Below are 288,358 nucleotides of genomic sequence, written 5' to 3'. Positions count from 1 at the left end.
CTCCCTGAAACTTCACTGTTAAAGGTACAGAAGCACCAGTTTGAACTAATCATAGCAGTGATTTAATCAAACTTCATTAATGGACTCCCAAGACTGCACGTACCTGCAGAAGTGACCCCTGAGGCTGGCAGCTGCCATCCAGAAACCACCAAGGGGGATGTCCAATGAGGTCAATGACCCCTGGATTGGGTAAGCTCAAAAACTGGGGAGTCACCAAAGTCTGCTAGAGAGGGATAAAAGGCAGCGAACAATGACCCCCAAGGGCACCCTCTCTGACCTGACCAGCACCCTACCTGCCTAGCCAGAAGGACCAGCTGGTGACCCCCTTCTGAAGCAACATCGCACTGAAAGAAGCCTTGACTGGCCATCGACAGCAGACTCCAGCGCTTGGGGATAGGTATAACTTGACATCGGTGCTTAGTGTTCATAGCTAGCTACTGTGTGTGTGTGTGTGTGTGTGCGCGCGTGCGCGTGAATGTGTGCGTGTTTGAGGGGATCAGCCCCAAGGTTTATGATGTCACTTTTGCATCTGTCTAAGAAACTAAAATTTTATGATTATCCTGTGAGTTGGTCCTTTGTAGCCAACAGTGGGGCCACCCTCACAGCCCACATCGCATGGCCATGGTTAGGTCTCAGCCACCCAGTCAAATCTCACAAGGAAAGTCTCTGGGTGACCAGCTGGTCCCAACTCAGGGAACCCTCCACCCTCAAGTCTCAGGGCTCCCAGTAACTCACCAAGTGGGGTGGGGCTCTTTCTCCATTCCCGCTGTTGTTGTAGGAACTCCTGCTGTTGCTCCCTTTGGAATTGTTGCAGTTGCTGCTGCTGCTGCTCAAATTGTTGTTGCTGCTACAGCCTCTCCAGCCATTTTAGTAGATCTTCTCTCTCCATTGCGGGGTTGACTTTAAGGTGCCTGCATTCTCCACCATGTGTAGTGGGTTGTCCGTTTGCACAACAGTCTTTTAATTCCCTGGGGTGAACTTGACCCCCAGGACACAACATAAACCATAAATAAGCAAACAGGAACAACAACAGTAAAGGATTAAGTCACACCCAGTTTTCCTTCCCCAGACCCTGAGAGACTGCTGTAGCTCAGTGCTGCAGCCTGTCCCTCCCAGGAATCTTCCCAAGGAGCTTTTAACTTCCCCTGGGCCAGCCAACCATCCTGCTGACCCAGTCTTCCTAGGCAGGCCTGCAATCACTTCTTACCATCTGCAGCCGGCTGAGCTGTAGTCCTTGAAACATGAAGCCTGCTACACACATATTAATCCTAAACAGTAACCCCAAGCCCACAAACAGTAGAAACAAGCATGAGTATCTTTAAATATGCAAACTAATTAGGGTATACAGAGAAACAATACATAATGTTACTATTATAGAACATATCCATACCTAAAACACAGAACTTAAGCAAGGGTATATGAGGATACAAGAAACCCTTATCTTCATCCCAATTAAATTTTGATTAGTTATAGAGAGAATAGCTCCCATATGAGAGACAGAGAAACCCATTTCAGATAGTTGATAACCTTCTGGTCAGAATATTTAGTTAAAATGTGGGAAACTGGGTATTAAGTCACTGCTCTAATTGAGCTAGCTATGCTGCTTTAGACAACACAAGAGAGCTCTACAATTCAAATGCTTCATTCACTTGCTTCTGCTATATGTGCTACAGTCCAAAAAGTATATTATTCAGCTGTTACTACGGTGGCACTGGTCTCATGGCCAAAGGCACCTATGTGGTACTTTTACAACATGCAGGATTAGATGGGCATGTTCTCACAAACACTCTGCCTACCAGTATTCTGGCATACAGTAGTCAAGCCCAATGCAATGGGGTAGAGCAGGGGTTTTCAACCTTTTTTGATCAGTGTCCCACCAGTGCCCAGACACAGAGCAGTATACCCCCAGCAGCTGGACTCAGAGCTGGACGGGGGGAGGGTGGTGAATGACTGAATGCAGGACCAGCGGTAGCCGTCATGTGCAAACTTCCCTCCCACCCCCACATCCAGCTGGGTGGGTGGCGCCTGTGCAGCAGCAAGGGATGGTATGCAGTGGTGCTCCATCCCCACTCGCCCACATATACCCCCTAGATCCTTCTCAAGTACCCCCGGGGGTAGAGCTATGTAACATGGTTTTCCAACATCCCAGGCAACTGTTCTTAATTGCCAGCCTGTTTTGGCACTGGCTCCAATCTATCTCTTGGTTCCATTAAACACAAAATAAGAAAAATGTTGAAATTATTACTGTATTTGCAGTTTCCTATCCAACTCCAAATAACAGTTGTTAGTCGCTATAGTTATTCTTAAGCAGAAACTGCACTTTTTTACCATAACTGACAGAAGGTGAGGGCTCAATTTCCACTTCGATCCATCAAGTTGATCATAGTTTGTCTTCGGTTCTGAAAGGGTCCAAGGTAGTAATTATAATTACAAGCCATACACAGTATGCATAATGGGAAATTAATCTGGGAAAGTCAGGAGTAGTGCCCTAATTAATGTTTTGCTGAAACAGCATTTGTGTAGAGCTCCTTGTAACTACAAATATTCCATTGGCACAACTGCCTCACTTTAAATTGAAAGCATCTTGTTATATTAATGGTGCATCATTTTCTCATATTAATTGGCCTGTTACACCCATGCAACCTGGAAGGACCCTCTGTTTCTGCCTCTCATGTCATGCCCTTTATTCATCCCAGAATTTTAGCATTTCATTGCATTTGCTAGCCATTTCTAACCACTTATTACAACTTTAATCCAAAAAGGGACCATTAACCTTGTGCATATGATTACCAGTCACAAAGTGCTGACAATTCTCCAATGCCGTCCCCATGATTCCCCTCAAAAGAGAGAGAAGTTTTTCTGCAATTGACACAATTTTCTGGGAAAGACTCCTGAGTATCAGCACAAAGAACATGGAATGTCCTCACAGATTCTCACAAGCAAGCTCAGAAAAACTAGAGACACAGTAGTGTGAGGAAGGCTTTGCTGTGGAAACTTGTCTGCACACCAGCTAGACTAAATACAGATGCTGAAATCTGCATGCCAGTGTCACAGGTTATATACAGACATGCCTCCAGTGACTATCCATTCAATCTAGAATTCAAACAGCAACTGAGAAGTTAAAGCTGGTATACTTCATAATCACATATCGGATTTGGTCACTGAAAACAAACTGCATTGCATAGGAAAGTAATTGTGATTATTTTGACCATCATGGTATTGTAAACAGGTTAACTAAGAAAATTAAAGGCCCAAAGAACTGTTTAATTATGCAGAATTAAGCTCTTAAGAGTGTGACTCCTTTTAATTAGAGGTACACTTTAATCTCTTTTGAAATCTAAAAGTTTGAGCTGCTATGCTTTAGCAAGAGAATTCTTGGAACAATGAAATATATTAATCAAATTGCATTGAACTCTGAGTTGAATCAAATGTGAAAGGTCCTGCTGGAGTGATTATTGTAACTGTTCTGTCACAAAGAGCACATATACAGAGTGACAGGAATAAAAGTCTGGACAAAAATAAATGCATGGGGGATTTCAAAGTACACAGTCTGTAATGTTTGGACTCTCACTGTTTCAACTAAACCTGTGCCAACACTTATGATGGGCAAATTCCACTAAATGACTGCTCCCCATCTACATTTCTACAATGTCAGCAAAGTACAGAAAGCCTCCATTCCCTTGGGAAGGTGTGGACACGGCCCATTTATTACTAGAGACATAGAAAAAGCACCTTGACTAAAGAAAACCAAAATAGTAACACAGAAGCAGAGTGACATTAGTAACATGTTCCTTCTGTGTAGTTTACCAACTTCAGAATAAAATGGTGGGATTTAGAGGACATATATTAATTCCCAAATGAAAGCCACCATTTCTGGAATGCCCAGTTACTTAGGATGTAAAATATTTCTCTGATAACAATAAACAGAAATCCTGACCAGGCCTTTTAGGATGTCCGTTCATTTGGAACTTACCAATGTATGGGGATGACACCTTAAAACTGTCAAGAGTGATATTCAAAGGCACGTAGAGAAATGAGCTATCCAAGTCCCATTAAAACAGAATAAAGTTGAACATCTAACCACCATGCTTGCAGTGCATACTTATAGACACAGAAGAGGCATTGCCTTTAAGAACAAGGGTTCATACTAATCTCCTTGTACAAAAATTTACATTTCTCTTCACGGCTGCAGTAGGGTGGGAGCTTTGTTGTAGCCCTGATGGACCAGGAAATATACAAGCAAGGGTATTTTTAGTAGTATCTTTTTTTTCGGCCAACTTTATAGTTGGGAAAGATGTTAGACATGCTCACTCTACTCCCAGGCCCTTCCTCGGGTCCTTCTTTCTTCACTGCTGATCAGTACACTTTATGCTGGCTGGCCTCTGCCTCTCACTTCAGAGGTTACTACTTTGAGTGATGTGGCGTATAGACATTTTATTTAACATGCATTGAGAGCCAAGGCCAAAATTGTGAAAGAGTGGAGTTTAAAGTCAGCAAGAAAGCACTGGGTTTCTAAGTCATTTTGGCACTTTTGAAAATGTGAACCTATACAGAAACTTAGAAACCTGATTTCATGTGCTTATTTTTAAGGGGGAAAGGATCATATCATATTTATATGCTAAAGCAAGGTTGTCAAACATACAGCTCACGGGCCGGACCCGGCCTGCCGATTCATACCACAGGCCCACAGATCCCCTGAGGGCCTGGAAATTTGGGGGTAGGGTAAGTCCACCACCAAAATCCAGGGCACAGAGCACAATTGATTATACATGCCAGCAGTGGGGCATGAGAGACTGCTATGTTAACACTAGTGATAGCCACTCACTCTGCTGCCATATCCAGATCCAACCTGGAGGGTAGGATAAGCTTGACACCCTGTGGTAGAGAACAGTAAAACTAAGTGAAGTCCAGTGTGGGGGTAGAAATTTGCAGAAAGTATCTGAAACGTTTTGATCTACAAAGTTCTTTTCAAAATGGAAAAGCATCTGTGGGCAGAAACAGAACAGTCTATGTAATTTCCGATTTCTTCATTTTAATGTAAATTAAATCGTATTAAAGACGCCAACACATTTTAAGATGGTGCCACTGCTAAGAAGTTTACACTTGCCATATAATTACTTTATTTAGTACCTAGGTAATAAGTTGATGGACACTCAGAAATATCGTAGATACGTTTGGATAGTTATAGCTGTAACACATATGTACACTTTCCAAAACGCTTCATTTTTCTTTACACACCTCATATTTTCTCTCCTCAAGCTATTACTCTCAGCACAAAACTATTTTCCCAGTGAAAAAGGGTACCATTATAAAGTGCCAGTTCTTATTTACATGGAAACCTACCAGTTTCAATAAAAGCTTTTGTCAAGAAAGATTTCTCAGTTCAAGGGTTAAATTTATGGTAAAAACCTGAGACACACACCCTCTTCCACCCCACCTATCAAATAGCATGTTAGTTAGAGCCCACACCGGTGGTGTGGACAAGTGAAAGTTCACAGTCATCAGGCAGAATGAAACCAAAGCAAAGCAGGGAACTTGAAGGTAGGACACAATCCCAGACTATTGGCTATCATTAGGTTCCTGGGTCTCATTTTTTTAAAGAAAAATATTTGAAAATGTTTTTGGTTCATTCCATGTGAAATAAGGACAAATTTGAAAATACCAAGATTTTCATAGGGTAGCAATTTGTAATCAGTACTAGTTACCCTCACTAGTTCAGGGCACTCATGTATTCATTAAAGCTTGCAGACAGTTACTACGTGCTCATTTGAACACAGTAATCATCGTTAGGGCAAATGCAAACTATTTTCAAATCGCTTCTAGGCCTCTTGTCAGCTCAGATCAAGAGTAGTCTCTATACTTGCCTGGCAGGGAAAATACCATGATCACCGTGGTCACTACCTAGTCGCACCCAGGGAAGACCGCTCTGGTGGCATGGGATAGGACCCTCACAGGTAATGCATAGTTAACCTTGGCTTTATGCTCACTTTATGGAAATGGAAAACTCCTTGCTAGCTTGCTTCTTGGGGTCGAATGGCTGGGGACAAGTAAAACTCAGGGGCATCCGAACCCCAAGCCTCTGGGCTTGGACCTGCAAGTAGGATGCCCACCAAAGGTTTTAGAAAAAACTGAAGCCCCAGATGGGGGTGGAGGATGTTTGCTAGTAGTAGGGCCACTTATGGTTCTTGACTGACTCACGGATTTGGAATTTATTTTGGCTAATTTGGCTGGGAATACAGAAAATTTAAATTAAAAAAAAAAAAAAACAACAACTGTTTTCAAACCTGTAAATCAGTTTTGGATTTGAGCTTTGAACCAACAGAAAGGTTGGTCAAATGTTGTATTAACTGGCTTTAAAAGTTTCTCTTGGCACTAGTTTTACACTGATATATTTCTAAAGAATGAAGTGTGTTCAAATATTTTTACAAAGCTTTTATTGCTATGATAGAATTTCAGTAACCCATAGAATGTCTTTATTATCTTGAGGTAGGGAGCTATAAAACTGCTAGTTTTAAAATCAATTTACTCTTGAGTCTTCTTCAACTAGCAATCGCAACCTTGCTCACTGCTACCTTTCATTTAGTACTTGCAGTTCCTGCAAAATTCACCTTTTTCTTTCTCAATTATAGGCTTCAGAAAGAAGACTACACAGATGAAGGGGCACCAGGGAGACCTTTCAGCAAGTTATCCCAAAAAGGGTCAGTTTTAAGCCACTGAAGTATTTAGAAATGTACTGTACATGCCACTATCATAATAACTGAGAACACTGCTCCTGGGTATAAAAACCATGGTCTTGTCTGACTTAACCTCCACAGTACTCAAAGCTTAGTATATACTGAATGTCATTTGTGACGAAGATGTAGAAGTTGAAAATGGAAGACAACAGAATAGTGCTATTGAAGAAATTATGAAATGAGATAAAGGGGTTAAAAAAATCCCTATTGACAAAAATAGAAGACAAACAGAAAGGAATCTATTGTGATATTTTGTTTTGTTTTTTAAATTACAGGTTTTCTTTTAATGAGGTACAAGTAGTGCAGAACCCAGAGACCTCAGTACTGAGAAAACCTGAATGCTTCCAAGATTAGACGTGATGTTGTGTCTCTGTTATAGCCTTTCAGTAAAGGCAGGATGACCTCCTAATCCAAAAGCAGATGTGGCAATGAAAGCCTGATTTATTTGGGCATACTACCACTGCAAATAATTCCCCATTTGCACTTCAAGAAGGGGAAGTCTAGGACTGCTAGAAAAGAACAATTCTATTTCAGAATTTGCTTTCATTCTACTATGGAATGAACACAACATTTTGTTTTGGGAGATGGAGGGAGGGAGGGTAGAAACAAAGATGGTATTGTAGATCTGATTGGAAATTTCTGGCATAATACATCTCTTTATAACACCAAATTTGTCTATTACACCCAATTCAGCAAAAGAATTTTAGTGTACCATTGGGAAAACTGAAATGACAGATCCTTGACTGCCCATTTCAGAAGACTTTGTCAGTTTTACTTTCTAGTCTTCAAGAAAGCAAAATTAAAAAGAGCCATCAAGAACAGTTACCAAAAGTAGACATATCTTCAGTCCTTTCCTCTGTAGCTCTCATTTTCTCTTCCCCCCCCCCCTCCCCTTCAGGGAAAAACCAGTGGCCAATTGATAAAAAAAAGTTCCCAGTCCAATTTAGTTGCCCCAAAATCGATTTTTTTTTCTTGAAATGCCTACCCCCTAAAAATTGTGTTTTTGGCAATTCAAGCTCATTTGAAATGAAAAATCTTTAAAAAAAAAAAAAAAGGATTCTTTTATAGGAAGTTAGTCTACCCTCCAGTCAGACAGGTAAGACCCCTTACGTAGGGTATGAAAACCAGCTCTAAGTCTGCTCCAACTGATTCAGAGAATGGTTTTAAAGGAGAGTCTCTTAAGTGAGTCCTATTGCCCTCAGCCATTTGGCTATTGTGAGGCAAGACTGTCTCTTTCTGTCCAGAAATTATAGCTGCAAACTAAGAAAACTTCCTGACAAAGTGGCTTTTGTGATAGGAAAAAAAACAAAACACATTCAAATTTTTGTCAGAACTAAAATTGTGGCTATTGCTTGCATATGTACCTGTAAAGGAAAGGATTGAAGGGGACTCGATACATCTCCTCTTCGTGTCATAAACTCCCCCCATTTCTGTATATACTCTGTACCAGAGTTGAGCGTGCAGGTAAGCATGTTGTTGACATAGACATAATGAGTGGTTTCAGAGAATTTATTTAAGAAGTTATGTACACATTTAATTTTCATACTTAAATAATACACTTCTTAAAAAGTCATTTGAAAGATTTCAGTTTGCCTCCTGCTTGATCTTGTAAAAAGTATCAACTACATATTTGTTGTGAAAGACAAACTAAGCTTTAACAGAAAGTACACAGAAGGCTAAATTGGATCAATGTCCTGTGAATTTCTGTCCTCAGAAGGGATATTAAAAAAAAAAGCTATGGTTTATCCAATCTGTCATTAAAACAGATTAATATACTAAAAGTGAGACCTGCCACTACCAAATACCAAACTTTTAGAAACAGCTGCAAACAAGCACTTATAATAGTAAATTCTTACCTCTGGGTACAAAGTTTTAACTGTTCTACAATGATAGGTAACATATGACTGAATTTATTAGTATTCACTATTATAAGTAAAAAAGAACTATCACTAGAAATTAAGATACTACCTTTAGGCATGTCTATCCTAACTTACCATGCCAGATGGCACTTGTGCTGGCTGTGGGCACCACTTTCCAAACTGGTAGTAGTAATTCATGCAGTGATGTTGCAGTGCTAATTAACTTTGCCCATGACACTTCAGCAAGGCACTTATGCTACTTCTAGTGCGAGTGGTAGTGCACATGGAGCAGCACAGCACTTTTCAGTAAGGTACTGCCAGGCATGATAAGTTAACACTACAGACAAGCCCTTTGAGTAAGAATTATCTACTAATAGACTGGTAAAAGGCAGCTTCCACTGCATTCACTGTAAATTCACTTTCTGTATGTAATACTCACTAATCCAGAATTCTGAAATTATGAGATGCTCCTCCATTCAGACTATCAACCCATTTAGGCAAGAGTTTCCAATGTTTTTCATAATGCAGACCCAAGAGATTTGTTTGTTAACCACCTCTCAACCCATTTAAATTGCATAAACTCCTTATGGCAACTTAGAGCAATTTCTTATATAGACAATTAATGATGCATACATATTGTAGCATTTCTTAATGCTAATTGACAATGTGAAAGCAAGGAAGAGAGCCAACACCATAGGACCAGCTCTCTACAGACCATCCAGAATGCTTCCTAATGCCAAAGTCTAAGCTTTTCATATAGTCACAGGATTCCAGAAGTTAAAGTTTTAAAGAAAAATAAGCATTATGAAACTTGTGCATTATAAAATTACAAGAGTTGGTGACCTTAAGTTGCTTAAAACTGTGCTAACTCAGGCCCCAAATCAGCAAGGTACTTAAATTGCATGAGTAACTTTTAGTATGTAATCCTACATTTACTTCAGTGCTACCCCCAAAGTATTTAGAGCTGGATATGTACCTTGCTGCTTCAAGGCTCAAGTGCCAGAAGGCATCTTTCAGCCAGCAAAATTTCTCAGGGCTTTTAGTGCTCAAAATATCTCTCTTTCAGCTCACACTTCTTTTTATTCCCTGGGTGATCGTTCCAAATCCTCTCTTTTCTAAATTTCTCATTGACTCAGGAAAACCAACTTATTAAGAAGAGCTGTAACAAATTGAGATGCTAACTGGTTTAAACTTGTATCATATCTTATTGTAATGAATCCAGGAGGGTTAGAGGTAGATTAGTGGATCCTGGATGAAGAATCAAGATTAAAATATCAGCACCTTACTCTCCGCTGTTTCAAAGGTTAGTCTTTGGAAAACAGGCCACCTCAGTCTCCTGGTCCCTTAGCTTCATGCAGCAAGAAAAAAAAGTAAAATAAGTGAGACGAATTACCATATTTACTTGAACAGAAGTCAACTGTGATTGTAAGATGAAATCCCAATAGTTAGATTCAAGATATAGAGAATGTATAAATTTGTTATAATTGTCCAGGTATGGAATCTAATTATTGGAGGTTTACCTTGAAATCTGTTCTCCACCCTACCCCTCACTGCTGCAGCAGGGAAAATAAATTGGAGGGGAGTTAGACAGCCCTTTGCTCTCTGCTTGCCCCCAACTTTTTCCCCTGGCAGCCCCTTCCTCCTCCCCTTACTGTCAGACCCTACTCTCCTTGAACAGGTAGAAGTGAGAAACAATCTTGAAAACAATAACCTTGAAATTGAAACATGGGTATAGCAATTTGCATATATTACTCACGGACTTTTTTTCATCCAGAATTGATGTATGTTATCTTTTTTAAAACTGCTACAAGTTTTAACAAAGGTGTTAAACACACTGTTGAGTAGCACTTTGGCACCTTTTATAAACTATATATATATATATTTTTTTTTTTTTTTAAATGAAAAATGTTCACGTTCCAAGCCAAATCAATTCCAAATCCATGAGTCAGTCAAGAACCATGAGTGGCCCTACTACCAGCAAACATCCTCCACCCCCATCTAGGGCTTCAGATGTTTCCAAAACTTTTGGTGGGCCATCCTACTTGCAGGCCCAAGCCCAGAAGCTTGGGGTTCGGATGCCCCCAAGTTTTGCTTGCCCTCAGCCATATGGCTGCAGGAACAAGCTAGGAAGGAGTCTCCCCTTTCCATAAAGTGGGCATAAAGCCAAGACCTTTCCACTCCAACAGCTAAGTGGGAGGTTTACTATACATCTCCTTGGCAGGTACTATCCCAGTGCCAAGACAGCCATCTTGCCCGGGTGTGACTAGGAAGACAGCCTCGGTGGTCACAGTGTTTCTCTTGCCAGGTAATCGTAGGACTTGATCTGAACCCGCAAGAATTATTATGATTCTGTAATCAATCACAAGTTTCTGATTGACCTGATGGTCAACAGTGCCTGTCAGTTATAAGGAAGGAAAGGAACAACTTACCAGGTCTCCTCTGGTACTATTTGCATTGTAGTAGTGCTCAAAGGCCCCAATTAGTGTTAGGTAACCCATCATGGTAATGCACAAACATATAGAAAGATACAGTGTCTGCCATGATATGCTTAGAATTTAAGATGACAAGACAGGCAGACAGTAATAGACAATAGAAAAGCAAAATATCTGCCAGACATTTAAAAGGTTTCCCTTTCTCCAGTGCCAGAATTTCAGCCAATCTGCTGCTCCATTACTGATCCAGCAAGCCCCTCTTGAATCTCTTCCTTCCAAAGAAATAGCTTCTGGCTAAGTGTGAATCCTCAAGTTACAGAATGGAGTACAAGCACCATGTGCACAACAAACACAAAATCATTAATTACATGGACAGAAAACCATAAGTTGAACAAGAGGCCATTCTGCTAAACATTATATTTTACTTCTATAGTCCAGAATAGCTTGCTATTCTTGACAGATATTTTTAATGTATTGGGAAGACTAACTTTTTCCTGTGGGTAATTTTTTATCCTATTGCCTCATTTGTTTTGCATCATGACTTCCTACCCTCTAGCCATACTGCTACCACTGCTGCACGCTCCAGGACAGACTCAATAATATGAGGGTACATTCTGCTGAATAAAACAAGTGCATTACTCACATGCTTTCCTATCCAAAGTTTTACTGCTACTCATAATCTACAGCATTTCTTGTCTATCACACTTCATTGTTTAGGTAATGCAAAAGTAACTTGAATTATAATGCACAAGTTGCTCAGCTGCACTCACCTTAACCAAGTCTCCTTGTCAATATTCAAAATCTATGTATAGCCAAACTTGTTGACAAAAAAGCTAATCGACCAAAGTTGCTGGTTTATCCCTTCTTCTATTGACTTGACTCCTAGCATCTCTGATCAGTGAGTACTTCCACCACCAGCTGACTAATCACTGTGCTTCTATTCTTAAAATCGGGATCAGTCCCTGATCTGGGATCTTACTACATTCTAGAGTCCTCTAAACTATTTGTTCCAATGTCACCTATTTGGTGCCATATTTTCAACTATCATTAGACCCCTTTCCCTTCATTACAGACAACTCTGTAATGATCCATATGCTTTAAAAGTGTAGCATCCCTCCTTCCTGACAATTTCTTAATAACAAGAAATGATGTCACACAGGTCAAACCTTTACCCCCCCTTTCTCAAGCTTCCATTGTGGGCTCCTTTCTACAATAGGTCATTTTCTTGGTTTAAGCAGTAACGATTAGCTTCATATTTCTTTTCTCTGGAAACCTTCCTTCAGTTCCCATATGGGAGATCTCTTCATTCCAAGGCTAGTCCTTTCCATTCTGTGGAACTTCCTGCACTTAAAATTCCTGTGTAAACCAGTAAAGCATGGTTTACTGGCATGGTTTGACTGGTTAGGTAATGCACCACTTGATTTGGATGATCTAAATTACTAATCACAGAGGATCAGGAATAAATCAGGAGGTTTTTAAGACCTGGCTAGACAAAGCCTTGGCTGGGATGATCTTGTTGGGGGTGGTCTCTCTTTGGGCAGGGGCTTAGATGAGATGACCTCCTGAGGTCCCCTCCAACCCTAATTTTCTATTATTCTAAATAAGACATTGTGCCTGTGTGAAGTACTGCTATATTTTTTACTTCTAAAAATAAGGGAGAAAGATAGGACTCAGACAAATTAGTAAGCAAGTATTGTCTACATTCAGCAATTTTTGTTTTGATTTTTAATTACCATAAGTAGCTTTTGTCTTTCATTTATCAAGAGGAGAGGGTTTGACTTTAGAAAAACATATTTCTAGGAGGGAGTTGTGAGAGGAAAAGGCAGAGTCATGGATTAATTTATGGGAAAGAATTTCAGCAATGAGGCAAATATTTACATATATAGTTCAAGTATCTTTGTACTTTCGGACTGTTTCAATGGACTGCAGTCTGCTAAAGATTGAGTAATCTGTAGAGACTGGCAGCCATTTTGAGTTCAATTCTGTGAAAGTTGTTAGAGAAACAAGGCTGGGTCTCTGTGATGGGGATTTATTTTTGTTCTGACTTTGTTGTTCTTAATTTACAATAAGAGTCATTCAAACAGAAAATTTCTGATAGCTCTTTGAGCACAGAAAAACATAATGGAACAGATTAGCAAGATGGTTTGCTAGTACTGATCCCTGTTACTGAAGTCTACTGTCATGAAAGTATTTTTAAAAAGCAAGTCATATCTGTCACGTCCTCAACATAAGTCTCTTTCTCTCTAACAGTATTTCCACAGATTAATTAACTCAAATGTCATTCTCTTATAGCAGCATGCACCCTGCAAGAGAGTACTCAATGGCTGCTGTGTGTTTTGGATCAAACAAAGCTCTGCAGGGATGCAATCATATCTCCAGTAAATTGCTCTGGCAGAAGAATGGTACAAAATAGCTTTTCTTATATACATTGGGAAGAGCACAGTTTAAAGGCATTTTCAGAGATGGTCCACCTAGTCCATGGTGCCATGACTAAAGGCTACTTTAATCTAGACCTTTTATGGCTTCTAGAAGGCCCAGATCCTCAAAAGGGATTTAGATTCCTAGCTAAAAAGCAAAACATTTCAGGTGCCTGAATACCTTTGAGGATCCAGGCTTAAGCATTCAGTTTGTGCATATCACATCACATCTACTTCATTTTCACTTGAAACACAAACACACCACTGTGAGTACAGCAAGGACAGCATCATGCAGGCATATCCACTTGCATAAGCAGTTGTGTGCCTTGCACAAGATGTGTACACGAACCACACACAAATGCATATTCTGGTGCCTAAGGTGCCTGTAGACATGTGGGGATACAGCTCTGACATGCTGCAGTTACACTGTGTCAGAGCAGACTCGATCAATCGAGTCTGCTGAAGTGTGCTAATTACTGCGCTTCAGCAGCTTCTGAATCTCATGTATTCAGCATCCCCGAGCTTCAAAATGGCAGTGGGGGCATTTGAGCTAAAGTTCATTAAACAAGCTTTAGTTAAAATGCCCACACCACCATTTAGAAGTGCTGGATGCTGAATACACAAGATGCTGCAGGTGCTTTAATATTTAGAGCTGCTCTAATTAAATTGCCCCTTCCCCCAACCCCTGGAACACATGTAAAGATTCCCTTAGTTACTTTCTACATCATTTAAATATTAAAAATATGTAGAACGTAATAAATATGAATGTCTATTTCTACTCTGCTCACGCTGGCTCCTTGTACCTTATTTCTTTCTCATTAAAAGACAAATGAATGCCTTAGAACTAAAAGCTGCACTGCATTTTATGAGCAGAAATCCAATAGGAATTAAATCAGTTAGGCTTTGATCCCACAAGTGACTCTCTACATAGAAACAGATCCCTGTGCTCACTGGAATGCCACCAACCTCACATACAAGATAACAACACTATTTATTTACTGAAGTATTATTCACTTCTGTTCTTCAGGTAAAACTAAGAAAAGTTCAAAGCAAGGAAGGAGTAACTTTAATCACCATGTCCATGCAAACACTGCTGTGTTTTTCCATTTAGAAAGTTCCCTTACATAGAGGAAGACAAAAGCAATTGCAAATACATTTCAGAGGTAACTTACACCCAGAATAGAAGTCTGTGTGGATAAAACAGTAAGTATATGAATGGTTCACAAAATATATTAAAAAGACTAGTTCAGGTTTGAGAATTATAAAATTCAAGTCTGAATATTAGATTTATTTCAACAAAAAAACTATACAGTATAATATAATTACCATAGAAGCCAGAGGGATAGAAAATCCTTTAAATTCTGAATTCTCTGCCATTCTCTGAGCAACCACTAACCTAACAGTTAACAGGGAGCTGAACACTTTCTTAGATAATATAAGAAAGCATTATGACAATTCTGCTCCTGAGCGTCTCTGAGCTTAAATCAGCATGGGTATATTAAAATAATGTCACATAATTTTCCTCATGAAACTATCATTTCACTGTTACCTGGAGGGATACTGTAAGACACACTATAGTACTATAAATGTAAATATTCTATACACCAAGTGTTCCACGAGAATGGAAACTTAATGATGTTTATATTACAGCATCACTGCTGGAGTTAGGGTTGTATTAGTATTTCTGTGATAACCCACCCCTCCATTTCCCAGAGGTTTATAACTCAACTATAAAAAACTTACTACAGGCTGAAATTTAACATATCACATCTCACCTTTGGAGCAAATTGCTTTGAAAGGCAGAAAGCTATCTGCATGCTCTCAGAATGTAAATGTGATCATATATATGTCTGTGTGTGTGTGTGTGTGTGTATACACACACACACACACACACACACACACACACACACACACACACACACACACATATATATATATATATATATATATATATATATATATAAAAAGAATCCAGAACCAGAAAATTATCTTAATCATTTTTGGTACTGGTGAATAAAAGAGGAAAATTAAGGGCACTTTTACATATGCTCTGGGGGGCGGGGGGGCAGTGCTTTAAATAGAGCAGGTCCTAGAGGCACTGTAATTAAAGCACCACAGTGTCTCATGTATCAGCATCCCCACACTTCAAAATGGGGGTGAGGGCACTTGAACTAAAGCTTATTGAACAAGCTTCATTACAAGCGCCCTGCTGCTATTTTGAAGTGTGGGGACGCTGATACACAAGACGCAGGAAGCTGCTAGAGCACGGTAATTACCACACTCCAGCAGACTTGATTAATTGAGTCCGCTCCGATGTGCTGTAATTACAGCATGTCAGAGCAGCCTCTATGCTCATGTACATGCACCCTAAAAATACTGAACCATAAAAGAACAATTCATAAACATGCAATGTAAATATTAGGAATAAAAACTTTGTGTCAACTGCCTAGTATAAAACACACATATATCTGACATGCAGTGTTCTAACTCTCCTCCTAAGCTGTTCAAGGAACTACCATTGATTTTATTGGGAATTCATAACTTAAATCAGAAGCTACAGTTTCAGGCGTTAAATATACTGAGTTAATGCTATGCATTTCAAACATCAGACACGTTGTAGTAGAGACAAGAAAGAGTTGTGAAACTCAGTCATATTTCCAGGCATTTTCCTTCCCCCAAATTTCAAGTCTTCTATAGCACAGATCTCTCAGTTTATGTGACTCAATAACCACAAGCCTTCACTGAAATCCAGAGCAGCTGTACAGGGACTGATCCTAACACTTTCCTTAGCACCCAGATTTTTCAGTTTGAGACTCAGTGGGCTCTGCATCTGCTCAGGACATTACTAGCAAAAAGCTAAGGGGGTCTTTGTACCTGACAGTCTTATAGAGTGACTCCAGTTAATGATGGCTTTGTGAACAGATCTATCAGAGATGACCAAAAGGGAATGACTCATGGTCCAACCAGGCTGGCAAGGACATAAAAGGACCTCTAAACCACACAGCAAACACATTTTGTTTGTGTTCTTCTGCCTCTTCCAAAAATGAACATGAATGTATACTCTTAGACGAGCTAGTAAATAGCTGGCAGGCTGTCTACGGTAAAGAAAGGGGATTTCACAATCCTATCACACCTGGGCAGGCCAGGAAGAGGGAGGGTTGAAAGAAGGCAAGTTAGCCACAGAGAAAGAAAGGACCAACTGAACCCAGGATACAAACATTTTCCTCTCAAAATCTCACCTGAACACACAAAAATTCTGCCCCCTTAGTAAGGATGTTCAAGTACTATCAACTTTTTCTTTCATTAATTCTTTTTATGATTGTTGCTGTACAAACATTTTCTTCTTGAAACCAAATAAGGGTTATTGACAAGGCTAGGATTATAGCCACAGACCATCCTAAGAACACACAAACTATCCTTTGACCTCTGAGACTAAAAGAAGAATCAAGTCAAGTTCTCATTCAAAAAACCTGACAAAAGCAGAACATGAGTTATGGGAGCAACACCTGCAGGTGTGCATGACAATCAGTTGAGTTCTTGGATAGAAACATGATATTAGGACAGGCAGAAGTCATTTACTTGAATCTGTCATTTCAAATCCTCATAATAAACCTAATTATAAATTGTATGGACTAGAAGGATAACACAGCAGCACTGTTTTTGCACCCTCACTCCCAAAGGCAGCAGTTGGAGTCCCTAGGAGTCCTACTTATGTATGCCACTCTGACACCATACAAACACAGAACAAAAGGATGCTCCAGCCCCAAAGAGCTGACAAGCTAAAGTGTCTGGGAATACAAACTAATTACCATGAATCAAGGTAAGATGTGATCTTACAGTGTCCTCTACTACACAGTAATTGCCCGTAGTACTCCTACTTATATTAGGGACAGTTAGATGGCATTTATTTTGGGAAACAGTGGGTACACGGAAGTTACCACACAGCAGTTGGCGCACTGTAAGGATCACACGCTAGGCTGTCTCATGATAATGCATTCATGTGCTAAAGCATGTTGATGACCCAAAACATTTTTCCCTTCCCCCTCCTCCACTCCTAAAAACCACAAGTACTGGGAATTCAAATTTAAATAAATAGATAAAACCAAATTACATGCAGATTAATAGTCTAATTGGTGCCAGGAGACCATTATCTAAAGTGCCTGCTTCTGTGTACAGTGTGCTCAAACTTCAGCCAAGCTGTGGGCTTGTTTGGTTTTCAAACCTTGCCAACCTTAATTAGCTTTAGTATTTCCAAATTTCTAAAGCTCTCATTCCTAGCCCTACTTATTTTCACCCTAACTACAGCTTTTGCAGATGCATTGGATGATATTGTTTTGTAATTCAGGCTGAAGAACTCTCATGGAAATCAATTTTACTAATGCACACACAGCATAATGGCTGATGTTCAACTGCAGTGAGGGATTTTTTGAACTGAAGAACAAGAGCGAGCATTACAGCTAGAGTTTCATAGTAGAAGTTAGAGAGAAGAGATGGCTTCCCTACGGATTAACATTTCCTGACTTTGCTCTTCACACAAAGGTTACAACTATTTATGTTATGTGCAAGCTAGCATAATAATTAGAAACAGGGCACACAACCTAAATCACTGTACTTGTTAGCATTTCAATACAGATATCATTTTAATCCTTGAATTTCTAATGTCAACAATAGCTACTTAGAGTTGTCGTTGAAATCTTTAATTTTTCTCCTTTTCAAAGTAGCTCACATTACATCCGTGTTCACATATTTTTCACTGATTGGGACTCTGCATTACTTACAGATTTTTGTAGCCGCACACAAGATTTATGCACGTGTCCAATTGTATTTGTGACCTACAACACGTTATGAGAGGGGAAGTTATATCTGAAAGACAGACTGGTGCTACTTAAGGCTGCATTCAGATGAGCGTAGCCATGCAGTATATAGTGCTACATACCGCACACTAGCTGTTCTCCACACTGCATGGGAGCAGCATGGGGTGAAGGTTGACCCCTGGGTATACAGGGGTCAAAAGAATCTGTGCAAAAAAAAAAAGCAGAGCGACGCACAAGGGGACAGTGCATGCTGCTCAAAACTGGAGCCTGGCCAGCCAGAGGCACACTCCGGCTGCTGGCCAGGCTCTGAGCAGCAGGATTGCCACTGCTACAGCCCCAGGAGGCTCCCAGGACCCCAAGTAAGGCTGCTGGAACCAACACCCAGGGTAACCTGCTGCATGCCAGGGGGCACATGGCAGAGGTGTTCCCCGGGGACAACTAGCAGAGGCACAAGGTGTCCCACTGCTAGTTGTCCTTGGGGAACCAAACATCCATGCTCATGTGGACACGACCTAAGATTTCATTCAGGAGGATTATATAACATACTAAAGGTCAGCTGTAATACATACCAATATGGCAATGTGCAAAAGGAGATGTATTGGCAGAGGATATAAAGGCTTTCTGCATTCTGAAGTCAGGTCATGGTTAAGAGTCATGCTCTGATACTGGTAGATATACGGTGACTGGATTATTCTAGGCTTACAAGAAAAACAATTTTCATATCAGACAAAGCAACCACTTTAAAACCAGAGCCAAAATCTAAAAACCTCATAGAGCAAAGGAAAAATATCTGAAGAGCTTTAGAGGGGAAGCTTTAGCTACAAGCTCCAAACTAGGGTAATTGTTTTCAACAGCAGGTTCCTTGGCAACATATCCATCCATTTACATTAACCCTCCTATTCAAAATTCTCAATGTGACTTTTCTGCTTCATGCATTAATGGCATCAAGTATAGTATTTGCTGTGATATACCATAATCAGTCATGACTATATGAAAAAACAATTTTCTTGCTAATTAAAGCATAGACATTTTGAACAGTTTTCAATCAACCGCCGATGCTACTTTTATACCAATGGGGGGGGGGGGGTTAAAAAGAAAAGCCAGGGCAGAGGGAGTTGCTGGAGAATAACTTTTCCTCATAAAAGGTCATGTATGCTGTGACGTATTTCAGGTATTCCAGGAGACAGTTCTAAGGTATGCTTCATAAATTACTTATGAGACTTCACTGAAATGTAAATCTGAGTGAGTTTCATTGGTTCCCTTGGTCTTAAATGAAACAACATTTGCAAAGTCCAACAAATCACTTTCAGAACTCTGAAATTCTAAAGAGAAATGTGCAGTAAAGGAAGGGTTGTTAATAAAAAAAATAAATATATGTCCAGGAAAATCAAGCTTCTGCACTATAAAACTGCACATTCTGTCTGTATTAATCTTTAATGTATTTGTAAAAAGCAGCCCTGCTTTGCAGAGTACAGCAACAAAAATGTCCTGCAACCCACCAGCACTTACAATCACAGCATGGGTCCAAAGAGCTTTGTTAGAGATGCATCATCCATGTTTGATAAATAGGAGGATCTGTACAGAGTATATTAAGAGCCATATTAAAGTCACTAACAGGAAAGTGAATTCAAAAAAAAGTCTTTCTAGGTTAGCTCTAAAATTAGACATTAACCTAACATTTGATTGGCTTGAAACACACTGAGGAAATGAACAGTGGGTGTTGATGCTTGCAAAACAAAATCAATTATGACCTGCAGAAACCTATTTCACGACAGGGACTTGAAAAAAAAAGATGATAATCACAATGTTTTCCTGAGCAATTTTATGATTAGTCTAACAATGTATGTCTTTCCACTAAAATAAAACAAAAATAGACTATTAGAAGACCCCAATCTTCACTGGCATAACCAATTTACACCAGTGTTATCGAGAGCAAAATGTAGCCGATGGTTCCTTAGGCATCTTAAAAAATGTCTAATAATCAATTTGAAACATTTCCTTCAGTCTCTTGCTGCATTACTAAGATATGCAGCTTTTTAAAACAACATGAATTTAGAACACAAGTAGGATGCATTTGCTCTATCATTTATTCATATGTTTTTGTACAAGGTTAATTCAGTGATATTTCTGCTATTCTTGCACTTATGTCCGGGCAGAAGTATTGTGTATTGTCAGCACAATGAAAAACATTTCAGCTACATTTACAATATATTTAAAGTTGTACTGAAGATCTGAAAAGATCTTGTTTGTTTATATTGAAACAGCACTTAGACCTAGCAGTAAAAACAAATGTTAAATTGAGCAGAAATGTAAAGGCATGTTAATATTTACAACAAACAGTCCAAGACAAACATAACAGATTCAGAGATCTTAGTCAAAGTGCAAACACAACTTTGCATTCATTCATAAACGAACAAAAAAAAACTTGGTAATGGGATACGGTCTTAAACTGAACCTTGTTTTTTCACACAGTGAGACCCAGCTACTACCTAAAATCACCAGCCTGAACTAGAAACCTCTCTCTCAGTTTTGATTTAGAATAGCATCTTAACTTGACAAAATATTCAGGGGGAAAGGAGATTCAAACTCAAAACTTCCTGAGAAAGATTACAATGAAAACAATATTTGAAATAAATGAAGCAGATCTCACTCTACATTTATAGGACTGCTACACAGAAAAAAAAAAAACTGCACCAAGAAAAAGCAGCATATCTTCTAGCAAATTTCATAATGGAGGTTTAAAATAAGAATAGTAAAAAAGTACTCAGAGGAGACTAATCTTTTTGGCAGGAATGTCACAAATTAGCCCTGCAGATTCCTCAAATGCCACTCCACTCCCCTTCCCCTGTCTAATCTGCTACACTATTTTCTGCTTCCTGCCCCTTCTGCCTGTCCCTTTCCTTCCTTCTGCTTCCTGCCCCTGCCACTTGTGGCCCATTTGCCACCTGTTGGCCACCCCCTGCTCTAGATTGTCTTTCTCATTCATGCCTATAAACAATCATGTTTCTCCTCAGATGCCACACCTACAATTTCACTGAGGAGCTAAATATTGGTTTTGATCTTTTTAATTAACTTTCTTCTAACCAGCTTTAATTACAGTCTATTTTTAATTGAGATTCAGCTACATTGTGAATTATTGAACCTAAACTAGGTCTCCACTGTCACTCAAATGTACCTTAAAGCTCAACTATCTGAACTGAAAAATCTTCCTCCTGTTGCTCCATATAACAGATTAGGATAAAATAATAAAGAAAAAGATTTGAGAGGTCTGCAGGCTTTTACCCTCTAGCAAGCAATCCAGAACTACACAACACTCACTTATAATCCATATAATACACTAATAAAGAAAATTTAAAGGTCTAAATCATAAAAACACAGGAAATTAAGAAACAATACAGTTCAGAGCACAGACATGGTAATCTGGTCTCAGTTGTGTTTCTGTCTTCTCATAAATTGGTTATTTTCAGACCTAGTTACAATTACATTTTAATTTGTGATGGGAGAAGGGGTCTAACATAGTCCTCTCATTAGAATAAAACAAATGTAGCCAATTTATACCCATTGCAAAGACAACTCTGTTAACCAGGACTCCTGCCTCAGATGCATCTGCAGTGAAGAAAGGCCCATGGGGGACTGGATTTTCAAAAGTATTCAGCACATCGGAGCACTTTAAAAAAATCTTGCCCTTGGTTCTAATTTCCTATTTTTGACTGGCCCTGAGATTTTCTTTATGCATGTAATTTTTAAGTGGATTCTGAAATAACATAAAGTCTGTTAATGGATCAAGGTAAGATCCCATTTAAGGAAAAAATGAGAGAGGGACTTTCTTACTTCTTCCTTCCCATTCATTTTCCAGGGGAAAAATAGTTGAGCTCAAGATCCCAGACTGTCTTACAATGCTCCTAGCAAAATGACATATGATAGTAGGACAGGAAGACACATCTCTACAAGCTTTCATCTTACTAACCTAAGTAACAATTCCACTGAAGATGTGGTGCCGCTGTCTAGTAATGATATAACCAGCTTCCCTAGTGACTTTGTATTCTGGCTGTTAGCCTGTGCCATAGCCCATACTACTGCACCTTCACTGCAGTTGTTACCTATGCTGCCTTGCATGAATACACACATACATGCACCAACCACACCATCATTTTGTTAAATTGATGATCCAGGAGGTCCTACGTTTTCCTTCTCCTTTTAGCTACTTTGTGTAGAGCAGCTGATTTACATTTCGAAGGTGCAGGGAACATGCTTGGACAGCTCTTCAGGCTGAGCACAAGAGAAGTAGCTGATTTCTGGAATGCTCTCAGGAGAGAACACAGATATGTTGGGACATGTCTTTCTATTTAATATTTTTATTCCTTTCATTGTATGCATTTTAATTTTTATAAGAAGTTCACAGATCTGTAGACAGGCCCTGTTAATTATAAATGTGAAAGAATGAATACAAATCCATAGCTTGTAATGTTTCACATTAGATTTAAGAATAAAGTTGTTTTGTAATATTCCCTTACCTTTTGTCAATCATTAGTATTAGGGGGACAGTAGCTAAGGAGGGATAGGAACAATCTAAGTGGGTCACCTGTGAACAATATTAGTGACCCAAGGATCACCTCCTTCCCATGAGCACAATGTATAAATATAAAAGAGTTTATTTTGTGGAAACAAAGCATTATTTTGGCCCCTCTGAAAGAAAAACACCAGCTTCCTGTCTTACAGTCAGCTTGTGATCAGCAAAAACCCCTAACAGTAACATCCTGTACCAAAAAAATTGGTTTCAAAATCAAAGCTAAGGGAATTACTGTGCCTTCTCACTTCAGGTCTCTGCACAGCATATTCTCATGGGATCAATCCTCTCCCTTTTCTATACAACAATTGGTTGGGTTTTAAGAGGAGACAAGCAGAGCCTAGTGTCAACAATGCATTAATAACAGAGAGCTCTAATTCTCACAGCAAATGCTGACAGTGCTGTTATTTGGATGACCTTATGACTTTCTGAGGACTCTGAGTATGCAAAAAAGTTACTCAGGCTTCACCAGCAAAAGGCAGAAGTGATGTTGATAGGAAGCAGCAGCAGTGAGAGCACTAGGCTCAAAAGAGAAAGCACTTGCGAGTCATCTAACCATCTGGACCTAGTTTCAGCAGGGAAAACTGCTCTGACATCCCAGAGGCTTTTCTTAACCCTGTGAATCACCAGCCCCTTCTAGATCCTCCACATGGATAACATGTTGGAGGCCCCACCAGCTGGAGCAAAGAGAGAAAATGTTGTTGACATGGTATTCAATGTCTCTGCCTTTCTCTCCCCATCTGACATTCAGCTGCGAGAAGGCTCATACAGCCTCTCTTACATTCTCCTTTGGTGAATGAGCAATCCGGTATCTTTTGAGGCTTCCATCTGGTACTGCAGAACTTCAGTATTAAAAAAGTAGCTCTCCAGCTCTGCCAGCTGCAATGAAAACCTTGAGGTGCAACCTGCATGCCCAGATACAACAGAAACACAGCTGTGGGAGCACCTCCTCAACCCCTAATCAGGAACAGGAGGAGAATCAGAAATGAAGATCTGAGAATGGCATCCCATTGGCATGACAGCGAACAGCATTTGGGAGTAATCTACTGTTTCCTCCATGCACTTACAATGTGACTCAAGGAGCCAAAACACCGAAGGGAAGGAATAGAGCCCAAAAGGCCAACTTACAAAGCTATAGCAAGCAGCAAAACTCTTGTTTTGTTGGGTTGTGATTATGTCAGCTTTTTCCCTAGATTGTGATTCTGGCTGTTCCCTCTACTGGAGGCTGTCTGGAAGCTCAGGTCAACATCCCTGCATAGGTTACAACTGGTCAGGTTTTCAAGCTTTCCCTCACAATAATGGGGACCAGAAATATGGACAGGGAATTAAATCTTATATAATCCTGAAAGCAAATACCCTAGACAAGTGTTTATTGTGTCAAGGTCTTGTGTCCCTGGTCCTATGCCAGAGGCACCAAGTACATAGGGGCCGGAGGGCCCTGGACCCCCTAAGGAAGAGGGTTGTCACCTGAAATGCGTAAAACTTTCCACATGTCCATCATCTTAGGCCCCACCAGCAAAAATAAAAATCAGCGCCTATGTCCAGTGTACATCCCCTTTAAGGGGGAGCAGTGCCTGGGGGACAGCCCACCAAAGCATCCCTGATCCTATTTTAAACATCTGCACAATTTGATATGTAAGCATCTCAGTTTGGGGTCACAGATTGGTGACAGCTTGTTTGGAGATGGAACTTGGGAAACTATTACCATTCGCCACACCCCTATATGAAGCCTGAGGGAAAGTCTCACTGTAAAAGCAAGGTCTGCCATCAAATGGAAGTGTGTGTGGGAAGTGTGATGTTAGAGATAAATGTGAAATAGGAACAGATTCAAGAAACCAGGATTAAATGAGAAAAGATTTTTGCATGCTTTTAATCAGAGCAGAAAAATCTTCCCCCTCCCCACCACAAACCACAATAAAAAGCAGAATGTTCCTATTTAAAATGAAAATGCAAACAGCTCCTTTACCAAAGCAGTGCTGGTGAGGAAAGATTATGACCACTATTGATGCACACAGTTAATGAACTGCATTACTTACAAATATTGTTATAGCATCCTATACATGAAATGTTGCTCCTCGTTTCTCCTTTAGTACTATATATTTCAGCCCCAGCTGAGGAATTCAAACCTTATTTTCAGAAAATAAGTTTCTGACACTCTCTTATTTCACTGTAGAATCATCATTCCCTTAAGCAATGAGATCACTTCTTTACGAGCACAGTAAATATAAGGCATAGGAGGGATAGCCATCTGTAGGAGAATGCTCTATTCTTATTTATGCTCATCTCATCAGTTTGTTTATGCTGAACCCTCCTGAACCCTTCCCCCCTCTATCAGATAAAATGACTTCCTTTTGTGTTAACCACAAGCTTATGCTGGATGTCAGAATGAGCAGATGGAAATAAAAGAGTTCCAACACGGGTGCCCTTCCATTGTACTAAACAAGTCAAAATATTAAATGGTGTCAAAAATAGACAGACTCCACTGCCATCTACAACACTAGAAATATTACTGGCTTTTCTACATTCAAAATCTGGCAGCCTCCCACACACATGAAAAAGATTGAGACAACTTGTAGAGCTGATGTTTTCTGGGCCCCATAGGGCAAAATCAGAAGGAAGGTGTACCCTCTTGGAATAAAGCATCTTTGTCTTAGAGTATAGCAGATTTGTTGCAATCAAAGCCTGAGCAATACCAAATAAACAGCCACAATCCACAAATTAAAAGCTACCTTTACTAGCAATGGAATACATAAAAAAGATGGACCTTGATACAAGTAAATAGCCTCCTACCTGGGGTTTAAAGCACTGAAGCATGTCCAGGTGTTCCACAATGCAACTGTTCCACTATAGAAACTCTCCTGCTTATATTTTACAGGTGGTCTAACCCAGAGGTAGGCAACCCCCAGCACAAGTACCAGAGCATGGCTCATGAAGGCATTTTGCTTGACACACGCACCTCGGTGCAGATGGCAAGGAAGGGGCCAGGGCTGCACTGCCGCAACAAGGATCAGGCCCCTAATGGTTCCCCCCCTGCCCGCCCCAGCACGCCAACATCTTACAAGTTGAGGTTGCAGTCCCCTCCCCTCAGTCTGTGTGAATATGAAGATATACATTTTTTAAAACTACAAACTGCAGAACAGCTATTGTGGAAACCTTTTCACTCAGTATTTGGACTGTGTGAAAAGCAAAGCTTCAGATTTGTTTTTTAAAAGGTTCCCAGTGTCTTTTTATTCTAGATTGAATTCGACCCTTCAAAAATGATAAAGGTCCACCCCAATAAAACCAATTGGGCCAAGGATTTACCTGGGAGATCAGAGACACAGAATAAGACAGGCTTTAAAATAAGTTGAACAGGGAGCTAAACATATGCCTTCCACATTCCAGGCAAGTTCATACTTTGTTAATTTCAATGGAATAAATTGGCCAAGAAAGTCAAAGGTATTAACTTTACCCCTGCCACTGTTCAATATTGAACAGTTAAACAAGATTGTGGGGTTTGAGTAGAAAGGCCTTTGTCTCATGGAAGACTATCCCCATTAAATAACATTAACCTTGCAGTAAAGATTAAAAAAAAGGGGAAACACAGTTAAAGAATTCAAAATGTAAAATACTGAGAGAAGATTTCATTTTAACAACTAGCCTTATTCCCTTCCTTTTTAAACTTTAAAGGGCCTTTTTAAATTTTGTTTTAATAAGGCACTTTCTGACCCATGTTTTAGATGGTATTAAAGACTCTTAATAACTTTGGGGGGGAAAAGAAAAAGTTAGTTGAGCTGGACTTCACTAATAATTATTGCTAAAGTCTGATCCTGATCCCTTCAAGATATTCTCAAAAGGGAGAAAAGAGGGCAAAGAGAAAATTCAGCTGCTGGTTCTGGTACTAACTCTCAGGCCATATCTACCTGGCAACCAGTGTTGTGCCAGCAGCTTGTTTAAATATATGCAAGCCAGCTTTAAATGAGGTGGTCCAAATACTGCTAGCAGTGCGGCTGCCTCAGCACAGAATACAGAGCAGGCTATAAACCCTGGATGAATCTTTCCTGTGTTAAATAATGCTGAACTCCAACTACAGGTTTCCCTCGTTTATGCAGGTTCTATATGTGCAAATTTGCTCTTATGCGAGGACTCTTTTTATACCAAAAATTTTTTATATGCAAAGTAAATTCACACTTATACAATCGGTATGGTAATAGCCCACAGTCAGCTGCTTTGCATGGTGCATTGTGGGAGTGATGCGCAGCAAAATACAGTCTCCTGTGTGGATCTCTGCTCCTCACTCATTGCCTGCAACGTGCTTCTTTAGTTGCCATCCCCATTATGGTAATATTCACCACCACCCTGTGCTTATGTGTACTGTCTGCTGTTGGTGAGTACCAAAATTGGCTTGTAAAAGTGGTAGAAATGAGTCTGGGGGTCAGTACAGTCAAGGTCTTGAAACATAGCCCTATTTGTTACATTGTAAAGTGGTTTTCCTTTATGCAAATTTGAGTTATGCACCATTTTCCAGGAACACATGTACAGCATAAAGCGTGGGAAACCTGTACTAGTAGCTGAGCTAACCAGCATAAAACCAGGTAGGCATGTATACACTGCACTGTAGTCACAATCATAAATGTAGCCTAAATATGCTCTTGCTTGAAAGGGTGAATAGTGCATAGCCTCATCAGCCCCTATGAAACTTGATAAATTTGCACCAGTATCTGGCTGTTTAAGACATTGCTTTTGTCTGCTTCTTTGGCTACCGGATCTCTAAAAATGCTAAACTAGACCAGACCAAACCAAAGGAAAGCAAAAAGAAGTGGGGAGAGGAAAGAAGGAAAAGCAGACATGAAGAATAAGACTCACATTTATGACTCAGTTGAAGAAGTAGAGGTGATGATATAATATGGATCCCCCTCTAACAAATTATCTTCTAGTAGCAAAGCTGTGATGGATCCCAGGAAATAGCAATGGTGAGAGCCAGGATTGTGGAGCTTGTCCTTCACAGTCTACATACCCTCAAAAAGAGCTTAGGGCAGAATAGCACATCTGCTCATTATTTGTTCAGTAATCAGTCCTTATTTCAACACATCAACCTTGGCCCACTCATTTCTAGACCCATATACCTTTTGTTTGCTTGGCAGATCCTCTCAGTCCTTAGGTAGCATCAGATGACCTTTGTGTTCACCCTAACTGAATTTTGCTGTCCCAAAATTTTGCCAATTTTTGCAAATTTTATGTAACAGGCTGAATTGGACTTTGTTATCGTGAGAACCTAGATACAATAAACATCACTACAATATACTTGAACCCCTCGGCTAATGAACTATTTTCAGGTGGGTTTCTCTGCCTGTGACTTTTTTCAAAATTCTTGATCCCAGGAAGCCTTATCAATGAAATTTACATTAAAACTCATGACTGTAAAAAAAAAACCACAAAAAAAAACCCTTCTGTTTTGACAAAATAGTCTTTTTTGATTAAAAGCTTTTAATGAAATAGTGCTGATCAGTACTGCCCTTTTCAGACAAATGCCTGAGACCTGAAACAATGAACTGCAGCTAAATGCTCATTATCAGCAGGAAAAGGGGATATGCAATGACATTACAGCCCAAAACGCAGATCAAGGAAAGTTTTTGACTAATTGTCCAGGGATCTTCTATGAGGACCATCAGTATAAAGCAAATTGTCCCTGCATGGCATCAACTATATCCTGTATATTTAATACTGTTTCAGTGGTTAATAGTCACAAGAACACCATTCTTATTTAGCAACATATACTTAATTAGTACAAGATATTGCTTACTGATATTATTAAAGTAAACTACACCAGAAGGGTGCTTTTTTTTTTTTTTTAAGAAGGGGGATGTACCAAAACGTGTTACTACTACCACTTGCACTTAACACATTAATTTGATTGCTTCTAAAACCTTTGTAAACCAGCTAGAAGCAGCAGCTTCCTTCAGAGTCAGGAATTCTAATTATTATGTCCTTCTAATGTGCTTAACAAGACAAATTATTACAGAATCCAAATACTTTGGCAAATACATCTTCCTGGCAGGGAAGCCAACTTTAACGTTGGCGGCAATAACAGCTTCTCTTATTCAGGAAGTACTCTAGAGGACTGTCCTGGAACAGAACAAAGGTCAGGCAGACTGCAGTCAGATGAACCTGACTGAAAAAGAGACCGTTTTAGAATCAAAACCTTTAGCTTTTAATACCCTTCTAAGCAGAAGCAGAAAAAGATGCAACCATAAAATTATCACAAATATCTGTAAAACCACAGAGAAAGAATGACCAAAAAACAGTGCTTGGTGCTGTGTTTCACTGGGTGCTGAAATGCAAAGTCCATTTATTTAAAAGGACAAGATGACAATGATACAAATTGTTTAGAACAAGAATGTAATTTTCACTTGCGTGTCCAGTTTCAGGAGGTGCAGCTGCTGGGGGAAAAACAGGAATTGAATCACAGTTCCTGGTAAATACATATTTAATTGCTTATGTATTTTTTATATTTTGTTTTGTGCAAGACTGTTTACCTAGCTCATGATGATGTGGAATTATTTGTCACTGAGTTTTCCATTTTCCATACTCGGTCTTGAAGCACCCCCTAGTGCACGTTTAAGAAACTGGTAAAGGATAGAAGGATTTTTAGAGAATCAAATAGAGAGACTATTTTGACAGATTTAATTTAGGATGAAAATGTTTGCTCATTTCTCTCTAGTTGACTTTACTGCGATGAAATCCAACTACAACTTCCAAAGGCTATGGTAAATCCTCCATCACTGGAAATTTTTATACCAAGATTAGAGGTTTTTTTCTAAAATGATGTGCTCTAGTTCAGTCGGGAATTAATTTAGCAAAGCCCTACGGCCCATGAATACAGAAGGTAACAATGGCCCCTTCTGGTCTTACAATCTATAAATCTATGAACTAGTAAGTCTTATTATGCATGTTGAAGTACAGTTATATCGGCTTTCGCTGCAGCGACTGTGGTACTTCTCTGAATGTTTAGTCAGCCATCTGTTTTAATTGTTACAAGACAAAACAGTCTTGGCCCCCACATAGGGAAGGAATGAACTATTATCCTCTCCTCCACTCCCCTGGCTCTTAGGAATCATTCAACCCATGCCACACACCCCTCAATTTCCTGTACTCAAAAGCGATGGAGATCCTTTGTTCACAGTCTTCTTCCCCATTTGCATGAGGTAATGAATACAGTAAATAAACTCAGCTCAGATTAATGCTATATATAAACCCTGCAATTAAGTTTACACAAATAGAGTTTGCCCTGAAAGCCAAGCACGGGGTCTGTCAAAATTAGATGTTACAGCAGTAGGTACCCAAAAAAAACCACACAATAGATTAGACAGGCACCATTCTTGAACAGCACTTCACATCTTCAAAGTTCTGAACAGATACTCAGCATCCTGTGACATGGGGCGCTAGGTAAGCTTTCATCTTGTTTTAAAATAAAGAGAAAGAGCTCTCATTACTAATCAGTAGGGTACATAGACATTCAGGGAGGTTAGGGGGAGATTAGATCACATTAAAAATGGCCACCCAATCTAACTTAATTCACCAAGGTGGAACTTACATTTAGATCCCTTGTTAGGTAGATCTAAGTGCAAACTTTACAGAAGTTCAGGAAGGTTAAATCAGTCTAAAAATGGTCGACTAATCTAAGTTAATTGTACCTCTGAGGCAGTCTAACTTAGTCAGGTCTGGCAAGACTGATCAAACTGAACTTCTGTACAGTTCCCAGTATAGCCCCAGAGCTGGGAAAACCCAGCCACCACCGTACACTACACCCCAGCCCCCAACCAGCAATGGGATATTTTTATCCTCCTGGCGCTTCATTCCCTCTGCCCCCTCCTTGGATCACCCATCTCCCCTAAGCCCACCAAAGCTGCTTCTGGTGCCATCTTACTAGCATTCACCAGTGCCAGGACCCGAGGAAGTAAGATGGGGATGGGGGTGAATGGGATTGGGGAGGCTGCTTGGGGGTGGGTTGGGAGCCTAAAAATACCCCCTGGTCTGGGGGAGGGAGAGACCATCCCACCGATTCCCATCCCACAGACCCCATTTACCACGCCAATCCCCCTACAGACTGCATTTGCCCTCCTGGTCCCCCAAACTCCCCTGCTAGTTCCCCCCGCCCCATCCTGACTTGCCATAGACCAGGGGGCCATTTTTGACTTGTTCTAACCTCCATGAATGTCTGTATGTACCCACAGAGTCTACGGAAGACCTAGAAGTGAAACAGTAATTCCTGGATACTAGACCTCTGCTGAAGCTTTAAGGTCACACACTTCCCCATAAGTCCAAAATAAAGGGTATGCCCAGCTTTCAGCTTCTTTTAACTCCTTACTAATGTGAAAGGAAAGGTTATTCCGTAGGTACTTAAAACCTCAATCCTCATGGCTCTTTAAAAATCAATAGCAACGTGTTGATTTTCACCTATAGTTTCACATGAACTTCATGCTGTCTTTTGGGATTTAATGTTATATGCCCTAGTTCCTCTGCATAGCCTTCAAGAACCATGCATCATAGAGAGCACTTCACATTACTATAATATGGTGCTCAAAAAGTGGTTATGCCAAAGTGGGCATTGAAAAGAAATGGTCGTAATTCCCTTGCAAGATATGTAGTTCAAGCCACGCTGCTGGCCATCAAAACAACCTGCATACCTAAGAGCAATGTGTGTGAGGCTGGGAAAGGAGGGGATTGATAAGTACAGCCAGATAGTGAGTCTCAGTGATCAAATCCCCTTAGTAATGAGCGCAGCTACTACTTATGGCAAAGTTTCCAATTGCCTCTCCCAATATTACCTCCATTTTGTCTGTTTAGATACTTAGCTTCTACCCTAATGAGCAAAATATAAATTCCTAGATAGAAAGTATTGCTTACATCAAGCATATCAGCATCCTATCTATAGGTTTCCCTACTCTTTGGGGTTAGAGTCAGACCCTAGCTTTGTAGTTTAATTAGTACGTACCCAGTTACATTAGATAGCTATACTAGTTTGACATTACATCTTCTTGGGTTCTTCTGAAAAGGTCTTCAACAGCTGCTCCAGATCTGTATAAGAACTGATTGTATGTCAGTTTTATAGTAAAATTAACTAAAAGAAAAAACCACCTGACTTGTTCTATGGCTTTGGGCAAGTTGCTTCACCTCTCTGCTTCAGTTTCCACATCAGTGGAATGAGGACAACAGTATTGACTCTAGGGGTACACCGATAGACATTCTGGGAGTCGATACCAATAGCCGATTTCTAAGGAGACATATCAGCCAATACCGATCCAATTTCCAATACAGCTGGTAAGTCTGTTGTGGTGGATGGGGGGAAGGGGCAAAGGTGTGGGGGGCTCAGATCAAGGCCCCCATGGTGCAGAAGAGAGTGAGGCTGTGACAGGCACTGCCCAGCCAGGGCAGGTTGGGGTGCAGGACAGAGTCATGGCTTAACTGGGGAGTGTGGGGGAAGCAGCTCCCACCGCTGCGTGCACTCTGGGAGGTCACAGGGGGAGTGTGTGCTCCCAGAGCTGCGCGGGCATGATGGGCTGCAGCTGCAAGGCTGGAGCTGCACCAGTCTCTTCCCGGCATGTGGGGGGTGAAGGGTTGGGCCAGGGCTGTGCTTGGGTTGGGCAGTGGTGCTGGGAGGGGGCTACAACAAAATTTGGGGTGGCTGCAGCCTCCCTTCCATAACCCCCCTCTCAGTGCCACCACCGCCCGCCCCAAGCACAGCCTGGCTCAACCTCCTACTGGGAAGAGCTCAGTGTTGCCGGGCCCCAACCTGAGCCCCTCCCCAATTCCCTCCCATGCAGATCTGGGGGCACATGCCCCCCCCAAGACCCCCAGGGGTGCACCCAGCAGCAGGAGCCATGCCCCACCCCCCACACCCCTGGACAAGCTGTGGTTCCATCCCACACCCCACCCTGCCCCACTCCCTCCCTCACTGCAGGGGTCATTGATCTGCCCCCCCTACACACCCCTTCCCTCCCCGCTCCCCATCCACCACAACAGACTTACCAGCTCCACACAGCTCTCCAAGCTACCAGGCTGTGCTCACTGCCTGCATGCTGCATTGCGGCTGTACACATGCATGAGGATTTATCAGCCGTATCAGGCCAATTTCTGATACAATCAATTTTCTTTATATCGGTGCTGAGCCAATTTCAGACCGATGTATCAGTATACCTCTAATTGACTCACTTACCTCACAAGGATGTTTCAGTAGTTCATGTTTGTGTAGCAACAAATATCGAAGCGCTATATGGAAGTGTTATTAAATATATGTGTGTCCCCCAGCACTGAGCCAAGACATCCTAAATATGTAATTGACTCGTGTACTTAAAGTTCTGCTATCAATTCTTATACTATGCCTGTTGCCAATAAGTGTGCACTTTCCAGAAAGTAATGACATGACTAACTTCTGCAACAGGTAGCTATGTAAATAGCTATGGGGCTAGGCCACTAAGCACCTTGAAAGTAGAAAGCAAGACCTTAAACTTGACTTCAGAGTCTATGGGATACTAGTGTTGTTGGTGAAGGAAACATACCATGGCTGAAATTTCCACAGAATGCTTTTCTGCCAAGTAGGATCATATCTGCATTGCTTTATCACTCATGAGGTGATCTCATTCAAGCACTGGACCAACTTAGTGAATGCCCCATATCTTCAAATAGACTGGAGAAGAAAATAAAAGCACTTGATGTCACTTGAGTCCATGTTGATCTAACTAACTTCAGGTTTCATAGTGTTTCCCATCACTGCAGAATATCCTCTTACCAGTTGTCCTAGTGGCTACCTCTAGATTTTGAACAGGACTGGATGAGAATAGAACCTTGGGGGACTTCCCCAGTGAGGTGTCTGGTGCTAGAGGTGCAGTTTTCCACGTGTTGATCATATTCTTGCGCAAAGATATGGAACAGTCAGATTAGTTATACTGAAAAAGTGAAGGCGTCTTCCCAGCAAATGTAACAACTGCAGATACAACAAGCTCATTATCAAGTTGAAGGCAAATTCTTAAGGGCAGTATTCCACTATTTATGCTCAGCAGTAAGAATACTTAATGAGTACAGTAGGATCAGAGAAACATATTAGTCAGAGTAAATGACAGAAACTGGTCTTCAAAGCACACTAGTTAAGATTTATGCAAATTGGCACTGATGCTATTTACATCATCCCAAAACAGACCTAGGGCTGGAGCCAGTGTAAAAGGATACACTTGTGGTACAGGAACAGAGTAGCAGCGTTTATGCCATTCCCTTTCCCCCACCACAGTCAGAACAAATAGTATACAACCTTGGTTTGCATGACTGATGCTTACCTTTTTTTTTAACCCCTTGAAAACTGTTTTTACCCTGGAGAGCCTAGCATACAGCTATCACAGGACCATCAAAACACAAAAGGCACCTTTGAGCCCCTCTTTTTGAGCCACACCATGCTCTTAACTGAGAATTTGATCCAATCCATCCAACGCAACTTTGATTGACATTCATATCAGATGTCTGGTAGATGGGAACTTTAAATGAGGGCCTTGGTTACATGTTCATAAGAAAAACCATAATGATTCAGATATTGTAGTGAACAATCACACATGAGCTGGGACAAGGCTCGGGAGAGACAGCATAGATGAGAACTTGAAGAGGCGTTTATTTACTGGAGTGTCACATCAGTCATTTGTAAGCTTCACTTCTGCCATCTAATAGCTATGTTTAAGAACGTACATACATGCAAATAACTGAGAATACATTATTCAGCATTAACACATTTCTCTCACAACAAAGAAATAGCTGACTTCTAGATTTGATATTTTCCTGACTGCCCTAAAGTAGTGATAATGCCTCAATCTTAATAGACTATAATATCCACCTTACCTCCCAATATTCATGTGGAAATAAATCATCTGGAATCATGAAGGGTGGGTAGGTTTTGTTTTTTTTAATCTTGCAACTGTTCCCAAGGATCCGAATCACTCATATACAAAGGTGAATGCTTTCCATGCATTGCTTCACGCTAGCAACATTTCCCAATGTTTTGCTCCAATAAATATGTACAGAAGACCACAGCAGGAATTTCTACATGCCCCATTGGGCAAGAAATCATTAGATATACACCTTCCTGATGAAATGCAATTTCTGGTATATGCACAGAACTTTTCACACCCTGACAACCAATTTTTCAACCCCTGAAAGCCATATTAAAAGATTTCCAACTGCAGTACAGTATTTCCAATGAAACAAAGAAAAAAAATCAGTAGCAAATGCCTTTGCAAAAATAAATATAGTATCCAAGAACCTGGTTAATATTGCACTAGTATCAAAAGCAAAAAGAAAATATTGTATTTTAAATTACTAACCCCCCGCCCCACCAGAGTGATGCAACTCACTGTTCCTTGTCAATACTCCATCTATGCAGACCTTCATGTAGCGTGCTGATTTCCAGCACAAATATTTATACAAGAATAATATTTCCAGTCAACTCCCACTCAAATTACATATATTTTTCATTGTTCAGCATCATATAATTTGTTAATCCAGTGGAGTACCACTGCAAGATCATTAGCTCTATAGTACTCTCAACATACTCAATTTTTTACATATAAAATATGAAGATAAAATTGACCCATAAATAAATGTAGTTACTTTATATATTATTAAACTGACAAATAAAGGCAACTATACACCCCTAGGGTATTCCCCAAAAAACAGATATCTTGGAAGATAAACATTGTCCCCAAATTAATCCATGGATTTCATTGACAAAAAAAGGAATCATCCAAAAATGATTCCATTAAGATGCACTTGGACAATGGGTTAGACAAATACATATCTGGGATGGTAGAATGGTTTAAAAACTTTAAATCCAGTATGATCCTGCCTTTAGCAGGGGTTGGACTAGATGACCTCCTAAGGTCCCTTCTAGCCCTACTTTTCTAGGATTTTATTAATCCAGAAATAAGTCAACCAGGCCTAGCCAATGATGTCAACACTGCTGATGCATTTTGCCAGAGAAGAAGGTGATCAGAAACATAAAGCATGGATTCACCAATATCTAGTCATGCCTGACTAACCTGGTTTCCTTATATGATAAGGTGACAGGCTTTGTGGAGGTGGAGGAGTAAAGTGCATGCTATATGTCTTGAGTGTCAAAACCATTGCTAAAGTCTCTCCCACAACATTCTCAATAAGCTAAGGAAATGCAGCCTAAATCAGTGGTGCCGCAACATATTCTCATAATTAACACTGCTGCTCCTCCTCTGCTGCCACATCTCTGGCCCTGTGGATAACTCCACAGCTGCATGGGTAGATATGGCAGCAGACTGTATCTTGATCAACCCTGGACTAGATAAAAGTACTGTAAGGAGAACAACTGGTTGGATTATCATGCTCAAAGAGTAGTCATCAACGATTCAATGTCCAGTTGAAGGAAATATCAAAGGGTCTGTTCTGCATCTGGTATTGTTAAACAACTTCTTTAATGATTTGGACAAGATGATTGAGTGCAATCTTAGAAAATTTGCAGGTGACACCAAGTTGGGTGCAGTTGCACTCTGGAGTGTAGGGCAAGGATCTACAATGTCTTCTGGAAGTGAAGAAATGGTCCAAAATCAATCAGATGACATTCAACAATGACAAATGCAAAATCCTGAACTTGAAAAAGAATAGCTGCAGACAAATACAGACTGGGGAATGACTGACAAGGCTGCAGCACTGGAGAGAAAGACCTGGGGGTTACAGTGAACCATAAACTGAATATAGGCCAATGTCCCTTTGATGCCAAAAAAAGGCCAACAACATTCTAAATTGTTTCAACAGGAGTGTCACTTGAAAATCAAGGGATGTGATTCTTCCACTATTTTCAGCACTGGTAAGTCCTCACCAGGAGCACTGTGTTCAGTTTTGGGCCCCACACTTCAAGAAAGATGTGGGCAGAGTGAAAACTGACAAAAGTGCAGTGACAACAATTATTACAGGCCTGGGAAGCATGACTTATGAGGAAAGACTGAAAAAGCTATGATTATTTATTCTGTAGAAGAGAAGACTGAGGGGAGAGAATTTGATAACAGTCTTCAAATACCTGAAGGGCAATTAAAAAGAAGATGGAGATAGACTTTTGTCTGTGGCTGTAGGGGACAGAACTAACAGGTTGCAGCAGAGAAAATGTAGGTAAGAAATTAGGAAGAACTTTTTGACTATGAGAATGATCAAGCATGGGAATAGGCTATCTAAAGAAGTTGCGGAATCTCTATCCCTGGAAATTTTCAAGAGTAGGTTAGAGAAAAACTTGGCTGCCATGGTCTAGTCAGGGGCTGGACTACATGATCTCATAAGATCCCTTCTAGCCCAATATCCTTATGATCCTATGGTCTTTAGGAATTGCTCATCTGAAGTACCAGGATTCCCATTAGCCAAAAGAGACAAGTAAGAAACAAAACAGAAGTGCCTCAGGTTCACAATTGGCTCCTTATTAAAGGAAATCCTCCATGCCATCTTTAGGGTTAAAATTCAGCTTGACAAGGGTAGAGAAGAATCCGAGGATTCTTGGTGACTTTGGACCATTGCCACATTTTTCAAACTTTCCTAAAAAAGCTCTGTGGCAGAATGCCATCTCAGTCTCTCCCCAGACTCTGCTTTCAGGCTTATTACCTATCTGACAATTTGGTACCATGGTCACTGCAGATGTCAGGCACCCCTGCCCCGATCTGTTTCAGGTAACCGTGAGTTGTAACCTGAGCTGGATACATTCCTGAGGGAGGGGGGAACCTGCTCCCTTTGCCTAAGTGACTGGCCTCACACACCTGGGTGGGGGAGCTTAAACTCCTTATTGTTCTAAGCATGACTGTGAGGGGGACTAGAGACCCTGCCAGTCTACCCGGCAACCAGTGATGCATTTCAAATTGGTTGGCTGGGAGCCAGCAACTTCTGACCTTCATTGGATCAGGTAAATGAGTTAATAAGGTCTATATAAGTTAAAGACTGCCTAGGAAGAGGGGCGTCAGCCATGATGAAGACACTGTGAGTAGCTGAACCTCAGCAGCTGTCTATCTCTCTCTCTTGAAACACGTGGACACCCTATGAACTGCCTGCCTCCAGAGGAAAGCTCTATCAGCCTCTGGATTATATTTATGAGTAAGCTACTTGAAATCTAACTAGATACATAGCTTGCAGTAACTCAGATGCATGATCAAAGGCTACCATGCCACTGTTGGCTCTCAGGATTATTCTTTGACATTGCTGTACCCTATTCCAAACCTACTCCTTGTAATCAATAAAGTTCTCCTCTGTACCCAGTATAGGAGACTTATTGGGAGAGGGTCTAGATTATGCCTTGGAGACTGCTATTTGTGCTTCAGACTAAGGGAAGCACCACAAGTTCTTCCAGTGGGTTAAGTACCCTCAGGTCTATAAAGCCTGTGTACCTCAACATGAGGCACAGAGCCACTACCAGACTGAGACTCATGAGTGGTGGCAGCGTTACCCTCAGGCTTGTGGGTGTGCTTCAGGAAAGGGGTTGGCCAGATGTGAGGCACTCCCAGGGAGGCACTCGGAGCTTGGTAGGTGGTCAGGCACAGTGAAGTGGGTGGCTCAGCACAGGAGCACCCCCTACTGGCCCACCACAAGCTCTAGTAGTAATTCTTGAAGCCTTCAACGTGAGAATGATAATTTCTTAGTCAAACGTAAGACAACCACCTAAGTGAATATAGCAACTTGCACTCCCATAAGGCATTAATATTCTTAGCCAATTACAGCCTCTGTTTGATTTTACTATCTATCCCACAAATATCTAAGTGGAACTCATTCCAGAAGATAGAGTGAATTTGCAAGTTCCCAGTACAGCTCTGAGATCTCAGAGGGAAAGAGGATATGCCCAAATCATAGATTGATAGTACCATTTTATTTGGCACTGGTTAGGCCTCAGCTGGAATATCATATCCAGTTCCAGCCATCCTATTTGAGAAAGATGCAGAGAATCTGGAGAAGATCCAGAGGTGAGCAACATAGATGTTAAAGGGGTTGGAATAAAAGTTGTACAAGGAAAGGGTAGGAAAACTAGATCTGCTTAGTCTGGAGAGAGGAAGATTGGGGCATGGGAGGGAAACATTATCACACTTCAAATATTTGAAAGGATGCCGTGAAGAGGGAAAATAACTGTTCACCTTTGCCATCAAGGTCAGTATATGATGCAATGGTTTTAAATTGCAGCACAGCAGACATAGTAAATCTGTGGAAAACTGTCCTTACTATCAGATAGTAGGACAGTAGAACAGCTGCATAAGTAAGTTGTAGAATCTCCTACATTAGTGTAACACCTCCAACGAAAAAAATTCCACAACTTAAAGGGTGTCTGCCCTTTAAGAGGCAGCAGAAATTCTGTGGTAGAGGCCTAGCTGCTGTACATTAGCCACTCAAGGTAAAAACCCCAGAGAGAGAGAAGAGAGGTGAAGCAAAGGGAAGGAGCAGACCACATCCAGGAGAGGGACATTCAGATAATTTCTGTGCCAGGCAGGGCCAAGTAAAGGGCCCATCCTACTACCCAGAGAGGGGTTATCAGTTTTGGTTTGTTTAGGAAATGCCCATGATTTCATGAATCTGATCTGTTTTAATCTCTAAGTGACCACACAATTCACAGCAAATATTGCTTGCCATATATGACTCACCAGCCATTTACCAATCAGGACAGGGCTTGTAGGTCAGAACTTCATTATGGTAGCAGAAAACTCTCTCAGTCTTCACTAGAGGCACAGGATCTAACTGCCACCTTACTCTTATCGCCTCCAATCACGTTTCCTTTATCATGGGTCTTCAGCAGATCACGCTCAAAACCTCATGAATTGCTTCAGTTTAAAATAATGATGCTTTGAGGTTTTTCCTATACAGTACCTAAGTCATTTACTTACTTATTTTAGGCGTGTTTGGATCAAAAACTTTGAAGTTCAGGAAGAAATAATAAGGGAACAAATGCAAATGTGTTTAACTTTTAACTACATTTTAATTATGTTTGCTACCACAAGAACAAAAACAGGCTTTTTTCCCTCCTGTGTTTTAATCTTCATTTCAACAAAGCAAGCAAAATTATGACTAATGCAGAAACAGTATATTGCAAAGGTGCAAAATTATTATTTCTTTATATGTATGCCTGTCCCTGAGAATGTCATGGAAAAAAGCAATTAAAAGAGGTTCTTTTTGAGCTTTTCTGTTTGATTTGAAATGTTTCTGCTGTTCTCTTGTTGTATTTTTAAACACAAGGAACAAAATTGCTGTGTGGTGTGATTGCAACATGCACCTTAAAAAAATCAATTGGAACTTGTGTTTGTGCTTTTCTCTCTCTCTCTCTCTTCTCATTCCAAAGACATTTGAGCAGGTAACACATTTCAGCATAACTGTGTAAACTCACTGGAATGGTCATAAAAAAGGAGTGTAAAGGAGTCTATCATAACAACTAGCATGAGAAGAGAGGAGAGTGAAATACAGCAACAACTATTCTAAATAGACAGACATCCTTCCCCCAGAAGAGGTCTATCAAGGCATCTTTTCATGATGGCCACTCAATCACTTCACTAAATTTTACAAGGCTTTTTAACAAAGAGGAGCTCATACACAATATAGTCATGGTCATCTAAAACTTTCAGGAAATTAGAGAATCACAAGAGGAAACTGCATTGAATTCCAACGTAAAGGCCCTGTACAGACATTACACTTAGACCATTCTAAGTGATTGGAAATCTATCTAAACCCATAACCATAAAGAAGTTCAGTGCATATATACTGATCTAAAAATGGTGCAAGTGGTCTAAAATAGACTTGGTTCAAGGTACACTCAAATCTGATCAATCTAGGTTAGAGCACTGCATCAAATTTCCATACCAATTCCCTATCAATTCAAACCAGATTGCTGTTCTCCAGCAACCCAGCCTCCTTTGCGGCCCCCACTGCCCCTCCCTCATAGAAAGGCACGCTAACACGCAGTCCACTTTCAGCTGCTCTGGCGAGGTGCCCAGCTGGCCCTGCCCCCAAGCAGAGTTGAGCAAACACAGCCCCTTTCCCCAGCCCTGACTCTATCCACCTATCAGCTGCAGGAACTATTTGCATCCCTGTGCAATCCCAGGGCACCTGAATCCCCTGTCATGAAGCACCCTGTGATGTACACACAAACCTGACACTGAGCCCAGGAGAACCCTCATGCTTGGGCATAGCCCCAAAGACTCTGACCCTGGCTCCCATACACCCAGGCAGGGACCCCCATGCCCCCACACTTAGTCACAGCCCCACAGACCCTGACCCTGGCTCCCATGCACCACATCTCAGAGGCACTCTGCCACCTGGACCCCAACATGGATCCTCCCTGAGCAGGAGCTAGTGTGGGTGGCTCACCTCAGGTGGGTTGGGGCAGCAGGAGCAGAACATCATGACTGGACCTGCACAAAGGCAACCCTGTGACCTACTGCTGGTGGATTCCCACGCCATGGACACCTGGGGTACTGCAAAGCTTTTTTGACCTGCAGCTACAGGATCCTGAAGTTCTAAGATGGGAGGAAAGTGGGGATAGGCACTGAGCACACAAGCAAGGACAAACAGGCAGATGCTCCTGGAAAATTCAAGAGCAGGTGGGGTATGGCCAGCTGCCTCCATGTTGCAGGTACAGGACACTGGAAATTTCCATGCCAGGGATATAGGGTTTTGCCAAAACCATGGGGTGCCTGCTGGAAGCTCCTGGAAAGTTCAAGGTTTTAGGGATAGCCTGACCAGTGGAGCTCTGTCCACATGGGAGCTGGGGCCACACCCAGCTACAGTGAGAGGGAGACACACACTGAAACCCACACCTACGCACATCTACCACTCCTTCCATCTATCCACACTTCCAGCTTTCCTTCCATCCGTGCCTCACAGCCAGACTGTCATCCACCCACGGACACTGAGACCTCACAGACACCGCTGCAAACCATGGCTGAACCCATCCCATCCTCCTCCTCTACCCAATCCCCGTCACACAACTGGGACTACAGGAAAAAGAGGGATCTCTTTGCCATCTGGGGCAAGGAGGAGATCCAGCACCAGCCCCACAAAGGGCACTGGAACAGAGATGTCTTCAAGTACATTGCCCAGGAGATATAGGCATGGGGCCACAACAGGGACTGTGAGCAGTGCCTCAAATGGATGAAAATCCAGTATAAATGCATGCATGATACCAACATAAAATCTAGGGTCAGGAGGCAGACCAGGCCCTTCTATGAGGAGATGTCCTGCTTCCTCATTCTGGACAGGGCCATCGAGAGTCCACATACCTACAGCACTACTGAGGGCTGGGAGGCATCATCAGAAGGGACCCCATGGGAGGAGGCAGCACAGGGAGGCCCCAGGATGATGGGACAACAGGGTGCCCAGAAGTAGTTCCCTGGGTACCACGGGATAAGTGGTCAGCTGGTGGAGATGGTCCGCAGGGAGTTTTCCCTCTTAGTGCTTTGCCCCATATCATCACAGGATGGGGGAAGCCAAGTTACACCTGCAGCTGGACCTGAGTTCCCTTGACATCTTCTCAGTCATGTTTGAGCATAAGGACCAAGGGGTGAAGGAGTGAGGGCTGACACCATGGACCCAGGATCTGGAGTTAGAGCCCATGCCCTCCACTTCACAGAAGCACCCCCCCACCCTGGTCCTCAATCCCATGCACCGCAGCTGAGCATGCAGGCCCTGAGACGCCATTCCCCACACACAGCTACCATGGGCGTTCCACTCCCACTTCTCTGACACCTTGCTTCACCCATTCTGGGTGCATAAACCATCCTTCCCTGAAGCTATCCCCTCACTACCAGTGCATTGGCTGCTGCTCCAACCCTCCCCCCCACATTTCTGCTGATGACTCAGGCACTGATCAAGGATGGGTTGCAGCCCAGGATGATATAGTTCACTCCTGCTCTATGCAGCCTTGACCCTCTGAGGGAGTGGAACAGATGCCTGCCACAGTGTATGAAGAGGGACACAGTCGCTGCCTCTCTGGGAACCCAACCCAGCACTGCTACACAGCCTGCTGCACCCCGTTTCCCCCCCCCAGCACAGCTGGGACACTCGTCTCCACTGTATCAGGTGGAGAGCAGTAGCACAGTTCCCAGCTCCTGGCAGGGAAAGGGTCCAGACAGGGAAGTTACAGTAGCTACCTTGCCATCACTGCATGAGTGCCAAGCCAACTGTTGGTCCCAGATGCCTGCCCTTAAGCTTCATTTTATCGGCAAAAACTTCATACAAAGGCTCTGTGTCTCCCCTTTCTAACTGCAGAGACACCACCTACCTGTGGGAAGACAGCATGCACAGAATGCAATACCAGCCCAGGGCCAAGGGGCCACATAGCTGCAGGGCACATGAGGGATGTCTGTAGGAGGCACTGAAGAAGCAAGGAAGAGATCCTTTCATAGTTTCATAGTAGCTAGGGTCAGGAGGGACCTGAACAAATCATCTAGCCTGACCCCCTGTCACAGGCAGGAATGAATGCTGGGTTCACAAGACCCCAGACAGGTGATCATCCAACCTCCTCTTGAATTTGCCCAAGGTAGGGGCAAGGACCACTTCCCTGGGAAGTTGGTTCCAGATTTTGGCCACCCTAACTGTAAAATATTGCCTTCTGATTGCTAACCTAAACCTATTCTCCATCAGCTTATTACCATTGTTCCTTGTCACCCCAGGTGGTGCTGGGAAGAAAAGGGCTCTGCCTATTTGCTGTTGATCTCCCCTGATGAGCTTGTAGGCAGCCACTAGGTCTCCCCTCAGCCTCCTCTTGCTGAGGCTGAACAGGTTCAGATCCTTCAGTCTCTCCTCATAGGGCCTGTCCTGCTGCCATCTCACCAAGCTGGTGGCCCTCCTCTGAACCCTCTCCAGGCTGGCCACATCCCTTTTGAAGTGCAGTGCCCAGAACTGGATGCAGTACTCCAACTGCAGCCTGACCAAAGTCACATAGAGGGGGAGTATCACCTCTCTGGACCGGCTTGAGATGCACCTTTGGATGCATGTCAAGGTATGGCTGGCCTTGCTGGCTGGGGTCTGGCATTGGCGGCTCGTGTTCATCTTGGAGTCAATAATGAATCCAAGATCCCTTTCCGCTTCTGTGCTTTCAAAAGGGGAACTCCCCAGCACAGGCTGTATATACATACACACATAATGTATGCTGTGGATTCCTTCTCCCAAGATGCAGCACCCTGCATTTGTCTACGTTGAACCCCATCCTATTCTCATCTGCCCACTTTTGTAGTCTGTCTAAATCTAGTTGCAGCCTCTCTCTCCCTTCAAGTGTGTCCACCTCGCCCCACATCTCAGTGTCATCAGCAAACTTGGACAGTGTGCTTTCCACCCCCTCATCCAGGTCGCTGATGAAGATGTTAAACAGTGTGGGCCCGAGGACCGAGTCCTGGGGTACCCCACTGCTCACATCTCACCGGGTTGTATACAACCCGTCCACCACTAGTCTCTGGGGATGCCCCATCAGCCAATTTTTTACCCATCCAACTGTGCAGGCATCAATGCCACAGTCGCTTAATTTATTGATGAGGATGGGGTGAGAGACAGTGTCAAAGGCCTTCTTAAAGTCTAGAAAGACTACGTCCATGGTGACACCATCATCCAAGGATTTAGTTACTTGGTCATAAAAGGCAATCAGGTTGGTCAGGCAGGACCTGGCTTTGATGAACCCATGCTGATTTCCCCTTTAAGACTTGGTCACTGCTTCTGAGCTGCAGGTGCACACAGCTGACTCCTGGCTCCAGGGGCTGCAGGACCAGCCTGAGAAAAGACTTGGGATGTGGAACAGGGACATGAACAAGCTAGGGGATGCCTACACCCAGGCTGTTGAGGTGCAGGAATGGGGGTTTGGGATTCATAGATGCTAGGGTCAGAAGGAACCTCAACAGATCATCGAGTCTGACCCCCTGCCTAGGCAGGAAAGAGTGCTGGGGTCAGATGACCCCAGCCAGATGCCTATCCAGCCTTCTCTTAAAGACCCCTAAGGTAGGGGACAGCACCACCTCCCTTGGAAGCCCATTCCAAATTTTTGCCACCCTCACCATGAAGTCTTTCCTGATATCCAGCCTAAATCTCTCTGTCAGTTTGTGAATATTGTTCCTTGTTACCCCATGAGGCACACCAGTGAACAGGGCATCTCTGATCCCTTGCTCTGTTCCCCTAATGAATTTGTAGGTGGCCACAAAATCACCTCTCAGCCTTCTCTTGTGGGAGGCTGAAGAGGTACAGGTCCCTCAGTCTCTCCTCATAGAGCTTGTCCTGTAAGCCCCTAACCATACAAGTGTCCCTCCTCTGGCCACCTGCTTTTTCAAGGAGGCCACCTGTGCCTGTGCAGAGCTGACAGAATCACGGCACCAGGAGGAGGAATTTATGAACAGGGTCCTGGATTGCTTTGCATCAACCTACAACACCACTGACTGATGCCAGTGCTGCCTCCCATGGACAGACTGTAGTCCTCCTGAACAGGAGCGGAGGGAGATGCTGCCACCCAGGCTACCCATGGCCCTGATCCAGGGACTCTTCCCAGGGCAACAGGATGGCAGGATCCTGGATGCCAGCTCAGGAGGGAATACTCCCCACTGTGACATGACTGGGAGCTACCAAAGTGAAAGGGGGACCCAGGACAGGAGGAGCGGTGTGAGGTGACCCATGGTCCAGGGAAGCAGAAAGGCCTGAGATAGGGCGCACTCTGATGGGCATCAGTGGGTGAGGGGAGCAGGACCAGGGTGTCTGGGTCCTGATGCCAGGGCCACTGGGGACATTGCCCCTTTCCCAGAACCAATTCACTCCCCCCAGCCCTGGCAGCTGCCTTGTACATGCAGGCCCTCCAAGTGGTTCCAGGACAGTTCTGAAGAGCCACAGGAGTGCTCAGAAGCAGGGGGAGAGGCAGCCCATAGCCCACTGGGCCAAGTCACCACTGGGACTGCAGCTGGCAACAAAGCCTGCCAAGCCAAGCTTGAGGGGGGCCCAGGAGGAACTCTTCTGCTCTGCAGGGCCCCCTCATGGCCCAGGTCCCACTGCAGGGAAGCGGTGCAGCCTTGGCAAGGATAGGCAGCCCCCAGGCTTGGTCCTGCTGCATGACATGAGCCCCAGGTGTGGTCAAGTATCATGGGGCCAGGATTGCTAAAGGGGTCCCATAAGGGAGAGCCAGGAGTCCATGGCCCCTGCTGTGGCACTGCCTCCCTCCTGGCCCCGCAGTCACCTCCCCTCGCCTCACAGCTCTCCTAAATGGCCAGTAGATCTGGGATCACCCAGAACCTTTCCACCTCCCACATGGAGAAGTCCTTGGTCTTCACCCCCAAGTTCAGGAATTAATGTGCCAGGTCTAAAGCCTCTTAGCTCCCCATGCCTCCCTTCCAAGATTTTAGGTTTGCAGAAGCTGAACTGAACAGCATTCCCCCTTATCCCAGCACTCTCCTCCTTCCTCATCCTAATCACTCCTTCCAGATTATTTTTCCCCTTTTACAAACCTCCTCCACCCCCTCCAAAGGCTTACTGGTTTGCATCAATGGAAAGAGGGACCAAGTTCTATCAAGGGCAACATTCAGTATATTTTCTTTATTGAAAATGAGAAAAGTTTGGCAACTAGAACATTGTAAACTGAGGCACATCTCTTTCTTGCACCACATTCCCCCTGTATCCCAGTGTGTGCCCTTGGGGGGAGTTGGGGGTGGGGGGAAGAGAGGAAGGGAAGTCATTTCAGGAAGCCTGGGTTGTGGGCAATGCTACCTGGGATGCAAAGCCAAAGAACCTCAGGCCAGGAAATTCATGGCCCAGTGCCACAACACAGGCACTCAAAGTCCCCTGGCCCTACTCATCCAGAGAGGGTCCCAAGTTCTCCATGGTAAGGAGATAGTCAGCCAGGGCTTCAAGGATCTAGACTGTCTGCCACTGTGAAGGGCCAGTGCCCCCAATATCAATGGGGGGGCACACTCTCTCCCCCATCCCTGCACCACATATGCATGATCTGCCATGCCCAGTCTGTGCACCATGCCTCCTCTGCCCAGTCTTTGCAGAAGACCTCCCCTCTCACCCACTCATGCAGATGCTGTGGAGGACACATGCAGTGAAGATGAGTCATGGCAGGTTCTCCTTGTCCACCTTGAGGTTTGTACTGAGACACCACCAGCATGCATTGAGGTGGCCAAAGGTGCACTCCACCATCGTGCAGCACTTGCTCAGGCAGTAGTTGAATTGCTCCTTCTGGCAGTCCAGCTGCCCCCCCACCCCCACCACCCTTCAGGGCTTCATCACCCAGGGCAGAAGAAAGTAAGCCGGGTCCCCAGTGATGAGAGGAGGGACAATGATGGTACCATGACAAAACTGGGGGCTCCAAGAGCATAGCACCCATTCTCCGTCATCTCAGGGAGTGGGGAGTTGCAGAAGATGACGACATCATTGACACTGCATGCCCAGCCAGTGAAGATATGGGTGAATCAGCCATGGTGGTCAATGATGCCCTGCAGGATGATGAAGAAGTAGCCCTTACAGTGGATGAACACTTAGGAAGCCTGTGCAGGCAGAGGATGGGGGTATGGGTGCTATCCATGGCCCCCCCACATTGGGGAAGCCCATGTGGAATAAGCCAGTGACCACCTCCTGTGGGTTGACGAGGCAGATGAAACAGTTGGCCAGGACATTCTAGATGGCCAGGCACACTTCTTGGATGACATCTCTGACTGTAGATTTGCCCATTGCCAACTGGTTGGCAATATAGCAGAAAATGCTTGGGGTGGCCAGCTTCATGATGGCAATGGCCACCTGCTTCTCCGGAGTGAGGGGCAGCCATATGCTGATGTTCTGGCACCTGATGTGATGGGCCAGAAGGGTGCTGATGTCCATGAATGTAGCCCAGTGCATGCGGAAGGTCTGGACCCACTGTTCATTGTCCCAGGTATCCAGGACAATCCACTCCCACCAGGCAGTGCTGGTGGTTCAGGCCTAGAACCAGCACTCAATGGTCTGGAGGTTGTGGCCTTGTCCTTGCTGGCCACATGAAAATCACATGCTTGGTAAGTGTGGTAGGTGCCTCTGCATGGGACATCCAGCTGCTGCCTCAGGGGCATGAAGCTGTGTCCCATGGTGACAAGCTTCTCCATCATGTACAGATGAGCGCACATGATGTCCTGTAGCCTCTGGTGAGATTTGCATAGGGCAACAAGCAGGACATGCTGCAGTTCCTGGGTCTCCATGCTTGGGCATGAGTGGTGGGACACTATGGCAGTGTGTGGGCAGGCCGGGACACACAGTCGTGTGCAATTCATGATGGACGCAGCCGCTCTGGGGCTTTTCTGGAAGTCTAGGGCTGGGCACAGGGGAAGGTCTGAGGTGACATGGCAGGGGATTGGGCGTGTCCTTGTCCACACCTGGCAGGCAATCAGGGATGGCCCAGTACTCAGCTGTGCTGGTCAGTCTCTGGCAGCCCAGGGAGCCCATGGGGCATGCTGGAAGGCATGCAGAAGTGCCTCAAATCTGCAAGGCCTGCCCCACCCCCCACCCCCACAACAAGGGCAAATGTGTATACTGTTCACAACCAATCGAAACCAGGCCACTTACAGTTAACCACGTAACTTACATCAATTCTGTCTCAGGCTTTTTGAACATCTGTATGCAGCCAAAAGGTATAACCCCCAAGAGGTATTGATACATCTAGGTGGTCACAGCCACGTACCTCTAAACTGAAAGAATTCCACCTTTACAAAGAATTCCTGCCAGTACAGAGAGGAAGCATGATAAAAGTCAGCTACTGTCATTTTAAATATTTCTTATGAAAGGAGACAGATGCTTTAGTGCAATAAGATACCGGCAGTAGATTTGTATGAGGTGTGCTCAAGAATTAATCTCTAACATTCATCCCAATACTGCTCTCGCTGAGTCAGCTCTATTCTTTTAAGTGACCTGAATCTGTAATCCCATTATTAATATCATGAAAATGACTTTGCTCTATACTGTTCTGTGCTATCAATGGAAAGCCACAGAAGCAAAATGCATTAGCTCTCACAGGTCTCTGCTAAGATTATTTTCATCAATATAAACTGAATTAATCATAATGACATTTAAATAATCACCAGTCACATGTTACAATCAGAACTATGTTGGTGGCTGTGGTTCCTTCTTGTTTGAAAAGGTTGTTTCATTTGTGTTATAGCCTTTTGAAATGTGCATGTTTTACTGTTCTTTGTTAGGATGAGATTTATAATTTACATTGTACTTCTTAATTCCTGCTAGAGGTTCTCTTTATATATGTAAAAGTATGTATGTGAGAGAGTGAGAGAGAATACATACATATATATACATACATAAATACGCACACATTGCATGTATATATGTGTGTATACACACACAATTTATGTTCGCTGATCAGCACCTCTGTCATTGAGGGGGCAGGTGTTTAACGCTATAAATGGGGGGGGGGGAGTCCTTAAAAGAAATATTCATGAGAAATATAATAATAATGGTGTTTTTTCTTATTTTGTCAGATATTAAGTTTGCCATTTCTATGTCCTACTTTAAGGTATTTTCTATAGCTGCAATTCTTAACTACAAAGAAAAGCAGCAGGTAAACCCCACCAAAGGTTATTCTGACAGCCAATGCTGTCAAACAGCTTAACTCCTCTCACTACTCACTAAACTGTGTTACAATTAAACCTAGCTACTGTAAATATATAAATTAAACATATAGACAGAATCGAGTATCAGCTTTTAAACCTACAAGCACCAATAGCTAATGGGAAGTCAACAGCTGGAGTCCCTGAATACGAGGATGACAGTCTCCCAGTAAATAGGAAGGCATAGGTAAATCCACAGATGACAGAAGATGTTGATCTGAGATCTGCATATTTGACTGCACAATGGGAAATATAACTGAGGTGAACTGATATAAATACATGGATAGGAAAATGGATTCAGACTACTGTTGTGCAAACCAGTTAGAAATCTGAAATTCCACTAGGGCTTCAATATCTATTGCAACATATTATTAAACATGTTAGTACCGCATAGCTCCGGACAACTAGGCCAGGCCCCTGACATGCAGGGCGCTATACAGGGTTGTAAGGGTATACTTACTTTGCAAAATAATTAAATGGATTAAGAATCTTCATGGAACTATCAATGCCTAAAGCAAAAATTAAACACAACAAGAAAAAGAAATGCAAGGATTGTAGCCAACATGGACAATGGCATATGTCAATGAAAAAATAATGGCATATCTCCCATAAAGTCAAGTGCACAAGGCAGCCTCATAATGCTGAATAGACATGACAGTGATGATATGAGAGTAAACAGTTAATACAGAACATTATCACAGAAAAATATACTGAGGCCACACCACAACTAAACCAGCCTGAATAAGAATGCTACAATTATCCCAAAAGAAAATTATTCTTAAGCAAATAAATCTCAGAACAAATATACTTCTAGAAAAATCATCTTAGACATAAACCTCCTCTAAACTATGCTGTAGAAACAAATAATAAAAGGATCATCACTTAAGAAGTTTAGAGAGACAAAAAAGGTGAAAAGAAAGGACACGTTAAGCATAGAGAAAAGAAAATATCCTGGCAGAACAAACGCAGTGTTGTAGTGGGATAATATATTCAACCCTACCTAGGAAGGGGCAAGGCCCATCATTTATAGATAGAGCTGGGCTTTCATGAACAGATGCCAACAATTTACATTAACATTTTGCAGGACTCTATCTCATTAATTTTCTTCTGAAACATGTTTCATCTTTGTGTGGTGAAAACAATGCTTCACAAAACTCCATATGGAGGAAAATCAACTATTTAATCCTACTGTAGTTACTGTACAATTCCAGTTACCATAACAACTTGATGTAGCTCTTCTCATAATAGGTTTATGATGGGTAGGTCCGTGAAAATATTATATGACTGTAACGAAAGACTGTAGTCTATTCCACATCCATACAGACTTTTTGCCAAGGGTGGCCTTTTTTTTTTCATTTCCTTTGAAAACATAATTCATACTATTTTGAAATCTCATCATTAAAATGGAACACCACAATAAACTTGAAAATGCACATTATTACTGCTAATAATGTAAAACAGAAGTCACCCTTTAGAAGTCAATGCTTACTACAGCACTTGCCTACATTTATAACAGGACATAACTTTTATTTCAGTTACAGATCTAAAACGAGAGTCCCATGTAGTATTTCCTATATAAGGAATTAATTTTTGTCCTTGTTAATTTATCCCAATATTTCCATGCCTTAAAAGAAATGTCCTTAAAAGAAATATGCATGAGAAATATAATAATAATGGTGTTTTTTCTTATGAATCATTTTATATTCTGTACAATTCCAGGCCAAATACCTCTTATTCCAAATCCCTGAAAGGGGTGCTATATGCATTGTAAATAATTATGATATTGGGAAACATACTTATAACCATAAAACATAAACCAGAGCCTGTAACTATCGTTCAAGCAAGTGGGGGTCTGATAGCTCCCGCATTCCAACTTTATATGGAAAATTGGTTTTAAATGTTTTCAAACAGTGGGAACTGATCAACATTGTTGGAATTTCCTGCTACAAAAAACAGATGAATTTGGAATTACAGTGGATTCCACCTTATAATATCACTGGTTAATACAATCAGCCACATATTTGAATCAATATGGGGAAACCAAAACCATTTGCATATTATTACATGTATATTATTACATGTAAAAATCATTCATATTAGAATCACAATTTTCAAGCAACTGGAGGCCCCCCCTGGCAGGGCTGGAAGGCCAGGGGGCAAGAGGCACCAGCAGGGCTGGGGGAGGAGTATCTGTGTTCTTAAAAAAGAGGGTCTCCTTTTAATGGATATCAGCCAGTTAATAGAATCAGATCAGCATTTTGCAAAGTGATTACAATAAGAGGAATCTACTGTGCACAGATTTTCTTCCTGTCTTGTTATTAAAATGAGTTTTAGAGTGATGGCAGGTTCAAAGAGATGCATCTAAGCAGTGGTGATGGATTCCTTTGTAAAATAGTAATAAAGACAGACCTTGATGGACAAACACATGAGGAAAAACAAAAGGTACAATACAGAAGTCTTTTGGATTTCAGTAACCTTTTCTTACAAATGAAATTGTGTGGTTTGGGTCATACTGTCATCAGTTTGTAGTAACCCAATACACAGGAAAAAGGGGAGGGTCCCAATCTACCTTGCTACTTGAAGCCCCAACTGAACTCCCTACAGCATGGTATAAACTTAGTGCTCCTCTCTCCAAGACACCTTCTCCAGTACCATAACTAAGGGGTAGCAATCAGAATAGCAGCCCTGGACACTGACTAGAGGTACAAAAATAGCAGCTGCCACCACTGCCAGATAGCTATACCACCAGTGGCAACAGCCAAGAGCCACTGCAACCCAAGCACAGAGCTGCCCTTCTATGCCACCATGAAACTAACCCAAAAGGAAATACAAATATTTGTAGGTTTTCTGATGCTCTATTTCTTCTCATGTTATGCATTCTCAAGGCTGACAATAACCCCATAGGATTAAAGCAAAAGAGAGAAAACAATCTGTGGCCTTTCTATTACCTCCTGTCCCACACCTGCTGGAAAAGCTACCTGTCTCTTCCCTGCTTCAGGCTAACAAACCCCAGCTGACCTCAAGATCCAGTAAACATCTCCATGAATGCAAAAGAAAGATGGTCTTCATGGTTAATACACTCGGAAAAAGATGGGCTCCGTTTCTGCCTCTTCCCCAGACTTCTTGTATAGCTGGTCAAGTCACTCAGGCCACATTTTCCAGCATATTTTGTGGGTCTTAATTTGCAGAGATGCTGAATACCTCTACAGCTCCATTGATTGTACCTGGATCATCATCAGTATCACTAGGTGTCACTCAAGTTGGGTAACCAAACATAATAAAAAGGCAAGGTCTGCAGAAATATAGGGAGCATTGCCCATACCTCTCCAGGACCAGACTGGGAGGAGAGTGTTGCAGCATGCAGGTGTTCATTCTTTGAGAGAAACTATCACAGGGGAGATCTTGCAGGTGTTAACTTGGAAGATATTTCTCCTGGAAGGGGCATGTCTTCCCCCAAAGGAAACTGAATTAATGGTTGTATGCTCATAGTTTCTACTGGGAAAGCAACCACTCTCCAGATACAAATGTAATGCCTGTAGGGACAAGGGGAGCAGAATGAAAGCAATACAATTTAAGTCCTGTTAAAATGCTTTTTCTACTCCTCTTGGCATTTTTTTGAAAATGCTAAAAGGGGTATGAAGCAATGTAATTTCAAATTCAGAATATTACAAACAATGAGAAAATGTAAATTAAACTAAAGACTACTTGAAGCTTCTTTGCAACAGTAATAGAAAAAGCAAATGTCAGATTCATGGGAAGTTATTTAGCAGATTAGCCTGTGCATCAGTTCAGACTCTTTGCTTTAACATTTCAGAATTCTCAACATACATAACTAAACAGTCTATTATGAAGAGAAATACAATGCAGCAACACAAATCATGGATTCCTGAAATAGCATTAGTACAGACTGAAGGCTGCAGCACCTGCTTACAAGTCATCTAGCAACCTCTAATTTAAGATAATATGTATTTGAATATACAAAACCATGCACAATTTCTGTAAAAAGGAAGGTAGAGGAAAACTGCTGTTATGCCTTATGTTTGAGCAATCACAGATTTCACTGAAGTTGATAAGCATGCTAATCACCTTTCATTCAGTTTTAAATAGGGGGAAATTAAATGTCCTTTGGTTTAGAAGATGGCTGAAATAACATAAGCCACTGCCCAAAACATTCTTCGGCATAAGATGGTATAAGCAAGGTCTCCAAGAAAAAATACAAGAGGTTTCCCTCTCATTCATCGCAAATGCAAAGGCTTGGTCATTTATTGGTGGAACTGTGCGCATCTGACATGCAGACAGGACTAGGAGTCTGAGAAATCCAGAGAACCACTGGTGAGCATGCCCCTGGAAAAAAGCCAAAATGACTGCTTTTCTGGCAGAAAGACAGCAAGCTTGGATGTGAAAGCAAGGATCTGTTTCTTGTTTGTTCCTATTATACTCAGGAAATAATACATGGTATGTATTTTTGGCATATAAACTGCATTGTGCCAAAGAAATAGCTGATTCATATCTATTCCCTTCCTAACAAACACAATGTAGCAAGGCCCCGAATATCAACCAGTTACTCAGTCCAAGCAGCAACAGTAATGCAGGCAGTCATATTCTGACTAGTCATAAAAAACTGTAAATGTCTACTGACAACATAGTACATGCAAAAGAGGAGAATGGAAAATGCATGGAGAGGGTGTACTTTAATTAAAGCCTACTTAAGTATTAAGTACTTTCAGATAGTCTTTCACAAGTCAACAAACTCTGAGGCTCATCTAAATAATAAAGATTTTATGCTATATTTCTTAACAAACAGCTGGATACTGCACCACTCCATAATACTACGAGTAGCTTGCAAATTATTTCCAAGGAAATGAGTACTTAAGGAATTGTCAGAGACCTGATTAGATGGTGGAATAAGTGTTAGAACTGCAATAGACTTTGATCAATTTTAAAATGGCTTGTTTGAGCATTTCAAATCATTAGCAAGGTGCAAATGGGAGTGATATAATAGTGTGTCAAGAGCAATTAGATTGGAGTTCATTTTGTAGTGTTTATTGAGTATATTATTTTTATCTGGTTTTAAAACATTGTAAGTGTTGTTTAATAGAAGCAGCATTCCTTCACTGGACCTTATAAATGGGTTTTGAGCCGAATTAGAGAAATACAATTGTTTCCTGAAAGATTTCTCTCTTTGGAAAAGGAAGCTGAACTTTCAGCTGATCACGAAGATGACATTCTGCCTGCTAAGTTATTGGATATTTATTTTAAGACCCACTGGCCATACTCAGTGTGGACAGAAATAACACACAAAGACACAGATACATAATGATATTGAGGCACATCATTCCCATACATGCACTTTACTGTGGAGTTGGCTAATTGCTCCTCAGTAAAGCATCACCATCTACACATGCACCAGTATTAGCACACAGTAAATTAATTAACTCCACTTTAAGACAGTACTTTAAGGGACAGCACTACCTTACGGCAAAGTACTTAACTCTACAAAAACTCACATGTAGATGGTGATGGGCTGGCAGTGGCACAGGGGTGCTAAAGACCAGGGGCTGTCTGCTGCCTCGCCTCACACTTTAGCATCATCATGCCCCAGCCAGCCCCTCCACTGCCCAACACCACCACCCGGAGCTGGGGCTGACCTCCAGAATCTCCTGTCAGCCTAGGACTACTTTGCCCAGGCTCAAACTACTGCACACACATATATGCTGTGCCTGGGAGCAGTCGACTCCAGCGCAAACTGTGTTTCAACTTAATGGCATGTGTAGATGCACCCAGTTTCACTCAGACTTAGATGTCTAAATACCTTCAAGGATCTTGGGCTAAATCCTTCAGGAATGTTAAATGTCTATTCCAATACCTTATTAAAAATGGTACAGACCATCAAAGGAAAAGGCATAAAAGGAACATGAGTGAAACTGGATTGCATCAGGGGCTGAATGCAATACCCACCAAAATTAGTGGGAACATTTCCACTGAGATCATTTGGCTTTGAATCCTGCTCCCAATGTCTGAATACATATCAGTGCAGTGAAGTGGGGAGGGGTAGCATTTGGAAAACAATTGCATGATTGCTTTCACATGCCCTATATGAAAAAGGCCAATAAACTATATTAAGAATTACATAGGCTCATTGACTATAAACCATCCACATTAATTGTTATTTGTATCCACAGCAAAAATATTTATCTATGGGCCTTGTTACACAGTCATTTTGGGAAGCTCCTGTAGCTCTTAACCCCTGGATTGTCTACACATTAATACCTGAAACTGGCGTTAAGCATTTATTATTCAGCTCAAAGTAATGCCACCCTAGGGAGGGACCACCTCTGATCTGTACTACCCAGCTCATGTTATACTAAGGTATGCCACTCTAGGTTACACCTTAGTGTAAAGACCCCACCTGCCCTCCCCTCCCTTCCCCTACTGGCCTGGATTTGGCCCACTGCCCCCCAACCCACCCCAGATCCCCACTCACTGCCCCCAATTCCCTCCCCCGCAGCTTACTTGTAGCTGCACACACTCTCTCCCTCAGGGAGCAGACAGGAAAGGGTTAAACAGCCTATCCAGCTGCTGCAGATTAACCCTTCCCTGCCTCCTCCCCTGGGACAGACAGTACAGGCAGCCACAAGTAATGCCCTGGAGGCAGGAGCCAGGGGTGGAGGGAGAGGAGGGGGAAGAAAGCAGCGGCGGGAGGGACTTTCAGTCCTCCAGGCCCCTGGTGGCCTGAAGTGTGACTGCTCCCAACTCAAGCAGGCACTCAACAAGCACTCAACTGGTCAACATTTGTGCATCTCAGTGTAACATATAACAACGCCCTCTCAAAGATACCTACAGGCCACCCCATTCACTGTAGCATCTGAATACCTCACCATCTTATATTTAAGATCTATGGTAGGTAGGGAAAATCTGGGCTTTTACAATTTAGAAGCTGAGGTCCTTAGAAATTAAGGTAACTTGCTCAAGGTCACATATGAAAAGTCTGTAAAATAACCCTCAGGCTCCAAGTTCCAGGCTAGCACAAAACCCCTGGACCTCTTTCACTCCCATCTTCATAGACCCTCGTATCTAATTTTGCCCAACACACTTGGTCATTTGCATGTACAGTTTACATGAGGTTACTCTCAGCTGACTTTAAGGATCACAGTGGAACATAAGGAGGAGGCACTCCCTTGGATGGGTAGTGTCCAGGCCATTTAGGACTTTAAGGGTCAAAACCAGCACCTTGAATTGCACCCAAAAAGCTACAAGGAGCCAGTACAGATTCTGGAGTACTGAAGTAACATGCTTGTGGCAACCCATCCCTGTCAGAAGTCAGGCCATCAAATTCAATAGGGAACACCTGCAGAAATTAGTAGGTTTAAAACTAAAGAGAAAAAGTACTTTTTGTTTGTTTGTTTGAACACATTAGTTAGTTTGTGGAATTCATTGCCACAGGAGGTGATAAAGGCAGAGCACACAGAGAGATTCAAAACAGTACTGGATAAATTCATGGAGGATAGATCTATTAATGGCTATTGAACAGAATCATTGGAGACAGGGCTGTCCCTAGTAGGGGGTGAATTGGGGTGACTGCCCCGGGCCCCACACTTTGGGGGGCCCCGCAGAGCCAAGCCAGCTTTCCATCTGGCACTCACCATCCCTCCTCCCCTGCCTGCCACCATGTCTAGGCCTCGCACAGGCTGATTTCTCCTGAGCCATGCACCCTGATACAGTTCTCTGGTTGGAGATGTTTCCTCTGACATCTCTAAATCAATATGGTGGATGGCAGGGAGGATATTGAATAGGGGATAGATCACTACAGCTATTTGATTCAATGCTCTCCGTCTACAGTATCAAATTCTGCCACTGTCAGAGACAGGATGGAGAGCTGGATGGACCATTGGTCTGACCCAGTGTGGAACTTCTTATGTTCTTATTCTGCACCAGATGCAGCTTCCAGATGGTCCTCAAGAACAGACCCCATAGGGCACATTTCTGTAGTCTGTCCTCAAAATTACGAGGGAATGGATGGTGGGGGCCAGATCGAAATCTGAAAGAAAAAGTTGCAGCCTTTTCACTGGTGTTAATGAAGGATGCTCCTAGCCTAGGAGTGAGCTAAGTCTGGCCCATGGGCTGGATCAAGCCCATGGCAAACTCCATTTCCCAGCAGTCTCAGCTCGCATCACTGCAGCTGGTTTTCATGGAAACCCTAGAAATGGCAGGGCAGTTATAGCACAGGGCCAGGGTTTCCATGGAGACCAGCCCGAGCAGCACTGGCAGGGTGCACAGCTGAGTGGGGAGCTGCTCCAGGTCCATGGCCAGGATCTTGCAGTGGTGACAGCATGGGCCAGAGCCAGGGCAGAGCTGTGATCCACTGCCTGCATGCCCTGGGCAGGGGCATCACAGCTCTGCCCTGGCTCTGAACCAGGCTGTCACCACCACAAGATCCCAGCCCCAGTGCAGCATCATGCCTAGCTGTGAACCCTGCCAGCACTGCTTGGGCCAGTTTCCATGGAAACCCTGGCCCCATGCTATCATGGCCCCAACACTCCTGGGGTCTCCATGGAAACCAGCCACAGTGATGTGAGCAGGGACTGCTGGGAAATCGAGTCCGGCCACCAGCCTGATCCGCCATTTTGCCCACCACTGTCCTACCCACTGCACAAACTAAGAATCCAAACCTGAGTGACAAGTTGGGCTGAACACCAACGATAGCTGTCCTTCTCTCTCCCCCTCCCTCCTTCCCAGGGTTTGAATTACCCTTTAACTCTTGGGGAGTTCTTCAGAAAAACCTGGGATGCCCATCATGATGCCCTAATAAAATCAGAGTGCCGTGCCCCGCCCCTCCCCCCCCATTATGATTTTCAATTCTTACAGGGGGGCTCCCGTCTCTTATCAGGGGAATCAGCCCCTCCAAGCACCCCCATAATTTGAACCCTGCTCCTTCTGCCCACTCCGAGTCATGATGTCTGGCAGCCATCATAGCCTGTCTTATCCAGGTTCAGATTGCTGGTAATGCATTTGCTGGCAGTATAAAAGATTTTTAGCATCACAGGGCTTACTCAGAGTTTTGCATCAAGAAGGTTAAATAACCCCTTCCTTGATTAAGAAAATAATTGTCCTTGCTTCAAAGTATTGTCTCAGCTTCCAGTATTGAGTCAACTATTTCCAGAATAGTGCTAGAACTAGACACCGTACTGGCATATTAAACAGGGGAACAGTACGTGGCTGTGGTAACAAACCAGAAGCAAGCAGCATTTAGACGGTAGCCCTCACTGTCTAACGGGATAATCCAAATCCCCTAGACTGCTGTGCAATTTTTTTCCTTTTTCTTAATCTATACAAATAATAACTGTGTTTATTATAAGGATTTAAAGAGTCAGCTTCAAGTAAATGACTTATGGCTGCCCTAATTTCATGTTTCTGCTCAGGAATTCAACTGATTACTGGTGCGGTTGCCAAAAAGTGCTGCTCCTGTAACTCATGTTGTGCAGACAGACGTCTCCTTTCCCCAATCAGATCCTTCTAAAGACTGCTATCTTCTGCATTGTCTCAGAAACACAAATATAGACACAAAGCAAGCAAAAGCACATACTCCACAGTTATTTCTACCTATATTTCTCTCCATTTCCACTCTTCTACATGTCTATCCACTAGTTTTTTAGGTTTTCCTGGAAAGGATCATTTTCATTGTGTAATGCACACTGTAACTAACAAATAACAATAATTAACAAAATACCCCTTAAACAGCTGGAGGTGAAGATACTGAGTACAGCTACTCAAAAACAACATTTTCCCCCTGAATTAGCATAAAATGTTAAAATAACAACATAACCCAGAACAATATTAGATTTGGAAAGTGTCATATGAAGCAATAAACTAAAACAAAAATTTCATTTCCACTCAGACATGGAACCCTCTGCCTTAACTTCCTCAGAAGGATTTTGCCTCAGGACTTAGGTCTCCTCTGTGGGCTGGGTTTCCATGGGGAACGGTGTGAATCAAGTGAGCAAGATTAGGCTGAACAGTCCAAAAGTGCAATGGTTCAGTTTGGCTATACATTTTCTTGTGAAAAACTAAATATTCTATAAGTGGTGTTTTCCATCAAAACACCATACTAGAGAATTCCCGAGCATCCCTAATATGGAATAATTGGGTTTATGCCTATTTTAGTTTTCTTACTAGAGATGAGAACAAAGATAGTACATAGATTCAGAGATGCTAGGGTCAGAAGGGACCTCAATGGATCATCGAGTCCGACCGTCTGCCCATGGAAGAAGTGCTGAGGTCATGTGACCCCAGCCAAGTGCTTGTCCAGTCGATAATGAGCTCGTCCAACAGGGCAGGAATTCTGCAGTTACCCACAGATTCTGAGCAGAAAAATTTCAACCTCAGGTGCACATTCAATGTGCACCTGAGGTTGAATCTCAGGAGCCTTCAATGTGATGCTGCGGCTAGTAAAGCAAGCAAAATGCTGGCTTGCATCCATAGATACTTCTCAAGCAAGTCCCAGGATGTCATTCTCCCCTTCTACTCGGCCTTGGTGAGGCCGCAGCTGGAGTACTGCATCCAGTTTTGGGCTCCACAATTCAAAAAGGTTGTGGAGAAGCTTGAGAGAGTCCAGAGAAGAGCCATGCACATGATCAGAGGTCAGGAAAACAGATCGTATGATGAGAGGCTGAGAGACATGGGACTCTTCACCCTGGAAAAGCACAGACTCAGGGGTGATTTGGTTGCCACCTATAAGTTTATCAGGGGTGTTCACCAGGATCTGGGGGAATGTCTGTTCACCAGAGCGCCCCAAGGGATGACAAGATTGAATGGTCACAAACTCCACTGCAACAGATTCAAGCTGGACATAAGGAAGAACTTCTTTACTGTCTGAGCCCCCAAGGTTTGGAATAGACTGCTGCCGAAGGCAGTTCAAGCACCCGCTTTGAACACCTTCAAGACACATTTGGATGTTTATCTTGCTGGGATCCTATGATCCCTGTTGACTTCCTGCCCCTGGGGCAAGGGGCTGGACTCGATGATCCTTTGGGATCCCTTCCAGCCCAAATGTCTGTCTATGAAATTCCTTTGATTGAATCAACACAGACCTAACAGACTCTTGCAACCAAGAATGCAGGAGCGAGCGATAATACAGCCCGCGAGCTGTATCCAGCCTGCCAGGCCATTCTATCTGTCCCACAGGGCCCCTAAAAAATTTAGAAAATTAATATTTATCTGCTCCTGACTGCCTGCTAAAGATGACAGGAGCCAGGGGCAGTAGGACCTAGAGGAAGCCGGCAGAATCCAGTAGCAAGGCCGCCCAGCCCTGCTCCCCCAGCCCCTCCCCCATCAGAAGCCTCTGCCTGCCACTGCTTTCACTGCTTCCCTGCAGCCCGCCGGCCACTCTAACACCACATGGCCCCCAGATGCATCACCAGACTGCACTGGTACCCAAGGCCGGGGGAGGGAGGGGAGGACGGGGGGGGAGAGAGTGTCAGTGCAATGATGGAGGGGGAGAGAGAGACAGAGGATGCAATGAGAGAGAGAGAGAGAGAGTTTGTGTGTGCACATGCATGAATGCACATGTGCACATAGTGTGAGAGGCACAGAGTGTGTGTGTGTACTGAGGGAAGCACAGAGTGTGTGTGGTCATAGGGCAAGTCCCACGTGCACCCACACCCCCATTCACACTGGTATATACGCAGACCCCCACACTCACACCTCCTCACACACCACCCCCACAAACCCCAAACCCACCCACACACAACATTTTCTCACACATACCCACATGCTTCCTCACCCAACATCCACACTCCCACACCTATACACCCCCCACAGATACACCCATGCCCTCCCCTACACCCAACATACCCACACACCCACAGCCCCCCCACAAGCCTATACCCCCCATCCCCCCCACAGTATACAAGAGTAAGACTTCATGTTAAGCTATTGTGCAATCACTTCTATGTGCACTACACAAATGCACATAAATCAGGACAACATTTTTTTTTAAATCAAATATAATTTGGTATTTTTCTGGTTCCAAGATTGCAAAACCCCTTGCTCAAATGAGTATTTCCAGGGGCAAGGGGAAGGACTTGTGGTGGCAAAAATCAGGGATTAGAGGGCAGGACTTCTGGTCACAAGACGGTGACCAGGGGGCGGGGCATCTACCAAGGGTGGGAGGGGACTATTCATGTAGCTCTTGACAGCTTGCCAAAACTTGGTAAGTGGCCCTCCACCCGAAATAATTGCCTACGCTTGATTTAATGCTACACAAGATAATACTTCTTGCTAAGGCATCCTTACAGCCACATGAGGAATAAGCCACAGACCCGAAAAGAGGATTGGGAGCCCCAAGACCCAAAAAGGAAGGGAACGTATGCAGACATACCTCGTAGGCAGAAACATAGCTGCACAGTTCTGCATGGCAGTGGTGCATGGGGCAGTGGCACATGGGGCAGTGGCAGTGGCCAACAGGGTTGCCAACTCAAGAATTTTTTTTAATTTTATTTTTTCTACTGACAATCTGCAAACATTTTACTGACAGCCAAACATTTTTATTGGCATAAGTTTTACATAGTTCAATTGTAATCCTTCAACCAGGCCCTGAATGGCAGTAACAAGGGCCAGGTTCAAATTTAGAAGTTTAACACCAACTGTCTCAATCTAGCTCAAGCCCCCATCCAAAAACCTAGGAAAATAAATATGACTAGGTGTTCTAAAGTGAACAAATCTTTTCCACTCTCTAGCAGTGTTCAACTAAAACAGGGTTTATTACAAGGGGAGAAAGCACACAATCTTAGAGAAAACCTTACCCATTAAACATTAAGTGAAACCCAAATAGTTAATAGTCTTAGTCACTACCAAGCCAACCCAGGAGAGCTAACTTTGGCTGGGTAAATTAGGAAGTTGTCATCCAAAGTTGTCATCTACCACCTACACCAGCTAAAAGTGACCCCCAAACAGTAAGATGCAGGCCCATAACTACTAAAACAGGCAGAAGTAGCCCCCAAAACCTGCAAAATTTGCATACTAAAGCATGTGTGCAAAGAAGGAATGAACAGCTACAATAGAACATAACCATAGCTGAACCTACATAACATAAGAAGGTTACATAAGGAAGTATAAAATACAAAAATAAACACAACAAATAAAATCTTACTTGACCACAGCAATGCTTTTATCCCACACTGGCCTGAGCCCAGGGGTATCTTGATCACCCCCATAACTAAAAAGCCTGACCTCACCTTGCTCCATGCTACCCCAACCTCAACTCATGCCCCAACCTTCCCACCACCAGCCCCACTCCCCACAACCCTGCATGGACCCCTGCATGTTGCCTTCCTCCTAGCCCCATAGTTCTGTCCTGGCTGCACCACCTGCTCCCTATCCTGCCCAGTGCCACAGATTGCCTAGGCCCACACAACCCTGCCTCCTTTCAAGGTGATCAGCCATTACAGGTAGGTGTCAGCCGACAGAACAAAGCAGCAGCATCTGGCTGGGATTGGGGGGGGGGGGAGGGGGAAGAGTGGAGCTATTCTGTTCCATCTTTCCAATCAATACATGCATCCAGCCTCATTCCTATGACTAATCCTCAGTCAAGCTCATAGTTTCTTAGGTTTTTTTGTTTTGTTGTGTTTTGTTTTTTTAACAGACAGGTCAATTTATTTTATGGACTTTGCATTTTTAGCCTCTTTCTTTCCTGGGTGGTCCCATAAATTTATGGACAGTTGGCAACACTGGGGATCAGGTTGCTGCTGCCACCCCCAGGTGGGTGTTATTTTTGTATGCACATACCCAAGTCAACTCCCCACTTTCCACCCCCCACGTGAGTTAAGCTACTGCTTATAGGCATGTGGACACTGAGCTAGGGTATCTTCTATGAACCCTGGAGAAAGACATCCTTTTCCCTTTTTAGTGATCCATCAACTTATACGAGGCAGTCTTCCTCTTTAGCTACAACAGCTCTGCTGTTCCTGCCTGGCTCTTTAGTCATTGCCAGAGATCCTGGTTTTCTCTGATAAAAGTTGCAAATTTTCTTACAAAAAACACAAAATCGACAATTTAAATAAAACGCCACTATATATATAGGTATCAGTTGAAAACAATGTTTTATTGATATATTTACAATTGTGAAGCCATTTGGAAGCCTACCAGTGCCTCAATTGCTATAATAAAATAAATTCTAAACACCTATAAATTCTGGTGTTGGTTTTTTACCATGGAAAATCAGAGTTCCCCCTGCCCCCTTAGCTCACAGAATGCAGATCCAGGACCCTCACTGTCAAGCCATAGCCCCCCAACCTGTTCATGCCCCTTAATCCTCCTCACAGCCCACTGGTCCTGCTGGTGCCCCTCACCTCCTCGCACAGCCCTCCAGCCCTGCTGGTACCCCTTACTCTGCACCCACAGCCCCCCACTCCCTCCAGTCCTTCTGGAGGGGGACCTCAGCTGGCATGGGGTTCCTCGCACAGCCCCCTGCAGCAGTGCCAGAGCCCCAGCTGCTGCTTGCAGTGGCTGCTACAGTGTAGCAGAGTGCAGAGCCCAGCTCCCCCTCTCCCATGGGCAGCCTGGTCAGAGTGCAGCCTGTGGTGGGGCAGATGTAGGATGCCTGCTGTCAGCTCAGGGGTGGGGAGGCAGCTAACTGCTGCTGCATGCACTCCTGGAGGTGCAGGCAGGAGCCAGGGTGGACTGCTTGCTGAGGGATTGGGCTCCCCACCCTGCTGTCCTCTCCCAGGGTCTCCACAGCCCAGCAGGCAGGACCTGGTGGGGCAGGGCAGAGCAGAGCTGGGCAGGGAAGGTCCTTGCTGCTGCAAGTTCCAGGCTGTTCTGGCAATGCACCTCCTGCCTGCCACAGAACAGCGAGGGACACAACTCCATGCCACTGCCCCCACTGCTGCCAGGGAGGCAGGGGGCATGTTGCCAGGGTGGCAGGGGGCTTGCAGTGGCAAGGAGCTTCCCCGCCTGGCCCCACTCTGCCCTGCTGCACCAGGTCTTGCCCTCTGGGCTGTGGAGGCCCCAGAATAGGACAGCAGGGTGGAGAGCCTAGGCCCACAGCAGTAAGCCCGTCCCCACCCTACACACAGATCTGGGGGGCATGGGCCCCTCTCCACCCCCACCACCTCCAGAGTACACACAGCAGCAGGGAGCCAACCCCACCCCCCATCCCACTCCCCACCGGGGCCCTGCTGCTGTGGATTCTGGCCCCAGGCCCCAAGCTCCACGTACCACCCAGCTAGGCAGCAGCTCCAGCCTTGGCCCCAGCTCTTCCCAATTCACTTACTCCCTCTGTATAGGGGTCTCAATCCCCCTGCAGTTGACTTACCAATGCAGCCCAGCTCAAATGTACTTGGAAAAATCTTCTTTTCAATTGGTGGAGCGCATCCCAGACCTGATTGAAGACTAAGTTCTGCAGATCCAGCAAGCCTTTGGAGGCGAAGCCTCCTGAGTAAATAAAAGGAGCCATGTGCCCAGCATGTGGTACATGCGCCAAGGGACAAAGAAGCAGGCAGGGCTAAGAAGAGCTGCCTAGCGGGCAGAAGCAGAAGAGCCCTGGAAGTCCCCCTTGGCAGGACCAGAACAGTAAGCGGCTTTGGCTACAGTGGTGCACAAAGCTGTGCATGCAGCAGACCCTGGGAGCTGCAGGAGGCAGCTCAGGTTCCAGGACACCCAGTACATGTGGTGGCACATGGAGCCACCAGAACCTGGGAGCCGCACATGCAACTTGAGTCTGCTACCCTCAGTGTCCAGCCAAGGACTCTGTGTATGCAGCACTGTACAGCATCCCAAACCCTGGGAGTGGTGTCAAACCCTCCCTGGCATGAGGCCGGGTACTCGCATGGCACCAACAGGGTGTGGTGGAGGTCTGGCAGTCTAGGTTTCAGGGCCCACACAAGATGGCCCAAGACCCAATGGAAGGCAGAAGGCAAGGCCTGTGTGTTGGGACCCGTGCAAGGAGGCCTGAGCCCCAATGGAGGACAAAAGGCAGGACCGTGGGCAGCCCTGACAAGGCACCCACAGCTCCAGGAGCCCTCCCAGCCTCCTCCCTGGATCCATGAGTACCCAGGGAATGGGTCCCCACAGGGGAAGAAACCCTGAAAGGGGGTTCTGAGGGATCAGGAACCAGGTGGGCCCATCTGGGGCCAACGAGGTACTGGGACCCTCCTCCCCCTAGGATGGTGCCAGGGTTTGGCACTCTAGGGGAATGCCCAATAGTTTCAGCCACATGGGTACCTGGAGAGGGGAAAAGACTTGCTCCTCCCATTTTGTAAATAGTGATAGATAGACAGACAGACAGACAGACAGACAGACAGACAGACAGACAGACAGACAGACAGACAGACAGATATCCTCCAATGTGGCCTGGGTTATGTCAGCAAGTTGAGATTGATCTGTATCTAATTGTTGTTATTATTCTTGCTTGAACTTACCTGTTGATACCTGTGTTTATCTGCCTAGCTATATTTACCTGTTGTTGCTGCACATATTTACTAATACTTCCTTATAAATCTGTAAATATCTGTCAGTTGTATATTAATAGCTATCTTTTTAAGGGTCCCTGTAAACATTAATAAATTTGTATACGATTAAGCTATTCCTGGTCCTGACCTGACTCTATAGGGAATAGAGGGAACTGGCCAGTATTCTACAGATCCCTCTCACAGCACTTCTGCCTAGCTACCTCTCTCCCTCTCTCTTCTATTTGGAGCGGGGACCACATGCAGCTTGAATCTGCTACCCTCGGCATCCAGTGCCCGGGGTTGCATTTTGGGGGCTTGTGCAGGATTTGTTAGCAGGTAATTTGATATTGTAAAGTGTTGGCTGTCCCTATAGAGATCCAGAAACAGAACCATGTCAGATCCTACTCGTCCTCAACAATCTGGGGGAGAGAATGGGCAAGGATCCTCTGAGAAAGGAGGGGCAACAGCCTCCCCCAGTGTTACCTCTGAATGGATTGTGGCTTTACAGCAGGTCATCAGGGAAGTGGTAGATTCTACAAATGACTAAGCTGCATATAAAAGACTGAGGAACTTCTCAGGAAATCTCCTGGTCCCTATGGGAGGGCCACTCCCATGATCAAGAGCCAGCAGGGCAGGCCCTACAAGGAGAGGCTAAGGGACCTGAACCTGTTCAGCTTTCACAAGAGAAGGCTGAGGGGGGATCTAGTGGCCTGTTACAAACTAGTCAGAGGGGACCAGCAGGCATTGGGGGAGTCCCTGTTCCCCTGAGCACTACCAGGAGTGACTAGAAATAATGGTCACAAGCTGGCAGAGGGTAGATTCAGACTAGACATCAGGAGGTGCTACTTCACTGTCAGGGCAGCTAGGATCTGGAACCAACTTCCAAGAGAAGTGGTGCTGGCTTCTACCCTCGGGGTCTTTAAGAGGAAGTTAGATGAGCACCTTGCTGGGGCTGTTTGACCCCAGTACTTTTTTCTGCCATGGCAGGGGATCGGACCTGATGATCTGCTCAGGTCCCTTCCAACCCTACCAACTATGAAACTATGAAACTATAAGAAGGTTTTGAGGCCTGGGCAGCCACATACAGGAAACTCTGATAGCATGGCAGATACTGGACAAAAAGAAGCATTGGTGTCTTCTTGGTGTACTGAGGGAGCTTGCCTTTGGAGTCATCCAGACCGCTCAGCTCCAGAATCCTGGTATTACCACACAGCAGTGCCTTCAGACCTGACAGGAAGTGTTCAGATGGCCGCCCAGGGCAGGGGGGCATACTACAAACTACTTAGCACATTCCAGCACAAAGGCGAGGCTGCATCCTCATATTTTTATGCTTGGAGCAGGTGTTTCAAATAGTGGTTGCGCAAGAAGCCATTAGCCCGAGCGAGGTAGACCATGCAAGGCTCCACTAGGTCCAAATAGGGGCCCGATACAGCCTAGCCCTTATTAGGGATCTGAATCTGGCTGGTTGAAAAAAAACAACTCTCCTGGTTTCAGCCAATTAGTGAAAAAAATGAGGGAAGAGGAAGAGATCCTTCACTTCCAGCATAGGCAACTGGTAGGGGGTGCACAGGGGTGCACGTACCCCCCCCCGATGGCCAACACTGATATTGTTGGTAGAGCTGGTGCCCCCTCTGACAGGGCCACCACCGTCAGCAGCTTCTGCGGGTGCCCCACCAGATTCAGGAAGCACCAGTCATTCATGACCTCCAGGATGCCATGTGGGTCCAGGAGGGAGCCTCCTCATGTCAGGGACCCATTAGTTGGGTAATGGCGATGACCCCACAAGAAGAGGAGCCCCCACAGGGCAAAGAAGAGTCTTTCCCACCAGTGTTGGCAGCTGTAGTCTCAAGGTCTCCTCCTGGAGGGCAGCCCTGGCCCTGATCCTTTGCCCCACCCCAGGCCAAGACTGAAGCTGGGACTAGGATGCTGCGGATCTGTTATAAATGTGGGGAATACAGGCACTTGGCCTGAGAATATACACAGCCAGACAACCCGGACCTAGTTTTTCAGCGGCTAAAGGCCCAATGGGGGGCAGGAAACAAAGGAGGGAAAGAGGAAGGGAGTTGGCTCCACCCTGGAGTCTGCCAGACTCCTGAGCCCTGTTCCCAAACTTGCTGTCCAAAGGACTAATAGGCCCTAGGATGGAGGTCGTAGTGGCAGTGAATGGCCAAAGGTATATGGCCATTCTGGACAGTTGGTCACAAGTGACCATAGTATTTGAGTCGTTCTATAAAAAACACCTTCAGCATGTGGTGTTGCATCCTCTGACTGGGCTGGGTCTATGTGGGCTTAGTCACAACCCATACTCATGCCATGGGTACTTGGAAATTCATATCACGTTCCCCACGTCTGTGGCTGCAGTGGAGAAGGAGGTGAACTCCATTGCCCTAGTGTGCCCTGAGCCACGTTGGATGAAAGGGGCCTCCCTACTCATTGGGACCAACTCCAGTATATTCAAAGTCCTGGCCTGATATTGTAGACAACAGGCTGGTCCGGGCTATTAGAAGTCGTAACCAATGCACACTCTATTCTAAAGCCTATGCCCCCTGGGAAAGAAAGGGTATGGGGAAATCCCCCCCCCCCCCAAATACTGTGATCTCTGCTTTTCTTCAGGTTGGCCCCCCAGAAGATCCCTGCCCAAGGCCAGTGGGCCCTACCCACTACATGCAGGTTGTGGGGGAGCCCCAGCAGCTGGGGCCCATTGTAATGGAGACCCTCCCTGGAAAAAGGGGATTGGAAACCTTGAGAGTCCCCAATGGAGTATTTGAGGCTCAAGAATTGGAAGGGAAGTAGGTCACTGTAGTGGTGGTAAATCCTTTCCTAAGAGATGTAATGGTGTACCTAGGGCAAAAAGTGGCCACTGTACGGGAGGGGAGGTGGAGGTGGTGAATCCGGCAAAAAAGGACAATTAGAGTAGTAAATCCTCTAATTGGGGCAAATTAGGATGACTCAAATGTAAAAAAAGAGAAGAGAGTATTCTGGCTCTCCATCTTGGTTATTTAGACACAAACCAAAGACCTGATAAAAACAGAAAGAGAGGCAAGCTTTTGTTTTCTAATCCAAGAGACTGGGAACTTGTGTAATTGGTTAATTTAAAGCCTGTAATGAAAGCTGTTTTACGTTCTGACATTAAAAGATGTAAGACTCATTTAGAACCTGGAAGCAAATTCACTGTTGGTGCAAGTCACTGACTTCAGTGATATTGACCCTGCTTTTGCCAGCAGTGATCTTGGCCTGTTCATGCTTTCTGTGCAACATTTCTATCAAACAGCTCATAGCAAGCAATTTTTGGCTTTGTCTAACTATAGGCAGATCAACCATTTGCAACCAGGATTCTCTCTCTGTCCTCTCATTTGAATTTTCTCCCCCACTGTGTGCAGCTTTGATGTACCTTTATAACAGCTGCAAAACACATTTAATGCCAAGGAGCAATTTGAAGTCCCAGCGTTAGACATTTCAGAGTGTTCATGCATTTTTTTTTTTTGGCAGCCTTTCAAAATACCATCGAACTGTTGCCTGCCACAGTAACAAGTATTTTCATGCACTTGCCTTTTCTGTGAAAATAATTTTACCTCAAAAAAGAAGCCATTCCAGCAACAATGAAGCTTTAAATCTTATGGTTTCCTTTTAATTGTGATAATTCTAAGGGAGTACAAATGAAAGCTACCTTGACATGTAAGTAAATTAAAAGCATTTCTTGCAGGTAATAGAAAAGAAGCAACAGGAAAACCTTTGTTTGTCTCTAGATGAGACATACTGCAACTGAACATGTAGGACCACGTTTCATCAACTCAGTAGACAAAAACAAGGAGTAGATGCCTGAAAAATGCGTAAGTGGATCAGCAGACACCTGCCTTCTGCTTTTCAGTACCAAGAGTACTTTTAGTTTGGAGGGCACTTATTAGATTGAAAGGTCTTCATGACAGAGCTCTCAGCATGTGCATGCAGCTCGTCCATAAATGCAACCAATTTAATTAAACTCACAAAACAAGTTGAGACAGTGTACTCTTAAACATGCAGTAGATAGACTTGTGTAGGCAAAGGTTGATCCTTTGGATCACGGTGTATGCATGAGAGGTCTAGTCAGGTGCCTGATGAATCTGCTTGTACAGAGTCCTGTAATCACCATACCGGGAGCTTCAATGCATACATATGGAGGAGTGGAAGCTGTCCAAGACCTACCATCCCCACCCCCACCTAGACCTTTGGGTGCCGATACACATGCAGCAAGGCTGCTTCAGTGTGCTGTAATTACAGCACATTGGAGCAGACTCAATTGAGTCTGCTAGAATGTGGTAATTACTGTGCTCTAGTAGACTCCAGTATCTTATATATTAGGATTCCTGCACTTAAACATGGTGGGGGCATTTTACCTAAAGCTCATTCGACAAGCTTTAAAGTGCCCCCACGACCATTTTTCAGCACGAAGACGCTGATACATGAGATGCTCCAGATGCTTTAATTAGAGCGGCTCTCAGAGTACCCCCCACCCTACCCCCATTCCTAGGGCATGTGTACAAACACCTGTTGAGACAGAATCCAAAGGCCAGACCAAGTCCAGATGTTCAGTGCCTCAATGGCTGTAGCTTCTGCCAGAGAGCAACAGATAAGAACTGCTGCTGACTGCTTTATGCCTCAGTGATGGTCCATTTCTGTTAGGGTAGTGTCCCTTAGCCTTTCTCCAACCAAGAAATACCCACAGGGCAGTGGGGGCTAGGGTTTTGAGGCACCCTATACTCACCTTACTCTGGAGGTTGCAACATTGTGGTATTTTATAAAAGCTACCTCACCACGAACAGCCCCACCATGTTGTCACTAGGCCCTCCAGTCAGATGCAGTTTATAGTTATACCCAGAACCAGATAGAACGACCGTAAAAGGAATAGTATTTAAAAAATAAAATAAATGCATTATGATTACACACCAGAAATTACAAACACCACCAACCAAAGCTTGTTAAACAGTAGGGACTCTTATCATTGGGAAAACCCAAAAGAACAGAATCCTAATTTCACTTCAGGCCACATGATTGCTTTTTTGGGGGGGGAGTATTTTGCAGGGTTTTGGAAATAGAATCGCCCTGCTTACATACCGGCTGAAAGCAGTATGAAGGGGGAGTATGTTTAGCCCATGTTTTAGCCCAATAGACAAATGTTTAGGTCACTTGGCCCAGGATCCAGCTTCTAGACCCCCTCACATAGAGGGTATTTGAACCTTTAACTATGGCTTCCCAGAAAAGTGCCTTAACAACCAAGATGTCTGGGAGCAGTGAGGAAGTTTGTCTCCTACTGGGAGCAAGGCTACAAACCTGGGCCCTCACCCACTCAGGGCAGAATCTATCCTTCAAAGCCACACACACACCTCTGACTTGTTTCTTTCATCATGACCCTTAAGGCGGCGAAGTGCCCCCACAGGCTAGTGAGGGAGAGAAGGGAGGACCCACAGACCCCAGACCCCGAGAGCAAGCCCCCAGAGAGGCATACGTACCGGCTGAAGAGCAGCAGGAGGAGGAGCCGCATCCGCGGCTGCAGCCACGCGAACCGCCATTACGCCGGTTCTGGCAACAGCTGTTCCCGGCACGGCGAACAGCTGAGCCAATCCCAGCGGCCGTAGTGGCCGCTGCGGGAAGGTTTAAAAACGCCGGCAGGACAGAGAGAGAGGGGGAGCCAGGGAGAGAAAGTACGGGCGGGCAGCCCGTGCTGCGGGCTCACGCACAGAGCGGAGAGGACCCAGCCTGCGGGTCTCAAGCAGGCAGCTTATCCAAGAGCTGTAAGCCTTTCGCGAACAGCAGAGTGAAAGGCGGTCAGAGAGTGCAAGCCGAGGCACTCTCTCAGTATCCTGAAGCAGCTGACGCTCAGGAGGCAGGGGAGCACTCTGCTGCCGGTAGGAGATGGGAGACAGCAGAGGCTCCAGGAGGGAGCTGGAACCAGGGGGAGCACCCACCAGCTCCTCCTGATTCGGAGGAGTATTTTCTGTAAGAAGGGAGAAAGGAGGAATCACTCCCAGCAGGAGGGAGAACGACCGGGAACCAGGGAACCGGTCTGAGGCCGTCATACAGGGCCTGGAAACATCTGGAACGCATCACCCAGCAGTTGGCATGTGGATGGGGTGTAGGGGAGGCGGAGCCCAGTGGACCACCGTGTCAGACAACCGTGAGTAACACCGTCTATCGGGAGGCCCCACCCAGGATAAAGATCTCCACTGTAGACCCCTCTAAAGGTAATTGATTACATCCAAGTCGTGGCAGGCGAGTTGAGGGGAGGGGCAACACCCCAATAGGCCAGGCGGAGCTAGACACAGGCTCCACAACCCTTATATCTTCATCTCTTGGCTGCCCAAAGAGTTAGCATGAAGAAGAGGACTGAGAGAGATCCAGATAATGCCTAATCTGTGAGATGGTGATTAGAAAACTGTGCTGAGAAGCAGAAAGTGCTGATAAAATCTCCCTTTGGATGAAGGGAAATTAAAACCTGGGTTTCCAGGTCCTTGGAGAAGTGCCCTATTAGGGTATTGGGCAAAAATTTGGAAGAGTCCAGTTCCTCTTGTAGTCACATGGGTGCGTACTAGGCCTGTGAGAAGCAGCTGGTATTCACTTCAGATTTGGATTATTCGGGGGACAGTGATTGCCCCCTCTCCCACCCCCCACCTGGCAGGAGCCGGTGAGTGCTGGGTTTTGTTTTTTTGGGGGGGGGGTTGGGGGGGAGTTATTTTTAAGTCCTGGGACACTGAGGCTGCACAGGGCAGCCATTGATGTGGCTGGGAGAGCAGGTGTGGGTCAGGGGCACTCAGGGGGGCTGGGGGAGCAGGAAGGGGATGGGGTCTGGAGGGGATCCCCTATTGTTCCCTTCCCCCTCCTCCAGCCCTCGCTCCCCACCCCCTACTTCCCAGCATGGAATCCTGGTCCAGCTCCCTGTGGTGGCGAGTAGGGCTGCCCAAATCTCCAAAGCTCTCCAAATCTTTTCCAAATAAATTCAGATAGCTTTGAATCAATTCAGACCTTTTTATTGGTCTCCCGATTCAACTTGGATTTGCAGATTTGGCCGCCAAATCAAGCCAAATCTCCTCCAGGTTGAATCAGCACCCGAAGCTTCACACAGCACTATGCATACATGCCATTTAGGCACATAAAGTGAAAAGGATTCTGTACTACATGTTCAACAGGACAGTTCAGAAGTGCAATAAGATCTCAGTCCAGTGTCCTACTCCATAGAACATGTAAAAAATAATATTCTATCTAGAAATTGCATCCTTTACAAGTAAGATTCTTTAAATTCTGTTAGTAGCCAATTATTACTCATACTCCTACAGGCCATCCAGTTTAGCATACATCTTCCAGCACTTAATTCAGTAGGCACATCATTGCTTTTTCTATTCTGATTCTTTTACCATATTTATTCTTCCCATTCCTTATTCAGCAGCAAGCTTGAACTTCTTTTTCAGACCTAAAACCTATTTTAAAACTCAAATCAGACATCTCAATGAGCTTTTGGAAAACTTCCACTTTTTTTTTTTTATCTCATCCACCTTGTCAAGGCTTTATTTCATTATTGACCTGTAAGTACCCCGATATTCTGGCCTTTAGAAAATTGCTAGTTCTTCCAACAATAGTAAACCAATTGTGAGAATCACCTACATTATTAGTGCTGCAGTTTCTCATGCACTCATTCACGGTATGTCATTGTGCTTTGTACTGTGTATGACTGTTCTTGTCATCATCCATCCTTGGTATCAGCAGGTCTCCATTAAATTAGACCTATCTGTGTTGTATTCTGCAAACTATTACTCTTTCTAAAAACTAAAATTTCCTGTGGCTTTGTGGGACTGTATCCCAATAATTTTTCTTGCAGTTAGTGAATTTTCACCTTGCCTCACTTCACAGCTTGTCCTTTTCTTTTTCTTTATTCCTGAGGGGGAGGAGGGGAGGAAGGGAGTGGACAGCAGGGGAGGGTCCCTAATACCAGTAATAATAAAAATGTATATACAGTTGTAAAGGGTAACAGAATCTCATAATGGAAAACTGAGGAAACAGTGCTGACAAGTTAAGTACCTTGCTTAGCTGAAAATATATTCTCAGTTCTTTGTTCAAAACTAGATCACATTAATTCAAGTAAAGGCTTTCTTTTGTTTAAAAAAATAGCCAGTTTTTATTTACAAATATTTCATTTGATTTGCTTAAAATTAAAGCTTCCACATTTTCTGTCTCTGATATTGAAAGATGGACGCTAAACTCCCTTTGTTGTTTCTGCCTGGGCTTGCTTTCTAATAAGGAATAATAATCCCTGAAATATAAACTTCTTTATTTTTTTTTTATTTTTTTTTTACTTTTGATGAAAAACTGGAAACATTTGGAGGACTATTGCATTTTGTGGAAGTTTCACACCTTAAAAAGGCTATAAAAAATGAAGACATAAATATTCATCTAGTGAACTTAAAGTTTTCAGCTACTATATTAGTTTTCAACTATATTAAATGTAAAAATGTTTAATAGAAAAAAAAGTTTGATTTCCTTGGAGTAACTTTACACAATGGCAATAACTACAGAGGTGAAAGACCTAACAAAGGTAACATTTCTTGTGGTCCTATAATATTAAAGATTCCTATTTTAGAAACATTTTTGTACAGGCACAATAAAAGTGAAAGTTATATAAATACATAGCTCAGACTGGATAGAATGGTGGCAAAGGCTAGGGACAGACGTTACACACAAACCAGTTTAAGTGATCAGAAACTGGTTTAAACCTCTAACAGAACAGATGTTCAGCACACATAAACCAGTTTGAGAACGGTTGAAACTGGTTTGAGATAAACCTGTTTGAACGTAGCATCAGACTTAACTGACTTGGCTCAAACCAATTTGTGCAATGTCTGTCCCAGACCCCTTGCTGGTTTAAATTAAATCAGACTCCCCCAGCATCTTGGCATGCTCTCTGGGCTGAGTGGCATTCCCTGGCTGCAGTTTTGGCAGAGACTTGCAGGCACAAGGCATCTGCCTGCTCCCCCACTTCCCTCCCCACTCTCTGCTAAGCAGGCATTCCCCTGTTTCTCACAGACACCTCTCAGCATTAGCTAGCAGACCACATGCTGGCTACCTCCAAGCTGTGACACCAGGACAAAGGCAGAATCCACAGATAGCTGGTAATGTCCCTCTGTTACCTTAATGGGGTGATAAACATTCTCTGCTGGGCTGTTTGCGGTGGGGGGGCAAACCCCTCCCTAATCAGAGCCTCCTGCCGGAGACTAGCCATGGCCCCCTCAGCTCAGCTGTGTGGAAGGGAAGGGAGGGCTGCTCTAGTGCCCCCCAGCTTCTAGCCTGAGCCACTGCAGGCATGTGCCTGCATTTCTGGGATGTCTGTGTGGTTACAAAACTGATTTAGCCTAGCCAGGTTAGACTAACCTGCAAAGATTGAACCAATTCAGGCTGAGGCTTTTTGAATGTCCGTCCCTATCTTAAATGGTCTCCAAGTCACCATTTAGGAGGTCCATATGGCAGAGAGGGATGGTCTGAAGTTGTTCATATGCACAATTTATTCCCAAGTCCCTTTTCTCATATAAAGCCCATCTCCCATTTCTTTGCAGCCACATTCATTATATTTGCTTGGCAGCAGAAGAGGCAATGAAAGTGCGTTGTCACAATATAATTGGCCAGGGGGGATGCTGAAATGAGAGGCATGTAACTTCTCCTCACTCAGCAGCTAAGGAATGAGAATCATCCTTCCAACACCCCCAACCTACAGGCAGCTCTGCAATCCAGAGCTTCTACATCTTTGATAAATCTATCAGGCCATCATGTCAGCCTAAGACATCTTAAAACACAAAATGAGCAGTCAGTAATCCCACTGGATTCCACTGTGAGGTGTAATAAATTATGTTTTACATGAGCAATTACAATTAAATAATTTTGTCATGAAAGTCATATTTAGACAAACAAAAACAGTGGCATAATTCAATTTATTTTCTTACTAAAGATCCATTGTTGATCTGTGTTTTTCAAACCAAGGCCTGTTACCTGTGACTCTCATAAGAAGCGAAGGACATTTCTCTAACCTCATTAAGTGCATAACAAAGACCAGAAGGAATACTGTCTTCACTTTTCAAAGATGACATATGGCGTGTTCCACTGGATTGTCAGAATTAATCTCTGAAATCTTTACCCTAAAAGCTGTCTAAGCAATGTTCTGAGCTAAATTTATTTTATATTAACCTTTAAAGTGCAGACACTAAGTTTCAACAAGGTAGTAACCCTTTACATTTCTGTTGTACCTTACCTGGAACTCTAAAAGCACACACTGAGCTTCACAACATCCTATAAACCAGTATTAAGCCTATTCTGAAGATGGAGAAGTATTAAGCCCATTCTAAAGATGGGGAAATGGAAATACAAAGGGGCTGAGTGGCACATTCAGGTAGCAGGGTAATTTGGTAACACACCTATGATTATAATTCAAGAAGTTGATTTCCCAGTTCCCTTCTTTCCGTACTGGAGTCTGTTCTGTCCTTCTACTAGACCAACATATCCTAAAAGCTTACATGAAACCTTCCATTAACAAACTCCTAATTTGCTGATCATTCTGACAAGCTTCAACCATTTCAGCTGAAAATTTCCACATTTGCTCTGTGCTGTTTCCAAAAACAAAGTTCAAAAGACATAGATATTTTTTGCTAACATCATTCAGGAAAGAGAAAGAGGCTTCTACTAAAGCGTTTATTCCACAGATGTTATCTTCACTTTATCTCACTCTCAGCACATGCCTTCTCTTCCTTGCATTTACTTCTCTAAAGTAGGTGTGGGGTGCCTGTGTGAAGTTATTAAAGTGATAACAGGTTTTTGGAAAAAACAAAATTAGATGACTGAATAGTAATAAAACAATAAAAATAGTTTGACTAACAAAATTAGATGTGAAGCTAAACAAGGCAAGCTCTCATCCTTGTTACAGAGCAGGAGTTGTCAACTGGGGGTACATGTACCCCCAGGGGTACTTAGAAAGGTTGTAGGGAGTATGTACAGGTGGGGACAGAGCATGCCCAGAGGCACAGTGGTGGCATCTCCCCTGGCGCATTTGCCTGTTACCCAGGGAAGGGGAAGGGGGAGGGGGAGGGACGCGCTGAGCACCACTGGCCCTCCACACCGCACCGCAGTGCCTCCCCACCCCCCACCACAGCTCACTCTCCCAATTGGCCACTACCCCCTTAGCAGAGCTGTGAGGGTCTGAATGATGGGGGGGGTGGGGAGTGTGTTTTGTGTTTGCCCCAGGTGGCACATGATTGGCCAGGTGCTAGGCCCATCAGCAACCCACAGAGCCACAACCTGCCATGGGAAAGCAGTGCAGCACACAGCCAAGTGGGACAGTGGTGGTGGGGGGGGGTGGCAGTGGTAGGAGCTGCCACATGCCAGCCCCCCAACTTGCCCCCCCAATACCCCGCTATGTGCATCCCCAGGAGGATACGGGGGCAGTGTGCCCCCAGATAAGCATATGAAGTGGGGCAGGCGGCAGCTGCGGGCTGGGACCAGGGCAGCACCAGGCTGTTCCCAGTGGGGGTACTGGGCTGGGCTGCACTAGGAGAGGTTGGGGGGGCTACAACAAATTTGGAAGGGGCTGCAACCCCTCCCATATCCCCACTCCCAGTGCCACCACTATCTGCCCTGAGCAGAGCCTGGCACAGCCCCAGTCCCAGCCCACAGCCACAGCCTGCCCTGCCCTCCATGCAGATTCAGGAGGAACATGTCCCCACGTCCTCCCAGTGGTGTGCATAGAAGCAACAGATGCCGCCTCCCCACATGCAGCTCAGTCCTGTGCCCCACTCCAGATGTACAGTGCCTGCCCTGGCCCAAGTCCCACTCCCTCCTTCAACTCATCGCTCACCCTCCCTCACTTTCTTTGCGACTGGGCTCGAAGGGAGCACAAGCGGCTCATCCAGGGGCATGGGAGTGGGGGACTCCCACCACTGAGCATGCTGTGGGGGAGCCAAGGGGGAGCATATGTCCCCACCTTGGCTCCCCCATGCTGTGCCCCTGGGCAAGCTGCTGGGCTTTGCTTTTCCCATGATCCAGCCTGGCTGGAGCCCCATTCAGCTGGGCTGAGCCAGGCCTGGTCATGGGACAATCCCCACAGTGCAAGAGGGAGTGGGGCAGGGGTGAATGATTCACCCCTGCTCCTACCCCACTCCCTCCTGCACTGTGAGGGTCTTGATCCCCAGCCCCACTCCCTCCCTCACCACCATGGAGGGGGCAGATTGAGGCCTCGGTGGTGATGGAGGGAGCAGGGCAGGAGCAGGGCCTGGGGTGAGTGGGGCCCCAGTCAGGCCCCACTCCCCCCAGCCCTTTCTCCTGCCTTTGCCCTGCCCCGTCCCTCACTGTGGGGGCCTCAATCTGCCTTCCCCCCCCCCACACACACACACAGCCCTTTCCCCTTACCCTGCGCCTTCCTCCACAGACTTATCTGCTGGGCAGGGTATGTGCGCACACATGCACACTCAGACTCCCCAAATTATTTTTTCTCCCTCTGCCTATGCAGCACCTGCCCCTGCCCCAGCCCCACTCCCTCCCTCACCATAGGGGCCTCTATGTCCCCCCCATCCCCCTTAAAAACAAGAAAAATATACAAAGGGGTACATGAGCTGAAACTTTGAGACCAAAAAGGTACACTTGTTTAAAAAGTTTGAAAACCCCTGTTAGAGAAAAGAAAATATTTTATCTCAGCAAGAAATTGGTTCCTCCTCTATTTCTTTGATCAGCCCTGGCATAGCCTCCTTCAAACTCCTCCCAGAGATTTCTCTTTACCTTTTATTTTTCTTGCTTGCAAATCTGAAGTGTAGGCATTTTTTACTATTTCAAGAAACAACTATATCAACATTTCATTTGGAGTACCATCTGGAGGAAACAAATATTTTTGTCTCTGTTACAAGAATTTGCCTTCCATTTGTTGTTCTCCACCTTTGCTGGTCTCCAAACCCAGCATTTCACAAGCTGTTACAATCTACACTATAGTAGACATTCCTTTACCCATCAAAGCAACTTCTGAGTTCCATGTCCACCATTCTTGGGTATAGCTCATAAATCATTTCCCCATCCTGAAAGCAACTAACTTCTATTTTACCTACCCAGATAGAATTGCTTTTTTTTCTTTTTTTAACATACTATTTGTCAATTTTGCTTGACCCTTAGACTGACATGCCCCAAGCATTCTATCACAGCACCCAACAGCTAGCTCAAATGTGACACACACAGTTCACGTCGGCAATTCAAAGTACCTTCAAGTCCCAAGGAGCAGCTGAATCATTCCAAACCATTCCACCTTGTAAAACCTCCCCTCTTATGATTCACTCTTAATAAACAAGCTTCTCTTCAAAACTTTAAATGAGACTCATGTTCATTATGCATCAAGAATGAGCGTGGTACTATACAGTAAAAAACACCATTAAAAATTGGTCCCTGCCCTGAGGAGCTTACAACAAAGAGAAACAAAAACGATTGGAGTCCCTTCAAAATTATTAAACAAGAATGAAAGAACAGAAAACAAAGCAGATATAAACCGTCATCTGATAGTTTGTTGCCAGCTAAAGCAAAGACTTTACCTATGCTTCAGACCATTGCAAATGGAGAATAAGTAAACTTCACAGGTAAGTTTTCTTCACAAGGATTCTTGTCACAAAACTTCAAAAATCTGTGCATGTAAAATTACATGCAACGATTACCAATGGAGAGGAATAGTACTTCTTGCATCAGTGCTGATGAAACTAAAGCAAATAGCTCCACTGGCCAGCATTAGCTGTATCGTTTCTATCCAGAGGTCACACTATTCAAAGGGTTAGCAATTTCTTCCTCGCTTTCCCCCCTCACCCCTGAAAAAACTACTGAATCCCTAACAGTCACAAATAACATACATGCTTGGATGAGGGAGGCAAATGTATGCTCTGTTTTGCCTTTACCCAGCAAAGCTATGTCAGTTATTCTGTAGAAATTAACACTACTCTTGTTATTTGTTTGGTGGGTTGATTTAAAATTCTACTGGGAAATTTTCTGTTTTAACTCTACTGATTCCCTGAACAGCACAAACAACATCAGGATAAAACAATATACCCTTGTTTAACTCTAGCTGTAATAAGGTTTGTAATAGCAAAAAACACCCCCAAAAGACGTAGCTCTGCCACTAAACTTTCTAATCCCACTGAGGGGGATTCTTAAATAATTTTGTTATTGTCAGCAAGCTACAGACTTGAATTCATTTCCAAACAAACCACAGGTTCATATTCCCAAATAGAAATAAGAGGCACAGACAGAAGTGACATGTTTTGTATGATCTGGCCCTTGAAAGTGAGCTACAACCATGTCCTAACACACATGCACAGCTGCAGAGCACTTTTTTAATGGCTGATCATATGAAAAAGTAACGCTCATTAAAAATATAATAAATGAAGGTGCTATAAATTAGACCACTTAAGGAATTTGTATACAGTTCCCTACAAGGTTACCTTTTGTAAGGAAAATTTTTCATGTCCCAAGTCAAATCAGCCAGATAAATTCCAAATCCGCGAGTCATTCAAGAACCGTACGTGGCCCTACTACCAGCAAACATCCTTCACCCCCACCTGGGGTGTAAGATGCCTCCAAATCCTTTGGCAGGCCTCCTATGTGCAGGCCCAAGCCTGGAGGATTGGGGTTCAGATGCCCCCAAGTTTTGCTTGCCCTCAGGCATATGGCTGCAGGAGCAAGCTAGGGAGGAGTCCCCTATTTCCCTAAAGTTGGCATATAGCCAAGATCTTCCCACTGGAAGTGAAAGTGGGAGGCTAACTATGCCTTACCTCAGTTAAGGTACTACTCCCTGCTAAGAAAATGCTTTTCCCCTGCAACTAGGAAAACCACCTGAATGATCATGGTATTTTCCTGAGGGTTGCCTGTCATGCCTCTAGTCTGCGACAGAGAGGAGGCAAAGAGTCTCCTCCCTGTGCAGCCAGGGAGAGAAGGGAGAGCACATCCACTGGGGGCTAGAGGGCCCTGGTTTGCATCCCCATGCCAAGGCGCGGATCCCCAGTGCGCAATGGCACCATTCAAGGGTCCACCCCCTAAGAGAGCCCCTCCACATGGTGGAATCCCTGGCAGCCTGGTTGGCTGCTGGTGTTTCCAGGTGGGTAGAGAAGCAAGCCCAGACACCAGCTGGCCCAGCTACTAGGCTTCCAGAGTAGGTTTCAGTGCCCCCTGTCGCCTAGCTTCAGTTAGTGCATGGAAGCTCAGACCCACACCAAACATCTGTTTACTTTCAACAACACTGACACTTTAACCGCTTTGTGTAAAGTGCTTAAAGTTAGTGATATCAATAATTTCTATAAGCCCCCAAGGTGTCAACTCCAGTGAGACTTAGAGAACCAGTGAAGGGAAAGAAAAAAAGAAAAGCAGGAAGAGATGATAAAAGGAGCTTAGCTGAGACCTTGTTTCCAGTCCTTATTTCCACTTTCTCCAGAGGGAGAACTGTGCATGAAAACCTCCATAAACTGCAGGGAGAAACCAGTGAGAGACTCCAGATGGCCAAGAAAATGGAGGAACAATTTCAACAAATTTTTATCGTTTGTGGGTACCAGCTGGTGGTATATTCTGATCTCCTTCTATCTAATCTCACAGTATCTTCACTTCAACCCATTCCACACCTAGCCATTATCCGCTTCTCCCCTGTACCACTCTCAGTGTCCCCCCACTAGCCAGGAGATGGCACTGGAAGGAAGAAACTGAGCACTGCCACTGGTGTCCCCAGCTGAGCCCAACTCCCCACACAGCTGCTCCCTGCAGCTCAGAGCAGAAGTGAGTCAGGGGCCTGGGACAGTAGTAGCAGCATGCACATTCATCCTTCCAGCACCTGTTCCCAGCCATTGGGAGACACCTACAGAGGAGGAGCAGACAGGGAACAGGCACTAGAAGGAGGAACCTTCACACCACTGTCACTGTCCCCTGCTGAGCCTAGGAACTCACAAAGCCCAGACCACAGTTGGAGCAGGGCAGGAGTGGCTCTAGGGATCCCTGTACCAGGGTCAGCTAGGGATAGAGGCAGCAGTGGTAGAAAGGGTGCAACTGCACTGCTGCATGCCCATCCCACCCAAATCCTCCCCTGCATGATGTCCTCTAAAATTCAGGTTCAGTTTAGGAGCTGGCCAAATCTGAACACTCATGAATTTCAGATAAGAAACTTCACCTCAAAGCCTATTATTAAACCTAAGGAACACATCATGGAAAAATCCATTCCCATGAGATTCTGGCCCAAGATGACAAGGAAACCAGACAAATCCACTTTTTCAAAAAATCCTCCATGTGGAACTGAGGCAACATAAGAACGTCTCAGATTTAAGCACTATTGGATTTACCTAGAACCTAATCTTAATTTGACTTCAAACATAACACATGCAAGCCAGGTTTGAAATATTAGATTTTAAACATGGACTCAATGTTTTTAATCATAGTGGGGCTTTATTTTACATGAAATATACAAAAACCTTCCTGACCCATACTTCATCAGCTATTCCATACAAGGCATGATATGCACTAATAAGATGCAAATTTCCTAAAATAGGTTATTTAATAAAAAAAAAATAAAAAAAACACAAATCATTATGTTTCAATTTCATTTCTAATAGCATTATGCCTTGTTGTTTTGTCATGTTTCTTCACAAGTATGAAAAACTTTTCTGAAAGCAAAGAAGGAACTGATAAACAAAGAGCTGATGTTTTAGTCTATGTAAATCTAAAAAATTCAGAAACTGGTAAGGAAATATTGAAATAATTAAGGTGATACAGAGCATTAAATTAATCTGACAGTTTCTAAACTATTCATAATGAGAAAGGCAAGCCAATCTGTCAAAATCAGCTGTAATTGTCTGAAGTAAACAAGGAGTGATATTTCAGAAGCGACTGTCTAAACTTACTGCTGATTGTGACACATTCAAAAGACACCTTAAATGCCTGTTTTTCCAGGTTACTAATTTTTGGGAATGGCTTAGAAAAATAATGGGAAAAACTATGGTGTGACACATTAGAAACATGAATGGAGAGTTCATATATCACCATACTTCATCCCATGACCCTCTGACCTCTCTTCAAAAAGTGTAAAGGCTGTATATTTCATTTGTATTTTGAGAAATTACATGGTAAAAGACCTCAAGATTAAATATGCCTCCTTGTGTAGGTTACAATATTTTCCAACAGCCTTTACTAGCAAGGGAAGTTCTTACAAAGAATTATTTAATTTCTAATCTTAGAATAAATTTCATAATACATGGATACCAGTAAGACAAAGATAAGATTGCATGGGCAGGCTTCTGAAGGCAGTACTTGGCTTAATACTCTTAGCATAAGTTTTTATGTGGAATTTCCTAGTGGGTTTTTTTTTCCTATAAATGGAGACAGGAAAAATATTAAAAAGGGACTGCAGTCTTCGGGACTTCAAAGATTCAGTGCTAATAATGAGGATTAGCTGCAGTAATCTACTGTGAATTTGATTAAAATATTAATAGCAAAAAGGTAATTTGGGTGTCATATTCAAGAATGACATTAGCTGCAATGTTCTAGTCTACCCATAAACCAATATACTATGAAGAATGGAGGTATTAAAGATCCTCAAACAAGTTTGCTCCCTGCCTTGTGAAACAGTTTAAGTCTTGTTAGGTTTAAAACAGAATTAGATACTATTGCATGTTTCCCCTCATTTAAATGAACAGGATTTAGATGTCAAATCAAGGTATGCATACACACAGCATAAAGGCATTGGTCAAATACAATATGTCTCTTTGTAGACAGCTTAATTACTCCATCTGTCCATAAATAGAGCAAGCCCTCCAACTCAAATTTTTTTAGATAACTGAATCAAAACACGTCATGCTGCCCCTACCAACGCCACAGTCAAACCAATGGATTTATCAGGAATTCACTATTTCAGTCAGGATGCAGATATTTCACTAGACTTTGTCCCATTAGATCATACATACTACTGGGATTTTACTACAAACATTTTGGGACTTTAGTAAGGATTAGTAGAAAGTCACCTTGAACAAATATCTAAGATTGCTGCAGCCATGGGGTATGACCCTCTCTCACGTGTTTAAATAGCCAGATTATTGTTCTAAAGAAGACATGAGACTCAACTTGGTGCTTGATGCAAAAAGTTCAAAACAAGTGTCACCACAAAAAGGCATAATATATAAGAGCTCTGTTCTATAAGAAGATCCATCCAAACAAAATCCAAGACCCTTCCATTTTTCTCCCTTTTGTTTGGTGTGACACTTGCATGAAAAGAGAGAACTATAAATTACATTTCTTAACAACATGGGATTTTCCATTTCTATCAGCAAAGATTGATAGGTTTTAAGGTATTAAATACTGATATGCAACCAAAAAGTTCAAACATAACATCTAAAATGAAGCACAGATTTCTAGATGCCCAAATGTCACTTCATTTTTAAAAGTGCCCTGTACTAACAGCCTCAAACAAAGTCCAAATGAAGAGACCTGATGTTGCTTGGTATCTCCACAAAGTGTCTGGGAGTCATTTACTCAGGAATTGAAAAGATATCCGCCAATGAAAAACACTGGCTACATTCAATAATTGGAATATTCTCTCTACTTAATATACAAGGCATGTACATATTGATGAAAGCCTGCATATTTTAAAAAAATCCAAGATCAAAGAAAATTGCATTAAGAGCATGGGAGAAATCTGTACAAACATTTATGATTTTTGTGAACCTGCTTGTTTGATGGCTATTGTATTGCTTGCTAAAGGAAAACTAGGAGTTGAATTAGTCATCTGCTTTTGCAGGTCTGCAGAAACCTAAGTCAGTGGCTGCAGATAACCTTAAACCATATTTCAACCAAACAGACATCAGTTTTTCTGAAGCACTTTACCCGTGTTGTTTCATTCAGTAACTCTATGGGGACTGGAAGAATCCACGCAAGGGAAGTAATACCAAACACTAGAGAAATTTAAAGGAAAAAACCCAAAAAACTTCATATCTGAAGCTGAAGTGGGAAAAAATACAAGACAAAGTCAAAACCAATCACCAGAAGCAGGTCTTGGTGCAGCATGCTGTAACACCCTCAGATTTACAATAGACATGCATCTGCTTAGGCCCCTCTCTCTAGCTGCTAGACTCCAGCAGGGAAGGGAACCTCTTCTGCTCTTGGTGCTGTTGTTGCAGTGGTGTGTGACCCGGTTCTCACTCACTCACTGGTGAGTTATTGTGAACAATGTGGAGTATGTGAGGGGAGGATTTATTTGCATATGTATTTGCTAGGGGTGCACCGATAGAAATTTTTGGGGCCGATACCGATAGCTGATATTTAAGGAGGCAAATCAACTGGTACTGATCCAATTTCTGATACAGCTGCCTCCAGCTGGTAAATCTGGTGTGGTGGAAGAGGAACAGGGACGGAAGGGGCGTGGGGCTGGCAGATCAATGCCCCCCGTAGTGAAGGAGAGGGCAGAGGCAGGCACTGCCCAGGTCGGGTGGGTAAACAGAGCCATGTCTCATGGGGGGGGGGAGGTGGCTCCTGCCACTGCTTGCTTCCCGGGAGGGCTTGGGGGGCATGCCTCCAGGATCTGCAGGCGGGGGGGAAGGAGCAGGCTGTACGGGGCTCTTCTTGGTGGGGGCTGGGCTCAGAGCGGCTGCCGGCAGCACTGGGAGGATGCTGCATCCACACCAAATTTTGCCACTGCTCCACTCGCAGTGCTGTTCCTGCCAGCTGCTTGGTGCAGCCCCGGCTCTTCCCAGCACGTGGGTAGAGGCAGGACATTGAGCCAGGGCCTTTACCATCCACTCTCTAGCACTGGGAAACAAAAGAACACTGAGCAAAACTGACCTGCAGTCTGGCCCAGAATAGCACTCCTTATGTTTTTACACATTTTTCAGTGGTTAAACTATTCATTAAAGAACTGTCCAGTTCTAAATTCAAACCCAAAGGAAGTATGGGTTAAATGAATGAACTGTAAGGTGGATAGAAAACTGGATCATCAGGCTCAAAGGAGAGTAATCAATTGCTTTCCGTCCAGTTGGTAGCTGGTCTCAGGCGGAGTCCCCACGGGTCGGTCCTGGGGCCAGTTTTATTCGATGTCTTCATCAACGACCTGGAAGATGGGACAGAGTGCACCTTCAGCAAGTTTGCAGATGACACCAAGCTGAGGGGAGTAGTTAGATATGCTGGAGGGCAGGGCTAGGATTCATAGTGACCTAGACAAATTGGAGGACTGGTCCAAAAGGAATCTCATGAGGTTCAACAAGGGCAAGTGCAAAGTCCTGCACTTGGGATGCACCAATCCCATGTACCAGTACAGGCTGTGGCCGACTGGCTGGGCAGCAGTTCTGCAGAAAACAACCTGGAGGTTACAGTGAACAATAAGCTGAATATGAGAGCCAGTAGTGGGCCCTTGTTGCCAAGAAGGTTAACAGCATACTGGGCTGCATTAGTAGGTGCGTTGCCAGCAGGCCAAAGGAAGTGATTATTCCCCTATATTCAGCACTTAAGAGGCCACATCTGGAGTACTGTGTCCAGTTTTGGGCCCCCCCACTACAAAAAGGATGTGGACAAATTGGAGAGATTCCAGTGGAGGGCAACAAAAATGGTGAGAGGGCTGGGGGACATGGCTTCTGAGGAAGGACTGAGGGAACTGGGCTTATTTAGTCTAGAGGAAAGGAGACTGGGGGTGGGGGTGCTTAATAGCAGCATTCGACTACCTGAAGTGGGGTTCAAAAGAGGATGGAGCTAGACTGTTCTCAGTGGTGACAGATGACAAAACAAGGAGCAATGATCTCAAGTTGCAGCAAGGGAAGTTTAGGATAGATATTAGGAAAAACTCTCTCACAAGGATGGTAGTAAAGCACTGGAACAGATTACCCAGAGAGATTGTGGACTCTCCATCCTTGGAGATTTTTAAGACCCAGATAGAGAAGGCCTTGGCTGGGATGATCTAGTGGGGATGGTCCTGCTTTGAGCAGGAGGTTGGACTCGAGGACCTCCTGAGTTCCCTTCCAACCCATGATTATTTAAATAATTTTCCATGATTCTGTGATTCACTGTATTTACCTGCTGGCCAGAGCTCTCCAAGGGAAGTCTCTTCCTGGTGCCAAAACTCCCCCTGGACTTGCTGAGGACTCACAGTTGCTGAACAGGGCTGGCTCAAGTAGTCTACAAAAGGAAAAAAAAAAGGGGGGGGGGGGGGAAATCTGTACTCCCTTAGTCCTTCCTCAGAGTAAAAAAGCCCACCCAAGTGCAGAGTAAAAAAGCAGATCCCCTCACTTACAGGATCCAATCCAAAGAGGGGTCCAAGTGCAGCTAACCCTGAACCAAAATAGAATAAAAAAAATAAATCATTTAAGTCCTAAAAGTAACCATCAAAATGGGAACATTTAATAGAAATACAAGTGGGGAATGATTACCTACACTGTGCATACTAGTATGTATAAGAGTATTCACCCTACTAAACAGCTATTAATCATTACAGTTATTAAAGGCTGCAAAGAAGAGTGCCAGACACCCCCGCAATTTATTAATTAATCTGACAGCAGCATTCTCTCTCCCCTAAGCTGTCAAATATTTTACCCAAGTTTGGATGAATAGAGAGGTAAGCATAAAATAAACCTTCTAAGTTAAAAACACATTTGCATCTGTTCCTCAGCAAACACCGCAAATAGTTAAATTATCAAAACTGAATAAAGACTTGCATAAAATGGTATTGGACTACAGTGGCTACAACTTAAAATCCTGTATAAATTCTTGATGGAGAGAATCCAAGTCTATTGAACAAACTTTCAAAGTCCCATTCTTGTGCAGTTCTCAGAAAAATACAGTGCATCCATGCGGCCTTGTCAAAATGACTCTCTGCAGCCAGGGAAACAGCTATGATAAGGGTTTTACATGGCTTAGCATGACTTAAGATGAAATAGTCTTTTCCCATATTATCTGCTGTTCACTCAAAAAAAAAAAAAGTTTGTTTGATCTGAATATATCAAGTGAAGCTGCTTTCCCTTGAATTGTAATGATGAAAACCATGGGCTTATTTTCCCCAGCTGCTGTTAAGCGCCGCTTCCTGATTGATACATAACCAAGATCTATATAGATGCATCTCACAAACAGAAGAAAAAGTTTTCATAAGTTAAAGTTAAAAATGTGTTTCGGGAGAGTCCAGCTCACATCTGGGCTCCAACGGCAGTATAGCTATACAAAAGCCCATAACTGGTTCTGGATAGTAACGGTTAAAGAACAGAGCCATTTTGCCCCCATCAACAATCCTATATCAGAAAGCCCCCTTTTCCTCTTGTCTGAATTTGCTCTTCCCTCTTTGAATATGTTTTTCCTCTTCTACCTTTTCTTCCTTCCTCTTTCTTTCACTTTAAGATAAGGAATTGTGTTTTAAAATTTGTGTGTGTGCATTTTGTATCTCCCCTTGTATTTTGGTATTTTTATCTATTTATGTGCCATGGCATTTGTAGCTTATATTTTATACTCCTCACCTTTCAACTAAATGTGTTTAGTTTCATAAGTAAGTTATACATTGTAACAATGTTAACAAGGGCAGGAATCAAACTGCCCTTCTCTGTATCAGGCTGGCCCCTGAAAGAGCGAGTGAATCAGTGACTGAACGTGTAACACGGTAGCAGGCAGCAATTAACACCTAAGAAAACTGCAGATCAACCAACAGAAGAACTCAATAGAAGACAATGTAACAACTGGGAAATCTCTAAACCTCACTGATCAAGGGCTAGAAGCCCTGGCCTGAGTTAATCAACGCCGGGGACCAACTTTTGGGCTGAATATCTCCAAATCGACCACTCCTAGAGCCCTATTCAAAATTCATCAACGGACTCCCAAACCTGCACGTACAGGCGGACAACCCCTGGGGCTGACAGATCCCCCCTCAGTGGCTACTGGATGGCAAGTCCCACGAGGGTCAATGACCCCTGGATTGGGCAAACCTGAAAACTGGGGAGTCACCAAAGTCTGCCAAGGACAGATAAAAGGCAGTGAAAAGTGACCCTTGGAGGCACCCTCTTGATCTCCAACTTGACCAGACCTGTCCAGCCAGAAGGACCAGCTGGCGAGCCCCTTCTAGAGGATAACACCACACTGAAAGTAGCCTCGACTGGCCATTGACGGCAGACTCCAGCGCTTGTAGGATAGGTATACCGGACTCTTGTAGCTTGCTACTGTGTGTGCATGCGTGTGGGGGGGGGGGGGGGGACCAGCCCCAAGGTTTATGAGTTCACTTCTTTACAGTGTTTCAATCCGCCTAATAAACCAGAATTTTGAGGATCCCGAGTTGGACATTTGTAGCCAACAATCCGTATTGTAATCAGCTCCCCACCCCTGATTTACACTGTTCACCCTTTACCATCTTTTAACTGACAATATAATTGTGCTGTTTATCAATTCACAAAAATAAAATGGATGATTTGAAGTGGCAGGCTGCAATTTATCCATTGCCTCCTGACATCTTATTCAGTCCCACTTTCAGTTAGACAGTTGGAATTTATCATTGTATAATCAATGAATTAGGATTGGTCCTTTTCAACCAAATGATCTTTCCCTCCAGCAAGGAAAATGAGGGTACCCCTGCCTGTAAAGACTGAAGGTCTCCCTTTTCTCACTATGCCTCAAAGACTCAGGAGCTAAATCCCAGCTCGCTCGCTCTCCTCTACCTCTGGGAGTTGGCCTTTTCAGTCTTTATCATCTCCCCTGGATACTCCTACCAATTAAGATGAATTAAACATTCCTAACATTAAAATAGGAATGTATACTCCTTCTGACCTCTTCAGCCTAAATATCATAAGGCAGGCAGAAAATCCACATGGCTTACCAACTTGGCCCAGGATAGACCAAGGGGGAAGAAATCCTTCCTTATCCCAAAATGGATAGCCTAGTCACACCCATAGGATCCTCGCAATGCAGCCTGACATCATCACAAATACACAAGAGGCAGGCCAACAGTAGTAGCTGCCAAATGTCTAACGGGACTTTAACTGCAGAAGAGATTTGGCATAAGACAATTAACTCCCCCAAATCCCTACTTAATGGGAAGCAGAGAAATCCTGCTCTCTCTGACATACAGAAATGGATGAGGAGAGGAAAGGGCTTTGGTGCATCTGAGCATGAGCTCTTACCCTTTCCATATGGTCCCTGGAGATGGCTATCCCACTGTCTCTCCAATTAAATCTCTTAGTTGCTATCAAGACAGTGCAGGACATTCATTTTCGATGCAAATTGTTGGGTTTAGGTATTGTAACATAAAAATTAATTGTCATGTTAACAATGTTAAATGAATTATAGTCCTGCATATTAAGTTATAGGAAATCCCGCATCTACACAAGGGGCTAGGCAGATGACCCTTGAGATCTTTTCCAAGCATGTGATTCTATGAGTGAATAATGGAACAAGCTGCATGATCTGTCTCTTTATTTAAACAGATTTCTTTAACAGAATTAGGATTTTATTTCCACATAAAATATTTCAATCCTTTTTCATATTTTTTATAAATATTTTGGGGGTAAATTTAAAATTGGAGAAGGGTTATATGAGAGGACAAACATAAAAAAGGGTTATATGCAAGCTGAAAGTGAGAATTTTTTAAACTATTTATTTACTGATATAATAGATATTTTTGGAGGGCTGCATTTTTGGGGGGGTTGCTTTGGGTTTTTTTAATCATCCAGGCTTTTTGTAAAGAAAACATGAAGTGATTTCAGCCCAAAAAAAATTTCAGAAAGTTATGAACAACTTAAAATCAGGAAGATATAAGCTGGAACTCCACCTTTATTACATCATGACCACAGATACCTACTAGGATTATATATGTATACAACAGTGCAATATACACATGTATATATGTACACCTTCAGTAAATTGGTGCACTAAAAATTATGACTGAATGTAGATGTGCCTATGATCACTGACTCATAGGCGGATTACAGCACAAGCCTGCAGGGCCCAGGGCCCCCGGACACTAGGGTTCCCTTGTGAAATGGCGGGTTTCCCCTTGCAGGGAAGGAAAGGGCATGGGAGGTGGTGGCAGATTGAGGCCGCCAGGCCCCACAGTGATGGAGAGAGTGGGGCAGGGACTGGGGGTGCTGCCCAGGCAGGGTGGTGCAGGGGATCCAGGGCTGGGGCAGGTAGCAGGATGGAGCCATAGGGGGCTCATCCAGGGGATGCAGGGAAGAGGGGGCAGCTCCCTGCTGCTGTGTGCACCCCCCAGAGGAGACAGAGGGGTATATGCCCCCACCCCAGATTTGTGCATGGGGTGAATGCAGGCTGCCCACTGTGGGCTCAGGGCTCTCCACTCTGCTGCCTTTGCCCCAGGGGCCCTGTGCTGGCCATGTGCCCCCTGCCCACCCAACAGCAGGAGGTGCAACTCACCACCCACTACTACGGGGCAGGCAAGGGACATGCAGCTGGCACAGGGACCCTGGGGCAAAGGCAGCAGGGCAGAGAGCCCCGAGCTCACAGTGGGCAGCCTGCACCTGTCCTCACCCCGCTCGGTACCACTCCGGCCGTGGGAGGGATGGGGGGGAAATGGGGAGCAGGGAGGTGAGGTGGGCATGTGCCAGCCTACCCCCAGCCAGGCTGGGTCACCCAGCCTCCTCCTGCAGGGCATGGAGGCCCTCCCCGCCCTTGGCAGCAGGATCCCCAGGAGGGAAAGGGGCCCCTCCCCCTGCTGGAGTCCCTGCTGGGGTGTGAGGGACCTCCAAATTTTCTGCTTACCCAGGGTCCCAATAAATCTTAATCCACCATTGCACTGACTGCATTGTCATCCATCTCCAACAGACATCTAGTTTTTACAAACCTCTCTGCGGTTTCAAAGAGTTGCCTTTTCTTCTCCCCTGCAAAGACTGCCAACTTCCTCTAACAGTGTAGAATTTCCATCCCTCCCAATAAACAAATTGGTTGTAGTTGCCGTATGGGCCATAGTCAACCCTGAACCAATGACAGGTTTAAAACTTCAGTAAACTTACAAAAAATAAAAAGTAAATAAAACATAGAAATATCCCCTGCTCCACAATGGCACACAGCACTCGCTTCTAGCTTTGGATGGCCCTAAGACACCTGACCTGAAACCATGAAAGAGCACATCTTTAAGCTCCACCGCCTCTCCAGAGATTTCTGAAGATGAAGCTGCTACTTCTGCTCCCTGCAGCCCTTGCACTATGTACAACATTTGGGCAGGAGATTACAGTCATCCTCTCAGTCCAAAAGGGCTGCAAGCTGTCTGATCAATACTTGGGGATTTTAAATTTACATTCCTGAAAATTTGGACTGGTTAAACTGCCCTATGAACAAGGCTAGGTTTTGAGAGGAAAAACTAAAAAACTCCAGGTTTTCTTTGTTTTTTAATGGAAACCTGAAGAATTTCTTTAAAAATGACATTTCCATTTTGATGGAAAAAGTAGACATCTTCCTTTCAAAAGTGTCAAGAAAACTTGAGTGAAAAGTTTTAGACAGCTCTACTCATAGAAACCAGAACAACCTTGTCTAGCAAGTCCCCTCGGGGATCTGACCCTGGCTACTTGAGAGATGAACTGCTTGAGAGGGGATCGTGACCTCCTGGAACAGCTATTGTTCGCTGGAACGGTGAAACCGCTGACCAATAGAGGGAAGCCTCTGAGCACAAAAGACAGAAGTGTTTGCAGACTTGGAACTAAATCCATTCATAGCCAAGTGCCACATTTCTTTGTCTTAGATTTTCCTCGGTGAGCTCTATTGTATGCACAAAAGAACACTATAAACTAGTTAAACATGAATTTCCCACATAAATGAGGAAAGAAAAGAACAACTCACTTGTTGCTACTTCTACTTTTTTAAGTGCCACAGCAGTAAGGGCCAGGCAGATGACAGATAACACCAATAAAATGTTTTATTTTCTTTCCTTTATATAAAATATGAGGCATACACAGAACCCATGGTAATGTGCCATGGTATAAAGTTTTCATCAACACCTTCTGAGAAAGCAAAACTCATTGAAAGTCAAATCTTTTCCAGGTATCTTCATTAATACTGAAGGGACCGAAAACATAACCCACTCTGTCAAAGATAGAATGCTACAGATGTAGTAACCTTCAACTCCTAAAGCAGAACAGCACCTTACATTACTTGATAGCAACCCCCTCTGGAAAACACATTATCCAATATTACAATGCGCTCTCCTGCTTCATAGAAAACATAGTTTTAACACAGGGACAGGAGGAGAAAAAGCTGTCAAAAGGTGACCTCTAAATAATTTTAAAGCCAAATGGCAATTTATATTCTGTTCTTTTAGGAAGGAAAAAATATATGAACTCTAATAAGAAACAAAAAGAAACATCAAGGTTAATGGAACTACTTTACTGCTTTGAGAAAAATTTTGTTTCAAAATAAGGGTAACCACAAATTAAGAAATATGATTATGTTATGCAGAATTCATTCCTGTGTGACCTTTCCCACTGATGGTCTTGTATGAATAATCTGTAGAAACACCAGCCTTGTCATATTAAGCGGTGCATGGCAGCATTAGTACTGTAGACTTTCAAGGTTTCCATAATGATAAATGGTTACATTGCAGAAGTACTAGTTAGCATGCAGAGTGTCAAAATCCCTTGAGAGTTACAATATTCCCACAACCATATATCACTGATTTTACTGTAGCAAGGCAAACATGATAAGATTTTGTCCAAATAAACTGAACTACTGGAAGACAGTTTTAAATTTTATTCAGTAATGAAGGTTGCTTTATTATTTTAGATTCTATTAGAATAAAAAATTCAATAGATTTCTGGTCAATAAAAAACTGCTTTTATAGTCTCTAGAAATGCTAAAAAAACTAAAGCTTGCAGGCTTTTGAGGCAATAGGCAAATATTGTGTTGTTTTAAAAATATAACAGTTTTTATATAAATTCCAACTATAGTGAGTCAGTCTGATCATAGGGTTTGCATAAATCTATCATATTTCAACTTCCCATTTTTTCTGAAGTTATTATTAAAAATTTGTATTTCATAAATCCTGCATCTGTGCAAGGAATTGGACTAGATGACCCCTGAGAGCTCTCCTAGCCCTACGCAAATTTCCATTTGCTTTTCATGGTAAGAAATCCAGACTCATGGTTCTCCCCTGCAATTTGAATATTTTCAAGACTCATGCATCTTCTCTGTTTAAAGATAAAGGTCAGCAAGAAAAACTTACTTATGACTGGAAAAGTCCCTTTATAATTTCTGTACCTTCTACCCCTGCTTTATCAAAGACTAGATTCCAAGAGCTTTACTCACAGGGTGAGAAGTAGCTCCACCTTAGCTGCTGGGAATTTATTCACTCTGTGAGTTGGTAAAAGGCATACAGGGAATCTGATTTTGGCTGTTAAGGTCAGGTTGAAGCAAAAGTAAACCAAAAGGCATAGAGAGGACTGAAAAGTTCCACATTTTAAGTATTTTATTAACAACTCCATTTTCTCTCAATTTTCTGTAGTGGGACGGGATCGCAAAGTGTTTCAATAATTCATTGATAATATTTTGAGAAATTTTCAACCAGATCTCTAGCCGCTTCAACTTTTTCCAATGAACAGAAAAGAAAAAAAAAGCTCTCTTAAAAAAAGTACACAGCTTTAGAAAGAAAAAACCCAAATCTATTTTTACTGATGTCTTGACCATCCATCTCTAATTGTGTGCAATGTTAACTTTCATCTCATTACAACTTAGTAATTAAGACAAACACAATATGCCACTGGAGACAGAGGATCTCCCTTGAAAAATTCACAACAGAAGCTACAGTGGAGGGTTTACTGCAGTCCTGCCAACACAGTCCCTTTGAAAAAGGACAGAGGTATTATTTCTAATATGGTCTCTGTATAGACCCCTTAGCATCCATGTTGAGGACACTAATTATATTACCAGTGAGGGCTAATTACAGCAGTTTAGGATGAAGACAACGAGGGGCGGGTGCAGTGGCACAGCTGCACTCCCCTTTCAGAGTACACCGGGACACAGGAGCCTCTGAAAACGTTTTTAAAGCTCCCAAAGCAGGTGAGAATCCCTCCTCCTTTCCCCTCAGTGCTCAGAGGCACCTGCCCTCCCCTCTGCTTCCCTTCCCCCACCTCCTGTTCCTGCTGCTCCTGCTTTCTCCACTCTCCTGGGGCGGGGGAGCTCCTGTCCCAGGAACTTCAGATCCTCCTACCCACTCCCGTCTGGCTGAACAGGGGCTGGGATCAAAAGCTTCAGGACACCAGGGAAAGCAGCAGGAGTGAGCAGGGAAAGACAGGCCATGCCTCCTGGCTCAAAAGGGAAGGTGGGGGAATTCTTAGCTGCTTTGGAGTCTTTTAAAAGTCCCCAAAGGCTCCCAGAGCACAGTCTGCCTGGACTGGTTTGGAAAAAGGGGGGGGGGGGGAGGTGGGGGTGCAACCACCCCTGCTGAAGACAACTAAAAGCTAGAGAAAATAAACAGATCAATTAAACTCCACACCATCACTGAAAAGCCACCAGCTCATAAATATATGCTGGATTTGAAGGAACTGAGTGAAGATTTCCACAACTCATGTCCTACACAGTGTATCTGGAGATCTCTGTCTGGGGCAAGTTAGCTGGCTCTTTCAAACCAGAAATTTGTCCTCTCCACACCAGCTTTCAGTCTGGAAGAAAAATGGAAGTTGACATTTATATGGAGCATCCTTCACTTTAGGCTTTCTTCTTAGATGTAGGTGCTATAGTGGGGGATATTGGAGAGGAAATCTACTGCTAGGAATCGAGAGAGACTGTATAGAAACATAGGTCTCATACCTGGAAGCCTGACAGTGGAGATCATTACGGCAAGTTCTGATTATGGGACTGAACAACTATAACGTATGGAAATGGTAAGGGTGAAAGGCAACATTTCTGACTTTGTCTAGAGGAAAACAAACAGAAGGACTTCAGCGTTTTCCTTTTTCCTACCCACGATAATATGGACTTTCCCCTTTAGGTTTTCCTCTCCACTGAAAAACAATTTAATTAGAATGTTTTTCTTAAAGCTTCCTTCTCCTGTTAAAGCAACCTAGTGTTTTTCTAAAAGAAAAAAAAAACCAGGAATGAAAAGAGGATCAGATGAGTGTCTAATATGTATATTTGTCATATGCCACAACAAATTAAACTCAATGTTCCAAAGTGAAAATATTTTAATTACATCCTCTACAATGGAATTGTTCATATAATGTTAATTAATCTAATTAAATATACCTAATTTACGCAGCAGTGCAAAATTTTCCTCATTTTTATAATGAAGCTGACAGATACAGCTCATATTTGCTTGACTTTTTTTTAATCTGAGCAATCTCTCCTCTTACAACTGTTTTATTTTCAGCTCCTTTGCCCCTTGCATTTTTGTGCATTGTCTATTATCTGTCATAAATTAAGAGACTGTTCCAAATAAGAAGCATCTGACATTGTAACGGATTTGAAAACATGGTTGTTTGGGTTCTTTTTTAAACATTCCCAGTCATATATGTGGGAACATGTACAAAACTGCTGAGAAGATGCTTCAAGAACCAATGTTATCATGGCAATTATACTTTACAAAATACTTTGCAGCTTCTAATCGAGTCAGGCAGCTCTTCTGAATAAGATTGCTTTTTTTTCTTGTATTTCTCTTTTAAAAGTAGCTTATGAATTCTACCTGCTTACTGATAAATCTGACACTATCGGGGGAAAAAAAGGCAGCTGATTTAAGAAACAAGCATTATTCATGTTGGGGAAGTATAGATCATTAACCATTTTTTGTTTTCAAATCCCTTACTCACAAGCTGTACACAGTGCATTTCTGCCACCCAGAGGCCAATCCAAGCACAATTTTGATAAACACATATTAATCTGTTAGATTTATTTGAAAGTGATAATTTTCAAGCAAGGAAATTAAATGCAAATATGATTGTATATATATTTTAATGCATGCTACACAGTATTTAGTTTGCTCCATGTTAGCAAATCAGTTAGTAGCATATCCAGAATGGAATGAAAAATATTATATTAGATAATCACCACCTCAGCTGTGTTTAACTTATGTTCTGAATGTTACTTGCATTGGAAAAGAGGCCGTATAATTCCCAAACTACATTCAGTAGCTCTTCATTTAGCCAAACACATTTGAAGGAATTCCTATCAACTGATTTCAGGTTATGAAAGGAATTGATTAATTTGTGCAAATTGGGACATTTGACTGATTTCCTAGAAGTGTTCCGTATTATACATGCACTACCACTCCAGATGCAGTCATTTCTGGGGCAAGCACCAGCAGCCATTTTGTGCATTCGAAAACTGCATAGCAATCTGGAGGGGAGATATTTTGGCTGACATCAAGAGAAGTCACAACAGCTGTACAGAGAATAAAAGGAATTTCAGGTGCAATATATGGTAGAAAAGAGCTATGAGATTGAAGTATCATCTGTGAATCCACACAAGCTAATTTGTATAGGACTTGATCTGTCCTGCTCACTAGGAGGAAGATGCATCAAAAATATTCAGCTTTTACCAAAAAGCTAACTAGGCAGTGAATGCTGAGCTCTCCAATAAAAAGGAACAGTGAGATACCAAATACTGCATTATAATATTCTACTATTTAGAGAAGCCACCTGGTGGCTGTTCTCAGCCTAGATAGAATTTAGCTGCTATGAATAATATAGATTAAATTTATATGTTGCTGTTGTTATTGCTTCATATGCAAGAGAGTTCTACTCTCTGCAGTTAGTTTTAATCCTTTTAGCTGCCAGCCAGCAAAAGTTTCCAAGTGCCATTTGAGAAGGTCCAGACAAGAATTCCCTTCAGAATTTTTCAAAGCAACCCTAAATCATCAGGTAAGCATCCACCCTTGCCCGCAAGAATACTTTACACTTAATTTGCCAGGCACATTTTTTGTGTAGATCTATTAATTAATGGTTGCGAACCACTTAAGATGTGCATTACTATTGTGACACACAGAAATTATTAAACCCAGTATGTATGGAAAGGGAAATTTCAGAAGGACACTGAAGTGAATCGAGGGGAAAGGAAGGAACCAGGGCTTGGTTGGGTTCTGTGTGGAACTACATATACACACATGGAGAAACTAAAGGAAGCTGTGGTCAAACAGCCTGTACAGACATCACCCTACTTGTAATATAAAGATCTATCACTACACCCATGATATTTCAACCCAAAAGTCACATGCTTAGTGTGCGGGCCGGGGGCGAGCCGGGCCCGTCTTTGCGCACGCGGGCTGTGGCCAGCAGCCCGGACACACGGGGCCAGAGGAGACCACGCGGAGACAAGGCACGCACGGGCTAGAATTAGTCACAGAGGCGTAATGGTTGATTGAAAGATTATTTACTTACACCCAAGATGGTCGCGGTGTAGGTTGCACAGTTTCCAGGTGCAGCTCCGCTTAAATCCTCGTTGGAGGACTACGACAAATTCGGTTCTTTGGCCCCGGAGTTGTAAGGCTCTGCGGGTTCGGCAATTCTTTCCCACGGAGTTGTCGAAGCTCCGTGGGCTCTGTTCAGTTCTCAGGCCCCGGAGTTGTTAAGGCTCCGTGGGTTCGAAAATTGAGCATATAGGAAAGGGATACGTCTAGGATTGCGCTCAGCGACGGGGAGAGGCTAGAGGCTGATCAGACCTCTGTTGCCTGCTTGAAATGTGTTGGGTCCGTAAGGATCCACAGCGCTTAGAGATCTTCACACTGGGTGAAGTCTCCTCCTCCTGATGTTTGTGGAGTCCTCCAACTTGGGCGGAAACCACTCAAGCTTTTTATACGGCTAGCAAGCCAATCACTAGCCACCACGTGTGCATATTTTAAAACTAGCCAATAATGGGGCTCAAATTATAATACGAATGGCGGGAACTCTTTGCAACGAGCACTTCTCCTCTGCAGCAGAGAAATGCACCCTGCAAAGAAAGCTACACATTTGGCGGGAAATTCCCCGTTGCACCGGAGTTCTCTTCCGCAGCAGAGAACTCCACCGTGCAAGGAAGCTGCAATTTAGCAGGAACATAATTTAGCAGAGCCGAAGCACACACAAACAAAAACTCACAACTTTGGGTTGTGACACTTAGCATTTTCATGCATGGCAAAACAGTGATCTATTTCCCCACTCTTCTGGCCATCAACTGCTGTCTTTCCTACCATGTTTTTCAGTGTTGGTATTTTTAATATATGTTTTCCTTAAGATTATTTTCTGATCTTTGACTCTCTCTCCTTCAACGAGAACATATTTTTCCATTCCCAAAAGACACTTGCTTCTCTTACCACTTCTTGTTCTCTCCAGTCTCCCTCTTTTCTCCTTGCTTTCTCATGTTAGCCTGCTATCACTCCCATCCTCCTTTCCTTTACCTTCATCATTGCCCACACACAACTCCCTCTGCCATTAAAACATCTTTAGTCATGCTTCCCTCAATCAACCCACTCCCTCATGATCCTCCATCCAAGTATTCCTCCAAGATGTCATTGGAACACATTCCCCTCGTCCAACCTTTTCCCATATTTTTCAGTGGAGCAAACACCATTTTTGGATTCCAGGCTCTTCTCGTTACACACACTCTCGCCCCACTCCTAGTAGTGGCTTCAGGGAGCACATAGAGACATCTATCAGCTCCCCTGATAAGAGAAGAGAGAGCTCACAGTAAAGTATATCCTTGCCTTTAGAAACAAAATCATGTATAGAAAATTACTGTTTATGCTGTGGTAGCTTCTAAGCACCCTAAGCATGAATTGTACATATGCACGCAAAATGATAATTGCCCTGCCCCAAACAGCTTACAAGCTAAGGGTGGGAAAACAGAGGACATGTGGATGCAAACAGTATTTATCCTCTCAACCTGAGCAGATCATTGGGGTTCTAGCTCTGAGCTAGAATCCAAGTTCCGAACATTTTAGGGGAGTGGTCCACTCGTACACATGCTATGCCAATGCAGTTGAACTAAAAAGTAAAAACTTTTCTGTTTAAAATAATTTCATAACATTATTATGAAAGCTCCAGGACTGGGAATATGCCTTAGTATAATGGGTATATAATACATGGGGAAATGTTAATATCTCAAGCTCTTTTGCAGCAATGAAGGGGGAGACCCCAAAAGTCTTCACCTCCTCTTTCTGTGTTTCTTATTAATTGAAACCGATTGTGGTGGAGTAAGCACTTTTGCAATGACTAGCATAATGATATGGTAGTGTAAGAATGATGTGGTAGCTGTGATGATCCAGAAATTATGCAAGAACCAAGTAAGACTGAAATAGATATTAGCCAAACTAGTAAATAATGGGGTTATTCATGAAGCAGAATAAAGCATTTGTTCTTCCTGAGAAAAAATGATAACCTAAGAAATGTTGCCTAGAAGATTCAAGGCATTACTAGACACTTTTGCTCTGATTGTTTTGTGCCGACATGCCCCACACAATAAAACATAGGTGGAAGAGAAGCAGTCACTACAAATATGCTAACCTCTTGCTGAGGCAAGGGTCCCCTTAAAACCACAGGGTTAGGACTGTGGAGAATTTCCAGAAAAGTTTATCAGAAAACTTAAATCCAGGTATGGGCTGGGTAAGCCAGAGAGATAAAAAAGAGCCCTCAGATCTAAAATAGCTACAGTAAGGAATAAAGCAAGCAGCTAAAGCAACTTCTGCATCTATTCACTTAAAGCCAAGCCAACTCGAGTCATTGTACTAATATCAAATCAATTCACTAAGGCCTTTCACAACCTGTTCTCAGTTATTTCTAGACCAGCCAATGATCATACCACAAACTTATCTTTCAGCTATCAAAGGACTAGATATCTGTTTAAACCCACATTTAGGGTGCTAGTGCCGTACATTTAATCTATTCAGGAACACTTTTATTAAGAGCATGAATAAGGGAAACCATATTCTTCATTCATTTCTTATATGAAAAAAAGGCTTTTGTTAGAAGGCTCAGATTTCCTCAATGCTTTCCTTAAAGCAGATCACAATTATCTTTATTATACACCCTGAGTCCATAGCACTGAAACAACAGATATTCGTAGCAATATACTGATGCAAGCCCCTCAAGAAGAAAGGAAAACATCCAGTATTTTCAAGGGTTTAGATGGTGATTAAGTGAAGGAGCTATTTGTTTAACTTCCAAGTCTTTCTGTTCAGATGGATGTTTGCCTTTCCCAAAGAGGGAATACAGAGAAGATTAAAAAGCTCTCTTAAAAAGAACTTGGAAACCAAGCTATTTTCCTTGTTTAAATTATTTTTTGTATAGGAGCCGTCAACAAATGTGCATACTAATTTCCCCTCAAGAAAAGGAACAATGGTAATAACAACCAAGTTGAATGTCTGTAACCTATTTGTGACCCAGCTGTCATATCAAACTGTGTCAATTGCAGTGCTGCCTCCTGCATTGATGCTCAGAGTTTGTCAGACAGACATAAGCATACACGCTGCTTAAAGAAGAGGAGCAACTTTAGAAGGCAGCAATGTAACCAGGGTAGGGTGAGTGGGGCACCAGAACCAGGTGCCAGAGTCACCACAACAACTTCAGGAGCCTTTGCCATGGCATGCACAGCCCTGCTCTGTCCCTGCCCTGCCATAAGAGCTGGGCAGGGCAGTGTCACACCCAGCTAATGTATTCAGAAGTTCCTGAATAGATTCGGTGTAGTGCATGAGCACCCTATCAACCAGCACAGGGCAAGCAGAATAGTGCCCCCCTTTCCCAGAGAGTCTTAGCTCGGAGCCCCATACTCAGTAACATATTTTGGAGACTGGGCACTCAAGGATCCTGGTCATGGGGCCGTTGTCACCCAAGCTAACACTGCTATTGCAGCAGGAGCAGCAACAGCCTTTACTTTGTGGAGAACAGCAGCAGCTAAAGCAGGTAAGACTTTGCTCCCCAACTCCCTTACATTCCTCTGCTCTCCAGCGGTCAGCCATCCCCCCTCACGTCCACCCAGACACCTAAAGAACCTGGTACATCTGTTAGAAGGCTATGGAATATGCATCCCCTCATTTCCTTTTGTAGCCAAAGAGGAAAATTACCATTTAGTCATGACATAACAATCACAACTTCTTTGATAATGGTTTTGTCCAGGGCTTTCCTGAAATACTAGAGTATTCACAACAACAGTAGGCAATGCATCTGAATGGCCTTCAAAATTATAACAAGTTAATTAGTATTAAGGAAAAGCTGAAATATGGGTATCTCCAGAAAGAAAGCCTTAGCTTAACATTGTTAAGATGCAGCAGATATAAAAGAAATAGTTGGCAGAAGCCCAAGTGATGACGATGCTTGATGAACATAAGCACACTACTTTTCCCTAGCTATGAAAAACACCTTTCAGGCAAGCAGAAGCAGGAGTGAAATGCAGTAAGTAAAAATAACACCTCCTAGGCTAGTGGAGAAGGGTGGATTTAAAGAATCCAGATAACAAAATGAGAACATGGTCAAGAACAGGGAGGACAAGGCAACAGCAATGACTTGCTACTTCAATAGCAGGGTACTTGATAAATTAAAATACACTCAGCTGGTCCTAGGAAGAGCCAGATCCAGGCCACAAAAATATTTTTCACCCCAAAATCTAGTCATCAGCCTGACTTCTGAATGAATAACCCAGGCACCCAAGAGTTATTTAGTTACTGCTAGGAGCACTATCATAACTCAGCCACCTTCACATGTGCTCAATGCTCAGGAGGAAGAAGGGGGAAAAAGGCCCAAAAAAGTATTTTTGTGGCAGGCATCTTCCTAGTACCTACAAGCAACCAGCAAAAGCACTAAACTGTGGAATTACAGGACATGTCCCACACAGAGTCAGAGTTTCTTATTCTCTCCTGTCTGTACTAAAAATACCCTGCATGATATACCTTCAATTTATGTTAGATTTTCACAGCTGCACCACACCAGCCATCGTCTGACTGATTAGTACACCTAGATCCTGCTCTTCTTTCATTGCCTCCAGTCCATGAGTTGCCCTCTTATAAACAAAGTTGTTGGTATAAGTCCCTAAAGGCATAGCTTTGCACTTCATACTATTATATTTCATACCAGGTGTGTTCCTCTACACCACACAGTTATCTAATTATCCTAAAAAAAATCCAAATCTCCTGCATTTTGGTAATACCTCCCATCTTTCCAGTGTCCACAAATTTCATAAGCACATATCTGGTTCTTGCATCAGGTTCACTAATGAAAAGTGTTAAATTGAAATAAATTCAGAGACTGATCACATTAGGGACCTCTCTCCAATCTGAGAGCTCCCCCTTTTAACACAACCTGTTATAATCTTGATTTAATGAAGATTCATTATCCACTTTAGAATTATGCTATTAATCCCCATCTTTTCTAAATTAGTTAACAGAATTTCCCATAATTCAGTGTCAAATGCTTTGCTTAAATCTAGGTAGATTAGGTTCATTATAGTGACCTTGTCTAAGATTAGAAGTCAATTATCCTATCGGAGGGCAATACAGAACTGATCCAGGACAACTTCCTTTGAATGAAAGCATGCTGTGCTGTGTCCTATTTGGTTTACTTCCATTTCCTGGATTGTGTGTTCCTTCAGTGTCTTCTCTGAGGCCTTTCAAAATACTCAAGTCAAAGTAACAGGTTAGTAATTGCCCGAGTCACACTTTCCCTTTTTGAATAAGCCCTAAACATTTTCTAGTCCCCAATACTGCACTTCCTCTAGTACTGTGTCTCAGCCATCCATCTAAGATTATTTAGATGCTCCTGATGTTTTTCAGTTTCCTCTGGTTCAGACTACCCAAATTATATCAATCTGCAAATCTAGCTTCTTTAATAGATGAATCATGAATAGACCTAAAGACAGAACCTAGACTCACCCCCACCTTTTGTCATTATGAGGTTTGACTATTTTCTCCTACTTTTTGTTTAGTCCTACTCTTTGTTTGACTATTTACTCTTTGTTTGCTGGCTGCCTGTAAGTACTAGGAAATTTAGGTTAGAGATTAAGAGGAATTTTCTGGCTGACAGTGGTCAAACATTGAAACAAGAGAAGTTGTGGACTCTTTTCAAGAGCTGGTGGAGAGGTATTTGGCTGGGATGGATTAGTCAGAGATGATCCTGCCTTGAGCAGGCGCCTGGATTAGATGACCTTGTGAGGTCCCTTCCAGCCCTACTTTCCTATGATCCTATTATTAGAAATCACTGGCTCTCTGAAAGCTGCCAAACCCTCGGCTGCTTGGAAAAACTGACAGTCTTGTCAACCACTTGTATTAGCAATTCAACTGAGGAGCAAGAAGGTGTTGGAACCCAAGAGAGAAAAATGTTCAGTCACCGTTGGTTTTTCAGCAGACCCCCCAGGAAAACAGGTCCCCTTGGAAGTTAAATCTGAGATGTTTTGTCCAAAATATTTCAGGCTCAATGACCAGGAATTCTCCAGTGAAAGTATTTCAGCGTACTTCTGCTATATAAAGAGCAATGCCATACTTTATCAGAAATGTTGAATCTATGATTTTGCTTTGACTGCTACAAAAAGAGATTAGAAACAGCAACAACAGACGCAAAAAAACCATAATTGGAGTTTCAGCAGGCAGTAGGGAGAGGAGTTCTCGCTCTCAAAAGCAGGGTTTCAACTCACAAATCTCTTCCTTTAGCAGGCCCCCTCCTGCACATCAAAAGCATCAGATTTCTGGTTGAGTAGCGATCAAAAAAATATCAGAAATTCTCTGAGGACTAAAAGGCCTTGCAGCCATTCCTGCACTTCAAAGAACAAACACTCCTCCTTCCCTTCCACACACTCCCCAAACCTTGTTAAGTAAAAACCTTTAAAATTAGACCTTGAAAAGGGTCAAAAATATTTTGGTCTTTAGTGTTCAAACTAACTTTGTAATACCATATAATTCTGGTATCAAGGAGACATGTGGGATTGGATCTTTACTAATTTGAATTAGTGAAAATTTCACCTTGCAGAGCTGAGTAGTAGGAGAATAGCAAGCCACTGGCAATTTGATTCTACACCCACATGAAGAGAAAGGAGAGTGTCGGCTTTTAAGATGGGTTAGTATCTGCATTCAGCTTTATACTCAAGTAGTTTAACTTTCTGGCCTGGGATAAACAAGTCGCAATTATGGAAGCACCTAGAGGGGGGAGAGAAGAAAAAGCTAAGTGGATCAAAGCCAAATTACACCTAAAGTTTGTCTCCGATTTGGATAAACTTAGTGAGTAAAGAAGTACCGCTGTATTGCCTCACTTCAGTAGGGCCTACAGCTCTAATTCAGTGGAGAAAGGGAATACAATAGACCCAATATATGCAGGCTTTAGTAAAGATTGACACTATGCCACATGGCAGTTTCATAAGATAGCTGGAAAAATAGGGGCTGGATGCATACTCACCTAAGAGTAAATCTAACTGGTTGAATAACCGCAAGAAAAGAGTAACTGTACCTGGCTCAATCTCTGGCAGGAGGTTTCAAGTGCAGCTCCATAGGGGTCTGTTCTAAGTCTGGTGCTATTTAATATTGCTATTAATGACTTGGAGGCAGGAATAAAGAGCATGCTGATAAAGTCAACCGAGAACAAATTTGGGAAGGAATGCAAACACTTTGGAGAGTAGGATTAGAATTGGAGAGCTGGACTATAAAAAAAATTAAAATCAGCAAAGATGTAAGGTGCTACACAGAGGAAAGGAAAATGCATAAATACTTAATAGGGGCTCTGTATAGACTGGCTAAGAAGGACCTTGGGGGATGGTAGACCACAAATGCAACAGAGGCCAGAAATAGCGTGTGCTGGTGAGGGGGAGGAGGTGCTGTCTCACACACCCATACCTACACACAAGCAAATACGATTTGGGGCTGCATTAACAGAAACATTGCTTTCAGAAAGGATATAACAACTCCAGTTGTTAGGCCTCAACTGAACTATTGTGTCTACTTCTAGGAACTGTGTGTCGAGAAGGATTGGGAAAAACTGGAGAGGAACAAATGCTAAGTGACAAAAGATGATAGAGATAGGAATGCAAATTATATGAGGAAAGGTTGATAGAATGAGATTCTCTCTCCTTTCTCCCAACTGAGTAAGTGGGGACAGGATAGCTGTTGTCAAATATTTGAAACGCTGACTTCGGCCGCAGAAGGCCAGAGCTAACAGGGTTTAGCGCCGCCCCCCAAACTGGGTCAGCAACAGTAGCACCAACACCACCACAGCACCCCTCTCAGCACCCCATGGACCGGCTCTCAAATGGCCCTACGGGAGGGAAGGGCGGATGCACTCCGTACCACCCAGCTCCCCCGCCAATAATATTTTCTAGCACCCCTTCTGAAGCTTGACGGAGATCAGCCATTGTGCCTTACCACAGAGGGTAGGGCATGAGGCAATGGGTTCAAAATGCAGCAAAGCAGACCTAGATTCAAATCTTATGATAAACTTCCTAACTGACCAGTAGACCAAGCTGTCTAGGCAAACTGTGAAACCACTATCATTGGAAGTTTTCAAGGAAAGGCTGAATGAATAGGCATCCTATATCTGTGCAGGAAAGTTGGACCCTTGAGGTTCCTTTCAACCTTGGGATTTTGTGTCAGCTTACATCCCATCAAGGGCTTTGTTGAATAGTAATAGATTTAAATACAAATGTAAATGCTTTGTTGAATTGGGGACTTGAGAGAAAACTGGGACAGGTGTGATTAAATGGTACCACTATAAAATTGATAGAAAACAGGCTAAAAAAAATTGAGCACTGCTATTATTAGGGCCATCAGTGATTAGGGTCCTAAGTATTTACTTTAGAGGGTCATAGAGTTGGTGACTTCTCTGGGCTTGATTCTATTCTACCATTTTGGCATGGCAAAATGACAGAACACTACCCAAATTCCCAGCAGTACCAAGATTTGGAGGAACTCCAACAAGTTGTCAACTTACATTTAAAAGAGCATAAATTGAATAAAGTCAGAAAGTGGGCTAAATTTAAATAATGTCAAAAATGAAGTGCTTTACATGGAAATAATAAAATACCAAGCTGAATTACTAAATCCCCATTTACCAAAACTCTTAATTAACCAAAGTTCAGTAGCAGCCCCTGGTGCTGTACTGCACTCTGCTCTATTTCTTTGGGCTTTTACTTTGAGGAGAGAAAATGCACTATTGTTTTGCAAATCACCCTGACTAAGAGAGGCTATAACAGTCTATCTAGGCCCCCCTCACTGCAGGTTCAAACCTTTTAAAATTGAGAACCATCTCTCTGAAATGGATGCATTTGATACTGCCATGAAGCCCCCTATTTAGAAGCCAGATGGTCTGCAAACATAGCTGGTGCCCCTTGTAATGAAGAAATTTCCTGTCTGTTGTTATAGGTTTATTTCCTGTCTTTCTTCAGGTAGAACACCCCTCCCCCCGCAGATTGTAAGGTACTAAAGGAATAAAGGAAAAAAAATTAAAGCACAATACCTACAAAATGATATATAATGCAATGATATATAATGCACAATATGTTGAATGTTATGGTCATGATGCTGTTCTCTAGAAGCAAGTCATCTTGGGCTGTAGTAAGTAGTATGTGGGCAAAATAGTTATTCTTTCCCAAGTCACACCTTTGTCTTGACTGAGCATTGACAATTTAATTTGGGGCAGCTAACATGAAAAACTGGGCAAAGTTCAGATCAGAGGTTTTTAAGGCCCAGCTCAACAAAGCTCTGGCTGGAATTATATAGTTGGGGGATGGTCCTGCTTTGAGCAAGTGGTTGGACTAGATGACCTCCTGAGGTCCCTTTCAACTCTAATTTTCTATGATTCTATCAGAAACAACTATTTTAAACATTCAGAAAACTGAGAACAAAATCAAATGTAAACTGGACATTAAGACTAGATTTGCAATGGTAAAGTACTTACACGTTTAAAGGCACAGATAGTCAGCTAATGGATTATAAGAAACGCCAAAGTGAGTTAGGATCCTAGGTTAGAATCACTAGATTTTCTAGTTTTGTAAGTCCTACTAGTAGCTAATTTATACCCTGTAGATGTCCAAATGCTATTGGAATGCTGGCACATTGTGCAGAGAGCTAGGAAGGGAGCAAAGAGTCACTGTAACTAGGTGCACTCAGGGCAGGTCCCAGGGGACTGGAAAGGGGCCAATGTGGTCCCCATTTTCAAAAAGGGGAAGAAAGAGAAACTGGGTAACTATACACCAGTTAGTCTCACCTCTATGCTTGGGAAAACCTTTGAAAAAATTATTAAGGAATACATTTGTGTGAGTCCAGCAGGAAAAGTAATGCTGAAGGGCAACCAGCCTGGATCCATAGCAGGTAGATCCTGCCTGACAAACCTTGTTTCTTTTTATGACTTTTTATGATGAGGTCACAAACTGCTTAGATGCAGGAGTTGAGATGGGTGTCATATACTTGGATTTTAACAAGGCCTTTGATACAGTGTCACATCCCATTCTCATTAAAAAAAAAACTAAGTGGCTGTAACTTAGATGATTACATAGTCAGGTGGGTGGCAAATTGGCTAATGGGACACACCCAGAGAGTGGTGGTGGACAGGTCAGTATTGACCTGGAAGGATATTGGCAGTGGAGTCCCCAGGGCTTGGTCCTTGGGCCAGTGCTGTTCAACATCTTCATCAGTGACTTGGACAAGGACATAGTGAACACACTGTCCACATTCATGGATGACACTAAATTATAGGGCAAAGTAGACACACTGGAGGGCAGGGAGTGGATTCAGGCAGATTTGGACAAGCTGGAAAAGTGAGCAGAACAAAACAGGATGCAATTTAACAAGGATAAATACAGAGTACTGCACCTAGGGAGAAGGAATCACCAACACATATACAGATTGGGGGAAGACTTTCTAAGCAGCACAGAAGCAGAAAAGGATCTTGGAGTCATAGTTGATTCAAAGATGAACATAACTCGGTATTGTGATAAAATGATCAATAGAGCTAACCGCACTCTATCATGCATTAATAGGTGCATCATGAACAGGTCTAGGGAGGTGATCCTTCCCCTCTATACAGCCTTGGTAAGACCGCAGCTGGAGTACTGCGTTCAGTTTTGGGCACCACACTTCAAGAGGGATGTGGATAACCTTGAGAGGTTCCAGAGGAGTGCCACTCATATGATTAGGGGCCTGCAGGATAGGTCCTATGAGAAGAGGTTTAGGGACCTAGATCTCTTCAGCCTCTATAAGAGAAGGCTGAGAGGGGATTTGGTGGCCTTCTACAAATTTGTTGGGGGAGGGAAGGAGGCGGGCCAGAATGGAATAGGAGATACTCTGTTTACTAGGGCGCCCCTTGGAGTAACTAGGAACAACAGCCACGAACTGACAGAGAGCAGATTCAGACTAGACACTAGGAAGAACTTTACAGTAAGGGCTGCCAGAATTTGGAATGGGCTTCCAAGGGAGGTGGTGCTCTCCCCTACCTTGGAGGTCTTTAAGAAGAGACTGGACAAACACCTGGCTGGGGTCATCTGACCCCAGCACTCTTTCCTGCCCATGGCAAGGGGTCAGACTTGATGATCTGCTCAGGTCTCTTTTGACCCTGAAAATCTATAAAATCTATATGGGCAGCTGTTCCCCTGTGGTTGGGAGTCTCATCAACTGAGGGGTCCCAGCCAGAGGGGTGCACCACTCACTGCCAGCCCCATGGCTGACCAGGCTGATAGTGGCTGCAGCGTTCCTGGAGCTGCCCCTGCTGCAAGCCTTGCCAGCTGCAGAGCTCAGCGGGGGCAGTGGGGAGAACGCGGACCGCACTGTGAGCCTCATCAGCTGTGGAGCTCACAGCAGGGGCAGCACAGAGCCTTGTCAGCTGATAAGGCTTTACAGCAGGGCAGCATGTGGAACGCTGCCCCACCACTGCAAGCCTTCTCATCTGCAGGGCTTGCAGCCATGGAAGCTGGTGTATGTGGAGCCCAAGATTGCAGTCCCAGGCTCCCCTTACACTGTCAATAAGGTGTGATTAAATCCAATGCTAGATCCCACAATTACACCTCCTGCCATGAACTTGTGGTATGGCAGGAGGTGCGATTGTGTGGATTGTGCATCAGATCCTATCACACCTTTATCTGAACTTCTAGAAGGGTCCTCAGAGCATTGCATTTCTTTTCTTTTCTTTAAAAAAACCCAAAAAACTTAAAAGACCCCTTGAGTTGGAATAATTTCCGCCTCCAGAATAAATTTACTAGATATGTTTAGCCATTGATTATATTTAAACATGATGCACAGAAGGATCCTAATTTCTTTACTTGTGTTGCTACCCAAAGTATTTGAAAAATATGAACATTTTTCAGTCCACAGCTTTGGTTGTGAACAAAGCATTCACTGAAATGTTCTTTGTCTGCAACTGGCCAAAGATGCATGGTATTTCGTTTTGATTGTACTACAAACTTAAAATGACAAAGAAGATATAATGAACGGTGAGCGTCAGTGTGATCTCAAAGGCAGGCTCTCATGGTTGAAAGTAAAAAATTTACCACTATCCCTTCTGGCTGTTTAGAAGGACTTTTTCTGAGTGAAAGTCTCACGTCCGGGACCAGGCACAAAAACAGACACTCACTTAAAAAAAAAAAAAGGGGGACATAGCACTGATGCTTCCGAGTTTCATATTGTTTTGTTACTATGGACAACGTTGTCTCCAGGTCCATCTCCTTGGTATCAATACCATTCTACCTTACAAAAGTGAAGGATGGTAAGCACTAAGGTACTGGTCAAACCATTTAGGCAGAAGAGGCAAAAAGGATTTTTGCTGGGTTATAAAGCAGATACAAATTCTGAGGATAACCTCCATTGTATTACTGTCATACAGCGTTTGCACTGACATTAAATCTGTCAAAGTGAAGCTAAGAGCTATTCAGACATTCGGCCTGACACCACATCAGAAATCAATACTTACTTATGAAATAAAGGAGAAGAATTATATGAATAAAAACAAGGCTATGCTGTGTGCTAAGTCTTCAAGTATGAGATTTTCTCATGAGACTGAGAAAAGTGGCTTTTAAACACGAACAAAGATTTAATTTCCTAAACTTAATTTCTCCCAGCTGTAAAGCAATAGCACTAATGGGAGTCAGAGTAAACTTGAATTGGGAATGAAATGTAGAGTGCAGGGTGATGCCAAATACATGCTTCAGCTGCATTTCTGTATGGCACAAATGACATGCAAAGGATTATGGAACCCAAGCATTGAGTGTATGTACACAAGAGAGGCAGACAGTATCAAGTTTCAGATTTTGTTTCTTATTTTAATTTAGTTGATGAAAATGTATAAACTTCCAGGAACTAAGAAAAGAGCAAAATCTATTCTTGGTATCTGGAGATGTGCTACCCTGAAAAAGCAGAATCCAGAGCATTATAAAAGTCAGATGCAAACATGCACACTATTAACTTGGCCAAGGTCCCCTTTTGTTGCTATAAGGCTGAAAGGATTTATACGGGAATCTAAAGACTGGCCACATTTCAGCTTTAGACGAAGATTTACATTTTTATAAGGCTGAGATGAGGAACATTGTGTCAAACTTTAATTGTGCTCTTTCAGTCAGGCATTAATACATTTAACCTGACAGTAAGACTCAAGCCAGCATTCAGTGATTGATTTTGATAACTAGATGTGCACACACTTCCCAAAGAGCCTTGATTATTTATATATGTACATCTATCATTTCTGGCAAAAATGCGGGGTGGAAATATACAATGAAACTAACAAAATCCCTTTCATCAAGTGAAAGGTAACAAGCAAGCTTTTAGGACTAAAGGCGAGATGTGCCTGCCTTGGGTCAAGCTCAGTTATTCACTCCTGCTCCCCACACTAAACCATGAGCCCCTTCCCTCAGGATCTACCCCCAGTTTGTGCCAGAGCAACTAAAAAGCAAGTATACACAGAAAGAAGTAGGATTAAGTCTGAATCAGCCTACAACAAAGATGAAAGCTCAAAACAAGTAAGGCTTTCCAGGTTTGTCCAGTTTGGACACCAAATGAATCATCCTTGGCAGGTTCACATGGTATTTTTTTGTTTGTTTTTACCCTAAATTTTCATGAAAGTCCTTTGCCTCCAAACTCTTTCCAGCCTTCTGCACAGACTTTTCCATTAGGATAATAAGATCATGGAGCATGGCATACTTATCCAGATGCCATCTGAAAAAACATGGCAAATTTCAGCCAGCCTTCATTTCCAGAAATTTAGAAGTCCTTTTCAGTATCAGCGGCCTGATATTTTTAGACACATTTGTAGGATTAAACTGACCAGACCCATTTTGAATGAATTCAGATTTTTAGCCAAAAGACTTGTAAAACTCAATGCAATGAGACACTGCCACAGGTAAGGTGGATGTCCAATTTTATGCATAAAGTACCTGCATAACACAATTTCACTGTGACCCTAGTATCATTTTAGATTACCCAGTAATGCTAAGTTTCAGCACACAAAGGCAGCCAACCTCAGTCTAATATTTCCAAGTACTTGTGTATGTCCTTTTAAAGTCATTTACCTAGGACCAGCTTGGAGACTTCTTCAAATACTTCTTTCTCCTCTGTTTAAACTCCTATTCTTTATTCAACACCTGAACAAACAAATTTACATTGGCATTACAGTGTAGAAAGATAGCAGACTGATAATATGAGCCCCTAAAAAAGGGTAACTTTGCCCATTGTGGTGGATAATTAGCCCTGAAAGAATCAAGAGTAAAAAACTCTGAGCAAGTTGCACCAGTTTTGATATCTTTCCATCTATCAGTATACTAACATGATGTAAATTACACTAGGTTGTGTGTTAATCTGTCTGTGTCCTCAATGCATCTTTGTAAGACCCTTTAACATTCAAAACAGCTAGCAGCTTTCACTTCATTTCCGGAGAAAGGGGATAGAACACCACTTTTGACAAAACCAAGTTTTATAGTTGTACAGAAACAAAGGTACCCATTGCTTTTTATGGAAGACAGCAAAAAGGGGCTGATAAATATGCACTATCTTGCTTATATCTGCAGATGTAACAAACCAGAATAATTTTGAGGAGGATATTAATAAACAAACCACACAGATTTATAAAAGATCAGAAGGACTAGGTACAAATCAGAACTTTCTCCATGGAAGTGTAAAGGGAAAGCCTTAAAGATGCATTGCAAGGTGGTGACCCTCCAGAAGCCTCAAAGCTGAGACCTTTGAATGTGCCAATTGCCAGCTCAACATCAAACTCTTGATTCAGAAAGAATTTTTGGAAGCTGCAACTTTTGGACAACATCAATTTCTTAAGCTGTCATCAGAAATTTCATCTATACTTGTAGTAAGAGATTATGGATGCATTCATTTCAGTAGACTATTTCAAGCTCTTTGAATTGCCTGCTACTTGGAGCATCAACCCCTCAAGTACCAAACTATCAGATACAGAGTTAAGATACCTAATTGGATCTTGAGCAAATTGCCTCTTCAACCTGCAATAGTACCCATCATACATTTAGGGACAGCTGGAAAAGATCAGCAAACCATGTTTGCCTATTCTTTTGAGGTCTGCCACAACATTTAACCACCCCCCCCCCCCAAAAAAAAAAAAAAAAAGCAAACAAAAATGCTGGAGGCCCGTGGACCAGGAGACAGAGAATCATAGACTCACACAACTCTCTACCAATTTAGATGTATTTGGTAAAAAATAGACCTGACTTTGACTCTGAATTTTCATTTCTCTCAACCCTCAACTCACTGGAAGGAAGATGAACATCCTATTAAAAAATGGCAGGACATGAGAAGTACCGGGTTCTTTTCAGCAATGCCACACAACTGGGTAGCCTGAAGAGTCATTAGATGATTCTCCATTAACCAGCCTTTAAAGTTGGAGAGAACTGTTCTGAAGTATAGCACAATTATATGCAGCACAGATTCTAAGGACTCAGTTTCCCTTGTGTAATTTGGCTCCTCATGTTTAAGCTAGCTGGAAAAGTGGACACAAAATTCTTTAAAAAGGTTTCTGTTTCTCATCCACTTCTTTTTAAAGTCTTTCACAGTTCTAATGCAAATGCCTTACCCAAGCTGGTGTATATAGTGAACATACTACAAGGCAAGTTAGCTAGTGAGCCTTTTGAAAGAATTCCTCCCTTGGAAGGAGTATAGGTTGTAGCCATGTTGGTCTAAGCACATAGGCAGACAAGGTTCTTTGGGTAAGTCTGATATCTTTTATTAGACCAACTCAAATAGGTGGAAAAATTCTTCTTTGTAAGCTTTCAGGTAAAAATACCCTTCCTATACCCAAAAGCTTGCAAAGAAGAATTTTTCCACCTATTTGAGTTGGTCTAATAAAAGATATCAGATTTACCAAAAGAACCTTGTCTCCCTGAGAAGGAAGCATATGTTGTATGTACTTTGATGCTATTGGCAAAAACTTGAATGAGGCATACAATCCATAGTCACTCTCTTGATCAGCAAAAGAACTGCTCACTGTCTGAGCACAAGCTCAGGGAACAGATTTTAGGGGAGACTGCAGAAGTGCTGCAGACCTTGCTGAATTGGAACTGGAACTCTAAAACTGCAGTTGCAACTTTCACTGTTCTCTATTCATCAAAGAAAAAAAATGTTTACTGTCTGTCAGTCTGGGAGCTCACCACATGCTGGTCATAAGGATTTCTGGTATGAAACAAAAATATCTTGCCTACAAGGATCAAATCCTTTTGCAGGACCCAATTCTATCAAGAAGTACACGAAAACATATGGGTCATGTCCAGAAAAGCAAGTACATGCCTGTTGCAGCATCTCAAAGCAGCACAGACTTTAAATTTGATACTGGGAAATCCCGGTATCAAAAGAAAACACCCTGGAAAAAAAATGTGCTGGACGAATTTGAAGCGGGGCAAGGCTGGCAGCAGTGGCTCAGACCCAGGCTCTATCCCCAGTAAGCAGGGATATGGGGGTGGGAGGGACTGTGGGGTTTGTGGGGGCCACCACACACCTGCCCCCCCACCCCCACTTCCCCACAGCGCACAGCCCCTGGCGCTCGCAGCAGCAGCCAGCCAGGCTGTCGGTGGGCTCATGTCCAACTGCAGGCACAGCCCTGCGGCAGTGTGGCACCACCTGAGACCTAGGGTCTGCACATGGTGAACGGAGCTGGCCCAGCCTGCTGAAGCACTCCTTCACACAGCACCAGGATGGCTCCTGCCACCACACAGGGCTCCCAGCGCTGCACACAGGAGGCGCGTGCCATCAGGCTGTGCTGAGCTTCCACATGCCTGGCCCAATGGCACATGACTCCTATGTGCAGTGCTGGGAGCCCTGGGAGCCGGAAAAAGCCACCCCAGTCCTGTCCAAAGGCACGCACCAGCAGGCCAGGCTGGCTCCATTCACCATGTGCAGCTCTCAGGTCTTAGTCACTGCCTGGCAGCTGCAGGGCTGTACCTGCACTGGGCCATGAGTGCCCTGACAGCCCAGCTGGCTGCTGCTACCAGTGCCAGGGGCTGTGCACTGCAGGGAAGTGAGGGGTGGGTATATGGCAGCCCTCCCAACCCCTCCCACACACACCCCAGCCCCACACCCACCCAAGAAACCCACACATCTCCCCACACCCCTTCCCACCCCCCTCCTGCAAACCCCACATCCCCCCCACATCTCACACCCTGCATGCCCAGCTGCCAGGCAGGATGGGACCTACTGGTGGGAGCTGTGGCTGCAGGGGCACCTGTCCCCTCATCCTGGTTAGCAAAGGGGGCAGTGGGAGCTCTGATTTTTATGTGATAAAAAAAACCAAAAGCAAACACAAAAGCATATAGATATTTAAAATTTATTTGATGATGATAGAGGCACTGGCAGGATTCCAAATTGCTTTAAAACTGTAAGTATATAAATAAAACATTGCCTGAGTGATCTCTCTCTCTCTATAGTGGCATTTCATTGTAATTGTGGAAGAACACCGATTTGTGGGTATTTTAATGAGTTAGATTTTTTTTATCAGAGAATTTGCAGTTTTTAAACAAGAAACACCAGGATTCCTGCTAGTAAGGCAAATGGCACTAGGGACCCAGCTGGGGGGCAGAGGAGGTGGCTGACTTCCTGGCCATTTGGGGCCAGGAGGACATGCTTCAATTGTTCAAAGTGGGCCACCACAATGAGCACATCTTCTAGGCGATAGCTGGCCAGATGGCAGGACACAGCACATATGGTAGCAGTGCCGCACAAAGGCCAACTATGCAGCCACGGCCTGCTGGCAGCTGGCCCAGAGGTGCAGGTGGCTCTACTGCAGTGCCCATACAGAGCCCAGGCAGCCATGTAGTCCCCAACCAGTTCTGGCAGCCACACAGCCATGGGGCGGGTGCTGTCACAGATGGCAGCTGGTCAGAGCCAGGCAGCAGCCCCCACTGCCAGACTGCTGCAGTGAACAGAGGGTGCAGGGACCACTCTAGGTCAGGACTGCTGCAGCAGTCCAGCTGGCACAGAGAGCTAATATCTGCAATATCAACTGGCTAGGCCCCAGAAACTCCTGAGGGCAAGTAGCCCTGAGCTGCTCACCAGGGCAGCATTTTATACTGCTAGGGCCAGCCCAGGTGCTGGCCCCAGCCTCCAGCTCCCCTTGGCTGCAGATCCGGGAGGAGTTGGCCAGAGTTAGTTTGTTCCAAGAGGCACAATTGGCCCCACACCAAAGTGCACGTTTCAAGCACGTGTGCTGAGGCTTAAATCTCCAGTACAAATTTGTGCCACTGCTATTGGAGCTGCTGCAAGTGAACGTGCCTGGAGGGGGTGGCTGGGGAAGCAGCAGTGGAAAGCTATTTATTTACAAAGAACAACCAATGTGTTTATGTATATAAGAGCGGTGAGTGCACGCATCTTCCTCTGCCACTGTGCACGCAGCTTGAACTCTTGGCCTCTGAGCTCTTCAGGGGTGCCTCCTTCTGTAGTCCTACAAGGACCCCAAAATGGGATCAGGACTCGTGAAAACCATTATCACATAAATATTTAAATAAGCCACAAGTAGATGCCTCATGTCTTTCTTTAAATACTTCTGTATGAGATCATCCTTGGCAGACCATTAGTTTTGCAAGGAGACCAGGAGTCTTTCTGACCAGAGTCCAACTTCAGGGCCCAGTGACACTTACGGAGATCTGGAGATAGTGCTGCCACTATCTTAGACCCAGGTCTCAATGAAGACCCTAATGGCCAGCTTGCTGTCTGGGCTGACTACTAACCAATACAAATAGATGAAGTGGATATATATTATTAGCACAACACAGGAAAACTTGAAGGGTTTTAACTATGCATGTGCTACCCATCACCCTATCTATAAGATGTTGAAATATATCTTATGTCCGTCAATAGGCAGGTTGAATTTGCTGGATTTTTCTATCTGTCAGTGAAAATCTACCCCATAAATTTAGCTCCCCTCCCCTGTCCACCACAGGAAGTAGCATGTTAACCATCATAGCATTGGCTTAGAAGGTAACCAAGGTCCAGGCGCACCCATCTGAATTACTACACAGAAGGATTTTTTAGCAGGACAGCCTCAGTAACTCATTCACTTTTTCTTTTGTTTGCTTGTTGGTTTGGTTTAAGGTTTAGGGCCAGTCTCAGGGTTAGTCAGTTATATTGTGGATAGATTAAAAGATGGAAGGTTGCTTAGAAGTTGCATAAAAATATGAAAAAAAATAAGTAAGCTTAATATTAAAATCCTGAATATAAGCTCCAACACACAAGATCCATTCATTTTTCTAGTCACATTAACTTTTCCTGATAATTCTAAGGTTATCTAGTCCATACTGTTTTCTACATGGACTCTTGATTTATTTTTCCTCAGAAGCTAGATTAAAACATACTTTGGAAATGTATTTTATTTTGTTTAAGACTATAAGCTGTGACAAATTGTCACCTTCTCATGAGTTATTCTAGAGGTGTCCAACTCTTCTGACCAAGTGGGTTGAATGAGTAGCATAGGGCTTGTCCCTGGACCAGTTAAATGGTGAAAGACTGACCAGCTCATGGACTCCGCCCCCAGCCACATGCCAGATTGTGCACATTAGGCAGTAGGACCACACTACATGCAATGTCTGTGCTAGGTGGGTGGCTGAGGCAGGCTCTGTGGTCCCAGCCCCATGCACAGGGCCAATCCAATGCAGGCTGAGTGCAGTGTATGGCTCAGTTTGACCTGGGGCAGCACTGGAGCTCTGCAGGTCAGATTCAGCCTATCCCTAAGCTATTCTGTTTCATTTCCATCAGTACTTAGAAACTGCATCCTATTTCAAAGTTGAATTTGTATAACTACAGCATCCAGCTATTAAATACCTTTGTCTGTAGGATTAAAGAAGTGCCCCTTTTGCCTCTACTGCTTATCAGGTGCCTTTCCTATGTAAAACACAAATTGAAGTCAACGTTTCATCCTTCTTTTTGACAAATTGGGCTTCTTAAGCCTCAAGTCATAAAACATGTTTTCCACTTTTAAATCAGTTATGCAGTCCTTTCCATCCTGCAGCCCACCTCCCCACACCCCATGCACAGCCCTACAGCCAGCCTCCCCCTGTGGTCCCTCTTGCCAGGCCTACTGAAGACATACTTAAGCTAGCTTGGCAAGTGCTAGCTCCAGAACAGCAGCATCAGAGCTGTACTCATGTGACAGGAACCCTGGAGCAGTTAGCTTTGCCTCTTAACACTGCACTAATGAGACTGCTGCTTCCTATTTGGAAGGCAGCATGCATGGAGCCTCCCAGTGTTTCAGCGTGATGCCATCTCTACCACCCTCAATCATCCATTGTGGTCCATGTGTGGTACCTCTTGGGCTTACCAGGTGAGTGCTGCTGCCCTATGTTGCTTTTGTGGCTTCACTTTGAACTCTCTCTGGTGGTGTTTCCCACATCATTCTCAAGGTACAGACACCAAAATCAGGACCAGAAAAGGTCTTTGGCAACTGCTGCAGACAGAGGCAAGGTCACTTTCCCACTTGATTTTAAAACACATTCAAGGATTGCCTTAGCCCTTTTTGCCACAGCTCTGGCACCCCATGTAAGAGCCTCACATTTGTTCTCAGAAAAATTTGGTTGGATTGTGACCAGTTAACCTGTTGATTCAGTTCACACTCGAGCAGTATGCCTGTTATTTGCTACAGAACAAGTATGCATGTCATCTGGCATTTGTCTGGCACTCATAGCATCTAGACTGCTGGTAAAAATACAGCATTTAGCATGAAGCCCCTCCTTTGCTAGACAGTGGAACTCTTTGGTGAACACATTAATGGAAGGCAGAAAGCAGGGCAGGGAGACACACTTAAGGTAAACACCTTCAGAGAAGCATGAGTTTTCACAGGGCGCTGACAAAGCTCACAAAAATTCATGCCCCTCTGAATGAATTGGCATTTAAGGTGCAAACCTTCTATGCCTTCTACCTAACTTCAGACTAACATGGCTATCATATTTACTCAAATCCAAGATGACCTCAAATTGAAGATGATCCCCCCTCCCCAATAATTAATTCTATATATGGAAAATTAATAAAGTTGTTATAATCATCCATGTATAGAATCTAATTATTGGAGGATCATCTTCAATTCATCCCCCACCCAGCTGCAGGGAGGGCAGGCAGTGGGGAGAGGTCAAGTGACTTGCCCCCTACTTGTGTCTGTTTTCCTGCCTTGCTCCCCACAGCCTCCAGGCCCCACTTTTCCTCCTGCCTCTCCTCCCTGCAGCCTCTGTTTCCCACTCTCCCCCCTTATCCTTGCTCCACACTGGCAGGCTCCATCCCTATTCTGGTCCAGGAAACTGAGCATAGCCCCAGTCCAGCACCCATAGCAGGCGTGTGGGCTGCATGCTGCTACAATGGGGCTGGGCTTGGGACATGCTCATTGCTCCATGCTGCAGCATGGACAGAGCCTGCTGGCATGGAGCAAAGGTAAGGTTGGGGAGGGAGAGCGGCAGGTCGGGGAGCAGGGATTTCATGAGAAGGGGAGGAGGCTGCAGAAGGAAATGGTGGGGTGCAGAGGCAGTGGCTGTGGCCCTAACTCTGGGTAAGGGCGAGAGCTTGAGCCACAGCAGCTGTCTTCCCCACTCCCTCCCCTCCCCCCGTTCTCATACTTGATTCTAAGATGAGGTGCTCCCCCACATGTTAAATGGCGGGGAAACTCATCTTAAAATGAAGTAAATACAGTACTTTTTCCTATAGTAATAGAATGTAGCATTTGTCAAAGATTCAGTTTTCCTTTGTCAGAGGGCTCTGTCAGTGCCCATTATACCTGATGAGGTCTTGCTTGTCACAACAACCCTTTTGTTAAGTTACAGCCATTTCTGTCTGCATAATTTCAGCATCTTCTGTTAACTCCCAGGGTGACAATTCAGAGTCACACCCTGAAGTCCAGAGGACCTTATGCTCAGCCCTAGACCTCTGCCCAATCTAGGGCACACTAGATCTTAGCCCCTTGACCTACTGGGCTGTCACTTTCCTTTCCACAGGAAACTAAAGCCCACAGATCCCACATACAGTAGCAAGGGGCCACTCAGATGCTTTATTACAGGTCAACCTGCAGCATGAGTACCAGGAGCACAGGCAGCCACTGCAAGGCATGCAACAGTTTAGAGGACACAGGAAGCTTAGTGGCAGACAGGGCAGAAAGCAGAGTAGCAGATCAGGTTGTTCCCTGCTGCTCTGCTGCTTCATTAGGGAAAGGCTATCCAACTTTTGGGCAGCCAGGAGCCGCATGCCACAAGGGCCACAGATCCAAAAGCTGCATACCATGGAGACTACATACCCAGCAGCCACACACCATGTGGTCAGACAGGCTCTCCCTCCCTCCCACCCTCTAGCCACTGCATGCATAGCATGACCAGCACAGCTCCCTCCCTCCCAGCTGAATGCACCATGATAGCAGTCCCTCTACCTCCAAAAGCACAGGGAGCCCAACTTCCCCTCCTGCTGCATGCACGGCACCCTGGCCCCCTTCCTCGACTGGGCATACCGCCCAACTGCAGTGAGAAGCCTGGTTCCCTTCTTTGTTGCATGTGCAGCTCAGCACTCCAGCCCCCTCCCAGCCAAAGGGGCAACGGCAAAAGAAGGAGGTAGGAGAGGGATGGGGAAGAGGGGTGGGACAACTAGATGGAAGCCTGAGGGTCACATGCTAACCTTTTAGGGGACACTAGTGGGAAGTCCTGCACTACGGCATAGCAGATCCTTGTACTAAAAGAGGCCATCATACCATAAACATGAATAAACAAAAAGAAACCCTACAGAGTGGGACCTCAATATAAAAATAAGCAGCTTTGTATTGTGTCAGTTTAAATACTTGGTTAAGAGTTTTGTTGAAGATTCCTTACCAGCAAGATGTTTCCGCAGTCAATGAATCCATTGTTTTCTAGATTACAGTATGTGTGCACTGGCAAAGACTAAACCCCCTGAAAGCCAGTGACAAGGCAACTCTACTATGGTCACCAACATACCCTCCTCCCTCCCCTTCCCACCGCTACACCCCCCTCAGCCCAGCAGAGCTCAAAAGATGTAGTCACAACACTGGATACATTGCTTGTGTTCACTAGAGCAAAAGCATTTCTTTGGAATGTAACTCAGAGATAATTCTTGCTCAGTCTTAAACATTTTCAGACAAACTGAATAAAAGGCACTGTTATTCAAGAAGCATTTTTTGGCTGTAAATGTAAAAAAAAGAAGTGATGCTGATATTGAACAAATAGCCACTGTTTCCCTAAAAAGGCTTCTTTGATACTGAGGTAATTTAATACCTTATGATAAAAGCTTACTAATGTAATAACTTCTTTTGTCTGAAGCAGGTCTTGATTCTCACCTTAAGTCTTAAAATTACATTTAATTCATAACAGTCTACATGCATTATAAAATTAGACCGTTTACTTCAACCAGACAAGTCTGAACAACTAACTCTTTAAACTATACAAAAATAAAGAGTATGAAGTCTTACAAAAAGTAGGACATTGAGACATTAATAGCTGATCCAAAAATGATAACAATAACTTACACACTGCAATAAGCATAAGCAGCCTAAAACAGCTTTCAATAAACAGGACCTCAGAAACAGAATATCAGCTAACGCAATCCCAAGCACAATGACGTCTCTGATTTATTATCTTTGCCACAGTACAAATTTTCACAAACTGAACATCCTTTGTCTGTCGAAGTCTGTAAACAAGTGCTGTATCCCCCCCAGCCCCAATTTTAAGCATGTGAATGTTTAAGTCTTTCACTCAAGTTTCATATTCATTACTTGCATAAGGAATCAAGAGCCTCTTCTCTTGTTAAATTATCTCTATATTTTATCATACAGCCTGCAATGCAGTAAAATCACAGTGAAAGCCCTTGAAAAAAAACATGATCTTTACAGCAGGACTTGAACCGCTCAAATAATAAATGCATCTAATGAAGCTTCCCATAATAAAAGCATGGAGTTTCCATTTCCAGAAATCAAGGCAATTAGAAATCTTATGTTTTTACTTAAAAACTCCAAAAGATCTAAAAGTGAAAAGACCCATCTCCTCAGTCATTTAAGAAATCATACAGTTTCACTTGCAGAGATACTTTTCCAGTCTGAAAAACAGTAGTGCAATTTAATTAGTTTTACTTCCTTATGTTACTTCTGTCCAGTGGACAAATGTTCTAGCTCTGTGGAAAGATAAGAAGATGCTCTGGTAAACAAGAAACTTCGGCAAGCCCACACAGGCTTACTAGTCCATTAAAGCTTGCAAGTCCAAAGTGGCTTAAAAAAAAAAAAAGCTGAAACTAAAAACAAAGCAGAAATAAATAAGCAGAAATGACTGTAAACTGACTGAACATTTTAATGATCTCTGATTTGACAGCTGGCATGATCTTTGACACTGGAGTCATTTAAATAGTAAAGTTGACCTATACAGCTTTCCTGCTATGGCATCCAGTCTAGAATGCCCCAAAGAAACTACCTCCCTAAAGTTTTAAAAAATGAAATGTTTAATCACGCCACTGTGTGGTTTTGCCTTCCCAATTCACTTGGACTTCTTCTTAAAGAGGCTTTTTATTTTGGAGGGCTTTTTGTTTTTTTCACCATTCTGGCATAGGTCCTGTGGGATGCTACTTATTCGAGGGACAGGGGAGGCCTCATGAGCAGGTTTGCAATCGCTGCTGGCTGAGGAGCATGAGGTGTGGCGAGGCTTTGGGACTGGGATCCCACTAGAGAGCTGGTTCATGCTGCAAGATTTCTCCAGGATGCCATTGTACACTTTGCTTGCAGGGCTAAATATCATGCTCTTAGTTTCTGTCATGCCTACACAGTCAGGAGAGCCCCTTGAAATATCTGCAGTAAGAGATGAGGAGTCTCCTGTGGATGATTCCTCTAGTGAGAGTTCCTCCCGGGAGATCTTTTGAGGAGAAAGCGTTTGGTGTATTTCAAGACTTGAAGGAGGAGATTGCTTCCTTCCAATGGATGAATTTAAGGAGTCACATTCTGAACTGGTATCCTGTACTTCCCTGTGTCAGAGAAAAAGAAAAGGGAGAGAGACTGTAAGACAATTTTCTTAATGAAGTTGAGAGGAAAACAGGTTTAGAATATATGCCATTAGACTGCAAACTTTACTTCATTTATTCCACTATCAGTGCCAAAGGTAGATAGATAGATAGATATGTATTAACTAGGCATCTGGATGGTTTAAACTTACGATACCTGGAATAACATCTGAATCGGAATAAGTTCACATATCAGATTCAGAAAAGCCAATTTTATATATGCAATCTTATGGCATGGGAAGTGGCCAGTTCTTCCTTGTAATTTTGTCACACTACTACTAAATGAGTAAATTTTAGTATAACTTTAAAGTCCACAATAAAATGGTATTACTTATTAAAACATAAAAGTTGAATAACTTCAAACCTCAGCCAAACATGATGGGTGCCTGTAGACATGCTGTGGGGCTGCTCTAATGCACTGTAATTACAGTGCGTCAGAGCAGACTTGATTGATCGAGTCTGCTGGAGCATGATAATTACTGCGCTTCAGCCAGCCTCCGTGTCTCATGTATTAGCATCCCTGTGCTTCAAAATGGCAGCGGGGGCACTTGAATTAAAGCTCATCGAACGAGCTTTAGTTCAAGCGCCCCTGCTGCTATTTTGAAGCATGGGGATACTAATACGCCAGATGCTACAGCACCATAATTAGAGCGCTCTACTTAAAGCACCATCCCCACCCCCGGAGCACATGTAAAAGTCCTTGATCTGTTCAGCTCTGTTCAGAATCAGTCATTTGCATTTCAAAGTAGAAGAGCAACAATCATCCAAATAAAGTATTTCCACATTCTAAAAATATTAGTGTTCTGAAGGAATTCCCTAAGATAGGAAGAACCAAGCCAAAGTCTATTATGAAGACATCTACTTTCCTAAAATTTAAGGTTTATGAGGGAAAATGAATGTAAAGAAACAAAAAAAAAAAAGAAAAAAAACTGAGAGAAGTACCAGCGAAAAAAGCAGCATTTTTTCACCCAGCTTCTTATTTATTGAAGATACTTATATGGCCTTCATTATCACAGCACTCAAAAGCCTCAATTTCTTCAGTTTATTTCTCAGTGTCAGAACAAAGACATTTGACCAAAGTTGCATGAAGTATGTGACAAAGCAAGGAACACATCTATTGTAGGCCAGGACCTTATCTACTAAACTACCATTCCTCTGAATTTAAAACTTTCAATTACAAATACACTGTACAGTATAACCATACAATTTAAAGAAGCACCTGAAGTCTTAGAGCAGACAAATTTTCTCCTATGAGTTCCTGCTTTTACTAGCAGGTTTTTCCCTAACTAGTAATTAGACATAAACACAATGGACAGAAACAAATTAGTTCAACTATTTTGCCTCTGGCACAACTTTGACACAAACTTTTTTTTTTTTTAAGTTTATTTGGCTAATATTAGCATCCCCTTTACTGGTAAGCAATGCCAGTGTTTAAATAATTCCAAACCTCCTCTTTAATCCTAACAGCAAAAGAACGAATTTATATTTATAATGGTGACAGGATGCTGACTTAGAAGTTATTGTGATATCCCAATTTCTTGTGCCATTTCAGAAATGAACAGCTAGAAGACAGACTGTGAGGGAACAAGAGCTCTGTGAATAAATTAAGAAAAGTTATGAAACCCATGCAAATGGACTCAGGGTGATTATACTTGAAAGTTTACTGGAGAATAGAAGTCCTTAACATACAATGTCAACCCATTTGTTACCCTATGAAAAGACTATGTTTTTCCTTAGAAAAAAAAAAAGGTAGCAACAAGTGAGCAGAGAGCTCTCTATGGTATGAAGTATAAGGAAAGCATTCTGACCTCTCTTCTGATTAAGGTTTGCATTGCAGTCCACTTTCTCTCAGCCTGATAACTAAGATTGCTTTTGGTCCCCATCAGAGAAAATACAGCTAAGAACTTGAACTGATTCAGTACATCTAAGATTGTGGTAAATACCAAATTCTACCTGCTGTATTGACCATGAAAAGTCCATTTAGTGTTCCAAGCGAGTCACAATAACTGAGGTGGTCAGCCTGTTGGCTACTATATCTTCTGGCTCAGTTCGACTTCTAACACTACTCTAAATAGTTAAGAGCAATTCTACCAGACTTCTAATAACATGCTGGTATTCTTTATACCATTGTTTATCAGCAGTGAAGTAAATAGCTTCTTCCTCTTCTTCAGTACGGTAAAGAGCAGGGCAACTTGACACTGAAAGGATGTCAGGGTCAGGGGAGTGCAAAGTATGCGGAGTATATTGAGTATGTTGCGACTGTGGAGATGATGGCACAACACTGCGCCTCGAGCGACACAAACTACTGCTTCTTGCTAAGGTGCTGGGAGGCTTTACAATGGACCCTGTGAGGGAAAGGGGGGGGAAAAAAAACAGTGTTACTTGATGTTAACATGATTATTGAAAACCCTATAGGCAGATACTCTTTCTTGCAGGAGTGACATATTAGATAAATGATCTTCAGGATCAACGTGTCTGTGAACAGCTACAGTGCTCAATTACCACTACTTAAACAGGAGGAAAGGTGGAGCAAACTTTTGCTTTGCCACACCCTCTCCCCCAGAGGGGTTTGTGGGAATCCAGGACCTGAATATAGCAGTTTTGTGTCACCAAAGCATCCCTCTGGCTAGTTGCAACCACGTTCTGTCTCCTTATGTGCCCCCTACCCGCCTCTCCAGGCAGCATGAAGAGGACAGATCTCAATTGAGAATCTGGTCCTGCATGTTTGTAGGTTTAAAATGGAGGTATTACATTATCATATGTAACATAATTATTCTCCTGTATTTTGCTTGCGTGATAACCAACATAAAACAAGAGGAAACGCTTTTTTTTAGTTAGGTTTACTTGTTTGAAAAAGGTGCTTGAAAAAGCTGTCTGCAGTAAATTAAATTTATTTAAAATCATGTATGCTACAGTTATGAACTCTGACCTATTCAAGACTTGCCAATTACTGCTGTCTCAACAGAAAATGCCAAATATATACTGAAAGAATTTTCTGCTAAATATTGAGCAGATGCCAGATTTATCTTGTCTGGTTTTAACTGCAAGAAATTTGTATTGGTATATTTTTTTCCTCTTTGATAAGGCTTCTTTTCCCCAGACCTACCACAACAGCAACGGCGATGAGGTACAGTTCCTCCTTGTCAAATAATGAAGAAGCAAACTAAGACTTTATTAAGGAACTGTCTGACAAGAGGCCACACGCAGCAGTCCGGGAAATCCTTCCAGTTTGTTTTATTTGGAAAGCAAGCCGGCTAGAACCACTCAAGTGAAAATAAACCTGTGGAATTACTCAGACTCACTGCTATGGCATTCACAATTTATAGACTTCTTCATACTAAGATCATGGCAGCTTTGCAATACTTCACTTGGACAAGGATGGCCTTGCTCACAATGGTGTCAAATTTGCCTACTCTACTTAACTAAGGAAGTAAGTCAGGAAATTCAGTAATTTTGCAAATCAGGCTGGATTGATACCACATGCACCTTTCCTCCTGAGAAGCCATTTTAACCTTGGATAACCTATATTGTCTCTTCCTGTGTATCAACTTATTTGCTTACATACTTATATATAGATTTGTACCATGACAAGCAAGGACAAGGCAGATAATTCCACTAGCTTCTACACTTCCTAGAATCTCACAGTAGGTTTAGTTACCACCCTACTCTCCAAGCAGAAGGTCACTCGGGAAGTCACAGCTTACAATGCGCAGCTGCACCTGACCTCAACTTACCAGATTTTTGCACACTTTGTTGAACTGGGTAGTAACTGAGTTCAAGGACAGAATGTTATATAGCATCTGCTCTCTGGAAGCCTATAAATCTACAGTTCTTAAATTTTGCTTCATTTATTTTTAAGCTGAACACAGCTCTTGACCTGTCAATGTTACAGAAAATTACTAGTTAAAATGAGCATACACTGAATCTGACTGCAGTTATAATAAGATGAACTGTGATAGTGAAGTGAGCTTTGAAGATTAAGTTACGAGCTGGCATAACCATGGAGTAGGTATCCCTTTAAAGTGAAATAAATGCTTGTGTATACAAAATCAAAATTACTTTAATAAACCAGTGTTATGGGATAGTGATGGCTGGCTGTACCCCTTCTTGACTTTTTTTAGGATAAAATATATGGTGATATCTGAGGGTATAAAATGAATAAAGTACAGCAAGTTAAGAGGGAAAGGGACTTATTATGGAGCAGATGCTTTACAATAACAACCCATCTACCTGTGGTAAATAAAAGCTAAACCTGGGAAGACTACCCTGAATAAACCCAGGACTAGGCTCCCCCAGTTCAGCATTCACTTACCACAGGGTAAAAACAAGCATATATTTACTGTGGAGTAGTTGTTCAACAAAAGTCCCAGGCCCTTTTTAATTCATTGTAGTTTGTTCAGTTACGAGTTTCAGCTTTATAAGCTTCTATACATACATCACACCAGGAGTGGATGGAGGAGAGGAGCAGTGATGCAGATGCACCTGCCTTTGATTCCTGCTCCACCCAAACTTTAAAACCAAATGCCTGAGAGGGGCAGTCCCATTTCTGTTCAGATAGTGCTAAGCAAGTCAATTGACTCATGGCTTATTATCATCTCCTTTATTACTGTTAAACTCTCTCTACAGGTGTTAACAACTATCCTTTCTAGGGGTCTTGATGTTTCACTATCCAAACTATCCTTTTTTTGCAATTTTGCTGTCTGTTAGCCATTCCTGGTAATGTTTCTCTCCAATTTTACAATCTTACAGGCTGTTCTTAGCTCTAGCTAAAAACCTTAACTCAGGTGTGGTAATATTAATTCAGCTACAGAAATGAATGACAGTGAAGTATTGGAGGCACTATCAAGACAATCAAGAAGGCAAGATGTTGTCTTCAGAATCTGACACTGAACTACATTTAACTATAATGACTACAAGACAAATGGTACAATATTCTTTGACTACTTTTTGCCTAGTTTGTTCTGTTTTTAAAACTTTATATACACTCCAGCAAATGAATGCACATTCCAACAGTAATATTTGTTTTTTGCTTTTATCTGAAACTGAATAATATAGTGGTAGTTCCCTAACATATTAGTAATGCTTCTAGTTTCTCTTTAACTGAAGAAAGATATATGTTGTGCTACATGTAGGGACTACTGAATTCACGATTCCCTGGATTCATGGTCATTGGCTGGATTCTGCAAAATCCAGGCAATGCCTATGAAATCCACAGGAAAAAAAACAAAACAAACTTACTAAGTGCTGCGGCAGCTCACTGGTGTGGGAAAAGGGGGATGGGGCTGCCTGCTCTAAGGGCTGCCATCTCCCCCTGGGCAATAGCTCACCAAACCTGGAGCCTACAGGCCCTGAGGCTCCTTCCTACCACTTCTGCCACCACCAGTGCCCAGTAGCAGCTGAGCACACAACCCCAGCCCTGGCCTGCTCTGCACCCGCTCTAGCCTTGCCCAGGCTAGAGGGAACCAGCTCTGGACCAGCCAGGATACAAGTACACAGCCCCACTCCCAGCCTTGGTCTGCCCCACGCCTGCTCCAGACCTGCCCTGGCCAGAGCAAACCAGCTCTGTACCAGCATGGAACCAGCACACAGCCCCAGCCTGCTCTGGACCGGCCCATCCAGATGATGCATGGGGCAGAAGCTGCTGCTGGGTACATGAGAAAAGCAGCTTGCCCCACCCACGCCACTGCCAGGCCCTTCTTGTTGTGACCACTCAGAGTCCACATCCAGGCTGCCCTGCAGCTCCTCTTCACTGCCACCACTGCCCCGCTGGGTGGCCCAGAGGCAGCACTGGTAACAGCAGTGAAGAGGAGCTTCAAGGCAGCCCAGGCACAGGCTCTGGGCCTGGCAGCAGTGAGGGAGAGGTGGTCACTTTTCCCTCATGCCCAGCACAGCTTCTTCCTGGACACTGCCACTTAGAATGGGTGGACCAGTCCAAAGTGGGCATACAGTGGGTCAGGATTGGGCCAGTGAGTGCAGGTCCTGGCTGGTCCAGAGCTGGTTCACTCCAGTCAGGGCAGGGCTGGAGCGGGAGCAGAGTGGACTGGGGTCAGGGCAGCGCATGTGGGTCCCTGCCAGTCTCCATGGGATGGGGGCCAGGGCCAGCAGTGGCAAGTGGAAGGAGCTGCCCCATGGGGATAGCAGGATGGGCACCATAGGCCAGATGGCACCTGGGTCAGGCAGGACTGAGGGATCTATCACAGGCTGGTCAAAGTCCCTCCATGGGCCAGATTCAGCCTGTGGGGCCAGATTTTCCCCACCCCTGTGCTACATGAAGACAGACTGGTGGAAGAACAAAGATATCCAAGTCCAGAGAAATGAGTTGCAGTAACTGGGTCCAGCAAGACCTCATTACTGACCTATCTGGATTTTATGCTTGCAGCCTCATGAATGAAGTAATTGTTAATAAGACTAGTGCCCTACTTATAGATTGTCTGCATTATTTACTTTTGTTTAGTATTGTTTTAGCAAAAGCTGTAAATAAACTACTACTACTATTGTTTAGAGGACACAAGTAAAAAATTAAATAGATTAAATAAAGAAAGGGGTACTTTCCAGAATGAACAACAATAAATGTTTGTTTCATTTACACACACATATGCCTGATAAAAATCTGAAACCAAGTAGTTTCTCTGGTGAAGCTTCAACAGTAAAAATGGGGCTGTATCCTTTACACAAAACCATGAACCCAAAGAATTATTTACATATTAAAAAGAAAAACAGCATTCTAGCTACCTGTTCAAGCCTACCTAAATATGAATGCATCTGTAATGAAATGGGAACATCCAAATTGAGGTAAAATTTGACCAATAAAAAAATAATTTAAAATGATAGGAACTTTGTAATCATATTTGTGAAAGTGTGGATAATTACTATAAAGATTTAAGATATACTAAATGTCAGAAGAGATGCTGTCCTTCTAATCCTATCTCCTTAAGCCCGCTGTTATTTTTCTCTTTTACTATCTTCTAAAAAACAAGCAAATACAGCGGCTAGAACTGGTATGCTTTAAACTAGGCATCCAAAGCCACAGGAGTGCCTATACACATGCTCCGTGTTCCAATTCAAATGTAACGGAGCAGACTCGAGTAATCTGCTGTGCCGCATTTTAATTAAAAAGTTCCAGCATTGCTGCAGCAACACATGTATAAGCCCCATGGGTTTGGAAATGGACACTGGGGCATTTTAACTAAAGCTCGTTGAATGAGCTTTAGTTAAAACACCCTGTGTCCATTTGGGGCTTAATACATGTGACGCTGCAGCATTTTAATTAGAGAGGCTCTCCAGAAACTGCTCTAATTAAAATGCACACCCACCCCAGCATGTGTATAGACAGCCCTAGAAACTATGGCTGAATTTTTCAGAAGTGCTGACAGGTAGGAGGGACTAGGTGCCTGATTTTCAGTAATTTTAAGCCAAGGAATTGGTTATTAGCTTATAAGCAAACCTTTGGTAGGAAATGCACACCAGTTGCAAATTTTTAAACTGCTGTTAACAGATAACTGAAGCTTAAGAGTATGTAGCACTCAAGAGCATGGAAGACAACACACTGAGATCACAGTCTTCAAAAGCTGAAATAAGTTGAGTGTCCAAAACCATTACATGCTCCTAACTCCCTGAGAATCCTTAAAAGGTATCTAAATAGACCATCATAGAGGACATTCTAGTTTTCTGCTACTCTGTCCTCTATTGATACAAGACCTGACGCCTTTATGTCCTCTATTTTTCTCTTCAAGAAAAAAATAGAGGACATAAAGGCGTTGGGTTTTGTATTAATAGAGGACAGAGGACAACCGGACTGTCCTCTTTGGTGGTCACCCTATATCTAAAAGGAAAATAGAATCAATAGAAAATTGTGACAATAACTGCCAGAAAGTTTCATCCCTTCTTAGGCTTTACATCTTGAGAATTTTTTTTGTTTTCAGCAGCCAAGTGTGAAGTCATCTTCACTGTCTAGGTAATCACAATTTTAACAGCCTGGTGTCTAGTGATGATGCAATGACTCCATCATCAGGGTGGTCTGAATCCCCAATGTATATTTTTCAACTACAATTTAATTTAAGATAGAATATTTTCCACTGTTGACTTACCACCCTCTTGCAAATAACCAGTTGCATCCCACACAAATATTTTGTCTGAAAACTTCTCTGGACAATAGCACTAATTTGTTTCACGTGGTATATGTCTAGAAAGCTATGTAACATCCTCACAAAAATATTAAGGGACAATTTCCTACTTTTTACCTGCTAGTCTGTTTTCCAATATGGGAGAGAAATGGATTAACATTTAACTATATAGGAATGTGAACATTCTGGATTTTATAAACAAATTTGTCATCCAATTTGCATGGCCAGATTTACAAAAACATTATTTTTAAGATTCTCTTTTTTTTTTTTTCCTGCTTAGAGTCAACAGTAACAGGAAGTATTTTTCAATCTTTACTCTTAGTGCCAGCCCATTTATTGGGCTTCTAATTTTTGTAGTTCCAAAAAAATCTTTTTTTTTAAATTTCCCCCATTAAGATATGGGCATCACACGTTACCACAAAGCAAGATAGGGTGTGAATTTAGCATAATCTATTCTGCATTTAAGAGTGCACTTACAGATATACTCTATCCTGTGATAAATACCAAGCTTCACTTACCCACCTATGAAGATCCATAGAGTAAGCTATCACACATTTACAGGGGCAGCGAAAGCAAGCACATCAGCAAGTAACAGAGTATGCTGTGAATTTACACCCTTGCCTCTTGTTGCCTCTGGCAACTTGTTTGAGCACCAACACCTTAAGTCCTACCTTTTTTTAAAACTTGTTTCTATTTCCTGTCAAAAATGGCCCACAGATTTTTTTTTTTTTAGATCTACTTTGTTTGATCCTCTTCCAAAGCTCCTGCTCATTTCTTTTCACCACATTATTTCTCACTACTCTTGCTACACTTCCTTAATATCTCCCTTTGCGGGGACATACCATGAAACTGTGAAACTATTGGAGGAGTGTCTTCATCTAAGTCATCAACTCCCCCAGCTATTGGGTAAGGCGGAATGGAGACTCGGGGCATCACTACCCAACTGTGATCAGAGTAAAGAGAAGAGGTCAGGCTCGGTAATCCTGAGTTGTGCGCTATCTGAAAGCCACAGATCTTCTCAATCTGCTGCCATCGATAAAGACGCTCTCGCAAACTTGTTGTCAGTTCAGAGAGTGCTTTTCTAAAAAAAAAAAAAAAAAAAAAAAAGAACACACACAGTTATTTGCTTTGTCATCAGCACTGACAATAGTACACCGTCTGACAATTGTACAGAACAGTAGAACAGTGTAATCCCTGCTGTCTCATATGCAACGATAACCTTCGACACTAGCTCACATTAAACTTTTCAGAAGATAATGTACTTAAAAGTAAAATCAAATTCAAATTCAAATAATCTGTAGTGACCGCCATGATTTCTGATAAAAAAAACTGATAATACACATCTAGTTAATACTCTTACTTTGCTTCAAGGATTTTATGGTCCACCTCGTCTAAGGAAGAGCTGTGTGCAACATGCAATGTCCCAAAGACAGTGCTTCTCTTCTTTTTGATTTTTTCTGCCTGAAATGCAGAATAAAACATGAAACCAAGGGCTGTATATTTAATGCAGATGACAAAAACATTGTTTTGAAAAAACAAAGGTAGTAGGTATTTGTGAAGAAGAGAACCTTTATATTTTAACTGCAGAAAACATGACCGGACAACGTTCTATCCCATTAAAATGTTTACATCCACAAGTTCATTTACCTAGTAAAACTGGCCAGGTCAACCAGGCTTTTGCTTCTAAAGTTTTGCAAAACCTCAAACGTGAATACAGTGTCCGTACCTCATCTTTCGCAATAGATAGCTGCATTTCTGCATTTTGTCTTTTAATGTTGTAGTACTGCACTTCCACTTCATGTGTTAACTGGAGCCATTTCTGCAGAGCATCGGGAACAGACCAGTTGCTTCTCAGTTCAAATTCTTTTTCAGCTTTCTTCAAAGCCATTCGAACCTAGAAATGCAAAAATCACCACAAATTTTGTTAATATTGAAGGTAAATGTGAGTCAACCATAAATGCGACAGGCCATGGACAGCCATTTATTTCTAGCACTAAATTTCTGCGAAATTCTTAATGCTAGAAAAATATCCCAGGGGTTGCAGCATACATGTGTAACTCCCTAGCCAGGGGGCTTAAACTCAAGTGAGCTCTCCAGCTACAAGGCACTAAAAGGCTGATTCCTGGGTCACTCTGGACCTTATGCAAGCCCACTGATTGTCTACCTGCTCTCTCCCCTGCCTGGGAATAGAGCAGGCTGTCAAAAAAGCAGCAGATGCCACAGAGAGCCTGGGGAGGGTTCCAGACCTGGGAGAATGCCCTCCAGCCCCACCAATCAGCTGGTCCCAAAGGAATACTGGGGACCATTCTCCCACAGTAGCAACACTCCTAAACCCCCAGGATGGTTGCTGCTGCAGGCCCAGCTACTTCCCACCTCCCACACTCCTCCAGGTCAACCCAGGGAAGTGCAGGGGGCCACTTTCCCATGATGGCAACCCTCCTGTCACATATGTAACACCTGTCCATGGCCACCGTCATCATCCTAAGACTCCTCCTTCAGGACATCTGACAGTCTGGATTTTCAGAGCTACTGCATGTGGCACTGGCTGTGTTCAAGCAAAACAGCGAGACATTTCTAAAATTCAGAATGCAAATTTATGTATACTGCATCAGACCTCAGAACTCCTCTTTATTAGCTTTGAGAACTTGTTGTTCTGTTACAATTTGATCTTGGCATTTTTTAGTCCACAGGAGTTATGAACAAGGGGCATAAATGGGCGTTTATTCACGTGCTCAAGGGGGGGTGCTTTAATTAGAGCAGCTCAAAGAGCTGCTCCAACTAAAGCACCTAGAGTGTCATATGTATCAGGGTCCCTGCACTGAAAAATAGCAGCTGAAAAGTGCCCCTGCTGCCATTTTTCAATGTGGAGATGCCGATACATGTGACACTGAACCATGATAATTAATATGCTCCAGCAGACTTGATTGAGTCTGCTCCAACGTGATGTAATAACAGTGCATCAGAGCAGCCTTGCTGCACATGTACAGGTGCCCAAATATGAGGAACTGTTTTTCATTATACTTGAGTAACATTTTGTTATACAGTTTATCTACATGTGTCTGCATAATTAGGTTACTACTGCATACTGCTTCTGTGGCTATGAAGCAATGAAACATGTTCAGATTAGAAAATGCCTCCAGGACCACAAGCCTAATGAGAGAAAAATAATTTTAAAGAACAAAGTTCATTAAACAAAGCCCCAATCAGGAAATCTATGAAAACTAAAGTGACCCTTAATTTAGATACCTGTACTAGTTCTTCCTCTGCATACTTAAGCCTGCTCAGTTCACATTCAGCTCCCTCCCTCAGCTCCCTCAGGCGCTGTGCTTCCCGTTTTGCATCACTGATTTCATCCATCATTTTGCGCTCCAGGTTTTGCTTTTCTACAGCAACATTTCTATTTTCTTCCTGTGCCTTTATGAGCCTTTGAAGTTGAACAAACATAAGTCTCAGAGAAAAGATTGACAATCCCAACATTCCACTGAACAATGAAAAACCATGAGACATTTTAATATGTAGATGCCATTCATTCATCACAACTAATAATTCAAATCTCAACAAAAATCCCATATCTGGCGCACCAATCTGAATTACTGTCCTTTGTATGTACTTAAAGGTGTAAAGAGAGAAGTACAATCTGGTTTACTATAAGAACTTTAATTACAGCTTCTATATGAAAAAAGTATTGTCTTATTCATAACCCCCAAAAAAGAGTAAGCAGTTTTCAGGAAAGTCTTGCCTGAATGTAACAAGCTATAAAGAAGGGAAGAAAATGCATGAGAAACAGGTTATTTCAAGTTAAGTTCTTTTGCTATCAGTGGATAACATAACACTTTTCTTTAGTCTTTTTTGGAATCACCTTCTCTGATCAAATTTAAAATATCACAGAGAGATTGCAACATGTCAGGCATATTCAACAATTGCGGCTGAACCGGTAGAACTCTCCCCCCCCCCAAAAAACCAAACAAACCCAAAGGTGCACAAATCCAGTGTTGTCTCTAATCAATTCTTCCCCCAGTTTACAGCTTTAAATAAGAAATGAAAACATTCATACCTCAAAATAACACATTAAGACAAATAACTAAGACTTAAATCTTTTCTGGTTGACATACCTCTCTTGCAAGTCAAGAAGGCTTTGTTCTGCATTTTGGAGGCTTTCTAAGTCTTTCATCATTTTTATGATGTGTTCTCTTGAGGTCCTGTTCTGAGTATATGCAAACCAGCAGCCTCCAAAACCAATTACTATAGAAATTATTAGTGCAAAATCCTTTATCCAGTTGTGAGGGGGGCCTGTACAAATAGTTATACAAATTATTTAGTACAGATTTAAAAGGTATGCTATGGAAATGACTTCAGTCATAAAAGTGGTGGAATCTGGCAGTCACCAAGTGGGTTCTAACTTAAATAACTCATAAGCTCTCTCCAATGTGCCCTTCTGAAATTCTTTTGGGGGCATTTTCCAAAAGGAGATTTGTTGCTAAACTTCATTTATAGTAGATTAACAATGCACACTGTATATTGGAAAGTTAACAAATCCTTGTGCTACACTGACACTGGAGTCTTCATTAACTATTTCTATTTCATGAACTATAGAATAATTCATCAGTAACCAAACTGTGTAACTGGGAAGAATGTCAGGTTCAATTCCAAAGTCCCTCCCCTCCATATACAATGCAGTCATTGTGATTAACAGGAACCCCATAAGTGAATGAGGGAAAGGATCAGGTTCAGATTAGCATAAAGTTCTAGGTGACTTGTATAAGGACAATATGAATCTAAAAATTTGGCTGCCCAGCTAAAGATATATAGCTGTTAATCTCTCTTGTATTAAAAAATGATCAAATTAAAGTAATTAACCAGACTAAATTTCTGTAGAAATAAAAGGTTTGATCTGAATTTTAAAAAGGCATAATTTGTTTATATACTATTACAAAACATAAGATATCTAGCCAAGGATTCAGTGATATAAAATAGATTATTCCTTTTACATGTAGATATGGCAATATTTAAACTGCTGCATAAAAATATCCATCAAGATGCACTTAAAAATATTCCAGGGGCACTACGTACCCACTTTAAGGCCAAAAATGACAAGCAGGCTCCTGCTCATGAAGAGGCACTGACATCTCACACTGCTCTTAAGAGACTGTACAATGCAACTGGGCCCCTTGAATTCTGAGTTACACAAAAGGGTGCAGCTGCCTCAGGATTCCAAAAGAAGAAATTTAGTGAAGTAACATGATGGGACAGCAAATCCTTTCCTAAATATGGCTAAAGAACAAGTGGATAGAAGTTTTCAAATGCCATCTTACACAATTCACCCAAAATAGAAATGCAGTTTAACAGTTTACTTATTCGACTGAAAACAAGTAAAGTTCATATACTTTAACTGAATTCTTCTATAAAGGAACAGTAAGAATGTTTCTCGCCTGAAAAGGTCCTGGGTTTATGGAGTCAGATTGCAGAGAATACGTAAATATCCATGCGTGGCATTCCTAATTAATAGCAGTGATATTGTGCAGGAAGGACAATGTAGCTGAACACCTGAGCATCAATACATTACACACTCAAAAGATGCCAAAGTCTCTCAATAATTAAGCAAGCAGATATTACTCCAATATGCACATTCATTATCCAACACAAATTGGTTCTGGTAGGCTGGCAGTCCTGATGCATTTTAGCCATTCTAACTACAAACAGCACAGGGGTAAGTCACATTACTCCATCCGCTGACATTTTGTATCAAGACATAATGTATACTGAAAAGTGTGGTCTGTTAATAAAACAGGACTAAGATACAACAGTGAGGCTCATGCTAGAAAGGGCATTTTTGTAAGTTTTTTTTCTGATAATTTTTGTTATGCAGGCTTGATGACTAGAAAATGATATTTAGAAATTTGCTTTTAGGAACTGGCTTGTAAGTAAACTAGATATGCATTAGAATAATGGTCCAGGGGAACAGCAAGGGTTAATTGGTTTCTAAAAGCCTGTTTGTGACAAAGTTTCCTTCAAGGCCCACTGTGTCATTAGCAAGCAGGCATACACATCCTGGGAAATTAAAAACATCCAAAGTGTTCCATAACATGAGATAGGTTTGCTGCATTGGTGTCAGTTCACAGTGACCAGCTGCAGAGCCCTTGGGATTTCTGATTTTGGTAGACTGATGAAATTAAGATGTGTGCATGTGATGGGTTTAGGAAACAAAGCATTATGCTGACAGGACAGAATGTGGACAATATGATGACCACGGGGAAACCAATCAACGGTAGCTGGAGATGAAGAGTCATCAGGAGGAGGAAAAAGAATACAAAAGGAGGGATTTCAGAGCAAAGGGTCCTTGAGGGGTGAACCTGAGGCCACCATGGACAGAGGGCGCTTCACCAGCCCATCCTGCTCACCTCATTGGAGTGGGAGGGAGGCCTTGGCCCTTGACCTCCAGGCTCCTGACATCTGACACACAAAAAAGAACCACAGGGTGAAGCTCACATACTGGCGAAACACATCTTCCCTCTGTGACAACCCTAGGACTGGTAGATATAGAATGGAGTTGGGGGGGGGGGGGGGAAGGATTTTGTTTGCCTCGCCTGTATTATTCATATCTGCTATCACTGTGTATCAATAACATTTGCCTATTATTGAATGGAGAAGTCGTGGTCAGTCTGAGGGTTTGGGTCTGCCCAGAACAAGGTGTCCGGGTCAGCACCAACAGTCTGATCCCTCTGATCTCATTCTGATGAATAGGTATATATGAGTCCTTTAGCCCTAGGTTTCTAACATGTCCATCTAACAGCTGTATCAGATATTTCAAAATATGAAAAGAAATACTTCAGCACTAACAAGATTTTTGGAATCCCTGAATCAATGGATGGCATCAGAACAAGTTATAAATTATAGAAGCCCCAGACAGAGCCAAATTTCAGGTTTCAGGTAACAGCTCCTAACTCTGACACTTAGAGAACGTTCAATAAAAAGTGTGCACTTGGGTATTAAAGACAAAAATAAAACTATTCCCCCTCCCCCCATCATAAAATGTTTTTGAAAGTAAGTACTAAATCAATAGAGAGTTTTTTAGAGAAACCCTTTGTTATAAGTCCATTGTATTTAATATTCAAACATTTGTTGCTTAGCATTTCCCATGATTTACCAAAAGTTTGTAAAGCAAAAGTTTGTTTTACACACAATGTTTCTAACTTCTGTTAAAATGCCCATTTAGCAGCAACTCAGCCTTCAGTTTTTCATCCATTATCTTTTCAAGCCTACTTGTCTATTACATTAGTGTTCAAGATGCTGGTCTTGGCCAAGGGGAAAAAGAAGGCAATTAAGGTAAAATGAGCTAGGTCTGATGGTTTTCCTGGTGCAAATTCAGCAAACAGTTTTAGCTCAGTTTAACTCTAGTAGTTAAACTAAGCTAGTTTTTACTCTGACCGCATCTCAGTAATGAGGTCAGTTTAGTTAAATTTTTTTTAGTACATATTATCTAAGGCCTCATATAGACATTCAGTTTTTCCTGGGGGAGTCATTTCTCTTGCAGGTGAAACCACAAGTATACAGATGTTTAGGCTTCTTCTCCCAGGGTAAGAAGTGGCTGCTCTAGAATAAAAGTAACCTGGGAACAACAAGGGTTACATCACTCCCAGAAGTCTCTCTCCTGAGACAGTGAATGCCTGAATATGCCGTGGCTTCTCTTAGAAGAGAACACAGTCCTTCAGCTTCTACCTCCCACCTCCCCCAGGAGACAATGTGTCACTCTCTGGACTCTGCTGCTCCAGAACACCCCCCCACACTTCACCATTCCCACACTGTGCTGCAGGTAAATGCAAGTTGGCCATAGGCAGTCTGGATGAGTCAATCATGGCTGCCCTATCAACTGCTGCAATCTGTCACCAAGCAGATTAAGGAAGCCTACTGACCACATTATGTATGAACAGTCTGCCCCCATCCCTGGCTGCAGTGTCAACACTGCAAGCTCTCAACTCTTCAGGGCTTCAACGTTTGAATGTCTGTACACAAATCTCTGGGTAAGTTTTTCTATCCAGAGAGCAACCTTGGGAGAGTTCTCCCAGGTTATTGGAATGTGTGTATACAGCCTAAGAACAGCTTTAACTCACCCAGGAAGATGTATAACACTATCACTAGAGCAGCCTAACAAACCCCTGTAAAATTTGTACTGCAAACAGCCAGATCACAAATAGCGTTCTGATATTGTAATTCTACAAACCAATTTTACCAGGTCTCACAATGCACTAATATATTCACAGTGGAGAGAGCTGTCTAATCTACAGTATACAACCTCAGCTGAAATCAAGACAAATATCCTCACTGAGATCTTCGTCGCAAGATAAAACCCCTAGATATACTAACGTGTGAGAGGTCCAAATAAAACAACGTCCAAGGCTTTTAGCTGAAGTTTCTGCCTGTGGCTCCGATCAGTTATTTTCAGGTGAGAGATCATAAAAGCAGGTTCATTTACTGCTATCCTGTTGACAATAAATCAAATGTTACATACCAGGTTTTTACATGAGCTACAAAGAACTATACTGTGAAAACACAATACTAGAGCATATTGATCTTTTTGTCAGTTTTACTGACTATATTTACCGTTAAACCAGAGACCAGGAGATAATTTGTTAAATTATCATCAGGAAGTTATTTTTACAAGAGATAAATGAAATGTAGACATGGGACTGTTGGCTGGAAACAGATGACGTTCAAGCATATTATGGCAGCAATAAATAGAACTTCTGGTTTCAGAATTCCATGTGTGCCTCAGTTTTATTTGGGCAAGGACAAAAGAGTAGACTGAAATACATGTCCTCTAGCAGAAAAAAGTAGTTAGAGGCAGCAGATCATTAGAAAACATGAATAACACGTATTATAAAGTAATTCAGAAGGGAAAAAATCACCTGGGAAGTGTTGTTCCTTTGACATTACTGTCTCTGAAATTTTTCTCATACTGAGGAAGTTCAACAAAGTCTATCAACCACTGAAGAGTCTCCTCCTGAGTCCAGTTGTGAACTGTGAGATAAAAGATTGCCTTTGTCAAATGATGCTGAGTTTCAAAAACCATCAGGGCTACAATTGAAAGTAGAATAAAGATGGCAAGATGGGCAAGTTACATAGTCAGCAAAGGAATGGAATCACACAGTAGTACTCACATCTACTAACAATGTGTTCCTGGCAATTTGCCTTTTTTCATTATATGCTCTTTAGAGACAAAGCTGAAGCAAATTACAAGTAAACACATACTTAACCAACAGAAACATTTCTTTATTAAAAATTCCATAGCATAATTTAGAATTTCTCATCTTGAGACCTGCAACAAATGTTCTCAAAGTCAATCTCTTTGCCCTTTGTATCTTACAAAGCTGAATGTATACCAGCAGGTGCTGATTCCATTTAAGGTAATATGCAGAGATCTTAGTGCACAGGCCATGGAGAGGACTCCTTTTTCACTGGAATCTTCATACAAACGCATACCATTTGAACATGTTGGGGGAGTGGGGCAACAAGGAAGAGAGACAGAGAGAGAGAAAAGGAGAGAAGAAATGGAAAAATGGAAAAATATGGGGTTAGGAACGCCAAGGGCATTACAAAAAATTTTTTAAATGCCTGAAGCATCTTGTAGTGGTATAAAGCCTGCAATACTTCCCCCCACCCCATAATTTAGTTCAGAGCTGTTCAACTCATGGCCTACCAGATGCCTATTTAGAGTCAGCCCAGGCACCACTCCTCCCACCATTCTTGCTTATGCTGTTGCTGGAGCCTGCAGGCTTCTCCCATTCTCCTCCAGCTCCTGCTTCTGGCCCATGGGAACTGGGCAATGAAGCCCATGTGGCCCAGGGAGCCCACAGGTCAGGGAGGGGAACCTAGGGCCTGCCTATGGTCAGGAAAAGGGTTTGTGCTAGGCATGTGGCCTGCAAACACTCCAGAACTGGACAGCTGAGTCTTGAATGAATATAGACAAAAGCTGAGAAAATCTTAGCCATTACATTTCTCTATCCACCATTACTCTACTAAAGATTACAGCCAACAGTATACATGCCCTTCTGTTATGGTGAACCATAACCTCAATATAAGCCAACAGTGTGCTCTTGTTGCAAAAAAGTCAACAGTGCCAACAGCATCCTGGGCTGTACGAACAGGAATGTCACTTGCAAATAAAGAGAAGTGATTTTTCCACTCCATTCAGCACTGGTGACACTACACCTGGAGTACCATGTCCAGTTTTGGGCCCCACACTTCAAGAAGGATGTGGAGAGTTTGGAAAAGTATAGCACAGGGCAGTAAAAATGGCCAGGAGTCTGGGAGGCAAGACTGAGGAAACATTGAAAGAACTAGGGTTATTTAGAGTAGAGAAGACTGGGGGGAGGGGGAAGGTGCAGTTGGTAATAGTCAAACTACCTGAAAGGTTTTATAGAGAGGGTGGAGATGAACTTATCTCTGTGCTGTACGGGACAGGGCTAGGAACAATGGCCTCAAGCTGCTTTCTGACTATGAGGGTGGTCAGGCATTGAAAAGGCTACCTAGAGAAGTTGTGGAATTTCTATCCTTGGAAACTTTCAAGAGCAGGTTAGACAGACCCTTTGCTGGGATGGCTCAGTCGGGGACGATCCTGCCTTGAGCAAAAGGCTGGACTAGATGATCTTCTGAGGTCCCCATACTTTTGTAGGATCCTACAAAATGCAAAAACCTCTCTGTTTAAAAACAAACAAACAAAATTTGCTGCCTACTGGGGATTTGAAAGTCTCAGCCTACAGCTTCAGGTATTACAGATCTGTCAGTATAGCTCAAGGCTATAGACAAGCTAGCTTTCAGACTTGGAAGCAATATAGTCATGTTGATGCAGCACACTGTCCCAGGTTATGAATCCAGGATCAGCATAGCTACAATTGCTTCTGGTTCTGCCTTACATGTACCAATACTCCCAAAAGGCCATGGACAGATACTCTTGCAACTTCAAGGGCAATTGTTTTACCTAACTATAAATGCAAACTTTCAGAGAGCTTGCAAACTTTAAGATCCTCTGCATTATAAAGAATTAAAGTACTGGCTTGAACTATCCATCACTAGCTTTGTGTTTCTCCAAGAATTAAACCTGCATAAGTGGAGGTCCAGTAGAGTGTTGAGACTCCTTTGGAAAATTGACCTTAAGGTATCCTCTCAATAGAGAAATTTGACAGGTATCCTTTACCAAAAAATATTCTGACAGACATTTGTAGTCTTTTATTTACACTGGAGACAGCAGGATGGTTTATAGTCTAAACCACTGCTATCCAACTTCTAAGTAGTCATGAGCCGCGTGCCCTACAGGTCGCACCAGCGGAAGCCTCAAAAAGCACAGGCCACACCAGGGCAAGCCTGGACCACCTGCCATGAAGCCTGACTTTCCAATACTGCTGTACCACATGCCTACAAGGGCTACCCCCTGCCACTGCACCATGCAGGCACCCCACTCCTAACCCCTCCCCCCCTCCAACATGCACAGCTGCACTGTATGCTCAGAGGCCTGGTCTCACCCTCAGCTCCCCACACAACCTCCTTCAGCTCCCCACGTCACCTGCCAAGGTGGGGACAGGCAGTGGAAGTTTGAGGAAAAAGGAGGAGCCCAGAACTCTGGCTGCTTTTGCAGCCAGAGCAATGGGGACGTGGAAAAGGCAGAATGGCAGCTGGATAGGAGCCACAACAAACCCCTCATGGTCTACATGCAGCTTGTGGGTCAGTAGTTGGATAGCCCTGGTTTAAACTACAAAGCTTAGTATGACTAATACAAGAGGTGAAGTTGCATCAGGGATTCTTAAGAGAATTACTAAGCACAAAATAAGTAATGAGTAACTAAAAAATCAAGTTTAAAGGACTTCCAGTTTCACAGGCGCTTTTAAACCATTTCTAACATCACTACAGCTTTACAAATAAATAGTACTCAAGCTGCACCTCCTCACTACTTTGCCCTTTTCTGCAATTACTTTTTCCTTGTTTTTAGCTTGCAAATCCTTCCATTTTCTGGGCATTATTTTTCCACTGTACAGAATCCTGTTTTACATAGAAACATGACACTGATACATTTCATAATGAATTATTTTTTTCATTTTAAGGAATTGTGGTATCATAGTAGTTAGGGTCAGGAGGGATCTGAACAGATCATCTAGCCTGACCCCCTGCCACAGGCAGGAATGAATGCTGGGTTCACAAGACCCCAGACAGGTGATCATCTAACCTCCTCTTGAATTTGCCCAAGGTACGGGCGAGGACTACTTCCCTGGGAAGTTGGTTCCAGATTTTGGCCACCCTAACTGTAAAATATTGCCTTCTGATCTCTAACCTAAACCTATTCTCCATCAGCTTATTACCATTGTTCCTTGTCATCCCAGGTGGTGCTGGGAAGAAAAGGGCTCTGCCTATTTGCTGTTGATCTCCCCTGATGAGTTTGTAGGCAGCCACCAGGTCCCCCCCAGCCTCCTCTTGCTGAGGCTGAACAGGTTCAGGTCCTTCAGTCTCTCCTCGTAGGGCCTGTCCTGCTGCCCTCTCACCAAGCAGGTGGCCCTCCTCTGAACCCTCTCCAGGCTGACCACATCCCTTTTGAAGTACAGTGCCCAGTACTGGACGCAGTACTCCAACTGCGGCCTGACGAAAGTTGCATAGAGGGGGTGTATCACCTCTCTGGACCAGCTTGAGATGCATCTTTGGATGCATGACAAGGTATGGCTGGCCTTGCTGGCTGCGGTATGCCATTGGTAGCTCATGTTCCTCTTGGAGTCAATAATGACTCCAAGATCCCTTTCCACCTCTGTGCTTTCAAGAAGGAAACTCCCCAGCCTGTATGTATGCTGTGGATTCCTTCTCCCAAGGTGCAGCACCCTGCATTTGTCTACGTTGAACCCCATCCTATTCTCGTCTGCCCACTTTTGTAGTCTGTCTAAATTTAGTTCCAGCCTCTCTCTCCCTTCAAGTGTGTCCACCTTGCCCCACATCTTAGTGTCATCAGCAAACTTGGACAGCGCGCCTTCCACCCCCTCGTCCAGGTCGCTGATGAAGATATTAAACAGTGCAGGCCTGAGGACCGAGCCCTGGGTGACCCCACTGCTCACATCTCGCCAGGTTGAGTACAACCCGACCACCACTACACTTTGGGTGCACCCCATCAGCCAATTTTTTACCCATCCAACTCTGTAGGCATTAATGCCACAGTCACTTAATTTATTGATGAGGATGGGGTGAGAGACAGTGTCAAAGGCCTTCTTAAAGTCTAGAAAGACTACATCCACGGAGACACCATCATCCAAAGATTTAGTTACTTGGTCATAAATGGCAATCAAGTTGGTCAGGCAGGACCTGCCTTTGATGAACCCATGCTGATTGCCCCTGAGCATGATCTCCCCTGCAGGCCACCCACAGATGTGCTCCTTGATGATTCTCTCCAAGATCTTCCTGAGCACCGAGGTGAGGCTTACAGGCCTATAGTTGCTTGGGTCCTCCTTCCTCCCTTTCTTGAAAATTGGGACCACATTAGCCAGTTTCCAATCCCACAGCACCTGGCCAGATGACCACGAATGCTCATACAGCCGGGCCAAGGGCTCTGCGATGACCCCTGCCAGCTCCCTCAACACCCTTGGGTGGAAGGCATCTGGACCTGCAGATTTAAAAATGTCTAGCCCTTCCAGAAGATCCCTAACTACATCTGCACTGACTGAAGGCCTGACAGAGCTATCCCCGAGACTGTCCCTACCTCTGGTAGGTGGGATGTCCCGGTCCCTGTTCAAGAAAACAGAGGCAAAGAAACTGTTAAAAATATCAGCTTTCTTGTCTGGCATAGCCACAAGATTACCATTTGTGTCTTGCAGGGGCCCTACATTGCCTGGTGCCCTCTTCTTGCTCCCAACGTACTTGAAAAAGGACTTTTTGTTGTCCTTAATCCTGGACACTAGCCTGAGTTCCATCTCTACCTTGGCCTTCCTAATACACCTCCTACACTCACGGGCCAAGGAGGAGTACTCCTCCTTGGTGATAGCTCCTCTCTTACACTGGTTGTACACCCCCCTTTTAGTCCTCAGGCATTCCTGAATGCCCTTGCTGAGCCAAGGGGGTTTCTGAGCACTCTTACCCACCTTGCTACTCTCAGGGACTGTTGTCCTTTGGGCCTGGAGGATCGCCCCCTTAAGGTACAACCAACCCTGGTGGACTCCCATCTCCTCTACCTTCTGGGCCCTCAGTGCTTCCCCCACTAGTCTCCTAAGCTCACTGAAGTTGGCCCTTCTCAAGTCAAGGGCTTAAGCCTTGGTGTAAGTCCTTGACACCCTGCGTTGGATAGTGAAATCCAGCAGATGATGATCGCTATTGCCCAGGTGGTCAAGGACCTGCAGTCCCCTCACCAGGTCATCCCCCAGGGCCAGGGTCAGGTCCAGCAAGGCGTTACCCCTAGTGGGGCTGTGCACTTTCTGGATAAGGTGAAGGCAATGTAATAAAGCCAGGAACCTACTTGAGTGGTCAGACTTGGCTGTCTGTTCCTCCCAGAAAATGTCTGGGTAGTTTAGGTCACCCATGACAATAACATCCCTTGACCTAACCTCCGTAAGCTGACTAGAGAAGTCTTGGTCCAGCTCTTCCCCCTGGTTGTGTGGTCTGTAGTAGACACCCACCATAAGGTCCCTTTCGCCACACCCCCCTTTGTAGTTTGACCCATAGTGTCTCTGCCCGACCTTCCTCTAACCCGAAGCTAATCCTTGATGATGTGAGGTGCTCTTTGACATAGAGCACAACCCTACCCACCTTTCCTCTCTGTCCTGTCTCTTTTATATAGGGTGTCTCTGTCCTGTCTCTTTTATATAGGGTGTATCCCCGAAGGCCCGTTGCCCAGTCGTAGGTAGGGTCCCACCAGGTTTCTGTGAGCCCTACTAAGTCTGGGTTCTTACTCGCAATCAGGAGGCACAGTTCCTCCTGCTTACTCCCCATACTATGTGCATTAGTGTAGAGGCACCTGAGGCCTCCTGAGGGTATACATGCCTCCCTCCCACTCCCAGGACAGTTGTGGCCCCCTACTCCCAGGACACTGATGCTTACCTGGGCTTATCATACCTGTTAAAATGAATAGTTTGTCCCCAATATATTCCAATATGTTCCAGTTCAGCCAACATGCATAAAAGCTACAGAAAATGTTTTTATTAAAAAACAAGGCATTTGGCCATAACTAGAAGTGACGGCACCAAGGCATATTAACACTCAATGAGAAAAAAAATGAGGTTTCAGGAATCTAGAAGTTTCCTGTAGGAATGTTTGTTAAAGACACACACACACTAATATATATGTATGTGTGTGTGTGTGTGTGTGTGTGTGTGTACACACACACGCGTGTACACACGCGCGCATACACACACACACACGCATTAGTTCATTCAGATGAGATAGGTCATTAGGTATAAATTTGATATATGCAAAGGCTGACCCCCCTAGATCCCCTGCCAGCCCAGGGCTCCTCCATCTGGGCTCCATGTGCTGCAAGGGGGCTGGGCTGAGGCACAAGGGTACTTCAGCATGGCGGCTGTTTGTTCCTCAGCCAGCTGATCCGCAGCACGTGGAGCCCAATCAGAGGAGCTCAGGGCTGGCAGGCTGACCCCCTGGATCAGGCTGCCAATACACTCCAGCATTTATTCGTGGATATTAATTGCACATGTAGACATGCCCAGTGAAATCCAACCGTTTTCAAGGCTTCCATATTACTAGTGAGCAGACTGATAAAAATAAGAGTCAGCAATGCTCCTTTTCCTGCCCCAGCTGCTAATTCACTTTAGACCCTGTTAACCTCTGTTTCTTATTTGACACTACAAAGTTCCTTTGTATTGTCAAGGTATTGTGAAGTTTAAATCATGTTTTAGCAATTTCCTTATCAAAACATGTTCAATTGACAAGAGGTTCCAATTTGCAAGGTCCTAGTTAAAAGGTATTTGTATACTGAACACACGGTAAATAAATCAATGAGTGCAGAACCTTAAACTCCATTTTAGTCTTTTTTTTTTTTTTTTTGTTATTAGAAGCATAGAAAAATATCACCAGGGATCCGGGTTTTCCATTTCCCATGGAAAAATGGAGTAAACCACAGATGTTAAACTTTTACCAAGAGGTAAATGCGGATTTCTTGTTTTACAAGAGAAACTGGTGGATTTTGTCATTTTGAAATGAGCTTCCTGCAGGCTGGCAGAGTCCAGCCTGTGGGGACCTGGGAGGGAGCGGAAGGAAGGCAGAGAGACGGGGACACCACGTGCATGGACATTCACATGGTCCCAGGCAGCCTGCAGAGCAGCTCTAGCAGGTAAGTGGCAGGGGGTGGTGGGGAGGAGAGAGAGCTGGGCAGGGCTGAGGCTACTGCCCAGCCAGGCAGGGCTTGGGGCTGCAACGCGTGGGTGCAGGGCCCCAGCGGGGAGCAGGACAGGGCCGCGGGTGGCTTGTCTGGGGGAGGGTGAGGGCCGGCTCCCCACTGCCATGCACGCTCCTGGGGGCAAGGGAGACCCACACCCCGCAGATCTGTACCCAGGGCAGGTGCAGACACAGGCTGCGGGCTCGGGCTCATGCCCTGCTTCCCTCCTCCTGGGCCTCCAAACCCCAGCAGGCACGGCCCAGTGCAGCTGGGAACAGCGGGGCAGTGCAGAGATCTTGCCGGAGCTGGCCCTCCCAAGCCCACAGCAGAGGGGAGAGGAGGCAGGGGGCTGTGGACCCGGGTCTAGAGCCTTGGCAGCTGGGTCCTCTTTGAGCAGGGCTGGGGGAGCAGAGGCTGTGGGTGGGGGGGCAAGTGGCACCAGAAAGGCTGTGGGGGCTGTGGGTGCACCAGCAGAGCCAGGGCTGTGAGGAGGGCTTTAATTTTAATCACGTATTTTGCGTTTTTGAGCAGAGATTTTGGATTTTTTTTTTTATCAGAGAAAACCAGGATCCCTGAATATCAAGCACAAAAGAACCCTCCTTGATGCATTTACTTAAAATATATCTACCAAAATAAAATAAAAAAGAGCAAACAGTAAAGCCAGTACAGAATGCCCAAGTCAATCATTAAACAGCTTCTCTTGAGCTGGTTAACTAATCTGGTTGGCTTTAAATCTGACTACTTTAAAATGATATTTACACTCCAGGCTCCTATGCTCAGTTACGGAATTTGCAATGAGCAGGGATGGTTGAACTATTGAAGGCAACTCAGTACTCTTTAAAACCTTTAGATTTTCTCGCTCACATACTAGAACATTAGCAGTATATCCCTTTTTGGGCCTGTTGCAAGACAGCTGTTCCAGGGGTTTCATTCGTAGTTTGAACTTGTAGTGGGAGGGGGAAGGGGGCCATTTAAAAATTATTCATCAATTAAAATACGGGGAAAGAGCTTCAGTGATGAGTATGATGGGCATTTCCAATTCTCAATATTTTCTTGTTCTCTATAAATGCATCAAATTTACCATTAGGTGCATCCTAACCATTAAAAAAGAAAGGTAAAGCCTTATGATTCCTGAGCAATGATGGTCAGCAAAAATGCATGCCATTTGATCAGGCAGCAATAGCAGTCAAAGCATGAGTGGGAACTAGTAACCTCCTCTTGATACAAACTTTCTATACAACATTCATCACCTCAACACTAGGCTACTTCAAAGGACATTTTATGAAGCAATTGTTTAAATCCATTCAAAAAAAAAAAAAAAAAAAGCAAGCCAGCCAGCCAGCCAGCACAGAATGTACTGCTCTGTTTATTAAATACCTCTTAGCATAAGCATGATGCCAGCCATTATGTGCCTGAACTGTTCACCTTTTGAATTCCATGTAAAAGTCCTACAAGATTTATAGTTAAAAAAGCACTACACCTGTTGATCACAGGCAAAAGAATATAGGAGGGAAATACAGCAAATGAATGCAAACAAACTCTGACTTTGGGTCCAGACAAATTTTACAATTGTTTGGTTTTATGCTTTCTCTGTAAAATATTTTAACGTATGCATGGGCAAAGTTTCAAAGAAATAATTTGAGACTTGGCAAATAAAACAAGGTAACATGCAAATGCAACCTTTTCATTTTTATGTAGTTCAGGCCTCACCACTACAGTACAGTATTTTTGAGAAATTGTGTCTAATAGAATATCTACTGAATTCTAGAACAGAATATCTAAATGCTTCAGAGACTAAATGATTTCATAGATTTCATAGACATAAGGGCTGGAAGGGACCTCGGAAGATCATTGAGTCCAGCCCCCTGCCCGAGGGGCAGGAAGTCAGCAGGGGTCATAGGATCCCAGCAAGATAAGCATCCAATTTTCTCTTGAAGGTGTTCAATGTAGGTGCTTGAACCACCTCCGGTGGCAGGCTATTCCAGACCTTGGGGGCTCGGACAGTAAAGAAATTCTTCCTCATGTCCAGCCTGAAACGATCTTGCAGTAGTTTATAACTGTTCGACCTCGTCATCCCTTGGGGCGCTCTGGTGAACAAACGTTCCCCCAGATACTGGTGGTCACCCCTGATAAACTTATAGGTGGCCACCAGATCACCCCTGAGCCTGCACTTTTCCAGGCTAAAGAGCTATAACATTTGTCTTTTGATTAGATAAATGGTAACTGTAGCAGGTACTGTATACTCAAAGCACCAAGGCAGAATTTGGAAGAAGGTTTGCAACCTGTGATCTGATCATGCTATGAGATTCTTTAACTCTACTCTTAATTCTGTACTCATACTGCATTGCTGGTATGCTTCTCTCATCTCCAATCAAAACCAAGGTTACCAGTAAACAAAACCAATGCCCAGCCCCAGCCCTGAACCAAGACTGCCCTGGACTGGCCCTGCATGCTGCACACGCCCCAAACTGGCCCCAGTGTGTAGGCCCAATCTGGCCTGCAGACAGACCATCCCGATGCCACTCATTCAGCCTGTGGTACCTGATAAATGTGATAACCCTGATCTAATGGATAAACCAATGCTTAATGTGACAACAAGGTTAACTAACAGAAGTTTTAAAATTAAGTTGGTTGATAAAATTACTCAGATTTGATGGATTAAAAAACCGCTTAAAATGGCCAAACTAAAAGTGCCAGTTCTGTTGGCCCAAATTTGAGTGCAATCACATTCAAAGTCTCTGCGTGGTGTCATAAACCTCCAACACTGTGTGAATAATCAACATATTCTACCTCTGCTGAATAGAGTAAGACTCATCACTGCTCAAAAGCCAGCTAAAGAAATTACCTATGCCTTCATCCAGCTGCCCTAGTTCATTCAACAACCGGTGCCTTCCAGGGTGCACTTTGCAGTCTGGCACCAGAGGTTGTGGTAGAGCCATCAGAACTACATGGGTGTGCACATGCTCAGACAACGCGGTGGTGGCACCTGCCATCTACTAGAGAGCGCCAAGTACAGCTCCAGCATTGAAAATGAAACAAGATGTTTTCTGTCCGTCTCCAGGTGACCTTAAGAAGGGGTGGAGTAGTTGTGGGGAATGATCTTATGGGGTTTTCCTCCCTTGAAAATTAATTTTCTGTAGTCATCTTCCATAGGCATGTCTACTGTAAACGAGAAAGTGTTTTCTTTATAGCTGCTTTAGCTATTTATTAGAGGGTCATAAAGTTTATTTTCTTAGAAGCAACCTTTTAAGCAGTCCAACACAAAAATTCAAATCAGGTTACATAGCTATCCATCATGCCAAGCAACTTAAGGAAAGTTAAAGTAAAGTTGCACAAAAGGAGCTTATTAATCAGTAAAACACTGCGGGCTCTATTTACCACAGAATTAATTTTCTGTGGAATCCGTTGGAGATTTTCCAAGGATTACCCACTCCGGGATTCATGGCAACTAATTCTGCATCAGAAGAATTCTCAACTCAAGTGCTAAAAATCAGCTTTTCTAGCTGAGGAAACACCCCTTTCCTTGAAGAGCCTCTTGCTCAGCTTACAAACATGATCTCCTGTAAGCCCCACTCTAGAACTGAGCAAATTTTCCACAAAGCTTTTCTAACAAACCAACCCCTCCTCCTAAAACATCCATTATTAATGCCCTATTAACAATGCCCCAAACATATATGAAATATTGTACCCAAGACAGATATTCATTGTAACACCTCTCACTGTTTTCCATGCTTCTTAAAAATGACAGCCTCAAGAAAAGGCCAAACACACTGCAGTCGGCTATGCAACTGATAAGTGATATACCCAGTTCTGTCCTAAAGCCATAATATAGATGTTATTATTAATTTCAAAATTCATGGACAGTTATCATATCACTATGGTGTTCCCTATTTCAAAGCCTAGAGAAATAGTGTGATTTTTCATTTAATCTTTTAACAGCTGGTAAACATTTATATTTGAAAGGCAATTTCTATAAGGAATTAGACCAGGGCTCACAGAACTGAATGAAACTCTGTGCATACAATAAAATGAGGAAAATGGGGCAAAAAGGTTAAGCAACCTGCCTAGAACCAAACAGCAAGCAAGGAGGAGGCAGAACTCATTAAGTACTCAACTCCCAATACAGTGCTCTAGCTCCCAGATCATGCCAACTCCTTTTTGAATCCTATCTTTGGCCATAGCTATGATGCTGACATACCTAACAGGTGGGAAGAGAGGAAGAGGGGTATTGTTAAGAGGTAGTAATCGTATGATCATATGAAAAAGATGCAGACCAATCCTAATCACTTGTTAGGATGCCACATGCCAACATGGTTGACAATGGTGACTGTAGGATGAATTAACACTGCCGCCTTCGTCATTTTTTGCTTCTTTACATATCTTGGCTCACATCAATTTACTGCATGAGGCAGCAATTTTCTTAGCAGCAATACAAAATGCTTCTGTGCCATTAACATCAGTGTTTCCAGTCCAACCTGATTCCTTTTCGGACAAAAGTGTAAGCTGGATGGTGCTACTCGGTAGGAAGAAAGGAATAAGACCAGGACACTAGGTCAAAAGCACTCAGAACAATTCACTTTTGAATCACGAAGTGCGCAGAGAAGCAGACGTGACACGGTATAGTATTACCTTGTAAAAGTAAACACAACAGGACTTCTAGTAGAATTTGAACAGTGGTGCCAGAAGAAAACACCAGTATAAAAGATGTAACTGCCACTACTATACATCCCAATACCAAGAACACAAAGGAAACTAAACTGAGTAATGAAAGACTTAAGCAACTCTGATCTCATACATTCAATAGTTTAATATTACAAAGTATAGCCATTTCCTCTTCCAGAGAAAGAAGGGTTTACGAGACTGTACTAGTCCCATCTGGAATGGAATTCAATGTTATGTAATGCATCCGCAACCATGCTTGGCGTGCACGCATTTCCACTGTCTGGATATTTAAAACCTGAGATTGCCAATGATCAAGAATGTGCAATGGAACCATAACATCTCTTTATGGTATGCAGTTATTCCCAGTTGCTGAAAGAACATCTGTTGTGCAATGCTAACCCAAAATAAGACAGCCCATCATAAATAGTGATATGTAGCCAGCCCCCATCTTTATCCACTGATGAAGAAAACTCCAAACTTGAAGTCATGTTTTCCTTTCAACAGAGAAGAGAAGAACTAAAGCAATACAGATGAGAACTCATATTTACAAAAATAGAACACTACTTTAATTCATAGTTTCAAGGTCACATTCCCCAGCAAAGTTGGCTATTGTGGTAAAGAATGCCCACCTCCATCTGCCACTAGCTAAAAGAATGTGGTTCCAATAGGATTAGACATCATTCAGCAACTCTGATCCACATGCTTATGAGTTCTAGGCCTAAGTGTTTCAACTCCCTGAGGGGGACGACATGACATGTTTACTGAAGAGTTGACTAATTAGCTCCTCCAGTACAACATCAGCATCTAGCAGAGCTATTCGGCAAGAGTAAACTAATTAACTCTGCCTCAGCATAGCAGTGGCAGATACTAGTACTATCCTGTGGCAGAGTACTTCACTCCACCACTACACCCATGTTGACAGGGACCCTATAGCAGCAGTGCTCAACCTCTCCAGTGTATGCCCTGAATAAGGCCCACAAACTGCCTCTGTGTGCCACATTTGACTTGCAAACTGCCCCTGTGGGCTGCATGACATGTCCAAGGCTACAAACCAACTCTGTGCATTGGGTCTGGGGCCTCAGACTAGCCCAATCCATCCCACAGGGCCATGGCATCCAGTTTGAGGAGCTCCAAATAGGTCCAAAAATTCAGCGACAGGAGAGCAGTGGCAGCATTAATTATGACAGGGCATGTGCATGTACACAGAGGCGCACACAGTTAATACTGAGTGAAATATAAATAATTAAGGGCAAAACAAATTATTAAGATGTTACATTTATCACAAAGTACAAATCCAAGAAAACCAGTTAAGGTTACATACCTGACTGTTTGGATATGGACACTTAAGAAAAACAACTATTTTTCTTCAAGAAGAGCATAAAGATGAGGAAAAATCTGAAGTAGCTTTTACAGTCAAATTTAAATTAAAAATCGGGAATTATGGAACGCTGCAACGTCTTACGATGTGTGTGTACACACGTGCATAAATACACTTCAATGCTAATAGCATAATGCTTGTGTATTGCTCTTGACTGCTTATTGATCTAAAATATCTATCTTTTTACTCAAATCTTGAAAAAAAAAAAGAAGCCATTTCTCAGAATCACATCAGAGTAAGGCTGGGAGAGACCCCACAAGGTCATCTAGTCCAGTCCCCTGTTCAAGGCAGGAGCATCCTTAGCTAAATCACCCCAGCCTATTGTCTGTCTAACCAGATCTTGAAAATTTCTAAGAATGGAGATTCCACAACTTCTCTACGTAGCCTGTTCCAATGCTTGACCACACTCATAACAGAAATTTCCACCTAATCTCCAACCTAAAATTTCTTCTGCTGCAGCTTGAGGATGTTGCTTCTAGCCCTGTCCGCTATAGCCACAGAGAATACTCTTTTTTCACCCTCTCTTTAATAACCCATCAAGTATTTTGAAGGTTTATCAAATTCACTCTCAACATTCTCTTCTTCAGATTAAGTAACCCTAGTTCTTTAGCCTTTATTCATAAGCCTCGTCTCCCAGGCCTCTGATCTCTCAATGGAGAGAAACTTTAAAACACTAAGTTAGTTCTTTACATCACAAACCAATTATATTTAAAAACGAACAAAAAGAGAATACATTTGTCTTCCCATATTAGGAAATGGGTCACAAAAGTTTAAACCGTTTAAGATGACTAATTTAAACCTCAGACCAAGTTTTACAATGAAAGTCACATATAGACGATGCAATAAAGCTAGTACAAATTGTCTGAAGTATTTACTTACATTAGAACTCTCTGGTTTCATTTACATAAAACGGAGTCCAAAATGAGGGTCATAACTAGCAGAATTTAACAAAAAGTATACAGGTTAACCAGTAAACAAAAGGTACCACAAAGTACCACTAGTCATTTGATGCCAATATTTGCACTATTTATTCAAGATCAACTTTACTTGGCTTTTTTTTTTTTTTTTTTTTTTAAATGGTTAGGCCACCTGAAAACCAGCTCTTGAAAACTTTACCTACCTTCAGAGGTTTTCCAGCGTTTCCACAGATCCTCAACCGTGATATGTTTGTCTTCTCTATGCAGATGACTGTGTTTATTAGTTGCATCCTTATATTTCATATCTTCCCTGATAAACTGAAAAGAAAGCACAAATATTAGGTTTTGACATTAATGAGAAAACAGCACCAATTTCCTAACAGGTAAATCTGGAAGTGGATCATCTGACAGAATAGCTTTATTGCTTCTGTGAAAAGGCACACTTTAGGCAAGCCCCAGAAGCAGTCAACCTACAATACAGAATTTACCATTCTTACAAAATGTACATTGCCAATTAATCGTGAAGAAACAAAATCACATTTGTGAGACTGGCTGGTAAACTAAAGATATAACCGGAGGATCATCTATCTTGGATCTTGTCCTGACAAACAGGGAAGAAATGGTAGAGGCTGTGAAGGGGATGGGAAATGTGGGAGGAATTAATGATAGAATTCATAATCCTGTGCCAGAGAAAGCATGAGATCAGCAGAACTAATGGTGCAGACAGAAGCAACAATTTTCATCCAATATGACCACAGAAAGCAGTTTATAGCTGTGACCAAACATAAGTGCACAGCAGCAGACAGCTTCAAAAAACAGCCAATTGGTTAAAAATCTGAACCCTCACTGCATGAGGTATCAAATAAAGACATTTCAAAATGTAGCATCTTCTGTAACTTGTGTCAGCGCTGCCCCCAGTCTGTCGCTGTTTTCAGGATGGGAGGGGGGAAAAGGAGTGGAGGGAGTTCAGTCTGGGTTCTTTTTAGTCCCCCCTAGAGGGTGGAGCAGGTGTATTGGAGTGCCCCTCCTCCCTGCCCCAAGGTGGGGGCGCAATTCAGCCACTCCACCCTTCAGCACTAGCTGGAGACCCCTCCACTGCCTTTCCCCCTCCCGTTCTGAAAAGAATGAGCACTGGCAGAAAGCCTGGCCATTGCTATGGGAACCTGACTGCAGGCTGCTGCCAGAAGTTAGATTCCTCTCCCCCCTGGAACCAACAGTAAACTTCTGTCTGGTCCAGGGTAACATTGTAACTCAGAACGCTTTGCACAAATCATTCTGAGTTACAGCTGGAAGCCGCCCTTCTTCCTGCACCCTAAGACACTAGATTTCAAAAACGCCAATTTCAACCTATTCAAGGAGATGATAGGCATGATGCCATGGGATGAGAACTGAAGGATACAGGCACCCAGGAGAGCTGGAAGCTTCTAAAGGGCATAGTATTAGAAAACCAACAAGAAACTGCTCTGACATGATGGAAGCAAAAGAATGGTAAGAGATCAATGCGGCTTCAAAAGGAGCTTCCAGGATGCCTCCAATGCAAAAGAAAAGCAAGAAGGCAATGAAAGATGGGTGGGTGACCAAGGAAGCATGCCAGAAAAAAGCAAGAACCTACAGGGACAAAAATCAGGAAGGCAGAAGAAAAAAGTGCACTACACCTGGCCAGGGATGTTAATGATGATTAGAAAAGCTTCTGTAATCATGTTGCTCAGAAAAGAAAAACTAAGGAAGCTGCAGGTCCACTGTTAACTAGTCAGAATGTGCTGTTAAGAGAAGATGCAAAGAAGGCAGAGCTACTCAACAGGTACTTTGCCTCAGTCTTCACAAAAAAGTTAAGCTGTAACCAGACACCCAATAAGGTTTATTTCGATAATGAAGGGGACAAGCTGAGGGATGAGATAAGGGAAACAGGGAGCTTTCGATGTGTTTGAATTAATTTAAAAAAATCAACAGGGTCTGATAGCTTCATTCCAGGTACTGAAGAAACTGGCATGGGTGGAGATCTCCAAGTCCTTGGCAATGATCTTCATGAAATCATGGGAGATGGGCAAGGTACAAGAGGAATGGAAAAGGGCCAATGTAGTGCCCTTACTTGAAAAGGCAAAAAGGAGGACCCAGGGAACTACAAAAAAGTTAGCCTTGTACCTCAATTTTCAGGGTGTTACTGGATCATATAATAGGGAAATCCATTTGCAAGCATCTGGAGGAAAGGTTAACCACAAGCAGCCAGCATGGATTTGCTAAGAACAAGTTGTGTCAAACAAACTTGATCTTCTTCTGACAAGAAAACTAGCTGGGTAGATGAAGGGTACATAATGGACTGCAGCAAGGCTTTTGACAAGACCCCACATGACTGTCTCGCATATAGATTGGAGAAGGGTGAGCTAGACAAGCCTACTACAAGGGGGATAAACAACTAGCTTAGTAACTGCTAGCAAAGGGTAATTATAAATGGATCCATGTCTGAATAGCAGAAGGTTGAGTGGAGTCACACAGGAGTCTGTTCTGGGCCCAGTGCTGCTCAATGTATTTATTGATGATCTGGATGCTGGACAGAGAGCTTCTTCAGGATATATGCCACAAAATGAAAATGGGAAGGACTGTGGATATTCATAGACATTAGGGCTAGAAGGGACCTCGGAAGATCATCGAGTCCAGCCCCCTGCCCAAAGGGCAGGAAGTCAGCAGGGGTCACAGGATCCCAGCAAGATAGACATCCAAATGTCTCTTGAAGGCATTCAAAGTAGGTGCTTGAACCACCTCTGGTGGCAGTCTATTCCAAACCTTGGGGGACAAGAGTACAATTCAGTAAGATCCTGATAGACTGGAAAGCTGGGTTGGAACTTACAGGATGAAGTTCAGTGCTGGTAAATAGGAGGTACTATACCTCAGAAAGAATCATCAAAAAGATAAATACAAAATGGCTGGAACCTGGCTGGATGGCACCACTACAGAGAAGGATCTGGGAGTCTTAGTGGATCACAGATTCAGTACATGTCTGCAGCATGATGCAGCTGCTTAAAAGGCAAATGCAGTTTTGGAATGCATCAACAGAAGCATTAGCTGCAAGACATGAAAGGCAATAGTGCCTCTACTCAGCACTGGTTAGGCTTTATCTAAAGCAGAGGTTCCTAAACTTTTGCTTATTGCGTACCCCCTTCCAGATTTACCAGCTGCCCATGTACCCCTACCAGCATACATTTTATATTTTAAACCCCTAAAATGCCAATTGTTATAATGAAAATTCAATCCACAATTACACAATTTCTCCCACATACCGCCCAGAGATGTCTTGTGTACCTCTGGGGTACAAGTACCAGTTTGGAAACCCCTGATCTAGAGTACTATGTGCAGTTTTAGGCTCCACATTATAAGGACATGGAGAAGTCAGAGAGAGTCTAGAGGCAGGCAACAAAAATGATAATGGGCTTGGAAGGCAAGTCATGCGAGGACAGGATGAAGGAACTAGGCATGTTAACTTTGCATAAAAGGCGCTTGAGAGGACACGATAGCAGTCTTCTAGTATCTGTATGACTGGCAGAAAGAAGAGGGACAAACAACACCTTTTGTCTTAGTGTAGAGAACAGGAGACAGATCAATGGCTTGAACTTGCAAAGTAGGTTTAGAATGGGTATTCAGAAAACTCATTCATGGTTAATGCAAACTGCCTAGGGAAACTGTGGAATCCCTATCATTGGAGGTCCTCATGAAGGTGGTAGACAAGCAATGGCTGGGGATGATCTAGGCATAGCTATGCTTATGTTCTACTATGGATATTTCCCATGCTTCTGGATTTTGCTAATTGCCATATGGAATTGGGAAGGATTTTTTTCTCTTGCTGCTGCATGTATAAGGTGTGTGTGGGCGAAGGGGGGTATAAGGTGTGTGGGGGGCGAAAGTGGGGAGGGGATCTTCCTCAGAGGCATCAGGGGTTGGTTGGCTATAGCCAAGGCTGGGGATTTTGACTAGGGTCTGTCAGTGCTACTGCTAGGACTTAAAGCTAGAGGTTCCTTGCTAGAGCGTCTTGCCCCTCCACTCAGGGTCAGACTAATCACCATATTTGAGGTCAGGAAGCTATGTTATCCCATGGTCAGATTGATACTGACCAGGGGCAGGGGGGGAAGGGGGGGGGCAGAGGAGTTGCCCTACTCTGTAGCATGGGGCATGGCCTTCTTCCTTGGATTTCTCAAGAACGTTTTAACAATCTTCACAACAGCAGGATGTTAATTGCTGTTGTTTCCTGCTGTGGCAGGTTAGGGTGTTATGTCTTGTGGTAGCAGCAGGGTTGACTATGTAGTTTTACTAAGAGGTTACACACTGAATTTAGGTAAGATAAGTTTGGATAGGGATGACCCTGCCTCTAGTGGGGAGTTGGACTAGATGATCTCTGGCGATCCCTTCCAACCCTCCTTTTCTATGATTCTATGGAAAGTATAAGCAATATACTCTATAGATAAAAAACTACTCATCAAGAGTACGCCAAACAAAGTGTACCTCATGCTTCTACACTCTATGTATATTTATGCCACTTCCCTTTCCTGAGGGCAAACCCACAGGATGGATTGAAAGTAGAGGGAAAAACAAGTGTACTAAGTGCTTTATAGACCAGCAATTAGTTACCCTTCTTGAATCTTGATATATCTTTAAAGAAACTTGCTAAAGAGGTAGAATAAAGGTGATAAGAGCTAATTATTGCTAAAGATGTCTGACTATGCAACAAAAGGTCACTCTGTTTCATTAAGTCTAGCTATTGCTTAATGTAGTATTCACATCAGCCCTGGTATTTACACTCTTTCCTATGTAGTGATGCTTGATCAACATTGTTACGTCAAGCCCAGAAATACCAGTGAATGTATCCAACTTGCAGTAGTGTATGGGAAGCCTACTGCAAAATATAAAACTTTATATTTCAGAATGCAACTAAATTAAGTAGGAGCCTGCATGTAGTTTGCCCATTTGTTCTACACTTAGTTTCAATCACAATACTTCAAGGTCCTTCAAAAATATGTCAAGTACATTAAAAGACAGAAATGAGAGGGAAAAAAAATAAAGGTAGATGACTATCAAAATTTAGTAAAAATCTCTAGGGGGTCCAACACACTGTGTTCTTCAGAATGAAGGTGGACCATAGCCACTAAACATCTCAAGTTGCAGGACAAAGGACTAAGTTAGGAAGGGACTTCCTGTGAAACTGAAGTCAACTGATGCATCTCGCTGGAGACAGAAGCAAGCATTGATGCTCACCTTACTTCAGGACAACTATGACACTAGAACAATCAAGACCTTCATAGTTTTTCCGCATTTGTTTCAAATTGAATCAGAGCCACCATCTTTGGTTCACTATTGGCCTACAGTGGTTCATTACTGGCCACTTCTTTCTCTTGCCCATCTAACCCCTTTGGTTGCACAATCCATTTTGTTTGCAAGACACCATTTCCTGAAAGAACCCCTGTCACTCCTGTTAGAGTTCCACTCTGCCTAAGCCACGGGATAGCAACCTTATCAAGACGCAGCTAGAACAATTCCAGTCTGGCACAGGATGCATGATTTTGGTGGCATGTCAGCAGTGAGGGGGGAAATTCACCTGCACCCATGCTGGGGCCAGGCAATTGGGAGCTGCAGCAGCACCACTTCTCTCATGCCCCTGCTAAGGCAGCCTCCACCTGGAGGGGAGCTGACCCTACGTTGCTACCACTACTTCTCCCCAGCTGCAGAGTGGGTGCAGTATCCACCCTGCTGTCACAGCTGGAAGATGCTCACGCCCCAGCTCGGTTGCCCACCTAGTTTTGGAAAAGGGCCTGGATCCTTTACCAGTTTTGTCTAGTGTAACAGCTAAATTAGTCTTTTATATAAAACCTGCAAGAAGGATCCAAATCCACTCCTAGCATCCAATCCTCCGCATCTCTTCACTTGGGCTACTGGAAATAAGACATTCTTTGTTACAACTATTTCCAGATGAAAAAGACACATCTTTGTAGCTCTATTTAGCTAACACCAACTGATTCTCAGCAAATGGAGCCTGATATCCTTCACATTTTAACAGATGTGTCACCTTGGCATCACTTCCCCACTTTCCCCTTGAACTCCACATGCACAGGACTTTTTTCTTCTTCTAAGGGCAGCAATAAAAGTGAAGCACCACAAAACAGTGCTAAACAGTTCTGGCTAAAGCCCAAATCAAAATTCTTAATTACTTCAATTTGTAACTATAAATTTTCTATTTAGTGGTATATCTAGAAATAAGTCAAAAAAATGTTTAAACAAATATTAATATACATGTTACTGATTTTAGTGTTATAGAGGCAGAAAGTACTCAACTGAAATTGCATTCAGGTCAGGTGCCTCAGCCTGAACCTTCCCTAACTTTACTGACCAAGCCTTTGAACCCAAATATCAAACTATCTTTCCCTGACACCTTAGTTTGGAAAGCAATGCTTCTAGGGGCTTCTTCCTTCCCAGCCTTCTAGTTCCCACCCAAGGATTCCTTTAAACAAGTGCAGGACTTATGACAAAAATGTAATTTGTTCCACTACTAAACAGAAGATGACAGTAAGCTTGCCTTAAATGTGAACGGTGTGGCTTGTTAAAGATATGCTCAATTTTCCATCTGCACAGCATACTACTGTGGAGGTTAAAGGACTTCACATTGACACCAAGTCTTACAGCATGCACTTCCCTGCACCTCCCTTCACTTTTATCTTTTGGTAGCTTACTTCTGTCTGTGTGCACTTACTACCACTTATCCAATTTCGGGGTCACCCATAATATATTATCAGTTGACGTAAAAGCAACAAAATGCTACCTGAAGTACAGGCCTGTTAGGTTATGAGGAGTTTACTGTCAAAGTATGATTGATCAAGAAGAGAGGGGCAGATATGAAGAATAGTTTAAAAACTTCTGTTTAGAAAAACAGGGGTGTAGAGAGATTATATGCATGTTTTCAATTTTTTTTAATTTAAAAAGGCATCTCTGCTCATTAAGCATGCTATAAAAATACAACTACTTTTTTTTAATCGACTGTCCCTTTCTGCAACCACCAGTTTACTCAATTTACTGAGATTACACATCCAGCATTACATAGCTATAAAACCCAGGTAGGACTCGTCATGGACACTATTTTATAAAGAACAGTAGAAATCAAATAGAAGTCTCTCATATCCTAGCTGTGCAAGGCAGAATGGGCCCCAGTATTACTTGAAGCTAAACAGCTGCGAGAACAACTGAAGAGATTTTTGTGCCACCACTATATGCAGGATATCCTCAGCGGGTCATTTTTTCTTCAGTGCTCAGAAGAGGAAGTTTTGGTTTGCTGCACTCTAATCCCAAACCAATTACTAATAAAACTGAAGCTTTATTCTGCACTGCCTCTTTCATACAAACTTTTACTTCAAACTACTTTATTTGTATTCTTCTCTGGTTATTTAACTCTAATTTGAGGAGTGGAAGGGAAGGAGGGCAGAAGGAATCTAAGGTAACTGCAAGGAGAAGTAATGTGTTCTAAGCTTTTATTTGAAATATGATAAATGATTGGGTGAAGGGATTTAGTAAAAACTGTGGAGCAAAACTGTTAGCTGAAGAGAGGGAAGACAATAGAAATAGGAAACATGCACCATCAGTTAAAGTTCAATGAATTAAAAAAAGAATTTTCAATCAACTTCCACAAAAGAACAGCTTGCTAATAGAGATGTTTACAGAAGGAAGAATGATACTATTTCACACTTGCTGAAATTCAGGTTTAAAGAGACTTTACAGAAGGAGGTTGCAGTAGACAAACGGGGAAAATTATATTATGTGTGAGGGGGTTTCTTTAATTACAATTTGATTTACTCCCTGTGTTTACAATAAAACAGACTTGTACAGTGTTGCTAACGCACAATTAGTGGTGCACTCCTAACTTTACTGATCTCTGCATTTCTGTGCTCAGTGAGTTACTCCCACGCACATTTCCCTGGGAAATTCCTTATACCATGGAAGAGGCAACACTTCTTTATTTTAACCAATAGTCATAATTTTAGAACTCCTATCCAACTGGGAAAATGTCACATTTTTCTCCAGATCCATTTAGTCCCTATCACTGCAAATGACAGACTCCCACTCAGAGAAAATGCTCTGGTGGCAGCAGCAAGAATGGCTGTAACAAATTCAGCAGTTGGAAACCAGAGTGATAAGTACCTTAAAAATATATAAGAGCATAACAGGCATTAGTTGACTGCGGGCCCAGGTGCACCTTCAGTGCATTTCCTTCAGCACCAGTGCCCAATCATCAGGACTGAGGAAGTTAACTAATTTATTTATTTCTATGAATTTATATCTACACGTACAAGACCTCTTCCATAATCTAGACTACTACTGCAAGTCTGCCTGAACATACTAAATCTATCACCCCTCAGGCAGCAACCAGAACTAAAGGCTGAGTCAGCACTACAAGCTTGCTGGATTCCAGAACAACAAAAACACAATAAGCATGAAGTATTTAAGGCTTGGCTCTGCAAGGAGAGAATAGGGAGATCTGTCCCTCTCCTCCTGCCATTGAGTGAAGCTGACCTACCAGTAGAAGCTTCCGTACCCATGGTCATCATTAGAAATGTCTAACAATGTACTGTTCCTACCACCTCTTACAAGAGTCACTGCAACCACCTGACCCTGCCAGGCACCAAATGCCACAGGTGTGGGGCCAAGTGATCTAGACATAAAGTAGATCCAGAAGGGGCAAGTAACGGCAAGAAAAGATCACACAAATCTCTCAATTTAAATAAGGCCATAGCAGAAAGCTAGGTAAGAACATTTTAGTTACTATGGTATAAAGGGCTTGAAGTTTTAGTAATTTTTCAGGAAAACCATTACATTCATAGGAAAGTATGGCTAGATGGGACCTCATGAGGTCCACTAGTCCATCCCCCTGAAGCTGGTGGGTTCATCCCTAGTAAACCATCTCATCCAGATCTCTCTCTAATTTGCTTTTTAAAATTTCCAGGAACAGAGAGGAGTTCACAGCTTCTCCAAGGAGTCTGTTCCAGTACTTGGCAACCTGCATAGTCAGAAAGTTCTTCCTATCTCCACTCTAAATTTCCTCTGTTACAGCTTGAAACCGTCACTCCTTGTCCTGTCCTTTATCGCTGTACAGAAGAGTCTATTTCTATAACCGCCCCTCAAGTATTTGAAGACTTATCAAATCCCACCTTTGGTCTTCTCTTCTCTAGACAGTGGTTTTCAACTTGTGGTCTGTGGACCCTGGAGGTCTACAGACTCTAAGGGGTCCACCACAAAAGATGAACCCTTAGAGTCTGTGATCAAAAGTATGTGAATACCCCCACTTACAATTCAAAGGGGTTCAGATTTCCATTCAACATTTCCAAAGGGGTCTGCACCTCCATTCAAAAAATTGTAGGGGCCCCCTATAGTCTGCTGTATCCCCCAGGTCCTTCTCTGCAGCACTGCAGCCTAGCCAGTCATTCCACTGTCTGCATTTGTGATGGCAATTCTTTCATCCCAAGGACGCGCTTGTTAAATTTTATGTGGCTAATTGTGAACCATTTTTCCAGTTTATCCAGGTCATTCTGGATCCTTGCCCTACCCTCTAGAGCAGAGGTTGTCAACTGGTCGTACACATATCCCCGGGAGTATTATGGAAGGCCCAAGGGGGTACACGCAAGCGGGGCCAAAGCGCTGCCACCCACCACCCCATCCTGCTGCCTCCCAAGGGAGGGGTGGGGGGAAGGGAGAGGGCAGTGGCGCCAAGCTGCACAGGTGCTGCCCAGCCAGCCAGACGTGGAGAGGGGTGCGGGGGAAGGAGGAGTTTGCACGTGGCAGTCGCGGCCACCCACTGCTGCCACCCACCACTGCCGCCGCTCCGTGTCATAGCTGCACGCCACCTCTCCTCCCCCTCCCTCTCCCCTGCATCCGGCTGCCAAAAGGTTGAAAACCCCTGATCTAGAGAGTGGGCAAATCCACCCAATTTGGTAACATTTGCAACAGAAATGGTTCTGTGTCCTCAATTCAAGTTACAGTGGGAATTAAGACAAAATACATACAAAAGTTTAAAGTTTTCTGATCTTCTACAAGGGGAACAAGCTCACCTTTCTTTTCTAAAGGCTGTGGCTATTTCATTGCACATTTTTGGTAGGTCATCCTAGTTTGAAGAAGATAATCTACAAAACCACTATGGCTCTCAGTTGCAGCATAGCAAACCTCAACGGAAATAGTATATCTGGGCTGGTATCTTGTTTCTGATAAATTGAATACTGTAGGTTCTTCCTTCTCAAAGTAGTCCAAAACAACCATAAAATTATAGTTATAAATGTTCCTATTCAATGCAAGCAATAAAATCTCAATTTTCATTTCGCTTTTCCTAACACATTTTAAATAGTCTGAAGTTAATACATGCCATTTAGCTTTCCCTAGCTTGTTTTCCAAGCGTAATTTAAACAAAAAGCAAAAAGTTAAGTACATGCTTAAATTTACCATTGCTCAAATGTGTACAAAGATAGCATTACCTTCTAATCCTTAGAGGCTTACTCTCTAAAAACTGTTGGTTCAAGTGAAAGCCCATTAATGGACAGTTTTAAAAGTGCATGCACCTGCATGCAGCTACTAACTCCCCTTCATTTTCTTTGTACACCATGTACTACTAGTTCATTTTGAGATTTTTACTATCAAAATTCTCTTCACTGAGGGCAGATACTCTGTGACACATAATAAATTGACCTATCAATATTTCAGAATCAGTAAGCATTTTAAACTTGTATATTGAACTCTATACCGACAAATATTGTGTATTTTAGGCTCTTCTAGTTACAAATGTCTTTTCAGTCCCCAGCACTGGGTACTTCTATTCTCTTGAAGGTGTAAGGCAGAGCATACCTTAAGACCAATGAACTCAGGCGTTTAGTCAAGGACGCACTGCAGAGTAAGAGTTTTGAAGAGATGGGAGCCCAGGAAGGGTGGCTGTGCCTTAAGGAAATGATCCTTCGAGCACAGAGGGAGACGATCCCGATGCAGGGAAAAATGGGAAAAGGGGCCGAGAGGCTTCCCTGGCTGACAAGAGAAATCCAGAGCAGCCTACGGGCAAAAAGGGGGGCATATAAAAAGTGGAAACGGGGAGAGATTACTAAAGAGGAGTATACCTCCTCTGCTCGCGCCTGCAGGGAGGCAGTTAGACAGGCCAAAGCTACCATGGAGCTGAGGATGGCATCCCAAGTTAAGGATAACAAAAAATTGTTTTTCAGCTATATAGGGAGTAAAAGGAAGGCCCAGGGTAGAATAGGACCTCTACTAAATGGGCATAAGCAATTGGTGACGGACAGGAGAACTGAACTGGAACTCCTCAATGAGTTCTTTGCCTCAGTGTTCCTAAGCAAGGGGCAAGACAAGCCTCTCACTGGGATTGTAGAGAGGCAGCAGCAGGGTACCAGACTACCAAGCATAGACCCTGAGATGGTGCAGAGGCACTTGGAGGAACTGGATACATTTAAGTCAGCAGGCCCAGATGAGCTCCATCCGAGGGTACTGAAGGCACTGGCTGACATCACTGCACAGCCACTGGTGGGAATATCTGAACACTCATGGCGCACGGGCCAGGTCCCGGAGGACTGGAAAAGGGCCAATGTGGTTCCCATTTTGAAGAAGGGGAGGAAGGAGGACCCAGGCAACTATAGGCCGGTCAGTCTCACCTCCATCCTTGGCAAAGTCTTTGAAAAAATTATCAAGGCTCACATTTGCAAGAACCCAGCAGGACAAATTATGCCGAGGGGAAACCAGCACGGGTTCGTAGCAGGTAGATCATGCCCGACTAATCTAGTCTCTTTTTATGACCAGGTTACAAAACACCTGGACGCAGGAGTAGGGGTTGACGTCATTTACTTAGACTTCAGGAAGGCCTTCAATACGGTATCCCACCCCATACTGGTGAACAAGTTAAGAGGCTGTGACTTGGATGACTACACAGTCTGGTGGGTGGCGAATTGGCTGGAGGGTCGCACCCAGAGAGTCATAGTGGATGGGTCGGTATCGACCTGGAAGGGTGTGGGCAGTGGGGTCTCGCAGGGCACGGTCCTTGGACCAATACTCTTCAATGTCTTCATCAGCGACTTGGACGAGGGAGTGAAGTGTACTGTCCAAGTTTGCGGATGACACAAAACTGCGGGGAGAAGTGGACACACCGGAGGGCAGGGAACAACTACAAGCAGACCTGGACAAGTTGGACATATGGGCAGAAAACAACAGAATGCAATTCAACAAGGAGAAATGCAAAGTGCTGCACCTAGGGAGGAAAAATGTCCAGCATACCTACTGCCTAGGATATGACCTGCTTGGTGGCACGGATGCGGAAAGGGATCTTGGAGTCCTAGTGGACTCCAAGATGAACATGAGTCGTCAGCGTGATGAAGTCATCAGAAAAGCTAATGGCACTTTATCGTGCATCAGCAGATGCATGACGAACAGAACCAAGGAGGTGATACTTCCCCTCTATCAGGCACTGGTCAGACCGCAGTTGGAATACTGCGTGCAATTTTGGGCGCCACACTTCAGGAGGGATGTGGATAACCTGGAGAGGGTCCAGAGAAGGGCCACTCGTATGGTTAAGGGCTCGCAGGCCAAGCTCTATGAGGAGAGACTAGGGCACCTGGACCTCTTCAGCCTCCGCAAGAGAAGGTTGAGAGGCGACCTTGTGGCTGCCTATAAGTTCATCATGGGGGGCAGAGAAGGGAATTGGTGAGGCTTTACTCACCAAGGCGCCCCTGGGGGTTACAAGAAATAATGGCCATAAGCTAGCAGAGAGCAGATTTAGACTAGACATTAGGAAGAACTTCTTCACAGTTAGAGTGGCCAAGGTCTGGAATGGGCTCCCAAGGGAGGTGGTGCTCTCCCCTACCCTAGGGGTCTTCAAGAGGAGGATAGGCATCTAGCTGGGGTCATCTAAACCCAGCACTCTTTCCTGCCTATGCAGGGGGTCGGACTCGATGATCTATTGAGGTCCCTTCCGATCCTAACATCTATGAATCTATGAACCAGCAGTGCTCAACCTCTAACTTATGGGTCAAATCTGGCCTCTCTCATCATGTCATCCAGCTGATGGGCCTGTGGCCCTGGCACACTAGGTTGGAAGCACAGGCCCAAACTCAACCCATGGACTGCCTCTATCATTCACCTGACCAGGTGAGCCAAAACCTTAATCAACATTCTTTCAGATATTAACCAGCCCACAAACTATCAGCATGGACATACTACAAGAGTTTAACACTACAACATCCACGCCTCTTACAGCTAACAACAGACTTTCCACTAGGGCATGCCACAATTTGTCAGTAATTTACATCACCCTAAAACAAAGGTGGCCAAAACTACCAAATGTTACACTTCAGGGGAAAAGCGATTTACAAGCTTGTGGGATACATTTCCCCATTTTCAAGTAAGAATATGTCGGTCACCACTCAGACTAGAACTGATTAGTAGTAAACACAGATCAGAAAAGTGACACAGTTCAATGTAATTATGAAAGAAAAGGATGAGGGCAGTTCCATATCTCTTCAAGGTGATCCAGGTTTTTGTTCATTTTTTAAGGTTGACTGAGCTGTCATTTACCAGAAGATGCATCCAGTATGTTGAGATAGGAAAGTACAAAGGATGAGGAATGAAAAAACAATCCACTTCAGGTATTTTGTCTCATTCCTCTCAGCAGTGGGAGATTGAGAGGTACAATTCCATGAGATTTAATACACCACTCAGCTGCCAAAAGAAACTAGTTTTACAACTTTATTACAGAAATGATTCAGTGAACAATTCAAAAGGCTGAACGTTCAGAAAAACCTTTAGTAGGACACTACAAAGTCAGAATGAAGTTCAAACCACACAGTCAGAATCAGCCAACTTAAATGGACTGCACTCTCCAGCCAGCTAGTACTAAAGTGATATCCTCCAACACTTGGAAACATGGAGCAACCAGATCAGAGAAAGCTTTCTCATCTATACTAAGTATTAACGAGGCCCAGTGCAACCCAAGTGGATATAAGAGAACTTCTATTAGTCACAGTCCGATGAACTGAGGTTATGGTATGTGGCAATGTAACCTACTTGCAAACTCCTCAACCTTTAATAGGCAAAATGGTTGAGTGTGTGTAAATTTTTAATTTTTCTTAATGGAAAATTCTCTCAACCAGGTGTACAGCCTTCACTTATGAAGAAACACAGGTGCACTCTCCAAAGCACATTCTAATATATGCTATACTTCTTTTAACAGTTGCATGAAGATTCTGTCCCCTTCCTAGCTTTTTTGTCCATTCTCAGAAGTGCGCTGAGCCCCACTGATTTGATGGATTGTGTGATGTTTCCGAGAGGTAGCACTGATTTCTCAAAGGATGGGTACAATGCAGAAAACAGCATATGGCTTGATAAATGAAGAGAAAGCATGTTCTAGGGGCAGAGGCAGGATGGCAGATTTGGAGGGACGCAGATAAATTCTCAACTTTTGGCCTTGTATTTGTTAAATATCTAGGACAACAGGATGCCCATCCCTGGGCACCATAATAATATGAGGTGATTTTTGCATCTAAATGCCAGATTATCTAAATAAGTTCTGCAAAGAGCTTGTCAAAGCAAACAAATATAAGGCTTGTGTTTGGGCACCCTGCTCCTTTTTCAAATTGATAATCATACTCCAAACAGGAACTTTGACTACCTTCCTGTTACTAAGCAAAATGCAAACTACTATGAAAATTTTTCCCATTACACATACAATCTGTACTATAGTTACAGACAACCTTATGAATTAAAGCAAAATGCTCTGTTTGCTTGGGATGATACACAAAGGCCAAGTGTTTGGAACCTTTACATTTTTTCTGATGAACAGAGATTTAAGAGTTTGTCTGAAGAATGGGGGCAGAAGAGATGAGCACCTCTCCCTCTGACCCCCTTGGAAAAAAGTTTCCACATTTCCTGGGTCTTGCTAAAGGACTATTTCAATCATTAGATGCTGAGAAAATGAGATCTGAGCCAGGGAATTTTAGTTGGGCTAATTAAAACCTTTCAGTTCATTTAAGATATGCTTAGGACAGTATAAAGCTACCCCTACTGAAAACTCCATACCTCTGTATCTCTTCAACAGGATTTAAAAATGGCCTTGCTCAAGCTCCATACTATTCCAGTTCAGTCCTCCATCACAAAAAGGCAACTCAGGGTCAAACACTTAAATACTGTCAGGTTATGCATTTTTTTACAAAATACAAAGGTGGGCAAGGGCAGATTCCTGTTGGTTTATGGAGGACTTGGACATGTCTGCTTACTCATGCAGAAGTATTAGAGATGAACCCCAGCTTGTATGGTAGGTAGATTGTGTGCCACTGACACTACAGGAAAAATGCAGAATGTGGAGGTGGGAAAGGAATAAAAAAAATATAGAAGATTAATTTTAGACATGTTACCATTAAACTGCTAGCTTCTAAGAGGACATCACAGACAGAGAAATTTAGGGAAAGGGGTAAGCAAATCTGAAGTCACCAGAACAAAGATGATAGTGGAAAAAGTGCAGGTGGACAAAGTACTCCAAGGACAGAAAGAACACTTCTGGAAGAACAGCATCTTATAGGAGCCTTTGGTGTGAAGAGGAAAGGAAACCTAAAATAACATATTAAGGAATGAGCAAAGGCAACAGTAACTATTCCATTCTGGCACAGCAGTCCTTCTATACTACACACACCTGGGTAGCACTGCGACAGTACATACCATACGACACTAACAGGTTACATTAACTGAAGGCAGCAGATATGAAAATATAAAACATTTGAAATTTAGTATTTTTAAATAGCTACAATTTAAATGTATGAAAGCAATAAGTTAAGAGTCTAACTTCAGAGTTTTACTTTTTGAACATATACTCCTACACCAGATGCATATTTTCCCCCTCCCCAAAACTCCTTCTTGGGTCAAAGCCACACCTGCTAAACCTCCAACACGAAGTTTGGTTTCATGGCTGTATTGAACAGTGGAGTAAGTTTTAATGTTCCTAGCTGCTGATTCACAGAAGCATCACATGTTTTTAAAGAGATTTTTGTTCACAGCAGGAACTGTTCAAAACAGAAAATAATCTAAGGAAGTGTATTACCATGGAGATAGGAACAATAAACAGTGTTCCCAAACTTCCTTCACACCCACCATGCCAGGATAATCATTAGATGGTCACCTCTAAAAAACAACTGAAACAAACAAAACCCATATTTTCATGTACTATATTTACTTGAATCCAAAATGAGGTATTTTCCCCATTCAACAAGGGACAAAAGGCTCCTCATCTCAGATTCAGGCAGCGCGGGGTGGGGGGGGCAGCAAATAGCAGGGGAGCACAGACTCCGGAAAGGCAAGTGGTGTTGGGGGCAGGCAGCATGGAGGAGCAAATGATGAGGGAATATAGGAGGTGAGCAAGTGGTAGGTGGGACAGGCAGCAGGGGGCTAAGGGGCAAGGGTCAAGCTATTTCACTGCCTGCTACCTACCCTCCTGCTGTGGCTTGCCTCTCTACTGCCCCTTTCCCCCTTGCAGCAGTGTTGGAGGGAGGGGGTGAGGGGAGGGTGACAAATTTATGGCAACCATGCCCCCAGCATCAGATTCTACACATGGAAGAGTATAACAAATTTATAACTCTTCCATGTATTGGGGGGTCATCTTAAATTCAGACATTCTGGATTTAGGTAAATACAGTAATAGTAAATTGCAATGTGAAATTTGTGTCTACGCCTGAACCGCACACCTTTGTAACATTTTTCAAACAGAACTATCAGCGGTTTCTTCTCTGTTCTAAATCATCCCACAGAACAATTCATCTTTGGCACAGCAATCCTAGCCCACTTAAGTGCATTCAAGTCATTTGCACTCTGTATGCAATTGAGATCCCAGGGTTCCTTTGCACTCTGTGCCCACTAGAAATTACAAGGTTACATGAAAGTCACTTTCACTGTACAGAGCCACTTCACCCTTTTCAAATGATTAAAGCAATGGAAGACAGACAAGATAAACTTGAAAGGTTCTAAAATTGTATTCTGGTACTAGCTAGAGGTCTCATTATGCTAGGGACTACACAGAGAAGATGGTATCTGACATGAAGAGCTAACAATGCACTGAGGAGAACAGAGAACAGAAGAGAAAGGAATGCAACATATGATCTCATACAAAAGGATTAAACAGGTAATAATTGCAAATAGCACATTCCATTTTTCAGCATTAGGGAGGGGGTGGGAGGGGAAAAGCAACATTTCTAGTTGGTCTCAAATGCCAAACACTATTAATCTAGTACTTGTATCATAAATCATAAAGCTAGCCCTGCTACTCTCCAGTGGGCATTACAATCTAGTAAAGATTACAGAGACCTGGTGGGACTCTTCACATGACTGGAACATAGCCACAGATGGCTACACCCTGCACAGAAGGGACTGAGTAGGGAAGACAGCTGGAGGTGTAGGTCTTATGCGAGGGAGCAGTACACTGCCTTGGAGGCTGACACTGGCTCCAAAGAAGAGCAGCTTGAAACCCTGTGGGTCAAACTACCGGGGGGGGGGGGCCGAGAGCGTGGTGAGAGACGCCAAAGTGTTGGTGTATTCTACAGACCACCAAACCAGAGGGAGGAGCTCAATCTGGTGTTCTCTTGAGAACTGGAAGAGGCTACGTGAGCACAGGACATGGTCATCATGGGCAACTGCAATTACCAGACATCTCTTGGGAGGAACACTCAGCTATGTTAGATCAGTTGTGTTGCTGCCTGACCTGTATCGAAGAGCTCTACCTGATTCAGGAAGTGCACGGGCTAACCAGAGGTAATGCTCTCCTAGACTTGGTCTTGGTCAAAGGACACGATCTGGTGAGCGACTTGAATATAGAGGGCAGCCTGGGCAACAGCGAGCACAAAACCATCATGTTCACTGTCTGTCACAAGGCAGGCAAATCAGCTAGCAGGGTCAAAGTTTTGGACTTCAAAAAAGTGAAGGGCAATAGTAGCGGAAGTGCTGTGGGACCAGGGACTGAAGGTGAAACGAGTGCATGAAGAGTGGTCATTCCTCAAGGACACAATCCTCAAAGCACAGAAGAAGTCTATTTTCATGTGGAGGCAAGGTAGCAGAAGGACTGGTAGCAGTAAGCCCTCTTGGTTTAACAGGGATATCACAGTCCTCTCGAAAAAGAAGAAAGAGGCATACAAACAATGGAAGCTTGGGACAGTCCCCAAGAAGGACTACAGAACAATGGCCTGTACCTGTAGGTTGCAGATTAGAAAGGCTAAGCAGCAACTGAATTTAAACTAGCAATAGAAATCAAGGACAATAAAAAGTCCTTCTTTAGGTATGTAGGGAACAGGAGGAAAACAAATGGAGGTGTGGGGTCATTGCTTAAAAACTCAGGACAGCTGGTTACCAACACTCAGGAAAAAAACAAACTCCTGAATGACTACTCTGCTTTGGTATTTCACCAGACTAAGGGGAAAAAACATACTAGATAAGGTTCAGAATGGGCATGTTGGGAATGACTGCCTTCCTACTGCTGACGTTGAGCTGGGGCGTGATCAGTTAGAAAAGTTAGACATTTATAAGTCAGCAGGACCAGGTGAAATTCATCTGAGAGCGCTGAAGGACATGGCTGAAGTCATCGTGGGACCTCTGCTGAAACTCTTCCAAAACTTGTGGTGCTCAGGGACAGCCCCTGAAGACTGGAACAGGGCCAATGTTGTGCCCATCTTCAAGAAAGGGAGGAGAGAGGACCCAGGCAACTACAGGCCAATTAGCCTAACTTCTATCCCAGGGAAAATCCTGGAAAATTCATCAAGTATTCTATGTGCGACACGCTTGCAGAAGATAATATTCTGAATGACAGCCAGCATGGCTTCATTGCCGGCACGTTTTGTCTTACCAATCTCATCTCCTTCTGTGACCAGGTAACTCACCACCTCGATAAGAAAGAAGAGGTCGACACTGTATACCTAGACTTCCAAAAGGCCTTTGAGCTGATATCCCATGATGTTCTCATGGGAAAATTGGAGGATTGCAGGCTTACCTGCTTGACAGTTAGGTGGGTAGGAAGCTGGCTGCGGGGTAGGGCCCAGAGAGTTTTAATGAACAGATCTGTGTCATTTTGGTGAGAAGTGGCCAGCGGTGACCCTCAGGAGTCTGTGCTTGGTCTAGTGTTTTTCAACTTCTTTATCAATGATTTGGATGTGGGGGTGAAAATCTCACTGGCCAACTTCACAGACAACACCAAGTTACGTGGGAGCGTGGTCATGCTTGAAAATAGGCCGCAGATACAGGTGGACCTAGACAGGCTGGCAAGCTGGGTGGATTGGAACCAGATAAAGTTCAACATTAAGAAGTGTAAAGTGTTCCATCTGGGGATGAACACCCCCCAACATACTTACAGGCTCAGTGGCACCAAACTGCCTAGCACCACCACTGAAAGGGACCTAGGGGTAATAGACTATAGTGTGAACATGAGCCATCAGTGCGATGCTGTAGCCAGCAGGGCAAACAATATGCTGGCATGCATTAATTGATGCATCTTAAGCAAAACCAAGGAATTGATTCTTCCGCTTTACTTGGCGTTGGTGAGACGGCAGATGGAGCACTGTGTCCAGTTCTGGGCACTGCACTTCAAAAAAGACGCGGTGAAGCTGGAGAAAGTCCAAAGAAGAGCCACTCGTATGATCAGAGACTTGCAAGGCAAGCCATACAAGGAAAGGCTGAGGGACTTGGGTCTCATCAGCCTAAAAAAGAAAAGGCTGAGAGGGGACTTGGTAGCAGCTTACTGCTATATCAGGGCTCAGTGAACAACTGTTCACCAGGGCCCTTGGGGAAAAACAGGAGTAATGGCCACAAATTCTTGGAAGATCGCTTCGGGCTTAACACTAAGAAAAACTTCTTCACAGTCAGGGTGTCCAGACTATGCTATAAACTCCTTCCAGAGGTGGTGCAATCACCTACCCTGGAAATCTTCAAGAGGAAACTGGATGGTCACCTGACCCCAGTTGTCTTTCCTGCCTAGTGCAAGGGGGGTTGGACCCGAAGATCTTGCGAGGTCCCTTCCAGCCCCTTACGATCTATGAAATGCACACCTAAATTTCAGATTAGAATTTAAATGAGAGATCAGGACCCTCCTTCCTGAAAACTTTTAGCATACCGGTTAATATAACTGAACTGGGACCAAATCTAGCGGCACATTCTGATCTTTTCTTTTTTACTCATTGCTGTTCAGGTTGCTGTGAAGTTTACAACCCTTATCATTAACCAAGAGTCCATGCAAGTAAATTGGAAGGTAACTGACTATCATTGACCTCAGCTTAAAAGAAATGCAAATGTTATTTCAGTGTTCAAACAGTACAAAAACTAGGCAAGCCTTCTTCTGCAAAACGAGCTTTGCTACCTGAAAAATAGCTTCCATTGTTTCTTCCCTACACTAAACTAATTGCCAGTTCTTCCTCATCCATACAGTCTTTACTGTGCTTTGGTACTCAGACTCCACCTGTGATTCAGAAGCCGCTCATTAGTATTAAGAGGTAATAATTAAAGAAATTAAATTATTGAGAAGACAGAGTAAATACATACAGATGGATGTCACTAGTGTTAATAAACTGGTACAAGTGCATCCATATGAAAGATACTGCCACTATAACATTTTAAAACAATAAGTTACATTCAAACAGATATGTATAATTAAGGACCTACATAATTACTTCATGGCAAGACAAAGGAATTTTTTTGGCATGAAGAGCCAATTTTGCTAGCATCTCCTGATGGCCCTGCCCCTCACCCTGACTGGCAGAGAGGCACCGGGGGGGGGGGGGGCAGGCGGGAGGGATAGGAGGACAAGGGAGTGGCCACTATCTTGGTTGCTGGCTGCCCTTCATGCCACCCCACCAGCTGGTGTCTTCCCTTTCCAGGCAGGTTGCAAGGCAACAAGAACCACTAGCTCCCACTAGGAAGCCAACATTTTGATTACTTTTTTTTTCCAGTTGATTTCATGGACAGTAAGTAGGCCCCTAGGTATAACAGAACAAAAATGGTGTCTAAACCAGGCTCTATTTTCAGTCTTAGATTTGATTTTTTTTTTTAATATAACTTTTGCTTATAAGTCTAGGTATAACTTTTCTGCATTTCTTGTTTTTGTGTCAAGTGTGAAACAGTCACTTAACACATTTGAATATATGTACTGTAATCAAACTGCTCCCTATTTTTATGTTTATTAATTCAAACAGAGCCTTTCCTCACTCACTCCACAATTTCACACAGCAATCTAAGAACGCTGCTCTAGGAAAATAACTCAGTTAGCCAAACACTGGTCATTGCCTAACCCAGGGGTGCTCAACCTGTAACCCACAGAGCACTGGAATTGACCCACATGGCTTCCTAGGTGTTGCAAAATTCAGCAGCTGGGGAACAGTGGCATTCAATACCACCACTCTCCCCACTTCCAAAATCCCAAGCCTCACATGATGAGTTCATAGAGTTCACAGACATTAGCAGTTGGAGCCAGGTGATGTACTTACCCCCCACATGGCCATCTGGGGCAGGCCACATACCTTTCTATGCATGCAGCCTGATTGGGGCTGGCCTATACCCACCCTTCCCCATAGAGCCAGGTCATACCACCTCCCCCTTGCCCTGTGGCTGGGCCATGCTCCCTCCCCCTGCACAGCTGGTTTGGGTATGGGCCACAGCCCTTTGCCCCACAGAGAATGGGGCCATGTCCCCTTTCTCCCTGCCCAGTCAGGTTGGGACTGGGCCACAGCCCCTCCCCTACAAGGCTAGATCAGGACTAGGCCATGTCACCTCCACCCCTGCTAAGCTGGGTTGGGACCAGGCCAAGGCAAGCCCCCTTTCCCCATATGGCTAGATCAGGGCTAGGCTGCCCCACCTCAGCCCCCTCCACACAGCCAGATGGGGCTCCACTGCACATGCTCCACGCACCAGACTGGGTCCACCAGCTGGATCAGGCACTGCCTATTTGCCCCGGCGGAGAAGAAGGGTGGGCACCACTGGTCTAACCTACCATTCTGGTCTAACCTACCACTGGTCTAACCTACCATTCCGTACAAGGATATTTGATATCCTTGATATTTAGATATTTACAATTCAACTAAAAAGATTCAATTCTGATGAATAGAAGGAACATAAATACACCTAAAATTAAGTACCAATTTCAAAACTCCTCTATTACTTAACAGAATATTTAAGCATGGGTAATAAATAAAAATATTAAAAACAGAAGTATAAGAAGAAACATGATAGTTGTAGATAGTTAAACTTCTATATACGGGATAAAAGCAAGCTGCTAAGTTAGAACATTACCAAAAGTGTGCAGGGAAGAACTACTGTAACTACAAGGCTAACAAAGTCATTTCAATCATATGCTAATCAGGATACTATGTTGTGTCACAAAGAGGCAAATACAAACTGTTTTGAAGGCGATACAAGAATTGATGCACAAGGCAGCTATGGAAAAGCTTGCCCCTTAGAAGCTGCCTTATACCCTGAAGCATAAGACTTTATATCCTTTCCAAAACATATTCGAATCCTTACTATAACAACTCTGGATATTCTGGTTAGCCATGTAAATAAAATCAACCAACCACACAATGGTCTGTAAAACCATAATCAAGCAAGTGGATGCCGCATTAAAAAAAAAAAAAATCTCATAAGAAGTTATTTCGGAAGGAAGCGTTGTATAATTGGAGATTAGTTTCTAGTTTCAACTGAAAGCTACCACCTAAAGTTATTTTGTAATTCTTTAAATATAAATAAATAGTTATTTAAAGGAGTATGGACCTTATCTTTTTCTTCTTAACTTAGTGGAGAAAATACATTTCTTGTTCACTCTTAAAACAAGCACAAGAAAGCACAGTTGAGAATATTCTAATGATAATGGCTGTTTAAATGATTTACCATTCAATAAGCAATGCCAGCGTTATTACCTCAAAGCAGATAAAAGTTACTACTAGAGCAAGTAGTAACCCATTGCAATGCAAAACTGTGCCACAAATTTAAAAAAACTTCAGCAGTCATTTTTCTAAATCAAGAAAACAGAATTTATTAAAAGAAAAATATAAAATAGAAACCAAAGTGTAAAGCAATGGATAAAATCATAATAGGAGTTCTGAAAGTGAAAACATAAATAGTATGAAACATCATAAATACATGAACAAGGGATAAGAAAAGTGGTAATTATGCTATTAGATAGTAAACTGCAAAGTAAGGCATAACTACACTTTACTGCTTGCACATTTTATATATAAATAGCCTCCAAGTTCTCTTTACTGTAACTTAAAAAACACCCCAAAAACAAATGCTCAGGTCTCATGTCCTAACTTCTCTGTTGAGAAAATGGAGGCATTTCAACAACATTTTAGCAGGATATGAATGGTCATTTTTAAAAGACTTTATAATTCCCATTTGTTGTCAGCACCCAAGCACTTAACTTGAAACCAATGGGAGGGTCTCAGTACTCAGCGCCCCTGAAAAAAATCAGGCACCTGGTGCCTTGGTATAAATGTAAGTTAGCCCTTAAAATGTAAACATGTAGGCAAAACTTAACATAAGTGGAATAAGGCAAGAGAACCAAAAGTCATTTTTAACACTTATGCTTCATCGCAGGGACTTAGTGAGGAGGCTTTTTTGGATACATTACCCTTTGTGCACTCAACTTGTGAACTGTGTTGAGTAGTTCTCAAATTGACTCAGCTGCTATAATGCTGGCAAACAGTCACAACTGTGTGCAAAGTGCACACAGGCTTAGGCCAGCTTTCTCATTCCCACTTTTAGTAAACACTCAAGAAAAGGAAGAGGGGGTGGGGAGAGAGAGAAAAGAAAAAGAAACAGGAAATCTACTTTTTATAACAAGCAGTGCCTCAAATCCTGCTTTTAGAAATAATTTAAGATGGTGTCAAACATAAGTAATGTAGTTTTGTCTGGCAAGTATCTTCCCCTACCCCAAAGTCTGCCTTCCTCCTTTTGACTGATATCCTCCCCTCCTACCCCCTCAACATCCTCTGGAGACAATACTAGAGAATCCTTTCCTGTACAACCACCAAAAGTAATTACCGTAAACATACATCTAAGTACCTTGTAATGTCATGGAAATTCTGATCAAAGACATCAGGTATTATACAAAATCCAGTATGTTCTAATACTTGAAATTCCTAAATTCATACATGACTGACTGTGACAACCTTCCAAACATGGAGCCAATGCAAGTGACAGTCACATTCCTGGATACGCCTCTGAAGATAGGGGTTCTGCAACCTATGGTCCATGGGCCAAATCCAACCCTTGAAGTGACTGGATCTAGCCTGTAGTAACCCAGGGAATCTGCAGCTTCCTCCAGCCACAGCAGCAGAGGAGGAGCCCTAAGGGTCCTACTGCCCACCAGTTTGTTTAATTCTCTCTGCTACAGTAGAGGCAACAACCCTAGGGTCCTGGCACTTGCCTTTTTCTCACTATTCCCTTTGCAGCATCTGTTGATTGCCAGGGAGGTGCAGAGTGTGCAGCCCACACAGGGACTGAGTCATATGCAGCAGCTTGCAGCAGCAAAAGGTTGACAACCCCTATTCTAGGATGCATGCTGCAGCTTGCAGCTGTCAAACACAATCAGAGTTAAACAAGACTTGGATCAGCCACTGGTGCTACTCAGAAACTTATGGATAGCCAATATTTTATTATGATGGTACCTGAAAAAGTTAAGGAACAGCCAGAGAAATGTCAGTGGAACTATTTATAGGAAAACTTTAGGAAAGCTAAAAAAATTCCTTCCTCCCCAGAAGACAGGACACTCAGTGAAAGAAACAAAACCGAATTCAAGTACCTTCAGATATACAAGAAAACTGATATATATGTTCTTGTGGATACCAAAGTTGCTATAAGCCTGTGCTCTGGAATTACTTTTAGCTTCATCAGCAGTCAGACACAAAAGCTTGCACAGAACATGAGGTTTGCTTCTTGACTACCCAAGCCACTATGCTCAAGACAGAAGAACCTAAACAGTGGAGCAGCCTTGAACTAACTTGAAAATACATAATGTATATGCTCATCAGGATGCATACAAGACTAACTAAAAGGAAATAAAAAAAGAGACTCTCCCTGTTGCACCCTTGGAGTTTCCAGTCTCCGAAGATTTAATTTTAAAAGAGCTGCTGAATTAAAGAAAAACAGAAGTCTTGGCTTGAAAGTTTTATAATACCTGACGTTGTTACAAGGGAATGCTTTCCCAATCTTAATGCACTTCCAGTACTCTACCTGTGCCAAACAGCTGAAAGAGTGTTATTGTTTATGCAGGCTTTGCAGTGTTTAGTGCTTGGCTACTGCAGAGCCACCAGAGGGAGTAGCAGTTAACATCCAGATTATGTTTCCACAACTTTGCTGAGAACGTAAGCAATGCTGGCACAAAGGAGGAAACAAGCATTCTGAGACAGATCTTCAGGTGAACACACAGAATGCAATCATTTTTAAAAAATGCTACAAAATCTTCCATTCTGAAAAGGCCTTTTGAGTTCCATTATAAATTTATAATTTCCTTGCTTGACAAGCGGATAAGGATTTAAAAGTGGGGAAAAATCTAGTTTAGCTTGAGAAGCTGTTGAACAATTAGAACAAGTATTTGACTGTATCTCTTTAAATCAGAAATGGCATACTACCCCGCAGAAGACTTTTGAAAAGCTTTATTAGGTTAATTTACTTCTTGCATCTCTAGAAATTAACATAATTCATTAAGGTGACTATTCATATTTAAATCAGAACATTATTCATATGTAAACCTCCTTCTTATTTGTTCGTATATGTTATCCTCATTGTCTGTGCATCTTCCATGTCACAAATCTAAAGACAAGACTCATAACTGCATAGTAAATCAAAGGGTGCTCAGGCTAGGAAGGAGAAAGACAAAGTGCTTTCACTCATAATCACAGAAAAGTATTCATAATAAAGTAAATGGGCCAGCATACTTCCTTTTGTTTAAAATATTTTCATTTCAAAATTGGCTCTGATGTAGAAGTTATCCTTTAGGAAAGAATCAGCAGCGTCTTAAAACAGCTCTGATACAAGAAGCAAGAATCAGCTTCACCACAGTCCCCAGAAAAATCATGGAGCAGGTCCTTCAAGAATCCATTTCTAAGTACTTGGAGGAGAAAAAAAAGTGATTAGGAACAGTCAGCATGGATTCACCAAGGGCAAGTCACGCCTGGCCAACCTGATTGCCTTCTATGATGAGATGACTGGCTCTGTGGATGCAGGGAAAGCAATGGACAATAATATACCTTGACTTTAGCAAGGCACTTGGTACAGTCTCCCACAACATTTTTGTAAGCAAGCTGAGGAAGTATAGGTTGAATGAATGGACTGTAAGGTGGACAGAAAGCTAGCTGGATTATGGGGCTCAACGGGTACTGATCATCAGCTCAATGTCTAGTTCACAGCTGGTATCAAGTGGAGTGCCTTAGGAGTCAGTCCTGGGGCCATTTTTGTTCAATATCTCCATTAACCATCTGGAAGATGAGATGGATGGTGCCCTCAGCAAGTTTGCAGCTGACACCCAGCTGGGGGGTATAGTAAATAAACTGGAGGGTAGAGCTAGGATTCAGTGACAAACTGGAGGATTGGGCCAAAATAAGTCTCATGAGGTTCAAAGACAAGTGCAAAGTCCTGGACTTAGGACAGAAGAATCATATCCACCGCTATAGCTTGGGGACTGAATGGGTAAGCAGCAGCTCTGCTGAAAAGGACCTGGGAGTCGCAGTGGATAATACACTGGATGAGTCAGCAGGGTGCCCTTGTTGCCAAGAAGGCTAACAGCATACTGGGCTGCATTAGCATGAGTGTCGCCAGAAGATTAAGGGAAGTAATTACTGAACTCTACTCTGCATTGGTGAGGCCACATCGAGAGTACTGTAACCAGTTTTGGGCCCCCCCACTACAGAAAGGACGTGGACCAACTGGAGAGAGTCCAGCAGAGGGCAACAAAATGGTGAGGGGGTTGGAGGACATGACTTCTGAGGAGAGGCTGAGGGAACTGGGTTTAGTTAGTCTGCAGAAGAGAAGACAAAGGGGATTTGACAGCAGCCTTTAACTACCTGAAAGAGGGTTCCAAAGAGGATGGAACTGGACTGTTCACAGTGGTGGCAGATGACAGAACAAGGAACAGTGGTCTCAAGTTGCAGCAACGGAGGTTTAGGTTGGATATTCGAAAAAAACCTCTCTTACTAGGAAGGTGGTGAAGCACTAGAAAAAGTTACCTAGAGAGGTGATGGAATCTCTATTCTTGGAGATTTTTAAGGTTTGACAAAGCTTTGGCTGGGATGATCTAGTTGGGGATGGTCCCACTTTGACCAGGGCATTGGACTAGATGACCTCCTGAGGTCCCTTCCAACCCTAATTTGCTATTATTCTATTTTGTGTTCTTTACCATGGTAGCTAATCTCTTTCTTCTGTTGCCTTGGTCATTAAGCATATGTAGAAGAGGTTAAGAAAATAACTCTAAAAACAGAGGTGGAGACAGAGTAAGGTTTAAGACAACTGATGTAACTGCTCAATAGTGGTAGCCCATTTTATAACCATGAATTTGGGACACAAAAAAAAATAGCAAGTGACAACTCACATTAAAAATTCCATTTGAAAACCAAACTAGAATACAATAGTTGAACTGAGCACAGCAAACAAAGATCGAGAACTGCTGGTTATCAAGACATAAGTACATTAAAAACCAATTTTGACTTATGAGACAAAAAATGCTCTTGAATAATACATATCAGAAATCCTAGGCTGATACTTGCGACAGGGGAGACAAAGTATTCCCCAACAAGCAGACAGAGGGGATCAGGTGAACACAGTTTCATCCATTTTATGAAATACCACAAAACCTTCCTCTCTGAAAAACCTTTCCACTCCGACATTCACTAGAACTTCTTTCACCCAGTAAGTCTCGACTAAGCAAAAGTCCTGAAATAAAAAACACATGGCTTGCATTTGAAAGCTTGTCTAACTCTACTACTCTTTTGGTCCAATAAAAAAAACTCTCTCCCTAAGAAATCTTTTGAGTCTTGCATACTTTTTGGATCAGAGTACAATATCCCTCTTACTCTACCATATCGTAGAAAGGCAGTTGACAATAATAAGATTTTCTATGCATGTACTAACCTCTATCTTTAAATATTTTCCCTAAACAGTATTATATTCTTTGTAGTAGTCTATTTCTTTAAATAGAAAGACAGCAATATGAATTTAACTATAGTTCCTATTCTTATGAACTCTGTAAGCATATGCATCTAGGCAAAACTACAGCAGTCACCAACAAAAAGTCATTATTTACCAAAAGTTGCCATCCATTGGTGTCAGAGATCAGTCATACGTATTTATGTAAAAAATAAATAACTGTGGCAACTTATCTGTTGGCATGTGCACCGTGTCAGGCGATAGTCTGTGTGTAAAACAAAAAAAGACTTTTAAATTCTTTCTGCTTTAATTGCACTGTATGTTTTCAGAAGCAACACACTGGCACGTTCTGAAGACATACAAAAAGGGAAGCTCTCACGAGGCATGCCAGCGCTTACAGTATCTCTTTAAAGAAGTGATTTTGAGGGATGCCACATGCTCAAATAAGACACTATTTAGATACATTACAGAATGTGTTACTAGAAAATGTAAATGGCTGTAAAAGTGGTGCCAGAAACATACTCTGAAGCAGCCTAAATATTCTACTATTTTGAAAGAATGTGTTAGTGTGGCACAATACAAAATGTTTCTCTCTAAATCTGGCCTGCTCCACACAAGATAGTGTGTTACTTCATAACTTAATTTGGTAGAATGTAGAAAGTTTCTTAGTCTGGGCCAGACAGCATAAGGGAACACCTTGGTAACTTAACTGCTGGAAATACGGGTTAAAGCATCAATATCAAACTCACCCCATGCTCCAGGCCAGCTCTGGACCACAGGACTCCTCATCGGCTAGATCTATATGGCAAGTAGTGGCTATAGTGGGCCCCATCCTGGCTAGCCATGCCCACCAGTAGGCTAATGGGTCCTGAAGAACCAGCACCACAAGCCGGATCCAGTGCATGTGCTTTATGTTTGACACCCCTAATTTAAAGTATTTATGTGCACATTTTAGTGCAGTACTAAGCTCTAAAAATGCTGAGAATAAGCATCCACAATTCCTATAGCTAGCGCCATCCTTCACTTATATGACTATCACAAATACAACTTTCCACAAAAGTGTTTCCCATAAACCAAAATAAACTACAGTTCTATTTTGACTATAATATGGCATTTGGAGCCAAGAGCCCTGCCCATACTTACTGTTTGACGTTAGGCAGGGGAGCAAGATAGTATTTCATTAGAATGCTGATGACTGATTACAATGTCATACTGCTGGCTATCATTACCCAGTACTAATTGCTTCTTACAACCATTCATCTTTTATACTAAAAGTTAACTCATCCAATGGCATAAAAGAACTTTGTATCACCAAAACAAATTCTTGTAACACATCTGATATTTATGACAGCTATGAGTAATATCTGAATAACTCAGAACCGTCACACAGGCACCCTTGTATTTGCCACCTGTCTGTCCCATGCAACATGTATTATATATTACATTTCAAAAACAAGGGAAAGCAGATATATTAGTCAGTTAAGTGGAGGTAAGTAAACCCTGAATTAGAAATGGAAGTCAGGAATTTGAATCCATCAGTGTGATCCATAAATACAGATATAGCCAGATAGATCAGCTAAACAAGGTTCATTAGGAACATTAAGCTGCTTTGTGGAATAGACAGGTGTTCATTGCTAATGCTGGGAAACTCCTAAGAGCAGAAACTGGTGAGAGGCAGTTTATACAGGCAGTCCAGCCTGCAGCTGTCCCTTCTCTGCTGCCTTAGCAGAAAGATGCCCCCATACCTTCCCCAGACTGGAAGACCCAAGTCTAGGGAAGTTGCATGGGAAGTTTTGGTCAACTTCTCATGATCCTGTACCTCAGGACCAGCAGGACCTGCCAATATCATAAGGAATATCCTTTTCCCAAGCTCCAAACTTATGGAAGTTCTGACTTTATTTTAGGGACATAACATTTGAAGCAAACAGGGATATAATGCCTTTCCTATGGTTCAAAAAACAAAATGTACAGACCTAGACAAAGGAATTCCTGTACACATTTCCATGCCTTAGTTTCCTCACTACTCAAGTACAATTTAAACCCAAAGAAGTTTCCTCTTAGTTTAAAATCATCTCTCTTCTGCACAGCATCTGCTCCACATCAGTCTGTCCATCTCCAAACTTCACAGTTGGTGACCTTCCACTCTCCCATCCCAGCTCCCTCTAATGACTGCAGAGAACCCAATAAAATGTTAACCACCTCTGTGAGGCACCTCCCTGATCAGCCTCTTTGGGTTATCTACTGCTTGGTTACATGGACCTGGAATTCAGGTTTTAAAAAATTGCCTAAAATAGATCTTTAACGAAAATTTCAACAATTAGTAATTTCTCTTTCCAGTAATAAAAACAAAACACTAAACCAGATGTCTCAGGAGCACAGAGAGGAAGTACACATTATCCTGCCCATACGCCTGCAGAACTGCATTGTCTTCTTCCACATGCTAACCAGCATCATCTCCTGCTCTCATTTAAACTCACTAACACCCCACTTCAAAGAACTTTGTCAAGAAAAGCATAAAGGTCTCTATCCTCTAGATCTAGGCCAACCACATATCCTTGATACCTTTTTATAAACAGATCTGAGAGTGCTTGTTAGGTAGCATTGTACTATACTCTACCCTAGAGAAATTAAAAACACATGGATAGTTACTAAAATAGCAGCTTTTTGAGTAAAAATTCTGATGTTTACCCAATACTAATGAGAGAACTTTGAGATTTTTAAAACCAGAAAGAATGACAATGAGTGAGTCCAACTTCCTTCATATCAGACCGAAGACTAGCTCCTAGGGAAGACCAGTTCAACAACTTGTGATTGAACTAGATGCAATGTTTTAGAAAATCATCTAACCTCAACATGAAGAATACCAGCAATGGGAAAATTACTGCACATCTTGATCATCTGTTCCAATAATACTCACTATTAAAACACCTGCATCTTATTTTTAGCATAAGCTTGAAACACTGGATCTTGTTGTATGCTCAAGTGTGCCAGCTTGAAAAGCCTTGTAGGATTTAACAGCCTCTTCCTGTACTAAGGAAAACAAATGCTTCAGAAAGGCTATGAACTTCATTGTATTAGTAATCTTAAAAGAATTTAGAACCCCTGAAAAAAAAATTAAATAGATAGCTAAATATCTTTCAGTGTATCTGTAGTGTTAAAGAAATATTAAGCTTTTTTCAAACTAGTAAGGAAAATAATAGTCACAAATACAAGAACATTTCCTGAACAGTGATATCTGCAAGTGAGACTTGGTGTAAATAAAGAAAGCAAGCTACAGCAGGAAATAGGGCAGGCAAGCAGGAGATAAGTAATAATATGTGGTCTGCAGTGAATAAACTGAATGCTTGAAATCGCTTATAAAGCCTGTGAAAATATTTGTGATTAATGATAAATCTTCACCTTTATCTCCCCTTACCTTGCAATCCTGGAAAATAACCTCACTCAAAACCTAAATGGCAATGTTTTATGGTAAAAAAAACTTTTAACTCGGTAAATTTCTTGCTGTGATTAACTCTGAAAGCTGTGGCTGCCAAAAAAAAATTACAATTCATTGTTAAATTTTACACTTACTGACGGAAAAGCCACAGAATGTTTTCTGGTCCTGCAAGGAGTCTTTTTGTATGTGGAAACAAAGCAGACCAAAATCATTTTTTGCCTGTTCAGTAAGATCCATTTCTTGAAAGCTTCTAAGTTGATCACAAGTATTGTTTCTGACAATGAACCTCTTAAAATATCAGTCCCATGGTTGCTCACTATAGAAAATACTAAGAAGCAAAAGGGAAAGTTTTCTGCATCTGTCAGCATGGATAAAATATTCAGGGTAGATTGTACCTACAGATTAACCAAAAAAGATGCATCTACTGAGCTCACCTGAGAAAAATATCTATTTTGGTTAGTCTATAAGATGAAAATCTACCCTGCCTTGTATTTGACTTCAGACTAACACTGCTAACTGTCTCCCTAAATATTTCAAGCATTTTTAAATCCCCTGAGAATTCAACTTTAGTTAAACCAGTCATTTGGCTCACATTTAAGAAATGAACATTGCTAAAAATCAGACTGGAAGATTGAACAGATTTTACATCATTCTACACTGCTAGTACCAACCATAGTATTTTTGTTTAGTTACCATTTTCCATACTGTTTTACTCAGACATTTTTCCTTTTTCTTCCCTGTACAATGAGTTAATGTCTCAGAAGGAACTGGTTATACAACTAAATATTTGCACAGGTGCATTTTATCCTATGCAAAGAAAAAACTCAAAAGAGAAAATGACTTTTTTTAAATATCTACTGTAGTAAAAATGTTTAGATCATCAAAGCTGAAGTCTGAAAGGACAACTATTATTTCCAAGTTTGTGCATTTGACAGCGCTTCCTGTATAGCAAATTTAACTTCTGCATGAATAATTTTTCTTCCTATTCCCATACCATTGCTGTCATGACAATATTATACCTTTACTCATTGTTCTGGAGAGACCTCATACGTATTCTCTTCTTCAATCATTTCAACAACAGGGATAACAGAGAAGTTGCTTCTATTTGAGTTTGGTTTGTTATTTCAAACAGCAAGAAGTTATCTGAATTTATAAAATTTGGACAGAATTAAAATTCTCCAGCAGATCCAAGGATGCAGCTCAAGTACTTATGCTGTAAAGGATTCTACTTTCTTCCATCCAGATACTTCTGTATTTTCTTTATTCTCCTGCAACTTTATGTATGGCAAATACAGCTGAAGTCAATAGAGCAACATATAGTACCTGTATGCTGCGTAAAAGATTCAAACCATGACAAACACTTGGGTTCATATACTAACTTACAGGAGTTGGGGTAGATTTACCACACGTAATGCAATCAACATAGATATGTCCTTAAAACTATCTAACAAACATGAAGTACAATTCTACAATGCTACTATGTCTTTCACTGTACTGTATGGTCTTTTAAAAAAGACGGTCCTACGACAAGTACTAGACATCAACAAGGTTCTTTACAGGCTGCTTGCAGACATGGAAAAAAACAGCACTTTAAACTCGGCATGCTCCTGCAGTGAATCCAGCACATGCCCAGAAGAGGCAGCACCTTAGTTGCACCTGGTTTTTCCCAACATCTGTAGAGACTGGTGCTTTAGTGGGGCTTTTTTGGTGCTTTTATCTGAAGCACCTGTTCTACACCAACACTGCAGAGCCGGGTCAAACTATTACAGTGCTGCTTCTGGTAAAGTGTATTTTTTTTTTTATTTTTTTTTTTTTTACATCTGTCAGCACCCTTAATGTCTGAATACCCATTTTATGAAATTACTAACTTGAAGGCTGTATCATTTTCAATCAAAATGACTGCCATGGCCAATTTGTATCCTCAAGAAGTTAATCAAAAATGGACGATTGTCAAGCAAGGTGAAAGAAGTTGGAGCTAAGAAATCAGGCACATTTCCCCATCTTCCCCCGGTATGTTGTAAGAGGGAGAAGGAAGACAGCTCTACGCATCAACCACCAATCACCACCTGCTTTCCCCTGGCCCTGGAGCTTAGGTGGTGAGCACTGCCACTGCCCCCTCTCCCTAACTCCCTGAATTCAGCAGCAAGTGGTAAAAAAAGGGACAAATAGCAGTGGTGCTCGACCTCGCAGGCTCCGAAACCATGCAAAAGGAGTCTCTCCAGCCAGACTCTGCACTGACGAACTGGTAAGCTCAGAGCTCACGGCACATGCAAAGCTCTGGCAGGCAAAGGGGAAGGATCCACACCTGATCTGCTACACCCTGCCTGGAACTATCCCTGCACTCAAGGTTCATCAGAGATGGCAAGGGAGGTGGAAAAAAAATAAGGGTATTGGACAGGAAGAAGATACTCTGAACAAACACTTAGCCCATCATTAGCAAGTATGGCAAGTGGCTTCTTCACTACTCATTCACAAACATAGAAGAAAAGACGCACTGGTACTTGGTGGTAGGTGACAATCTCTTAGACCTCAGTATGAGATAAGTAAGTTTTCACTTCAAGAAACATAGTGCATGGAACTGATACAGGGAGTTAAATTCTTAATTTCCTGAGGCCCAGTTTAAAAAGCTAGAGTTCTGAAGCAGGATAAGTGGGAAAGGAAAACAAATGAATGTCCTTCAACAGCAAATAAAGTTTGTACCAAGACTGAGCATCCACAGATTTCACTGAAAACAGGATTAAAACAATTTGTTTACCTCCTTGTAACAATGCAGATATTCCTCTAACTTTGTGCTGACACATAAAAAGGTTGACAATCTATAACAGAAACAAGACTAGAACCAAGACTTTGTTTTCAAACCAGGTCAAACAACATTCTAGCCAAAGATGCTCCTTCTAGTCCTTTTAAAATGAAGACAATACATTAATGGAAAGAACTGAGTTTTTTTCCCCACTTACCTCATCACTTTCATCTACTTCAATACCACCGTCTTTGTCATCATCCATTTGTTTATGGATTGTGCGGAGAGCTTCCAGACTGAATCGGTCCTCTTCAGTAAAGCATGGTGGGCTCAATGAATTGCAATGATCTGGAGGACAAAGAACACACAAATCCTAGTTATTAGTGCCTTGAAATGTAAAATTTCTAACCACAAAGCTCTTTTTTCCTCTTGGGGGCAAAGTGGCTCCTTCAACTTCAAAATAAACTAAATATCACTTTGTAATTTAGTGAAGAAATTCTTCATACCTTGACTGTAGGTAACCATGGCTATTGCTACCAAGTTCTAGGAAGCTTTTTGGGTGACATTCCTTGCAGAGAAGTTGTGGAGGGGCGGGAAGGGGATTGGGAAGGGTTGGTTTGTTCTTTGATCTTTGGGCAGGACCCACAGGGAAGACAGAGAAGGAAGAGATACACTCCCCCCCTGGAGAAAAAGGTGTTTGCTCCCCTCCTGTAATCCCCTTTGCCTAATCATGAGACCACATGATTTCCCTCCTTTCAGCCTCAAGTAAATATTGTAACAGCCTGTAAATTTCTCCCACTTCCTCAATCAATTTTCTGCCAGCCAGCCCAGCAGAAAGGGACAATGAGTAGAAAGAAAAAAGAGAGGAAAAAGAACAAGCAGGTCCTGGTATTGCACTATGGGTTCTTAAGTGTCCACAGTCCTACTGATGTGGAATATTCCACAGAGGCTGCAAGGAAAGGAAACATAACACTGACAGGTCAAACAGAACGCATGAATGTCTGCATGACATAGGAGACACTAGTCTATCAACTGTTTCATAAAAATTGACCAAAACGTTAGGAGGGCATGTAGTACTAGATCCATTAGGAACATCTTCAAACGTTTTAATGAACCCATCAGGATAATGCCCAGGCACTTAAGTATATGGGAAGGAAAAGCAGACTCATGGAAAACTCCACTAGAAAGACAAAGATGGTAAAGAACACAGTCATAGCACAACAGGATTTGTTGGGTTGAAGATTACAGAGTAACCTTTTACAGAGTAAATGTGTACCCATTACCTTGAACAACATTAAGGATAAGTAGTAGGCCAAATGGGTCAACATATAAACACACTTTTGGAACACAGTGTTTATTAAAAACAACTAACAGGTTTTATGTACTTACCAAAAACCATTAGAGATAACTCTGCCAATGTTAAGGAAATTACATCAACATAGCCAGAGTTGACAAGAGCCCCATAAAGAAAAGAATTATCTAGGCTTGGTACATCCATACAGAAATGTTATATTATGAATTTATTTTCCCAATCCCAATGGTAACACTGTTAGACAAGAAACCCACAATAGAAGCTGCTGAAAAAAGCCTGGCTGACCCTGCAGCTACAAAACAAGAGGAAAAGAAGATATTAAAAGGGATCCAAAAAGTTATGTTATCAGCATTGCAGCTAAGCAAGCATCAATACCGCCTTTCTTTGTAGATTAAGCATCCAAACTAAGATATACCCCATTAAACCTACACCAAGTAATTATGCACCACTATTCTGAAGTTCTAGATATAAAATTTCTATCAGTTAAGTACTGACCTCACAATGGTAAATGAAGAGGATCTCTTTATTCTCACTAAAATACATTAACTAGTCCTTGACTGCAAGCACACTGTTTAACAAATTTTAGAGCTGAGAAATTATTACGTGCCTGACCAGGCTAGCTATTCAGAGCTTTCATTTTTGAAGCATAACTGCAGCATATGCTTAGGAAGTTAAATGGTGGCCACAACAGCCTGCTCCTTTATTGATTTTTACTTGCCTGCCTTTGTCTCATTCAAGAATAGTTTTAGCTTATACAACAGTAGTTGGCTTTTAAACCTTCATCTTGCAATGAAAGAAAACTAACACAAGAATATTTAAGACCTAAAAAGTACAGTGCAAAGGGCTTGAAAATAGGGCTTACCTTCTGAGACGTTATAAACCACCCTGGAAAATTCTGTTACACATTCTAACAGAATACATCCTACACTTCACTTCCTAACTTCCCAAGTTCCTTTCTGTAGCAGAATCAGCAATCACGGCACATTAGTTAGCAAATCAGAGAAGGCTGCTTTTTCTACAAATATACTGTGGTTTCTCTTACCTCTCAAGAGACGCACAGTACAAAAAAAGCTGTTTTTGCTCTTCATTATATCTAAGATCTAACTCTCTAGCTAAATACAAGATAAAAATATCCAAAACAGATGAAAAACTAAAACAAGTACAGAAGTGTACAGAGGAAACAATTTTTATTTATGTTTGTGCGCCAAAATGAACAAGTCTGCTCCCATAGTTCAGGGCTGTTCAGTTTCAAAGAGGCTAGGGCTGGACCCCCAAATGGATGCATATATGGGCGGGCACTTCCCCCGCCCCTATCCTATTGCACCACATACAGGCTGGTGTTCCCCTGCCCCTCTGTACCATGGGCACTCCACCTCATTTTCTGCTCGCTGTGGGCTCCTCTATGATACCATGCAGCACAGATGCTCCAGGCTGCAGCTCCTGCATACCCTGGGTGAGGACATGCAGCAGAAGTTGGAAATGGGAAAGGGTGCCGTGTAACCCTGGCCAGAGCAACAGGGCCAGTAGCAGCTCAGTGGGAGCCTAGGGGCTGCATGTTAACCCCTCAGACCACCAGGTGAATAGCCCTGCCATAGGTAATAGGAATCCACTTCCAAATCACTTTTGCATTTTGTTCAGTACATTTTTTTTTTTTAAATCAACCTTACCTTTTCAGTAAAAAAAAAAAAAAAAGCAGCTTTCTTCAAAGGACAAAAGGGTATTTTACTCCCATGTTGATTAGCTTTGTGATCTATGAGAATACAAAACAAATGCAGTTTCTCCATTTTATTGGCCTAAAAAGTCTATTTTTAAAAAGCTACTGCTTTTATTAAGAGAAAAACAGACAGACCACTTGTGCTTCAGATGTCCTGAACCCATTAAGGGAACATTTGATACCTCCCTTAAAGAACAGATCAAGTTCCTGACTGCTTTTGGGAGTGAGGAATATGGGATAGGACCATGTCTAGACTGAAATAAAAACAAGCAAAATCCAGACTGATCTCTAGTCTTATTTTTTATGGAAATATTAGAAGTAACATTCCCTAACCAACAGCACATCTTAGTCTAGAGTTTAAAGACAATTCTCTTACCAAAAGACTATTCTTGGCAAGAATAAAAGGATATTCTAGAAAGAAACTTTAAGAGAAAAATTCAGAAATTGGTTCAGACCTTGTAAATCTGATCATCTGGGAGAATTAATATCAATCTGAGTACATTTTTAGACTATATACAGGTAAGCATCACCTCAGTCCATGTTTGTTAAACAGAAGTTTAACCACAAATTACTACAGGAACTTTTTATTACCAGGAACCTATCAAACTTCTATTTTCTTCCTCATATCCAAAAATGTGGAAGAAGTCCTTAGAAAGATATTGGGGGCTGTAATTATGACCCTGAAAAACTGCCCTGATTTTAACCATTTCACTAATAGGCCAACAGTCAGAAGTGGAACCTTCCATTATACTTAAATTATACTTAAATGATAAAACTGTATTTGGACTTGTACTAGTTGCTCTGGCCTATACTGAAGTCAAGTCATGTTTCTGCAGTAACAGCTTTAATTCTTCACTTTCTTCAGGTTTAAAACTAAGGGGACCGAATCAAGTATTTCAAGCAGTAAAATACAGCCAACTTTGAAGCTGACTTATTATAAATGCAAACCAGTAAAATTGTATGCGTGACACAAACTGCAGCATATATTCAAGCTTACTAATGGTGTGCTTAGAAACCATCATGGAGCAATAGCATTTTCTTGTATCAGTCAGAAGTAGGGAAATTTAAACACAAACATATGGCTTTAATCAAAAGAAAATTTGTCATTGGAAGATTAAATTTTTAAACTATAGAATTATAGCTCAACATACTCAAAGGTTTTTTAAATGATCCTTCCACATGATTCATGCAACCAAGTGACTATGCCTCCTTACTGTTTCTATAGCCTCCAAGACACAAGACTGTGCTTGTCCAGCTAGGGGACTGCTAACAGCCATTCACAAAGTAAGAGATCTGATAATAAAATTGGGATAGGGATGTTGAATCAAATATTTGAATTTGTTCCCAAAAACAACAGCCAGCCAAACTTATTGGACATTCAAATTATTTCAGTATTTACTGCAATTTACACAAACTTTATTTTTCCAGGAGTTAACCAAAATGACAGAAGCTGCTTTTCATTAGAAATTCTCTGCCTCTGTGCTCCTTTTTCTTCCTAAAGGCAAATTCTGAAGCTACAATGCTGCTGCAAATTACAAATTAAACAGAATAACTATGCCTGCTTAGTATTAGTTTCAAATATTTGTAATAACTATCATTGTATGTACCTCCATGGTCCCACTCACCACAGCACCCAAGTACCTCAATGTTTTTAGAATTGTGGTGTTGGAAATGATCTCAAGGATCATCTAAGCCAGCGGTTCTCAACCTTCTCAGATTCCAGACATCAGACACCCCTCCGTAACTTCTGTGCATCAAGCAGCATCCCATTTTGAAAACTAAATTTTATTTCCTCAACACACAGGACAGGGTTAGAAGGGAGAATATAGTCAGGTAAGCATGTGCTTACCTCTGCATGGCACAGGGACTGAGCAATGGTGGGGAGGGGGGTGGGGGGAGGAAAGAGCAGTTGGGCCAGAGTAGACTGTGCAACCTCACTCCCTGAAGTGCTCTTCAAAAGATCTTGCATCACCCCATTAAAAAATCCCTGATCTCATCTAACCCACTGCATTGCACAGATGAGGTACCTTGTATTTCTTTCCTGCCCCCCACCCCTGCAGGCCAATGAGAGGCTAACTACCAGTACAGGGGAACACTGAACATCTATAAATACAGGCAGTCTTCAACTTGCAATGTTTTGAGCTACAACGTTTCGCACTTACAACGTTTATAAATTGACACCTTGTTTCAACTTTATGACGTCAGTTTCCACTTACAACACTTGATCCAATGCCATGCCATGCCAGCAAACAAGTTCACTGCATCGCTCATCTCGCTGGAGAACATCTGTCCAAACTTCCTTGGACACTTACTTTAAGAAAGCATACAAGACTCCAGAAAAACCTGCAGCCAAGACTCCTGAGAAGACTCCAGCCAAGAACCCTTCAAAAAGCCCAACCAAGAGCCTTTCAAAAAGTCCAGCAAAGTCACCTCAAAGAAGTCCTTCCAAATCAATATGATTGCTATTTACAATATACAATACATTCATGTAGCTATATTACTCATCTATAATTGATCGAGTACAACATTCTGGGGTATTTTTGGTGAAAATAGGGTATCGGACCTTGGTTCAGGAACCAATCCCCCATTTATAACATTGTTTCTTATGAGAAAATTGGTTCCGAGTTGCAATGTTTTGACTTAAGACGCGGTTTTCAGGAACCAATTATATCATAAGTCTGAGGACTGCCTCTACTTTAGTGATAGGATTGTTCAGGTAGGCAGGAGACATTCACCACACCAATACAAGACAGGGAAGTGGTATTATCTTAACCTTACAGATGGGAACTAGAGCACAGACAGGCTGTGACTTGACCAAAGCCACAATTGAAGTCTAGAACAAAGCAGGGGATTGCACCCATGTCCCGTAAGTCCCAGTCTAGCACTTTAGCCACTGAAACATCTTTCTTCAGTGATTCAAAAAACACTTGTTCAGAGTATACACACATACCACCTGATCTTCACGGGTTTCTATTTCTAGTACCAACACAGACCCTGTATTACTGAGGCTCCCTAAAACATTTTTAATGTGTGAAAAACATGCCTTTGATATTTGGCTTTTGGTTTACCAGATTAGGGTAAACTTCAGCTTCCTCTGGGTTTCTGCAGAAATACAAAACCCTGCTCCAGACTGAATCAGCTTCTGTTAGATAAGACTGTGTGGAGTCTCCCTTAATGGAACAGTTTTTGTTTAAAGCCTTCGAAAAACTTCAGTGAAAAGCAAGCAGGCTTCAGGAACCACAGTCCAATGGAAATGCACTGAGTGCTGAGGTTTTCTATAGAGGAGCAACTCTATATAAAGCTGGGCTTGTAGTAATTGTTTGTTCAGTTTTAATGCTTCCCCAAAGCAACAGGACAACTTTAAAGGGTGCAGTAAGACACTGCCAGTCGGCCACTTCAACCCCTCTCCCTTTTGCTGACGCTGAAGGCCTCCAGTTTAAGCAAGAGTCTTTATCCATCAGACACTTACAATCATAATGCAAGGGTAAAGTATCTTGGGGCCTTCTTTTCCACAGATATTTAAGAGAGGCTTCAGTAGAGGACTAATTTCCTCATGCTCCATCTGGATCTTAGAGAATACACTACTTGAATATTTAAAGAGAATTTCATAAGTAAAGGCATCCAGGTCTAGTCCAGGGCAAAATGGAAAACACGCATCCATGCCTCTCTATCCGACATCTTGTTTTGGAAGCCTGCTTGGAAGTGTACAGGTAGAATCAATGGGGTATTAGAGATGACCCTATGCAAGCTTCTTAATTGCTCAGGAATAGCAGGTGAACTGTACAGCGACTGGCTGTGTTCAATTATGGTTTGAGTATTGGATGGTTTATGTCTCTTTTTCCCTCTCTACAATGGGAGGAAAAGAACAAATATGTAAGTGATTTTTTTGACTCACTAGCAAGAAAGGCCTGGGTTAGAGCATGAAATGGCAGCTTTGTTTTCCAGCAGCAATTCCGAGCACTTCCTTTTTTTTTTTTTTTTTTTTTTTTTACAAATAGGCTGAATCAGATAGCAAAAAAATTATGTTTGTCAGTTTTATGGTTTCTTGTTTTCCCAAGAGACCTTCTGGGATATAGGTGATTTTCTTAGAAAAAAAAAGATGAGCATTCCTCATAGTGGAAAGTGCTAACTGCTAATGGAATAGCAGGATTTCCTTCCTCCTTTCATGGCCAAGGTGTAAGCCCACAACAATTCCTCATTCCTAAACAAATCTTCCTGCTCCTGACGTTCTATTTTCCTTCTACTTCAGTTCTGTACATTACACAGAAATACTATATACCTCTTCCAGCAAAAAAAGAAAAAAATCTGAATGGAAAGGCAGAGGTGGGGGGGCTGGGGAGGGGAGGGGATGGGGAGAGAGAAACATTTTGCCTTAGTATGTGCATTTTGAATTTTGAACTCCGAAAGCTGAAAAACCTGGAATATCCTGGTACAAAATACAGGTTACTTAGTATTAATGAAAAAAACCTAAGGATTTCTGTTTAAAGAATCACCACATGATACTTGAACAAGTTTTTTTCTTGAGACCTTCTGTAAACGTTTTAATGATATTCTTCATGCAAAGATTTAAAGTGAAGGCCACAAGAGCATACTTTTGTTGAATCTCTAGTTTGAAAACTGTCGCATTGAACTTGACTTCCTCTTACAATCAAATACTTCCAGAAGCAATCAGTCCTACATTTTATTAAACTCCCCCACATGGCAAGTAAGTTCCAAAGGATAAGAGTTAACTTGACAATGTCACTTTGCATTCAGTATTTAAATGTCACAAGTTAGGACTGCAGCACGCCCTTCTACTAAAGCAGTGGCTTGCAACTTTTTTCCAGACTTAAGGCACCCTTCCATAACTTTTCTGAATTTTAGTGGCACCATTTTTTTTTAAAGTTATTTATTAAAATGAATAAAAATAATGCAACTGGAAACATCATTTTTATCAGATGGAAAATACATAAATAACCATAATATTATAATTAAACCTGGCACTTATTGCAATCTCTTGTATTTGTGGCCAAACTGAAGAAAGACATGCTCTCATTTCTTCTTCCAAAGAGGAGACTCTCTCTCTTTTGGGGGTATTTTGGGGTAGATTAAAGCAAAAAATCCCAACTCACATAAATAGAACACTAAAAATGGCAGCATGATTTTAATGGCTTTTTTTTTTTTTAATGCTGGGACATTGCTTGGTTAGTTGAATGTAGAAGACATCCAAAGTTACCTCCTAATTTTTCAATTTAAGGTCTGATCATTGTGTATACTGGTGATTCTATGGTAGTTTTCTTCTCAGATAAAATTTTTGTGCTGTTGTTGTCTACGCTACCTTTAACAGTGCCATCTCCACACCTGCTCATCATACTCTGTCATTCCCATACAGTTTCTAGCCTGGTATAACAGTATCCCATTGATTATAATTTTTCTAACAGGTCTCTGAGATGCCTATTATGTCAAATATGCATCATCATTTAATACCAAGGATACCAGTTCACCCATTTTATTTTTCAGGTTTCTAGCTTTTGTGTAGAAACATTTATAGCTTTTCTCTTTACTTGATTGCCTATTACACCATGTAATACTTGACTAGGACTCTAAGAAAGTATTTATTCTACCTATTGTCTACAGTTACACTTCCTGCTTCCCTACTATCCTTTTCAAGAGGGTAAAGGATTTCTATGGTGTTCCCTTTGAGGGTTGAACCAGTCCAAACTGTATACTCTTCAGAGCTGTTGGCTTTCCCCCACTGTTTAGTTAAAACATGCTCAACAATATTTTAAAAATTTTGGGGGCCAACAATGTGGCTCAGTTTTCTTTTTCAGGTGGAGGCCATCTTTTCTGTACAGTTTTTTCCTGCCCAAAAATGTTTCCCAGTTCTTGATAAACCTAAACTCCACCTCCCCACACCATTATCTCATCCACATAGAGCTCTGGAGCTCTTCCCCAGCCCCATGTGTGGAATTAGAACTATTTCAAAAAGTGCTACCATGGAGGTCCTGAAATTTAACCTCTTGCCTAGCAGCCTAAAATCAACTTCCAGGACCTCTCTCCTACACTTCCTCGAGTCATTGGTAACCACACAGACCATGGCCATTAATCCTCCCCAACACCCCCTAGCAACCCATCTGCACATCTTGAGAAATCTGCTGCCTCTGCACCCACTAGACATGTCACTGTGTGGTCCTCCCACACATCATAAACCCAACTACATATGCCCAATATGACTGAATCCCCTACTACCACCTCCTGCTTCTTCCTGTTCTGAGGGTCCCCCTCCCTTCAAGGAGTATGATTGGTACAAGAGAACATTATGACATCAGTTGGAGAGGCTCCCATTTAATAATATTATATTATATTAAAATTCAGAGACAGTCTGGAATTCTATTTACCATCTTGGGGAATTCTATAACAGAGGAGGTCAGAGGAACAATGAAAATGTGATTTAGTCTGTTATTTTAAATGCTTCTGATTACATATAGAACGCCAATATGTAATAACTGCCTCAGAAAAAGATAGTCTTATTAATAATATCAAATTCCCATTATAAAGTCTGAAACAATGAAAAATAGTTTAGTACAGGGAATAAATTCTCCATTGCTCTTAAGTTAACCAAAACCAAACACCATTTTTACAAAAGCATGCATATACAATATTGATTTGCACATATACAAAATGAGATGGGACTGATTTATAGTCACTCCTATGTCATTTAAGCTAATGCTAAGTTAGTCCATTAACTTTTACTAAATTTAACCCCCATGCATTAGGTGTCTTCTCCCTCCCCCTTCTCCCTCACACATACATGCCTTTTATATGCAATATTAGTTGCATACAGAAATGGTTGACTGGGTGGGGCAAACGGATGCTCTGCATGGTACTGAGAAACCTCTGAGGTGCCTCTCAGGCTCTGGTCAAACTATCTATTAGGTTCCAGTTTGCTGGGGAGTGTCAGAGGTGGCTTGTAATATCTGGGGGTGTGGTGGGGGGAAAGAGATTGCACAGGATGTTCTTGTGGGCCTTCTTGGACTCAACATTTATAACACAGTTGCTATGATCTCAATGGACCTAGTTGGTCCTTACCAGATCATGTACTTCAGGTCATATCAAAGATGCACTTAACAGCTCTTGGAGCTATGGTGCTTTTTTAAACACCCATGACCCTTGTGTGTCCATATGATGGGCACAAACTCATTGCAATAGACTCCTTTCTTGTTGATGTAAACAATTATATGATTTAGCAGGAGCATGAAAACAGCTGTGAAATTCCATATGAGAGTTTGTAGTAGAAATCCAAAGTATATTAGCATTACTAGGGCCAGGAAGTAAGTGGATTTTGATTAACATTCTGCTTTTGAAATATGTCTTTCCTGGTTACATTCCTGAAGCACACCTTAAATAAACAGAGGAGGTGGTAAACTTTCCAATGGAATAATAAATTAAACCTTGACACACTATTGCAGAGAAAAGTAGTAGGAAAATTCTTCTGTTCCACACCTGCCCTCTTAATAAAGAAAATGTTGCATAACTAATTTTGTACATTTTAATTTCACACTGTTCTAAATACTATATAGAATTAAAGCAAAGGCCTGCCTCCTTCATAATGTACATAATGTCTTCCAACTCTTCCAAAATGGCACGAGTCACATATGACCAGCAATACTTGCTTAAGAGACTGTCTGAGGGGTGGTTGGTTTAAAAGTTCAGTTATTGCTGATATTTCATATTTTGACAAGACAGATCTCTATCAGAAAGTCAGAGGTAGTATAAATACCTATGTAATTATCAAGGTCTAAGTTCTGCTTGGGTGGGTGGAAAGCAAAGGCTGAATTAGTAACTTCCTGGTGGGGCAGGAAATTGAGCTACATGACAAAAATCAATCCACTTCTATATACAATGGTGCAAGGAGACCGAATTAAAAGGGGAATTCTCTCCACGCCCAGGAGGGACACACAAGGAACTGTAGAACAGCACCAATTACTACAATGAGGAAGAAATATGCTGTATGATTTGCTTTCCATCTTTCTTCAGCCCCTGACTATACAGACTGCACACCCACAACATTGAATAAAGGGGAATAAAGGAAACATCTTTGTAGCAATCATGTCTGGTATTTCCATTTGATATCTCCAACTACCGAAGAACAGTAAATACCACAGCTCGGATATAATGCATATGGGGAAAACTATAGAAAGACTGCATTTGTAATTCATCTCTGAATGGCTGCTTTGGTAATGGAAATCATTTAATAACCAAAATTTGTACTAAGATTTTATCTTAGCGATACACCTCTAATATCATACTTACCTACTTGTAAGCCTAGCGTTGTTCCAAAAGGCAAAATAAAAATAAAATTAAAACATACCTGTCATTTAGGTACAAAAAGGGATTTATATCAAACTGGAAACTGTAACTTGCATTTCAGCCATCATTATTAAGAGGGGGTTCACATTTTAATCTATCATTTCATCTCCTGACTCGACATATTAATAAGTATTACACAATATTCCTTTCATTCATTTTAATTTTAAAAACATGTTTATACAACTTTCTAATGGCAGAGTAACTTAACTGAAAAAACAATTTAGCTCAAAAACTTTTTAAAAACTACACAAATCCAACACATTCATAGATTTCATAGATGTTAGGGTTGGAAGGGATCTATTAGATCATCGAGTCTGACCCCCTGCCCTGGGCAGGAAAGAGCACTAGGGTCAGATGACTCCAGCCAAGTGTTTGTCCAATCTCTTCTTAAATACCTCCAAGGAAGGGGACAGCATCACCTCCCTTGGAAGCGCATTCCATATTTTGGCAACCCTCACTGTAAAGAATTTTTTCCTGATGTCCACTCTAAATTTGCTCTCCCTCACTTTGCGGCCATTGTTACTAGTTACCACGATGGGTGCCTGGGTAAACATAGTATCCCCTATTTCTTACTGTCCCCCTGATGAGTTTGTGGGTGGCCACAAGATCACCTCTCAGCCTTCTCTTGCAGAGCCTGAAGAGGTTCAGGTCCCTCAATCAGATCTCATAGGGTTTTTTCTGTAGGCCTTTAACAGGACAGGTGACCCTCCTCTGAGCCCTTTCCAGATTATCTACATCCCTCCTGAAGTGCAGTGCCCAAAACTGGACGCAGTACTCCAGCTGCGGCCTGACCAACGTCACATAGAGGGGAAGTATTACCTCCCTGGACCTGTTTATGATGAACCTACTTATGCAAGAAAGAGTGCGGTTAGCTCTACTTATTACTTCATCACATCGGTGACTCATGTTCATTTTAGAGTTGACTACGACTCCGAGATCCCTTTCTGCAGTTGTGCTACTTAGAATGGTACCTTGCAGGCTACAGGAGTGTTGATGATTCTTCCTCTCTACGTGCAACACATGACACTTATCTTTGTTAAGTATTCATAATACTTAAAGTAAGTATTCATAATACTTCCCATTATATATTTTAAAAGAATATGAAAGTAGGTAGGTTAGTCAGCACATGCACCTTAACTTCTGCATTTTAGGCTATTTCTACAGACAAGCTGATGTTTTAATGTTTTATTTTAGACGTAGCTCTATATATTCACAAAAGTGAGCAAATTAAGAGAGGCTATGTTACATTTTCATTATTAACAATGTTGGTGACCAACTGAGGCCAAAGGCGTGGGCAGGAGACAATGTGGGGGGGGGACCCTTAAAAAAAAAAATCACACCTTTCTTAAAATGTGTTTGTCCTAAAGTAGGGTGGCCATTTGTTCAGTTTTATAGAGGATACCCTGGTTTTCTGGTCCTCTGTCCTCTATTGATATGAAACCAGATGCCTTTATGTCCCCTACTTTTCACTGCTCGGCACCCGCCCCCCCGATGATGACACCGCTGCGGTCGCCTGCAGGAGGCTCCCTGCTAGGCCCGCCCCCACCACCAACGCCGCTATGGCTGCCTGCAGAAGCTCACCACACCCCCCCCCACCCAGCCTCAGGAGGCACGCGCGACATTCATGGTGGTGGGGACAGTTGCACTAATTATTGAGGTACCTCAACAGCCACCCTATCCTAAAGACATAGCCAAGTGCCATGTTTGCTGATTATCTGTATGCTGCTTGAATAACTGATAATTGAAGAATATTTGTATGCTCATTCAACTTAGGAAGGCAAAAAATGACAAAAACATTACTTCAGGCCAAGAACAAGTATGGTATATGCCAACCTGCAAAAAGAACATAGAAAAATAGAGGGGGAGGGTATAACTTAGAAATTTGTATTTCTAACCAATTTCTCAATACACAAACGTATGTATTTAAAGTACGGTAAGGCCTTTTGTTGGCTGGGCAGCAACATTCCGAGAGGACTTTTGTAACACATTCCTTGCCTAACCGGAGATGGCTCGGCACTGGATACAAGGCTCTGAATTCACTAGGCTCTGGTGTTCTTTGTGGGCCAGATGCCATCAACTAAGCTGGTCACTTGTAATTCAAGTGAATTACAGCTTTCTATTTAACACCAAGGATCTCTTATCCTATGTAATTCTCTTCCTAGCAGTGCCACTTCATAAAATGGATGACTAGGGAATGTGTGATATTAATATTTGGTTAAAATAAGATGCTTAATTTTGTGTCCTTAAAAAAATGAAATAAAATAATTGTTTCCTCTCAACACAAGTGAAGAAGGTACAGCATAAAGAAAACTGCAATTACATATATGGAACAGGTCTAAAGATAAGAAAGAAAAATTATATTTAAGCCATTTTATTTTGTTCAAAACTTGACCTCCAAATATTTGAAAATATATCCATAAGACTTCAAAATCAAGCTTCCTTATTTTAAAAAATTGTTGTTTTTCCCTAGACAGAATACATTTGCTTCAAGCTTAGTAATGTAAACTATGCTGCACTGTTGAAACAGAAGAGATCTGATCTGTAGACTTGTTGAAACCTAACAGAAAAAGCCAGGTTCCCCCTGTGAGTTAGATAGAAAGTTGATGACCCACATCCTCCTTAGAAGGACAGGATAGCCAGAGTACCATAAAAAACAAACACACAGCAGAAGACTTTTTTCAGCATGAAGTAGTAAATGTATACTTATTAAACACGAATTTAAGCCTTTTAAATAACTTAGATCTTTAATCATTTAAAAAAAAATTGGGATACTGAAATTAGGAAATGAAACTAAGAATTTCATTCTAATGGGAAGTTCTATAATTATACTATTAAAAATTAAAATTCTCATCAATTTAACTATTGCAGAAATATGAGAGTTAAATTGTCAAAGATATCCCATTAATAAAAACCTCTCATATAAAGCTAATAAATTACATCCTTAAGGCCAGTTTTAATTGCGCATCATTTTTTCTGGTTTTAAATTTTCACACATGGCTCATAATCATATCCTATATCCATGAATCAGGCATGTGGGCATGACACTGTTGACAGTACTGAATTACTTCAGTCTTCTACACCAGTGGATCTAGTGCATATATTATTTACTATCCAAACACCAGGGAATCAAATTTAATTCCCAACAAGCACTACTTGTACCATCACAGAGCTCTAAGAGTGCTTATAACTAGATGTTGCCAAACATTTTTATTCTGAAGAGGATGAAGTAGAAAACTAAACATTTAATACTGTACATATTGCAAAAAGATCTGATCACACCCAATGCCTGTGGATTTTGCACATTATCTCCTATTAGTATTTTATCAGTTCTACATAGAAAAATGAATTTACTTTAATCACTATCAGCACAACTGCTTTATCTACATCTTCAGGAAAATAATTCAGACATTCAGGCACCTTATATATTCAATTCACAAACCTGCACTGCAACCTTCTATATACTACCATTCAACACAGTACACTTTGATTCTGATGATGCATATAAATACTATCATTTACCCAGACAGTTTAAAAACAGAATATTTTAAAAATTGGTATTTCATAACACCACTTGCGGTTGCAACTAATTTGCTTCTCTTTCAAAAGATACACGAATCATTAAGCAGCTTAACACTCAAATCTAACTCTCTGGATTATACAACTGACATTTTTAATGTTACTGATATGCTGCTAGATATATTTTTTTAGTGATAAATATCACCAAGTGATAAACTTGGCTGACAAGCCTTTTGGCTGTACCCCAGTTCTCCCCAGGCCATTGGAGTTTCATAGTCCCTACAGCAGGTTTGGGGATTTGCTCACTCAAGTCTTTCAGGTTCACTCACAGTCTTTTCCCACTATCTTTATTTCTTCAGGGCAAACTCCCTCCCAGCAGTAGTCAGTATAAACAACCCAATCCATAAACCAAATGCTTGTACCGAATGGGGTCTTCTCTTAGACCCAAAGAGAGCCCTTGGGTATAGTCTGCCACTATCTGCCAGCTGTCTCCCTTGCCCCTTCATCCCTTCAGCCACAGGAAGGGATGACTTACAGACTCTTTGCTGCACTCGCAGTCCTCTGGGTAAGAGGCACTCCTGGCCTGATCGTCAGGCTCCTCTGTGAGCTGACCCACAAGCTTTCCCCCACTGCACTTGCAGCCCTCTAACTTCTCCCTGACTGACCCTGGCTCTGTTCCCTGGGAGCCCTTTTAGATGTCTGGATGTCAGCTAGTTATTTGCTGCAGCTGGTCCAGTCCTCCTTGCCAGCCTACAATAAGCTACCTAATGGCTGCAGGCCCTGAGCATGCAGGCTGCTACAAGCACTCTGATCATACGCAGCCTGTTACACTGGTACATATCCTCCTCCCAAGAAGGGAGCCCTCTTCAATTCTTTATTCCCCCCACCACCACCGTAGGTACTAGGTGGGACCTTCCTGATCTCTCTTTTCTCCTGCACCCTAGGTGCTTCAAGGACCTGTTTTGTGGACTCCATTCTCTGCTGTGCTCGCACCCATGACTCACAGATGACATGCGTAATGCTTTCTCCTGATCTTTCTCCACCTCTTTGGGTTGGCTCAAGTTCAGACAGCTCCAGGACCACAGCTCTTCCATGCTTCCTAGCCCAAGGCAAAACTGTACTCTCTCAGAATCTCAGCTTCCCTGGCCCTGGTTTTGCTTTTTTTTTTTTTGGCTTTGGCTGAAACATTAATGGCTACTGAGCCATAGCTCCCCTAGTGTCTCTGTGCCCAGAGTGAAGCTGCTTTCACTCAACCTTGGATGTGCCCTAGCCCCTCCTGATCCTCCCAGGCACAAAACCTTCTCTCGATGTGCCCCCTGAGGTGCTATGGGACCTCTACTACCCCTATAGTCCCTCCCAAACCATGGATTATTTTACAATTTACTTCATCAGACATCAACAAAACATAAACCCACTTGGCTATCCTCAACATCACATAACCAAAATGTAAGCCCAGAGTACCCCACTGGGTTCGACTAAGGGCCATGGAAACCTCAGTCTCCACAGCCCCTTGATACAGAGCCTCTCTGCCTGCCCCCTAGTCCAGGGGTCTAGTCTGCCTGCTCTTGCTCAGGCCCCAGTTCCTTCCCAGAACTCATTCCCTTCTAGTCAGGAGGCTCTTCCCTTCTGATCAGGTGGTTCTACCCCATCCACCCACCAGGGTTTCTAATTTTCCATCCACATTTCAAACCCCTGGTTGCCTACTCTCTGTAGTCAGCCCACATTGGGCATGGTTTCTCCCACCTAGGGATCACATCCCTTCTACCCGTCTCCGGCAGGTAGTTCCACTCATACCCTTTACAGCAACCCCAATCTTTTCAGTCTCCCCACAGGCCAACACCCAATCTCTCCTACCATGGAGGATAGAGGCCAGTCCTCTACCAAGCCCATTCCTCACCCCAAAATTTCACATGTTCCTGGAACTCTGGCTGTAGCTCCGCACAAGTCTCCACTTGGCAGTCACTGTAGGGGGCTGTCCCTTTATCCATTTTTAGCCTCATGGGACGGCCACATAGCAATTGTTCATTTAATAGGCATACCGCCTATAAGGCTTCCCGGGATGTTCATATTTCACTGTCCCCATGCCTCCCCTTTTTTCCCTTCTGTTTCTCCGCACTTTGGCATGTCTCATAGTTCCTGCCTGCTGAACACTTGTTTCAGTCTTTTCCATCTCATGCTGAAATATAGGTTATATACAAATATGGTCAATCTGTCACTATTCATCTTTTGATTTTGCTTACCCTGGAACAGAATCTGCAAAAGCCTCTTCATGACTCTTGCAAGTGCTGTCACCATCTTCCTCTCTGGCTGCAGCTCCTGTCTGGATTACCTATGAGGCGGGCTGTTCCCAGCACTCAACTTCCTCTCAAGTGTATTCAAGGCCTCTTCCATCCACACCACTGCTTTCTGGTGGGCCCTCCTTTTCTTTTGTCCTGAACCCTTGCTGTTGGACACAGGCATGGACTCTCTCTGTGTGGGGTAGATGGACCTTGTCTCTTCACTAGGCCTCCCAAGGTTTCTTCCTCAACTCTACATTTCCTTTAAGGGGCAGGTTCCCCCTTAGCTGTGATGGACTTGGCCTCTGCCCTCTCTTCTCCCAGGCATCCCTTCTGCCAAGACTGCTCCTGATCTGCTCATTAGTCTCTTTTACAAGGGCTCAGACTCTACTTCCTGTTGCAGGACTTCAGCTGGCCTCACCATAGCCTCTTCAACTCAGCTTCTAGACTCAGAATTTGGCCTTTTAAGGCTATCACCTCCATCTCTTGCCACTCCTGGGTGTGGTGTCCCACCTTCAGCTACTTCAATAGCTCCGGCCTTTCCTGCTGAGAGGTTTTGGCTTGGGCAGCAAAACTCGCCAGCTCCTTACAGTCACTAAAAGCTTCTGCTGACTTTCTCCTAGCTTGTTCTCCAGTTCATGGAGCTGGTCTTTCAGAGGCTCAACTGCTCCTAGCCCTCACCCTGCTAACCCCTCACAGCGAGTTCCTGGATCTCAGCCTTCAGGTCTTGAACACATTGATGCAATGCAGCTTTGTCTATCGCCTCCACTGAGGCTTGGCTCAGATCTCTGGCTTTCTCCAGGGTTTGCAGCCCAGCATTTAGAGCTCTGCTGCTTTTCCTTGTTGGAGCTTGTGTATCTGTTGCAATGCCTTTTCCCTCTCCTGCATGACCTTTCCTGCTCCTCTCTCAAGGCAACTAGCTACTCGTTGTGAAGCTGCTGTATCTGCTGCTGCTGCTTCTTTTGAAACTGCAGGTGCTGTTGTTGGAGGTACTGAAACCACAGCTGCTGGAGCTGGAGTTGCTGCTCAATCTCCTTATTCTTTCTTTCATCAGCTGCCAGCAGGCATCTCAGGATGCCTATACACATGCAGGGAGGCTGCTCTGATGCACTTTAATTACAGTGTGTCAGAGCATGGTAATTACCACGCTCCAGCAGACTCCAGCGTCATGTCCCCGTGCTGAAAAATGGCAGTGGTGGGAGGGTTTAACTAAAGCTAATCGACTAACTAAATGGCCCCGCCGCCATTTTCCAGTGCAAGTACACTGATGCATGTGATGTTCTGGGTGCCTTAATTAAAGCCACTCTAAAGCACCCTCCCCTCCCTCCTCCACTCCCAGAGCACATCTATAGAAGTCCTCAGTTCCTTACTTTTACTCTCTACTCCTGGTGAGCAGCTGCCGCTTCAAGAATGCTACCATTATTGTAGCCTGCTCGCACCTCTGGCACTCCACCTCCAGTGAGCGGTCACCCTGGCCACCTAATCCACAAAGAACTGAGACTGGAACAATTCACCTCACAATTCTGCTAGGGCATCTGGTTCATGCTCCCCTCAGCCCCCCCTTAGATGTCCATCAGCCCTAAACAGAGGGCAGAAAGCCATATACTCTCTTCTAACTGAGCTGCCGTCTCCATACTAGGGCTATCAGGTTCCATTCCCTTGAACTACTGCAGTCTACTGTAAATTGTCCAGTGACCATTAAACAGGGCCAGCCTACTTTAAATTGCTCCTGGAACTCAGCTCACACTGCTGTAGGGCCCTGAGGACTCCTGTAGGACCCTTTAAGCTGTTCATGTTCTCCACCAGTTGTAGTGGGTTCAGGGATTTGCTCACTCAAACACACAGTCTTTCAGGTTCACTCACAGTCTTTTCCTACCATCTTTATTCCTCCAAGGCAAACTCTCTTCCAGCAGGAGTCGAAATAAACAACTCAATCCATAAACCAAATGTTTGTACCACATGGGGTCTTCTCTCAGACCCAAAAAGCATCTTCAGACACAGTTCTCCTGCCCCCTACCCATGCTATCCCTTGCCCCTCCAACCACAAGAAGGGCCCATGTACAGCATATCTCTGCTGCACTCACGGTCCTCTGGGAGAGGGGCACTCCTGGCTTGGTCCCCAGGCTCCCCCGTGACCTGCCAGCTCTTTCTACCCAACAGAGCTCTTGCAGACCTCCAACTTCCAGCTTGCAGCTTCCAACCCATTAGTCTTTCCCTGACTGATCCTGGCTCTGTTCCCTGGGAGCCCATTTAGCTGCCTGGATGCCAGCTAGTTATCTGCTGCAGCTGGCACAGTCCTCCTAGCCAGCCTACAATCTTCACCTACCAGCTGCAGCTGGGAACAGCTCCTGAGAGCATGCAGGCTGCTACAAACCCTCAGAAAATGTGCAGACTGTTACAGTCCCAAATATTTCTTGAGTTCTATCTTGAAGCTTCCAGCATGCCAAAAAGTAAGGTGTTCATATGCGCCTCGGGAAATAGCGTTTCACAGTTGTGTTTATTACCACACATGTAAAATTTACACAGTGATTCATTCTTTTAAAAATATCAATGTATTGAAGTGCACCATGGAACTGATGTGTATATTTTAAGGATAGATGCTGCTTCAACTGCATCTTATTTGTGGGCCAATAATAGAAAAGCAGGAACATTACCTGTCAAACATGCTTCTTGCAAAATGCCCAATATTCCTTGCATTTAAATGATCACTTTCTGTAAAATGAAAATCTCTGGTTCTCTCAAGTACATTTCAGGGAACACAATGACTTCAATGTACAACTCTCACAGTCAAATCATTATCTGTGCTGTCCAGAGCAACAAATCTGAGTTATATATTGTTTGACTACACAAAACAGATCCCAAACCATGAGTCATGCAGAGTTTGGGCAAATTAGTATAAACTGAAGCTGCTTAAAGGATAATTCCTACTAAACACAAATGCTGTTCTTTAATTAAAACAATGATAGAGTATAGTTGGGATGCAAGATTAGCATGGCAACTTCATCTGCAGGTATTGATGACCTTTCAGGTTGTGAATTAAACATAGAAGAGTTGGAAAGTTTTATTTAGACTCCCACATTTGTCTATATGATAAACATAACCTTGCACTATTAGCACAATTTCCACTAATGGCAGTCACAACATGAGGAAGAAAACAAAAGACCCACATGTACGATGTCACTGTTTCACCTAAATCCAACCAATGAATGGCATGACCCATAAGATGACAGTTTTACAATACAGTATAACTATTTAACAAAGAAGCTCTTCACTTTATGACAAAACTGAACAAAATAATTTCCCAGAGGAAGTGTGATAATCAGTTGATATTTGCATTTTCCCCATTTTCCAGATGGGAAAACAGATAGATACCAAATGACTTGCCTGAAACACCATTAGTGCCAGGATCAGAATAGAGTTTCCCAAGTACAGAGTCAATCTGCTTCTCTCTTTAAAACAATTAAAAAAAAAATCAAATATATACAAACAATCGGTTCTCTCAAACACGCCATACTTTCACAAAAACACAAATAATCATATTATGACAGCTTGGATGTCTTGGTATATCTGATATTACAGACCAAAAAATTCACCTATATGAATAATTTCACTCATTCCCAGGTATGTTCTAAGAGGGAGAATTTCCAAGCAAGCTAGTATCCCAAAAAATCAACATCTGTTTTTCCATTCAGTTCAATAAACCTATAGCACAGGTCCTTGAGGTCAAGGTTACTGTCCTCAATTAAACTAGTGCACATTAAAGAAAGCCTCAGAGGGTTCAAAATTTATCCTTCCCCTCAGATTCTTCTAAGCAACACTATAAGAACCATAAGCCACTCTGCTGCACCCCACAGCAGGACCAACAGGCACAAGTGATATACCTTTATACACACCTGCTGCACCCACCAAAAGATATCACGTTGCCTATGTTATTGTACTGTTCACTTCTACATCTTCCTTCTCTCATGTATTACCATATTGATTCCTTTGTCTTTATTCCCCCAGTCTCACCCTCCTATTCAGAATCCCATTTTTCCTTCATTACTTGTATTATTATGGTACCCAGGACCGCTTCCAGATGAGCATGGACATGCGGTCTGTGGTGCTGCAGACCCGTCTGTGGTGCCACCCACCACACATGCAGGCATTCCCCATGCTGCTACCTAGACCCCGAGGTCAAAAAAAACCCATACCAAAAAAAGGGGGGGGACAACACATTTGGCAGCAGCGTGCACTGCCCAAAACCAGAAACTGGCTGTCCAGAGCCACATTCCAGCTACCAGGCAGGCTCCCAGATGCAGAAGCACCACAGCTGCAGCTCCCCGAGGCCCACAGGATCCCAAGTAAGGCTGCTGGGGCCAGTGCAGTTGCTGGCTCTGGCCCCTCCTACCCCACCTGGGGTAACCTGACATGTGCCAGAGCACGAGTAGCATACATGTTCCCTGGGGACGAGTAGCAGTGCCACAAGGTGTGCTGCTGCTACGTGTCCCCGGGGAAACAAACGTCCACACTCATCTGGACACGGCCCAGGAGTCCAAATCAGGGACCAGGGGGCTTCCCTATGCTTGATACTGTACGAATAGAACAAAATAAACTTGCCTGCCTACCCACTGATTTTACAAATTTAAGTATAAGACAAAATGTAGGAGATGTATACAAGTGAAGGAATACAAAGAAACACTGGTTATAAAGATAGGCAGTCTCAGCATGCTAGCAGCTTTACCATAATCACGTTTTACATTTTGCATCATAGCAAAAGAACAACGAAGTTTACAAGCATGAGGAATGGTAGTAGAAAACACCATGAGCATTTCAGACCACTCTCAGCCATCCAATGGCTCTTTGGATTTAATTAAAAAAGTATAATTTATGAACAAAATGGTATTCTTTAAAGAAAGCAGTAAGATCCCAGTGTAAGATTTTACCTTATACCAACCACCTTTTGAGCTGGGACTGTGTTCATGGTAATGATCTGTGTTTAAGCCACACATCATATATTGGTGCTGTATGAGCCATTGGCACCCAGCTCTTAAAGATTAGCTGGATTTCAGCTAAGATCAAACACTCTCATAGTTCTCTTTAAACATTAATATTAAAATTATATTCACATTTGCCAGGTAACCATTTCCTTTAAAGACCTGGCAAGTGATCTATCAGATGTTTAACTCTGTTTGGATACATCCTGTAATGGAACAGGAAGCTGCAGATATGTGGAATTACAAAAGCTCTAGCTGTGATCTGCTCTGTACAACATTCAAAACTAGGAAAATGGGCAGTGTGCCAAATTCCACCCAAGACATAAGCGTTTCTGCTATACTACCTACCTTTTTCATACGTCAAATGTCAACAGATACAGACTGATTGTCATTTCCAATACTTTTTCAGAAGAATTTAACTATGCTTTTACAAACTAAAAAACCACCGGTCCTTTATTAAACATTAGTAAGTGTGAGCATATCAAGTCCTTGAAACAGGAGGCTGAAGTGATTTACTTCCCTATTTGTGGCCAGATCTCATTTTTGAGAAAAAACCAAAACAAAACAGGAAGTCACTTCTGTACAAGCACTTATCCGCTCTGAGTTTGTAATCAGACTCTACATAAACACAGTGAGTGAAAATAGAGCTTGAATTTTAAAAATTGATCCCATCCACTCTGCACCCACTACCATAATAATTTTTGTTCTGTTTCTTTGGGGGGGAGGTGGAAAGGGGAGACAGCAGAGGGAGGAGAACTTTTTAACTTTCTTTTAAAAATTATTCCAAGAGCTTTTGAACTTCCTCTTTTAATAACTCTACACAGATTATTTCATCAAAGCATTCTGCTACCTGGGGCAATGTGAAGTTCCCTTTCATTTTGAGAACTGCAAGCTCTGGAAGATCTTTTTTCACCACCTCTGCCTTCTTTTGTGTTCTTTGCTTTTAGTCTTCATCCTTTGGACAAACAACAACTGCTTGGTGCTGGAAGCCTTCAAACAAGGACATTGTTTCTCATCTGCCCAGTGACCTAACCCATCTGTGCCACAGGGAAACTGAACAGAGTGAGCAGGCGGAGGTCTCAATGGAGACTGGCCTGGGACCACCCACGGACAGGGCACTCACCCAGGCAGATGGGATGGGACTGCGGGAAGGTGGGAACCAGCATCTGGGAGCAGGCCAGGCAGGCAGGGCTGGGGCCAGGATTGCGGGACAGTGACAGCATGGTGCCAAGGCCTGGGGCAGAGCCATGATCCACTCATGAGACAGGCACCAGTTTCCTGCCCTGTAGAATCGGCGCCCGTCGCAGGGACGTGTGGGGAGTGGATCATGGCTCTGCCCCAGGCCCCAGCCCTGTGCTGTCACTGCCTTGCCATCCCAATCCTGGCCCCAGCCCCACCAGCCCACAGCCTCATCCCATATGCACGGCCAAGTGAGTCCTGCCTGTAGGGGTCCTAACCAGTCTCCATGAAGACCCCTGCCATCTGCCAGCCCACTCTGTCCAGCACCCTTGGCAGTGGGTGTGGGACAGACAGGTCAGGGTTTCCAGGCAGTGGGACCAGGGCCAGCGGAGACACTGGCAGTGGCAGCTGGAAATGAGGGCAGCAGGGGTTGCTGGGAACTCGAGTCCAGCTGCCGTGCCTGCCCTGCCCTGCCCGTGTCCCTCAGCTCCATGCACTACATCTCTCAATGTGCCTAAGAGCCATGCATGGGGATACGGTGGACTGTGCTCTGCACCAGGCGGCACCTCTGCACCCAGGGGCGGTGGACCATCTACACATGCCATGGCCCAGGTTGCCCCCCACACCTGGGGCAGGCGGGGCCAAGGGACCTGCCGCGAGCCAGACAGAATCATGCCACAGGCTGGATCTGGCCCACAGGCCATATTTTGCCTACCCCTGGACTAGCAGGTCAGAGGCCAGAGTCAAGTGCCTACACAAATTATGCTTAAACGGTCCGAAGGATCATCCACTGACCTCTTTTATTAGCCTTAAATAAAGCACTTTATGAACCCCACCCCCAGAATGTGCCCCAAATAAAGAGCAGGGAAGACAAAGATACCACCAATGCCCTGCTCCTTCAATGGTAACTTGTTAGGTTAAAATATGCTCAGATGATCCCATGAAGAAAGAACAGATGCTACAGAAGATGACAAGGAAAACTTGTCCATCTGAATTTAGGCAGAAATTCATTCCTGACCCCAAATCTGGTGGCACTTGATCACCATTGCCAAAATTCCACATTCAGGTGTGGCCAATGGCCAAAGCTTCAGAGGAAAGAAAGAAAAAACATAACATGCCACAGAAGCCAACCTAAGCATTTACTGGGGTGGAGAACAGGAAATTGTACCTGAACAGCACAGAAAACTAGAAGACCTCAAATTATAGGATTACCATACACATCCACCAAAGAAACTGAATTTCCTTTCACCCAAATACTGGAACCCACAAATCACATCCACTGATGTTTGCTTTAAGAAGATCTCTATCCCCTCATACTATCCTTTGCCTTAATTTACTGAGCTGTTTCAAAGCAAATGAAATCCCTTGTACCTTATACTTTTCTCAGACCATTCCAAAACTTCACTCTTAAGTCACTGAAAGCTTTTAACTTCCCATCCATATTTGTTTTGTGACCAGTCTATAGACATTTGATCTTGCACAGCCAACATTCTTTAATCTAAATAGCTCTTCTCCCTCCCCAATATTCACCCCTGAATATATTTATAGGTGAGTAATCATATCCCCTCTCAGACTTTATTCTGAGAAGCTAAACTAGTCAAGCTTTTAATCACTTCTCACGAGATAATTTTTGCATTCCCCTGAGTAACCTACTAGCCCTTTCCTGTACTGATTCAAGACTAAATTCATTTTTTGAACACAAGTAACCAGAATTGTAAGCAGTATTCTAGATTCTTGCCAGTGGTACTAATGCATCCCTGTTTCTACTAATAATAACCCATTTATAATCTTAGAACAGTGGTTTTCAAAGTTTTTTCATTTACGGACCCCTCAAAAATTTTGAATGGAGGTGCCTTTGAATTGTAAGTGTGGGTATTCGCATACTTCTGACTGATCACAGTCACTCTTAACAGGTTGAAAACCACTGCCTTAGAGCAACATTTGCCTCAGCTACGCCCCACTGAAAATACATAGCCTTCCCATGCTTAAACATTTTACAAAAATCCCTCTCTTTCTGTGCAGATTGCAGCTCTTGGTATCAGTCCCCAAGTATTACACATGATCTCATTAACTTTAGGGGTGCACCGATATATTGGATGACTATTAGACTGGTACTGATAAAAGGAGAAATTATGTCATCAGCTACCAGCTTTGTTGGTCACTGTAGCCAGTAATTACAGCCATGTACCCAGAGCATCCTGGCAAGCATAGGCCAAGCCCTGCACCCTGCTGCTGCTCCAAGCCCACAACAGACTACAGGTCCCAGTGAGCAAGCAGCATGAGGCGGAACCAGGGTGCGGTCACAGGGTGCCACGCAGAGCAACAAAGGGACTGTTACCGGCTTCTGCTGCTGCTGCCAGGGCAATGCCATGCACACAGCCTGACCACCAGGACTGCCATGGAGACATTTATCTATGCATGGGCAGGGTTTGGTGCTGCAAGAGGGACATTCCACTTGGCCGGGCACCTTTACAAAAGCTGCTTTCCTCCAGCAGCCGTGGGAGCTCAGCTGCGTGGAGCCTGCCAGCACTGAGGCAGTGGAGTGCTTTGGGGATCCAAATGCACCCAGCACGGCTATCCACACAAGGATTCACCGCGCCCTCCCGAGATGGCAGCACAGACTTCACAGGGAGCAGGGCTGTGGGTAGGAGCTGTGGGCAAGGGGGCAACATGCGTGGGAATGAGGCAGTCACCACCTTCCTCATCGAGGGCAGGAGGCATGTGCGTCTATGTTATAAATGCAGAACAAACAAAAAAAGATTTATGTCATTAATTTAAAATGCCTTACACTATTACTAAATATTAGTTATCAGATCAGCATAGGCCAATATGGTTGGTTAATCACTGGCTATTGGTATTAGTAGGGTTGCACCAATAAAGATTTTTTTGGCCAATCCCAATCCGATAGCCAATTTACAGGAATGTAGCCTGGCAACTTGAAGAGCAGCCTCCTGCCAGTAAGTCTCTGGGGGAAAGAGGCATGGGGAGGGAGGCAGATTGAGACCCCATGGTGAGGGAGGGAGGGAGTGGGTCAGGGGCAGGGGTAGGTACTGCCCAGCCAGGGTGGTGAATGTGACCCCAGGTGTGGGATGGAGCTGTGGATGGCTCATCTGGAAGCAGGGAGGGAGGATGGCTCCCCACCACTGTGCGTACCTGCAGGGGAGGCATGTGCTCCCCAGATGTGTGCAGGGCAAGGGCAGGCCGCCCACTGAGGGCTTGGGATCCTAGGGCTCAGCCTTCCTCTTCCTGGAAGGGTCTACACCAGGCGGTAACAGTGCTATTAGGGGTGGGCTACAGGTTGGGCTAGAAATTCCCAAAATTTCCCATAGCTACCCACCCTTCCCAGCAGTATTTGCCCCTCTAACTTAAAAAGAACTCTGTGGTGCATCCAGGTGAGTGTGAATGTGTGGTTTGCAGCACCTCAAAGCTGTCTGAGGTGCCACAAACCGGACACAGTGAGCATGCACCCATTCACCTCATTGCTAATTAGCAGTGTGGCAGGTTTGTGTTTACCTGGAGATCCTGGTGTAAAAAACAAAAAAAACAAAAAACCACCACTAAGAAAAGCAAGTCAATTTGCCACATGCCAGAGCACGTATGCAGGGCCTTGCCCTGAGACAAACAGCAGTGGCACAAATATGGGAAATAAGCACCCTGGCACATGCGCGCTCATCTGAACACGCCCTGTGACTTCTGCATTTAAGCTCTTGAGCTTCCAAATCCAGTCAGTATCCCTAATTATTTCCCTTAGTTTTGAGCAAGTTTTCCTTTATGAAGTACAAAGGCTTGCAAACCTGTGCATGTCTATCCTGCAATTTAAACTTGAAATTAACTCATGGTTACTTTGTTGTAGATTAATTTTCTACAAACAGCTCTTATAAGATTTTCTCTCCCAATTTTCTAGTTTCAAGTTCTTATCGATCATGCAATTACATGTTATCAGTACAAAATTTTATAGCACAATTAACATACAGAGGAAGAGTAAAGCATGCTATCTACAAGCTAAGTAATGACTGAATTAAAAATAAAGATGGATAGAAGAGTTTAAGTTTCCATTTTAAATTTGCCTGTAAACAACTTCATTTTTTTTAACTGATGCACAGAAATAACAGACTATAGAGTGCCCCTGGGGGAAAAACAAAACAAAACAAAACAAAACAAAACATTTCTTGTGGTACATATAGGGCCTTACCCAAATAGAGCTGCAAGGAGAAAGGATTCTAGAGGACCTTTTTCTTCGTTACAAAACTCTCAACTTTACACCAACTTTCTCCAGGATAAATGTACCACAGAATATGTACATGTGCATTTAAAATACAAGCAGGAAAAATAGTTCAGTTGTTTTTAACATGACTGTGAAAGGAATCACATTCCCTTTATAAAAAAACAAAAAACAAATGACAATGTTTTCTTTAACAAATTTAAAACCTTAGGAGTTCTCTCCTAATGGAAGGCCTGCTTTTCCTGAAAATGCTGCCTATTAAAAGAGTTTATAAAACAGACTTCAGACACACCAATTTTTATTTAATGAAAGGACAGTTGATTAGGTGGGTTTTTTAACCACAGGTTACTCAGCATTTTAAATCACTTATTTCATGTCGATGTGCCATTTGAATGGTAGTTCCACCATATTTTAAATGGCATTTAAAGGGCATCTATCTGTATGACAAACAGTTCCCTGAGCTGGCAGTGATTTCTATTATGTTATCACATACACACATGTTGAAAACACAAAATTGGCAGGGTTCCTGCAGGAGGACCTCCACTTCATTCAGGATGCTTTGAATGAAGTAAAAGCACACTGTGAACAGGAGAGGAATGTTGTTACCCATTTGGAATGTAAACCTCCGTTTCACAAAATAAAATTGAATTTACATGGCCAAATTAAAGAGTGCAGTCAGACCCTCAAAAAGAGATGGAGAATGCATAATGAAATTGCAACAAAGGATACAGTTACTGTGTGTGGTAAGATAGCATTAATATTCAAACTTAAATTTACTGCACACCATGCACCCTGTACACTCAGTGAAGCAAGTGCCACACAAAACTTAGCATGAGAATAATGTTTTACTCTCCCTGACGCAAAGATACAATTCTATCTTTGGTACTAAAATGCAAAAGTGGTAGAAGTTCCTTCCTTCTTGTCCTTCACTTTTTCATCAATAAAGGATTTACTCAAACAGGCAAAACATAATGTTAAATTTAAGTGCCAGCAAAACTCAACCCACAGTGTCCAGACACTGAATTGGGGTAGGGGGCGGGGTGGGGAAGCACACAGACAAACACTGAGCAGCCGGGGGCGGGGGGGTGTTGTTGTAGCATGCGGCTGAATTCCAAGTGGGGAGAGGGGTGTAGCACATGGCCAAATGCCGAGTGTGGGGGAGGGGACAGTAGCACACAGCTGAGCAGGGGGGCAATAGTGCATGGCCAAACATCGAGCAGGGAGAAGTGTGGTAGAGCAGGGAGGTGGGGACAGCAGGTAGGCAGGCGGGGACAGAATGTTGCCTCCTCGTGGGCCGGGGAGGGGAAGCTCACTGGGCTGGGGTGAGGGCAGCGGCACCCATCTGTGAGGTGGGGAAGCTCACCAGCATGCTATATGATGGCAGCGGCTGCCGTGTGCGAGCTTCACTACCCCACAGAAGGGCGCCACTGACCTCGCCCTGCCCTGGCCCTGCTCCTGGGAGGCGACGGTGCTCCATCCCCGCCCACCCATGCATACCCTCTAGGACCGGTCCAAGTACCCCCAGGGGTATGCGTACCCCCAGTTGACAACCCCTGTGTTAGGACTACTAGAACAGGGCTGTCCAACTGGTATCTCTTATGGTACATGCAGTCCATGAAGGGCTAACACCTGGCCCTTTGGTTCCCACCTGGCTTCCACCACCCCTTGCTCTTGCTGCAGCATCAGCTGGGTTTAGAGGTTCTCCATCCCTCCCACAGCTTACACTACCTGACCCAGCCTGGGGGTGGGGCACAAAGCAGTGTGGGTAAGCTGGCAAGCCAAAGTGTCCGTTCAGGATGGTGCCACAGGGGAGTCTACAGTAAGCTGCAGATGAGGCAGAGCTCTGCACTGTGCATGGATGGCAGGGAGGGGGAAGCGCCTGCATGCAGCCTATGAGGCCCATGGCCCCTGCTAATGCAGCCCCCATAGGGTTGTGTTAGGAGAAGTCACTGAAAAGCTGGACAGCCCTAAACTAGAAAAATCCCAGAACCAATACTGTAAGTCATAGGACAAAATTTTAGTCAACTTCTCCTACCATTATGGTATCAACCAACTTGAAACATAGTGGGCTGGGTTCCATCTTTGTCTGATTGCCAAGCACATACTTTCTGAATTATTTGCTATTCCAGCATAGGTATTGCTGCTACTCACCCCCAATACCTCTTACTGGAAATGCCAACCTGAACCTAAGAATGCTTACCATCTGTTTTTCAGTTACAAGCTTTTCTAACCAAAAGCTTCCTTTGAACACTACGAATTTATCAAAACTGTATAATGTTTCACTGCAAAATTCCCTACTAGCTTTAGCAGTGGGCATTTTTTTTCTATTTTCCAGAAGGCAAATGGAGCCAAAGCAATCAACGGTCATTAACCTGGAGCATTTCCAACTAAGACATATGCATCATAAAATGCGGAGCCAGGCTGCACCCAAGGAACCAGTTCAATTAGGTGAACTCCTAAGGAAATAACAGATCATCTTGTAAACTATCTGAAATCAGCTAAGTAGAAGGACTGGAACCTTACCAAAGAGAAATGCAGTCATTTGGGGAAGAAGAGAGAAGGAATCCTGGAGTCTCTGAAAAGACAATGACCCAATCCTCAAAGGGATCTTCAGGATGGTCCTCCAACAGATTTAGGTTTCTCTTAAGGTATGAGTGAAGAGCACATTGACAAATTCTTTTACGGGGTCTGTATACGGCTTTCACAGTCACAAGTCACATAGTCCTCAGAGAAAGAAACTGGAAGGCAGAGGTAAACTACAGCCCCAATGGAACTGGCAAGGTTTGGAAGAACAGACACTAATTTCAAGACGTAAGAAGTCAGAGTAAAAAGGCTCCCCAGGCAATTGGGAGTGCCATATACAGGGCACGCTTGGAGGGCCAGAGCCATACAAAATTTTGGTGAGCACCCAGAAACAGCAACTCATCAAGGAAAATCACTTAGTGAACAGTGAGTATTTAGATTCTCTAATTGTTCTAAAGTTATACATAGTGAAGTGGACCTGCAAAGATGTTCACTTAACTAAAAATGCCTGCGTCTAGCCCAGGGGTGGGCAAAAAGCCCAGGGGTGGGCAAAATGTGGCCCATGGGCCTGATGCTGCCTGCCAGGCCATTCTATCTGGCCCACAGGGCCCCTAAAAAAAATTTAGAAAATGAATATTTATCTGCCCCTGGATATCTGTCAGGCAGCCCTTGATGGCTTGCCAAAACTCAGCAAGCGGCCCTCCGCCCGAAATAATTGCCTGTCCCTAGTCTAGCCTGAGAAAGCTAATTATTTAAGGGGGGAAGAATGGTCAGTAATTTAACTAGAACAGGGCAAGTGGGGCAGCTGCCCCACGTACCAACTTAGGGGCTGGTGCCACAGCTACACAATTGTGCCACAGGCACAGTGGCAGCCAAAAGTTGCTGCTGCCCCCGGCACCTGCGTTGTTACATCTTTGAGAATAGCTTATACTGTTTTAAGATATACCTATCAGATCATTTATTTGTGAACATCTTAGGTAGTGACTGACAGAGGGACATGAACACAATGTGTATGCTTTAGTTTCAGAATAGCATGTTTGCCAACTTTTATTATACCACAAACTGCTCTATGAAACTGTACAAACTGTGTGTCCACATGTTAATGTGTTAAACCTTTTAATAAACAGTTAAAATCCCTCTCTTGTACTTGCAAGAAAAAACTTACATAGTAAGAGCAATAAAGCTATACAAATTCTTAACAACATTTAATTAACTCTCCCAAATAAGGAACTGATATTTAAATAATGTTTGACGTTGATTTCATAAATTTGAAACACCAAGATATTATCTGTAAAAGGCTAAAAATGACAAACTGACATTCTTAAAAAAAACAACAAGCCACACAGATATTTATAGGTAACATACAGTGTTACTAAGTAAAATCTAGTCCCTATGAAATATACAAGGGCCCTTTGTTCTTTTTTTAATGCAATAATTACTTTGACTGCTGTTTTATTAAATATAAACTTAAAGACAATGGAATTCCTTAAATGCCCTTCTTTTTTCATCCAAAAACCACATGGCTACTGATCTACTCACCTCCTGAAAAAGATTATCTACTTGTAGTAAAACCGCATTAAAATAAGCACATTCTATGTTTGTCAATCATATAGAAAGCTGAACTAACTTCCTTAGTGTTACAGTAGACTAGATTTTTAAGCTTTCTAAAAACAAGGCAATAAATTTTTGTATACTAGTTGCTTAACAAAATGCCCAAACAATACAACATTTTGGCAAAAAAAGAGATAGTTAAATATATGTAAAAAATACAAAGCAACCTCTTTTACCTCAACAAAAACCACACTCTAAATGCAGCCAGTTCTTCACAGCATGTCAGGACACTGAAAATACTCTTGGAGAAAATCCAAACTCTCAATTAAGAAATTAAAATACAACTCCATTGCTACAGCAAGGCAATGCTTCAAATAAGAAGCATTTTCTGCACCTCACTTGCCCGTGCCTTTCCCTACACAGGTCAAGGAAGCCAAAGTGTCTGACGTTTCACAAAATGCAGGCCAACAATGTCTGAAATGTGTATATTGCAAAAAACCCAATGCCCAATCATTCTAATGCTGAAAACAAATCATGCTTGCCATTCTTTATGGTTTTGGATATGTAATAAGTACATGCCCAGGGCAGGGGGTCGGACTCGATGATCTGCTAAGGTCCCTTCCAACCCTAACATCTATGAATCTATGGCAAGTTTTCGGGGGGGGGGTCCTAATTTTCCCCTTAGCAAACATAGACAGCTATTTATAACCTGGAGCAATGGATGTGGCTCTACAAATGAAACAAAGGGCCCTGCACGCCAAACATTAGTACTTCCATGGAGGAGAGTTGACATTTAAAGATCATATTTTTTAAAGCAGTTATATAGTCTGAACAGAAGTTTGCATTTATGCATGCATAATAAACGGTATGCTCTTCTAAGTGCAAATTTACCAACTACTAGTGATTATGGATATACTCCCACAAACATCTTAGTCACGTGAATGCAAGCCCAAGCTCATAATGGTTGCAGGACTTGTTCCAGTTATGCAGAGGCACAACTTGAAACAGTTTCCAGTCATCAAGAAGAGGACAGCTACCAGAATGGTTTAACTCCTGCATGCTAATCATGTTAGACACCATGTACAGTCACACATACACTGAGCATATGAGCACATGCCAATAATTTAACACCACTGACTAGGCACATGCAAATCCAACCCTTTTAAGGTGCCAACCTGCAGCAGCCTCACCACATGTAAACTGACACAAGGAAGTGGAAAAATATGGGGAGTGATGACTACTAGAGAGGGAGAAGAGGTCCCCAAAGCAACTGAAGTTAATGAAATAATCCTCCTCATGAGTTTTCTTTTAAAGAGATAACTGTAAGAGAACTCTCATATGGCTTAGGAAGAAAGGATATGGGAAGGCATAAGTGAATGAAGAGTCTCAGATAAAAAAATGCATTTAATACACTTGAATGGTATTTGGAAATAAGTAAACAAATAAAAGGACTTCCCATTCTGTAAATTGCATTATTGTCTGCTACAAATAGAACACAGAACAAAGTGCATCAGCTTACTCATGCATTGTCTGTGTCTTTCCCTATTAAAAAAAACAGTTTGTAATTCGCTCCCTCTCCAGAAACTAACTACAGAAAGCATCCACATATGGAGATAAGTGGTCCCAGTAGTAGTTTAAAGGTGGGCCTCAAGAATGACAATGGTGTCGGCAATTCCAGGCCACCAGTGACCATGTCTGGTCCCTCAGGGACCTCACTATCTTAATTATTATAAACTGTCTGGGAGTTTGGGATAAGGAGGGGAAAAAGGTGTAGCTAAATGCTGTTTCAGCTGCTAACTCTTTGGTATGTCAACAGCTGAGTAAGCAGCCAGTAGGGAGTTGACTGTAGTCGCCTTCTTAGTCATTCTAAGGCAGAGGTGTCCAACCTTTTTGAATGTGGGGCTGGATCACGAACTTTTTATCACCCAGTGGGCCGTCAAGCCATATTCAAAGACCTCACAGGAAGTGACATTACATCCGGATGTGATGTCACGTGACCTTTGACACCAATGAAGTTGCAGGAAGTGACAATGAAATGGGTCTGGTCCACACAGGAACTTACCCCATTCCTCCGTCCACCCTGGCTCGGCCCCGAGGCACCCACAGCTCCGCTTGGGAACTTACCCCATGCCTCCGTCTGCCCCGGCCCGGCCCCGAGATGACCCCAGTGCCACACGGGAACTTACCCCGTGCCTCCGTCCACCCTGGTCCAGCCCCGAGGCACCCCCAGCTCCGCACGGGAACTTACCCCATGCCTCCGTCCACCCTGGCCCAGCCCCGAGGCACCCCCAGCTCCACATGGGAACTTACCCCGTTCCTCCGTCCACCCTGGCCCAGCCCCGAGGCACCCCCAGCTCCACATGGGAACTTACCCTGTTCCTCCGTCCACCCCAGCCAGCCCCAAGGTGCCCCCAGGTCCATACAGGAACTTACCTCGTGCTTCTGTCCACCATGCATGCAGGCAGGGCGCAGGTCATGCTGCAGCTCCCCAGGCCACGTGCCGGGGGCAAGGGGCGGAGCCCGTCCCCAGCTCGTCCAATCAGGCGCAGCTGGGGCAGCCCCGCTCTGTGCAGCCCTCAGGGCAGCTGCAGCAGGACCCGGCTCATTGATGAGCTGAGCCCCGCGGGGGTAAGCAGCTCCCCTCCCCTCGCTGCCGGCTGGGGCCCACAGGCCAGCCCTGCCCGCCCCGCCGCTGTGGCTCCGCGTTCCACGGCCACTGCCACAGCTCCACACTCTACCATCACGGCCCTGCGCTCCGCAGCGGCCCTGCCACCACCGCTGCGGCTCCATGCTCCGCCACCGCACCTCCACGCACCACGGCGGCCCCACCACTGCGGCCCACATAAAATGGCTTGGCAGGTTGCATGGCGGCCCATGGGCCGTATGTTGGACAAGCCTGTTCTAAGTCTTCTCTGTATGCCTGCAAATACCCAACAGGACAGCACAAATCTGAACAAAAGTGGCATTGACCCTGAATGTATCCTCATAGACTTCATAAACATTAAGGCTGGAAGGGACCTCAGAAGATCACCAAGTCCAGCCCCCTGCCCCAGGGGCAGGAAGTACAACTAGGGTCAAAGGATCCCAGCAAGATAACTCCCTCTGCAGGGAGTCTATTCCAGGCCTTGGGGGCTCAGACAGTAAAGAAGTTTTCCTTATGTCCAGCCTAAAATGGTCTTGAAGGAGTTTGTGGCCGTTGGACCTTGTCATCCCTTGGGGCGCTCTGGTGAACAGATCGTAAACCCCTCCACTCCTTAAAACTATACCAGAACAGCCCCTGGTTTTGTGCAATGAATTCACAGAGCTTTAAAAACAAGCTAACACACACCCACCCACACACCAAACAGAACTAGAGACAAATCTACCAGATCTACAACCTGCAGTTTAAAGAAAAAATAAGCTTCTATACTGTATGCAAGTGTGAATGCACACCGGAAATCTATCAAAGACAAGAATACACAGCTACCTATGGGGGCACATTTCTCACAAGAAAACCACTCTCTCTCCAACCTCTGTTCCAATCCTCAAAGCGAACTTATAAAACACTTCCCAGAGAAGAGCCTATGAACTCCACTTCATCAACCTCTTCGATACAAAAAATCATGGACTCAATATAGACATTGGATTTATGACACATTACAACCTGCCTGACATCCGACTCCCCAGGTACCTCTCCACTATTTAACTGCTACACTCATCCCCCTTCTCCCCACCGCAAACTTAGTTTGTCTCTTACCCACTGACTCCTCAATTTACATCTTCACTGACTGCCTGCCTTGCATGCATACCAGCCCAGCCTCTGACTTCTTTACTATTCATTCCATCCAGGAAGAGCACACACCAACTGCAGAGACTTCCTCAGCCTGACAAAGGGTTTTTAAACCCAAAAGTTTGAAATAAAAAAAAAATTTCCAACTATTTAAGTTGGTCTAATAAAAAATATCATATTCACCCAAAGAACCTAGTCTGCCTATGTCCTGAGACCAACACAGCCACAACCTACAGACCAATGAAATGTTAATTTTCTATCTAAACCAGGGGCGGGCAATTATTCTGGGCGGAGGACCGCTTACCCAGTTGAATCCCAGGGGCTGCATGCCAGCTAAATCTCAGGGGCTGCACACAGCAACACAGAGTCCGCCTAGCCCAGCCCACTGGCACGCACCTTCCAACCAAACCAGGCTGGCTCTATGCCAGCACATAGGGCTCACGGCACTGCAGGCAGGAGATGTGCACCATCAGGTTGGGCCAGCTCCCTGCCTGCACATGGGGCTTCCAAGCACTCCAAGAGGAACCCACCTGGGCCAATGGGACGCAATTCCATGCCTCCACATGCAGCTTCCCACTGGAGTGCTGAAAGCCCCACATGGAGGCACAGAGCCCCCCCAGCCCAATGACACATGGCTCGCACCTGCAGTGCTGCAAGCCCCACGTGCAGGCACGGCGCCAACCCCGTTTGGTTCCTAGGTGGGCCGGGCCAGCTCCATGCAGTCACATGCAGCACTCCAGATTCAGACAGAGCCGTGCGCTGCCAAGGGGCTCTGCCTGCCATGGCCATGAGTGCCCCAAGGACCCACTGCCTGTTGCTGCTGATGGTGATGGGGTTATGCACCAAGGGGGTGGTGTGGTGAGGGGGCCCACACCCACCCACAACCCAAATGTTTTTCTGGCACAGATATTAAGGACGTAAGATTAAATGTAATAAATAAATAAATAAATGTTATTCATTTTCCATAATTTTGACTTTTTCTGTGTATAATTCCTTGGGATGCATCTCCAGCATGACATCTACCAAATGGTATCAAGCACTTTGTGGTATTTGCTGGCTGAATTTCTCAAGCCCAAGTTTGTAATTGTTCATCTTCCCTCATCACTTACAGGTTGAAAAAGAATTTTCAAGCTCATTAGACAAGAATCTTGCCCTTACTTTAAAGCCAACCTTGGCTGCTGAAGAACACGTTGGTACAACTCAGGCAACATCTATAAACTGCAGCTAACCATACACCAGGATTATAATACCTCACTACAACACACACTGTTCATCTACACACAGCACTTGTGTTCTGTTGCTTAAATTTTGGAACTTACTTCAAACCAAAAAACAGAAAACCAAGGACAGTTATTTAGCACGCTTTCCTATTTAAGTCACAGAATTTAATAGTATTTTACCAGTACTGAGGAATTATAGAAATGATCCCTGGAAGTACTGTACAGTCTTAGTATACTAGCAATCTGTTCTATAATAAAGTGATTTCCCTCCTGTATCTAAAGGTCTTTTATTAACCAGAGAAAAAACAGTATTTAAACAACACATCAAGAATACAAATGCAATTACAAAACCACAAAAATTAATTGGACACCCAGATGAAATTCCTGGAACTACTTTTAAGCAGGTCTAAAAACATTTTTAGACTTCAAACTGAAGCAGTCCCTTTCATGAAACAATATATTATGACAGATGAAAGACCTTATTTACCCTCATATAATGTCCCCACTTCTTGCAGAGGAGGGAGAACAAGGGCAAGAGCTAGTAGAAAGTCATCTGAATTTGGGATGTGAAAGATTAAATATTTATAGATTCACAGATGTTAGGGTTGGAAGGGACCTCAATAGATCGAGTGTAACCCCTGCATAGGCAGGAAAGAGTGCTGGGTCTAGATGACCCCAGCTAGATGCCTATCTAACCTCCTCTTGAAAACCCCCAGGGTAGGGGAGAGCACCACCTCCCTTGGGAGCCCGTTCCAGACCTTGGCCACTCGAACTGTGAAGAAGTTCTTCCTAATGTCCAATCTAAATCTGCTCTTTGCTAGCTTGTGGCCATTGTTTCTTGTAACCCCCAGGGGCACCTTGGTGAATAAAAACTCACCAATTCCCTTCTGTGCCCCTGTGATGAACTTATAGGCAGCCACAAGGTCGCCTCTCAACCTTCTCTTGCAGAAGCTGAAAAGGTCCAGTTTCTCCTCGTAGGGCTTGGTCTGCAAGCCCTTAACCATACGAGTGGCCCTTCTCTGGACCCTCTCCAGGTTATCCACATCCCTCTTGAAGTGCGGCGCCCAGAATTGCACGCAATACTCCAACTGCGGTCTGACCAGCGCCCGATAGAGGGGAAGTATCACCTCCTTGGATCTATTCGTCATGCATCTGCTGGTGCACGATAAAGTGCCATTGGCTTTTCTGATGGCTTCATCACACTGCCGACTCATGTTGATCTTGGAGTCCACTAGGACTCCAAGATCCCTTTCCACTTCCGTATCACTAAGCAGGTCATTCCCTAGGCAGTAGGTGTGCTGGACATTTTTCCTCCCTAGGTGCAGCACTTTGCATTTCTCCTTGTTGAACTGCATCCTGTTGTTTTCTGCCCACTTGTCCAACCTGTCCAGGTCTGCTTGCAGCTGTTCCCTGCCCTCCAGCGTGTCCACTTCTCCCCATAGCTTTGTCATCTGCAAACTTGGACAGAGTACATTTCACTCTCTCGTCCAAGTCGCTGATGAAGAAAGAGTATCGGTCCAAGGACCGAGCCCTGCGAGACCCCACTGCCCACACCCTTCCAGGTCGAAACCACACCCTTCCAGGTCGTGATCCACCACGACTCTCTGGGTGCGACCCTCCAGCCAATTCGCCACCCACCGTACTGTGTAGTCATCCAAGTCACAGCCTCTTAACTTGTTCACCAGTATGGGGTGGGATACCGTATTGAAGGCCTTCCTGAAATCTAAGTAAATGACGTCAACCCCTACTCCTGCGTCCAGGCGTTTCGTAACCTAGTCATAAAAAGAGACTAGATTAGTCAGGCACGATCTGCCTGCTACGAACCCGTGCTGGTTTCCCCTCAGCATAATTTGTCCTGCCGGGCTCTCGCAAATGTGAGCCTTGATAATTTTTTCAAAGATTTTGCCAAGGATGGAGGTGAGACTGACTGGCCTATAGTTGCCCGGGTCCTCCTTCCTCCCCTTCTTAAAGATGGGGACCACATTGGCCCTTTTCCAGTCCTCCGGGACTTGGCCCGTGCGCCACAAGCGTTCAAATATTCCCGCCAGTGGCTCTGCAATGATGTCGGCCAGTGCCTTCAGCACCCTCGGATGGAGCTCATCCGGGCCTGCCGACTTAAAGGCATCCAGTTCTTCCAAGTGACTCTGCACCATCTCAGGGTCTATGCATGGTAGCCTGGCACCTTGCTGCTGCCTCTCTACAACCCCAGTGAGAGACTTGTCGTGCCCCCCGCTTAGGAACACTGAGGCAAAGAACTTGTTGAGGAGTTCAGCCTTGTCCCCCCTGTCCGTCGCCAATTGTTTCTGCCCATTTAGTAGGGGTCCTATTCCTCCCTGGGCCTTCCTTTTACTCCCTATATATCTAAAAAACAATTTCTTGTTGTCCTTTACTTGGGATGCCATCCTCAGCTCCATGGTAGCTTTGGCCCGTCTAACTGCCTCCCTACAAACGCGAGCAGAGGAGGTATATTCATCTTTGGTGATCTCTCCCTGTTTCCACTTTTTATGTGCTCCCCTTTTGGCCCTTAGGCTGCCCTGGATTTCTCTGGTCAGCCAAGGAAGCCTCCTGGCCCCTTTCCCTCTTTTTCCTCACAAATGATATTTAAATGATAATAATTTAAATGACAAGTATATTTAAACTGGTAATACCTTACCAGTTAACGTTTAGCACAGGGCACAGTCATGAGGAAGGGAAGTGATGCAGTGGCCCAGGAACAGAAAGGTGGTAGGGCAAGCAGAAGGGAGGGAGGTATGAGGAGGGAGAGACCAGAGGGAAGGCCTATGAGGTTAAAAAGGAAAACAGCTAGCAGCCCAGTAACTTGTCAATTAAGCTATTAGCTGGTTATTCACAGGTGCTCCCTCCCTCCCACCACACCAGCAGCTGCAGGGGGCTGGGAAAGCCCCTCAATTGCTGCTCCTACCCACAGTTTCACAGGGGCCTTGTTGTCTGGCAGGGCTTTCACCTACCTCTCTGCCCGAGCAAGGACCCTGGGGAGCAGCATTCAGCAGCAGCTGTGTCCGAGATGCTGTGTTATCAGATAACCAATACTGAGGTTAAACGGATAACTTCCTAAACAAGATTTACATCCCTAATCTGAATATGTGCCATTACCTCATAAAAATAGTACATGGGCTCTTATTTACACATATGTAGCAAACATATACTTACTTCAAATAACCAGAGTGAAGGTAGAGAATCTAATGCAGGGGTTTTCAACCTTTTTTTAACAAGCGTACCCCTTCTGCTTCAAAGTTTCAGTTCATGTACCTCTTATATTTTTTTCTTGTTTTTAAGGGGAGGGGGTGGGGGGCAGATCGAGGCCTCCATGGTTAGGGAGGGAGTGGGGTTGGGGCAGAGGCAGGTGCTGCACAGCCAGGGCAGAGTGTGGGACAGAGCACCCCACTGCCCCTGACCCAAGTGCCGCACGATGCCATGTGCCTGCTGTTGGTGGGCGGGCAGGGGACAAACACAGACACCTCCCACCCCCCAGCAGGTAAGTGCATGTGGGGAGAAGGGGTGGGGTGGGAGAGAGGGAAGAGGTTGGGGGGGGGGGTCCAGACTGAAAATGGCAGGGGGGGAGGGAAGGGACTCTGTTTCTGTACCCCCTCCCAGGAGCAGGGTTGGGGGGGCAGGGGCATGGCAAGGGCAGCAGTGCCCCTCTGCAAGCTGCACAGCCGCCACCCAGCCAGACTAGGGGGTGGGGACTGCGTGCCACCCCGCACCACGTGCCACTTTCCAGAGGCCAGTGGCACATGCAGCTCCGCAGGCTGCTGATGGGCCTTGCACCTGGCGAATCATGCACCTCCTATCAGCAGCTTGCAGAGCTGCACATGCAACTGGCTGTGGGAAAGCACCGTGAGAGCGGTGAGTGATAGTGGCAGTGCCCACAGCACGGGGTGGTAGATGGTGGCAGCTGCCACGTGTGACCACCCCATCTGTCCGTTCGGGCACCGCCTGTGCGGTCTGCAGAGGGGTGCCACTACCCTTGCCGCCCCCCCAGCCCTGCTCCTGGGAACGGATACAGAAACACACTCCAGGCCCCGCCCCATTCAGACCCTTGCTGCTCTGCAGGAAGGGGGTGGCCACATCACCTCCTTGCTGTTAGCTATTGGCTGAGGGCAGTGGCCCAGTGGCTAATCAGGAGACTAAGCTGAGGTGGGGGTGGAGAGGTGCTGAGGTGTGCTGTGGGGCCAGCAGCACCCAGCACGCCCTTCCTCCTCCACTACCCCCTCCCCAAGGTAAAAGGTGAAGTATGGGAACATAGCAGGTGAGACACCGCTGCCATGCCCCAGAGCACCCTCCATCCTTGCCTGCGTGTACTCCCTATAACCTTTCTAAGTACCCCAGGAGTGCATGTACTCCCAGCTGACAACCCCTGATATAATGCTTCAAACAGCATAGGGTAGAGTGATCCTAAGAAATGTTTAACTCCTCTTATAGAAATAAACATACGATATTTTTGCAGCCCAGCATGATCTTATTTTACTATAGCAGTCTGGAAAGTAAGTAGTATCTTTTAGACAAAGTGCAGTTCAAATGCAAAATAACTAATATACAATATCAGGTACTGTGCAATTTGTTCATGGTCACCAGCTAAGAACCTAATTAAACAGAGATGGAAACAATACCAACTATGAAATGTCTCCATAATTACATAGCCAACTATAGATATAACAGTATACTTCATAAATTTTTGTTGAATCACTTTAAAAAAAGCAAGTGGACTTCATTTATTATGTAACATTTACCTACAGCAGTAAAAAAAAAAAAAGGAAATTTCTAGTAGTATTCTTTATGTGCTGATGTCTACTACAATTATACAGAAATTCTTGGTCATATTATACAACCTGAATTATTCAAATCTATTTGTTAGATCAATGTACATGTTGGTGGGGTTGTTTACATAAAATTTGTTTGTCCTATTTTAGAAGACTATAGTTCCTCTTAATCTCCTCCCTCTTTCTTAGTTCAGTATCCTGCCTCCATTTTCTCTCACCATCAAGAGATTAAGTGTTTTATAAATATCTTTTGAAGCAGAAAACACCTCTGTGTTTCTTCTACATGTAAAATAGTCTGCCTTATCAGGAAGCAAAATATATTCTCATATCTGTGTCCTATCACAACTTGCATCACAATAATTAACGTGGATATTTTCTAGCTATTACACACTGGTGTTAAATGAAACATATGTATTACTCATGTTCTGTTCTAGTGGCTGCAATACTTACATGCTTGAAATTAATTAAAATTAATGCTTGACAAATTAACCTTTTTGCTCCACTCCAGCTACTGTATGCACAGTAGGCACAAACACAAGGGACAAGAACAGGTAGTCTCACTGCTCCCAGTGCTTGACCCATTTGCTGGGACCTGCAAAAGTACCAGGCCCACATTGTCATGTGTTAGAGAAATTATAGGCTTCACTGCAGCTCTTGCAGCCTGAGACAAGCTGCCATATATTTTTAAAATAGCTCTCAGCTACTTCAATTTACACAGGGGAATAATTTTGGTTCCGCAATCTGCCCAGATTAGAAAGGACTTCAAAGTAAAACACAGTATATAAATGGAAGAGATATGGCACAATTTACAGGTTTATACAATGATAGGGGGAGGGAGGAGGAGAGAGGGAGAAACAAAGTTCAATATTTGTGCTCCATCAGTCCACTATCTTAAGGTGGATGCATTAGTTTCTATCTGAGGTAATGACAGCAAGCTGTAAAAAGCGTTTGTTTGCAGAACACTGAAAAATTAGAATGGAGAGCCATGATTCCATAAGAGGACTGATGGTAAGGTAAAATAATTCAGAATAGGGATGAAGAATAAGAAGACAAAATTTGCAAGTGATGCCTGGAACCATCAAAACTAGAAGTCTATGATGAACTCCACAAGAACTCTAACAAAGTAGGGCAAGCAGCAAAAAGTGAAAAATGAAACTGACTGCCAAGCCACACAATGCAAATTGGAGAGAATAATAAATATGTAGTCACATACATTAAAATTTGTTTGTAACACAGCAACCACTTCAGTACCAGAACCTAGTTGGTTCCATTAAGACTTTGCATGCAGTAGTGGCTAAAATGCAAACAAGGTTTAAGAATTAAAAGGATGATACAACAATCAACATGTGAGTATATTACATAAATTTAAGGATACACTACCATCGTTAGCAGTACATTCAGTTTTGGTCTCTCAAAAACAGACCAAGTCCAGAGAAGATAAGAAAGTAAGAAGACTCTTGAGGAAGGGGGATAAAAAAAGAGAGAGTGAGAGAGAAATTGACACTGTTTAGTTAAGAATTCAAGAGACTGGGTATAAGACAAGAAATGAAAAGGCATCGAAGTAATGATAGATGCTAAGATGAACTGGAATCCTCAAGTAGAATCAATAAAAGGCAAAACTAAGATTAATAAAAAAAGATTTTCCACCTACAGCAAGCATAAACCTACAGAGCCAATTGTCAAAAAGTTATCACCGTGGATAAGTCCATCGTATCGCCATGTGCAAGATCCTACCAAGATTCAATAAGGAATAAATGATTGGAAGGGTAAAGACACACCGAAACCTACATCAGAAAGATCAGATATAAGCAATCTGAAACCTTCTCGCTACAGGGCATAAACCTATCAGTAACTGTGTGGCATTAGGAAGAAGCTTCCTCTACCTTACACTCCTCCCTGTAGCATCCAATACCAAACCAGATGAGCCATTACTGTGATATGGTATGACAGCACCCATGTACTTAAGACAGGACATATGAACATATTCCCTTATTAAGGCTTTGAAAGAGCAATGTAGTCCAAAAGTAGGAACTACCAGAAAACAAATGTGCAGGTATGTTTTGCTAAGGAATTACATTTTTAACAATCAATTTCAGCAAGAGCAAAAAGCTGCAGTTCCAGCATCTCTAAAAGTACAGACAGCTTCTAAATCATAGCCTTAGAACTGGTCTGTACATCTCTTTTGTCCCAGAAAAAGACACAAATCTGTTTTCAGGAGCCTTGCTAGCAGAAAGAGATCTGCATCCCTTATCTGGAATTGCAATTTCAACTAGACATTGCCAGGTGACAGAGGGCTGCGATAAGCATTTTAAAGAAATCTAGATAAACATCTGCTGTATTATGTTAAAAAACAAAACAAAACAAGCATTTGAGATATTACTTTGTTCCAGAAGTGCTATTTCACTGCTGAGCAGACATCTATGAATTTCTACCCGAAAGCTGGCCCAACTGATTCTTCTGTAGCAAAACCCCCAGTTTCTTTCTTTTTTTTTTTTTTAATGCATTCCCTCCCCTTCCCCAACCATTTCTGACTTTTCTCTCCCTCTCTATTCCTTATAGATAAGTATAAGTGAGCTCAAACTTAGGATAAGCTTTGAACATTTTTATTTTGCTAGCAAGTTTTTGGTTTGGGATATCCACTGTTTTATATTGTATAATTATTAGGTTTGTACTATTTTTTACTGTGGTATATTGTATTATTATAATTTTCGTATTGATTTTTATTGCTTCACATGGATATTGTATGGTCTAGGCCTGTGTTTGTAAGTGAACCAAAGTCCTGTCAAGTTTCCATTTTATATGTCAAGCCTCCATCTTCTGTCCTCTGCCTGGGCATCCCATGTTGCAATAATATGATTCATTGTACCCCTCCCATGTAAACTGGTTCCCTGATCAATGAAAATGGTTGAGAATGATTAAAATACAATGGTAGCAGGCCTCTACTGAATGGCCTGTAATGACTGGGTCATCACCTCACATTGATTCACCCAGGAACCATGGACCTCACCCAGGAACAGAGACAAGAGCAGCATTTGAAAAACAAAAGACCCTGCAGAACCAGCAACTCTACCATTGTACCCCACCATTACAGACACCCGAAACTGCACATGCCTGCACGGAGCACACATGCTCAGTACATCAGGGGCTGACCCTTGCCTGGGCATTCCTCCTGTCACTAGGGTCATACACAGTCTGCCCCTATAAAAAGGGGCAGTGAAGACAGACCCAGTGGGAACACCATTTCCATCGGGACCAAACCAGCTTCACGTCACCTATCCACCCCAGAGGTCCTGCCGGCAACCCCCTCTGGACAACACCGAGCTGAAGGAGACCCCGACTGGCCATCAAGGATCAACTTCCAGCCTGGGATAGGTAGATATTACCTGCACACCTCTTCCTACAATTTGGACTCTCTCTTTCTCTCTCTGTCTCTCTCCTCCAGGACTTCAGCCCCTGCACCAAGCCTCTCTAACCCCTGCTGCCATTGTGTGTGTGTGTGGGGGGGGGCAGGGTGTATGGGTGTGGGTGCAAGGGAACCAATTTGGCATTGTGTCACCATCTCCCCTGTTCAATAAAACCATTGTCATTTGCAACCCCAAGCTGGGTCATGTTTTACTGAATCCCAGTCCCTTCCTTATCTTAAATTCCAGCCTCATTCTCTCTCTCTCTCTCTCAAGTCCAGCCCCCACCCCTCTCCACTAGTTTCCCGATCTCCTCTCAATTCCTACTGCCTTTTCCCTGTGACCTTCTGCTGCCTTTCTCTGCTTTCCTGCTGCCCCTGCCGCCTTTCAGTCTCTCCTGCTGCTCTTTCTGTGATTTTCTGCTATCCGTCTCTCTGTTTTCAGGCTCCCCCACCCCTGCATCTTCCCCGACTTCTTTAGTTGCCCCGGAGCCATCCTCTGGCTCCCCCACACCCAGAGCCCCTCTTTAACACCCACACTTTGCCTTAGTCCCATTTTCCCCTTCCCCATCTACCTTTTCAGCTTCCCCCTAGCTCTGGCTCCAGACCCAGCCTCTGTGCTGGCATGCTTCCCTGTTCTGCAGGCTTTGGGCATTGTCTTTTAATCAATTAAGATCAATTAACTTAAAGTTACCCCCAAGCCTCAGTTCTTCAGCCCAGGCCCCTGCAGTCTACTGGTTCTAATCCTGGTCCTGGTAACGTTAAATCCTTACACTTTTACTTTCTTACCTTAACCTTTCCCCAGGTATCCCAAGTACACCAAGCATATACATACATACACATCACAACACCCAACTTAGGAATTCACTTGTGTGTATGTGTAGGTGGGTGGTATGTGTGAGAATTAGTAAATACACATATATACACACATATATAGATATCATTTTGTGGGGGGGGGGGTATATGAATTAGTAATCCACGTATGTGTATTGGATGTGCAGGTGTTGGTAACTGGTAACTGATTCTGTCTAAATTTGGTGTGTGTCTAGCGTATATGGGCTTAAACCGGTGTTAGGTGTGCATGAACCTAGACTGGTTATTTTGAACATGTGTGTATCTGAGTTGCTAGTGTGAGTGTGTTTATACATATATATGGCATTGTGTGCATGATATACGAATTAGTGATCTGTGTCTAACTTTTGGGGTGTAGAGTGTATGTGCTTGAATTGGTAATAAGTATGCATATGTGCCTAGGCTGGTTTGAATGTGTATGTAACCGATCTGGTAGTGTGTGTGTGTGTGTGCGTGTGTGTGTGTGTGCGCGCGCGCACACACCTAATTGATTTGTGTGTGTTTTGTATATGTGCAATTGTGTCACACCCTCCTGTCTAACAGTGCAATATCGAGATCCTGAAAGTTGGCCTTACCCCCCAGGGCAACACTTCTATTAAATGCCTGGAACCTGACAAATCATATAAGCACAATCAGTGTGTACCGTTACCCTGTCCCTAAACAGCGACTAGTAATTCTCCAGTAAAGCCTAACAATTCAGTGCCAGAAACATATGGAAATTGCCACATATGAATTTCAGTGGCACCAACTCCAGAAACCAGTTCTCATAGGCAAAATGGTTTAAGCCCAAGCCAGAAGTTTCATAGTTGGTAGGGTAGGAAGGGACCTGAGCAAATCATCAAGTCTGACCCCCTGCCCTGGGCAGGAAAAAATGCTGGGGTCAAACAACCCCCAGCAAGGTAATTATCTAGCCTCCTTTGTGGATGACATCATTAAAATGTTACTGCTTAGTAGGTTAAAAATGAATAGAAATAAGAACAGTTATGATACGTTTACAGTTTGGAGCAGTTTAAGCATATGCTACATCAAGCTGGGGTGGAACAAACCAGCAATCATCAGATTAGACTGAAGAACATAAATACTGTGAAGAGCTTACCACAAACACGGAAATCTCATGTAAATAAAGTAACTGAATAAGACAGCTGTGACCTAGACCAGGAATGTCCAACTGGTGGCCCTTGAAGAACTAACCTGCAGCTCTTGGTGTCCCAGTCCAGCTACCGTTCTCCCCACAACCCCTAATCACTCCTGCTGAAGTCTCTGGGCCCCCACTTCTTCCTCCAGCTTTTGCTGCTTGCTTCTGTCCCAACCTTCTGCTAGCCATCCCTGCTTGAGGGGACCCAGGGACCTCACATGTGGAGGGAGAGCAGTCAGGGGAAGGAAAACCATAGGTTTTGTTACCACTCCCAGCTGTGCCTTCATCCACCCAAGACCTTTGGTCATATATACTATTTGTTCCTACAGGGCATTTTAGTCTAAATTTGATAAATCTTTTTGAAGTACATAGTGGTAAGGTATGAATAAAAACATGTCGTTTTCTAGCAGCCCAACTGTCACCCACACATTGGATCACTGCGAGAAACAAAATACAAAGCAAGCAAAAAATGTGGGCACAGACGTGGGTTTATAGCAGCTCACTCAAATATGTAGAGGCTTGTACTCTGCAGTAGTTAAAGGCTGAGTAGACCAAGTTGCAGCCCCAAGGAAAGTATATTAACATGAAAAGTCCCAAATAGATCTTCATCTGGCCTAGATGACCACTGCAAAGCCCTCATGAGAAAAGAACAGTCACAGCCTCTTGACAAGCTGCAGTTGGTGAAGGAGACTAGGCCACTGCTAACTTGGAAATTATGGGTGTCTATACATGTGCTCCAGGGTGGGAGGGGGTGTTTTAATTAGAGTGGCTCCTGGACAGCTGCTCTACTTAAAATGCCACAGTGTCACATGTATTCAGCATCCTGCATTTCTAAATGGCCACAGGAACACTTTAACTAAAGCCCCCACTGCCATTTTGAAACATGGGATGGTGAATACACATGACTGCAGCACTCCAGAGTGTTCCAATTAATTGAGTCTATTCTAATTAATTGATTAATTGAGTCTGCTCCAATATGTTCTAATTAGAATGCATCACAGCACATATATAGGCAGCCTATGGTTCTTTGGGGATGCAGACAGACTTAACACTTAAACTATTTTAAATGTTATTTAAATCACAAGCCTCTGCACATACCAGTTGATTTAGAAAGTCTTAAACTTTCTGGAACATTTCAAAAGTACACCTGGATAAACAGGTATTATTTTGAACTGGTCTTCCTAGAACCAGTCCTCCTTGAACTGGTTCATTGCCATGTGTGGACACCAAGCTTTTTGTGACTTAGTAACTTAGTATCTGGTCAGTCCTCCATGCATCCCCACACTGCACCCCTCCTCATCCTCACCATACCTCATGTTGCTGCCTGACAACTGGCTACATGGATATGCAGCAGAACTCTATTGATCCAAGGTATATGGCTTGTACTTGACCCAGTGTGCATTGCTCCAAGATAAATTTGGGAGGGGGGGGGTAGGTGCATAGAGAGGTTCTGGGTTCCAGGGTTGCTGTGTGCCGTGGAAGGCTACCCAATGTCTCTGTACTTTTTCCCAAGCAGTTTGAACAGCTTCATTACATTGGTGGCAACTGACCAGGCAGACACAAAGTGGCACTGTTCTGCTATCTGTCCATCAGCACTTGCATCTAGCCTCATTCTGACAGATCTTCAATCAAGCTCACTTTCTTAAGATTTTTTTATGGATGGTCCATTTAAAAAAAAAAAAATCCACAGACAAGCATTTTTCTACAGACTGTCTATAAATTTACAGGCAATTGGTAATCGTGGCCCAAGGTCTCTGCCACTTTTAAACAGCACTTTTCCACAAGCCACTAGTCAAATATCATTCCATTCCTGGCAACTGATATGGAGGACCTGGGCACCTGCCCTGCCCAAGCATTCAGCACCCCTAGAATCCAGAAGCTGGGATACCCCTTCTACCCTCTTGGCTACCATGCCCCCTCACCTCAAATCAGCCTCTTGATGCCCCAAAGCTGGTCAGTTGCCACAATTGGAATGAAACTGATAAGCTGCTAAGAGGGTACTGCCTTGCAGATTTTCATAAAGTGCAGGAATGGTCTTTATTGAACTCAATGTTGGGGATTGGGGGGGGGGGGGGGGTTGAAAAATCAGAAAATTGCAATTGCAGGCAACTGACATTGTTCTCTTTCTCTTGCTTGATGTCCAAACAACATGGGTCTTCCTCCAGTGCTCAAGAGATATTGGAGAACTGGGGCATTTGCTGCTGAGAGGCATTCTGGGCTGGGTATTCACTACTAACCCCTGGTGGTGGTTTGACAGCACTGCAATGCCTAGATGACTGTTCTACTTAGAACCCTTGGCAGCATACATGCAGATGTGTTTAAACTAGGACAGTTGTGAACTGGTCCCCAGTCAGTGACATTCTTGGAACAGTTCAGTGTTAGTCTGTCCACACCCTTGAATTCTTCCATGAGGGAGTCATTGAGATAGAGCTCTCATCAACAGATGGAGTGCAAATTAACTCTGCCCATCATCTACGACATTCTGTAGCAAACCAGAGATAAAGTTTAATCAAAGCTTCTAAGATGACCAGTGCCAAGACAACGGGAGGCATTTCAGCACTACATGCATTTGTCAGAAGTGTGGGCAGATCAGTATTCTATTGATTATGACTAATTCAACCACAGTTTCATGATGTCTATCACGTGACAATACCAAAATGTCTATCTTAGCAAACTTCTACTCTGAATACAAAATGTTATCTACATTTTCCACATGTACCAAGTTTATATGGTGATAAAGCTATTTCCTTCGAGTCCTCATAGCTTCAGGTTTGGGCTAATCTAATGAGCTTTTCTGAATTATTCCTGCTAGAGTTTCGAAAGTACATGGATTGATGATCACCCAGTCCTAACCTTCAGTACTTGAAACAAAGCTATGCACACAGAGCAAAACAAAACCAATTTCATATACACAGCATTTCTCATTGTAGGCATCTTGGGAATTTAAATACTTCTTTTCCAAGTAATTCCTTCTTTCTCAAGTAAATTAGACATTTACATACATAGACATACATATTGGCGTACTTGGCACTGTCAAAACCAGAGCAATTTCTGCACAAAAGGATCTGTAGTAAGTGATATGCTTATTAGATGTAGACAGCACTAAGAGAAAAATATTTACTGTTATTTTAATTAAATTGCTGGGGCAGAGATGGCAATGACTCACATGGCTCATTGTGAACCACATAAGACTAAGTCCTCATCAATGAAACAAATGAGGCTAGGAAGTTGGTTGCAATAGGTTTGGTCATTCACATGCAAAGATAAAATATCAAAAACATTCAGACAAGATCTAGATGGGTAAGTTGAGGGAACATTTGGGAACACAGAGGCAGACGGACAGACTGACCGGGGGTGGGGAGGAGGGAGGGAAAGGGAGTTACAGGGTGTCCATGCTAGCAGCTAAAAAGTGTACAATTTTAAACATGCTTATAAACTGCAAGCCAAATGTTCAGATAAAAATCAGTAAACACACACTGAAATATCCTGTTCCTTTTCATTAAAATAACTTCAAGCAGTGCTTATTTCAACATCATTTTAGATACATTTTTTAAAGTCTCCAAGTCTTTCAAGAAGTGTAAATTATGGCTAATGAGGACACCATAGAAGGAGTTAATAGCATCTACCTAGCTCTGTGAGTAACATATTAATTATAGCTTCTTAGGTTGTATTACCGATCAACTGAAACCTAATCCTGTAACATTTTAAAGCTAATTGACACAAGAAGCGAGACAGCTACATAAAGATGCCCACAGCACTTTCTAAAAGTACCTCCTAACGTCAAACTGATAGCATAACCACCCAACAAAAGTAGTAAATTACTTGTTTTACAACACCCAGAAGTGGGATGAGCACACTGCAGAAACACGTAGAGTTCTTGCCCCAAACAGCTTATGATCCAAATGATGTTACAAAGAAGAAACAGAAAATGGGTGCGCAGTAATAAAGGTCACTTTCGTACGTTTTGAAACACTTCTTGTTCCACTATAAAGACAGTGTGTTACACTGGACAGGACACCATGTACTAGGAGTCAATACCTCATTCAGTCCTAGCATTGCCACTAATCGCCTGCATAACTCCCAGACAAGTCACTTCATCGTTGTACATCAACTTCTTCTTTGCTTGCTATGTCTGAGGTGTTAAGCTCATCAACTGCACTCAGGAGGGGCATTAAGGAAAATGGGACTCCCTTGAATGTGAGGTGGAAGAATGAGTGAGAGTGGGTGAAGACAGGAAGGAAAAAAAAAATGAGGTCTCCCTTTACAGAGGTAGCAAATGTTGACTGAAAAGTGAGGGGCACTCTCTAGAAGCAGGGAAGCTAGAGTGGGTGTGGTGGAGTGGATTTCCTTTGAATTTGATGGGGGTTTTGCAGGGAGAAGGGGGGCGTTTAGTCTGTTATACATCCTCATTTTAATATTCTGTTTTTGTGTCTCACTGTAAGATGCCATGAGCCATTTTTGGGAAGAACAACATAGATTAATAAAATAAATCAAGGTAGATGCAGCCTTTTACTGTGTGTTTACATAGTGGGGTTCTCATATCATTTGGGGCCCTCTACAGACTAGTAACACAGAGGTAACTATATAAAACAGGAATGGGGGTGTGAATTAATAAGGAAGAGATCACTACCTAAAATATACAGGAAGTCTTTATTCCCACCTCCTTGCTTGTTGATATGTTGTTGGAAATGCACTATTTATAAATTTTAAGCAACTAAAGTTTCCTTCCTAAACAAAGAAGATCTTTATCTCATAGTTCCCTCACCCTTGATACATGGTAATTTTAAACTGCTCCTAGAGCTCTTAACTCCTAGACTGGCCGCATGTTAACGCCTTTAGGTGGTTTAAAGCACTCGTTATGCCGCTTAAAAGTTATGCCATTCCAGGGCAGGATCATCTCCCAACCTCATAACCTTGCTCCTATTCCATTAAGGGTAGCCACTCCCCACAGTTGTGCCACTCAAGTCCTCCAGTATCCCAGCATGCAGTGGCCCCACCCCCACATGGTGTTTCTGAACACAGCTGAAGATGGTGACATCTTGAAGTGGATCAGAGCAGGCAGGGAGAGTCAGGTGGCAAGGCATGAAAAGCTGGAGCCGGTGCACCAGGATACCACTGTGGGGTGGGCAAAGCATGGCCCAGCACAGAGAAAGAAGAAAGCTGCGTGAGGTGGTGCCAAGGATGCAAAGGGTGCTGGGTGGAGGATGGAGGGGGGGCACTGCGTCTGCTGCACTGCCCAACCCAGCAAGGTGCTGACAGCTCCATAACTGCCCAGCCCAGGAGCATTGCACCATGCTTCCCCACAGGTTTCGTCCTATAGCACCATGCCATGGCTGTTGAGAGCATTTGACAACCCTGGCAGCAGCTATGGGGGCAGGCAGAAGGAGAAGGATGAGAAGCCACTGCCTTGTCACAGCAAGCTGCCAGCATGCTGTCCACACGCATGCCGGGCTCCGGAGACAGGTAACATTGCTGAGAGGAAGCAAGCGGGGTGGCATGGTGCAAAACTCCCAGGCCAGGTAAAAATGGAGCGGTCAGCCTTGCCAGACCAGGCAGAAGAGCCAGTACCATGACATGGCTAGTGGGAACATTTATCAACCCCGACAGCAGCAGGAGGAGGAGGAAGAAGAGAATGGCAAGCCACTGGTGTGCTGTTCACCAAAGTATACCTCCAAGCTCAGCTGGAGCAGACAGCTTGGGTAAAGACTACTCATCCTGTGAGGAAGAGTTTGTGGGGAGATGCAAAGCATCCTGGGATGCTGGGGAACTCAGAGTTAAATTGAATCTGGAAGGGATCCAAGACAAAAGATCAATAAACCAATTTAACCTAAGTCTACAACCATACAGGTTTATCTTAAACTAGTTTCAGCCATTTTGAAACAGTTTACGTGCACTGAACTTCTGATGTGTTGCAGATTTGAACTGGTTTCTGATCACTTATACCAGTTCATGTGTAATTTCTGTCCCTAGATTATACAAATACAATTTTTTATTTTTCTTTGGGAGGAAGATAACAGCTCTCCTAGTGATGTTGATTGTTCATAACTACCAACTACCAATTCAGAGGCTCCGTCCCCTGGCTAATACATATTGAACGCACCACGTCCTTTGGAAAGCCACACTCAAGTAAGACCTGATAATAATTAACACTGACATGATTATTTTCTATTATTAAAATATTTCTCTGTATACTTTTTTTTGATCAAAATCTATTGTTACTTTCATAGCTAATGAAAGAACCAATTTTTATCTATCTTCTTCCCAAAGAAAAATAAATAAATGTATTTCAGCAGTAAATGAAGCTGCTTACAGAAGCATCAGTAAATACTAAACATAAAAGCAACTGTAATTTTCCTAATGTTTGGTTTGAGACCAAATATCAGCTTTAGGACATGATTTAGAAGGCTATTTCAGTTAAATTTAGATGCGTTTATGGTGTTTCAAACAATAAGCATGTGCACAAAATTTTTAAAACAGTAGTTAAGTGAAATCAAATTTCTAAGACAACTTGATACCAAAGAACCATGCCAACAAGAAAGTAAAAAACCCTACCCAGTTCGCGATGTCACCCAGAAACCTGTCATCACAGCATATCAAGTTACCATGCAAGGCTGCCACATCAATTTACTAAACATTTTGATGTCTTCCTTTTTATTTTAAGCTTTTTTTCTCATATTAATCTCAACTTCAGTCACCTGAAGTAGACCTCTGCATAAAATAAAAAAATGACAGAACAAAGGGAAGAAAAGAGAGAGCAATCACCAGATTTTCCTGCCCCACCCCAAGTGAAATCAGCGTATTTTACAATTATAGGGATGAAGCTTAAGTACAGCTACAGAATAGGGAACAGGCCCAGCTGGTATAAAACAGTAACAATTCAGTATTGCAAGAAAGAGTTCTTCAAACAGTTTTACCTCATTAAAATACCTGTCATTCATAATATGTTCACTGAATGTAACGGGTAGCTGATATAGATGAAACACAATGTTCATTAACTCCAATAGCAAATAGTTAATTACTTGTCAGAAACAGAGGACTATCTTGGGTTTTTTTTAACCCTTTGCAGTATTCTTTTTCCCATTAAGCATTTTTTCTGCCCGATCAGGAATTTTCCCTTTGGGACATGAACTCCCTCTGGGAATATACTCCATTAATCAACACATTCCATTCCCTCCCAAAAATACAGCTTCTCAGGAATTAAAAACTGACCTAAGTGACAAAGCACAAAAGTTTAGATTAATTTCAAAACTTACTTTTAAGTGTTTACTACTATAAATCTGGCTATTGTCATCTGGAAGCAACAAGCAAAAAAAAAGTATGTTAAACTCCAGGGCCCAATTTTGCTCTGAAGAGATCTAAGCATTTTATAAACTTTCAATGACATTTTCCAATTTGCAGAGGTATGCCATGTTAGTCTGAAGTTAGTCAGAAGGCAGGGTAGATGTGCTTTCCAATGTCACACAAAACACTTGAGTGTACACTTATTCTTTCAGGAGAAAGAGAAATTCTGTTCCCCCTATTTTTCTAAACTACTTGTCATTTATTTTGTATATTTTAATTGTGTTCCTTTTAATTTGTGTTACTTACATAGCCTCAGACTTCTCAAGCTATCTTCACAAAAAGATTTTTACATGCACCTACTATTTTTTTATTGTTCTTTTAACTTTTTTAAGATTGGGAAATCAGACATATCCAAGTGGAGGGCACACCACTGGTCTAAAGAATTAAATTATAATATTTTCCATATTGTCTGTCCCACTCAACTATGTTCTAGGACTTTTTTTCACTACTTTGAACACAGCAGCCTATAAGTACAATCCAAGTCTTTTTCTAGAACCAACAGCTGGCCAAGTTTGCCAGCTGTAATGACATTTCTGTCTAGATGCAACAGAACAACTTCTCTGCACTACATCCAATCAACCCAAAAATATTTAGGGACATTCTAAGCATCAACAATTTTTCCCTATCAATATTGGTGAACATAAGGAACAGAGTTACTGCATCTGACTAGCAGACTCCTCACCTTTAAATCACCTCTAATTTCCACAAGTAAAAATAACTGCTTAATAGCAGCCATTTCCATCTTTCAGGGTAATATTACCCAAGCTCCATGTAAAATGCTGACACCCTAAAGGACTTCTCCCAGGCTGAAGAAAAAATAACAGTGGGGGAGGGGGAAAAAAACACATCCAGAAACCCCAAGCACAGTGGGGTGCCACCATAGGCAGAGGGAGAAAAAATTATTTGGGGGGGCGAAGTGCATGTGTACATCCCCCTGCCCCTGAGCAGATAGGCTTGTGTGGGAAGGGGCGGGGGGCAGATTGAAGCCCCAACGGCAAGGGAGGGAGCAGGGCACAACCAGGACCCACTCACCCCAGCCCCTGCTCCTGCCTGTGCCCCACACTCCCTCCCTCCCTCCCTCACTGCTGTGGCCTCGATCTGCCCCACCTCCCCCACAGCAATGAGGGAGGGAGTGGGGCCGGGGCTGCACAGCCAGGGCAGGGTGTGGGACAGAGCCAGGAGCAGCTTGACCAGGTGGCACCTGGTATTGGGGGGGGGGGGGGGGGGGGGTTGGCAGATAGAGATGTGGCACACACCCCGGGAGGACATGGAGCCTGTGTGTCTGGGATCTGCGCATGGGGTGAGGGTGGGCTGCAGGCTGGGGCTGGGATCTTCCCAGCAAAAGGGGGGGGGGGGGGTTGAGCTGGACTGCTCTCAGGGCACAGTAGAAGGGGGTTGAGGGGCTATGACAAATTCTGAGGTGGCTACAGCCTCCCCATGGCCCCCACTCCCAGCACCACCGCTGCCTGCCCCAAACACAGTCCAGGTCAGCCCCCCCCACCCCCCCTCAATGGGAAGAGCCCAGCACAGCCCCACCCAAGCCCATCTCCACCCCAAAAGTAAATCCCGGGCACGCAGCCCCTGTGCCTCCTGAGGTGCGGACAGTGGCAGGAGCCACAATCCCCAGACAAGCCGCTCGTGGCTCAGTCCCATGCCCTGCCCTGGCTGTGCACCTGCCCCAGCCCCAGCCCCACTCCGTCAGTCACAGCTTCACATGTGCCCCTCTGCACCCCTGCTGCAGCTGGTGGAAGCCTGGGACCAGGCTGCCTAAGGGCTTTACCGCTACCGCGCGTTTGTGGGGGCTATGCCCCATTAGCCCCCACCTTCCACTGCCTATGGGTACCACGTTAGCTCAGGAGGCAAGGATTTCGTAGGGTGACATCTTTTATCCCAACTACATAGATGGTTCAATAAAAGTTAGACAAACTTTTGAATGCAAGGCTTTCTTCCTCAGGTCTCTGATTATAAGAAGCCAGGCACAAAAAGTTAAGCACAACATAGAGGAAGGGCTCAGAAGAAGTCTCAGGTGTAGCAAAGAAACAGCAAAAGAAAAGATGCTGAGTGGTCAGTTTCACCTTCCTTGTGTAGAAAGCATTCAGGGGTTGGATAAATTATAATGGGCCATAAGCCCAATATGAATGTTTAGCCCTTGGTTCTTACTGTCCAGCCTGGTTATAAATTTTTGTTCCCAAGTTTGCCTTTTAAAGGCATTAGGTAGATTTCCCATGAGCACAAAGGACAGTAAGATAGAACACCCTTCCCAAGAATCACTCTGATCTTCTTCCCCTGCCCAATAGGCTGCTCTGGTTTCTGCCCTACCTGCCATGTGCCACACAGAGAAGCTGCCTGTGCCACTTGTGGCACATATGTTGCAGGATAACTACCCATGCCCTAGGATAAGGGAGGCTTATCCTGAACAGTGGTGGGCTGAAGGATGGAAAACAGGAAGCTGCTGGGCAGAAAAGGAAGGGAATGCAAGGAGTTGTTTGCAGTGAGCCTTGTCTAAAGGAACATCATAAAATGGATGACTTCCTCCACAACTTAGATCTCAGAAGGTATCTCAGAGGGTAGTTCAAATTATTCCTTCCAATGACTCTTACTTGTTATTATCAAACCTCTATTACAACCACCATTATTCTGTTTATACATCTAGGTATAACAGGTATGGCAGTTCCCTTGCAAGCTCTTCAGTTCTTTCAAATCCTGATTAGCCTATGTCAGGGGTTGTTAACCTGAGGTATGTGTACCCCTGGGGGTATCTGAACCAGTCCTAGGGGGTACTCACAGGCGGGTGGGGACGGAGTGCAGCCACCTCTCAGCAGGGCTGGGGTGGGGCAAGGGCAGCGGCACCCCTTTGCAGGACGGGGAAGCTTCCACACAGCAGCTGCCGCCACCACACACCAGCCTGGTGAACTTCCCTGCCCCGAGCGCCCCCCCAAACCCTCTGACCCTCCCTCCCCCCACACACACTTTTAATCACTTTGGGCCTTTGTACATACCACATTTTTTGCCTTGTGCTGCAATGGCATGACTGTTTGCACGAGCATGTTTTCTGGATGCTTTAAAAGTCTTTCTGGTGCATTACAGTAGAACTCCTTGGATGTAGTTTATTTTGGCTCACTGAGAATTAAAGTGTTGCATGCAGTGAATCCATGAATGCAAACACAAAGGCACTCAAAGACATGTAATGAGCACCTTTGTCCACCAGATGGTGCTGCAACTTTTTTGTAGCTCACCCCTTCAAATTGGTTCCACTTTCGAATTGCTTCCCCTTTTTCTTTTTTCTTGTGCGGTTTGCCACCTCCTTGCTTCCACAGCTGTGTGGCGGTGGAGGGTGCCCTAGGCTGGTGGGGGGTGGGGCAGCAACAGACCATCCCACTCTCGTGCGGTGCCAGTTGAGGACTGGGCTTACATTGTTCGAAAACCTAGTGCGTGCAAACACTGATGTGACACTCCAAAATAAACAAGTTTAAATTTTATAAAACTATTTAATTTAAGGAGGACTGAACCCTATCGCGTGTACAGGCAGGTGCCCTTTGGGTGATAACATTGATGTTTATTTTTAAGCATTTTTTTAGATTTTTATTGATTTAAATTAACAGTTCTTCCCTTCTCTTTTTGTCAGTCTGCGAGTAATCGACAAGGTAAAATTGATTTTTACTGATAAAAATTTAATCCTGTCAAGCCTAGAGATTCGATAAGAAGTATTCCTACCAGAGTGGTATCATCTGCCCTAGTGTACTTAATTATGATTTGGAACTCAAATTATACTGAAGTGGAAAAGCATGTTATGGTTTCTTCTATAACTCAAGACAGCAAGGAAAAAAGAGACAGACCACTTCATATCACTAATTCAGTAGCACCATTACTAGTTTTCAAACTTCTCCAGAAGCAATGAGTTAAGTATGGTATCTTTTATTAGACCAAATGAGTAGTTGGAAAAAAGTTCTTAGCAAGCTTTTGGGCACATTGGTCAGGCATAGGAAGTCTCTGCTGGTCTGAGACTCCAAGGAATGACAGAAGCTAAAAGTGTGGTAGAACATCAATGAAAATGTAAATAGGCAGAGATAAGCAAGACAAAAAGTAAGCAGGGGAGGGGAGGGGGAAGACAGTAGGAGGAAAGAGGGGGGGAAAAAAAAAAAAAAAAAAGGTCAGAGGGAAATGCCCTGATGAAGGGTAACTGCACTGGAAAGCTTGTTAAGAACTTTTTCTCAACTACTCAGTTGGTCTAATAAAAGATATCACATCTAACCAAAGAACCTTGCCTGCCTGGGGATACACGTACCCCTGGTTGAAAACCCCTGCCTTAGATCAACACAGCTACAACCAAAAATTCAGCATGAGTTAAATCTGGCACTCAAACTTCATGCATTCTCATGGGCTAACAACTTGTGTACTTTCCTTTAAACCAGGGGCGGGCAATTATTTCGGGCGGAGGGCCGCTTACTGAGTTTTAGCAAGCTATTGAGGGCTGCATGATAGGCAGTCAGAGGGAAGATGAATATGAATTTTCTAAATTTTTTAGGGGCCCCACAGGCTGGATAGTGTGGCCTGGTAGGCCACATCTGGCCCACGGGCTGCATTTTACCCGCCCCTGCTTTAAACTGTATACCTCCCAAAATCACTCAAGTTAAAAGACACAAGTTGAAAAAATGTATAGTGCTATAAACTTGCAGCTTTTTACTGATGGCAGAGGATGATTGCAATAGTTGCAGAAAAGGGGAAGTATTCCTGTTCAAAAGGATTTTGAAATAAATGCTAACCTAATACAGTACATGCATTTACACTGACTGTACAATGCATGCCATTCTTGTGCATTTTACCAACAACACTGAAATATGCAGGACTTCAAAACTGTCAGAAAAAGGAGGACTTAGTGAAATACTGGTATCTGAACACTATGATTAAATCCCCCCCTCAATCTTCTCTTCTCTAGATTAAATAATCCCAGATCTTTCATCCTTTCCTCATATAACACATTTCCCAGACCTTGAATCATTTGTTCCTCTCCACTAGATGCTTTCTAAATTGTCCAAACTTTCCTTGAAATGTGGTGCCCAAAATTCGGCACAGTATTCCTGGTGAAGCTACATCAGTGCCAAAGACAGCAGAAGGAACACTTCCGTGGATCTGCAAGTGAGACTCCTGCTAATACAATGCAGTGTACAATGGACTCTCACCCTCCCCACCTCTTTCCCAACAAGAGGTCACTGTTGGCTCATTTCCAGCCTTTTCTGCAGTACTGCAGCATAGCTGGTCATTCCCCAGTATGTATTTTTCTTCAGCTGTTGCTAGATGTCAGTATACCGGCAACATAATTTGTTGCCCTCTATTTTCTTTATATCTGGTCATTAGGGCTGCGTGAAGCTTTGGTCGCTGACTCGAATCGAAGGAGATTCGGCCTGATTAGGTGGCTGAACCTCCAAATCCAAATCAAATCAGGAGACCCTTTAACCTCTTCGAATGAAATTGGAACCCTCCGAATGGATTTGGAGAGATTCAACAATTCGGACATAGACACAACTTTAAATGTTTTTTTCTACATACATCAAGGTACCAGGCGGCTCATAAACGCTGAGATGCTGGGGCAGATGTAGTATCCCACAGAAGTGCAGGAGGAGTCCCCAGTGTACTCAGCAGCAGACCCGGAAGCAGACCGGAAGTACTTCCGGTCCATTTCTGGGTTCGCTGCCAAGCATGCGGTCCCCCCCCCTAACCCCTCAGCACTCCGGTGGGACACTCCATCTGTCCCAGCATCGCAGCATTCACAAGTCGCGCCTGGTACCTGGAGGCATGTAGAAAAAACATTTGAAGCTGTGTCTATGGCCGAATCACCGATTCTCTGAATCAGCATCAAATCTTCATATTTAGATTCAGCCGAATCAAATCGGGGACAGTGATCCAAATCAACGAATCGAATCACTGTCCCCAATTTGGGCTGAATCCGAAGCAAATACGGCCCATTTTGTATACCCCTACTGGACATGAGACAGATAAGTCACCTACTTATTTAAGCATCAACGGAGAAATTTTATTAACATACACTCCAACACAACAAAATTGTTTTGGGGACAAAGAGAAGTTTTACCCCACTGACCATGGAAATTATATTATCGCCTTTCTAAAAAGCTGTATTTTAGGCATAATTCTTGAAAAACATGAACTGAACGTGAAGATGAGAAAGTACCTGAGCCTGAGGCTCAGCTACTGGCAAATACAGAGTCTTTATTGTAAAGTCAGACTGCTAAGATGCACTGGAGGCACAGATGTCAAATTTGAATGGTGGCCCCTAAAAGGACTTTAAAACAGAAGAACATTATTTTACATGCAAGTTGGCTTTCTACAACTCTGATGCAGTACAACCTGGATATGTCAGAGGGGCTTAGCAAATTAAGGTTTGCAAGCCAACCAAATGTCCTGCATAGCTGCAGCAAAGAGCTGCCTGAGACTATACAGATGCGCCAGCTGATCGGTCCAGATTTATTTCAAAGTGAACACTTTCTCTGATCAACTGCACAGGACCACGGCTATGCTCTAGCTAGAGAAACAGTGCCATTTGAAATAAATGCCATAACAAGCAACTGAGCAAGTTGTTCTTAATTTGGCATCTTGCTGAAATGATGTGGTTGCAAACCTAGTTGATAAATTCAGGTTCTACTTTCTTTATTCAAAACCCAAGTTTTTGCCCAAATTTAATGCCACTATAATTCAGTGCTTAGTCATCTGGCAGAAGCAAAAAGACTACCCCCTCACAGCTGCTCTACATACTGGCTCATATGTGTATTAATTGAAAGTACTTCCTGACTCTTACCTTTATCTGAAGTCATGAAGCAAGTAGAGGCAACTGTACATCTCAATGCCTGGACTATAGCCACAACTGATTTCCTTACTCATCACAGCTCTCAGGCTAATACTGTATCACAAAACTAACAAGGTATATGCAGTGATTAACTTCTATATAAGGTTAACAATTTGCTCCAGCAGCCCTTACCCGTATCATCTATCCCTCAATCCAGTTTCAAAGGGTGACTGGATGGCAGAACAGCCATCTTCTTGCAAATTCAGCCACCACAGAAACTGCACACACAAAATGCTACCCCCTCCCTCCCCCAAGGAACAGAATTGTGGGTTGCCATTTAATTTGCAATTGGGACATTTTTTTTAATGCTTTGTGCAACAAGGCAAAAGTTATAGCATAGTAAGTACAGGCCAAAGTAGCTGTGTAACCCCAAACCATAACCCCAAATTGTGAGTTACTGATAGGCTGAAATGGCCCAGGTATAACACAGGCAGCCGTAGCTGTTAATAAGTTATGGGACCTACACAATTTTTAGTTGCGGATGCAACAAAAGTCAGAAGGGTCAGTAGCTTGCACAAAAGCCAGACCCCCTTCCATTCCCTGCAAGCAGGACTCAGAGAGGGAACAATAGAGTCCACTTTCAGCAGCCCAAAGCACGGCATAGAGGGAAATTAGCTCCTGGGACCCCATAGGCAATTGCCAGGCTCTTTGTGCCTCGACAGGGAGACTACAGGAGTGGGTAAAATTCCTTCCTTATTTTAAAACAGAAAAATAAAAAGGAGAGGTGGCTCAACATTCAAGCTAATGCAGACAAGAAAACAACAAATGGGTATTTTGTTTTAAACCTCAGAGCACCTTCTCTACCTTTATACACAATTATTTCATTTCCCAGGCATCTGTGTGGTGCTGCCTTTTTGGAGGACAGTGTTAAAAAGAAGGGCAAGAATGACCAGTAAAGAACGTAAATGAAATCTTGGAGTCCTACCAGCATCACCAATATCTTGGGAATTCCTGTCTGTCAGGTGGGTAAAGCCATAAATGAAACATACAATAAAAACCTTCTAGTACACTCCAACACCTTTGTATTTTCTTTATCCTGTATCTCGATTCTAACTATGTGTCTTTATTTTGTTCTCGATTCTAACCATGTGTCTTTATTTTGTTCACTAAGTCTATCCCGCTGAAATGTTGCTATGGAAACCATGCCTTTGCTATGACAGAAGTGTAACAAACAACCAGAAACGCAGAATTGCAATTTTTATAATTATCTGAAACTTACAGGCTTATGTATCAAAGTGATTTTTATAAGAATATCTGTAGCAATTATTGTTTACAGTCTTTGATCCAGATTACCATATAGATTCCTATATTTTAAACAGGCAAATTTTGCAGCTATTACATAACATAGATTTTGTCACAACCCTGTGAGTCACTAAACTCCTCTCCTTAATGATGACATTGTTCCCATACTAATTTGTTTTAAAAGGGATAAAAAGCCAAAAAAACCCTTAAAAAAAAAACAAAAGAAAAAAGATGCAAGGTAAGCAAGACTGGTAGATTCAAACTAGTAAACACAAAATCATATGTGGTATTATTTTCTAGCCTCTGGGTTTCAGGCAACAGCAATAAGTATTGTATAAACCTACAAACCATTTTTGTCCCTTATCCCTTGCATAGCAGCCCCTTCCAGTAAGTTATAACCCAATCCCTTTTCTACCTAAAACTAATAGAAGGAAATTGAAGTGTGTTAAACAAACAAAAAAAGCATAAAAGATGATAGGAGAAAAAGTAAAACTATTTAAAACTGTCCATCTATTATTGTTCTAAATATACACAAACATTAAGAAACAAATTCAAGCCACCAGCTCACAGGTTGCTTAAGTTTGTACCTCAGTAAGTGATTGTCTTCTGAACATCTGTGCTGTGTCAAAGAGTACTAACCCATTTAGTAACAAAAGTTCAGGTCCCCAGTGATTAAACCAATTGGACACAGCTAGGAAGGTGGAGGTAATAAAGGAGATCCAGCAGGAGATCCCTGGAAAAGGCAGATTAATGGAACCTGGAAGGATTCCCAGAAAGAAGCAGCTAGCTGGTTCTGATAAGGAACTGTTATAGGCAGGTATAAGGAGCTTCCTTGGGAAAGCCAAGAACCAGGAGAGCAAACTTTGCTTCCTGAGCGAAAGAATGCTAAAGCTGAAGACAGTAGAAGGATGAGCTTGCTTGCTGATTTCCCTGCATAAAAGAACCTGAAAAGCCACAGAAGATGGGACAGGAAGAAGGCACCGCAAGTCTTCAGCTTACGCTCATCTGCCCAGCCAGAAGTTAGCAAGTGGAGAGCCTGACAGTGTGGTGATAAGAACTCACAGGTGAAGCCCTCTATGCTGCCACTGGGTGTCAGACCCCTGAATTCTGTCTGCACCTGTAATTTTTAAAAATCACAGACACAAGTGACAATTTTCACCAGATCTGCCCACAGAAAGCAGCTTATAGCTGTAATCAAACATAAGTGCACAGCTGCAGACAGCTTAAAAATGACTAAATCAGGTGAAAACCCAACCCCACATTGCATGAAGTATCAGATAAAGACCTTTCAAAACGTAGCATCTTTTGTAACTTGTGTCTGTGCAGCTCCCTTCCTGAAAACAGTGACAGGCTGGGAGAGGGGAAAGGGAGCAGAGAGAATTCAGTCTGGGGGGTTTTCAGCCCCAAGGTGGGGGAGGGGCTCCAATTCACCCAGCCCACCCTTCAGCACCAGCTGGGGAGCCCCAGAAACAACTCCCTCTGCTGCCTTTTCCCCCTTCCATGATGAAAACAGAGAACACTGGCAGAGCACCCTTGCTCCCAGCCCACAGCTAGATTTTCCTCTGCCCTAGAACCAACAGTAAACTTCTGTCTGGTCTGGGATAACACTGCAACTCAGCATGCTTTGTACAAATCATTCTGAGTTACAGCTGGGAACTGCACTTCTGTCTGCACTCCATATGCATCAGGCAACTCCCCCTCCTCTCTCCTACCACCAACCCCAGGCCTCACTGGGCAGCACAGAGGGGGTTAATGCAGCTGTTGCTTGCCCCCTCTCACCACCAATATGCACCCACCCAAAGATGATCCATCCCTGAGAATTTGGCAGTGGGCCAACCCTCCTTCCTCTCCCCCTACTGCCCAAGCCCTGAATTCCCAGCCCCTCCAGGAGCCCCTCAGGACAGGTCAAAGGCTCCACAACCTGCAGGCTGCATCTTTGACAGCCCTGAACTAGAAGAAGCATTGGGGAGTTATAATATATGCAGTAAGCAACCAGAAGCATGGCAAGAAGCATTCAAAGGGTAAATGAGGCTTTCAGATAATCCTACATCTAAGACTATCTATAAATTGGGACTCAGCAGTCACTGGCCACAGACCAACACAGCTTGACCCGTACACACCAAAAAAGCTAGGCTTTGTACCAGCAGTCCTCAATTCCTAGCCCATGGGCCAGATCCAAACCATGGAGTCATCCATCCAACCTGCAGAGCATGCCATGCATCCAAAAATTTAACAGCAGGAGAGCGGTGACAGCATTCATTTCTGCCCAATTTCCAGACCCATAGGTAACTCCCAGCAGACAGATAGTGTGGCCCAGGATGCTAGACTGGGCACATAAAGCAGGATCTAAGCGGCAACCCTATAACACACATGTAGCCCATACTGCCAAAAGGTGGAGCATCACTCATTTATACCATTTGAGTTTACTTCCATTTCAAGCAGAGAGAGATTCAACCAGTGCAAACTGCAAGCCATTCTTGTCCACTCACAGCAGACATACCAAACCAAGGGCCACTGGTTGTACAATACGAAGTACCAACAAAGCTGAAGGCACCTACTTTTACAGGACTCTGTGGGTTTTTGCCAAGTTCTTCTTCATCTACCTAAGCTTCATCTACCTAAGCTTGACTGAAGGAGTAAACAACACTCTGATGATATTAAAAGATTTCTGGAAGCAATTCAAATACAGTAAAGAAAAAACTGCATAGAAACTTAAAACAAAATGGACAGAAAACTACAAAAATGGACTTCAAATACATTAAGACTCAGAAGCCTTGTCACAGAGAAAATAGTGGAGTAAAACTGATACAACTGAAATAGGCCAGTTAGTCTATACTATAGGCCAGTTAGTCTTACCTCGATCCTGGGTAAGCTCTTTGAGAGAATTATCCTGGCGCATGTCCACGAGGGGCCAGCGGGGGCAGTTATGCTTAGGGGCAACCAACATGGGTTCATTAGAGACAGGTCCTGTCAGAGCAACCTAGTGGCCTTCTATGACCAGGTCACAAAATCCTTAGACGCAGGGGTAGCAGTGGACGTAGTCTTTCTGGACTTCAGGAAGGCCTTCGACACAGTCTCTCACCCCATTCTCATTAAAAAACTACAGGACTGTGGCATCGACACCTACATAGTCAAATGGGTTGCTAACTGGCTGGAGGGCTGCACCCAGAGAGTGGTGGTGGATGGGTCATTTTCGACCTGGAGGGATGTAGGCAGTGGGGTCCCACAGGGCTCGGTCCTCGGACCCGCACTGTTCAACATCTTCATCGTGACTTGGACGAGGGGGGAAAAAGCACCCTATTCAAATTTGCTGATGACAAAGATGTGGGGGGATGTGAGCACGCTAGAAGGGAGGAATAGGCTGCAACTGGACCTAGACAGGTTACAGGGGTGGGCGGATGAGAACAGGATGGGTTTCAACACTGACAAGTGCAAGGTGCTGCACCTGGGGAGGAAGAACCAGCAGCATACCTACAGGCTGGAGAACTTTCTTCTTGTCAGTGAAGAGGCAGAAAAGGATCTTGGAATCATTATTGATGCCAAAATGAACATGGGCCGACAGTGTGGGGACACGGTCAGGAAGGCCAACCACACCCTGTCATGCATCCACAGATGCATTTCAAGCAGGTCCAAGGAGGTGATCCTCCCCATTTATGCGGCACTGGTCAGGCCACAGTTGGAGTACTGCATCCAGTTCTGGGCGCCGCACTTCAGGAGAGATGTTGGCAGCATTGAGAGGGTTCAGAGGAGGGCCACCCACATGATCGGGGAGCAGCAGGGCAGGCCCTACGAGGAGAGGCTAAGGGACCTGAACCTGTTCAGCCTCCACAAGAGAAGGCTGAAGGGGGATCTAGTGGCCATTTACAAACTAGTCAGAGGGGACCAGCAGGCACTGGGGGAGTCCCTGTTCCCCTGAGCACTCCCAGGAGTGACTAGAAATAATGGTCACAAGCTGGAAGAGGGTAGATTCAGACTAGACATCAGGAGACGCTACTTCACAGTCAGGGCGGCTAGGATCTGGAACCAACTTCCAAGGGAAGTGGTGCTGGCTCCTACCCTGGGGGTCTTTAAGAGGAGGTTAGATGAACACCTTGCTGGGGTTTTTGACCCCAGTACTTTTTCCTGCCATGGCAGGGGGTCGGACTTGATAATCTGCTCAGGTCCCTTCCAACCCTACCAAGTATGAAACTATGAAATACCGAAAGGAACATCTGAATGATCAGATTGTACTAGGGACGTTTAAACAAAGACAAAGGATTATTCAGGATTATACAGGTCATAGAATTGGTAAAAGGAACTGTAACTGCTAGACAGAAAATAGTTTCTATCATAAAGAACATTGAGCAAGCTCTCACTTAAATTTTTTAACAGATGAAAACATCATTGCTTAGAATTTTTTATGCAAAACATTGATTTAACTATAATTTTCCTCTCTCTTTATTTTGACCAAATCATCCCTTTCTTTGCATCACAGGTAAGGTGATGCATATTAGAGATGTGTCATATCTTACTTCCTCTGTACCTCATGCACAAGTTTTCATTGCCCACTTGCTGCATTTTCAAACAAATATTTTCATGCTTTCTCCCACACCATCCCTTATGTGCTGTAAAAGCACATCCTGGACATGCTCAAATTCTTTAAATTTCCTGGGAATGTCTTCTTTTCAGAAGCCTACAAAACACCTGCTAATGGTCACATACCTTATCCCTTATGCTTCTCATCTGTTAATTTTTTTTTAACCTCCGAGTTAAATTGTAAGTTTTTCACAGTAAGGACTATCCTTCTGTTATATGGTTTTTCAGTGCCTACGACACTAAGGAACCTGCTCCCTGAGCATTATCACCATACAAATAATGACATTAGAATTAGTGTAGCACAGGAAATAAAGCAGATCTTTTCAATGTCTAGTCTGTATAATTCTCTACCACAAAAGAAAATCCACCAGTTCTCCAAATTAGCACTTTAGCTAAAGCAAAGTGCTCCTTACTACAACAAATTAGGTGTTTTCTTGAAGTCTTCTACATGCAGAAATGCTCTGAACAGATGGAAGACTTCAGTCTTTTTTTTCAAATCACTCTAGGAGAAAAGAGAAAAGTCTTTCAATAGCAATATATTCAACGGAATAGCTGATGTTTTGTTCACAGTCTCATTAATATGCCTGACCCCCTGATGCAGTACTAAGATTTAAGAACATAAGAACAGTCACTTACTGGGTCAGACCATAGGTCCATCTTTCAGTACTGTGTATCACACAATGGCATAGAGTGGATGCTGAAAAGAAGAGTGACCTGGGTATAACCAGGATTTGGCTAAATTGGCTAATCTTGAAGATGTTTCAACGAATTTCTAATGTGAAAAAAATCTCCATCTTTCAATCAAGAACTATATTTAATTTAGGCTTTTAAGACCAAAACTGCATTTTTCAGACTTCACAAAAAAAATCTTGTAGTTCAAAAACTGAAGCAAGTATGAAAACTCAAGACAATCTTTCAACCTTCTCTTCAAAATATCCCCTTCACCACGTTCTCCCCATACTCTAACCCAGATCGTCTCAAGTCACCCTCCTTGGGTGCCAATCTCTGCTTGTAATGAAGTGTACTGCTTCTTCACATAGAGAGCTACACCTCCGCCCTTCCTTGCAACATGATCCCTCCTGTACAAGGTATATAGCCATTAATACCTGTGGTCTAGTCATAGGTGGAGTCCCACCAGGTCTCTGTTATCCCTATGAGATCATATTTGTTATTGCTTATCAGAAGAGTCATCCTCCTGTTTGTTCCCCATGCTCCCAGCAGTTGTGTACAGGCAGCTAAGCCTGCCATCAGAAGCCCTGGGCTTCCCTGTCCTCTTAGAAGAGTCCTGTTCTTGGGCTGGGGTAGGAGTGAGTTCCTTTGTGATACCTGAACTGCTGATTCTGTGGTTGTCACTTCCAGAGCTTGCACTTATTGTCCGTCCATCCCCCGGATATCTTAGTTTAAAGCCTTGTCAAGCAGGTCAGCCATTCTGGCCAAGAAGAGCTTCTTTCACACTGGAATGAGGTAGAAGCCATCCCTTCCCAAAAAAATGCTGCCCCTCTCTCTGGAGTGCAGACTGTAATCAAAGTAGCCGAAACCTTCACAGCAGCACCAATGCTGCAGTCTTTTCTGGACTTCTTCAATACGTTCCTCCCTCCTGTGCCCGTGACCTGTAATCAGAAGGATCAAAGAGAAAACTACCTGTGCCCCCTGTAGTCACTCACGACCCGGCTAGAATAGAAGTCGCATCATTCGTGCCCACATGGATGAGAAGCATGGGGTAGTGGTAGGAGGGCCGGATGAGTTTAGGAATCCTCTCTGCCATGTCCCCAATATGAGCCCCTGGGAGGCAGCAGACCTCATGGGTCAATCAAGGATTTCAGTCAGCAATGCAGAAATCCTTGACTTCAACAAAGCTGACTTTCACAAGCTCAGGAGATTGGTTGTTGAGTCTCTGAGAGACCATGATCGGACAGGGAGGAGAATCCACGATGAATGGTCGCTCCTTAAGGACACGATCCTGAAAGCACAAGAGAAGTCCATTCTGGCCCGTAGGAAAGGTAGCAAAAGGATTGGGAGACTCCCTTGGCTCAGTTACTCATGGATGTCCTGAATCTGAAAAGAGAAACTTATAAAGGATGGAAGTCAAGAACTACCACTAAGGAGGATTATGCAGCACTGGCCCCACACCTGCAGGGAGGGGACCAGAAAAGCCAAAGCTGAAACCAAACTCAAGCTGGCTACGAGAATCAAGGACAATAAAAAGTCCTTCTTCAAATACATGGGAAGTCAGAAAAAAAACAGGGGCAACGTTGGACCCCTGTTGAACCAAATAGGGCAGCTGACAACTGACACCCAGGAGAAAGCTAACCTCTTCAACGATTACTTTGCGTAAGGGTGATCATACGCCTATAATTGATGAAGATCTTGTGAGGGAACACATTGAGCGGCTGGACATCCACAAGTCAGCTGGTCCGGATGAGATGCATCCAAGAGTGCTAAAAGAGTTGGCTGACATCATAACATGACCAATGGCGAGGGTATTTGAGAACTCGCGGCGTTCAGGAGAGGTTTCTGAAGATTGGAAGAGGGCAAATGTGGTGCTGATCTTCAAGAAAGGAAAGAAGGAAGATCCAGGGAACTACAAGCCAATCAGTTTGACCTCGATCCCTGGAAAGATCTTGGAAAAAAAATCCGAGAAACCATGAACAACAGGCTAATGGAATGCAACGTTCTAAGAGACAGCCAACATGGCTTCATTGCAAGTAGGTCTTGCCTGATCAACCTCATTTCCTTCTATGACCAGGTAACGCATGGGCCTGAACAAACGAGAAGAGGTTGATATCATATATTTAGATTTCAAAAAAGCCTTTGACTTGGTCTCCCATGATGTCCTCATAATACAATTGGGGAATTGCGGCTTCAACAACCTTATGATCCGATGGCTGGGGAACTGGCTCCGTGGTTGGACCCAGAGAGTGATAGTCAATGGAACCAAGTCAACATGGAGCATGATGACCAGTGGTATGTCCCAGGGCTCAGTACTCAGACCAGTATTCTTTAATATACTGGTATGTATATTATAAATATTTGGATTCAGGTGTCAGAAGCAGACTGGGTTAAGTTTGCAGATGACACTGAATTAAGGGGAAGTGCAGTCACTCTAGAGGACAAGCTGGAAATTCAGGCCAACCTGGACAGGCTTAGAAGGTGGACAGATCAAACCTGATGACATTCAACTCTGAGAAATGCAAAGTGCTCCACAGATAACATCCTTGTTAGCAGTAGAGGTCAAGACAACAGGCCTTATGAAGGGAGGCTGATAGGCATGAGACTATTCAGCCTGGAAAAGTAAAGGCTCAGGGGTGACTTGTTGGCAGCCTATAAGTATATAAGGGGTGTGGCATCAGGAACTGGGAGAATGTCTGTTCACCAGGGCACCCCAAGAGAAGACAAGGTCTAATCATCACAAACTGCTGGAAGACCATTCTAGACTGGACATAAGGAAAAACTTCTTTACTGTCCAAGTCTCCATAGTCTGGAATAGACTCCCCCCAGAAGTGGTAAAAGCACCTACTCTGGATACCTTTAAGAAACGCTTGGGTGATCTGACCTCAGCCAACTTCCTGCCCCTGATGATCTTGCAAGGTCCCTTCCAGTCCTAATGTCTATGAAATCTATGAAAAATGAAAGCTGATACTGATGAACAGCACTAGATGCAACATACAACAGCAGCAGCAGGTAGATTATATGACAGACTACAGGATGTATTGTAATATTTCTGTCTTAACTGCATTCATGTTTTTATACTACTATATGAATTGATTTACCTATAATGCTAGCACACAGGGAAAAAAAGATTAGACACCATGATAAGTGTGAGATGTGTGGAACCAGAAAGATGGACCTAGCACTCCAAAGTACTGAGTAGCTTTACTGACATTTCAAAGGTGAGATGGTTCACAATCAGGAGGCTGGGAGAGAGGGAGGCAGAGAAGATGAACACAGTAACAGAGAGGGGATGCTTGAACAGAGGGGTTGTCAGCTCCTTCCAAGAACAGTCAGAGATCAGAGGAGCTATGTGGGACAGCGGCTGGAAGGACTATAAAAGGAAACAGATGAGTAACTTTGGGGCTGCTCTGGGTGTTGTGGGGACAAAGAAATGGCTACAGAGTACCAGCAAAGGTGAGAAAACAAAAGGCAAATATCTGAGAGTGGAAGGGAGTCTGGGCTTCCCCTTGCTCTAGAAGCCATGCCTGGGCTGGCTTCAAGGATTCCCTCAGAACCAGACAAGGTTGCACTGGTCCTGAGCAAGCGTTCCCACCCAACCCACAGGGCACTCCATGACAGCATACCAAATCAAGCAAATAGTACAGCAAAATTGACTTCTAATTTTCAAAATGCAGCCTTATAATAATAGCCCTTTCATTCCAATAAAGTCTATGCACAGGGTGGATTTGATTTAAAATCACTGGTCAGGAAGCCTCTATTTAATTATTGCTTTCTACAAAACTTGCGTTCTTGTTGTTTGATATCCTTTATTCGTTTAACTTCTTGAAACTCTGCACTTTTAGAGAGAGATAAGGGCTTGACTCTGTGTACACAAACTTGCAGAGACAAGAGAGCCGATGGGTAGGTAAATCAGGTCTGTTATCTCAAAGTCCTTGTTAGCAGTATATGGAGATGAATCTGTGGAGACAAATCCACAGTTTGAGAGCTGAAACTGAGCATCACAGAGATGCTTAATGGGATCTTCTAGACTGAGCACTCAGTCCCATTGGGTTGAGTGGTTTTCTTTAATCTTTACTAATCTATAGAGAAGCCTCTGGGAAACCCATAAGATTGGGCCCCTAATATACTCCATGGCCTGTTGTGACCTATTTATAAAACTTTTCTAGAAAGGTTACAGAAATATATTGTCTCAAATAGCATATAATTAGAAGTTATAATCCCTATTTCATATATCTTTGAGCTTTAAAATAGCTTAAATTTCTTGCAGAATAGCCAGGAAAAACAACAGCAAAAAAACTCACTAAAAGTAAAATGCTGGCTCCCCAGTAGGAGTCAGCAGTCCTCACAGCTGCTGCTGCCCAGCCTCACAGCAGGTCTCCTTGGGTAATCAGCTACAAGGGCCAGGGCTCACAAAAGGCCTCCAAAAGTAGCTCTGTACACTAACAGCAGGCCACAAAAAACCCTTCACCTTGCCCTGATTTAGGTAGGTCCTTAAATATAAGGCCAGAAAAGACCTTAAAGAAGTTATCTATTCCATCTTCCTGCAATGAAGCAGAATAAAAGCAACACAGCCCAGCTGTAGCAGAACGTGTTATAACCCATTATTAAAAGCTACCAATGATGAGAAATTGTGGAGTCCCCTAGGTGAAAAGTGTCAAACTTGCCTGCACCTGTAGGCCAATAGGAGGATGACAGAGCTCTCTGCAGGGCTGGATGAAGACGGAGCAGCAGTAGGGCAATCCATGTGGGATGGTTAAGGCACCTGTCACTCCCTGCCATCCCGCACCCCACCATCACATGTACCCATTGGGGCCCCATCGCTGAGAATTCAGTTGCAGGCTTCACCCCCAAATCCCAGGGCCCTTTGGGAGCCCATACAGACTGGGTGAAGTGACTTCACAAGACATACGTTTGACACCCCTAACCTAGGTATGCTATTACTGTGCTTAAGTACTCTTGTAGATGGAAAGATGTCCCAATATATAGATTTCCCTCATTGCAATTAAATTGATTTTTTCTCATCCTATCCCCAGTAGATTTAAAAAAAAAAAAATCTATCTGTAATCTACAGCCCACTCTTGCCAGCCGCAGCTGGGTTGCCTGCAGGGCAGCAGAAGTGAAGACCCACCTGACACCAATCTGCATTACTTCAGCCTGCTGGTCCTAAAAGATTGCCAACACCTGTTCTATACAAATAACCTTTTACATATTTAAAGAGTCATGTTACCTCTCTTTGACTTCTCTTCTCTACATTAAAAGTATTCAGTTCCTTCAACTATTCGTCATAGGTCACATTTTCCTATAGCATCCCCATCTTATTTCTCCTTCTCCCCTCTGGACGTATTCCCATTTGTCTATACTTTTCCTCAAAGCGTAGTACCGAAAGCTAGAAATGTTTCTCCAACTGAGTGGAGAAAAGTCGCTTTGCTTATCTTGCATACAATGTTTCTGGTAATGCATTCAGAGAATGACAACTGCTATTTTTGTACAGAACCAGACTGTTTACTCATTTGGTTTATGACATACTAAAATGTGTACAAGTCCATGGGGCAGGATGGGATGCACCCAAGGGTGCCAGGGAGTTGGCTGGTGTGACTGCAGAGCCACTGGCCATCATAGTGATCAAGTGAAGTCCTGGATGATTGGAAAAGGGCAAATATAGTGCCTATGTTTAAGGAAGGGAAAAAGGAGGATCCAGGGAACCACAGACCAGTCAGCCTCACCTTGGTCCCCAGAAAAAAAATCACGGAGCAGATCCTCAAGGAATCCATTTCTAAGCACTTGGAGGAGAAAAAGGTGAATAGGAACAGTCAACATGGGTTCACCAGGGACAAGTAAGGCCTGGCCAACCTGACTGCCTATGACGAGATGACTGGCTCTGTAGATGCAGGGAGACTGGTGGATATGGTGTACCTTGATTTTAGCACGACTTTTGATACGGGCTCCCACAACATTCTCACAGACAGGCTAAGGAAGTAAAGGCTGGATGAATGAAGGCGGATAGAAAACTGGCTGGAGCATTGGGCTAAGAGAGTAGTAATCAATGGCTTGATGTTTGGTTGGCAGCTGGTATCAAATGGAGTGCCCCAGGGGTGGGTCCTGGGGCCAGTTTTGTTCAATGTCTTTATCAACGACCTGGAAGATGACATACTGGTCAGGCCGCAGCTGGAGTACTGTGTTCAGTTCTGGGCACTGCACTTCAGGAGGGATGTGTATAGCATTGAGAGGGTCCAGAGGAGGGCCACCCGCATGATCCGGGGACAGCAGGGCAGACCCTACGAAGAGAGGCTACGGGACCTTAACCTGTTCAGCCTGAGCAAGAGAAGGCTGAGGGGGGACCTGGTGGCCGCCTATCAACTCACCAGGGGGGACCAGCAGGGCTTGGGAGAGACACTGTTCCCCCTAGTGCCCCCAGGGTAACAAGGAATAACGGCCACAAATTGTTAGAGAGTAGGTTTATACTAGATATCTGAAGGCACTACTTCACAGTCAGGGCAGCTAGGATCTGGAACCAACTTCCAAGGGAAGTGGTGATGGCTCCTACCCTGGGGGTCTTTAAGAGGAGGTTAGATGAACACCTCGCTGGGGTTGTTTGACCCCAGTACTCTTTCCTGCCATGGCAGGGGGTTGGACTTGATGATCTGCTCAGGTCCCTTCTGACCCTACTTATATGAATCTATGAATCTACAGTGCACCCTCAGCAAGTTAACAGATGATACCAAGCTGGGGGGAGTAGTTAGATACGCTGGAGGGTAAGGATAGGATTCAGAGTGAATTAGATAAATTGGAGGATTGGGCCAAAAGGAATTTCATGAGATTCAACAAAGGCAAAGTCCTGCATTTAGGACAGAACAATCCCATGCACCAGTACCGACTTGGGGCTGACTTGCTGGGCAGCAGCTCTGCAGAAAAGCACCTGGAGAGTGGACATTAAGCTGAATACAAGCCAACAGTGTGTCCTTGTTGCAAAGAAGGCTAAGAGCATACTGGGCTGCATTGGTAGGACTGTTGCCAATAGGTCAAGGAAAGTGATTCTCCCTCTATCTTCAGCACTGGTGAGGCCACATCTGGATTACTGTGTTCAGTTTTGGGCCCCCTACTACAGAAAGGATGTGGACAAATTGGAGAAAATTCAGTGGAGGGCAACAAAAATGGTGAGAGGGCTGGGGGACATGGCTTCTGAGGAGAGGCTGACGGAACTGGCCTTATTTAATCTGAAGAAGAGAAGACTTAGGGATAATTTAAGAGCAGCCTTCAATTACCTGAAGAGGGGTTCCAAAGAGGCTGAAGTTAGACTGTTCTCAGTGGTGACAGATAACAGAACAAGAAACAGTCGTCTCAAGTTGCAGCAAGAGAAGTTTAGGTTAGATATTAGGATGAAATTTCTCACTAGAAGGGTAGTAAATCACCAGAACACGTTACCCAGAGCAGTGGTGGAATCCTTGGAGGTTTTCAAGAACCAGCTAGGCAAAGCTTTGGATGGAATGATCTAGTTGGGGATGGTCTGACTTTGAGCAGGGGGTTGGACTAGATCTATGAATCTGAATTTTCCTGAGGTCCCTTCCAACCCTAATTTTCTATTATTTCTTTGATATCTATGAACTAATATTAGCCAGGACACATCAACAAATTACTCATTTGATAGGACTTCCTGGTTAGCTGTATAAACTACTGAGGTACAATTTTTCAACTAATTCTACAGCAAATTTACAGCAATTTCATCTAATCCACATAAATACAGTGACTGTCAAAATGGATCACATTAAAAGTCTTAATAAAGTCACGGCTTCCCCATAGTCAATGGGCCAGTTATGCAAAGAAGGGAAATAAAACATTACACCAAGATATTCTGGTATAACAAACCAGTTAATAAACTGTTCCAGTAACATAGCAGTTGTAGAAATTAAGGTAGCTATTCTATAACCCCCCTGCATCCTCTTTTCCTTCCCACTTTAAAAGTCTGGAACATTTGGGATTAGAACTCCAATAAAGTTTTTCAAAAATTTAAAAACAAATGAATAAATCAGCATAAACTAAGGTTGGGTGAGGTTCTGGATGACTGGGAAAGAACAAATACAGTGCCCATCTTCAAGAAAGGGAAGAAAAAGGATATGGGGAATTACAAAGCAGTCAGCCTGACATCAATACCAGGAAAAATTATGGAGCAGGTCCACAAGGAACCTACTGTGGAAGCACGTAGAGGAAAACAATGTGATCAGGAAAAGTGACCATGGATTCACCAAGAGCAAGTCAAGCCTCACCAACCTGATTTTCTTCTATGATAGGACCAGTACCCCATGGTCCTAATCCACGTGGAAACAAATGATGCAGCGGGGAGCACTCCAGACCGCACCATGAAGGACTACAAGGCCATGGGGGCCCAGCTCAAGGAGATGGGAACACAGGTGGTATTCTCCTCTATTCTTCCAGTAAGTAGATGCAGACAGCACCATGAGGCCTGCATCAGAGTGGTCAAGCAGCGGCTTCGGAATTGGTGCTACCAGGCAGGCCTCGGGTTCCTTGACAACGACCCGCATTTTCACACAGGGGGCATGCTTGGGTGGGGTGGGCTTCACCTCTCCCCTAAAGGCAAGCATGTCTTCTCTTCCAGGCTGGCTGATCTCATATGGCGTGCTTTAAGCTAGCTTCGCTGGGGGATGGGGCCACAGGGGGACACAAGGATACTCCCCAGCCAAGACACATGATGAGCACAAGAAGTACCCAGGTAAGTGACAGGGGTCCAGATAGTCCTGGGATCAGGGGGGTGGTGCATGCACCCATAGGAGGACTTAAATGCCTCTACACTAATGCTTGTAGTATGGGAAACAAGCAGGAGGAACTTGCCCTCCTACTAGCCAACACAAACCTGGACATAGTGGGGCTCACTGAAACATGGTGTTACTCAACCCATGATTGGGCGGTAAACATCAAGGGCTACAGACTATACAGGCAGGACAGAATGGGGAAGAAAGGCAGGGGTGTGGCGCTCTATGTGAAAGAGCAATATGTGTCTTCAACAAAGAGCACTGGGTCAGAGGAGGAGCAGACTGAAGTACTCCGGGTGAGAATACAAGGGGTCGTGGGGAAAGGGACTTAACAGTGGGTGTCTACTATCAACCACCCAACCAGGGGGAAGAGCTGGACCAGGAATTCTCAGGTCAGCTTGCGGAGGCAGTTAAGTCAAAGGATGTGGTCATCATGGGTGACCTAAACTACATCTGCTGGGAAAAGCAGTCAGCCAGGTCGGACCGCTCACATAGGTTCCTAGCCAAGATACAGGACCTCCACCTAACCCAAGAGGTGCACAGTCCCACCAAGGGAAATGCCTTGCTGCACCTGGTGAGGGGACTGCGGGTTCTCAATCACCTGGGCGATAGTGATCATTGCCTACTGGAATTCACTATCCAGCGCAGGGTGTCAAAGGCCTGCAGCAAGGAAGCAGCCCTTGACTTCAGGAGGGCCACTTTCAATGAGTTAAGATTAGTCGGAGAGGCCCGGAGGGTAGGGGAGTTGGGAGTCCAAGACGAGTGGTCGTTCCTTAAGGAGACGATCCTCTGAGCCCAAAAGGTGACAGTCCCAACGCGAATCAAAGGGGTCAAGAGTGCTCAAAAGCCCCCATGACTCACCAAAGGCATTCAGGAACGTCTGAAAGCTAAAAAGGAGGTGTGCATCCACTGGAAGGGGCGGGCCATCACCAACGAGGATTATACCTCCATTGCTCAAGACTTCTGGGAGGCTGTGTAGGAAGGCTAAGGCAGAGACAGAACTACGACTAGCGACAAAGATCAAAGATAACAAGAAGTCCTTTTTTAAATACATAGGGAGTAAAAAGAAGGTACTGGATAACGTGGGGCCCCTGCAGGACACGCTTGGCAATCTGGTGGTTGCACCAGATGATAAAGCTGACCTCTTTAACAAATTCTTTGCCTCCATTTTTCTAAGCAGGGATTCCAGACAGACTCAAGAGAGGCACCGCCAGGCCTAGGGTCAGAGAGGACCTAGTTAGGGAACGTCTGGTGGGGCTGGACACGTTTAAATCAGCAGATCCAGATGATCTCCACACCAGGGTGCTGAGGGAATTAGCAGAGGTCATTGCAGGACCTCTGGCACGGCTTTACGAGCACTCGTGGTGCTCTGGCCTGGTGCCAGAGGACTGGAAAAGGGCCAATGTGGTCCTCATTTTCAAATAAAGGGAGGAAGAAGGACCCAGGAAACTATAGGCCTGTTAGTCTTACCTCATTCCTGGGGAAGCTCTTTGAGAAAATTATCCAGGAGCACATCTGCGAGGGACCAGCAAGAGAGATTACGCTTCGGGGCAACCAACATGGGTTCGTTCATTAGGGGCAGGTCCTGTCAGACCAACCTGGTTGCCTTCTACAACCAGGTCACAAAATCCTTAGATGCAAGTGTTGCAGTGAACATAGTCTTTCTGGACTTTAGGAAGGCCTTTGACACCATCTCTCACCCCATTCTCATTAAAAAATTAGGTGACTCTGGTGTCGATACCTACAGTCAGATAGGTGGCAAACTGGCTACAGGGCCGCACCCAGAGTGGTGGTGGACGGGTCATTTTCGACCTGGAAGGATGTGGGCAGTGGAGTTCCCCAGGGCTTGGGCCTGCACTGTTCGACATTTTCATCAGCAACTTGGACAGCACCTTGTTCAAATTCATGGATAACACTAAAATGTGGGGAGAGGTCAGCATGCTAGAAAGGAGGGACAGGCTACAACTAGATCTGGACAGGTTACAAGGGTGGGCAGATGAGAATAGGATGGGATTCAATGGTTCTGGAAGAACCAGCAGCATACCTATAGGCTGGAGAACTCCCTTCTCATCAGCAGAGGCAGAAAAGGATCTCGGAGTCATTACTGATTCCAAGATGAATGTGGGCCGACAATGTGGGGATGCAGTCAGCTGGGCTAACTGCACCCTGTTATGCATCCACAGATGTATCACAAGCAGGTCTGAGGAGGTGATGCTTCCCCTCTATGCAATATTGGTCAGGTGCCAGTTGGAGTACTGTGTCCAGTTCTGGGGGCCGCATTCAAGAGGGATGTGGACAGCACTGAGAGAGTCCAAAGGAGGGCCACTCATGGTCAGGGGGCAGCAGGGTAGGCCCTACCAGAAGAGGCTACGGGGACCTGAACCTATTCAGTCTCCACAAAAAAAGACTGAGAGGGGATCTGGTGGCTGTCTATAAACTTACCAGGGGGGACCAGCAGGGAATGGGAGAGTCCCTGTTCCCCCTGAGCACTACTAGGAGTAACAAGGAATAACAGCCATAAGTTGACTGAGTAGATTCAGGCTAGACATCAGGAGGCGCTACTTCACAGTCAGGGCGGCTAGGATCTGGAACCAACTTCTGAGGGAAGTGTGCTCACTCCTACCCTGGGGGTCTTCAAAAGGAGGCTAGATAATCACCTAGCCGGGGATATTTGACCCCAGCATCCTTTCCTGCCCATGGCAGGGGTTCAGACTTGACGATCTGCTTAGGTCCCTTCTGACCCTACCTACTATGAAACTAGGAAAAAAAAGGCTGACAGACTGCGGATGTGAGGGAGAGCAGAGAATGGGATATGCCTCGACTTTAGCAAGGCTTCTGGCAACTTCTCCTACAACCATCTCATTAATAAAGCTACAGAAATACAGAGTAGATGGAAGTACCATAAGGTGGATATGCAACTGGTTGGATAATCATGCTCAGGGAGTAGTCATCAAAGGCTAGTTGGGACAAAGTATCAAGAAGGCTTCCCCAGGGGTCTCTTTAATATCTTCATTGATTTGGACAATGGGAATGAGCGCACACTTAGCAAATTTGTGGGCAATACCAAGTTGAGGGGGAGTCTTGCACTTTGATCAGCATAACTGCATGCACAAATACAAAGTGGGGAATGGCTGGCTTGGCTGCAGAACTGCAGAGAAGGACCTGGGGGTACAGTAGACCATATTAATATCAGTGTAATTAGCAAATTAAGTGATGCAATTCTTCTGGTCTGTTCAGCACTGGTCCAGGCCACAGAAGAACGTGGACAGTTTGAAAAGAGACCAGTGTAGAGCAACAAAAAATATTACATGCTTGTTAAGATTAAGAGGAAAGACTGAAAGTAAAAACTAAAGAGCTTGAGAAGAGAGGACTGGAGGTGGGGATTTGGTGATGGTCAAGTACCTGCGGGGTGATTACGCAGAGAATAGAGATTGGCTTTTCTCTGTGGCTGTAGGGGACAGGACTAGGAGCAAAGAATTCAAGCTGCAGCAGAGGACTTTACCTAGGGGAGAAAGAAGTTTCTGACTACGAGGATGGTCAAGCATTTGAACAGGCTACTGAGAGAAATTGTGGAATCTCCATCCTCAGGAGTTTTCGAGAGCTTGCTAGACAGAAACTCAGCTGGGATGGTTTAGTATATATACATACAGTATATATGTATACTGTCACATAGTGAGACATTTCTTGCCTGCAAAAAAGCATGGCAGTATATGTCATAATATGTTTAAAGATGGCATTTGCCATAATGAACAGATCTCTACATTTCCTATAGACCCACACTTTAAAACCAGCTAATCCTGTCTGTGAGGATTTTAATCTAGAACAACATCATCACTACAAACCACAGATACCCAATCCCAGAAATACTTGATAATGCCACCTACATTACAGTTTGTTCAAAATGTGGTTAACACCAAATCTCACTACACCCTTGGGATGTACAATCTCTTTATAAATGGCAAGTCATTACTTCCATCTAAACACTACACGTGAACCAGACTGCAGTTGTTACTGCTTAAGCACAGGCTGTTTCTGACACTAGTGTGCAGTAGCATCAGCATCATGGTTCATGCCCGCAGGCGCTACATCACCGTAGCTCATCACTATGGCAACAGAGCATCTCATGTAGACATGCCCAGAGAGTTAACAGTATAGCCAGAAGTAGTATTCAAAATGCCCATCTCCAAAACCAAAAATGGTAATCCTTACACTGCAAGAACCAACTTGAGACTTCAGGACCTTTATTTTTGTTCTTACTGGTGAGAGATTCACATGCAACATTCACAGAAGCTCAGCAATTTTAATTCTGGCCAATAACACTATTTTTAAATAACATCAACAATCTTTACACTGGTACGTAGTGCAATTGGTACAATGTAACATGCTTATCATACTTCCCTTCCACTACCTTTCCTGACAAGAGGTCTTTCAGCACCTTCCAATCCTGCACCAAGGAACTACATTATTTCTAACTGCTTTTACATGAAATATCACTGTATTACTCCTGTTCACTGCAATGATGCACCCAAAGGATTTTCACAATTATAAAACTTCACGTAGTTTGCTTCCAACTAGAGTCATATCAAATGCACGTGGTAAGTACCTCTCAAATCCTGTCTGTTAATATGAATATCACCATTTCTGGCCTCCTCTTCGGGAGATGGGCATTTCTGAATTCGACCTCAGACCACACCATTAACTTGCTGTGTAGCATTTGGGTATCAATTCTGAAACCTAAGGGTATGTTAAGTACAACGCTCATTTTCAAGTCTTCCTCATACATGGCATTTTCAAGCACAAGCTTAGAGATGTCTTGGCTCATTTGAGATCAGTGGTGCCCAACCTTTTTGCCCCGTGGCCTGGATGGGCAGTGGGATGGATCTGGCCAGGAGCCTGATCGGGTGCCCAGGCTGGGCACCATCTGGCCATGCAGAGGGGTGCGGGCAGGAGTGACAGGCCAGCCCCACTGTGGCCCCACAGGGGAAAGAAGCTTGACCGGCGTGGCAGGAAGGGGCACGGCCCGGCCCAGAAACAGGTTAGGGAGAAGCGAGGGGACGTGGACCAGCCCCATGAGGGATGAGTGCAGGGCTTGGTGTCAGGATTTGGCAGAGAGAAGGATGGCCGTATGAACAAGTTCCCAGACCCGCAACGGTTGGTCCCCACGGGCCAGATGAGGTGGCTCCGAGAGCCCGTGTCAGAGACCAGGCTGAAATAGCCGAGCGGAGCAGAGCAGAGCAGAGCAGAGCAGAGAGGGGCGGGGAGTTTCCTCAGAAGAGAAAAGCGTGAGGCGGCGGCGGCGGCGAGTTCCCCAGACAGAAGGGGCACCCTCCTCCTCCTCCTCCTCCATCCCGCCGGCCGGACACAGCCGAGGGCGGCACCCGGCTCCTCGCCACGCGCGGAAGTGTCGGGAGCCCCCGGGGAGACACCGCGGCACCGAGTGAGTGAGTCACCGCCCGGCCCGCGGCTCCCGCGCGCCCCGGCACCGGCCGCGGCGGGGGCGGTACCGCATTGCCGCTGCCGCGCGGCTCCCCCGCCCCCGCCCCGCTCACCTGCGCCCGGCTCCGCGCCGGTGGCGCCTCCTCGTCTCCGAGCCGCGGCCACGGCCCCGGGCTCCAGCGCGCAGCCCGAGCCGCTTGCCCCGCCGCGCGCCAGCGCCGCCGCCACCACCACCAGCAACAGCGGCAGCAGCACGGCGATGCCCGCCCGCCCGCCGAGGCCCCGCGCGGCGCCCATGGGTGGTGGTGGTGGTGGTGGTGCCGCCGCCGGGAGGGGTGCCGCCGCCGCCGGAACGGGCTCCGCGCCGCCGCTTCCCCGCAGCCGCCGCTTCCGGGCCGGGAAGCTGCGCCGCCGGCAAGCGCGTCACGGTGCGCATGCGCGCCCCAGTGGGGTGGGGGAACACCTCAAGGGGGCGGGGCCAGGAAGAGCCGGGCCGCAGGGGGGCGGGGCCGGGCAGAGGAGGGCCCTGCCACTGCTCCGGGTCCAAACCCCGTCCCGTTTGGCAGAGGGCGGAGAGTAAGGCTGGTTCTTCCTTAGCGAACGCCTTCAGCAGCGAAGCTTTTGGGGAGAAGATGAGCAAAGCAACCGGCCCTTGGGGGTTGTCAGAGGATGTCAGTGCGAGGAGAACCCGCCTCACAGCTGGGTGCTTCCAGGCTGTCCCGGCGGCGGTGGGCGCCCGCGGGCACGGCCGGCATCAGGCCGGGGTTCCTCTGGGCGCGCCCAGGAGCCTGCGGCTCCGCGTGTGGAGCGGCGACTCCCAGCCGCGCCGCCACCGCTTACCTCCTACGATAATTCGTGGATTGCTATGTGCAATGGAGTTAAAAGACCCGTTGTGAGCGCCCGGAGAGCTTTACAACAGGAGAATTACTCTTAATATTTTTTGTGGTCAAAAAATGAATGAAAAACTAAAAACGGACAGTTTCCCAGAGGTTTAAAAAAAGGATTTGGAACCACGGGTTGAGGAGCTTTGCGGTCCGAAATGGAAGCAGCGCCTAGGCTTAGGCACTTATTGAGTTTTGTGACTTTCAGAGCAGGGACAATCTGAATCACACTTTTAAACTTAGTGTTTAGGTTTCTTTAAGAGCAACATGTATCTGGCCCAAGGGGCTAAAAAACACACTTTTTTATTGCTGTGATGAAAGTAGCACTGGAAAACAGGAAAAAAGGTACATTTCCACCCAGCAGGTTTTATCTGCATCAGTTACATGAGTGATCACTTCGATGATCTGTTTGAAAGCATCCTGAAACCTACCGAAACTTAGTGAGAAATCCATGCCATCCTTGACACTTTTTTTTTTTTTTTTTTTATGAACAATGCCAAACAACAGTAGCTTAGTAGCATTCACAAAGATTCTCCTCCCAACCATAAACACTATTCTCAAATTAGACTGAAGCAGAAGAATCAGGCTCCGGCTATTCTGCGGTCACTGATGATAACCAGAGGAAACACATGTACTCACCATCACGTGTTATATATCCACCCATAAGTTGCAAATAACTTCCTGCCATCATTTCCTTGATAATACCAACAAATTACAGAAGTAGATAATTGCTTGCTTGGCCCTGACAAATTACTAAATCGCCTTTCTCTACCCTCTTTTTTCTGCAATACTTGGTGAAACCTATATGTGCTCTTGCCAAAGAAAAGATATGCAGACTACATTTTTACTGGTATTTATATGAAACTGAAGCAGGAAGCTAAGCTCAGGCTAGATATGAGGTTACAGCAATTTGCTGAGGATTTTAAAAGTGAAAGTAAAATCAGCTCCACTGAGGAAGGGAGAAAACTTTAAATAACCAATTAGGTATAAAAACAGTTATCTATTTGCACACGGTCAAATTTGAGACCTGATTTGTCACTGCAAAAAAGTCACCCAAGGACAGCTTTCTAAAACTATATGGTGGATATTGTATGTGAAAGTTCTAGGGGTAACTAGGGTTTAAAACCTGATCTCACAGACCCGAGAGTGTAAAAACAAATCTGAACCCTAATCAGGTGTTGACCTCAAAGCCTACTGTGAGCATCTAATGCTCGAGTAAGATCATAATCTCCACTGTACAAACTGTAACAGATGAGCTAAATAAATGGGGATAAAAAACATACATCCTCCTTATGAGAACTATACCCGCATCATGTTGGGTGCTGTAGAAAAAACCAGGATGTTGATAGACCAGGCCTGAGGTCCTGTCACTGAGAAATTTACATAGTAATTTCTGGTCAAAGAATATATTTATGTGCATAAGACACCAGATGATAGGACCACATTAGTCTTTACGAATGGGAGAAAGAGTGAAATTCTTGACTTTTCAGTTATATTTATGCATAAAAACATTGTTTTTTAAACAAAGCACCTTCATACCCTGATATTGAGGAAGCTCTGCAGCAAAGTTACTGCCATCTTGGTATACCAGAGAAAATACGCACAAAATAGAATTGCACAGCTTGCTATGAGGGAGGGATATCAAGAACAGATACCATAAAACTGAGTCTAGCATAGTCATGTTAGAGACAGCAGCAAGTAAGCACTGTAGATCCTCTAAAGTCAGTATTCAACTACATGTTCAATAAATTAACCTCATAATACTGATACAGCTCATGATGATTTGTGAATCTGCCCCCATATGATTAATTATTTGAAAATATGACATCTGCATGATTAAACCCTGACGACTGCCTTAACTATGCTCTTGTCTCGTGATTTTTGAGCTACAGAGACAAAGGGAGATGATAGAGTCCATCTCTGAAGAGGACTATCTTTAAAGATAATCAGAACCTGAACAGACTTTGTCAGCACAGAATAGGAAGATGGCTGTATCTTAGGAAAAATAGTTTGACTTATCTTGTTTGCAAGGAAGGGAGAGGGAGCAGTGTCAGGTTTAATAGTTCAAGACAGACAATATGGCTTGAAAGGGATGGTCTAAGTGAGGAGGAATAGCTTTGACTGCTGGATGCACCAGAACTGTGCACCAGACTGCAGGGACCCAAGAATGAGACTCCATGATCCAGAGAAGAAGACGTGAGCTAGGGAAGTTCAGTACAATTAAAAGGTGTAGTCCCAAATCCCTAACACTTACCAAGTATAGCAAGGAAAACAGAGTAGGGATGGCATATAGATCACTCTAAGTAAAAAAAAAACCTAGCAAGTTCTGTCTAAAGCAAGTACTAAGTCTATTTCTTTCCATTATCACAGGCCTGAGAAAAGGTATACTACAAACCAGGGTGCCTGCGAGTGCTGAATTTGGCTAGTGTTTAAGGTTAGCATGCCACTATAATATTATATATGTTATAGTACAAGTATATGTATATGTACACACCCCCACACACATTTCAGATTATGGTTATATAGATATTTGTTTTATAGACTGTGCTTACCTGTAGATTAATTTAGCTACATTTTGCCACCTCAGTCCTATTCACTAATGATGAATTTGAACATCTATCTCCTGTAGCAATTCTGTGCAGCAGGGAATGCAAGTTCCTTTTTTAGGTGACACCTTACATCCTACCAATGCATTTTAGAATAGAGGGATAAATCATCAGTTTTTAATTTTTTACACAGAAACCAGAGTTGACTTCCAGTCCCTACTGACACCTCAGAACACAGCAAATGTCTTTGTTGTAAACATCTTTTTGCCCAAGATAGACAAAAAGTGACAAGAATCAGTAGTCAGGATGTTCTCCAGATGGAAACTAATAGATGATACTAAAACAGGCATAAAGAGCATTTAGACAGCACCAAATAGAAGAAAAATGGGTCCTAAAGATAGAGGATTTTTCTGATTATGACAGTGGTCAAGCATTGGAAGAGACCACCTAGAGAAACTGTAGCATCTCCATCCTTGAAAGTTTTCAAGAGCAGGTTAGACAGACACAGTTATCTGGGATGGTTTAGTTAGGGATGATCCTGCCTTGAGCAAGAAGCTAGACTAGATGACCTTGTGCAATCCCTTCCAACCCTACTTTCCTATAATCCTATAGCCAAAGACAAAATCAGTAAAGATCTGAAATTGCTGAGATCCAAGAAGAATCAAAAAAATTGATGATATTAATTAGTCATGCTCCTTATTTCCTTTTAAAGGTTTTCAAGATCACTGCAACAGAAGAATGCAAGAAGGAAGTGCTCATCAGAGCCTTTGCAAAACACTTCTAGATAAAACTATTGAGAAAGAAAGATCTCCCTCACTATATAGTATTATCTAGGAATTAGAGGAACCGAGCTAAATTCTTTAGTAATCTGGAGGAAGCAATGTCATTCTTGGATCTCTTTAGAGAGTTGGTTGGTAAAGATGACCTTGCTGATTTAATGTTAATAGACTTTTCCTGGGCATCTGACCTAGCATCACTTGCATTATGTAGAATTAACATGGTATGTATTAGGTGGATTGAAAACTGGTTCACAGAGAGATCTCAAAATATAGTCTTTAATGGACAGATATCACTGGGACTATTTCTAGCAGGGTTCCCAAGCAATTTGTTTTTGATAAATGCTATTTAATATTTTTAGAAATATTGAGCCTTAATGAGGCCAAGATAAAACCTAGATTCCAAATAGTAGATTATTGTCTCCTGCAGAATGCAGGAGTTGATGTTTTGGGCTCAGCACATTTAAGTCTGGCTATGTATTTATATATTTAAATATGGATTTAAAAGACTAGTGTCACTGTAGCAAAGGTTGTATAACATGCATCATGGAACTCATGGAACTCACATAATGTTGGCAGTCTTGCACATTGTTTAGTCTCCTTGCTCGCTATACCCCTTTACCCTACCCCTACCGTCCCCTACCCTGTCTGTCTTGTCTATTTAGAGTGAAACTTATTGGAGGAAAGGACTTTTGTTTGCACAGTACCCAAAACAATGGGGTCCCATTCTCCAGTGGCCCTCCACACTCAACATAAATAATGGAAACACTCCCTTCTCACATTGCACCTTCCTTATAAGATTCTGTGGGACCTGGGAAGATGGCTAGGAGACTTACGTATAATACAGCTTTGAATTTGCCTTACATGTAAACAATTCTCTGTAATACATGCCAAGTACAATGCATACTATAGATGTCCTAGTGGTAGAGGTAAATAGACTGCTTTAGCTTTTATCTGAGGCTAATTTACACAAAAGGAACTTTTCCAACTCGGAGATCTTACACCTTCAGCTCTCCTGTGTAATATGAATTTTCATTTCCACTTAGGAGAAATTTTACAAATCTTTGCATTCTCCTATGCTTGAAGAAGGGTAGTGTGCCTGAAAACTTGAAAATAAAGACCTTTTTTTGCAAATATTTGGTTGGCCTAATAAAAGTGATCACCTCTACCCAGAGTTCTGATTCCTAGTGATAATTATAAACTTGCTTTCATTCCTCTCACATTCCTGTATTTAATATAAACTCACTATAAGTGAAGATTACAAAAAGTTTGCTTACTGCTTACTATCTAACCAAGTCATAATTTTAACAAAGCACTTAACAATTAACTAAATATATTTAATTTCCACACTTAAAGAAGAAATTATTCACCTGTTATGTGCCAAAGAATATATTAGTCTCTATTCCTAACTTAGAGGAGACAATACATTTTTTGGTATTTAGTTCCAATTCCTTTTTTAGACTAGTGTTATAAAATAGCAACATAGCATACTTTGGAATTTGTGGCTTGCATATATGTATTTGGTCCTAATAATCCCATAGCAGCGAGTCCTCTTTTTTCATGGTTGTCAGGAAAACAAACAAAGAAAAGAAAAAAAGAAAGTGTCTCCTGCCAGTGCAGTTTAGTTATACTAAGTGACCTCATTTGAATCAACATACTCACCTTTGTGGTTATATCAAACAACTGTGAAAGAGCAAACAAAAGAATTACTGAAGCCACTCTCAAAAGAAACCCATTCATTTACACAGGTAAAAGGAGATGAGAAGGAAATTCCCTTTCTATAGCAAGTGGCTCCACAAATGGCTTCTAATTAACAGTATCACTGCCCAATTAAGAGCGAGAGAAAACATGGCAGTTGACATTTTCTGGTATCTGTTAATTATTGAGTTACATCTGTAGAATATGTTAGCTGAAAGTTCCTTCAGTTGAAACATTACATTCTGCTATCAAATGCTTAGTAAAGGAGACATGAAGACTTCAGGTGGTTATTTTGTATGCGTTTTCTATGGAACCTGTCACCTTTTTGTTCAGAAGATAGCCTATGGACTAATGGACTTCTGATGACAGGGGATTAGACAGCCCCTCCAAGGATAGCTGAAGTAAGGTTAAGAGGTACTTTGGGAGCTGACTTGCCTTTTTTTGCTGCTCCAAATAAGACATAGAGACAATTCAAAACATAGCTATAAAGTTAGCAACATCTGTTTTATGTAATCAATACAATACAGATTTTATGGCCGCAATGAGAATTCAAAGTGAAAACAAATTCATGTCAATTAATGTAAACAAATCAACTGTTGCCATTAGTGGCCATAGGTGATATGTACCTGCATAACAATGAGCTGTGCAACATTGTGACACAAAAGAGAAATATATTTACACCCGCTTGGACAGGTTTGAGAGCAAAAGAGTTTCATTTCAACGCCCTTGTGGGAGCCGCATACCACATGCTCCAATTACTGCTCCAAGAATACACTTATCCTAAGAGAGCTTCATGTTGAAGGTATTCAGGTTTCCAGCCCCCAGTACTTTGTTCAAAAAAGCCATTCTAGAACTCTTCCAATGGTTAGAGGCTTCCTAAAATTTTCAGTCTAAATTTGTTCACAACTAGTTTGTAGCTCTTTGACCTTGGACATCAATATTGTCCTTTAACTTAAATAGGTTTTCTCCTTCCGTAACATTCATTTTCAGAATGTATTTATAAAGGTGAACCACATTCCAACTCAACCTTTATTTTGCTAAATTAAAAAAGCCAAACATTTTTAAATCTCTTCTCATAAAATAAACTATATGTTCCCCTAACTATGCTAATAGCCCTTTTCTGCACCTATTTCAGTTTAAGTTAATCAACGATTTTTGGTTACAGAACTATAAACAGCATTATAACTAAGATTTTACCAATGCCTTCCTAATGCTTCCCTGTGTCAACTAAAATTATCCCACCTAATATAATCTACCATTGCATTAGCTTTTTTTCACATATGTATCAGACTGAGATGACTCATAGTCATCCTATAATCAACCCAATATATCTTTTCCATTATATAATACTTTTTTTGGAATTAGTTTCTAAGAGCATGATTTTGCACTTTGAGCTGTTTAATTTCATACCAATCTTATTGTTCCGCATAATGGGACTAAGAGCAGGAACTGGGGAAAGGTCCAAGTGTCAGAAGCAACAGGAAGCAACTGAACTTTCTGCCTTTCCAAAACAAGGTGTATGCCTTATTTGGGAGTGTGGGGTATTTGAGAAAAATATGGTAATACTGTACCTTGCAGGAAACTGGAGGAGATGGGGATTAATACTATAATCATGCAATGGATAAGGAAGTAGCTAAAGATGAGACTGGAAATATATTGAAAGAGGAGTTATCAGATTGGGGGGAGGTTACTAGTGGTGTTCCTCAGGGACCAGTCTTGGGACCCCTCCTGTTCATGATTCATCTCAGCCTGGAAGTGCTTGATTTGAGGAAAAAAAATTCAGTTACTTTTGAGTTATGACAGCATACGCTGAGAGGGGTGGTGGTGATGGTGGTGTAAAGTGATGTCTTCTTTCTAACCTGTAGTGTGGCAAGACAGTAAAAGCTAAGAATCTTATAAGGACTTAATGAAGATAGAAGGAGAACTGAGGTGGCAGCAATGGATTAAGGATTCTTGGCATTCCTCTTGTTTGATAAGAGTAAACCTACCTTTATTTAAACTGTCCAGAAGGGAACATAGATATGCCCTCACTTCAACAGCAAAGACTTGTAGCAAGGAACTGGTAACATGACTTACAAGTCCTTCCAGCCAAAGGCCACCTGTGAATCCCAGGAGCTACCAGCACAGCTCTTTGGCATCAGCCTAGCCCCCTACACCATGATATTTAGATCAGGGATGGGGTGCTGTACCAACTGAACAAGATTTTTAGGATGCTATAATTTTTACCTTGTTCCCCCACCTTTTTTGCTGCCCTAATATTAATAATCATATGGGTTCAGAGGTTTGTTGTTCATCACCAAAGAAGGCCTATTAAAATATGTACTAAATTCATGTCAAATATTAAGAAAAAGAAAAAAATACTGAAAACTAAAGAGTTTAACTAAATTATCATTTGATCAAGTTCCCTTATTTCTTCTCTGTCTTGTAAAGAGACTATTGGTTGCAAGTTTTGCAGATGGTGTTACATATCCTTGCTGGGATTAGGGAGATCATTTTAGGTGTCAGATGTTGAATTTTGAGATTTCTTCCTGAGATAAGATGAATACAAAATACACAGAAGCTAAGAAAGTAGCCAAGGGGAGAAATGCAACTCTTGTCTTCTGCAGTTCAGTTGCTGAAACACACAGACACAAGCCAATTTCTGAATCCCAAACTTTACTTATCTTGAATTTTCTTTAACTTAGAAGCTCTGATTTTCCTTTCACCAGGATGGCTTGATTAGTCACTTCAGGACTGAGCAAGATTTACCTGGAAACAAGCAGGCCAGATGCTTCATGTAGACTACAGCAAAGGTTTACTGTGTTAGATTGGTCCTAGCTGAACTTTGTTTTGGCAAAGAAAGGCAAGGTGGTTGAAATTGATATACTAGAATTAGATGATGATAAATTCAGACTTCCTCAGGGGTAGCCATGGAGATGGTGATGGTATCCGAGTGTTGCTCCTTATCTAATCTAGTCTTTCAGGGTTAGGGAAAAAAGGACTTAGCAAAATGATGCAGCACATAATTGCAGTGTATGTGACAGTGATACTGGTCAATGACGCCACTGCAAAATTATCTGCCGTTTAGTGTAAGCTGCTAGAGAGGTGATGATCTGTATATGGACATTTTATTTAATCTTACAAAGATTCTCAAATGGTACAATTTTGCAACCTCAGAAGAAGCCTTGAGTGCTCCTAATCTACTGTTCGCTTAGTTCAAACAAATTCAGTTTACATAATTCCTATGACCTAGCTGCTTCTTTTTACCCTCTCTCTCTCGATAATTTAAGAGTTCAATCAGTATAGCACAACAATAGAGGAACACATGCTCTCAATAAAAGATAGGCACCAGGGCAAAGAGCTCAAATGAACTTATTGCAGTGAAAAGATGTTTGTGTAATGTTCTTTCCCACACCTCCAGTCATGAATCTCAATGCAGAGATGAAAGTTTCACTTCCCTCTTCCAAAAATGGAAAGGAACCAGAACTTTCTGTCTATCAATCCCTATTCTTCCTCTGCTGGACTTTAATGAAGGCTCAGGATAAAAATTCAGACAACTGTACCTTAAGATTTTTTATGCCTACCTATCTCTTAGAAATGGTTGACAAAAGTCTCCATACTTTACATGTAAATGGTTCTTAGAACAGGTTCTTTGGCAGAGTGTAAGGGAAAATTACAATATAAGTTACAGATAATAGAAGTTTAACTTTGAATAGATTTATCTAGCATTTAGATTTTTTCTTACTAAAGGAAAGAACTGAGGCAAGCATGAACCTCTACATATAGGTGGACTTATAGCCTTGTCCTCAGAATATTCAGGAACTATAAGGGATAAAGTAGGTGGAGGAGAGACAAGTGCCCCAATGGAAAGTGTTGCAAAACAGTGTCTTGTCAGAGCTGCTTCGCCTCCTGTCTCCTCTCCTGTAAGCATGAAGAGGCAGAGTCTAGCCCCAAGAACTCTGGCTGTGGGGCAGTAACCTTCATTTTTTCTGTTATGAGATTCTAATTAAGACGCATGAGCAGGCAAAGGTGAGCAGAAGTATGTATAAATGCACTGTGTTCTTCTAAAAGAATTCCATTTACAACCTTCATTTATTCTTCAGGTAGACGCTAAAATTTCCACTCGTGGGATGGTTTGATAAGGAGCAGTTCAACTAAGGCAAGTGGGATGTGTAGTCTTAATTAAAGAGTACTTCAGTCATTCTACCACATCGATCATTTGACTGGGATGCTAACATAAAGTTTGGTGAAGAGAGGTCTACAAAATTTTGTCAGCAGGAGTATGCAAAGAGGTTGTCCTTGCCTTATGGAACATAATTAATCGGTAGAGATGAAAGAGGTCTGGAAATCAGTGCTCTCATCCATATTAAAGAAAGCAAAAATGTTTCTGTTTTGTCTTGCTTTATCTTATTACTCTTTGGATGAGAGGAAAGCTGGGGGTGAGGGGAGGTATGTTCAGGAGACCTATTCCCCAGTCTAGTAGAAATATATTTAACATAGATACTCTGCTTCTGCTCTCAAGTAGAACCTTGAGCATTTGGCATTGTGCCTTTTTGCAAACAGATCTATTTCTGGGTTATCCCAATGAGCAGAAGTCTTATCCGTTACTGATGTTTTTATATTGTTTATGCAGTTCTTTCCTTTTCCTGCACTTCTGATCTATTAGATTGTCATTTTTCCCACCAGATGCAGATCTATAGGGAAAATTTAAGAGGTATACCAGTCCCATAATGCTTTAAATTCCTGGCAGAGTAGAATGAAATGAGTTCCCTCTTTGTTGTTCACATCGTACATTGTTTTACTGTATGTAACAATAACTGTTTTGCCTTGCAGTTGAGAAAGGAGAGATTCAAAACCCTAATGAAGTGCCTTCATTTCTAGTACATTAAGTACACAGCTTCTTCTCGAGGTTGAAATGGACCCTTCATATCCAAAGACAATGTATGTGAACTTTATAGATGAATCCTCAAAAGGATGAGCATATTTAACATTCAGTATCCAAGTAGGGCTATCTGGTCTAATGAAGACATTACCAAACCTGCCAATAGTGTGTACCAGATTGCCTACTGTAGTGTCTACTTCAATGAGGGTACAGTTTGTGGTTGTATGAACACTGTAGCGTTTGTCCTGGTATACTTTTTAGGTCCTGGGAAGCGAGGTCTGTCCACAGTGCAGTCCAGTGTCAGATTAAAGATCTGATTTCAGAGGTATAGCAATAAGAGGACACAAATGACCTCAGTATTTTAAAAACTAAAAATAAAGGCATCTCCTTGGTGAGGTTGGAAGAGAAGTAAAAGACCTCGAGAAATCTAAATGTACTATGTGATTGTTTCTCTTTTTCTCCATAATGGGAGAGGGAGCAGAACATGACTGTGAAGCTTATTTCAGGCTGTACTTTCACCCAGAACTAGAGGCATCTGATGTAGAGGCAATGTCTCTGAAACTGTCTTTGGTAGCAGGGGAACATAGATGTGGGATTCCAAGGTGTATGGAGGGCAATTCATTCTTCCATTGTTATTCTACCTGGTCATTTTCCCCAGACCACCCTCAGGCAATGTTTTTACATCTGCTGGAAAGTGAATGGAACAACCAAACTCATTTCTCACTGACAAGTCACAAGTTTTGTCACTGCGGACCTGACAAGTTTCAAATTGACAAATTAATCTGGAGGCATGAAGTTCTACACCTTGCAAGAACTAACCTTGTCTAGTCCAGTCCAGTCCAGTCAAAATTAGTACTGTGTACACTTCCCCCAAAGTTCACCAAAAGAATAGCACTGCACATTTGATTACTTTTGATTAGGCCCAAGAGAGACTGGTAAAGGAGTGGAAACTGTAGGCCCAAAACTAAGGACTAGTAACTGGGCTAGAGTGCTCTGCTCAGGTTTAGGGTTGATTGATTAGGCTGACTGTCAGTCCAATGAGGAGCAGGGTAGAGTGTGGCACCCCAAGGTTCACTCTGGTATTCTGAGGGCAGCCTCTCAAAATATATATTTTATTTTCTGTCAAGGCATGGCAGGAAAGAACAGGGTAGTCTGGGGAGACAAAGGAAGGGAAAGGATTACAACAGCTGTCAGGAGGTGCCATGGCCATCCTTAGAGAATCCTGTTACAGTAGAAAAATATGAAGAGATCTTGCCAGCCATTTCATTAACAGACACCAACATAATTAAATTGGAAAGGAAAAATCATCTCTGAAGAGGCATCTATCTCTGAAGATGGATGATAAGTCTCAAAGATGTTCTTTTTCTTTAACAGTAGCTTACCATTACAGAACAACAAGAACAACAACAAAACCCAGACTAAATCCAAATGCAATTCAAGGCAAAGGTTGCAGAAACAACTTACACTCTCATCTGGCTTAAGTAAAAAAAAAAAAAAATTTAAGCTCTGGCTACACTTTCTCCACACTACTCTTACAACTGTCACTGAAAAATAAGCCCCAACCACCTGCTTGCACTCTGCATATTCCAAACTGAGACCCGAGGCAGGAAAGAGGCTATCAAGATGGCCCACTGCCATACACACCAGCAACAGAAATCCTGAGAGCACTGCAGAGGCAATGTAGATGCACTCTAAAAGCACTTTCACTTTTGGTACCATTGCCATACGAAAATTATTTTAATTTCATCTTGTGCCTAACTTCCCTCACTTTGTCTTATTCCAGTTAAAATAATGCAATGTATTTCACTGTCATTCTACAACTATTAAATATCTACCCTGATACTTAAGAACATCAAAAAATATTTACAAAACTATGAATAAATGTCCAAAATGTCACAACTTCCAAACAAGCACCAATCTATGAACATTATGAATGCCCCCAGGTTCCTCCAGCTAATCCTCAAGATAAAGCCCAATAATATGGTTTAGCGTTATTAACAGTACATTAATTACTTATGATACAATTAGAGCATTCTTGAATTTACCTATTTTAGTGGCTTATTCTCCCCAGAACAGTGATTCTGTTAAATTAGCATTATCAAATTCTTTGTTTATTGGGATGCAGTTCCCCTGGGTGATGTGAGCTCAGTATATGGGTGTTGTTTTTTGTTGTTTTTTTGAACTTCTGCCAAACTAATAGATAAGCCAGTACCTAGTGTGAGATAGATCCTGCTCATGTTTACACAATCAGCACTCTATTTCATTCTTCCTTTCTAACTGGATGTGCCAGATGTTCATCTTGACCTTTCTAAAAAGCAAAACTTATCTTTCATTTATATTCACAACTGTGCAAGTGATTGTCAAGAAAATGTGTCTGGCCATCAACCTCTGCTCTCTTGAGAAGCCCCTATCAACCTTGTATTTCCTAACTGAAAAGGTTTTCCAAGATTTCAGTCCTCTATTCAGAGCTTCATTAACCAAAGTACAGCAGAATGCAAGCCTTAAGTAGTTCTATCTTTTCTCCCCGAGTTCTTATGTTCTTTCCTGAATAGTGTGTCTTTTAAGTCAAATGTTCCCATCAGTAACATGTACTAATACTGCCTCTTGCACTGCTGTCTAATACAGTGGTGGATCGATTTGAGCCCATGCAATTACATCTAGGATTTACCAAACAGAGTCATTGTTATAGCCTCTGAGTGTTTTTCAGGACATATGAAAAGGTGGCATTCCCTTGAAGGCAAGACTGTTCCTAAAAAAATAAAACAAAAAACAAAACAAATGTTTATGCTTTCTTTAAGCCCAAACATGCAAAATTAGATTTATAAAATCAAAACAGATAGAATAAAACTATGTAAGAATGGTAAATATACAAAGGCCGGAAGAAGTCAGGGGAAGAAGTCATGGGAAGAAAAGCATCATACAATAGTTCAAAGCTTATGCAAACACATCAAAATGTCACCATGTATTTCCAGTATTTGATCAAAACTGGGTCAAGTGTTTAAGCTAAAACTCGTTAAATACAAATTGATTGTCTGGAAAGATGCATTTTGCTTTCACTGAGGTACCTGTCATAATAGCAAAATAAAAGTACTTTAAGACTACAAAAACAGCTGTACATCATATAAACCATCAATGTGTACATCATTTAGCCCAGTGTTTCTCAACCTGTGGGTTGTGACCCAAAAGTGGGTCACACAAAAATATATGAAAGGGTCATGAACAAACTTTAAAAAAATGGATCAACAAACTCCAAAAATGAACTCTCCTTTAAAGGAGAAAAATGTGGGAAACCGTGGATTTTCCCTTGCATGCTGGAAGAGTTCCAGCCTGCAAGGGGCTGCTGGAGGCCCCCTTGCCCCACACACTAGGGGGCTTGGGGCAGTGGGTTGGGAGTGAGGGGCACTGGTTTGGGACTGGCCATTGTTGTTTCCAAATGGGTCCTGGTCCAAAAAAGGTACAGAAGCACTGATTTTAGCCTGCTCTCCTGTTAGATTGCCAAATAGGAGAAAGGTATTGCCTAGTACTAGAGGATTTTTCCATCTTGCTCATGCTACTTGGGAAGCAATTTCCAACATGATTCTTGATGTGTTTTTCAGCGATAACAGCACAAGGCCATAAGGCAGGGTCTTCTTCCTGTGTACAGAAGGTGGCATGTTAAGCTTGACAATATAATTCTCCTAAACAACTCATTTTTAACTTTGTCTTTAGCACTTGGTTGATAAATCATAGTGCTTAGAATACATTTAAACTTAAAGACTCCTCTTGTTTGTCTAGTAATTTCCAAATATCATGAACTGAAATTAAATCATCTTGTCTTTCAAGTTGGGAACCATGAAGTGAAATTCTTTGCTAATAATGTGAATGTAGAAAACAGCTGGAACTTCCTTTGTAATCTGTAATAATGCCAGTTTTCCCAGTTAGACCTTTGTGTCAACATCAATGAGCTAGAATTGGCCCTTAAACCAATGTTTATATTTTTGTAACCTAGAAGTACTGAAAAATAGAAAAAGGAAAATCTTATGTACTTAGAGAAAGAATCAAATAGTTGAGACAAGTAATTCTGTATAGAAAACAAAGGCTGATTACAGTTCATGATTAACATTAGCAAGTGGACTGAGGAAAAGTAAAAAATACCAGTTTCAGATCTTCAGGGAAAAGCACTATATAAGTGTGGAATGCTGTTATATATGAAGCACCCATGCTGCCTAATTAAGAGTAATTATAGAATCCAGAGTAAGATATACTAATTTATAATTTTGCCTTTTTTTACCCAAACTCCAATTTGTCTCTTCAGAACTAGGTATATAAAAGACCTGTAACTTTTTTTTCCAAAAAAGTGAAGCATAATATTAGTTATACTCTTTGCCTTGCACAAACTTCCTTTTCAGTGAAAAATATGGTCAGCCCCCAATTCTCATGCCAGGTCCTAGTCTCCTCTGCTAATGCTATTTTAAATGGTATGTAATTAAGTCTTCTGTTAAATCTTCTGTTTGTTTTGAGATTATTATAACTGGTTGGCCTAAATGTCAATTTACTCACAGACTGACATCAGCAAAAAGCAATTTAAGTTGGCAAAGGACCAGGGTCACCATAAAATTACTGTCTAGGGGCAAGCATCAGATGACTGAAATGTAGTAACAATGTTAAGGGGTCCATTTGTTTGGGGTTTTTTGTGGGGTTTTTTTTTGGTTTTTTTTTTTAAAGTTCAACAATTAAGGACCTGATTCTGTAAACCTCAAGCTTCATGGCTACGAAAAGTCTCCCTTTATAACCAAAATTATGTAGAATCAGTTTTACTTCTTTGGGTCTGATCTCGGGGTCATCACTCCCTTGGACCTGCAAAAGAATTCAAAGAATCATAGAAAATTAGGGTTGGAGGGGACCTGAGGAGGTAATTCAGTCCAACCCCCTGCTCAAAGCAGGACCATTCCAAACTAGATCATTCCAGCCAAAGCTTTGTCTAGCTGGGTCTTAAAAAAATACATGTTATATATATAAAAGAATTACAGCATCTGGCTCTGGCAATAAAGATCCTGAGCATCCTCAACTCAACCACTGATCGGGTTTACCAAGAATCAGCATATAGACTGTGAAGTTTGCTAAAAATGTACTGAATCTGAGTTACAAACCATGGTGTAATCGTATATGAGAATATATTTTTTGTCCGTATTTGGACCTGATGAATCCCATTTGGCCAATATAAGCATTCACAATATTAAAATTTTGGCTTCCATTTGCCCCACATGCACTCTCTCTTATATGTTTCCTATATGTTACCTATATTTCTTCATTTAAAAAAAAAAATCAAGAATACTAGATATTTTCTATGATTCTATGATTTTAAAATTAAGGTATATTTTTTAGGTAACAGATATACTAAAGGGAAAACTTTTTCACAATCACATAAAAGTCTTCCAAGAATGTATTTTTATAGCACAGGAAAGTTGCATATAAAATAGGCAGAAGAATTTGATCATTTGGTTCAATTATTTCCACTGGTACCACCATTTGCAACATGGCCAAAAAATTATTGCTTGCCATGGTAAAATGTTTCTCAAGAGCCTCACTCTTGTGACAAGTGCATCCTTTTATACAAGCATGTAAGCTTGTGTACAATGCCCATTGGTTGAACTCCTTTCTCCATCATTTTGGATGTCAATTGGCTTCCACAATATATGTGAAGCTGCAAGGGAACGAATCTGGAAGGGGAAAGGTTACTTACAGCAAAAGAAGTGTCCAAATGTACTAATTTGTCACAGACTACATCAGTGGTAGGAAGCCCAAGGTTCTGTAACAGTGAAAATATTCAAACCCTCCTGAGACACTCAGTATAAAAACTCATCCTGCTTCAGAGGATGTGATGAGAACTGCAGAAGTAGGCAAAAGAATAAAGATAGCCAGGGTCTTTTTGATGCAAACACTTCAGACTCTTCATTTGTATTTAGCTGAGCAGGAGACCACAACAGTTTTGAAGAAAAACTTCAATGTTATCCTGGTTGCATGGGGGTCTTAAGGCTGAAGTTGAACATTTATAATTAGTATCATATCAAACAACAATGTAATTCACATAGGCATTACAATTGGAAAAAAACTTGCTGTGGTGTCACCAAGGTTGTTGGATTGGAGCCTCACACAATGGGGCCCAAGTGCTCTGAGCTTCCTGAGTCCACTGTTGCCACCTGTCATGTATTTCTCACAAGTGATGGGATTTTGCCAGGTTGGAACCAATCTCACAATGACCTCAGAAGTTCTCTCTTTCTCATGAATTTCTGATTGCCGGCCTACCCTGCTGCCAAAGAAGCCAATCAGGATTGATCAAGCAGACACTCTACTCACCTTCCCTTAGCAACTAAAACTACTGAGACGGGAGGGGAGGAAGAGCAGAAACATCCTTTCAACTTGTGATATCACTCCACTCTCTTACCCATTCCCTCCTGTGAGCCCCTCCTTCCTTCTGGCAACATTTCACTTGGAAGGAGAAAAGAGGGATCCTTCTGAATTGCCCTTCCCCACACCAGCCACGAAGAAAAAGGAAGGGTCCTCGCCAAGAACTAGTGAAGAATCTTGGGAAAAGCAGAGTTGATTGAGGATGGTGCGGGGGGGGGGAGGGAGGTTGAGCAGGGCCATTGGGGCCAGAACAGATACAATTGGGGGACAGGATTGACTGAGGCTGGAGGGGCCGAATTAAGCTGCTGTGTAGAAAATTAACAGATGGGAGAAGTTTTGCAGCAAAAAGCCGAAATCACCTTGCTCAATAAATCGTTATCACATGCACACACGAGATCAGCTGTGGGAAGTTCAAAAGCAGAATACAAAGCCTGCGTAGTATGATCTCTCTTAAAAAAGATTAATTTGGTTTGACTTGCGAGTCTTCATCTCTCAAAGCTGTCAATCTCATTAGTCTAAGTAGGCTACGTTCATTTCTTCCCTCAGCCTCACCAGCACGTTTCCAGGACAGAGATTAGTTACTCACTACAGAGGTGGAAGCTCA

The 288,358-nt window shown here is 43.2% G+C and overlaps 1 protein-coding gene across 2 annotated transcripts; it reads right to left on the bottom strand.

The window, feature by feature from the left end:
* Window positions 1–121,488: 121,488 nt before the first annotated feature.
* STIM2 (stromal interaction molecule 2) lies at window positions 121,489–271,028 on the bottom strand. 2 transcript variants are annotated; one of them, XM_059721619.1, is made up of 12 exons: window positions 270,719–271,028; window positions 189,161–189,291; window positions 154,819–154,933; window positions 140,217–140,328; window positions 139,675–139,790; window positions 135,426–135,603; window positions 134,560–134,737; window positions 133,040–133,207; window positions 132,674–132,774; window positions 132,156–132,394; window positions 125,316–125,535; window positions 121,489–123,154 (listed from the first exon to the last, which is right to left on the bottom strand). In XM_059721619.1, the coding sequence occupies exons 1-12, from the start codon at window positions 270,900–270,902 to the stop codon at window positions 122,674–122,676; spliced, it is 2,223 nt and encodes a 740-aa protein (XP_059577602.1). In that variant the 5' UTR covers window positions 270,903–271,028; the 3' UTR covers window positions 121,489–122,673. The 2 variants fall into 2 exon arrangements, with proteins under 2 accessions (XP_059577602.1, XP_059577603.1); XM_059721620.1 differs by lacking the exon at window positions 270,719–271,028 and adding an exon at window positions 251,745–251,760.
* Window positions 271,029–288,358: the final 17,330 nt, after the last annotated feature.

Source organism: Alligator mississippiensis, chromosome 2, assembly GCF_030867095.1.
Source record: "Alligator mississippiensis isolate rAllMis1 chromosome 2, rAllMis1, whole genome shotgun sequence".
Taxonomy (NCBI): Eukaryota; Metazoa; Chordata; order Crocodylia; family Alligatoridae; genus Alligator; species Alligator mississippiensis.
The sequence above is the reverse complement of the archived record's forward strand: the minus strand, read 5'-3'. Positions and strand labels throughout refer to the sequence as shown.

Excerpts from the sequence above, each read along its gene's own strand:
- STIM2 (XM_059721619.1), bottom strand. The coding sequence starts at position 270,902 with ATGGGCGCCGCGCGGGGCCTCGGCGGGCGGGCGGGCATCGCCGTGCTG. Across the intron at positions 133,208-134,559 it reads CAGAGGAAGAACTAGTACAG|GTTCGAATGGCTTTGAAGAA; the intron begins GTATCTAAATTA and ends TTGCATTTCTAG. Across the intron at positions 132,775-133,039 it reads TATCTATTGCGAAAGATGAG|GCAGAAAAAATCAAAAAGAA; the intron begins GTACGGACACTG and ends TCTGCATTTCAG.